Below are 288358 nucleotides of genomic sequence, written 5' to 3' on the forward strand. Positions count from 1 at the left end.
ATATTTTCAACACAATTTTGTTATAAACTCAAAACTTTAAAAACTAAAGTCTAGTTTTAAAAAACTAAGTGGTGATGGAACTTAACGGTTTTAGTTTTGTATTACAAGGTCAAATATGGATTGTCAAACTGACTATTTCATATCAAGAAAAAAATACATATGACAAAATATTTTAAGACAAAATATGCTGCATTCAAAATTTGTACCAAGGGAAGAATATCCTGGAAGAAAAATGTAAAGATTCAAAATATTATCATATGATCTTACTTTGATTTATCTATAGGAGTTGAAAACACTGAAGCTTGCTCACAAAGGTATGTTTTGGCTATATCATAATTGACAAAACTTAGAATCAAACAAACATCTTCCAGTGGTGAATGGATAGACAAACTGTGGTACATCTATACTGTAGAATATTATTTAGCAATAAAAGAAATGAGCCAGCAATCACAAAAGACATGGAGGAACCATAAATGTGTATTGTTAAGTGAAACAAGATGGTCTAAAAGGCTCCACACTATGTGACTCTAACTATAGGACATTCTAGAAAAGACAAAACTATCAAGATCAAAAAATCAATGGTTACCAAGGGTTTAGGGGAGAAAGAGAAGGACCAACAGGTGGAGCACAGTGGATTTTTAGGGCAGTAAAACTATTCGGTATGGTACTAGAATTGGGAAAAATGTTATTTATGCATTTGTCAAAACCCACAGATGGGGAGCTGGGGATGTAGCTCAGTGGTAGAGCCCTTCCCTGGATGTATGAAGCCCTGGGTTCAATCTAAGCGTTATAAAAACAAGAAAACCCCACAGAACTACAACACCAAGAGTGAACCCTAAAGTCAATCATTAACTTGAGTTTATAATAATATATCAAGGGCTGGGGATGAGGCTCAAGTGGTAGCGCGCTCGCCTGGCATGCGTACGGCCCGGGTTTCGATCCTCAGCACCACATACAAAATAAAGATGTTGTGTCCGCCAAAAAATGAATATTAAAACTCTCTCTTTAAAAAAAATATATCAATATGTATTTATCATTTATAACAAATTATCACACTAATACAAGATATCCCCTATTATTGTAGGGTACAGAGGTAAAGAAGGTAGGATGTGGAAACTTTTCTATAAACCTGAAACTACTAAAAATAATAAAGCCTATCAATTTAAGAAATAATTTAAAAATAGTCTATTTTGGGGGTGTACCGGGGATTGAACTCAACCACTGAGCCACATCCCCAGCTCTTTGTTTTCTTTTATTTAGAGACAGTGTCTCAGTGAGTTGTTTAGCACCTTGCAGTTGTTTAGCCTTTAACTGGCTTCGAACTCCTACCTCAGGGAGGTTACAGGCATTCGCCACTGCGCCTGGGAGTAGTCTACTTTTTTAAGTGAAAAGTTGAGGCTTATGCTTACCAACAGGTCTCTTGATAAGCGAGCTATGGGCATAGCCTCAGAAATTTATTGCAGCTCAATTGCTACTTTGGTTCAGAGGTACACCCAGATGCTTGAAAGATGGCAAGGAAAGATGGGAATTGTGTCAGTTCCTTTGCATAAAGAGAAACCCCATAAAAATATTAAATCAGGCTAGGGGTGTAGCTCAGTGCTAGAACATTTATCTAACGTGTGAAATCCTAAGTTCAAGCCCCAGCACCACACACACACACACACACACACACACACACACACATACACACACACACACACACTTAAAACTGACTCAACTTTCTTTTTTGGGGGGGTGGGGTACTGGGGACTGAAGCCCCCAGGGGCACTTTATCACTGAGCCACATCCCCAGTCCTTTTTATTTTTATTTATTTTATTTTTATTTAGAGACTTATTAACACTAAGTTGCTTAGGGCCTTGTAAATTTGCTGAGGCTGACCTGGAATTTTTAAATTCTCCTGCCTCAGCCACCTGGCTGTTGGCTTCGTAATAATTATCACCCTTTGCATTTTTACTCATGTTTGGACCAATTCTATTTTTGAACTGTTTCTGGAATACTGTTCAGACTCATTCAGGAAGACCTTTGACTGTCCCACCTCCATCATCTCTGACCAGTCCTGAACCAGTCAGGTAGACTGTTCTCAACTCATGTTCATCTTTGTATTTCACATGCTTAAAGCAAACTCAGATAACTCTCGGTTCTCTGAAGTGTCTTCTTCTTTCAGCTTATGAGATTCTCCAATTTGCTTAGCTGCCCTTTCAAGAAGGTATCCCAGGTTCAGATTTGGCCCTCACAGGATGTCAACTCCAGAGGGCAGGCTATGGGATTTTGGGTTTTGTTCTTCTGCACCTGAAACAATATCTCACTCATAGATGAAGCATTAAAAAAAAAGACTCAGTAAATGAATAAATGGATGAACAAAGAAAGAAAAATATTTACATAAGTTTTTCCAACTGTATTTTAAAAATTTTTTTTCCCAAGTTTTTTTCCCCCAGACTGAGGATGTGGCTTAGTGGCAGACTGCTTGCTACCATATATGAGGCCCCAGGTTCAATCCCCAGTACTGAAAGAAAAAAGTTACTTTTTTCCTAAGATTATGTCCTCCTACTTTTTAAAAATAGCTTTTCTCTAATAATAGTGATTGTCTTAGTGGGAAGGATATTTACTTACTTACTTCACTGTCATCCTTTGTACATTTTGGTATTAGCTATTCAACAAGGAATAAATAAAAATTAAAAATAAAATTTAAATAAAGTGATTCAATTATTTTATGGCATTTTTTAAATGTCTATAGCAAAATAAAAGCTAGAAGTTTCAATCCTCTGTTAATATCCCTAAATTTATTGAATTTAGGGGTATTTCAACCAATAGCAAAATTTCCAAGTCCCAAAGCTCTGAATAGAGTACCTCACACATATTTGGCACACAAATATTTGATGAAAGAATGAACCACCTAATTAGTATGAAGGGCCTAGGGACTTTGAAACAATAAAAGCATCCCTCACACTGGGTGTGGTGGCACACACCTATAATCCCAGTGGCTTGGGAGGCTGAGGCAAGAGGATATTGAGTACAAAGCCAGCCTCAGCAATTTAGTGAGGCCTAAGCAACTCAGTGAGGCCCTGTCTCTAAATAAAATTCAAAAAAAGGGTAGGAATGTGGCTTAGTGGTTAAGTGCCCCTGAGTTCAATCCCTGGTCCAAAAAAAAAAAAAAAAGTGCCCCTCACAACATTGTTGAGGACTCTTGTCATTTGTCATAGTATTCTAACCTCTCAATTGTTTTGCACTGCAACTGGGCTCCCCTTGCTATAATATTTTCTCTGGCCCACCCCCAGCATTGGGGATAGAACTTGGGGACATTTTCCACCTGAGTTTTATCCCCTTCCCTTTTCTTATTTTTGTTTTGAGGCAAGGTCTTACTAAATTGCCCAGATTAGACTTAAACTTGGAATGCTCCTAAGGCAGCCTCCAGAGTGGCTGGGATTATAGACATGCACCCACATGAGGCTATTGTGATCTCATACTTCACCTGACTGTTGGCCTGGGTGCACACTTGGGGAGCAGCACTTGGGCAGGTGTGGGTACAGACAGGAGAGGGTTGGAGAAACCTCCTCCACATCCTGGTGCCCATGGTGGTGAGTTACAAGTGGAGCTGTGTCTCCCTGGGTCAGTCTCTCAGGACTTATTCCAAACAAGTTCTAGGGCATAGAAACTGAACGGAAGTGGCTTTCCCCTGGAGTCATGAAGAGAGGGAGGGACTGTCCTAAATTGCAAGGGTTGTCTCTGCTTCTGTGTCCTCCCTTTCTTCCCAACCTGGACCTCCTGGAGACCAGAAGTCGGGTATTTCTCTCCTCTGGGTCCCCAGATCTCACATGAGGCACAGCAGAGGACAAAATCTTGGGGGAATTTTGTATGAACAAGTACATTTGAGTTTTCACTAGTTTACTCAATTTTCCCAGAATTGGTCCAAACAAATGAGGGTTTACTATAAGGACATGAATGGGATTTTTTTATGGACTGAATTGTGTCCTCCAAAAAGATTTGTTGAAGTCCTAGTCTCAAGTACCTCAGAATGTTACCTTCCATGGAAACAAGGGCCTTGCAAGTGAGATCACATAGCAGGTGTGGGAGATGGGTATTCAGTGCTACTGACTTCCCCTTAAGAAGACATCACATGAAGAGGGACACAGTAAGAAATTATGGGACAATGGAGGCAGAGATTGAAGTGCCATCCTCACCAAGGATGACCAGAAACCACAGTAGCTAAAACAAGGACAGCATCTCAGAGGGATCCACACTCTGTAACTGGATTTCAAATTCTAGCCTGCAGAACTGTGAGAGAACTAATTTCTGTGGTTGTGAGTCTCCATGTCTGTGGTACTTGATTATGGCAACTCTAGAAACTAACACAGATCCAAAATGGAACACTGACTGCATGATAATCTCCCATCTCAATTTTTTGTGTTTACTCTGAAGGTGATAATAAATGTCAACTACACATATGAGTGAAGTGGGTAAGGTACATGCTCCCACTCCCACCCTCCCAATCTTTCCACTGGAAACCTGCTGAAATGGCATACATGATATACAAGGGAGTTCCCACTGCACCAGCTGTGGGGACCTCTGCTTGATCTTCAGTTTGGAGTCCAGGCTTCTCACACAGTGACATGCATACCAGCCACAACCCTTGGTGCATACCAATCACATGTATGAATATGTAATAATGAATAACACTATTATATATAATTATAATGCACCAATTAAACAAAAGAATGGGGAAAAAATAGATTTGGATTCAGAGAATCCAGGTGCAGCCTGAGACTTCAGTCATGTGGTACTGTGGACATACCTGTCACAGAAAGTCTTTTAGTTAATGCCACATCTAGTCCTGGGAAAACAGTGGGCTAATATAGAGGTGAATCTAGAGAAAGGACAAAGATTTCCCAGCAGAGTGTGGTGGTGCATGCCTGTAATCCCAGTGGCTGGGGAGGCTGAGGCAGGAAGATCACAAATTTGAAAGCAACCCCAGCGATTTAGCAAGGTCTTCAGCAACTTAGTGAAACCCTGTCTCAAGTAAAAAGTAAACTAAAACAACAACAACACAAAAACAAAAACAAAAAACAAAACTGGAGATATAGCTCAGTGGTAAAGCACCCCTGGGTTCAATTCCTAGTTTAAAAAAAAAAAAAAAAAAAAGGTTTCCCAAGCATAGTATGAATCAGCAGATAGAATACTGTTAGCTTTAACAGTGGGAAAGAAGACCATGTCCTTCACCAGGATTACTTATTTACTTTTATTGGGAGAAAGGACAAGGATTTCCCAGCAGTTTACTGATGAAGAAGTGGTTAAAATACCCTGCACTACACAAAATTATAAGGATTTTGTTGTTAGTTCTACAGTTAATTACCTGCTCTGATCTCTCTCACTGGGATTTTTTTCCCCCCTGTACTGGAGATTGAACCCAGGGGCACTTCACCATTGAGCTATATCCTCAGTCATTTCTATTTCATTTTGAGACAGAGTTTCACTAAATTGCTGAGTCTGGCCTGGTACTTGGACTCCTCCTGACTCTGCCCCCCAAGTTGTTGTTGGGTTGCTCTATGATTTTAGAGCTCTTCCTAAATCTAGATGATTTAGACATTCTGAACACTTAAGTACACTTCAATAAACTGAATGCTGTGGCACACACGTTTAATCCCAGCAATTCAGGAGACCAAGGAAGGAGGATCAAAAGTTCAAGGCCTACCTCAGCAACTTAGCAAGATTCTGTCTCAAAATCAAGGGGCTGGGATATAACTATTGGGAGCACACCCCTGGGTCCAATCCCCAGTGTCACTGTTTTAGTTAGTGTTTGCATCACTGTGACCAATTCATCTAACAAGCAAAATTAGAGGAGGAAAAGTTTATTTAGGCTCATAGTTTCAGAGATTCAGTCCATGGACAGTCAGCTTCACAACTCTGGGCCCAAAGTGAGGTAGAACATCATGGCAAAAGGTGTAGCAGAGGAAAGTACCTCAGGATCCACCAACAAGAAAGCATAGATAGTGTTCTGCTCAACAGGGACAAAATAGAAACCCCCAAAACAAACCCCCAGGGACCTACTTCCTTCGGCCACACCCTACCTGTCTACAGTTACTACCTAGTTAAACCATATCAGTGGATTAATCCACTGATTAGGTTACAGCTTTCATCACCTAATCTTTTCACCTCTAAAAAGTCTTGCATTCCGTCTTACATGTGAGCTTTTAATAGGATACTTCAGATCTAAACCATAACAACCACAAAAAATAAATGCTATAATAATAATATTAAAATTAAATAATATTTTTAAAGAAAGCCCAACTTTTTCATTTGTCAAACATCTAATTATTAAAGCACAAAAAAAATATTTTTGAAACATTTTAACCATCTTATTAGAGATGATGGTGGGGTGGAGTAAAATACAAACCAATGTTGCTTTTTTATATTAATATCTGACAATGTGAAAAAATGGATTTCATCTGATTTACAGCAGCCCTGAGAATAGATGCATCAGATGCAGCAGTTCCTGCTGCTTTTAGGATACAGCATTCAGGTAACATAACCTTCCATCTACGTCACCATAAGAAGTGACAGACACTGACATAGCTCCACACACTGGGAGTGTCTTTAACAAGGTCCTATAGTCCCCTCTGTGCTGACAACTCACTCCACACCCACACAAGTCATTGACTGCATCTCTGTGAATAAAACATTTTTATTTCTACCACATGATTTGACACTAAAAATTATTAAAAAGAACTTAAAACCAAAGCCATGACCAAAAAAAAGCCAATGTGTTGTGTGTGTATCATTTTATTCTTGGGACTAGTTTTATTATTTTTGGAACTGTTACAAGACTTCTGTTAAACATGTTGAATGTTAAGAGGAAACAGACTCTTGGCAAATGTGGAAAGCCAATTACAGAAAACGCCCTGCTAGAGCTAGAGAGACATGAGAGAGGGACTGGGGGAAGCCGGTCCACCTCCCCTACCCCCACTTCCCAAAACACAGATAGTAGAATCACTGAGTAGAAAAATTCTACCATTCTTCCTTGTCTTTATTTTTCTATTCATAGAAAAAACAGTAAAATGATACTTCTCAACAAAATCTTACTATTATACAGTAGAGGACAGCATGGAATTACTTTTTTTCCCTCCTTTTTGGGGTACTGAAGAGTGGATCCTCGGCCTCAAACAATGCTAGGCAAGTGCTCTACCATTGAGCTACATCTCCAGCCCCGGAGTTTCTTGCCCAAAGGTAAGTCTGATATAGGGAGAAGTAATATTTCCAAAATAAATATATCAGACAATGATTATTTGATATACCAGAAAGAAAAATATTTATCACTAATACAAAAATAAAAATAGCTGGATGTGGTGGTGCATACATATAATCCCAGTGGCTTTGGAGGCTGAGGCAAGAGGATCACAAGTTCAAAGCCAGCCTCAGCAAAAGCAAGGCATTAAGCAACTCAGTGAGACCCTGTCTCTAAATAAAATACAAAATAGGGCTGGGGATGTGGCTCAGTGGTAAGTGCCCCTGAGTTTAATCCCCAGTACAAGGGGTGGGGAGAAGGAAAAGGAGAAGAAAAAGAAGAAAGAAAATTACATTTTTAAATGCTTGAATTATAAATACTAATTTATTGAACTCTTAGAAGCATATCTACTTATACAGTGTGGTAAAAGCATGCTGTTGTGTAAATACTTATTAGAGGATTGGAACAGAAGAAACTTTAATTTTCTATTGATTTTTGTAAAACTAGATAGTGGATCTAGAAAAAGAATCAACAGAAGAAGCAAATCTGATTTATCTTTCAGCTATTCCTTCATGATGTTCTCCCATGAATGGGGCATCGTGCTCAGTACCAAAAATGTATATACATGTTAAGACAGGATTTCTGGCCTCAAGAAACTTCCCATTTTATCTTATTTTTCTTATTTATTTATAGAGTTATTTATTCATTTTGGTACTAGGAATTGAACCCAGGACACTTTCTCACTAAGCTACATCCCCAGACCATTTTTATTTTTGAGACAGGGTCTCACTAAAATGCTGATACTACTGGCCTGCCTGGTTGGAACTTTTAGTTTTACAGTGCAAAGTGCAATCAAATACAATATGGTAAAAGCAGAAAAGAGAACAAAATAATAACAATAACAAAATACAGTAACCCATGTGAAAGGTGCATTAGGAAGTCTTCATGGAGCATTCTTGTTAGAAAGAGCCACCTACATGAGGTTCAGAATGTGTTGGGGGATTCAAGGGAGCCACATGATGTATTAGGTAATGGGGTGCCAAAGGGAAAGCCTGCATATTGATTTGGAGATATAGGCAGGAGACAGACCATGATAGATATCTGATCTGAGCACCATCGGAAGAGGAAAGAAAAGGTACAATCATTGTAAAAGATTTTTAAAATGTAGATTTTTAAAAGGCAAGTTACCCCAGGACCATGAACAATAGGGAGCCATCCCCACCCTTAGTTTGAGGGGCTAAAGACAAGACAGTATAATTGGTTGTGGGCTAGATCTAAGGGGGACTGGACAACATGTTGGGCACCAATAAATATTTGTTAAGTATTGATACTTGGTAAGTAAAGCTATGTGACTGTGATTTTATTTTAAATATTTTTATACATTTGTAAGATGTTTGATAGTCACCAACTTACTACTGTGATTTGACTTACTATTTTTTCTTTTTTTTTTTTGTACTGGGGGATTGAACCCAGGGGTGCTGAACCACTGAGCCACATCCCAGCCCCATGTTTATTTTTTATTAGAGATAGGGTCTTGCTGATTTGCAAAGTGTCCCACTAGGTTACTGAGACCAGTTTTGAACTCTGGATCCTCTTGCCCCAGCTTCCGGGCCTCTGGGATTATTGACTTACATTTTTTTGACTTGACAGGGTAAAGATGTATTCCTATAAACAGTCTGTTTTTCAGTTTCACTACAATATTCAATCAATTGCATGAGATTTTTAACACTTTATTATAAAACAGGCTTTGTGTTAGATGATTTTGCCCAACTGTAGGCTGATGTAAGTTTCCTGAGCACGTTCAAGGAAGTCTACGCTAAGAATAGATTAGGTGTATTCAAAGCAAATTCAATTTAACAATATTTTCATCTTACCACAGGGTTATGGGGACATGACGCCATCATGAGTCAAAGACCATCAGTAACTATATATCAAATGGAAAAAGCTTAATTTTGGGGGGATTTTTTGTTTTTGTTTTTTTGAGACATAACCATTAGCTAATGAGACCAGGTGGTTATATTTGGGCCTGGCACTTGGGGCACGTGGGGAGCTTAAACACTGAGCACAGCCGTGCCAATCACTCAGTAGCAGTGTGACTTGGTGGATCAGGCTTGGCAGCTGGTGTCCTTTGCTCCATGCTGCATCAGGGGATTCCCTGCCAGTGTTTCAGGGGAGATGGAGTACCATTTGCTGGCCAAGAAGAGAGAGGTAAGTGCTAGCTATGGGTGTAAGGGGAGGGGAGAGGGGTGGAGACACTCCTTTTGTTTCTTTCAGGTCCCAGAACATCAAATCCTGTCTTAACAGGATTTCTGGCCTCAAGAAACTTCCCACTTTATCTTATTTTTCTTATTTATTTATAGAGTTATTTATTCATTTTGATACTGGGAATTGAATCAGATCCTTAATCACAAAAGTTAAACAGACTTAGCCAACTTGATTTCCAGTGATATTGAGCCTCAGAAATCACATGGATTGAGTTGCTAATGATTCCCTTCAGAATAATTTTATTTCTAACTTTTTAACTCTCCTTCATGCAACAACTTGGATTGATTTGAAAATGACTACTCTCTTTTTCTTCATCTTTCTCAGAGCTACAGATGGGCAGTATAATAGACACACACTATGGGGAAAATGCCTTAAAAGATGGAGGGAAGCACCAGGGGCAGCGACTTGTTAGTCTTGATGGTCACCAGGGGTATGCCACTTAGCCAGAGGTATGAACTGAAGAAAGGAAGAAACAGGAACATCTCAAAGCGCAATTCTTTTTCTCAGCTTATGCTACTGAACTCCCCAAATTCCTGTCTTGAATCCTTTATCCTCCTCCTTTCTCCATCTGCTGAAGGACTGGATGACTCATAAGCACTCATCCAACAACTGAATGATGGAAGGAGTAAGTCAGATCCTCTTCTGGGACTGACTCTTTAGGGTCGGTCACAAGCATGGCCAGTAGGTACAGCGATTCTATGAAGCAGCACATCCAAAAGAAGAGAAAAGAAAGGAAAGGAAACAGGTAAACAGAGGGTGAGAATACTTAGCATATGCCACTTTTGTGCCAAAGGTTTGTGTGCAAGAGGACAGGGAATGCCAATTTGAAGGGGTATTTTTATTAAAAATTGTAGGGATGCCAGATGTAGTGATACACTCAGGAGGCTGAAGCAGGAGGACTGCAAGTTTGGAACCTATCTCAGCAATTCCGCACTCAGGAACTTAGTGAGACCCTGTCTCAAAAAAAAAAAAAAAAAAAATACAAAAAAACTGGGAACATAGCTCAGTGGTAGAGTCCTTGCTTAGGATGTATATAACTCTGGGTTCAATAACCAGTATTGGGAAGGGGAAAAATATATATATATTTTTTTTTCACACTGTCACCTAAAACATAAATAAATGAAAGAGCTAACACCAAAAAATGCTTAAATAAGTAAATTGTCCAAAAGTTCCAATCAAAAATGTATTAACTGGTAGGTAGTATGGCTCAATGTTAAATTACATGCTAAGTAAATGCTAGGCCCTAAGTTTAGCCCCAGCACCAAAAAGAAAAAGGAAAAAAAATAATAATCTCTAAATTGAAAAATAAACCTCATACCTATAGGAATAAGACTCGATAGTGTTATTAAAAATACATATCGGGACTGAGGATACGGCTCAAGCGGTAAGGCGCTCGCCTGGCATGCGTGGGGGGCTGGGTTCGATCCTCAGCACCACATAAAAATAAAGATGCTGTGTCCACCGAAAACTGAAAAATAAATATTAAAAATTCTCTTTCTTCTCTCTCTCTTTAAAAAAAAATATCCACATGTTTTTGAGCAGTCAGTATCTGTTATAGTTAAGATATTTGTCCCCCAAAAGCTCAGGTGTGAGACAATGCAAGAAAGCTTAGAGATGAGATGATTGGGTTATGAGAGCCTAAACCTAATCCATGCATTAATTCACTGATAGGGATTAACTGGGTGGTAACTGCAGGCAAGTAGAGTGTGGCTGAAGGAGGTGGGTCATTGGAGGCATGCCTTTGGGTGTATATTTTGTCAGTGGTGAGGGGAGTCCCTCCCTACCCTCATTGGTTGTCTATGGTCTGAGACCTCTGAAACCATGAGCCTTCAAATACACTTTTCTTTTTCTAATTGTTCTTGTCAGGTCTTTTGGTCACAGAAGTGAAAAACTGACTAAAACAGTATCTTAAGCCAGAATCACAACTGTATGTCCACCAACTTAAGGCCTTGGCAAGACACCTGACTAGAGTTGCAATTTCCACATCTTTAAGATGGGGTAATAATTATACCTGACTCCTAGAATTTTTGTGAAGATTAAACTTGGAAGAGCACTGGGCATAATCCAAGTGTTCCATAAACAGTATTCTGTATATAGATTTATTTATAGTTATATATGAATACCAAAGCAAAAATTCTAAGAGAAAGACTTGCTGGAAGTCTCATACTTACTCTGCAAGGTATTGTTATAGTGTGCATCACATTACCTAATGCTTGTGTTTATTATAAACATCTTACTTTGATTTCACTCAGTTTAACCTTTAAATTTCAATCATTTATTCAATAACTTAAAAATAAAATTAGTTTAATCATAAAAAATTAACACTTTAAATGCTAGAAATTTAAATAAAATTAAATTTGCCTCACTTACACAACTATTTATGTTTCAATTCCAGGGAGATCTATAATATTTATGTCAATGATTTCTGCTTTTTAATTCCTATGTTGTGATTGGTGAGGGCAAAGAGCCCGCAAAAATTGTCATTTGAGGAAGCTGTGATAATGTTTTACATCTTTCCTTGCATTTCTTCCCTTTCCCATACCTTAAAAAAGAGAGAAAGAGATCACACTGGTATAAATTTGAGGAAAGTCTGTAAGAAAAATTATTTAACACTAAATCTGGTTTAGTGGAAATCCCTCTAATAAGAAATGAGGTCATGTCTCTTGCAATGAATCATGTCATTACATTTATTTTCTGGATGCCTTCCTTCCTTCATTTGTTTGTCATTTCCAAGTCTTTATTCTTGTTGATTATTCAATTAAATGAAATCACTGAGGTTTTTTTTGAAGGCATAAAACTGAAGCTAATACAATAATGGTTTCCTATCCAGTTTTTAAAAAGCAAATATCAAGTTTGTTTTATTCCAAGTTCTCCACTTTCTATTTGTGCTTTGATTTCATGCGCATCTTCTCTCCTTTACCAGGGCTCCTCTTTCTCCCCCTCCCCCCCTTTTTTTTAGTACTGGGGAATGAACCCAAGGGGTTCTTTACCACTGAGCCACATCCCCAGTCCTTTTTATTTTATTTTTTTATTTGTTCTAATCAGTTATACATGACAGCAGAATGCTCTTCGATTCATTGTACACAAATGGAGCACAATTTTTCTCTTCTCTGGCTGTACACGAATAGAGGCACACCATTCATGCAATCATACGTGTACCTAGGGTAATGATGTCAGTCTCATTCCAACATCTGTCCTACACCCATGCTCCCTTCTGTCCCCACTCTTTGCCCAATCCAAAGTTCCTCCACTTATCCCATTCCCCCCACCATTATGGATTAGCATGTGCTTATCAGAGAAAACATTTGGCCTTTGGTTTTTTGGGATTGGCTTACTTCAATTAGCATGATATTCTCCAACTCCATTCATTTCAGTCCTTTTTTATTTTGAGACAGGGTCTGGCCAAGTTGCTGAGGCTGTCCTCAAACTTGTAATCCTCCAAATTCTCCTGTCTCAGCCTCCAGAATCGCTGCAATTAGAGTTGTGTGAGTTTAAAAAAGCCTGGTGTGAGCTTTGATGCTGAAAACAAAAGAGAAAAAATTTATTCTTTATTATAATGTTCCCCTACCTAGAAAACTTTAGGATGAAAGAAAATCCTCTGCCCCACTAGTTTGATTGATCTTCACACATTTCTTTACTGTTTTAATTTTCCTTTACTCCAAAATTACACTCCAAAACATTTTATACAACCACACTTAAATAACTCCCATATATTTTCAAAAATAATTTGAGAACTGCAATCACCTCAAGGGCTCTTTAAAGCATCTCTTCCTTCCAAGACCTTGAGATATGATCCAATACATAGGATATATTACTATTTCAATCCTGGAATTAGAATGAGTATCTTAACAGTGGAAACAAACTTGGAAAGCTATTTAGCCTAGCGTCTTCATTTTACACGTGGAAACTAAGACCCTGAAAGGCTGTGATGGATATTGACATAATTTTTTAATATGTAGTTACTCTTACCCAAATTTTACAAAGGACAGATGGATTATCCGTAGATTCTAATTAAAGGACTCTTGAAGAAGCCATTTTTCTAAGTTGGTCCTTATCAATTCCCTTAATATCATTCATTTTAATTTAAAGGAAACCTTTCTGTCAATGTCAAGTATAATGATTTCATTTCCTTGAAGACGATATTGTTTATAAATAGCACTTTATACTGTTCTTCAAATCTGTGATCTCCAAAAAGTTAACATTATCCCACTACGATGTTCCAACCATCGAAAGGACCCCGGGCTGAAGGACGGGAACGCGCAGGCCCCGCGCCCGGCACCCGTATAGATCCGGGGAAGGGCGACCGCAGGGACAGAGGCGGCCGCGACCAGACAATGTCCTGCATTCACCAAGGCCTCGGCCAATCACAGGCCGGCACCTCCAGGCCCCGCGCGGCGCCACCGGCCACGGCCTGGCCGAGGAGAGCTTGGCCTTCGGCGGCCATCTGCTGCCATCCCGGACAGGGGCGCCACGCGGGGAGGGCTTGGGCGGCGGGGGCCACGGCGTCCCCTCGGGGCAGGGGTCGCGCACCGAGGGCAGGACACATTGTCCCCTCCAGCTTGAACTCGGCGCTGTCCCTTTAAGACTATCCTCCTCCCGGGGCCGAGCAGAGCGTTGGCGGCCTCGCCGCAGGGGGCCGCGACATCCGGGCTACCAGGCTAGGGACTGTGATGGCCCTACGGTCAGCGCCTAGCGCCCGCGAAACACCCGGCTCGCCGCAGTTGAAGGGGCGCCTCCAGCCTAAAGAGGCCCTTCAGGGCACACGAGTCCCCAGCGTGGGGCTGGCCAGCTGCCGTCCCCACCCACCCGGGTTTCGCGGACGCTTATGCCCGGTGGCCAGAACCGGCACGCGGGTCACGGACCTCAGCCCGCGGCGCTGCGCAGCGCGCGCCCGCTTCAGGGCCGCCCCTCCTCTTGCGCGTGCCCAGGGGGCGGGACGCCGTGGAGACAGCCAATCAGCAAAGGGCATCCAGGGACTGCCCCTAAAGTCCTCGCGGGGGGCGGTGCGGGAGGGAGAACTTCGTGGGGGGCAAAGCGGCAGGAGGCCAGTGGGAGAAGCCGGAGCGCTGTGGAGTTGTGCAGTTAGGCGCAGAGCCGGCCAGCTCAGACTCGGAAGCTGTGCGAGAGTGAAAGGGACGTGAACCGCGGGGAGGGTGACTGGCCGCGCGTGAGAACCCGCGCGGGCGGGAGGAGGCGGGAGTCGCCGGGAGCAGGTGGTGCGGCCGGAGGGGGCGGGGAGAGGGCGAGAAGTGGGGGGCGCTGGCACGTCCTGGAGATAGGAAAACCGGGAGTGGATGTACTGAGTTAATAAGCGAACCGCCAGAAGCTGTCAAAGCTTATTTATGCAGGACAGAGAATTTAGAGAAGTTGTGTGGAGTAAGATTTTCCTCCTTTCAGTGTTTTTTTTTAAATGGCTGCATATTTTTAATAAGATATTTATTAAAGTTACAAGTTGGTTACTTAACATTTTGTAATAAGGGTTAGGAGAAAAGAACAAAGGGCATTTTAAAAACAAATTTCTGTGATCCACTTTACTAAAAATGTACGAAATGATGTTTCCAGACATTTAGGTACATTGAGTTAATTTGTAGGTACCATAGCGGGTGTATTGGCTGGAAGATTACTGCCTACCCCTCTTCCAAAGTCTCATTTCCCCCACCTGCAGAATAAAAGCCATGGAATCCCCTACCTATCCCACAGCGCATTTTGAGACTCCGTGTATATTTAAAGAAAAAAAAATATAAGCATGCCCCGCTGTATGGGTAGTGATCCCAGGGGAGCTATCTGACACACACCCCCCCACACACACACACACACCTTTTCCTCTGTGCATGCTCGGGGTGGTCTCGTCCATTTCCAGAGAGTCATCTTGCTTCAGCACCTCTGTCCTGAAGTCCAGGCATATTTAACTTGGATGCCACAGAAATTTCAAAATCTATGCGTTCTAAACGGAGTTCCGCACCTTCCCTCCAAACCTGGCGTTTTTCCCATCTCAGCAATGGCCTCACTATAGCCCGGTCATCAGCCCCTCTCCCATCTCTTTACGCCCACAGATCCGTTTTATGTTCGCACTTCTTGTCTGGTTGTCGCTCCTGCCAAGCTCTGACTACCCTAGTGCTAGCCACCTGTCTCCCACCTGGATTACCACAGTTACCTGCTCATTGCTCTCTCCGCCTCCACATTTCCCCTCCCCCATCCCGAAGGAGCAACTAGATAGATGCCTTATTCAATTTTAATCCATCGTGTTGCATTAGTTTCAGATCTTTTAAGGGCTCCCTTTTGCTCTCAGGAAAAGACCTTTCTCTTAAGGCCCCTCTAATGCTGTTTCCGCTTTCGTCTTTGGCTGTATCTTTTACCTTGGCCACTCCTCTCTCCTGTCCCCGTGTTCCAGTCAACCTGAACTGCTTTCAGTTCTCTCTTCGTGAGAATTCTCAAGCTGCTACCACTTCCCTGTCGCCTTAACCGATGTGCTGGCTCCCTTTCTTTCCCGAACCTCCTTCCCCACACTGAGGGTTTGTGCGCCCAAAGCAACCCTCCTCTACTGTGCACCCATATGTCTGTACCGCGGTGGCCTGTGGTCCTGCCTGTTGGCTATGTCCCATGCCAGCCTGTGGGGCAGGAGCTGCATGGAGCTCACCATTGTTACCATTCCTAGGATGGTCCTGGCAATACTTGATGGGAAACCAGCAACCCTTGTAGAATAATAGTGATGGAGACCAAATATAAGGAGTAGCCTTAGACATCTGATAGATACATTTTATTAATGTTGTTTTGTTTTTGTTTTGAATGTCTCCTCTCTTAGTTACAAGTTTCTTTGTGTGTGTGTTTTTTTTTAAGATACAAGTTTTGAATTAATTTGAAGTGTTTGTCACAATCAAGTGTTAATTTCTTAGCATTAATAGCATATGTTTTGTGAAATGAAATTCTGGAACGGTTGCTGACTGTTCAATGCACATAGGCAGAAATCTACATTTTAAGCTTGTACTCTGGAACTTTAACACTGAGTTGAAACTAATGCCCCAATAATGACTGAAGAAAGGAGTGGAAGAGAACAGTGCTAAGCTGAGAATTCTGGTTCCTTGTTGATTATATTCATTTTATAGACAATATGTTAAGAAATTGCCCTGGCTCTGGGGGATTGGGGGTCTCTCTCCCCCCCCCTCATTTAAATCCTGGTACTCTTAGTATTTTTCCTTTGTTTATATGAGACGTCATTGTAAACAGTTGAAATTCTCATTTTTCTGTGCTCACTCCCAGCTAGCCATGCTAACATATGTACCTTTCGATCTCTAATATTTTTAAACTTGGCCCTGCTATACACTTTCCAATAAAGTTAAACAAGTATTCTTTGTTAAGCAATGTAATATTTAGAAGGGAGGATAGGGGAATAAATCTTAACTACTGCAAATTGTTTCCCTTCAGCCTTACTCTGAAGGAGATCCTTGTTTGTTTCCTCAGGGCTGTACAACTAGTTTGTTGATTTTGTTACACTTTGGTGGGAGGGAGCAGAAATTAGTTTAAAAAAAAAAAAGAAGGGAGGAGAGTTTGTTTATTAAGCACAGAATAAATGAGATACAAAAATCAAGCAACAATGTACTTTGAGCTAGAAAAAGATAAAGATAAATTAATTTGTTTCTATGCTTTTGTGCTATAATTAATATGATTTATATGTCCCCATTTGTTTAATGAAAACAATATTTAAAGCAGAAAAACTGTTCATTATGCTGTTCACTGTTTCTACAGAAAAATATTCCCTAAGTATGTATCTTATCTGTTTACAGGACATGCCAAGTGACTTATAAACAAACGATAAGACAAAAATAAATGCAGGAGAATTGGCTTCTCTTTTGGATGTAGGATTATATGATTTTGAGTTTAGAAAACGTTTTAGATATTCTAATTTGGTAAAAGTTCTACAACTACAGTTTACTTACATTGTAGGTAACTGCATTTTCAACTCTTTAAAACCTCTTTTAAAATGTTATTTTCGGGGGGGGGGTGTGTATTGGTTAGGGTTACTGGCCAAATTATATTTGTATGCATATATGAATATGTAACAACAAATCCTGTCAATTATGTGCAACTGTATTTTTAAGAATGGAAAGAAAAAAATGAAAAAAAAAAGAAAATGTTATTTCCAAACTTGACAGGATGGTTAAGGATTTTTAAAAATGTTTGCAGTCAGACTTTTTAAAAGATACCTAACTTTAACAATGCAGGTACACTGGAAATACATTTTAGCTTTATTGAAACACACCATACCTTATTAGCTGACTACTTGAAAGAAATGTATATTTGAGAAAGGTCTAAGATGATGATTTTTAACAGAGATTTCAAGTTAATTGGGCATTGAAAATAATAGTAGAGATATGCAGAGTAATAACTAGAGCATAAGAGAGTGGGAAGAAAGAGGGAAGTGGAACTAAAAGACTCAGGTGTAAATCAGCTTTATACTTTCTACATGCTATGTCTGAGATGTAGTTTCCACATGTATAAATAGGGCAACTTTTGCAATCTCCACTGCCTCACAGTGCTGATGTTAGCATCTAATGAAGATAACATATCTTGTAAACCTTAAAACTCTGGACAAATAGTTACTGATAGTGTTATATACATTCCCTTTTGGACTGGGAGACATTTGGTTTTCATGGAAACAATAAAAATTATGTGTTTGTGTCTATCTATATATATAGATAATCATTGTATAATGATGTTTCAGTCAACAACAAACCACATACACAATGGTGGCCCCATAAGAGTATATTACAAGTGATGTTCTAGCCACCTTAGTTCATGTGAGCACTCACTATGAAGTTTGAACACTGACAAACTCATCTAACAATGTATTTTTCAGAATGTATCCATCATCAAGTGATTTATGAATGTATGTGTCACATTTAATACAAGCAGTATGAAAAATATTCAAAGGAGGAAATTAATTACCTTTTCACCAACTCCAGTTCTCTAAAGGGGACTCATGTGTTCTTTTTTTTTTTTTTTTGAATATTATATGATTCAATTTTTATTTTTTTTTTTTATTGGTCGTTCATAACATTACATAGTTCTTAATACATCATATTAACACGGTTTGATTCAAGTGGATTATGAACTCCCGCTTTTACCCCGTATACAAATTGCTGTATCACATCAGTTACCCTTCCATTGATTGTGTTCTTGCATTTGCTTATGAATGATAACTGATACTAGAAACAATTCAGGTGCTCCGTTAAAAAAAAATCATTGCAGTAATTTTTGTTACAAAATCTACAGTCTAGATTTTGTTGTGCTTTAAGTATTGTACAAGAGCAAGGGAATATTTGAGTGGGGGGAGGAAACTAATTGAATAAACAAAAATAATGCAAATATTAAATGAATATTTAATAAATATTTATTTGCTGCTATTGGCCCACAGTAAACTTAAAGGATAGATGTGTAGCAAAATGGCAATAAAAGTAATTCTTCTATTTTCCTTGACATCTTCCTACAAGTTGGAAATATTTGCCCAGCAGTTAATTATCCTAAGAGGTTTGGCTGAGAACTTATGTGCAGAATGCTAAGGTGTGCTCTGTATGGGTGGTAAAATAAATGTTTTTTTTCTCAAGGTATCTACTCTCAATTTGTGGAAAACAAAACCTAAGCCCTAACACATTTGTAAGTGATCTTTGATTCTTTGCAGTTGCTTTTTTTTCCCCAGTTGCTTCTCTTTGCAGTGTTCTGACAAATCCTACCAGCAAGCAGTGAAGAGAAGCTTACACCCAAGCCCATCACTCTTACCTTCTGGCATTCCACCATTACAGTCTCATTATTTTGGATCTTTAGTTTTCCATTTTCTAAAGTTGTCCCTTAAATGCAAATCTCTATAGGAAGGGTATAGAAGCTGACACCTAAATTCTTTTACCTGCTCAGCAGAGATTGTTATTACCCCATGCTGAGAGCAAGAAAGGGACCAAGATGGAGCAAAGGTGGAGATGCAGAAAACTCAATGAAGAAGTGAGGTGGCCTGAAGATGCTAACAACAAATCCTGTCAATTATGTGCAACCTTATTTTTAAAAATAGAAAGAAAAAAAATGAAAAAAAGAAAATGTTATTTCTCTCTTGGGAATAGTATCTCTAGCCAGTTTCTGTGCCATGTGTCCCTATGGCATTATGCCGTAGGGCTTCTGCTGTCCGTGGATTGACAGCATAGTAAATAATGGTTAAGTTGTTGCCTTCCAGGGTCTGTTCCACCAATCCTGCCCATATTCCTAGCCTGTGGTAGAGTTCAGGTGAATTCAGAACTAATTTGTTGATAAATATGGGTATTAGAAGGAAAAGTAGCCTGAAATTCAGAAGACTTGAGTCCTCTGTGACCTTGAGTCATTCACACCTTCAACAGACTTCAGATTCCATGTTTGTACAAGGAGGAGGTAGATGACACTCTTCTCTGGGTTTCTTCCTTTACCTTCTAACTCCCTGCCCTCCACAAGTGTGACTCTTGTTCACTGTAATTAAGTCTTTACCACAGGTGGCCAAAAACCCCATGGCCTTCAAACATGGAAAATAACCCAAATGTTCATCAATAGATGAATGGATAAACAAAATGTACTGTGCTCATACAATGAAATAGTATTCAGCCTTTAAAAGGATTGAGGTTCTGACATATGCTACAACATGGATGAACCTTGAGGGCATTATGTTAAGTGAAGCATGCCAGACACAAAAAGACAGACACTGTATTATCCCACTTGTATGAAGTACCTGAATGGGCAAAACCTAGAGAATGGAGATAGAATAAAGATTACCAGCAGTGGAGGACGAGAGAATAGGGATTTGGTATTGAATGAATAGAGGGGTTTTATTTGAAGACCATGAAGTTCTGGAAATGGATAGGGGTAACAGTTGCACAACAATGTAAATATAATATTAAAGTCACCAACCTGGAAACTTAACATAGCTAATGTGTCAAATGTTGTATTATGCATACTTTATTGCAATAAAAATGTAAATAAGCCAGGCGCAGTGGCACATGCCTGCGATCCCAGCAATTCAGGAGGCTGAGGCAGGAGGATTGTAAGTTCAAAGCCATCATCAGCAACTCAGTGAGGCCCTAAGCAACTTAGCAAGACCCTGTCTCAAAATAAAAATTAAAAAAAAATAAATAAAGGCCAGGAGCTGAGAATGTGGCTCAGTTGTTAAGCGACCCTGGGTTTAGTCCCTGGTACAGAAAAGAAAAGAGAAGATGTTAAACAAAGCTGGAAGCCCACAGTGGGATTCCTGCCATTTTGTGTGATCTGCATAATGCTTTCCATCTGATTTTCTGGGGAGCTGTTTGAAATTCACCTGGCCCCAGACTCTACCTGTAAGATAGGACCCCTCCATAGTGCTCTCCAGGGAAAGCTCCTCATTTTCCCTCCAATACACATTCCTGGCCGTGGTTCCCCAGCTCTCCTCAAGCAAAGCTCTGCTATGGCCCTCTGTTACCATCCAGGAGCTGTCATTCCAGTGCCAAGGAGCCTCTTCTCCCACTTTATTGGGGACATCACCTGGAACTGCCCCATTGCTGAAGAATATCTATGTGCAGTGTGTAACCACAGTGTCCCAACCTTCTCACAATACCAATTTTATTATACCTGCTCTTGAACTTTATGGAGGCCCCATTCTCTCAGCATCTTCCCTTGTCCCTGCTCCATTCTGATACTTCGCCATTTGCCTGCCCCTTCTCCATCCAGCTGTCCTCTCTTGTGCATAAGCTCCTGAATGTTATCAGGGGGATCATACTATTGTGTGCACTGGACCCACTGCCCATTGCTTCATTGCCTGCCACCTAAAGTGAGGTTTATCAATCTTTCTACAAGTCACTTGGTGATTTTCACTCTCTTTAAGCCTCATCCTACAACATTTTAGGAGGCTACCAGTGTCATTTAAGAAAGCACTATTTTGTCATTCTGCAGCATGTTTCTGCATGAACAGAAGACCTATGCTCCCTCTGTTTCAAGTTTCTGCACCAGAAGACCCCATTGCCTGGAATGCTGATTCTCTCCTCTTTTTGATCTGGCAAACTTCTATGTGTTTTTCAGGTCTCAGCTGTGACCTGGTCCCCACCTCATGCTACAGGAAGAAGGAGGTATATACATTTGTAGCACATTCTGCTTATTCTATCAGAATGGTATTATAGTTTCCCCAGATGTGAGTCTCACAAGAGCAGGGACTGTGACTTATTCATTATGGAATCTCCAAAGTCTGACACAGCACCTGACACAGTAAATACTGGTTAAATAAGTCACTGAATATGCTTTTGAGAGGACATTGTACTGGGTGAAGTGGTGCAGGCCTGAAATCGCAGCAACTTGAGAGGCTGAGGCAGAAGGATCACAAGTCATGGCCAGCCTGGGAAATGAGATAGGACCAGGTTTCATTATGAACGTGTTTGTGTGTGTGTGTGTGTGTGAGCATATATGTGTATATGTGTGTGTGAGAGAATATGTGTGTGAGCATATATGTGTATGTATATAAGTATACGTATATGTCTGGGGATATAGCTCAGAGGTAGAATGCTCCTGGATTCAATTCCCAGTACCACACCTACACAAAAATAATAGCTCATTGGTACAACACTTACCCAGTATGGGCAAGGCCTTGGGTTCAGTCCTCAGGACTGGGTGAAGGGAAAAGATTATCATAGGTTGGTCTAACTGTTGATAATTTTATTTGTAATTCTTATTCTGAGACTTTATTGTATTCTTGCAAACATCAAGTCATTAACTTTTACGTTCTTTCCCTCCAATCAATAGCTGATTTTAATACTTAGTATATCAATGAGAATAAGATTTGTCTACATGTGACATAATGTTAGTATAAGTAAAATAGAAGTTTTATCACAATCCTTTACAAGTTCAAGGACAGACAGTACAAGGATAGCCAGTGTGCTGATCTGGTACGCATCTGTACTCAAATCTTAGTCAATTCTCTTCCACTTTCATTTTCCCATCCTAAGGGTGTGGCTTTGTGATCCAAGATGGAAGCTGGACTTGAATTCCAGGCAGGAGAATAAAGAAGGAGTGATAAGAGAAAGCTCCCCAAAAGCTTGCAACTAATGTCCTGCTTACATCCCACTGGACCTGCTTAACCACACCTTGCTGTGAAAGATACTTAGATATACAATTCTTATTTTGGGGCAACATGTACCCAGCTGAGAATTCTCTTCTATGAAAGAAGAGAAGCCATGGATATTGGGGGACAAAAAAAGAGGGGCAGGCCATACTAGCATTTAAAAGGAGATATTTCTAAATAAGACAAAAATATAATCCAGATAAATCTATAATCTAGGTTTCTTCCTTTTTTTTTTTCCTTTTTGTACAGGAGATTGAACCTAGGGGATCTCTATCACTGAGTTACATCCCAGTCCTTTTTAGTTTTTATTTGGGACACAGTCTTGCTAAGTTACCCAGGCTTTCCTCAAATCTGTGATCCTCCTGACTCAGCCTACTGAGTTGCTGGGATTAAAAGTGTGTGCAACCATGCCTGGCTTGAATCTAGATCTCATTGTATTCTTCCTGACTCTTAATCTCCTTTTCCAGAGGTATTGTCACTTAGACTCAGTAGTTTTTACAGCAACCTAGTCAATAAGTTTCCAGCCACACTCCCTACCCACCCAGCAGGTAATGTAAGAAACCAGCACTATGGCTTTGTCATTTGGGTGAGATTTGGAAATGGAATGAAGGGGAATGGAGGTAAAGGGCATAAGTAGAAAGAAAGACTCAGTAATTACAAAAAGATTTTATATTTTAACACTTTTTATTATAACCCTGAGTCTCACTGGTTGGATTTTTCTTGTCTCGAGTTTTTCTCTTAACTTTCTAGGCAGTGTTGTTATCTCTGCAACTTTATCATGCATCTGCAGTTCCACCCCGGGCAGCTGGAGGGCTCTATGTCACCACGGGCCACAGGGTGCAGATTTCTTCACAGGTATTAGTTGATGCCAATCACCCAATCTCCTATCACCAAAGAGGAGGTGTCTTCAAAGGCCACAGAACAATCTCCACAACAGTACAGAGTGCAGACTGCCACCTACTCAGTTCTCTGACACTCCTGGGAGTCCAGCCTGTGCTCCATAGACTTCTCTGCCTTACAACCAGCCTCTTTGTCCTTGTCATACTCAGTCACTAGCCCAAACATCAGCTCTGTGCTCACCTATTCTTTTACTCTCATTCCCATACTTCTTCGTGCTTTTCCCTTCCCCGTCTAATCATGGCTACGTCTAGGGTTGTACTTCCCTCCCAGTATCCCCACAGCATTCTCTTCCACAGTATTCTCTTCCACAGAAATCCCAGTTCCTCTCTTGGCTTTGTTCTGTTTTGATGTGGCCAACCTCTTCCACTGTAAATTAACTTCTCTTAATTGTGTGCTCACTGCAAGTCCAGCCCCCTTCTCTTTCCCTTGGATGAGGTTCCACTGCTCCTACCCCAGCATCATCCATTCCTCCTGCAGACTTATAAGAGCTTCTTTACTTTGAAAAAGGCTCCCTTGTCTTTGCTGCCTTATTCCTTTCATCACCAAATAAGGAAATCCACAGTGTCTGCTGCTCCCATTGCTCCACCACCACTACTAGCTTCACTCTTTGTCATCTGGTTGCATTCACCACATCTTTATGAAACTAACATGATGATGTCATCATTGACCTCCAAACGACCTAATCTGATGAAGGCATCAGATTCTGTGATTCTAACACTACACCATTGCCATTGCCCTTTTCTCTTGCCTTCTGTCACACTGCTTACCCTGGTTCTGTACTTATCTCTTATGACCACTCTATTCAGTAATAAAACAACAATACTAATCATGAATGTTTAAGGAACACTTCTGTAATATCAGACAGAATATAAGGTGACTCATGTACCTGATTTCATTTTACTCTCAGCATGAGAGTTATTTCTACAAGGGAGATGAAATTATTATCCCCACTTTACAGATAAGGAAACTAAGACTTGGAGGTTTACACTTAGGTGATGTGCTCAAGATAAATAAAGATGTTGCGGTTACAGCTATACTCAAACCCAAGGTTATTGAATTCCAAAGTAGTGATTTTTTTTTTTTTGCCAGTAAAGTGTATTGTTTCTAATCTGGGGGAACAAAAACCAACTCTTTACCACCCCCACCCCAATTTCACCTTAAATGTGAGACTTTCTCAGAACTCACTTCTGGTATTCCTAATAGCTGTCTATAGGCATTTACTTTTACAGAGAAGAATTTGACATTCATGATGTGAACTCTCTCTCCTTTACTTTCCTTCACTTATTATAAAACATTTCAAACACACATGGAGCTGGCCATGTTAACGCACCCTTGTAATCCCAGTGACTGGGGAGGCTAAGAAAGGAGGATTACAGGTTCCAAGTGAGACCCTGTTTCAAAATAACAAAAATAAACAGGGATACAGGTATAGCTCAGTTATAGACCTTAGGCTCTATATTCCTAGTGCCTCCAAAAAAGAAGGAAGTAAGGAAGGAAAGAAAGAAAGAAGTAGAAAAAAATGTGTGATGGCAACACCCCTCTCTGGTTACTGTTACACAGCACTGTAATCACCAATTTATGGCTGCTTTTGTCTATTTATACCCCCACCATTTCTCTTCTCCACCCCTGCTAAATTATTTTGAAGCAAATCCCATCTGTTTATCTATAAATGTAGCCATGTGCAGCATAACAATGGGTCATTCAATGATGGTGGTCCTATAATATTTTAGTCAGCCTTTTTACTGCTGTGACCAAAAGAACTGACAAGAACAATTAGAGGAGCAAAGTTTATTTGGGGGACTCATGGTTTCAAATGTCACAGTACATGGAGAGCCGGCTCAATTCCCTGGGGCTCTAGCTGAAGCAAAACATCATGGTGGAAGAGTGTGGTGAAGGAAAGTGGTTTAGGCCATCACATCAGGAGAGAGAAAGGGAGAGAGAGAGAGAGAGAGAGAGAGAGAGAGAGAGAGAGAGAGAGAGAGAGAGAGAGAGAGAGCTTTCTTCAACAAGGGCAAAATATATTTCCCAAAGGCACACCCCGAGGGACCCAGCTTCTCCAGCCAATCATTTCACCTCTAAGCTTTCTTGCATTGTCTCAAACATGAGATTTTTGGGGACCCATCGTATCTAAACTGCAACATCTGGATCTCTTGTCCTGTATACTATCTCACATTCTGGATTATAACAGGCTGGGCATGATGGTGCATGCCTGTAATCCTAGTGGCTTGGGAGGCTGAGGCAGGAGAATTGCAAGTTAAAAGCCAGTCCTCAGCAAAAGTAAGGTGCTAAGCAACTTGGTGAGACCCTGTCTCTAAACAAAATACAAAATAGGGCTGGGTATGTGGCTCAGTGGCCGAGTGCCACTGATTTCAATTCCTGGTACCCACCCCCCAACAACAACAACAAAAAAGATTATAATGGAGCTGGAAAGCCCCTATTACTTATTGATGTTGTAGCCATTCTAATGTCATGTCACAATGCATTACTTACATGTTTGTAGTGATACTGGTGGAAACAAATCTACTGTGCTGTCTGTTATATAAAAATAAAGCACCTACAATTACATATAGTACATAGTACTTGATAATAGATACCTGTTATTGGTTTACTTTTTTTTTGTCATACTGGGGATTGAACCCAAGTTCATGAGTTACATCCTCAGTCCTTATTTTTAATTTTGAGACAAGATCTTGCTAAATTGTCCAGGCTGGCCTTGTACTTCCAATCCTCTTACCTCAACCTACCAAGGAGCTGGGATTATGGGCACAGACCACTGCACCCTGCTTGTATTTACTTTTTTTATTGCTATTATAGAGTATACCCTTCTTCTTACATATATTTACAAAGTTTACTGCAAAATAGTGTGCTTTGTGACACCACCAGAAGTCTATTACATCTCCTGCTTATCCTGTCTTTTGATCCCACTAGAGGCTGTGTTGGGTGATTGAACTGAATGGTCTACCTCTGTGTAAGTGCCCACTGTGACAATCACATGATGAAAAAATTGCCTAATGGTGCACTTCTCTGAATGTATCCTCATGGACTTGATTGTATTTCGGTACATATCTTAAAATAAAAGGACTTCATTTAAAAACCTTCAACACAAAACATTAATATGCCTAAAATTTAAAAATAATTTCTAATCTCAGCAAATATTCAATCAGATCAAATTTCCTGAATTGTCTTATAAATCTTTTTTTGAGCTGGTTATTCAGATTAAGATCCAAAGAGGGTCCATAAATCACTTTTGGTTAATATAGCTTTTTAAGTCTCATTTAATCTCTAGATTCTCTTTTTCATTTTTTCTCTTTTTTCTTGTTTTTGACTTATTGAAAACACCAAATCTCTTGTCCTGTATACTATCTCACATTCTGGATTTTGCTGATTGAGTCCCCACAGTGTTTGTCATTAAGTAAGTTCATCTCCCCCTAGTATCCAGTAAACTGGTAGTAAGTTCTAGGAACCTGATCTGATTTGAATTCATTTTTTTGACAACACAACTTCATAAGTAGTACCTATGGAAATAAAATAGGTCGTTTCCATTAGAAATTTAATTTACACAGTTGGTATTCAGCTTGATCCTTTTATCTTTGGTTGACTTCTAGATTATTTTACTTATTTACTGCCATCATCTCAAAGACAACGTGTGTAAAAATAAGCTGTCCTCCTTTACCCCAAGACAAGTGACACCTCTATATCTGCTATCATTTATGTTGTATTTTTTAAATCACTTGGAAATCACATGGAAATCTCAGTTCTCAGAGTCATCTTCCATTCTTCCTCACTCACGCCCCCACCCCCACCCAGACAAACTCAGGCTCTGGCTATGTTTGCCAGGCTGGTGTTGAACTCACAGGCTCAAATGATACTCCTTCCTCAGCCTCCTGAGTAGCTGGGACTATAGGGTGGTACCACCATGCCCAGCACTCCAATATTCAATCATGAAGACTGTCAGTTCTTCCTCTATAGAGTTTTAGCATCCTCTCCTTTAGATTCTCACATCCACTACCTTAGTATGGGCTCTAAAAGTCTTGTAGTAACCTCCCACTAGTCTGTCTTCCCTCAATTCCACTCCACAAACTGCCACTTGACAAATCATCTATGACATCCTGTGTCTTTTTTTATGTTACTTCCTTACCAAACTTTAATGGCTCCCTGTTACCCTGGAAGAAACTGTAAACTACTGAGAATAATTCAACACAATCTGGTCCCAATCTATGTTTCCAACTTGCATTTCCAGGGTTCTTGTTGCTCAGCATTAGATTTTTTCCCCATAGTTAAAGAAATCAGTTTGAACGTGTTTGGACCAGTGTCATATCTGACACCCTATCTTAGTATTTAACATTGGAGAGTCAAATGAACCTTCCTATTCAAGTGTTGGAATAAGGCAAAGCTTCTCTCTGAGGATAATGCCGGATTTGTCTCAGGGACACTAGGGGGGAGGGAAAGTTGCCTGTCACCATGACAAAACTCTGGTTGCTAGCTTTCTTGACTTTCACGATAGGATGTTCACACTTCTACCCATTTGGTTCCTAAGTCATGTGAATTGCCACAAACCAGCAATGCAGAATGCCAGCTACCTAGGTTATGCCCTCTTATCACCTGCTCTCTATCTCTCATTACAAACCAAATACACAAGCGCACACAAAAAATCCCAGCTAAGAAATTTCTCTAATAGATATGATACTTACTCATGCTTCCAAGTACTTTGTTAAGATACCAGTGGGCATCCTGGAAGACCTTCAACCAAGATGCCCTTGAGCATTACTGTTTGAGTCAGCTTTCTTGCTGCTGTGACTAAAAGGACCTGACCAGAACAACTGTAGAAGAGGAAAGGTTTATTTTAAGGCTCATAGTTTCAGAGGTCTTAATACACAGAAGGGTGGCTCCATCCCTTGAGGCTCAATGTGAGGCTGAATATCATGGCAGAAGAGTGTGGCAGAGGGAAGTAGCTCACATTATGATCAGGAAGTGGAGAGAAAGGTCTCCATTTGCCAGATACAAATATATACCCAAAACTATGTCCCCAATTCCCATTTCTGCCAGCCACACCTCACCACTTCAATTACCACTCAATCCCTATCAGGGCATTAATTCACTGATTGGGTTAGAACTCTCACAATCCAATCATTTCTTCTCTGAACCTTCTTGCATTGTCTCTCGTGTGAGCTTTTTGGTTACACATCCAAACCATAACAATTATCCTGGCTTACACTGATCCTGTCCTGTGCCACAACTCACTGTTTTCCATGTAAATTCCCACTGGGCACTTCCTTATGCAATTTGGTGATAGAAAGGTACTGAAGGTTCTAAAAAAGCTGGCATATAATCTTTCTTTCCATAGTAAAAGCTATGTACTTACAGTTTTCCTTTTCACTCTGGCTGTCAAGAAACTCAAATATGGGGCTGGGGCTGTGGTTCAGCAGTAGAGTGCTCACCTAGCACATGTGAGGCCCTGGGTTCGATCCTCAGCACCACTTAAAAGTAAATAAATAAAATAAAAGTGTTGTGTCCAACTATAGCTTGAAAATAAAGTATTAAAGAGAACCTAACTTAAAAAAAAAAGAAACTCAAATATGATTGTGAGGCTCAATAACTGTCTAATTCTTTTGGTTAGAAGTTTATATTTTTCCCTAGGTTCAGTTTCTGTCTTTAATAAATATGTGTTTCTATCCCCCTTATATGCTTTTTAATAGTCATTTGGGGATGAGTTGTATGTGCATTAAGTAAATAAAATACCATCACATTCCTCCACTCAGGCAAATGTCAGTTGATTACCTCATAAGACTCCTAGTTTGCATATTATGTAACTTCTAATTGGATTGGTGGCCTGCCCTGTGAGTGTTTTTTGTTTGTTTGCTTTTTGCTTTGTTTTGTTTTTGTACTAGAGATTGTCCCAAGTGTACTTAACCACTGAGCTATGTCCCAAGCCCTTTTTACTTTTTATTTAAAGACAGGGTCTCACTGGGCTGCTTACAGCCTCACTAAGTTACTGAGGCCAGCTTTGAACCTGTGATCCTCCTACCTCAGCCTCCTGAGCTGCTGGGGTTACAGGTGTGTGCCACTGTGCCTGATTTAATCTATGATCTTGCTACTCCTCCCTGTCCTCCAAATCCTGCAATCCTCTAGAACTCATTCAAAGACCCTCTTTTTCTCCATGAACACCTTGTCTGCCCCTCTTTAGAGCAAACCTTGCATCCTTTGAGACTTTTGCATGCAGTTTGTCCACTATTCATTTGTCACTTATGAAACATTGTCTTTCATTGCTAGTTTTATAGACATCTTTTTTTTTTTAAATTTGAAATTAATGGGCTGGGGATGTAACTAGCATTTGAAAGGACCTGAGTTCAATCTCCAATACACACACACACACACACACACACACAGAAAAAGAAAAAGAAAGAAAAATTGAAAGTAATATGTGCACACAGAAAATTTAAACTGTACACAAGGGGATGCCTGGAAAAAATATTCTCTCATCCATGATCCCCTGCCCTTGAGGCAAATATTATTGTCAACTCATCATACATCCTTTTCAGACACAACCTGTGTATTTACAAATATGCAGCATACACGCATATATATGTAACAAATATATATGCATATGTGTATGTACGTGTGAATTCTTTCTTCTTTTTGGATGACTATGAGCACACTGTTTACATTTGGTACAGTTTAGAGATTACAGAACATCAGCTCATAAATATCTCTTTCTTTCTAATACCTAAACAGTTTTTTATTGAAAAGGTAAACCCACAATTTACTTGATTAGTTATACCACCATGGTCCACATCTCTGATTAAATACATTCTTTATGAAGAAATAGAGATAATATGTTAACATTTAGTATATTCCCCACAAATCCAGTAAAATGTCTTTTGCCTAGGAAAATATCAATAAATAACTGCTGGTAGATTGTTATCAGTAAATAATCAAGCATCAAGCACTTCTCGTTTATACTAACATTTAGTAATAGCTTGAGAAAGTCTTAAGGCATTCTCCAAGCAACCATGTGTGTCTTTTACTGAAATTTGCCATGTAAGAACAAATCTTTCTTATTATCTATAGCATGTTCTGGAAGCTTAATCTTGAGGCATTCAGCTCATGAAGAACAAGGATCAGGCTGAGGGCCCTAATGACAGTAGTGGCTCCTCCCTGAGGAGCATTAAGTCTGTCTGAGGTCCCAGGTCCAGAGACACAGAAAATTTAAACTGTACACAGGGAATCTGGAGAACCTAGAGGACCTCTCCAAAGGCACAGCTCAGCAAGGCACGAGGAAGCTACCTCAGTTCTGCTTCCAAAAGGTGAGCCCTTCACCATACAGTGGGTAAAGGGACAAGGGGAGCTAATGTTTCAGGGAGAAGTTACAGAGCACCAGGACCTGGTTGGATGAGTCCTATTTTAAAAAGGCACGAGGCTGTACCCATGTTCATAGCAGCATTATGAACAAAACTTAAAAGGTGGAAACATTCCAAGTGTCCATGGACAGATGAATGAATAAACAAAGTGTGCTATATCCATACAATGGGATATTACCTAACCTTAAAAGGGAAGGAAATTTTGACACATGCTACAACATGGATGGACCCTCACAGCATTATGCTGAGTCAAATAAACCAAGCACCAAAGGTCACATATTGCATGAATTCACTTCCATGAGGTACCTCTTACTCATACTCAAATGCACAGAGACAGGAGAACAGTGGCTGCCAGGGGGTGGGAAGAGAGGAAATGAGTATTACTTTTAGTGGGTACAGTTTCTGTTTAGGATGATAATAAAGTTCTAGAGCTGGATGGTAGTGATGGTTGCACAATAATCTGAATGTACTTATGGTTTGGGGGTGAGGTGTCCCCCAAAATCTCAGGTTAGAAAATGCAGGAGTATTCTGAGGTAAAATGATGAGAGTTCTGTAACCTAATCAGTGGATTAATCCACTTGATGGATTAATGGTTTGAAAAGAATACTATACTGGATGATAATTGTAGACAGTAGGGTATGGCTGGAGGAAGTAGATCACTGGGAGCGTGTCCTTTGGGATTACATATTTCATTCCCAGCTTCTCTCTTCTCTCCTTCCCTCCCTCCCTCTTCTTCTTCCACCTTGGCCTCTCTCTCCTTCTCTTTCTGCCTCTCTCTCTCCTTCCTGGCTGCCCTGAGCTGAGTAGCTTTCCTCTTCCATGCCCTCCCACCATGATGTTCTGCTTCATCTCAGGCTCAGAGCAATGGAGTCAACGACCATGAACTGAACCTCTGAAACCATAGCCCAAAACAAACTTTTCCTCCTCTAAGTTGTTTTTGTTAGGTCTTTGGTCACAGCAACAAAAATCTGATTTACACAACCACTGACCTGTACACTTAAAAATGGTGCAAATGATTTATTTTTTATTATATGTATTTTACAGCAATAAAAATAGGCATGAGGCAAGGGAGACATATACCATAGAGTATGGTATTGTTTTCCTGAATTCAGTCAGTCCTGTTCTACTGCCTTGATTTTTTCCCATGTCTGAGTCCATATATACTCTTTTATCCTCAGTGAGTCATGTTTGGCAATATTACATTTTCTTTTCCTGAGAGAGGTAATAAACCAAAAGGCTGTCAGTGAAACATGTGATACCGGACTTAATCAACTTTAGACCCAGGTGACTTAGGAGTGGCCCAAGGGCAATGGCTTGGGAGGGACCCACAACAATGGCTATGAAGATGGGAAGGGGCTGGAGGGAGGCTGGTTTGCAGCTCAGCATCAGGTCAGCTTCTGCCTTTTTGACCTCACGAAACACTACCACGTGAGCTGAGGTCACCAGCAGCATTATATACCGGGGAGGATCTCCAGAGAGGAGCTTAGAAAATGCTCTACTAAGATGTCTTGCTAGCTTTCTAAATGAAAAACCCCAGTATAGCAGCTCAGTCATATTATAAACACATTATAAACATATTAAAAAGTAATTACTTTTGGAGGAAGTTAACTATGTCAAAATACAAATTAAGATAAAATTAGGAATGTTTCCATTTTCAGATTCAAATGCACAGAATATTTTTCAACAAGATCCTTGCCTTTCTGTAGCTAACCATCCTGGAAGTGTGGCTGCCACATAAGTTCCCTGAGCATTTGTTGAGTGCCTGTGTATGCCAGGCATTGTTCTGGGTGCTGACACTGACCTGACCTCTCCAAAATCCATGTGGGTGTATATGACTGCCATATTTCAACATGAAGCAGTTAGATGGGGAGCAGTCAGTGTTTCTACCAAGAGAAGGGATTCATCATAATTCCTTGCATAATTCTATAGTCAGTCTTATCCAGAGCTGCAACCTAAGGCAAGATCTGTGAGAATTGAGCTGCAGACTTGCCCATCAAGTGTGAGTTTTTCTCCTTTAAAGCAGCGGAACGTGTGAACAACTGGCTTCACAGTGGATCATTTGAAAGGCTAGTAGCCTTCTGGCAACTGTTAGATTCTAGCACTGATCAGAGGTTAGAAGCCCTGAGTTTGGATCTTTGTTATTCACGGCAGGGTGACTTTGGGCACCTCTTTGAGCCTCATCTTTCTCTCCTGTAAAATTAGGGTATGTGATCTGCAAAACCCAAATTGAATATTCTATCTACTGTGAATACTTTGACAAAGGAGGAAGAGGACTGGCACATGCTAGCAAAAATTATTGGCAAATATTGAAAGCAGAGGTAAATGCAGGAGTATCCTGAAGTCTGCCACATGAAATTAAGCAACCTTAAATTATGATCTATTCTCATTTTACATATCAAAGTACAACTTTGAGTTTGACATAGTTTGACCTAGAATTATCCAAGAGCTTGCAGTAATAACACTATGTTCCACTATATGACATTGGCATTACTGAGACCACCAGAGATAAAACAGCACCAAATCCTTGACCTGGAAAACATGGGGTATTGGGTATAATCTAACCAAATGAGCCAACAGGGAAGCTAAGTTATTTATTTGTCGTAGCCTACATAGCTGTTTTAAATTTTATTTAAAAAGGATCAGAGATGACTAGGCATATATGCATATATCATATGTATATTCACATATAATTCATGATCTATATTTAAATAAAGCACCCATGACTTGTGGGTGCTTCAAGATCACCCAAACTGATCTTGCCTGGTTCCTAGAGACTTCGCCTTGTCATTGGCTATGCATTCAGTGATCCCTCTGTGTCCCCAAAAAAGGGAATGAATTTCTTGCATGACTCTGGCAGTTTATAATGTGTACTCCTTCTTCCAAGGGGTCACCTCGCTTTAGAAAGTTGTGTGTCAACCTGGTTCCACTCACAGTCTCAGCGCAGGATTTCAGGAGAATCTTTTCACTTTTTTTTTTTTTTGCAGTGTCTTTCCTCCCTATAGTGGCTACTCCAAAACTTAAAACATCTCCCTCATGTCTCCTGACCACGCATAAGCAATCCAGTCTCAGCAGGTGATTAACCATTGAATTGATAAGAAAAGGCAAAGCATTATCAGCAAATTTTCTTAATGTCTGCAATCTCTTTCTATTTCCACCTATAAACTTAATGCTATTTCATCTACCTTTTTCATTTGTTTTTCCTTTGTTTGCAGTACTGGGGATGGAACCCAAGGCCTTGAGCACATTAGGTAAATGCTCTACCACTGAGCTACATGTCCATCCTCCTCACCTCTTTTATTTTTGGTTTCTGAAAACCAAGTATCACTGCTTCCATCATCCCTGGTCTTGATCCCCTCACCCTCCTCTAAGCCTTATTTCCCTATATAGTTGTCGCCTCACTAACCCTGGTCCCTGTCTTTTACTCTTAAAGAATGCTTATCACCCTGTCTGATATTAAAATGACAATAACAGCAACCATCCCCTCTTCTATATGAGTTATTTCTAGATACTACCCCATCTCTTTTCATTTCATAATCAAGCTTCTAGTAAGAGTCTGGAGTCTACACCAACTGCCCACAGATTTTCAACTCCATAAACTTCTCACCCTCCTCAATGTAGTTTGTACCTCAACACTTGAAAATGAAAAAGTTAACAGTGACCAAATTCAGTGAGGACTTTTATACCATCCCTTTTTGATCTCTCTGTGACCTTGGACACAGTTGCACCTTCCCTTCTAGAGATTCTTCTGCCTTGAGGTCACATTTTTCCTTTCAGATGGATTTATGTGATTTTTCTTCAATGGCTTCTCTTTTGGTTTCCCTCTATTATTTTTCCCTACAGATTCCTTAGCATATATTTTCATGGATAAGTAATGCTCCTCAATGAATCAGTTTTTTGAGTGTGTGCTGTTCATTCTTTTTCTCTCCTTTTCTTTTTTCCTTCCTTTCTTTACCAGGGATTAAACCCAGAGGTGCTTAACTTCTGAGCCACATCCCCAGACATTTTTACTTTTATATTTTTTTATTAATTTTTTTGTAGTTGTAGATGGACAGAATCCCTTTATTTTATTTGTTTATATTTATGTAGTGCTGGGATTGAACCCAGTGCCTCATGCAACCTAGGCAAGTGCTCTTAGACTCAACAGAGTCTAAGTTGCTTAGGGCCTTGCTAAGTTGCTGAGGCTAGCTTTGAACTTGCAATCATCCTGCCTCAGCCTCCCAAGTCACTGGGATTACAGGTGGGTGCCACCACATCCAGCTTCCCTGTTTTATTGATTGTAGGCTTGACCATGGAACTTTGGTCAATGGAAAACCAGTCTATCTGAAGTAAGCAGGTGCCTGCTAAGGGCTTATGCATTGGAGTTTGCCTTTTTAGAGCACTTGCCAGAGGCTGGTATGTCATGAGGAAGATCAAAATATAGAACCAAATGGAAATAGAGAGAGATAGAATTAAAGGTAGAGAAGAGAGAGATTCAACTACCTGGCTTTCCTAACTAAGTTCAACCTCCAACCAACCATCAGATGCATTTGTTGTTTTAAGCCACTAAATTTTGGGGTGGTTCTATGAAATTCAGTAATAAATAAATGAAAAACATTTTGCTTATCTTTTGGATTTCTTCTATTGCATGTTTCCCCAAGCAACCTCATCCATTCTAGTCATACTTCTTAATTCTTATACCCACATCTCAAGACCAGATCAATCTTTTACATTCACACCTCTTATTTAATGGGCACCCCCAGCTGAATGTTACATAACTGACCTCAATTCCCACAACAAGACCCTATGTTCTTTTGTAAATTGTTCCCATCTTTTTCTTTATCTTGGTAAGTGATGTAGCTAGCTACTCAGTCACTCACCACAGAAACTCAGAAGTGAATCTTCATCTCTCCCTGCATTTACTTCCCAACATTAATATGCCACATCTTAAATATATGCCAGCTAAATATCTCTAACATCTTTTTAAAATCTCTATCATCTCATCATGCCAAATATAGACAATCATTGACGCCAACAGCTCTGGTTTGGGCCACATACCCAATACATCTACGTTTGCCCTGATCATTTTCCTGCTGAGTGTCTTTGCAAGGTTTTTCACAATGTACACAATAAGGTTAAAGTTCCTTAAATACTACAAACCTTTTCTGACCTGGCTCTATTATTCATTTCCCTCCCTCCCTTCCTTCCTTCCTTCCTTCCTTCCTTCCTTCCTTCCTTCCTTCCATGTGCTAGTCTAACTGAGTGAAATTACTTGCAGTGCTGACATTAGCCATTGGTTCCAGGCATATTTTAGCTGTTTTTCTTGCCTGGTGATTGTCCTCATCCCTGTCCATCAAATACCAGCAAAGCTAGGTTTAAATGTTATATCCTCTGTGAAGACTCCCCTACCTATCTGAGCAGAAACAGAATTAGTTGTCCCTTCTTCTGAGCTATTACTATACCACTATTGTGCACCTTTTGATTGCAATGACATGCTTAAACATTTGTCCTCTACCCTCCGATAGATTCATGGAGCTCCTTCAGGGCAGAATTTGCATTATTTTCATATTTGCAATGCCAGGCACAGTGTGTGATGCAGAATAAGTGCCCAATAACTATTGAATGAAGATCCCACTGTATTTTTTCCAGTTTAAATATTTTATCAAAGTATCTTATTGTTACCTAAGTTAGCACTGCAGACTTCCATGTATTAGACTAGAAATGGATATGCTTAAGGGATTGCCCAATATTACTTAGGATATGTTTGGTGACACCATGCCTGGAATACTGGATCTGGTAACTGAGTGTAAGGAGATGGAGATGTAATGTAAAGTGGCTGAGTCCTTGTTGGTGGCAGTGCCACTTTGGACCCACTGCTCCCTGCACTCCTCAACTGCTCCTTCCAGACAATGTACTGCCCTCCTCTACCACAGGGAGGGGCACTTCTTCACTTCTGCCTACTCTTCCCCATCTGATGATCAACCCCATGATAAGCATTTAGTGATGTTTGAGTCTGGGTATCATAAAGAAGTTGGCAGTTGCTTTATATCTTCCCTTTTCTTGTCTTCAGAGATCTTCCTCACTTTTCTCCTTTTTTGGAGAGATCTTTATAAGTGCAGATCTGACTTGCTCTTGTCTTGCTAAACACTCTTCAGTGACTGTCCCTGACTTGTGGGATGAAGTTGAGAGCTCCCCTTAGCCCTTTCTATTCTCTAGTCTAATCTCCCCCCACCTCCCCAGCCTTGCCACTTGTACAGGTATTCATTGAGCACATTCTAAAGGGGAGGCTCTACAGTAACTAGTAGTGTTAAAAGTCCTTGCTCCAAGTAGCTCACAACCCAATGAGAAGATAGGACAACAATTCATTTTAGTCCAACATAAGCATGTAGTGATGGAGGATGGGCATCTCTGGGAGAACAAAGGAAGAATAGCCAACTCATCCTGGAAGTGGGGGCTGTTAGAGAACACTGGAGGAAAAGTGACTCAACTGCCATGTTCCATTCACAAGGGAACCACCTACAGTAACCTGAACTCATTAGGTTCTAGGACTACTGAACCACTTTGTTCTCTCTTGTGAGTCGTTCTCCCTATCCATGCTTTTCTCATGACCCTCCTTATTGTGATGAAGTTCTTTGCTTACTCAACACTGAGTCCAAGTCTTCTGCATTCTAGGAAGCCTGCTTTGCTATCCCAAGCAGCAAGAATCACTCTTTGATGGTTCTGGGGATTGAACCCAGGGCCTGTGCATGCTAGGCAATCACTGTACCAACTGAGCTATATCCCCAGCCCAGAATCACTCCTTTTTTCTTTCTTCTTCTTCTTTTTTTTTAAATGCTGCATGCACTATGAACTTTGTGAAGATAGGGAGCTTACCATGTCCCCAGTGGTAACAGAGAGTAGGGCACTTGCATTTTTCATAGCTGGGACAGCAGTGCACACCTGTAATACCAGAGACATGGGAGGCTTAGGCAGGAGGATTGCAATTTCTAGACAAGTTTGGGCATCTTAGTGAGACCCTGTCTCGAAAATAAAATGAAAAAGGTGCTGGGGATGTAGCTCAGTGGTAGAGCATCCCTGGGTTCAATCTCACATAACTCTCTCTCTCTCTCTCTCTCTCACACACACACACACACACACACACACAAAGTTTGCTGGAAGAATGACTCAAACAGCTAAACTGGCTGCCTTTGGGAGCCAACAATGGCTTAATTCTAGTCCTAATGGCTTTTGTTTACTGATATCTTGACCTTATCATCCTTGACAGTTGCCATCAAAGGCTTCTACAGTATTCTGGGCTAATGGAGATGAAATGGGAATTTTATCTAACGATTTCAAACCAATATACTATCTGCTTACTTAACAGATACTGTGGACTTACTGCTAAACACTTCATACCACATATACCTGATAAATGAAAAAACACAGGAATGTACCTCAAGAAAAATTTCAGAAAAGAATCTTCAGAAAAATAATTGAACCAATTCATATTCATATGCTATCCACATTAAAAACCCAGGAGAGGGTTGGGGATGTAGTTTAATGGCAGAGTGCAGAGCACATGCTTAACATGCTTAAAGCCCTAGGTTCAATTCCCAGTACTGCCAAAAACAAAGACATAAACAGCACCCTCCAAACAAAACAAAAACAAACCCAACAAAGAAATGAGTCTTTTCAGGGCCCCGTGCATGTGAGGCAAGAGCTCTAGCAGCTGAGCTATATCCCCAGCCCAAGAAATGAGTCTAAATACAGAGGAACAAAAGCCAGGTGCACTTGCATTGGTATAAGAGTGACTAAACAGTAACTTCAAAGCAGTATATCTAACAGAAAAAGGCTGTCATGTGGAAAGGCTGTAGTTTTAGACTATGTAATATAATGTATCTTTTAAAAAAGAGTTTGACCAATTTTCTAACAAATACACCAGCACTTCCATTTCCAACTGGATGAGTCAGTTTCCTTCCTTCCTTCTTCCTCCCTCCCTTCCTCCCTCAATCCCTTCGGGGGAAGAACCCAGGGCCTTGCACATGCTCAGTTAAGTGCTCCATCACCAAGCAACACTCCGAGCTTATTTTATTGTATTTTGAAACAAGGTCTTGCTGAGTTGCCTAGGCTGGTCTCAAACTTGGCCACCCTCCTGCCTCAGCTTCCCAAGTTGCTGGGATTACATGAGTGCACCAGTGCACCTTGCTGTGTTCTTTCTTTTAGGGGAAAAAAATTACAGGGTAAAAGAAGCCATTATTGCAGTGATGTACCTTCAGGTAATCCCAGCAAGTTGAGAGGCTGAGGCAGATAATTGAAAGTTCCAAGCCAGCCTCAGCAACTTAACGAGGCCCTGAGTAACTTAATATAAAAAGAGCTGTGGATGTGGTTCAGTAGTTAAGTGTTCAATTTTTTTTTGTGTGTGTTTTGAAAATTTGTTTCTGGTGTTTTCTTCAGCATTTATAACCCTCTACATATCTATATGTTTATTTTTGTTTCTATATACCTTCAATGGCAGTAGATCTTCATCATTTAAAGGCAAAATGTATTGTTTGGAGAGAGTCAAAGCCATTTGGCAAATTCTGAGGTAGAATAACAGTTTTTAGTGGAAAAAAAGAGATATGGCCTTAAAGAGTTATTTTCTATGACTTCAAATGGATTTTGAGCACAGTTTCAACAATGAGTTTCAAAATTGCATTCAAGTATGTCCTCAACACTGGAATTAGTGTAATTTACATTGTATTTTAAAGTTCAAAACACTTGGAAGAAGAGACAAATAGGACTTAAGTTTTAATAAACATCCTAGAAGTTAGGGTGTCTTTCAGTATGTGCAAATTATCTGCCTCCTTGTCCTATGCACCCCCCTCACCTGCCCAAGTATTACACTTTGATACATTATGGACAATTTTCCCAAGCAGAGACAAACATTTGTTTGTCTAAGCAGTAACACAGTGGAACAATAGGTCAGTTAGCATTACTCTGAGTTCTTAGAAGAGACTGCTTTCATTCATTTCATGGGGCCTAGATCTTTTTATAATAGATCTCTGCTATTTTTCTTAACAGCTTTCTGTTGGTGCCCACTTCATCCATTAGCTTTCCTCCTCCCAGGTCTCTAGTGCCTTCCTATTGACCTCTGGTTACTAATTCAGACCTGTCCTATCTTCCAGGGACTCAGACTCCAAAACTGCCTTTCCTTCTTATCAACAAATTGAAACTACCAATCCCTCCTAGACTGCACACTCTATGAGGGCAGGAAGTTTTTTGTTTTGTTCACAAGCACTTAAAGCCATGCCTGGAACCTCTTAGGCAATCAATGTTGAATGAATGACTAAATCTTTAAAACTGTTAGTTTCAGTTAGGAGAAAAAGCAACCCAATGAGTGAATTTACACTCATCTGTGAATGACCCTTATCTGGCCCAAAGCTTGAGAATTCAAATTAGTCTCCTTGGGGAAACTTCAACAGTGAAGCAAAAGGAGAGAAAATGGTTCAGTTTCAAGAATGGGGGGGTGGGGGAATGGGGTGGTGGGGTGGTGGGAGGTGGGACACTTCTGCCTAGGAGTTTGCCCCAGAGGGTTTTTTTTTTTCTTTCTTTTTAAGCTTTTAAAGTGCTGCACCAGTACAAATTCTAAAAGCATAGACTTCATCCTGGCTCAGAACAAGGATCAGGAAAAGAAGAGAAAGTTAGAGATGAGCTGCAGGGGCTATTTTTTAACTTTGTATACTGGTTGTACTATTTTAGTATTTCTAGTCAAAAGGAAGTTTCCTAACATTCTAGTGACAAGTACAAAGGGCAAAGAGACCTCCTCAGAGTCACTTAGTTCTATTTGTTGATCAGAAGTTAATTGAAATATAGCTTCACCATAGGCAGATGCCATATTTCTTAGCTTGTAAATTGCCTTGAAATAGATGTATATCTGATATTGGGCTGGGATGTATTACAAAAGATAAGAAATACTTTCCTTTATGTCACACCATTAAAAAAATGTACTTTAATATAATCAGGCATGAGTGATTTCTTTCTAAGCATTCTGTTCTTATTTCTCTCTCTTCCCCCCCCCTCTCCCCCCCCCCCACACACTCCAAAGTACTCCCCATATGCTTTCATCAAGAGACAGAGACTTAATGGAAATGAAGAACTATGAATTGTGATTCTTGGTTTATAATGTGGGGCTATAAAAAAGGTTGATTTTATTATCTTCAAATTTTTTGATGTCAGAATTCATTTTGTGGTGTTACTCTTCTTGTCTGTTAATTCCTGGATTAAAATGTTTATTTCTTGGGGCCAGGGTTGTGGCTCAGTGGTAGAGCACTTGCCTAGCATGTGTGAGACATTGGGTTCTATCCGGGCACCACATAAAAATGAAAACAAAATAAAGGTATTGTGTCCATATAAAACTAAAAAAAAATTTAAATGTTTCTTTTAAAACACAACTCAATTATATGGTCAAATAAAGCTAAAAGCAGTGCATCTTAGTAAACCACAATATAATGTAACGAATATTTATAAAATTGTTAACTACTATTAGGAAACAAATGTTTTAGTAATAAAGTTTAAGATAATCAAACTTAGTTAATCAAACTTAGTTAATGAATACTTGTAGTAGCCACACAACGAAATAGTTTTGATAGTATTTCTGTTTGGATAAAAGACTTATGAATCTGGGCTTAGCAATACAAACAGTGTAACCAGCAAATACTGAATGAGATAAGTATATTTTACATAGTTTTGCATTTTCTCAGTTTATTTTGGGCTCCAATAATAGCAACTTGCTTTATTCTATCATAGGATAATCAGTGGTTAATATAAATTCTTTCCTTAATTTCAAAATAAGTGTCATCTTTAACCTAATAAAATCATCTCAAAGTTTACAATTGTTGAGTTTATTAATTATTCTTGCTCAGTATTTTGCACATTGAAAGTGGTTAATATATGTTTGAAGATGTATTTCCTAAAAGGAAAATTAGTAAAACAAAAATTTCTCTAAGGTTAATATTCATTTTGTACTAGGAACAACAACAACAATAACAACAAACAGAACAAGAAGGTAGGATATTTAAGACTAGAAGATCATTTACAATTGCCAAATTGGCCAAAGAATGATTAAAACATTCTAGTCCTGACACGTTTAATGATGGGCACACATCCTATTTCTTTGTTTCCTAACCATTGCGCTCTGTATCTTCTTTCTTTCTTTTTTGGTTTGGCATGGTAACAAAGTCAACAAAATCAACGGTATCTAGTTAAACTTTTTGATTTAGTAGTGGATTCGGCTGTCATCACCAAGGTGGTAGAAAAGCAATGTGGAGAAGCAGGAATGAATCTATTTGAAATGGAATGTGTCCATTCCAAATAATTTCATGTGGGAAAATAATTTCAAGTTGAAGGATAATTACAGAAGAGACATCCAAACACCTCCAGCCGCCGCCGTCCGCGCAGCGTTGGAAACCTTTCGCTGTGGCCAAGAGGATCGCTGTCGGCTCGGAGCCTCCGCTTCCTGCCCCGGGGCGGCGCACCCTGACTCCGCGAAGGTGCTGCGCGGGGAAACGTGGCACCCTCTCCAGCCCGCGCCCCGGGCGCCGCCGCGGCCGTGCGCTCCAAGGAGCCCAGCGAGAAAGGCAGCGCGGAGACCGCGCACCCGCCGGTGGGGAGAACCGCCCGCAGCGCCGGCGCCCGCCCAGGGACGGGAAGTGGCGCCCAGCCCGCCCTTCGCAGCCCGCGGCCCCGCAGCCCCGCGCCGCCCCCTTTCTTTCGGCCTCTCCCTCGGCCTCCGCCACCCCGGCCGAATTCTTGCATAAATTATACCAGGCGCGCCTGACGTCAGGTGGCGGCGCGCGGGCGCGGGCGCGGCGCGAGCCTGCGGCGGGCGCGCGCGGCCCCGCTGTCCCGGGCGCGCGCGGCGTGCGGGGCGCGCGCAGGCGCTGGCGTGCTGGGGCCGCGGCGGCGGCGGCGGCGGCGGCGGCAGCGGTGGCGGCGGCGGCGGCGGCGCGGGGGTTGAGCCGTGGTGGTGCGGACGCGCTCGTGCTCGGGAACTATCGGATTAAACTTGAATCGAGTGAAATTACACAAAGGAGCGCCGCGGAGGAGGCGGCCCGGGGACCCGGAGACCCTGAAACTCGCCAGAGCCCCGTTCGCCCCTGGTCAACTCTGCGCCCGTGGATTCAGCCCCCTGGCCGTGGCCGCCGAGCCAACTCCTGAGCCCGCTCTGCGTTTTGTTTTCCCCTCGGCACAGGGCAGCGGAGGAGCCCCACCGACCGACCCGGTGAGCGCGAGAGTTCGCCCGGCGCCCCCGGGAGGGGCGGCGGCGGCAGGAAATCGCTCCGGGCCGTGGCCGGGGCCGCGCGAGGAGTTGGGAGCGAGGAGTTGGGCGTGTGCGGGGCGAGGGGCGAGGGCGGGCGGGGGCCGGGGCCGGCGCAGGAGCGCAGCGCCGCCCGCTCCCTGTCGCCGGCGTCGCCGCCCGCGGGGCCCGAACCCGCGCCCGGAGCGCCGCCCGGCGCCCCAACTTTTGCCTGCGTCCGCAGGACTGGCGGCGGCGGGGGCGCGCGGTGCGGCCGAGGGTCACTTCCTCGCATGTAAATGGCTTTTTGTTGTGCTGCCGGCGTTGGGGGGGGACGGGGGACAGGAGGGAGCGTGTCTGCGCGCGGGGGAGCGCGAGCGCGTTTCCTCCCGCCGGCGCCGAGCACGAGTTGCCGGCTCCATTGGAGAGAAAAGGGAAGGAGGAAAAGTTGGGCTTCAACTCAAGTGCGAGCGGGCGATGGGCGCGCGGGCGCGGGGCGGCTGAGCGGCGGCGGCGGTGGCTCGGGGACGGCGGCGACCCCCGCCTCCCGCCCCCGCCCCCCGCTCCGGACCGACCACGCCGCGCTCGCCGGGAGCGGCGGCCGCACGGGCGCGAACAAAGTGCGTCCCTCCCGGCGCTGCGGCGCCAGCCCGCGAGGGGACGGCCACCGGGCGAGGTGGGTTGGCGGCGGGGAAAGTGCGCGGGGCGCCGCGTGGGGCGGGGGCGGCGCGAACACGCGGTGCGGGGGGCGTCCCGAGCCCAGTCGGTGCCAGCCGCGGGCGCGGAGTTGCGAGCCTGCAGCTCGTGGCTCCTAGGGCTCCCCGTTGGCTCCCAAGTGCGCGAGGAGGAGAAGAAAGGGAGTCGGGCCGGGACCAGCGCGGGGAGGCGCGGCAAGGAGGGGACCCCACCTTGCCGAGCTGGCCGGGCCGGTGGTGGCGGCGGCGGCGACTGCATAATAGCGACTTTAACCCCCTAACGCAACTCGGGTCCTCCGCCCCCACCAACCCCCCAGCCTGCCGTGGATCAGCGCCGGGGAGGGGGTCACCAGGTGGCCCCCGAGTTGGCCCGGGTGCGCTCTGCCCCGCAGAGAGCCGCGGCTCGGAGCGTGAACGGGTGAGGTGGCTGGAGGCCAAGCGGTCAGCGGGGAGAGGAAGGAGGGCGGCGGGGGACGCGTTGTTTGTTTGGTTCGCACCAGGGACTGGGCTCGCCGCAGACGCGGGGCTCGGGCGGGGGCGCGGACACCGGGTGGGCTGCGGTGCGGGGCGGGCGCAGCGGCGCGGGGTAAGCGCGGCCCGGGTGGGGGGAGGTCGGTGGACACGGGGCGGGGGTTGGGGGGGCTGGTCAGGAGGCTCCGGGGAAGGAGCCGCCGGCCCCGAGCAGCCATCATTACCGAGCCGCCTTTCTCCGGATGGCTCTGCCTCGAGTAGCCCCGCGCCGTGGGAGCGCACCCCAAACTCTCGGCCGGTCGCCCGCTTTGTGAGCGCCCCCATGGAGCGGGCGGTGCGGGGAGTGCTCGGGCTAGGGTAGGACGGTTTTCCTGGAGGTCACTTTTAGAGACTGTTCACGCCTTGGTTTTAAACTAGTTTTTTTTTCCCCCTCTTCTGAACAGACAATGGACAAAAGAAAAGTAGCAACCCACATGGAGAGTTTCCTTTTGAATTGCTAGAATTAGATACACTATCCAGCTTTCCACTTGCTAAGTATACTTTTTAGTTTCCCATTGTATATTATCTAGCAATCGATTTAAATAACTTATCTTAAAATGTACCTATCCTCTGGGCTTGATTTCTGGAATACATTAAATATCTTAATTTAGTTTTAAAGGATTATATGAAGGCCCTGATTTTTATTTTGTAAAAAATTTAATTTAAGCTGTCTTTGCAGTGGACGACACCTTATTAAGGGGTTGAGTGTTATTTTCCCCCAATTCTTTCAGTAAGTGTGTGTGTGTGGGGGAAGTACTCATCGTACATAATAATCAGTAGGGAAAAATACATCTCTTTATTTCCTCACAGATCTATTCTAACGGGGACAAAAAATCTTAGTGACTATGACCTTAGCAGCATGAGTACCTGATTTATCCTAGTTATAATTACATTTAGATTGCTGTAATGTCCAAGTACTGGGTAATTCCTATTTCAGAAATAACTTGAGCAGTGATTTTATGAAGTTGAATCCTTCCCCCAGCCCCCAGAGTACATCTGTCGCGCAGTGTTTTTGTCTTGCTGTTGCACAACAGAAGCCCTCCAGTCTTTACCCTAAAATGGCAGCTTTCATTTGACTGGGGCCCATTCATTGACAATGATAATAAAGAGGCTGAAAGCTAGATGCTTGGGGCACGGAGTAGGACTCGGGTTGCCTTTCTAGGTGATAAGGAGGAGACATTTTACGTCTTCCAGTTTTCTCGTGAAAAGTTTATTTTCCCTGAACAACTACCGCAGAAAAAAAGTTATAAAGTAAAATCAGAATTTGGAATTGGAAAAGGACCGGAGCAGCAAATTTTAGCAGCTATTTTTTTTTTTATGTTGTCCAGTAGTGGAAATATGGCATCCCCCCATTTTTAAAAAATAATCTGATTAAGGAACATAATGGATTTTTGTCAGACTTGTAACAGGTGAATTTCCTTAGCCCAACTCTCAGGAATTGGAATTCTTTTCTGGTGCTCTGTGCTTTATTATTTATAGTCTCAATATTTCCTATTTTTCTCACTGTACAAATTCTAAGTTGAAGTTTGATAAATTCTGCTGTAGGTTTATGGTTTCAATTTCGAATGAATTTCTAGATAAGGAAGGAATTATAACAAAACACTGTTATGGAAATCTAAACTCTAAATGAATTTATTCTTAAACTAGCTTTTTAAAAAAATTGCTTCCTTTTCTGTGTCTTGACATGGAAGGCAGAATAGAGAAATGATAAAGAGTGGTTGTATAGGTGGTGGTTAAAATCTCAAACACTTTTCTTTCTAGGAAACTAGCACTCTTCCTTCCAAGTTGAAAATATGGAAGTCAAATTTAAAATAACATATGTAGTAACTTAGTTTTAAATAGTACCTGCATAGGTTTACCTGGACTTGGTCTAGTTTTCAATCATTTTTCAAAAACTTTTCCATAATAAGAATTTTCTAGGCTACTCATACCTTTATTCAGTTAAAACGAACCTCTGAGAGGTACATTAATAATACTGTGTATCAAGGAAATGTTAGTCTTTTCCTATTACAGATGCAAATTCAATAATTACATACTTTGAGTTTTTAAACAGGCCTAAAGAAAAAGATTATTTTCATTTGTGTACCTGCTGTGTAACCCATAAAAGCCATGTAAATGCCAAATTTAGGGTGGTTTTTTCAAACCTAGGATTACAGCATTTTACTCCCTGTGCATGAGAAAGTTTGCTTGTCTCCAGTTACCAAGCATTTGGTTTATTTCCATTAGGCAAATCTTGGCAAGCCTTCCATGTGTAAAACAAGGGATAAGAGCAGTACTTTCTCTCAGGGAGTTTATCATCTAATAAGAGAGATATTTCTTTCTATGAGTAACTAAATGCTTGTCTTTGACTTTTTAAGATTAACTTTAGAGGTACTAGTTACCGTTCATATCCTTCGTTATCCAAATAAAGCCTTTTGGGTTTGATAGCAAGCACCATGGCCTAGCAAACAGCATGAACATCTTATAACCATGTACTATAAATAAGGCATTGCAAGAATAAAAATGTTTAGGGCTGAGCAAAGTGTTTGACTACAAAAAATGGCTCTTAAAACTTCATGTTTAGAAAGTGATTCATTTTCAAAATTCAAGTAATTTTTATGTGCAAAACACATAGGCATATAAATGTATGTAGGTTGCTTAGCTAAATTCACTAGAAAGAATGGAGAAGGAATATTTTGGGTGATTTTTGAGATGATGTCAGGACCATATTGGCACTGTGTGACTCTAAATTGTCTTATTCAAATATGGACACATGAGTAGAAAAAGAGCTCTTCTTTTTATGTCATTCAAAAGTCAGAATTTAGCATTCTCCAATCTTAACAGTTTTCTAAAATCATCATAGCTTTGTTAGTTTGGGAGATAAATAATTCCTCTTTCTTGTGAAAACTTTATGCTTCATTTTTTATTTTTGGTACTGGGGCCTGAAATCAGGGGCCCTTTACCCCTCAGTTACATCCCCTTTTGAGTTTTTATTTTGAGACAGGGTCTTCTAAAATTGCTGAGGGTCTTGCCAAGTTGTTAAGGCTGGAGTGAAACTTGTCATCCTCCTGTCTCAGCCTCGGGACTCACTGGCATTACAGGTGTGCACCACTATGCTGGACTATTATTTAGTCTTGTAAAAAAAATCTTTTGACATTTAAAGAAATCATCAGTTTGATGATGTAAAAATATAAAAGAAATTGGGAGTAAACGATCACTTGGTTTTCTGCAAATATAAAATTGGAATGATTTGTTGCAATTTGGGTCTCTCAGGTTGCAGTTATGGCTTAAGTTCAAAGCTGATTATGTAGTGGTTAAGAGAAGAAAAGTAATTAAAAACACTTCTTGCTCCTCTGTTTTACTTTTATCAATGTATTAGGAATTTTAAATGAAATCACATCTGTGTGGTAAAAAGGGTAAATAGAAATAGGAAATCATAATGATATTATCAAATAGAAATTCATTTTATAATTGTTAGAGTCGTTGGATATTTAGAGCATGAGGACCTTAGAGAGCTAGTTGAACTTTCTCATTTTACAAATTAAGAAACTAGAGTCCAGAGAGATTAATTAAACAAACTGCCTCTGGCTGGTCACCCAGTTACTACAGAACCTATCTTAGTCACAGTTGTCCTCTGGTGCCTAGCAAAGTGTCTTGTAGGAGAGCTGCTGGGTGTGTGTTTGTTGGAGACTGAGCTGGCTCTGGAAAAGACTCTGTCTTCATGTAAGAGTCAAAAGTACCTTCTGGCTTCTACAGCATATAAAAACATAGCTCTTAAAGGTGTTCTTAAAGCCAATAATAATTTACCTCTACTGGGTTTGAAGTTTTCTTTCTTTTCTTTTGTAAAACTATGATTATCCATCTAGAAAAATGCAATGATAATTATTTCAAGATTTGATTACTGTTTTCACTTTAGAAGCATGTATTCATTACCATAACTAGATTTCTGTACATTTTTACCAGTGTTGGGCAACTGCAAACATAATTGTTTTCTCAGAGAAGCATTTCTTTGGGAGGGTCTGTCTTGCTTTTACTTTGAAAATTAAAAACATCTTTTTTTAAAAAAACTTATTTTTTAAAATAAAAAAAGAGTAGTCAATTAATGAAGAAACGTTAAACTTGGTAAAAGTCTGGTTGGTTCTCAGTCTCATTTGCTTATGCTAATGTGAAGTTGGAGATATTTTTTAAGTGGACCCTTGAGCCTCACACTACCTGCATAGGCATCAGTCTTGGTTTTTGTGGCAAGTGATTCTGGACTTTGATTAGGTTTCCTGTTTAATCTATTTTCTTATTTATTAAGTCAACTATTGGGTACCTGCTACTTGAAAGATAGACTGCCATGAATTGGGAACACAGTGGTGACATGAGAAAATATGGTAGACCTACCAAAAATAAATAAATAAGTAAATAAAGCTGCTGCTGTGCAGTGGATAATGGAAAGAGTGAAAGCTTTTGACTTTGGGATTCAACCACATGCATGTGGTCTTAGCCCTGAGGAAGTGGCTTTAGCACTGCCACCCACGCAGCCGTAGAAGAAAGGGTAAGGGCATTCCAGGCAGTGCCAACTGACTTGAAGGAAGCTGCATGTTTGAGGCCTTCACAGAATTTCGAGATGAGTCCCGAGAAGCAGGCAGTATCCAGCTTGCACAGGGTTTACAGGGTATGGAATTTGGGATTTTTGAAGAACGCAGTTGGAGCTACTGATATGTGTTAAGCAGATTTGACATGAGCAGAATGGTGTTTTGAAGAAGATTGAGTTGGTAGGCCGGTGGAGGAAGGAGGATAGGTTGTGGGTGGTATCTTACTTGCTTTTGTTTTGATTCAAGGGATGGGGAAATAGCAAGAATTTGGACTAGATTGATGGCCATGGTGATGGAGAAAAATAGATTTGAGAAATATTTAGGAGTTTAAATCAATCTGGCTTGAGAATAGATGTGCTGTAGGGGAGAGACCACTCTTGGAGGTGTATGTTTTTTAGCATGTTGCCTGCTTGTCTAGCTGGTGATACTATTTCAGGGAGGCAGGGAACACCTGATTGGGATCAGATTTGAGGAAGAAGAATCATGCGTTCTTGATCTCTTGACTGAGCGCGCTGATAACTGATCATGATAACAGTTGTTTTAGTCATCTTTGCATTGTTAGTCCCATTCTGAAACTTTCCAGAAATAATCTGCTAGCTTCCCCCCAAAAGTTGTTAGTGTTTGGTGAGCCCACTAGGGATTGCTGGTGGGTTAGGGAAATGGGAGGGGGAGGAAGCCAGTGTTGCTTGCCTAATATGTAGCACTTTGTAGGAGTTTGCTCATTGTAGGCTGAGCCTGGAATCCTGCATTAACCAGATCTTGACACATTACATTTTGTTCTCCTGTATCTTCTTTTCTGGAGGCTGCTTTCTGTTGCTAGTTACATAGTGAGACAAGGCCCTTGGGCTTCTGGAGAGAGCTGGTGGGTACTGTGCTCTCAGGACTGAGCTGCTCTCTTGGAGTATGTTGTGTTTTATAAGTCAGTTACAGTCTATAAGTGCAGTAGAAATGAATATGTTATTTAAAAAATTGTGGAGAAAAAAAATAACAGCCCTCTACAACCTGGTTTTTAGGTGAGAGTGTATAAACCAGTTTAATACGTAAATTATCTTCAAAGCCATTTTGTTGTTATAAAAAGTGGATTATACTGCATGATTTTTGGTGGATGAATAAATCCAGAAAAGCTTTTGAATATCAGACTTTAATATTACATGAGATAACAAATAATGAAAATTCTGAACACTGACCTTGAAACAAACAAAAAAAAGGTTCTTAGAATAAATGTTTGTATTTTTGTTCTGGCTAGCATAAAGGTAATCCTTTGTTGTTGTTGTTATAAGTGAGATTTTGTTCTTGGAGTGCATACAGATATTCTCCCTGAGACTCCGTCTTTGATTAGGGGTTGGTTTCAAAGGTGCTCTTGTTGCTATTGTGTATTCCTCCTAGGCCTTTCTGGTGGCCATTGACTTGTCTGGTCCACCAGAGTAACTTCCTGTCTCCTTCAGGTGGACAAGATTGTGTGGCTTCATAGACTAATGTAGGGTTTAATTGGTTGTGGGGACATGACTCATGACTCTTGCCTTCACCTCTAGTGGTTTATTCATTTATTTATTTTTCTGAGGGTTGAACCCAGGAGTGCTTTAGCACTGAGCTACATCCCGGTTCTTTTTGCTTGAGACCGGGTCTCACTCTGTTGCTGCGGCTGGCCTTGAGCTCACAGTCTTCCTTCCTCAGCCTCTTGAGTTGCTGGGATTACAGGTATATGCTGTGATGATGGGCTCTACCTCTAGTGGTTTTGAATGATTTGAATAAATTTAAATTCAAGGTAAGTAAGCTTCCTGAGTGAAGAATAGCACAGAACCTTGGTGTGCTGATCTTGGCTTGAGATGGTCTTGTGCCACCTACTTATCCATAGTTTATTTCTAATTGTCTTTAACTTGTTGGCTTTAAATTTTCTATTTTCTGTTTGGTCCAGTCAGTGGTATGTTCTTGTAGTTTGAGAGAGCATTTTTATCTGAGGGGTGCAGGCTCTAAGTGGAAAAGTGCATACAGGTTCTTGTGATGTGGCTTTTATTGGAGGCATACAGGATACGTTTAGGGGGGCCTCCTCGCCTCCTGACTTCTGAACTGGCTGAGGCGGCAGCATAGGTCATGTAGCAGATTTGGATTTGAGTTTTCTACCACCTATTTCATCAGTGTGCAGGTGGGGCAAAGAACCACTGCTTTTGAGCAGGGACTGCAGGCAGCCAGGGTTTCCACACCCAGCATTTGTGTAGGGAATTAGACACACATTAGTATTGATATGTCACCTACTCCCCCTAGTCTCCTCAACTTGAAACAAATTTCCACACGGTGTTTGCAGTGTGTCTAATAAAGGGTACGTGATACTCTTCCTTGGTAATTAATTTTCCTCCTAGTTCTGCAGCAGGTTTGGGAGATTACCTTGACCTTTTAAAGAGTGCACTTTGTCCCCTTTTTATCCTTTTGAGAAGAAACCATAAACATTTTGAAATCTATTATTGATAGTTAAGACATAATTATAGATGTGCATATTATTTCAACACACCTAAAAACTATTAAACGTCTTTAATATTATACTAAGGAGGTAAGTAGTGAGAAGTCCCTTGAAGAATTATAAGCATGCTTTTAATTTCCAATGCAAGCCTGCTGGTGAACTAAGTGAATAATAAAATCAGTTTGAGCACAGAAATACAATAAAAAATAGTTCTTTGTTTGTGTTGTGATTTAAAGTGTAGTGAAACTTAAATCTGGATCCTTAAAGTGAACTTTTGAAAAAGTCTCTGTTGCAGTATTTTATATTCTTGTGTACTTGACCTTGTTTGTGCTTGAAATTTTGCTTTGACCAATTGCAGGTGTATTGATCTTGTCAGAAAAATCATGCAGACTCATCCTGAGAATTTTAAAATCTTGATTAAATTCAGAAACAGTACCCTTTTCCTCATGTGTTGGGGCAATGAAGTAAAATTATGTGGAGACAGTGAACTTTAAAATAACTGTAATAACCATAATCACTAGTTGACAATTATTGAGCATTTTGAGTTGGTTAGGTATTACACTGAGTGGGTTTTTTTTTTTTTTGTAGTTGTAGATGGACAGAATGCCTTTATTTTATTTGTTTTTTTTTTTTTTTTATGTGGTGCTGAGGATCGAACCCAGTGCCTCACGCATGCTAGGCAAGCACTCTGCCTCTGAGCCACAACCCTGCTCCCTCCCAACTGGTGTTTTAATGGATCATTTATTTTACTCATCAGAACAACTCCAAGTACTAAGTAGAATTGTTATTCCCATTTTATAGATAAGGAGACTGAGAGGGCTGAGGGGTTACATTGCCCAGGACTCTGCAACACTTGTAAGATGGGGAGGAGTGATTTGAATCCACATTGACCAGATTATAGAATCTGTATGGGATAACCTTCATGATAATGTTGACACCTAACCAACTCTGAAGCTTGCTTCAAATAAGCAAAAATACCAGCAACACACTGTAGTCATATATCATGCCCCTTTGCTCTCTCTGACTTATCAAGCTAGATTGTTTTTGTTCATATTTCCTCTATGCCTTCTGCATTTGTGGGGCATCTTGGAACATCTTGGTACCTAAGATTGACCAAGATGTACAGTTTTTCACCCTCAAGACTCTTCCTGGCCCTTGGAGATGTTCTTGTAGGGGACATATTTTGTGGTAGCTGAGAACTTGAATTCTTACTCTAGACAAATCAGGGTATGAAAAATAAAAAAACAGATATAAAGATACAGCTAGGTAGTTAGGGTCTGGTGAAGATGGGTGAGATACTCTGGTAGAAGCACTGGGCAGAGTATGTGCCATGTTTATGGATCGGTTACTGTGTTTACTAGCTGATTTTAATCATTGAACCTTTCAAACTATGTGTCTTGCTTTTGTTTTTAATTTAAAAGTTCACCAAACCATAATTCCAAACTATAGTCATAAGAATTAGTAACCTGAAATAGCAATTATTTTCCTCAGGAGTAGACGTTTTAAAAAAAATTTAATTAAAAACATTTTTTTTTTTTTGTAAATGGACACAATACCTTTATTTTATTTGTTTTTATATGGTGCTGAGGATTGAACTCAGCCTAGGCAAGCACTCTACCACTGAGCCACAACCTCAGCCCAGGAATAGACTTTTGAAAATTAATATTTACATGTACCTTTGTCCAGCAGGGCAACCAGGTGTTATTTACATAATCCTCTTGTTGATTACACAGACATGATTCAGGTATCTCTGGTCCTAAAACCTACAACTTTGAGGGAGCAGTTGTTCTTCTCTGCATTATGGCTGACTTTCCAATCACTCCTTCTTTCCTCTGAACATGGTGGGTAAGGTTATCCTGATCAATGAGTGGCATGGCATATTCATTCTATTTTGGAATATTAGAACTTTCTGATTCTCACCAGAGTCCGCACCCGTAGGGTGTTCTCAAAATCTATAGGAGCTCCAGGTCCTTAGATCTCGGAATGCTTGGCTTAGTCCTTATTTCCCAACTTCCATTTACTGTGTAAGGAGGAGACAAGATGGGATCTAAACCCAGAGTAGGTTTGGGAATGGAGTCTGGGATATGAGTGGCAGTTAGAATGTGAGAAGGTTCCTGTCCTCAGGAAAGGGACAAAGCTGGGATAACTTCCTGAAAATTACACTGTTAACCAGGCTGACACAGATATGTAAGAGATGGCGTGTAGACAGTTCTCATTCTATTTTATTTTCACTTAAGAGTGACTCCAAGGGAATCATAAAGTAAATGGGATAAAATATAAATTATTGGTCAATGTGAATTTATGGGAGATCCTTGTACACTATTCCTCCAACTTTGAAATTGTATCTCTCTCTCTCTCTCTCTCTCTCTCTCTATATATATATATATATATATATTTAAAAGAATTAGCTACAAGGAATTGATCTGAATAGCTGACATTTATGGAGAATGGACTTTGTGCAAGTTAGCATTTTGCTAAGCTATTTACATAAACTGTTTTCACTGAATCCTGGAGGAGGATTAGTCAAAACAGGGAGGTAGTAGGAGCAATAATTGCTATTTTACAGTTGATGAAATAGAATTTTAGAAATTGTTTAACAAATTTTCCCAAGATCACAAATTTTAATAGGTGGCAGTTGACTCAAATGAGGACAGGCCCATTTAACAATCTGTAGCATTAACTGCTCTGTAGAAATTGCTTTGAGTGGTCCCATCAAAATAACCTAGATCTAGAAGGGTAGGAAGAACATAGATCAAGATCGTACACACCTGTGCTTTTTAGGATGGCTCCTGGAGAGAAATTGAGAGGCTATTAACGGACTATAGTTAGTGAGGCCTCTTTTCCTCAGATGCTGTATCTTATCAGTTGAAAACATTTTCCGCCTAAAAGACATATGCTCATTGCAAAACTTATAGTATTTTAGCTCTGCCTGCCTGCCTCCTTCCTTCCTCTCTACCTCCTTCTTTTCTTTTCTTCCTTCTGGGGATTGAACCCAGGGGCTCTTTACTGCTGAGCTACATTCCCAGGTCTTTTTATTTTTAGACAGAGTCTCACTAAGTTGGTGAAGTTGGCCTTGATCTTGTGATCCTTCTGCCTCAGCTTCCAGAATCTCTGGGATTATACACATCTGCCACTGCACCTGGCTCCCAACTCTGTTTTCATTGATCAATTCAAGACACAGCCAACATTCAAGTATTTAATTTATTACAGAATTGGTTTTCTCAAAGTTTCTCCCCAGTGTTTATCCAAGATTTAATTCACTTGGCCTTTTTTTTCTCACTGCACAGGAGTAGAGTTGCCTACGTAGAAACCTGGGATGCGGCTTAGGTTCCCAATTACAGTTCTTGTTCCTTGTTTACACATTAACTTGTGTGAATATGCAGTCCCCATAAAATACAAACTGCTCTGCTAACCTTCAGAAAAAAGGCCATTTTTGACAATCAAATGACTGTCAGTGAAGAACTGCATATGCATTGCCCCCCCCCCCTAGATTTTATTGCCTAAGGGCTGGGGGTGTAGCTCTTGGTAGAGCACTTGCCTAACAGGTATGAGACCCTGGGTTCCATCCCTAGCACAACACACATGCCGAAATGTGTCCCTGTTGTTAGGTGATCTGTTACTCTATTCATGTAGGTATAGAATTCAAACGTATAAATCAGTTAGGTTCATTATATGTTCTGGGGGTTGATGTTCCTTTGCCAGGAAATTGGGGGAAAAAAAAGAGATAGTCCCAAGTCCTAATGGTACTTTGCCTCATAGAAATAGTCTATGATGATGCATTTCTGTATTTTGTACATTTGTAGCTTTTTGCTTCATAATTAAATAAAGAGTTGTTTAGCTTGAATACAATGAACTTGTAGTTAAAATGTAAGTTTTGTTATTTTTGGTGCACTTGAAATTTCAGTGTTTGTTTCAGTTATGTTTTCAGATGTATATTTGTCACCAAAATTATCATTTTGAGCTTTCCAGTTTTCCTCCTTATTAAAACCACCACCACCACCACCACCACCACCAATCTGGGCTGCTGTATGAATCAGTTTATACAGAACCCCTTGCTAGTCTGGGCTTCCAAGAACCATTTCATTTAACTGCTAGGGTCCAGCAGGAAAAGGAAAGCTCTGTTTTATGTGCTATCAGATGCATTAATAAGGACAGAATTGAACGAAATAGGTAATTTCTGACACCATTGAGAACACAGGTGGTGACACTGCTAGAGCTGAATTTGCTGTCTCGCAGGCCATGCTACCGTGTTCTAGCTGAAAAATTTGCATCTTAGCTGTTGTTTGACTGTCATCTTGGCATGGTAAAAGAAAGGTGATGGACAGTCTGCAGGATCCTCACAGAAACTCAGGCTGTCCAAGCAGAATGGTTGACAGTTAAGGACTCCCTGTCATTCTCCACAGCCAAGGATTTTCAGAACTCAGGAAAAAGCCAATATTTTTGGAATTATTCTTTATGGATCACTACCATGACAGTAACACTAACACCCTTATTGGGCATACCTGTAAAGTGACTTTAAAAATTTTTAAAAATTTTTTTTTTAAGCTGTAGATGGACACAATACCTTTATTTCATTTTTTATTTTTATGTGGTACTGAGGATCGAACCCAGTGCCTCATACAGGCTCTACCACTGAGCCACAACTGCAGCCCCTGTAAAGTAACTCTTAACCTGCTCTTTAAAAGACTGTTTGGAAGGGCTGGGAATGTGGCTCAGTGTTAAAGTGCTTGCCTGACTTGTAAGGCCCTGCATTTGATTACCAGCACTGAAAAAAAGAGACTACTTGGGTCAGCTATTGAGTATATTTAGTGATTTGACTTGTTTCACTAACACTAGGTGAGGGGTGAGAAAATAGATCTTATTCAAGGCACTAAAGCAGTAATTCATACCTTTATAAAATTTACTTTTGTATCTCTTACTACAAATGCAGTCTCCTCAACTGCACATCAGATTTGTTGAATTAAAATTTCATAGTTCATCCATCATCTGAATTTTTATCCAGGTGCTTTTTAGAGTGTATGTGGAATGTTGCAGGTAATGTTATTGTCATACATGTGAATGAGTGAAATGTAGCTATTTGGCAACAGTTATACAAGGTGAAGACTGACAATTGATTAAGGATTTTGAGAGTATTATCTTTAAAAATGACACTAAGGAGCTGGCACATGCCTATAATCCCAGAGACTTGTGAGGCTGAGGAAGGAGGATCATAGGTTTGAGGCCCAGCCTCAGGAACTTAATGAGACCCTGCTTCTGGGTTCGATCCCCAGTGTCCCGCCCTCCCTGCCCCCCCCCAAAAAAAAAAAAAGTGATATTAAGGGGATGAAGGATCACTTGCTTTGTATTTATTTGTTAAATTTTATTTTCATGTCTTCCATGGAGTGATTAGATCAGATCTTGCCACAGGTTAAGGCTAGGGGAAGACATGACGACAAAGGGAGGTTTTTCGGGGGTGGCAGCACTGTGCTATATCCTAATCATGGTTTTAGTTATATGAATGTATCTATTACATGTTAAGGTCCATAAAACTATACACTCAGACTACACAATTTTGTTGCGTGCTGATTTTTAAAATATGAAACATTTAAAAACTGGAAAAAGGAAAAAACCCTGTTTCATGGGTAGTTATGGTTTGTGTGGTAGATGTATGCAAGGCTGATAGATTTGATAAGCAGCAGTGACTGTTGTGGGGCAGCCCATATCAAGCTGGTGTTATTTCCAAGGGCATGTAATAACACTGAGGAGGAGAGTCATCTCAAAAGGTAGTTCAATGAGTGGGTTTGTTTGTCTTGTAGGACTTGTTAGCATAATTATGTGTAAGACAGGATGCTAGTGAAGAAGGAATGCGTGCGCGCGCGCGCGCGCACACACACACACACACACACACACACACACACCCCTCTTCTGGGCAGTCGTCCTCCCCTCTGCCAGTTAAGTCCTTACAAGTGTCCAGCCTTCAAACTTGTAGTTCTGGATCTTGACCGGAGGCCTTCCTTTGATGCGGCCTGTATTCTCATTCCTCTCCTTCCTGCTTTCTGAATACAGTCCAAACTTGGGGTTCTGCTCTTGGCCTTCTCTAGGGACTAATTTATGCCTGTAGCTTCAGCTCTTGTTTCCATGTGAACAACTCCTAAAACTGTATTGTTTTGGGCATCACCCCCCCAAATGCCTGTCCTTCCCAATCTGTCTAAAACTAAAGTCATCATAAGTCCCCTAATGAAAGCACGAGACTGCACACCCAGCTCTTTCTCTTGAACCTGGACTCTGTATTCTGGCTGCCAGCACAAGCAGCTGCTGGGCTGGTGCAGTCTCCGTCACTTCAGGGCATGCACGTCTTGCCTCCTGTGTCCTTGTGCTCTCCCTGACACCTGTGGCTGTTAGATCATAGTCCCAGGCCTCCTTGCTCAGGAAGGAACAAGGCAGTGAACAGTATTTGGGAGAATATCCTCTTGTTTCCTTCCTGCTCCTCTGTGGAGAGGGTCCCCTGGACTGGTGTCTGTGTCCTGGAGACTTTCCCACCCCAGAAGGGTTGAAGCTCTTGCCATCAGCCCTCCTCAGAGTGCCTGCAGAGTAGTGGGGGTGGGGTGAGGGGTTGTTTCCGGCTCTGCCCCTCTACAGGGTTTGTGGGGTGGCCTCCATGAGCTCCGATGTGAGTGCAGGCTTTCCATCTTAGTGTAAGGTGGCCCTGGTATTGTCAGTGACCCAGGTGCCAGCTCCTGCTTGTCCCCTCCCAGCTGGTTCAGAATGTGGGTGAAGGAGTGGAGTTGAATTACTGTGGCCCTGTTACCACATTCCGGGCATATGATGGGAGCATTGTTTTCATTAGGTACTTAGGGAACACCAGGGGTTAATCCAGGGCTATTCTAGGTTATCACAATAATGTCCATATTATAATATTGTGTCAGAGAGAAAATTACTAAACTAGCATTGAAGACCTTCTGGGGAGGAGCAACTTGCTGAACTGAGCTGACTTAAGGACCCTCTGCAGAGTGAGATGTCAGCACCATGGACCTATTTGGTGATACCCACATTTAGACATTTACTTGCCTTGCAAGCAGGATTTCAGGAATGTGTTTCAGAATACTGGGCTTCTCCAGGTCAATTCTAAGGACTTCAGTGAATACAAGGGCGTGGCCATTAAAGACAAGGAAAGAATTCAATAGTGTTTTCAGATTTTTATCTCTAAAGAACAAATGGCAGTTGTGAGGTTTCTAAAAATATCTTTTTGGCTTTTGGAAACATGGATGTGCCTGTTGAAAACTTATTAACCCCTTTCAAAGATAGATAAGAATTATGACTGCAAATCTTTGGGATGTCCCACTAATTTTTGTCATGACTTTACTGTTGGTGATGGTATGCTGGTGTAAAACCAAAGCCATGTTAATCTCTGTGGGAGATAATAAAAATGTTACCTCTAGTTAGGAAGTACCGGTTAACCCATATGACCACATGGATGGTAACAGTGCTGTAGGTGATTAAGTGCTAAAAGATGTGATGTGTGGTTAGTGTAGTCGTAGTGGAGAAAAACCAGGAAGGTGTAGCTTGTCCTCTCCTTTGAGAGGATGGAGAAACTGAATAATAGTATGAACAGAATCCTAGAACATCAGCCAAAGACCCTGGAAGGAAACAGACATCCAGCCCAGGACCACCTGCAGGAGCCAGGACTGTAACCTTCTGTCCCCCATGCCCTCACAGGGAGGGTGTCTTATCAGGAGCTGTGGCCCTTGGAAGGGAACACAGCCACTGATACACCTCTACCCACTCCTTCTTTCAACCTTCAGTGCAAGGGGCCTGCTGCCCAGGGCTCAGGGAGGATTGGAGTGGACCAGGGTTGGCCTACTGAAGGGCAGCAGGTTGGATAGGTAGGGAGGGTTGAGCTGTGGTGAAATTGGGAGTTCAGACTGGGTGAGATCCTGACTTGGTTTATGTGGAAGAAATGGAGATGAAAGGTTAGTTTGGCAACATGTGATGGATTGCAATTGAAGAGAGACTAGAGGCAAAAAGTCAGAGGCTGTTGAAATAGCCCGGCCAGGAGGCAGTGAGCTCTGGTGAGGAGAGGGAAAATTGAGTGGGAAAGGAAGAGACACAGCCTTGTACCCTGGGGGGAAAGGACCCAGTCTTTTCCAAGGTGTAGTCTGGAGTGGAGAATGGCTTAGAAAGCCTCTTTTCAGGAGAACTCAAGTTTGATATTCGAAACTTAAAATTTCATCCCCAAATGGAAAACATTTGAGTAGAACAAGAAATATAAAAAACATTACATTAGAAAGGTTCTGAAATAATGCTACCTCACTGTTGAGATTCTGCAACTTGTAGGTCAAAAATAGGCAAAAATTTAACTTTTTGGTTTTTGTGATGCTGAGAGTTGAAGCAGGGCCTCATGCATGCTTGGCAAGCATGCTACCACTAAGCTATATAAAACCTCAACTTTAAAAAAAATTAAGTTAGGGTCTTAAAAAATGATGTTAAAACTATCCTCATGTAATCTTTGTTTTTATAAATATTCTCACAGCATGAGAAACAATGGCAGAATTCTATAGATTATTAATATTAGATTTTCAGAATCAAAATAGCACAGCGGTAATTTTTGGGACTATATAGAGTGCTGTACATATACACTTACAGATTAAAAGTTTCTCAGTCTATGGTAGCTTACCTTTCTTTTTGGTGTATATGTTCTAGCATTAGGATTAGCTGTCACCTAGGTTTTCTGCTCTGAATGACTAGTTTTTGTATATGTGAATCAATACAATTGCAGCCCACTAGAAAACCAGCAACGGATAGAAGTAGTGGATATAAGTGATGAATATAAGTAATGAATAGAAAGAAAACTTAATTTTCAGTAAACACAAAAATTTCCAAATTATGGGAGTACTAAAAGAATGCAAATTAAAATGAGATAACTTTTTTTCCTTCAACTTGCAAAGCCTTAAAAAAGATTCTTCATGCTGTCAGACCTGCACCCTCATTGTTGTCCAAAGTTCAAAAAAGTACAAACAGTTTGGAACAAAATGAAGATTGTATGCATAGAGATCTGGCCATCTAAGTTGTAGCAGTCATCTATCCTAGAGAACAATCTGAAAGCTTAGCAACTGTTATGAGTAAGAACAGCAGTTTGAGACAGTGAAAAATTGAGAATGGTTAAATTTATGCTCTATTCTTATGTTAGAATATTATGCAGGCATTACATATCATGCTTTTGAAAAAATATAAGCTTAAAAGAGTAGAGAATCTAACAATATATTAACTATGGTCCTGATTTTGTATAAGTTAATTATAAGCATAGAAAAAGACTAGGAGAAATACATCAATTTAAAAAGTGGTTAGTTTCAGGGATTGTCAGTTTCACTTAGTTAAAAGCTGTGAATTAACCAGATTTGTTTTGAATTCCTGCTCAACTACTAGCTCTATGCCTTGGACAAGTGACTTTTTAACGCTGTGATCATAGGCAAATTACTTAATTTATTGTAAGCCTCAGTTTCTTCACCTGTGCCATGGGAATGGTGACGACTTCGGTGCTTATGTGGGTTGATGCAGTAATGTATCTAAAATATTGCACATACTATTAATTGTATTATCAGACCTCAATATGTGTTCATTATTTGCATAATGAACATTTTTATTCATTTTTAGTTCTTATTTTAGTGCTTCAACTTTTAATATTTTTTATTTTTTTTGGTACTAGGGATTGAACTCAAGGGTTCTTAACCACTGAGCCACATCCTCAGCCCTTTTTATGTTTTACTTTGAGACAGGGTCTTGATAAGTTGCTTAGGGCCTTGCTAAGTTGCTGAGGCTGGCCTTGAACCTGGGATCTTCCTGCTTTAGCCTCCCGAGTCACTGGGATTACAGGTGTGCACCATTGCACCTGGCTATATTTTTCAAATTTTAAGCTGAAGGGGGCTAATAAAATATGAGAAGCTATCTGACCATTGTGTTTTGAAGGACTCTGTTTTTCAGTATTTTTATACTGAAATTATTAAATTGCCCGTGTAGACGGGCAATTTTTTTAAACCCATTTTAATCAGTTGATACATCCGAAACAAATATTTGCAACTTTTGCCTGTTGGGGCTTTCTTTTCTATTGGGTTGCTTGGCAATGTTTTTCCTATCCTAGAGAAATTTTATTCTGCAGTAAACTATATTTAAAAGAAACTGCCCTCCCTCCTCACCTCCTTTTTTTTTTCTTTTCTGAAGTGAAATAAAACAATCATCTTTTAAAATTTTTCTATGGATGAAATCTGAATTTGGCTAGTTTGACTGCACATTCAGCACTCAGATTTCAGACCTATTTAGTGCTAGCTTCTGTACATCTCGCCTAATTGTTTAAATATGTGAGCATGATTTTGATATTTGGGAGGTGGAGGAGAAACCCCCTGAGACTTCTGCGCTTGAGTTAAAAGGCTTATTGTGTCTTGGCATGAGTTTATGTAGGTTAGTAGGAAGGCTTTGGCATCTGGAACTCTTTCACCTTGGAATTGTGTCTTTTTCGCAGAAGAAATACATTTGGGCGGCTTTCAGCCTGGAGTCTTTGAGGCCATGTTTTCTTCACAGGAGGGCAACAGCTTTGCACTCCTAATAAAATAGCTTCAAAGTTTTTCTCTCCAAGTTACTTTACCTTTAATTTACTCTCATTCTTTTTCGTATCATCTGTGGCAAACAGAGGAGGGTAAGAAAAGGAAAAACAGTGGCAAGTTGTTAGCATTGTCCCCTAAGTTAATTATCAATAAGTGGGTTAATAGTAACATAAAACTTAAAAGCCATAGAATCCAGAATATAAGCAACTGTATTTTATTATTGTTTGATTAAATGTAAGAGGGCATCAACTATAAGCCGTATTGTATTCCTAATATATCAAAATGTGAGAAAAAATTATCTTAGAATTGCTATAGAAGTGAGTGGAAAGAAAGAAACACATACCCACGTGGGTATGTGGCTCAGGGAAGAGCGCTTGCCTAGCATGCGTACAAGGCTTTGGGTTTGATCCCCATTACCAACCAAACAAAACAACCTTGCTTACAATCACTTGCTTTGCAGTTTTCTTCACAGAACAAAAAGGAAACTCATTGGAATGTATCTAAAACTGGAGCTTAGGCCTCTAATCTTTAGTGAAAAGATGTCCCCCACTGTACGTCATACTGGATACCACCTCTTACCTTCTTCCTGACGTCATGCTCAGCACAGAGAGTACAGCACAGATGGATTCGTGAGTCAGGCATTTCGACATTACCCTTCTCGGATACTGGACTAATGTGAGCAGACAGTGGGCAACTTTTTATAGTGTTAATCTGCCAGACTGCTGTCAACACATTGACTACCATAAAACAGTGTCACCAAGACTGTTCCAGAAGAGTGATGCCAAAATCTATTAAAACTCACAGTAAAACAAGAAATGTAAAGCTAAGCTTGACAACAATCAAGTATTTCAGTATAGATTCTGAGTATTAGCACTAGGATCATATTGTATGTATGCAAAAGTAGAAAAAGGAATGGTTTCTGTTTGTAAGATGTTTAAAATCTAGTTAGTGATACAAAGCTAGGAATGGTCCTCTTCAGTTTTTTTTATATCTTGCATAATTTTGAGAGCAGTTTGCATCAGTGTGAGGTGAATACAAAAAAGAATACAGGCTTAGTTTTCTGCAAACTCAGATGTAGACCCACTTAATGACTTCAGAGAGTCCTTGTCCACCAGTGATAAAGAATGCATTTTCAGATAAAATAATAGGAATTTAAATTTAAATTTCTTAAATAGAGGCTGGAAAAGGCAGTTTGGCATAAGCCTTAGAGTTAGACTAACTAACTCTGGAGTTACACTGCCTGGGTTCAAAGTTAGTTCCAACAATTTGTACCCTTGGGACCTTGATCAAGTAGCCTGTGTTTCAGTTTCCTTGTCATAGACAGGATCACTAATAGTACCTTCCTCCATGCCTGGCAAAATGTCACACATTCATTAAACTGAGCTGTATTGATATTGTTATAGTCTACTTTCTTTCTTAGTGAAGAGAACATGCAACTGAGGTGTAAAGGTTTGCAAAACCTTGGTGTCTGTTGTTATGACTGTGGAGCTTTCAAATAAAGGTGGCAGATAGTACCTTTTAGACATTATAATGAGCACTGTGCACCTTGAGAGCAATAAGATAAAAACATCTTTGAAAGAAAAGTTTGAAAGTATGTTAACAGTTACTACCTATGGGATATTTTGCTGGAAGACTCTTCTAGATTTCCCCTTATGTCATGTGGTTAAATAGGGAGTGATTTCAGTGTGGCAATCGGGATTTAGGTTATAACAAAGTGTAGAAGCTGGGCTTTGCCCAACATAAGAAGGGCTTCTCTGCTCTTTAGTGCATGGATTTTTATGTCTTAGATGATATAACCAAATATATTAATGTCACCAAAAATTATATGACTACCCAGAATAACTAAAACGATTTCAAAATTGCCAGACTTGGTATATTTTAACTGTTGTTTCTAGTCATCTAGGGTGAGTCCTGTTTTATTGCTTTTCACTTTTTGTTGTTGTTGTTGTTGTTTTAGAGAGAGAATTTTTAACTTTTATTTTTAGTTCTCGGCGGACACAACATCTTTGTTTGTATGTGGTGCTGAGGATCGAACCCAGGCAGCACATATGCCAGGCGAGCGCACTACCGCTGGAGCCACATCCCCAGCCCTGTTGTTGTTTTGAAAGCCTTGTGTGTCTTGTTTTGCTGTAACCAGCTCTGTGCCTCCCCACTTGCTTTGGAGTATATCATAACTTTTCTATTTCTTCCCCAGAGCCTCTTTCTACTGGTGGATGGGAATGGGAAGGCACTGGAAATTAGAATAAGAAATGAAACAGGGTGGGGTTAAGGATCTTGCAGTTCAACTCCTCTTTCAACTCCTCCCTCCACTTACTTCAAGAGTTATCATTCTACTCTCTCAGTTTCATAATGGGTTAGATAAAACTTTTTTCCCCCATTGATTATTGTTCTTGTTGTGGTAGCTTGAGATTATTTCTATGGAAATACTTCAAATTCTAAACAGCTAAATTTCAAAAGATTAAAAGTAGAAATGAAACTAAATACTAAATTAATACTTGATGATTGCTTGCCCTAGACTCTTTATAACCATATCGACAGCTTTTCACCTTCATTAAATTGTGTCTGGGACATTTGCAGAGGGCTTACTATCTTAGAGTAATTATAACTGCCAGTGACTGTTCTGGAGTAGGTACATGTTACCTAACTGGTTGTGGAGCTTGTCAGTTGACGCTCTGCTGAGACTTGTACTGACCTTATGAAAACCAGGGTTCCATTTATATCTCAGTCCAAACTAGATAAAGACCCCATCAAACTCAGAGGAATCAGTACCACAGAATTAGGAGATTACTGCATATGGCCTGACATGATGAGATGACGCCACATCAAGTGACTGCATAGCTGTAGAAACTTAAAAGGATTGCCAGCTTGGGCTCTGGCCAGGAGCCTGTTCAACCAATCCCGTGAAGTGTGAGTGGGAAGTTTCAAAGGCTCCCTGTGCTGTTGCCATTGCTGTAGCCACGGGAGGCAGTGTAACCCAACAGTTCAGAGCACAGGTTCTGGACTCAGAGCCTGGTTCTAATTTAGACTCCTCACTTCCCACATGACCTTGGGAAAGCCACTTACATTTGGAAGAGGAGACCAGTGCCTGACGCATGCTTTCTAAGTGGAGTGACGGAGAAGATGACATGAGGACAGTAGCATCGAAGGTTTGGCAACTCTTGCAGTACTTTTCAGAAGTGGTGGGCTGATGTCACAGGTTAGAGCAGCCTGTTCATTTGGATTACGTCTTAGTTTTTGAGCTGAGCAGAGTTTTGTGAATAATGTCTGTTTGGGCTGGAAAATAATCCGATAGAAAATGAACACAGGATGTACCCCAATGTGGACTTTAGGCTATTCAGAATTTCTTGATAATCTAGTAACATATGTGTAGCAGGATTTTGACCAAATCATCAGAATTTAGGTAAAATGGGGAAAAAGTCCTGATTAATACATCTTTACATAAACAACAGAAAAAGGTTAATCACTGCCCATGTGAGAGAGCACATATAAAATGCCCATAAGTTCTATAGTCCTGAGAACTCAGGCAAGTACTAGGCAGTGGTCATTGGGATAGAAGAGGTTATACAGCTCAGGCACCTGTCTTTTTCAGCCAGGAATTCATCTGTTGGAACAAAGTTTTAAAACTTCAGTATCTTTTTTATTTTTGAGGTACTGGGGATTGACCAAGGGATGCTTTAACCGACTGAGCTATATCTCCAGTCTTTTTGATTTTTTTTTAAATTTTAAAACTGGGGTCTCACTAAGTTGCCCAGGCTGGCCTTGAACTTGTGATCCTCCTGCCTCAGCTCCCAAGTAACTAGGATTATAGATGAGAACCACTGGACCCCTGGAACATCTCAGAATCTTATATTTGAGGACCATCCCTTTTATTTCCCTTTAAAGTAGGTATAAGTCCCTTAAAGTTAAGTAGATTATTTTTCCCTCTTTTTGCTTTTTTTTCTGTCATATTGGATGTTTAGTTGGGAATGGTTGGATCTTCTTAAATTTGGTGGGGAGAGCTTTTCTCACCCAAAGATTTTATTGTGCCTTCTCCCCATGTAATCATTACAGTGTGGATTATTGTTGTATCGTAGTTCTTTCTCTTGTGTCGCCGTCTACACTAAGTAATGAGAATATTTTTAAATTTAATGATTCTCTCTTGGAGCAACTTTTTATCAGGCAATTACAAATTTTTCTAAGTTTTATTTAGAAAGATGAGTTTGGGTGAGAAAAAAACTCTGCTGGTTTGATAGGTGATTGGCTTAGTAGCGACTCCATGTGAACTGAGGGAACATGTTAACCTTCCTGGAGAGTTAAAGAAGCCTGTGCCCCCTCTTTCTTGGGGCCCATCACCATTGTTTCATGCTCAGGTTCTCTGTGGAGCATGTGTGTGTTTTTTTTTTATATTTAATTTTTAGTTTTAGGTGGACATAATATCTTTATGTGGTGCTGAGGCTCGAATCCAGTGCCTCACACATGCTAGGCGAGCACTCTACCACTTGAGCCACAACCCTAGCCCTGCATGTATGTCTTGATGAAGGGTGATTTTTCTGCCTGTGCCAGTCCTCATCTCTGGGTGTCATGCTCCCTGTGGAGTTGTTAGGGAGTACAGGCTTGTGCTTTCTTCCCTGCAGGGAAAAATCTGGGCTATAAAGTTAGTGTCATCTAATACTGAATACCAGCTCCTCCACTCATGAGTATTATGGTTGGAGGAGATTTGCTTAGTTTGTTTGATTTCAGTTTCCTCATTTACATTGTTTGGGCAGAAAATACATTAGGGTTAGTTGTGAGGATTGTCTGGGTACTTGGGGTGTCCAGCGACAAGCTTGTGAGAAGGTGGAGATTGTGATTTTGATTGTAAAGGTAAAATCTTACACCAATCCTTTCCCTGTCAAAGCTTTTCAGTTACTAGAATATAAGTGTTGAGGAATGTGCTCATGTTCCCAGGTATCTACAGCTTCATTCCCCTAGTGAATTTTGTCAGTTATCTGTTGCTGTGTAACAGACCATTCTGAAACCTAGTGGCTTTAAACATCAGCCATCTACTTAGCTCACAGATTTGTGGGTTGGCAATTTGAACTGGTCTCCTTTGGACTACCTGCATTTTTAGGTTCAGCTGGTGGTTGATTAGCTAGGGCCGTGTGTGTGTGTGTGTGTGTGTGTGTGTGTGAGAGAGAGAGAGAGAGAGAGAGAGAGAGAGAGAGAGAGACCTACACACAGACACAAAGACACTGAACTGTTTGTTCCAATGGGTTGACCTAGGTTTGTTGACATGGTAGCAGGTGGGAGGGCAAACCCAGTGTTCACGCACTTTTAAATTCTGTTAGCCTGAAGTTGGCTGCTGTTTCTCTGTCCAGAGCAGGTCACATGGCCAGGCAGTGTGGCAGGGACTACTCCAGGGAGTTGTGAACATGTCAAGACCCTCATGGCAGCCATCTTTTATGGTGAATGTTCGTGTCTCTCTGTCTCTGCCCCCATTTCTTTTGATTCTGACAAAATTTATATAACATAAAATTTACTGTCTTAACTGTTTTTAAGTATTTATCTCAGTAGTATTAAATACATTCATGGCATTCATCCATCACCACCATCTATCTCTATAATTCTTTTCAACTTGTAAAACTGACACTCTACCCGTTAAGTTATAGCACCCTTTCCCCTCCCATTGGTGTGCATGTCTTAATTCTTCCATAAAATGCCTTTGACCAGGGTTGACCTACAGGGGAACATGGTAGAATTCATTGCATTGTCTTCGTCTCATTGTTCCAGGTAGGTTTCATGGGTAGGAATCAAGAAGACAAGGACAGAAGGCTCCCCATTAACTTTTAGAGACCATTTTAAGGAAAATTCTTAATCCTATTTTAATAAAACATTTGTCAACTTAAAATAATCTATACTCCACTCCTCACCAAGAAGGGGAGGAACCACAAACTCATGATGCTTTGGTAACCGGGACCACAGAGCTCTCATTTTGTTTAGCTATATTCCTGTCTGTGATGATAAACTGAGCGCTGTCTTGATCTATCCACCACCCTTTTCTGGAAGGGCCGTCACACCAACAAACCGCCCTCCATGTGGTGTGGGCTAGGGCAGCTGCTTCGGATTTCAGCCTGCCCTCTGTTCTTCTTCCCCATATTCAGCCAGTAGTCAGACCCAGGCTGCTGATCTGGGCGTCTCTGAAGTAGCTCACCGCTCTTGTCCCTTCCTGTGTCTGACTTTATTTGTCAGATTAATCTCAGTTTGCCCATGTTTCAGCTCCTGGATATCGTGAACTTTTACTTCATCTCTCAAGACCCTCTGCCCACATCCTGTCTCTGCTGTCCCAGTTCTCTGTCTCTTTCAGCATGGCCCAGCCCCACTTGTGCTGTTCTCAGACTTGTGCCCTGTCTTAGGATGCCCTGCCCCCCACGTACTCACCTTTTATTTTATTAAAGATTTTTTTTTCTTTTAAACCTCCTCATAGGAGAATTTATCTTTTTCAAATGTTTCTTCAGTACAGATGTACTTGATCATGTGTTTTGATTTCATCCTTCCTAAGGTATTGATAATAAAATGGTTTCATGTTTATTAATTGATCTAAGGAATAATTAGGAGTATTTGTGGGCTGGGTATCATGCTGAGTGCTAGGGGTGCAGAGGTGAATGAAAGTATGCCAGGCACCCAAGACAAGTGGGTCAGACGGATGTCAGCTAGGTAATCATGATCTCTGGAAAAGGACCACTGTATTATTTGTGTATGTGGGGGAAAAAGGAGCTGCATATAATGTGGTGGAATATAGAGGCATTTGACTTAGAAAGACTGTACTCCCGAGGATGGTGAGCTTGAGCTGCAGTGGCTACACTGGAGAGAATTGGTCTGTTTCCCAAGAGCACTGGGAAGCAGGCACCTTGGTTGAACCATGGGAGAGGGTGGGGAAATACTATTGTATAGTTCAGTGAAAGGTGAGGGTGATTCCTTTCAGTGTGGTGGTTGTGGATATGGATGAAAGCAGATGGGTCGGAGAGAGCTTAGCAGATAAAAATCAATAATTTTGTTGATGGATTGGATGTGTGAGCTGAGTGAGGAAGAAGGAATCCTGGTGACTCTTGGGTTACTTGTAGCTGGGTGGCTGATGTTCATGGGGACACCCCTAGCCCTACAGTGCTTCTGCAAATTAACAGGAGGTGCCCTTTCTCCAGAACATGTGGCTTGTCTAGTGGAGCATGGGGTGGACATTGACATCTACTTCCTTACCCTAGTGGGTTGTGCAGCAAAGGGACTGTCTAGTCACACACCTGCTGGAGCAGCCCCTGGTCAGCCACCAAGATACAGGAGCTCACCAGCTTTCTTTCTCTCTTTCCCTTGAAGATATGTCTCCTTATAAAGAATCAAATTGCAGACACTTGAGTGTGTAAAAGCAAGTGGGAAGGATTCCATTGAAAGGTGAGCTGTAAAGGACCGTATAGGAAGAGGAGTGAGTGGCAATTGTGGCATAAAAGTCCTGAAAGGGAGAGAAGTGTGGAGTCCAGAAGTGGGCCTTAGCCTGGAAGATACAGCTGCTCTGTGGTCACAGGAGGGCAGGAGGAATCGAAGAGTGCATGTTAGTCCAACTGCAGAATAGAAAGTGAGATTACTTATTTGCTTTGTCCCTTCAATGAGAGTAAACATTGATTGAGGACAAAGAGACATGTATGTATAAATATACTTGTTTGTTTTTTCACAGCACTAGTCTGGAAGTTACTAATTTATTGGGTTTCATTGAAAAATTGAAATTCCAATTAAAATTTCATTTTGATGAAAAATTTATTGAAAAGTTTGACTAGTTACTTGGCTGATAATGAAACTGCATTTAAAAGATAACTTACTCTTTATCAAGTTTGCAAAGATATTAAATGCTATAAACACGTGCCATACAAAATTATTTCTAACTTCTTGAATGTTACTGATTCAATTCATAATAAAGTAGCAAAAAACAAAAGTTATAGAGTAAAAATGCCAAACTTGTGCTAATTTTTGGTGCCTAGGCTTTTGGGAAATGCACACTACCCACTCATTGAGATTTTGAAATAAAGTGCAAAGATAATGGAAGAAGAAGCAGAAAAGGAGCCAAGCTGCATGGGAGAACAGCTCTTTACTTCACCCCTGTCCTCCTCAACAATATGTGCATTGCTGTTTCTTACCAGGCACTTTAACACATGTTGGCAGCGTAATCCACATAGGAAAGGTGGTGTTTCACAGAAGGAGAAATGTAGGCTTTCTCCAAGGTCACACATGCAGTTGAAGGAGGAGTATGCAGGCTCTAGGTCTCAGGGGGCTGAAGCAGTCAAGTGCTGTTCCACTTTGAGCATCCTGAGAGGAGGGAGTCTTTTTTTTTTTTTTTTTTTTTTTAAATTTCCTTCCTTCCTTCCTTCCTTCCTTCCTTCCTTCCTTCCTTCCTTCCTTCCTTCCACCCACATGCACCCTCGTAATGCAGTTCTAAGTAACACAGACACACAGATGCTTTCACACTTATGATTGTGCGCATTTGATGCAAGTATTGTTGAGTGGTGCAGTAAGTTTCCTGATTAATATTTGGTGTATTGTACCAATACAAAAATATTTTAAAATGCTTAAAATTTAAATTTGGGGTTAAGATGGTAGAACCATTATGAATTGCTTAAGTTGGTAACATTCAGAAGTCTGTGGGAATAATTTCATTTGCACATTTTTCTAGTATTCTGTATTTTTGCATACTTGGTGAAACAGTGAGTTTTATGATACCAGGGAACACTTGTGTTTTATTACAAATTTGCACACATTAATAAAAATATGTTAAAGAATGTGTTAAAATACTGACCAGTGATGAGGAAAGATGAAGGGAAGACCACTGGTTATGTAACTGCCTGTTACAGAACTTCTTGTTCTAGAGGATTGTGCTCTTGAATAGTCATAATACCCATTAAGAGTCGTAGTAGATAAAATGGTAAATTACTCAATAGCACAGCTATCTTCAGATTGCCAAGACAAAATTCTTGTGCTTTATCTGCAGTTTGGTGCTTTAACAAGTTTTAAATCCTTAAAGGAAAATATTTTGCCAGTTTTGTAAAGTCAATATGCTGAAAGTTAATTTTCCACATATGAAGAAAAGGGAAGTTCTTTGAAAATTCTAATCTACAGAGATCTTTAAATATATATATGAAGATTCTGTGTAGTTCTGAATTTGTGATATAAAATCTGATCAATGTTAGTATGATGCACCTTTTGATGCTGCCTGTGTGATTTTGGAACTTGTTTATTTCTGCATCCACAGAGGCTGGAATATGCAAATAGTAACAACACTGTATGTATTGATAGAGACTTTGAAAATATTGTGAGTCTGTACATCAGCAGCCTCCCCTGACTGGCAGCTCTGCTTTTCCCTGGGTGACTATTTGCTATTCCTGCTAGATTTGAAGATTGTCGCTTACTGTCTTGCCATTGACTTGTTCCCTATAAAACACCTTAGTGTGTCTTTTAATGTGACAGATTTCTCACCTACCTGTTAATGGGTTGGATTAATGAAAAGAGTTTACAAGTTACCCTTCTATAAGAATCCGCTTTGAGGGATTTAATCGTAATTAGGAGGAATTGATTACCAGAATTGGATAGCTATTTTAGTAGTAATCACCAGCACGTACAGTGCGTACAGATTTGAACCAGACATTGAGTGTAGCCCAGCAGAACATCAGACTAGTTAAACGTTCATCACATCCAGCCAGTTACAGTGTTGGGAGGGTTGCTGGAGGAGTTAGTTTTTGTGGGGGTTGAGTGTGGCGATGAGGTGCAGGGAGTACCTGTGCGGAAAGGAGTATAGTTTTGTGTTTAAGAAAAGGGAAGAATTGGGGTGAAGTTAGAAATGAGAGCGTTTTGAGTGAGCCATACAGGGACGATGACTGCTGTGCACTGAGCGCTAGGTGTCCATAGTCAAAGCTTTCTCTGCAGCCATGCCCCCAGCCTTCCAGGAACACAATATCCACTCCATCCCCGACTCTCTCTCCTTTGGCAGTCATCCATATCCAGAACCTTGACGAAGTTTGTAAATTGTTTTTCTCCAGCCTGTCCACCCTTCAGTGTCGACTGGACTATTGCAAAGGTGTCTCAGCTGCTCCAATTAGTGTCTCTCCTGCTCACATCTCAATGCACCACACTTCTGGACTTCAGCTCTGTGTTTTCCATGGAAAACCAAATGGACGGCTTCGCCTGGCATGTAGGCCTTCTGTTTTTCCTGCTGACCTAGCTTTCTATCTGTGGTATCTCCTCTCCTTTAGCCGTATTCCACAATCAGGCCTAACAGGATTACCCTGGCTTCTGAGCACACTGCCTTTCCTCATCCATGTGCTGCTATTGTCTTGTTCTTTTCCAGGCCATTTTGCCCACCCACACCAGCATTGCTGGCTGAGATTCTGCTCATCTCAGGTTCTGTTTCAAATGCTCCCCTTTCTGCAGAATGATTTCTGATGCTTTTCAACTTTCACATCATCTTCCCTTTCGAGCTCTTTGTGGCACATGCCCCCTGCCCTTTGGGGGAGACTCATCACTCTGCCCTTGGGACTTCTTTCTGACCATAGCTTTTTTTTTTTTTTTTTTTTTTTTTTTGCAGAGTCTCTATGCTTTATCATATTTAATTATCTATAATCTGTTTTATTCTTTTAGGTTATAAGCTTTTTGATGTCAACCTAGGGCTATTTTAGTATTTTTTTTTAATATTTATATTTTAGTTGTAGATGGACATGATACCTTTATTTTTATTTATTTATTTTTATGTGGTGCTGAGGAATCCAACCCAGGGCCTTGCACGTGCTAGGTGAGCGCTCAATCACTGAGTAGTCACAGCCTCAACCCGTATTTTAGTGTTTTTTAAAATTCGTATTCTCCTGTTAAGAGTTAAAGTCAGAACTCTAAAATGGGTAGTTACATTGTAACATTTCCTAATAGTAAGCAAGGTGCTTTGTAGAGCTTGTTACATTTCTACTAATTTGATAAAATGGTGGATTCCTTAAGGAGGGAATCCTGTGTGTACAAGACTAGAACTCAGTGGAGGGCAGAAGTAGTTGGCGGAGATAAATATAGTGTAAAAATCAACCAAAGCTTATTCATTTTATTTTTGTATCTGTAGCAGACAGCAAACCCAGGTTTTGGTTGAATTGAAAATTAAATAACAAAACTTTCACCTGAGAGTTTTTTATCTTGCAACTAAATTATAACATTGAATATGTCATTGTTACTTTGTTTCTTTATTTTTCTGACTACCTTGAATTCGTCAAGAATTTCTTGTTCACTTTTTATGCCTAGCACCTAGCCCAGTGTCTGACACATCCTATGTACATTTACATTTTAAAATAGAAATTGAAAACTGTATTTAAGGGTGAAAGGAAACCTTAATTATACTTTACTTTTTATCTCAAAAAGAAGAGATAACTATGAAAGATGATAGGGGGCTGGGGTTGTGGCGCTGTGGTAGAGCGCTCGCCTAGCATGTGTGAGGCACTGGATTCGATCCTCAGCACCACATTAAAAATAAAAAAAAAATAAATAAAGATATTGTGTCTACCTATAACTAAAAAATAAATATTAAAAAAGATGATACATATGTAAATTTGCTTGACCTCAGTAACTTTTTCACTATGAATATCTAAATAACATCTTGTATTTCTGAAATACATGCAATAAAAACTCCAGTTTATTCTTACCTCTACTAGCAGTAACAACAGAAAATGGTCTCTCTTCTCCCCTCAGCTCCCTTCCCTTCCTCTCCATTTTTCTGAAATTGGGATCTTGCTGTGTTTCCTAGGCTAGCCTTGAACTCCTTGGCTCAAAGCATCCTCCTGCCTCAGACTCTTGAGCAGCTGGGACTACAGTGGGCATGACCACATCTGGCCATGAAAATTACATTCAAAGAGTGATTTTAGCTGGGTGCACACCTGTAATCCCACTGGCTCTGGAGGCTGAGGCAGGAGGATTGCAAGTTCAAAGCCAGTCTCAACAACTTAACAAGGCCCTATGCAACTCAATGAGACCCTGTCTCTAAAATAAAACACAAAAAAGGACTGGGCATGTGGCTCAGTGATTCAGTGCACCTGGGTTCAATCCCTTTGTGGGGGTGGGGGAGACAATTTCACAGAAGATTTAAGAATGTTTTATAATACTTTCCATAAATCAATGTATTTTTGATTTGTTATTAGTAATGTGATATTCATAAGTATGGGGTTGCTGTGAATAATTTTGATTATTTTATAAATTTTAGATCTTGTTAACCTTGATAGTGTTGTTTATGATAGCTGTTCTTGGACTGATTACAAAATTCATTGCACTTTTTGGAAATGATGTTCCCAGTACTAGTTAGTTTCTATTTATTTTTGTTCTTTCTATACCCCCTCCTCTTTGGTTACTGGCAATTGAGGCCACAGTACTTTACCACTGAGCTACATCCTTAGCCCTTTTTTATTTTGAGACTTCGCTCTTGTTAAATTGCCCAGGCTGTCCTTGATTCTTCTGCCTCAGCCTCCTGAGTAGTTGGGATTACAGGAGTGCACCACAGAAGAGTCTTGTATGTCTAACTTGCCTAGAGAAAAAGTTCTTTTCTATTCATAAAAAGGGAAGAGGTTCTTGAAGGAATTTAGATGTCAAAATACACTCTCAATTCATTATACTTCTTGTGTAGACTTTGCCTTGTAGAAATCTTTCTTTGTCTTGCTAATGGAGTTAGTCCCAGCAGTAGTATTCTTTTCCAGTCTCAAAACAGCACTCACCTTGGGCTTAGTAATGGCAGAGGACAGACACTGTGGCTGCTATGTGTACAGAGGAAGTGATTCATTCCAAATGTGCCTTTAGCTCTGTCTCTTTACCTTGTGGAAGATGAACAGCTTTTCTTTCTTCTCTCTAGCGACTCCATTGAAGTTGGTAAATTACCTTCTGGTATACACTTAGTTGATTTTGTAATTTTTTTAAAAAAATCAAGTTCTAATTAATTTAGAAACTTGGTGTCTTTTGTGTTCTTTAGGACACAGATCCATTTTTATCTGCTTTCCGTGGCCTTTAGACATCACTTTAGAGATCATTTGCCATACCTAAATTCTTAACCTTTTGATAAGTTACATGTGAATATTTATGTCATGAACAGTTAGCCTGAAATCTTTTGGATTTTAAAAATATTGCATTTTAAAAAAATATGTATTAGTTGTAGTAGGACATAACTTTATTTTTCTATGTGGTGCTGAGAATCGAACCCAGTGCATCACACATGCTAAGCAAGTGTTCTGCCATTGAGCCACAACCCCAGACCAAAATATTGCATTTTGAAGAGACTAGAACTCAATGTATACTTCAGAGAGTGGTGTGGTTGGAAGAGGTCAGCATCTAAACTTTAGGGAGGAACACTCCAGCTGAGATGCTGATAGAGGGCTGTGATGTCCACTTACAAGATTCCTGTTTAAAGTACATGTTGTATCCAGGCATGTGTCTGCATGAGCTCATGTGGGCAGGAGAGGATGCACAGGAAATTGTCAAGTTGTTTATCTTTGGAGAGTGGGGCTTGGCAAAAGAGGGGGGGAACACCCCCGCAATCTCCCCCCCCCCCCCCCCGGTTTTTAGTCTTCTCTACTGTTGGAATTTTTTCCTTTGTCATATCATAGGCTACTTTTACATTGGGTGAAATAGACCAGTTGACATTTGGTGAACATGGGTGGTGATATCCCCAGGTTCCCTTCAATTCTGTTCCACTTATGAGCACCTCCAAAGTCTTGTGGTGCTCTTTAAAAAAACAAAAGGATAACAATACAGACAGACTGTCCAGCTTGGAGGAAAATGTAGACAGTGTAACCATTTTGAGTAATTGTATTTGGGGACTTTTACTAATACAGTTATGTAGAGTCCCACGTTGCAACTTTAAAGGAGGAGGTGTGGGGGAGAGTTAACTCTGGGGAAAGACTCCCTGGGGTCTGTGAGCTCCATTTCCTCACAGACAAAATGAAGGGCTTATAATGGAGTCCAGAACAGTTCCAAGGCAAAGTATAGCAGCCTCATCAGGTACAGCTTGGCGGCCTAGTGACTTATAATGAGGGTGGCGTGTAATTAGAAATTGTCCCTGTCTTTTCTGAGTACTGATGAAAACCATGGCTCAGAGGTTAATTCAAATAATAATTAATATTGGTCTCTGTCAGTACAGGGTGGTAATGAAATCTTTCGTTATTTGATGACTTTGACTTTAAATGTTGAGCAAGGAGTGGAAATGGTGTTATTCCTCACACTAATTGTGGCGAAGCCCCGACCACTGAACGCAGTATGGTGAAGCATGCTATTTGGAAGGTGTCGAGTACAAAATTTCTTTAGCCTATAATTGCCTATGATAGAAACTATGACATCATTTAGAAATATTAGCATTCTTTTATTTCCTAAAGTGATAGCTTTTCAGAGTGAGATTAGGAAGCCCTGGTAACTGATCCTACTGTTGTGGCTGAGGAAGTGGTCGCTAGTCCCTCACATGCCCCAGTTTGTGTGGTATATGTAGTATGCAGCATTAAATCTTCACAGATTACCTATGTATATTAATCTAAAAACAAAAACCTTAAGTGACTGGTGGTCAGAGAACCAAGAATGTCCTTTTCAACCTTGGAATTCAATGATTCTGTCAGTTGATGTACCACATTCGATGAACATTTTTTCATACATGGGCGTTACAAATGATGTAGAGGATACTACTTGATATAAGAGGGTTATTTGAAAATGCCTAGGTGTCTATTAACACAAATCAACTTCAGGTTTAGAAAGGCTACAAATGCCAAGTTTCAGTGTTTAACTAAAACAATTTTGGTGAAAGAAAGATATTTACACAGGACTAGTAAAAAATTACAAATGTTCTATGGAGTTACTTGCTTTAAAATTAGTTTTCTTTTCTGAATTGTTTGCTGATAGAATTACTACAACTTAATCTCCAAGGATGATGGTTGGTTTTATTCCAAGCAGTGTCATCTTTTATAAGAAAAGTAATAGCAAAAGAAGAGGAATTTTTGCCTTTGAGGACTCTTAAGATGCTTGAGAAGCCTGACTAGTGGAACTTTGTGGCACACAAGTCACAGGATGTCAGGAGCAGCCCCTCACCAAGCCTGTCAGCCCAAGATGCCTCCTTTCACTCATGCTCTCCACCTGCTGCCCCCATGTTCTGTGTCATCTGGAGGCGAATCCCAGACAGTGTATTTTATTTTGAAATACTTAAGTAATTATCACTGAAAAAGGGAAAACATTCTTTCCCAATTAAATTGTTTGTGTAGACATTTTAAAGATTTTTTTTTTTTAATTGAAAGATGGTACTGTATTTGTGGAGAGATTTGTAAGCACGTTATCTTAGCTAGAATATCGGGATTGGTGGGCAGCCTGTTAGGTGGTTAGAGTCAGTAGGTTGAATTTGGTTTCAGGAATAATCACAGAATGATGGGGTCAGACCGTTATTTCATTGACAGAAACAGTGTTCTAAGAAGTTGATGTCATGACACTTGGAGGCCACAGTCTTTGGGGAGGTGGGCAGAGTTGAGGAGCTGCTCTTCTGTGCTGTGGCCGAGTGGAGTAAACCAACGTAGATTCTAGGAGAAGTCAGATGGGAAATGCATCACACTGTAATCAAAGTGACCTTTCCAAAAATCCATATCTTGTCACTTTTCTGCTTAGGGACTTTATGTGGGCTTTTCATTGCTCTCATTCAAATCAGTTGTGGCCTGGGTGGATCTGGTGCTTTTAGCTCCCAGGCACTCCTGGGGTAGGAGACAAAGCCCAGAGACTGCACAGGAGCGTGAACAGGGAATGAAGACCAGGAGCAGCTCAAGAGGAGGGTCTCTACAGTTAGATATGACCGCAGGAATGGAGTGGGGGCTGTCCTCCCCAGACCTCCAGTAGCCCTCATCATCATGACACTCACCATGAACCACCAATTGCTGCCCACACCTGGGCCTCCCTGCCCTGGAATTGCCTGGTCTTATCAGCCCAGGAATCCCCTGGGGCTTATAAGCCACTTTCCAACAAGGTAGACACAGCCTGAAAACATGGTGGGGGTAGAAAGGAGAAGGAGAACAAGGACTTCCCACTGCCCCCAAATAGGACTTGGGCAGTGAGGGACACATTGAGGTTAGGCCAACAGGAAGAAGTGTCACACCTCGTGTCACAGAGAGGAGGTGATTTCTGCCGTTCTGCACCACCCGGCTCACCCCACGGCTCACCCCGCGTCCCAAGGGCAGCACTGCTGTGCTTTGGAGGCCTTCTCATCTTTGGCCTCAGGCACTTTGCTAGCCAGTTCACTGTCTTGAGCCCTGCCCACCTGCCTTCCCTCCCTGTCTGGTTCCTGCTCCTCCTCCGCTTCTGGTCATATAGCCTAACGTGCCATAGCCTTAGTTAGGCCCTGGTCACCTGCCTCAGCAGGAAGTTCTGCTTTTGTAGCCCTCAGCCCACTTGTAATTAATTAGCATTCTGTGTCCGCCTGCAGGGAGATGGGATGGCATGGACAGAGGGTCTAGAGAGGCTTAGCGCTCCTCTGAGTGGTGCTCCACAAATGAATGGAAGACAGCAGGCTGGGAAGGGCAGTGGTGGAGCACTCAGGGTGCAGGTGGCTTGGTGGGGAGGGGCCGGAGGGAAGATTCTGCTGGCAGCCAGTCAGAAAGAGAAATATTCCATCTGAAACATTTGTTTTTTAAGTGGGTAGGATAGCAAATGCATGTCTCCTTTGATCAGTGAGAAATGTAACTGGAGAAAAACTAGAGTTTTACAGGTCACATTAAAAAACAACAGCAGCAACATTGACATGATTTGCTTCCTGAGAGAGATCAGAGTGAAGAGCTGACAGCTTTGGGCTAAACTTTGGAGTGCATTTTTGATTAATAGGGATGGATGAACCATTGCTGTTTTTCCACTTGTATGTATCCCTCATGGAATCAGACGCCAGCTCAGCGAGGGAACATTCCAGCATACAGAGGGCCCTGCTATGTCTGGCTTCCATTTGGTCAAAGGAGCTTCCCCGCCTGGGGCAGCAGCTGAGCCCGTGTTAACAAGCTGGCTGGTATAAGCCAGCCTTCTGGAACACCCCAGGCCAGGGTTTCTCCTTTTTCTGTATATGCTAACACTGTGCCTTAAAGTATAAAAAGAAAACAAATGCAGCCAGGTTATATAGGGGAAGAAGCCCTAGCCTTGAATTGGAAATCTGGGCTCCTCTTGTTTACAATGCCGCTGGACCTATGGGCAAAACACCTATTACCTTCAGAGCCTACCTGGCAAAGCTTTGCGGTGTCAGTTGAGGTAGCTGGGATCAAAGGGCTTTCCAACACCATTGCCTTTCAGAGCTTTTGTGACACCGAGGTACCTGGAACCTCGGAATCCTCCTTGACTCCTCTTATTCTCGGGCGCTAAGTGGCTTGTTGTTGGTCCTGTTGACTGCCTCCAGAGTGTCCGCAGAGTCCAGCAACCCCTGTCTTCTACTGCCAGTGGCCTTCTGGCTTCTTGTCTTGCCAGCCCTCTTTCAGTAGCTCCCCAACTGGTCTTTAGTCTCCTTCTGACCCAGCCGTGTAAGTTATCTGTCAGATCACATCCTTCCTCTGCTGAAAACGTGCCCGTGGCCTACTTACTTCAGGTAAAACCTCAGTCATCACGGAAAAACTTTCTGCCCCAGCCTCCCTTCCAGGACTCTCTTGAAAAACCCTGCTTTTGGTCCTTGCTGGCCTTAGGATGCTCAGGTGCAGGCCCACTTCTCTATCCTGCTGTCGCTTTGTCGTCCTTGAACACTGTCCTCGTATGGTTGGTCCTACTCCTCAGTGCCTGTTTCCTAGGGGGCATCCCCTCACCACCCAGTTGAAGATCACACCCCTTCCTCCAAATTTCCTGACGTGCCTCCTGTTTTGAAGTTTTTCTAGTGTACTGATCTTTTAATTATTTCCTTATATTTTCCTTATTTATTTGATTTGATTCTCTCCACCCTAGACTATAATTAAGCTTTGTGAAAGATTTACTGTCTCTCATGTTTGCTGATTCATGCCCTGTGCCTAGAACAGTGTTTTACAGACGGGAGGTACCCAGTAAATATCGGTGGCTTAAAATATTGTAGAAGCTAATCATGGTAGTTGGAGGGGAAAAATGTCTTCAGTTCTGTTTTCTGTGGGACAAACCTTTTAGCATTACAGCTGGTAAAATTTTGTAAGTAAGATAGCAAATGTTATACTATAGAGGCTTTCAGGAATTGAAGACAGTTTTTTCTTTTTGAGCTAGTCCTAATTACCAAATCAGAATCCCTCTTCCCCTTGTTTAGATTTAAATCTTTTTTTGGTCAGAGTAAAGCTTGAGTGATGATACCTTTTCCCTTAGGGCATGGCGTCAGGGCCGTGATATCAGTTCCTCCTGTTTACTGGTGAGCTAAGTTTACTTATTTGGTGAGGATGATTTCATTCTGTCTTGAAAAGAATTATTAGAATTCTGTTTATTAGTTTACTGTCAAGGTAGGTTTGCTAGCTTGAAAATTAAGGTAAGTGTGGTGTTGTGGTATTTTCATTTAGTTAACCTGTTGATTGAACGTTCATTAGTTGTTAGACTTGGCAATACCTTTACATAAGTCTTTCTGAGAGCCCAGTTATTATTTCAGAGTAATTCCAGTGCTGCATGCTTTGCTTATGTAAAGAGAAGGCTAATATAATCTTGATATAGATGGGTCATGGTGGTGGCCACAGTACATAAAACTTCAGTCTCTTCACAGTTACTTTGCATTTGGTCAGCAGGTAGTTATGTAGTTAAATCTTTTTGATGTAGATATTGGCAGGTGGGATAAGTTGAAACGTGTAATGTAACAAGCCCTAAAAATCGATAGATTTAAGTTGGTGATAGGCTCATGGATAACTTGTCGCATCCTGGACTGACGTGTGAAGGATGAGTAGCACTGGTTGGTATTTACACGTCACTTGGCTTTGGTGATGACAGCCTTCCTTTTTTTTTTTTTAAATTCCAGTAAATCTGAATTATGATTTCAGACGAGTGAACTGAACATATTTTGTGAAGTTCCAAAACAGGAATATAGAAAATTTTGAATTTCTACAATTGTTGAGAAGTTCAGATAGGTCAGTTTTGTATCTTTAAGATATTTGGAGCTATATCACCAGTTGTAATGCTAATAGTTTGTCCCACAGAAATTTATTTAAAAAATTCATAAATTTTTTTTTCCTAAAATTTCTCTGAAGGTGAAATATGTATTAATCTTGGACTGACACATTCTTATATTATATAATATTGATTAAATATTCAAGGAGTTAGTCTGTTTTGCCAGTAAATTAATAGATCACCTCTTTGTACCTGGCACTTTGGGGGCTCTAGGAGAATAAAGGTTCACAAGCACATTGCGTGCCCATCCTCAGGGGGCTCTTGCTTCTGCAGACTCTCCTCACAGCACATGGAGTGTGGATGTGTGTGCATGAGTGGCAGAGGATGTATTCTGCGATTAGCCTACCGGCTGCCTCGTCCCCACAGGTGTTCCTGTTGCCTACCAGGAAACAAGCTTTGGAGATAACCATAGCTTAGCCAGAGTGACCAGCTAGCAGAACTTGGACGGAAGCCACATCTATTTGACATAGGACGTCGATCTGATTATAAGTATGCTTATTTCAAAATGCTCAAGCCATGAAATGTGTGGAGTAGACACTGAAAGGTCCCACCCTTGATAAACTTACGTACATTATTCTTATACATATGCAACCTCTGCCCTGAATCTTATAGCTGATTTTTTTTTTTTCACACTGAGGCATAGCAAGTCTAGTTTCTTTTTAACTTGCTCAGACAGTGACACCCTGTTCCATGTGACTTCATTTACCTGTCCACTTAAATGGTTATTTAGATCATTTTAGTCTTTTACACTTTAAAATAATCCAGCAGTTCATGATCAGCCTTTTAAACTCCTTTCTATGCACCTTGGGATAAATTCATAGAAAAACTCTATTACAGGGTCCCATACGATGTTTATCATGGCACATGTTCTGGACCGGCCCTAGAAAGGACTTCATGTTCCTTGGGTGGTATTGGGGTTGCCCGTTGTTTCTGCACCCACTAACTCTGGATGTTAGCACCCTTTGCTAGTTTTGTAGGTACAATTATTTCATTACCTGTGAAGTTGAGTGTTGATCCACATGTGTTTCTGGCCTCTTGTGTTTTCTCAAAGCCTCTCTTCCACCACTGTGCCACACAGCCCCTAGCTCCTGTAACCAATCACTCTCTGTGACTGAATATCAGATATTCTAGTGGAGAGAAGTGGAGGTTTAAGATGCTGCCTCAAGGCAGTCTTGGGGACGGTTCCCTTGGCTGCCACTTGCTGGTGGTGGCTCTTCGGCAGGCTACTTAACCTTCAGGCTCTCATTTTCCATTTCTGTAATGGGAATAACAAGAGCTTAATGAACAAGTGTACCCAGGGCCTTAGCATAGGACCTAGCACACACATCAGTGTGTGGAAATGCCCAGTAACTGTCAGCCACTGTCACGTCAGTATCACTGTGGGAAACTGCTTTCTCTCCTTCCTCTCTTCACTGTGAGTCCACCCAACTACTTTGGATCCTTCTCAGTGCTGGGATTCCTGCTGTTTTCCCAGGAGTATTTTTCTTCAGGTTGGTGTTACGGACTTATGTGCAGCTGCCCTCCTTCTAGGTCAGACGTTGAAACCCTGAGGAATCCCCAATGTGACTGTATTTGGAGACATGGCCCTTAGGGAGGTTATTAAAGTTAAAGACGTAAGGATGGGTCCTCTTGCAGTAGAATTGGTGGCCTTAAAAGGTGAGGAAAAGAGTGCTTGTTAGCCTACAAAGAAGGCCATGTGGGCAGAGGCCTCAGAATGAAACCTACTTTGCCCACACCTTGGCCTTAGTCAAGATCAAGTTTTTTGATCTTCCTGCAAAGTGGTTGGGGTGGAGTGGGGGGGGACATTGCATTATTCTTGTACAAAAAGAAGAAAAAGTGATTCCTTAAGTATCCTAGTGGTAAACTACAAAGCAAAAGTAAGGTATCCCCCATCTTTTTTTTCCCTTCAGTGAAAATAGCTTGGTCATCTGCTCTACTGTCTGCTGGGATTTTCTCTTTATTCATTTTTTTTTAAAAGAATTTTTTAAAAGAGAGAGTGAGAGAGGGGAGAGAGAGAGAGAGAGAGAGAATTTTAATATTTATTATTTATCGGCAGACTCAACATCTTTGTTTGTATGTGGTGCTGAGAATCGAACCCGGGCCGCACGCATGCCAGGCGAGCGTGCTACCGCTTGAGCCACATCCCCAGCCCTATTCATTTTTCTTTATTCCCTGTTTTTAACTTCTCTTGTAAGCAAGTATTTTGGCTAAGAAGCCTGTCTCTGGGGCTGGAGATGTGGCTCAGCGGTAGCGCGCTCGCCTGGCATGCGTGCGGCCGGGGTTCGATCCTCAGCACCACATACCAACAAAGATGTTGTGTCCGCCGAGAACTAAAAAATAAATATTAAAAATTCTCTCTCTCTCTCTTTCTCTCTCTCTCTCCTCTCTCACTCTCTCTTAAAAAAAAAAAAAAAAAGAAGCCTGTCTCTGACTCGTTAATTGGGCTTTCCCTTTTTAATCATGTCTTAACTTTTTTGATTATTGTGGCAGTAGAAATCACTTGAGTTTTTTTGCTGGGCATGGTGGTGCATGCCTGTAATCTCAGTGACTCAGGAGGCTGAAGAAGGAGGATCTCAAATTCAAGGCCATGCTCAGCAACTTAATGAGACCCTAAGCCTCAGCAAGACCCTGCCTCAAAATAAAAAAAAGGGCTCCGGATGTAGTGCTGTGGCAAAGTACCCTTGGGTTTGATCCCCTGTACCAGACACATAACAGAAAGAAATTACTGATTTGATAGTTCTACTTCCAGGTGTAAGCATGGCCATGCCGTTTATATTCAGAGTATTGGATTTTTAAAAAAATCCCTTTTTTTGGTTTTGTTTTGCCATGCTTAAAATATTTTGTTGTAAAAATTACACATATGTATTTAAAATAAATTTATGTCATTTCCATATTTATGCATATAAAACTTAGGCATATTGCATTTTCTGCCAAAATTGTGCTCTTCATTAGAATTATAGGTCTTAAGTATGAAAGTCCAAGATGAGTTTATATTCTTATTGAGAACTCCAAAGAGCTCTTCTGTGTGGGGATTCTATTTACTGATATTTATTATGTTAGAAATTAAATCTGAGTTTAAAAATGTTTATTTCGTTTATTCAAAAGTGACATTAAATCCATTACATGTTAACATAGACAGCTTTTTTCAAAACAGTTTTTATATTAAAATATTTTTAATATTTTGATATTAATGACAATTTTAATATGAACAACATTTTAATATGAATTTTATCCATTTATAATTTTAAGTATAAAATTATTTAAATATTTTTATATTTAAATCAACTTGTTTTAAATAAAGTAACCATAAATACTTTTTGTAATAAATAGTTATTATTTTTCAAAATACAAGTTAAGTGAGAATAGATGACATTGCTTTATATTCTTGTATATTTCTTTAATACCTGGCTTGAGAAAACAGATTCTCATAGCTGCTTCTATATTCAGTCTATTGCAGTTTATTGTTTTGGTTAAAGAGCATGAAGCAAATCTGGCTTATGTGAACATATAATTGAAAAGAAAGTTGGCTTTTTTTTTTTTTTTTTTTTTAAATACAGGGTCTTTCTATATTGCCCAGGTTAGCCTTGAAGTCCTAGGCTCAAGCAGTCTTCCTGTTTCAACCTTCCAGGTAGCTAGGACTATAAGTGTGCACTACCATGCCCAGCAGAAAAGACTATTTGAATAGCTTTTTCAGATAATTTGATACTATGTTAAAACTCTACAAGATGCCTGGGCACAGTGGCGCATGCCTGTAATCCCAGCAACTTTAGAGGCTGAGGTAGGGGGATTGCAAATTCAAGGCCAGCGTCAGCAACACAGTGAGGCCCTAAGCAATTTATGGAGATCCTGTCTCAAAAACTAAAAAAGGGCTGTGGATGTAGCTCAGTGGTAAAGTGCCCCTGGATTAAATCCCCAGTACCAAAAAGCAAAACCAAAAACAAACCCCCAAACAAAACAATCAAAAAAACTTAAAGAAGGAGTAGATTCTTAGAGGTTAGTTGCAATATGGAATCTGAAATCTCAGTATAATTTTTTTTAAAAAAATTATTTTATTTACATTTTAGTTTTCGGCAGAGACAACATCTTTGTATGTGGTGCTGAGGATCGAACCCGGGCCGCACCCCTGCCAGGGGAGCGTGCTACCGCTTGAGCCACATCCCCAGCCCCTCTCAGTGTAATTTTTGTGCTGGTTTCATTAAAATTCATTGGTTGATCTTGTACTTTGGATCTTTTATCCATTCATAGTTTAGTAATACCATCATTAGTTGTTTGGAAAATATAGGTTCAGGAAATTGTATAAATCTTTATTGACATATTTCATTATACAATATTTAAAAAATTTGGAGAAGTCTTTAAGGAAGCATTAGAAAACTGTCAGGTTCATGATAGTAGATGTAGTTTTTCCAAAATTCTAATTTTCACTTGAATGCTTAGATTTTATCATTGGCAAACAAAACTGTCAATTGTTTTCCTTGAAGTGACAGATTATTTTGTTCATTTTTGAAACGCCTGCCAAATACTCAAGTCTGCATAACCATAGTTTGTCAGTCATTTTTCTTCCAAGTGAAAATGGTGTTCTTTGAAAAGAGGTTGTACCTCAGTCACGCAATCCACTTCTCAATCTGCTTTGAATCAAATGGTTTCTGACATTTAACCACCATCTAGACGGCTGCAAGCTTATAGGAGGGCAGAGCTCTTTGTGTCTAGAAGGGCTACTCAGGGGGAAGCAAGTACTCTGCAGATACATAAAAGAAAGAATTCTCATAGCATAGTTGACTCAGTACACCAGAAATTATGTAAATGAATGTTATTTCTTCCAACACAGTGACCTTGGAGACAGGACACCACATTTAGTGATAACACCAATAGTTAGAACGTTGTTAGAATGCTACCTTATTTGGAATCACTTCAAGTTATGACTCTAAGCTTAGTCCAGAGGTTGTGTTTGGACGTTCCATTTTAAAATTATTTGGCTTCAAATGCCTTTTTTTTTTTTGTTAGCCTTTTTCCAATTGCATATAGATATAGTTATCTAGTCTGAGAGGACCCTGTTGCCTAACCAAACCATGTGGATACATTCTTTGCCAATTTAGGGTTTGTATTGCAGTTAGATCCAGCATGGTGTGGAGCAAGCACCGTTCTCAGAATTGGAATGGGCTCCTGTCCTTTGCTCTTCCTCTGGTTGGCTGGGCGACTTAACCTTGCCACTGTTTCACTGTGAGGGCAAGTGTTGGTGTAGGTGTTGAGTGTTTTAACTCCCGTGTTCTGAGATTCACAGATTCTGGAGGCATGAAATCAGGATTCCCTTCACAATCTGGGAAGGTGGTCTGTTGGGGGCTTACCCTGTAGCTTTGTTCTTTCTGGCCAACCCTGGCTCTGGCCTAGCAAGGCAGTAGGTGTCCTGTGGTTGTGATTTTCTTTTTTCTTTTTTCTTTTTTAAAATTCCTTTCCCCCAATCCTGGGAATTTATACCCAGGGCTCCATGCATGCTAGGTAAGCACTTTACCACTGAGCTGCACCTACAACCCCTGTGGTAGATTTTTTAAAAATAGGTACTGGGGATTGAACTCAGAGGCACTTGACCACTAAGCCACATCCCCAGCCCTGTTTTGGATTTTATTTAGAGACAGGGTTTCACTGAATTGCATAGGGCCTCACTAATTTGCTGAGGCTGGCTTTGAACTTGCCATCCTCCTGCCTCAGCTTCCCAAGCCCCTGGGATTACAGGTGTGTGCACCCAGCTGTGATTATGATTTTTAAAAGAAACGTTTGTTTTCATTCTTTTTTCCTTGGTGCTGGGAGTTGAACCTGGGGTCTTGTGCATGCCTGTCAAGCACTTTACCACTGAGCTATGTCCCCAATCCTAGTGTTTGACTTAATACAGCACAAGAGTTCTGAACATGGCATTTGAGTTTCATAAATTGTCAACTCCTGTGGAGATACTTGCTGTGTTTGGGGTATGAAACTGGGAGCAAGGAAAGTTGGGTGACTAGGGTAAGGTTGGTGCAGAACAGGGAAAAGAACAACTGACGTTTTCTGACTGCTGTGTGCGAGGCATTCTGTTAACGGCTGCTTGTGGCAGTTGCATGAAGTCACTTTCCAAGCAGCCCTTCGAGGGAGGGGATGGAATGCTAGTTCTCACAGAGGAGACAGCTGCTTTAAGCTGCCTGAGGTAGTGTGTTTGCAGCTCCACAGCTGGTCTTCTCCAGGCTTCTAGGTGCTGCTCTTTTCTCCATTCCTCTCTAGCCATGAGACTTCGTTTTTCATTTTTCTCAATGGCTATTTTAATCTCTTCTAAAGTGCTGAAGGGGTAGTACCACTGGACAATGTTATATCTTTGAGAAGTGGTGATTTCATGAATAAATTTTAACACTTATAAACTTTTGGCAACAGTCAATAAAATCTAAAGATGATAAAAAGCTGGTGTTAAATCATAGATTTGTGCTGAAATGGGGCTGGCCTAGTTCTCTTAGCTATGAAGACTGAGGGCCAGTAAGCCTGGGGCAAGTTCACAAAAAGGACAGGGCATTGCCAACCTGGCATTGACTTGCTTCCACTTTGCCTTTCCATATGGAGAGTTAAAAATTCAAATTTTGGTGGACTACTTACTGAAAACTTCAACAAGGTTGTTTGGGATCCTGCTTTATCACATGATAAGTACCAAGCATAAAAATCATCAGGAGCACCCATGGCCCAGGGACTTCCCAGAGCCACTCTCTAGGGAGCGGTTGAGAGCCTTGGTTCCCAAATCCTGCAACGAAAACTGCAGATTCCAGGAAACTGGAAACAAGCTGGATCCCAGACGTGGTGAAACACACTGATGCTGGGTTGTCAGAGACAGAGATACTTTACAGGAATGTTCCGTGATCTGTCCTGAGAGTTTGTGAAATTATAGAGATCGATATCCAGGATAGCTTAAGGATGGGATTTCTTTTTAAAAATTTTTTTAGACGTTGATGGACCTTTATTTTATTCACTTATTTATATGTGATGCTGCAAATCGAATCCAGTGCCTCACACATGCTAGGTAAGTGCTCTACCATTCAGCCACAACCCCAGCCCCTGGATGGAATTTCTTATAATTTCTCAATGAGAGTGTCTCTTCCATCTGTGTAGTCAGGAATTTTGAGAAAAATGTCTTAAGGTAAGCTGTCAGGACTAATCATTGTAGAGAAGAGAATTTTTGTGTATTTTTTGTATTACTAAGCGTATTTTGTTGGTAGGAATTTGAAGTAGTTAACTCATCCCTACAGCATCCCTGGTGATGACAGTTGACATTAAACTATTTGGTTATCAGAAAAGGGAAGTATGGAGGTTGCTTCTCACGCAAATATGTTCAGCAAATAAACGGGAAATGGGGGGAAAAATAGGATTCAGTTCTTTCATCAGTGTTACAGGATGTTCTGCACTTCCATTGTGAGCCCTTGACTTGGTATTTTTTTTTTTTTTTTGTAGTTGTAGAAGGACAGTGTGCCTTTTTTTTTATTTTTATGTGATTCTGAGGATCGAACTCAGTGCCTCACACACGCAGGGCTGCAGCCCCAGCTCTTGACTTGGTATTTTAATGGGAGAGTTGCTGTTGATGGCAGAGCTTGTGTTGTTGGTGACTGTGAGAGATTGTGTGCTGCCAGATCTGCTTAGCTTTCCCTCTTCTGAGAAAATGCTTCAGCTGACTCCTCTATCTTAAGATCAACACTCTAAGGGCACCTCTGAGGCCTTGTTCCCAGAGGTGGTGCCAGCAGGTGCCCCAGTGCTGACTTCCTTTCTTCTAGGTGGGCTGGGGCAGAGGGGTTTTCTCTGATGCTTCTTCAAGGGATGAGAGGTAAAAGTGTTTTAGGGAATGAAAGTTTACTCGACATCAGAACTACACAATTTCTCTGTGAAAACCAGGTGCATTTACTTTTAGGGGAGGAGCAGTTCTTTAGAACTGCTGGTAGTTTTTTGGTAATTTTACATTTAGAACTGAAGCTTTGCTGAATTATTTATACAACATGTGCATTCAGTGTATCTGTACAATCACTTTATCAATTATCTGTACTTTTTATCACTTAGAAGTGTACTGGGGAGTGAGATTAATCAAATTGTGTTATGTACATATACATATATGGCATATAATGAATCCCCATATTATGTATCATTATTGTGCACCAATATCCCACTCCTTGGTTTATACCAAAGGACCTAAAGTGATGCAGCCACATCAATGTTTATAGCAGCTCAATTCACAATAGCTACACTATGGAACCAATCCAGGTGTCCTTCAATAGATGAATGGATAAAGAAAATGTGATATATATATACACACACACTCAATGGAATATTACTCAGTTTTAAAGAAGAGTGAAATTCTGACATTTGCCAGTAAATGATTGGATTTGGAGAATATCATGCTAAGCAAAATAAGCCAATCCCACAAAACCAAAGGCTGAATGTTTTCTGTAATATGTGGATGCTAATTCACAAGAAGGTAGGGGGTACTAGGGAAGAATAGCGTTACCTTAGATTAAGTAGAGGGAAGTGATAGGAGGGAAGGAGAGGGGATTTAGGCATAGGAAAGATAGTAGTATGAAACAGACATTTTTACTGTATATATGTATATATGTGATTATATGACCAATATTTATTCTGCAACATGTACACTCAGAAAAATGTATCAAAGTGCATAAATGCTTTCTACTGTCATGTATAACTAATTAAAACAAAACAAAAAAATTTAAAAAATGTGAATTTCAAAAGAGGATAGCTATCATTAGCACATATTTAATGGCGTAGCTAGTTAGCTTAGCATCTTAGAGTGGAGAGACTTCTCCTTTTCCCTTTAGCTGTCTTTCTACCTCTTTACTCTGCAGGTGGGAAACCAAGAGTTAGAAACTAAGTATCTGGGACAAGGACATCCAGCTTGGTTGACTTATTTTGCATATTTAAAATCCTCAGGTTGAAGCAGAAACTGTTTGATCATCTGCACTGAGTGCTAATTATATACCAGGTACTGTGTTAAGTAAGCGCTTTATATACACAATCTGATTTAGTTCTCAGAAATTAGAGGTATCTCTGCACACTACAGAAGAGCAGGTTGAGTTCCTTCATAGTCAGTCCCAGACCATCAGTGAGTTCACAGTGTTCTATGTCATTTTGTTGTTTATTTCCTCCTTAAAACAAATTCCCATGACTGCCACCTCCTTCCAACCTCACCAAACCTACAGTCCATACCCATCTTCCTGCTTGTCCCGGGAAGAGACAGATTCTGCTGTTTCTGTCCTCCCTCTTCTGGGTCCACCTCTTCACAGACTCATTCCTTGTTTGGCCCCCTTCACTCTGTGCCCTTCTCACTCCTCTCCCTCTCTCTGCCTACTTCATTAATATATTTTTGTATATCTTAATGAACGTGTTTTTAGTGCTTACTAAATGTCAGGCAGTGTTTTGAGTGCTTTACAAATATTAATGCCCTTAATTATCCTAATACCTTCTGAAATAAATATTGTCCTCATTTTAAACTGAGGAACAGAGGTCAAGAAACTTGCCCAGGACTGCATGGCTTGGGTTTGAGCCCAATCCCATTTCTTCACATTTGAGTAGGTGGATACTTGATCAGCTTTCTCTGCAGTCTACACTGCTCCTCTTCACCCCTCACCATAGCATGAACTTCTGTTACCACAACTTTTTTGTAAATATTCTCTCTCTCTCTCTCTCTTTGTTTTTTGGTGGTAGTACTGGGGATTGAACCTAGGGCTCATACATGCTGGGCAAGTGCTCTACCTCTAAGGGATATCCCCAGCCCTTTCAAGGAAAAAATATTTACATATATATAAAAATATAAGTGTGTGTGTGTGTGTGTGTGTGTGTATACATATTTTTTTTTTTCCTAGACAGAATATAAGTTACCCAGACTGGCCTTGCACTTGCTATCCTCCTGCCCCGCCCCCTCCCCCCCACCCCCCATGGTTGGGATCACAGTCTGATGGATACTTGCCTATTTCTTCCTCTGTAACATTCAAACTTACTGAGAACTTCCATGTTGAGACTTTTCCTTGGAGTTTGTTTCTGTATTGCTGACTACTCTGCCTGCCTTGTAAGTGGCGGAGTTCTTCAGAATCCTGTCCTTTTGTCCTTCTAAACATGTTCTCAGGCTGATCTGTTCCACTCCCAGACTCTGCCTGTCTCCTGCGAATGGAGCAGAAAGAAGCAGCTGTATTTTCAGCTCAGTTTTCTCTCTTGAGCTCTTCACTTTATATTGTGGTGCCTGTGGGAGAGCCTTGTGTGGATTTCCTCTACGCCTCTTTCCTATCCCAGGTGAATCTTGTGTCTTCTGTTTTCTTCACATTTCAGTGGCTGGTGTTACCATCTGCTCAGTTACCCACATCAGGGTCCTGGTTATCATCCTAGGTCCCCTTCATTCAGAAACCAGGCCAGAGGGTTGGTGGTTCTCTCTCAAGCATGTCCGTCTCCCTGTGGCTCCATCTTCTCTGGCCTGGCTCCCTGGGAGAGCCCTCTAACGGTCTTCCTGGCCCCAGCCTTGCACCACTCAGACCTCTCTCAGTCTGTGCTCCACATTTTGGTAATGGCAGTTCCTTCTGAAACGTGCATTCTAAAAACCTACCTTAAATTATTGGGAATGTCTTTTCCATGAATTCAGGATGAATTATAGGGCCTTCATGGTCTGGCATCTGTTGAAGCCACACTGAGTCATTTGCAGACATCTGAGTATGTTTTATTTCTGTTGCCCTCAGGGAAGGGCTTTTATCCATCTGCTCGGCTCCTCTACCTGGCAATCTCCTACTTGCTCTTTGGGCTTAGCTTAGGTAGAGTCTTCTAGACCAGCACTGTCTGTGAATCATCATCATCATCATCTTTTTTGGTGCTGGGTATTAAACCCTGGGCCTCACAGATGCTCAGCATGAGCTCTAAACTGAACTCTTGTTTCTATGAATTTTCTGTCCTGATGAAAATGTTCTGTGTTTGCTTTGCCCAGTTTGGTGGCACTGGCCACATATGACTGTTAATCATTTGACTATAGCTAGTGTGACAAAGGAACTGAAGTTTTCAAATTTAATTTTAGTTGATTTGAATTTAACCAACCACCAGGGGATAATAGCTATTGTACTGGCCAGCACTGGACAGTTGAGGGATGTCTCTATGCTTGTTGGCATTCCGCTCTTTCTTTGACCAAATCTTACTTTCCTTATCCCAAGAACAACAAAATAATTTATATTGCAGGGTTCAGAAAATCAAATCTCTCTCTCTTTCTCTCTCAAACACACACACACACACACACACAAACACCCCTTTCAAATTCAAGAACTCACAGTATATTTACAGGAAAATATAAAGATATTAAAGTGCATAATTTTTTTTGCTAAAAGAATTATTTTCACTGATCAAGAACCAGTTATTTTTAGCATATTTATATGGTTCCTTGTTTTAAGTGGGATTGTATCTGAAATGTTTAAACTGTAAACTGAAAACAATAATAATATAGTTTATGATATTTGATGTTGGATTATTAACAAAGATTGGTGGAACTTAAAATAGGTGAGAAAGCAGTTGTAGAGAACTTTAGACTTTTTGGAGAAAATGTGTTCAAATGTTATAAGCAATAAATAGCATTTAAACATTAGTTTCTTGGGTGCATCAGAGTGTAGGTACAGGTAAAGCAGGGACAACAGATTTCTGGGCTCTTTGGCCCTGTTGGTGGGAAACACTCCAGGCCATGTTGCTCTGGAAGGCTTCTCTGAAGACTAGAGCAAGTCATTGCATAGGCAGTGGGCCCCAAAGCCAGAAAGGTGAGAGGGTGTGCTGTTCTTTTGAATGGCACAGTATTAACTTAGAGATGGAAGATGTTTCAGTTCTGAGTCCCAACCCAAGTCCCCCTTCTCTCTTGTGTGAATAAGTCTTGAGCCAGAGCAGCTACTGTCTCTTCCATGTTTTTGTGGCTGAAATCTAACATTGAGATGTGCCAAGATGGCACATGGTTCTGGCATTAGGAGTATAAAGTGATGCACATAAGGTCTTCTTGGTGTGCCCATGTTTCTGGGTACACTGGGCATGTTTATAGAAGTACATCAAGGGCATTGAAGTGGTTTGCAATGAAAAATATCAAAATATAGTCCATATTCACAGATTAACTTTTCAAAAGTACATTGCTTATTCAAAGTAAAATAGGAAAATGGAAAGGAGTCTTCATAAGTAATAGAAAATTTTATATTCATTCTGTAAAAAAGAACATGATTCAGATAGGTCAGAATCTACTTACTACCCAGTTTGTATGCAGCCAGTAAGCGTTATTCAGACACTCATGATTCAAGCAATCCCAAGTGTAGTACTTAGGAACTTTTACTGTAAGCAGTCTTGCTGCTGCAGGATGGCAGAGGTCTAGTGCCTTGGGACCTTGGCAGCCAAAGTCATGCAGCTCCAGACAGGTGCCCACGCAGCTCGGGCTGCCTGTGAGTATGTATTTAAAGTAGGAAATTGAGATATGTGGTATGTCAGAATGGTTTTTGCCCCTTCTAGGTACAAGATACATAGTAGGTAATATTTTGTTTTCTGGAACAATTGAATTTATACATAGAATCTTTAAGACTTTTAGAAAATTTAGATGTGTTAGTCATAGACACTGGTCTGTCAGTAGAGAGCGGGAAACTCTTACTTATGTTTTCCAGGAAAAATAGTGACTATTTTCAAGCTATCCCTGAGAAATGGGCATTAAGTAGAGGATGTAGTGTGTTTAGGGAAGCAATAGATAAGGGGGAGAAAACTTGAAGATAGGTAGGTATAATATGATGTAAATACTATGACCCATAAACTTATTTATTTTCTAATCTGGATCATAATTTTATTAGCAAATGATAAATAGTAGTTCTATTTGTTAAAGTCATAAAAATGGTGGGTGCAGTGGTCTGAGGCCTCAGTAAGCTCCATGTTTTAGTGCCTACGTGGTGTCTGGTTCTCTCTGTAATCTTTGATTAAACCAAGTACAAAATTCAATTATAAAGCTTCCTAGGTAGCCTTAAATTATTTTAATCATCCTCATTATGTGAAACAAATGTCACGACTGGTAGTAGCTCATCTCCTCACTTTACTTACCTTTTCTTATATTGTAGTCTCTCTTGCCAGCTTGAGGTATACTTAAAAATTAATCTATGATCAAAATGGACACAAGGTAGAAGTTTGTGATTTAGGTAGGGATTCTTTTAAAACCAATATAATATTAACCTGCAAGTCAGAACAACATCCTAATACCAAGACTCTTGTTCAAAATTCTGTATGAACTGTTAAAATTGGCTAGTCAAATGATTTTTTAGGGAAAATATGGGAGGCAGAATCCTGTCATTACAGTCAGCTTTCAGTGATATAGAACAGCATGGTTGTGCAGAAAATATTAAGAGACTTTGTTACAGAATGTACATGTTTTTTTAAAAAATGAGATTTAGTTTATGAATTAATATACTTAGAATATTAAAAAAGATGTTTCACACAGTGAGTTTTCCCTGTAGTGCCCTGCTTTTTGGGGAAAAGAAACCTGGAAGGTTGCTGTGGAATGAGGAGAGCAGCCTGTTTAAGGTTGAGCTTTGCTGTAAATGTAGGAAAATGGGGTGGGGATATGGCTCAGTTGGTAGACTGCTTGTCTTGCATGTACAAGGCCCTGGGTTCAAACCCCAGCACCACAAAAAAAAAAAAAAAAAAAAAAAAGGAAAATGTAAAGTTAGATACAGAGTTTCTGGGTAAATCTTTTATGTTTACCATCTGCTACTGTGAATGAAAACATTTAATTTGGCCAAAAGATGGCCAAAAGATGTTATCAGGTGTGTTTCGTGTCAAGTGTGTGTTCAGCTGCATGAGATTGAGAGTTTTGATTATAGTGGCATCGTAGAAACTATTGCATTTATGGTAAATGTGGATATGTAAAAAATGTTTTCTAATTATGTAAAATGTCAAGGACATGAATAGTGGGTGTGAAACTGTTTACTATACACACTAGCCTCAATTCTATTGCTTTTGTCAGGTATAATTTATTTGAAACAGGAATTTAATATTGTCGTCACCAAATACATTTACTTTCTGAGATTTTGTGAATTTTCTAAAATATTTTCTCTAATATTCTTCCAAAGATCTTGTCAGCATTTCTTTACGGTTTGGTTTCCCTGTTACATTGCTTCCTTCTCTGATGGCAGTCTTGACTTTTCACAGTGACCGTGTGTTTCTCCTTTGTACTAAGTATGGAGCCTACCTGGCATTAGTCCTATGGGGCCTCCATCTTGCCCTTTGGCCCCTGCCCTTGGAGTCCTGTGACACTTGCCTGTCACTGTGCCCAAGTTTATTCTTAATGGATACAAATCCCTTCCTGTTACATAGACTTCACTCTTGCAGAGAATTAACAGATTCTTCAAAGTGTTGCTCCAGGATTTTTTTTTTTTTCCCTTCCTACAAGGAGAAGAATGTTGGTAGTGTGTTTTGGAAATGGCTGTTTAACAGCACCCTCTCTATTCTTGCCTTACAAATCAGGCAGAGTTGAGTACATTTAAAAGTGGACTCAGCTCCCCCTGGAATATGAAAAAGATCCCTTTTCAGCTCTCCAGAACCTTTTTCAGTGTAAAAGAATCTAGGAAATTGCCAAATCAGGTAGTTAGTGACAATTGCAGAAAGTACAAAAAGCACACAAAGCTTGGTTCCTGCAAGAGCTGCTGGCTGTTTCTCAGCCCCTCAGTGTTCCTTGGTGTCCTCCAGTGGTTTATGTCAGCTTTCTAGGCTTCACAGGCCTGGACCCCTGGGCAGAGGGTGAGCATGGGGCAGCTCCTGCCTTCTCGTCCTTCCATTCCTCTCTCACTTGTTAGGCTTGACATCACTCAGGTGTGTGTGTGTGTGTGTGTATCAAGTCAGTAGCTGGACGTCTAAACTGAGTAGGAAAACATTTTCTAATCCTAATTTTTAAAAATTAGGCTAACAGGCATGTGGTGTTATTGGTCTTTACATTCCAGCCAAGCTTTGTTTAAAATATTCTAGGATATTTTACAATATTAAGCAAGATACATAGTAGCAATCTGCAACTTTTGTAAAGCTTACATTACTCTTCCATTAACTTGTATTTTAAACATCTTTGGTAGGTGAAATATACCTTTGAAAATTTTAATTTTTCCTGGTCCCAAGTAAATTACTCCAAAATTTTCATTTACTGATTTTTGGACCTGTCTCTTCATTTGCTTTCCCCTATCATCTCTATTAAAGTTAAAATTACTTAGGATAGCATTAAAAAGTTATGGGATGGATAATACTTAAAATGTGTCTAGATTTTATAGATAAAATGTGTCTATCTATATGCTTAGACATGGTATGTGTGTGTGTTTGTGTGTGTGTGTATGCACATGTGTGTATGTGTATAGATATGTGTTTGTCCTTATTTCTCTTCTGCCATAAAGTATTGAGGGTTTCTGGTGTTACTTCAGTATGTGCTGGTCTACTGTGTGGTCATATTAAGTTGTGTGTGGAATGAAGACCACGCTGGATGTATTTTCTAGGGTCTCTGTGGGCAGCAGGTCAGCTGTCACTGGGTTGGCTACCTTCTCGGTGGGTTTAGTCTTTGAATTGCAAGGTGTAAAGGCCCTTTTCTGTAGTACATAATTTCTATGATTCTTGTGCTTTAGTGGCACAAGTTGGGTATGGCAATATGCATTTTTGACCATTTAAAAAAGAAGTTAGGGCTGTGGGCATTTCAATATAAATTGTTAGCCTAGTGCTGTTTCCTAAGTTGCTTTAAAAGGAAATGTTAACCCCAGCACTATATGTAGAGGAAAAAAATCTTTATCTGAAAGGCAGTTTAGACTATCCAGACTCCTGAAAGTTATTTAGAAATAACTGAAAGATTTCTGCAAGAAACCTGTGAAATAGTATGTTATGTAACAGTATTAGATATTAATGTTAACTGCATTTTTTTTTTGTCTTGCAAAAATGATTGACAAACAGATGGGCATATCTTAAAAGTAAACTGCCTTTAGGTATCCACTCTTTGTAAACCATGAGATTAAAATTTGTGTCTGAGGGCTATTGGTAATTCTTTGGATGAAGTTATTATTGTTTCTTTGTGAGGCACAAATGTCAAAACTACCTTCCTTTCTTTACATGTTATACTTTGTATTGCTTGCTTTGTAACTCGTGGGGGAGAGGTGTCCATTGTTGTTGATTATTCATTCTTGAGTGATTAGTCCATTGTGATGGTGGAGGAGCTCTGAGTCTGAGAGCAGATTTCCCAGACGTTCACATCCACAGATGTCACCTTGCACCCGTGTTAAGAAATGGCAGATCCTGGGGCAGGTGGTCTGAGATTCTCCAACTCTCACAGCTCCCAGGGATGCCAGTGGTGCTTCCAGGACTCAACCGCAAATGGCAAGGCTCTGTTCTCCTGGGAGAGAGGCAGGGAGACAAGCGAATGTGGCAGTGTGCCTGGTGCTTTTGTGGCTGGTGCCCCTGGTAGTGTGACAGTAATACCAGGGAGGGCTTCAGAACCCCCCTGAGGAGAGAGGGTGAAGACAGGAGGCACCCCAGACAGGTGGAAGGGAGGGATCTGAGATGAAAGAGACCAAGCGCACAGTGGGGGGTGTAAGGAGACCAGAGACTGACTGCAGGGTGGAGGCAAGGAAGGCCCAAGAAAGCAAAGGGACAGGTGGTGAACTTCCAAGGTTGGCTGCAACCCATGGGGGCATTTCTGAATGTTTTGTGAGACAGACGGAAGGGAGTTTGGGAAATCTGAGAGTGAAAGTGTCCATTGGGACCTGGATGACAAAGTGCAACCATGCTGGAGCATTTGGGCTGGATCCTGAAAGTTATGGGGTGTCCTTTAAGGGTTTTATTCTGGGCGAGGCCTGGTACAGTCTGTGTTTTGGAGGATCCTTCAGTCAGCACCAGTGTTGAGCCTGGACGTGGGAGAACCAGTTGGACTTACATTTTTTGGTCCTTCACTAAGCAATGAAGGCCTGACTCCACCACAGGTAGTGTGAGAGGGGAGGGTAAGGTAGACTCGTGAGGTGTTTAGGAGAAAGAATCAGCAGGTTGGGTAACAGGTTGAAAATGCAGAATGTCTGAAGGGCGTTTGCTAGAAGAGCAAGCTGCATGAGCATCGGCCATGGCCGGTCTGTTCAGTGTTGGACGCCCAGAATGTTTAATGTTTTACCCAAAGGAGGCGCTCATTAAATACTTTGTAAGTGACCGATGACAGGAGGGATCTAGGACTATTTCCCATTGTTTGGCTAAGTCGAAAGGTGGATGGAGATACTGTGAACTGCTGTGTGGCGTGGACTGCTGACACAATGCACGGCACTCTGTACAACAGCAGTTCAGGGTGTATTTTTCCCTTCTAGAAATAGTATTTGTTCAGTCCCCAGTACTGTTTCTACCACCACCACCACAACAAAAATAATGTTCCTTTTCAACAAAATTAGCAAAATCAGAGGTTCCCCAGCGGTATAAATGAAAACCACCAATGCAATCATTATTACTTTTAATGGTTTTTAATAAAATTATTGTTTTTGTGGTGCCTCATGATTGCTAAGCAAACACTTTTCCACTGGGCTGCATCCCAGCACCAGTTTTATTTTTAACATGGTGCTTGGACTAACAGAGACCTTCTGAAGGACTTTACATCCTTCTAAATCTTATTTATTTTGTACAGTTAAGAATTATTCCTACCATAGTGAAAATTATTTATTAAGAAATAGAAATATATGTTGAGAGGTAGAGAAAGAGGAGTTTTTATCGGCTAAGAAGTGTACTTGACACAAAATACGACCCACGGGGAAAAAAACCCACACATTTCATCACAGGTGATGGGTAGGGACGTTTAAAAGAATACTGATCTGAACAGGAGAAAATATTTTTTTGTAAAAGAGGATTGCTACTCTTTGATATGGTCTTTGTCTAAAAATATGACTTCTAGGAAGTATCGGATTTTTCCCAGGATTTTCTGCAGTGATGGAAATGTTCCGTCTATGTGCTAACAAACAGGCGCCAACCACATGTGACTGTGGAGCACTTGAAATGTGGCTTGTGAGACTAAGAAACTGAATTTTAAACTTTATTTAGTTTAAATTAAATTAAATGACAACATGTGGCTTGTAGCTGCTGGCAGAGACAGCATGATTATAGTTTATGGGCAGTGCCCAAGCGTATTTCTGAGGAGGAAAATGTGGTCTTGGTTAGAGGGTTCAGGAAGGGCATTGTGTGGTCCAGGAGGCCGATGGGGAGTGGACTGGTGAGGAATCAATGTTCTCATGTTGGTAGCTTGGGAGAAACTTCCTGATGGTTTAACTGGGTGCTTGTCAGCTGGACAGTTGCATTCTTCGTGCTGGACTTTGCTTTTTCCTCAGTGACTTTCAGAGCCTGGGTGGAGGTGAGGCTGTCCACAGACGTCTTGATCCTCCAGGAAGAGCTTTCAGTTGGAACGGAAGCTCAGCAGCATGTGAGCCCTTGATCTTCCCTATGTCCACTGAATCGGCGTGTTGGTCCTTTCCCTCTCTCAATGTGATTTGTCACCTTGATGGTAGAGAAGCATCCTCACGGGTTGTGGTGACGGTGGTCATGTGTTGTTTTGCCAGCAGCTAGACACTCCCTTGAAAATTCTGGTACATGCCGCACCCCCATTCCCCCAGAATCACTGCCACACTTATGTTCTATACCTTAGGCTCTGGGGGTGGAGGGGAGAGATACAAAGAGGACAATTGAAAATCAAACGATGCACCCGCAAAATGATCTTCAGCATTTAATAGGCAGACATCTTATGACACCACACTTGCCAAATGTATTGGATTTTTTTATTTTAAAGTTTCCTTGGGTTGACTTTTTGCATACACAATTAGATGAAAAGTGGTTGAGCTGTATGAAATATTTTGTAGTGAAAGGTGTTTTGTTTTCACCTGTTTCCTTGCTAGGTTTCCAGTTCACAGCTGTGATGTGAAAAGTTCTGTTTCACTGTGGTACTAAATTAAAACTCAGCTGTACAGATACCTTTGGACTGTGAGAATCTCAGAGTAGTTAGGAATTGTTTACATTTTGTTTAGGTCAAAAATTCACTTTATCAAATATATATTTATATCTAAGTTTACATATCAAATATATAAGCTGTTTAATAATAATAAATAGAATTAAACTTATACTCGAATAACAAATATATAGAGAAAAAAATTTTTTTTTATAACAAATCTTTCATTTGGTCTCTTGTGTGCCATTTGTTGATTTGGCTCTCCCTGTTTTTAATCCTGCTTATTCCTACTAATACTTACTTACCAGTAGCTTCAACTCAGTTCTAATATATGTAGTCATCATATCAGTGGAGTGTATTTGCCATATTTTATTTTCATAAAGGTTACATGTCTTTGAAAGGAAGCACTTGTGTTCAGTGATGGCAGCAAGTTGTTTTAGCTCATCTCTGTATAAAGGGGATCCAGGGTAGGCCTTTGCTATTTTATCCTACTAGTAGGCTTCCATTTCATCCATTTACTGCTTTTGTTCTGGGGAGTTGTTGGTCACTAAGGTATTTTGTATAAGATGTTTGGTCTTCTCAGTCTGTAAAAGTGCTTTGTGGTCTTTACGTGAAGAGAGGTTTGGATCAGAAGGTCTCCAAGTGTTTGCCAGCTCTGAAGTGGCTGGGATTGGTGTCACCATGCACCTCTGCAGCATCAGTGATGCTCTTAGCCACGTTGCCTCGTTATGCCTCTTCCTCACCCCCAAACCTGTTCCCCGGTGACCTATCCTATAGTTCAGACGTCACGTTTCACAAGTGGAGTTCAGTGAAAACCATTACATTTATTCTGCTCCTTTTGGGGGGCAACTTTTAAAAGGTGGCTACTAGAAAATTAAAAATTACAGATAATAGCTGTTATTTTTGGTCCGTTGAACAGTGCTAATCTAGGCATAGAAAACACATCGAATGCAGAGAAGGGAGGAGCCTTCAAAAAGGAGTTTTAAGTATCTTTTATAGAAACACAGAATTATACATTGCAGCTGTGACTTGGGGAAGTGGTCATTCAAATGAAATCAAATAAAAAGAGGAGCAAAATAATTTAATTAGATTAGCTCAAATCAGAAATACGAACTGCAGCTACCAGATGGATTTCCTGGTTTAGCCTCCAGCTGGGTCTGGAGGTCAGAAAAGAGGCAGAAAGACACTGGTGGTGGCCAAAGTGTGAGTGATTCCTGACAACACTAGTCGTAAAACCACAGGTTTTGAACTTCTCCGTGGGGTCTCACCTGAGCGTGGTTGCAGTTGTGGGCGACATGTTTACTTGGTACCGTGTGATGCTGGCCTATTTCAAGTCTTCACAGAGATGGTCTCTTAATGAGAGGAGTAAAGCTAAGTGAGGTCCAGTTACTCTCAGACTCTGTCTTGATCCTCCCCACCTCTGTAGGCAACTTCTTTACCACGTTCTGTTGAGCCTTAACTTGATAAAAAGTAAGCAGCAATTCTACCATGGCTTCTCTGAGCTGATTCTGCCTCTGCTACCTGCTCATTGGGCCTACAAGAGCTTGGCACCATAGAGCCAGGCCACCTAACTCCCTCTATCCCCCTACTGGAGTTGGTGGCTCCATCCAGTCACTGGCATTTCCTCCTGTGACACTTGATGGATCCCTTGTTTATCCCATGGAACAAGGCTTTCCAGGACATTTAAAAGTAGATGTTACTACTTTCCCTAAGCGAACGCGAAAGGTTGTTTTGATATGTGGTTCGTCTCTGTGGCTGTGTTAAGCTATTATCAAGTCTATTCCAGGGTTTATTTTCATAAAAGTTAGAATGAACCTTGAATAAACGAAGGCTGACTTCTCAAGCCTTTCAGGAGTAAATTCAATTTGTAAACATTCGTTGCATTTGGCATGGGATATTTTTACTGCTCTTGATTTTTTGGTACTTGAGTAGCTGCGCAGGAAAGCGGCCTGTTTCCAGCAACACTGCTTTCATGCACACCTGATTCTCGCCCGTTTGACCTCTGTATTTGGAGAAAGTAGATCAGAAAATTCATGGCAGTTAGCGGTGGAGTGAGGAGACCTTTGACTTTAGTTGACAGCTGTCACCTGAAAACTGCAGACCTGGAGACCTACTCAGGTGTTCTGTCTGTAGTCCTGACAGTGAGCAGAAATGTTGTTTACATTGTCTGTAAGCAGAATTCTCCCCTTGTTAGGAATATGTTAGAATAAGATGGGCAGAGGTGGAATTTTTATCTGTCTCACTGGTAAGTCTGCAGTGGAGTTGGTCCGCCATTGTTCATTGCCCTACTCCTGTGGAAGCCTGTCAGTGGAGGTTATGACCAAGCCTGTTTTATAGCATCACTGTGGAAATTCTTCAACAACATACTGTTTTCCTCCTAAGTGGACCAATATCACACAATGCTTAATGTGCTTAAAAGAGAAAAAAAAAATGAGTTAAATTCCAAAGATGTCTAAGATTTTAGGCATTTTTCTTACATGAATTAGTTCTTTCTTAGGTTTAGTTCTATTAACCCTCAACAAAAACATTTTCCTGTTTTGATTGTTGAAGTATTCTTTAAATTGGTTATTTTAATCTGACAGTAAATCTGTGAAGAGTTTGGATAAAATGCAGAGCATTTGGTAGTGTGCACTGTGTGTTGGAAGCACATAGGATGCTGACGGATGTGCCTGCCCACTTTGCCGCATGCCTGCCTTGTCCGAAAAGGGCTTAAGGGAGTGGTGAGGTTCTCATGGATATTTTGAATCTTGTTCTATTAAAATAAGTTTCAGTATTGACTAGTTTGGGGAGAGGGTCTTTGTTTCTACTAACAAGAGTAATCATCCTCTACAAAGTGTCCATCCAGTTAAGAGTTTCCTTGAGTGGGCACATGGGGTCCTGGTCCATTACCAGAGCGTCGTGTGCCTGTGGGTGAAAAATGAGCCTGGTGATTGGATCCTTCTGCCATCAGCACAGATTGGGAACATGGTGGGCCCAGAGCCACGAGTGAAATTGGTCCTCTTGGAGAATGAAAGCTTTTCTTGTAGTCTCTTTCTGAATCTTGTGTATTCCTGCCATTAAACATAATGAAATTATGAATTTATTAATACTGTTCTCAAGCTTGCTTTTCAACGTCGTTATGGGTACTTTCTTGTTCAGTGCCTCTGCTGCTGTTATATAGTTTTATATAGGTTGTAAATATCTAATTTGTGCAAAATGACTGATTTTGGTATTTGTATAATCCGCTAGTCAATTTAACTAAGTTGGGCTTTTCACAGCCCTCGGTGCTGCGGCCGCTCATCTGATTACACCGCTCAGGGGAATAAGGTTAAGGGCGGGCTGTTGGTAACCAGAGCATTTCCAGGGCTTTAGTTCAGCAGATGGGCTGCTTGGCTATATTCATACATCTGCTTGCCTGCTGTGGCAGCTGCTGCTGCTTCATGTTGTGTTCTTTTGTTCTGTTCCATCCAAGAATGGAACGCTAGGAAGTGTAGTGAATGGATTAATTTAAGGTTAAGGTTAGTGTTTTGCTTGCTTTCTAAGTAACCGATCATAATAATGCTTCTGGTAGAAGCTAATGAGTTTCTCTTAAAGTGAACTAGATTTATAAAATACAGCTCAGCGAGGGGGCTAGATTAGTATTGTTGATGGAAACCAAATTCAAATGTGTAAAATACTGTCAGTTTTTATTATTTGTTCCTAATTCTTTGTTTTCTTCCTTCCTCCTCCCCATCTCCCACTCCCTTCTAGGACCTATATCCAGACTTTGCCTGACACTGCAGGGTCCAAGAGAATTAAAGAAATATGGAATGACATGAAGAAGATTAGTTAAGGATTATAGGCTTTGAGGACAAACACCTCAGTGAAGTGAAGCACAGACAAGCTCCTGAGCTGTAGTTTGGAGGAGCCGTGTGTTGGAAGAAGATGGCGGATCCAGGAATGATGAGTCTTTTTGGCGAGGATGGGAATATCTTCAGCGAAGGCCTTGAAGGCCTTGGAGAATGTGGATACCCTGAAAATCCAGTAAATCCCATGGGTCAGCAAATGCCGATAGACCAAGGCTTTGCCTCTTTGCAGCCATCCCTTCATCATCCCTCCACTAATCAAAATCAAACAAAGTTGACCCATTTCGATCACTATAATCAGTACGAACAACAGAAGATGCATCTGATGGATCAGCCTAACAGAATGATGAGCAATGCCCCCGGGAACGGACTGGCCTCTCCGCACTCGCAGTATCACGCCCCTCCCGTTCCCCAGGTGCCCCATGGGGGCAGTGGCGGGGGTCAAATGGGAGTTTACCCTGGCATGCAGAACGAAAGGCACGGGCAATCTTTTGTGGACAGTGGCTCTATGTGGGGGCCCCGGGCTGTTCAGGTACCAGACCAGATACGAGCCCCCTACCAGCAGCAGCAGCCACAGCCACAGCCACCGCAGCCGGCTCCATCGGGGCCACCAGCGCAGGGCCACCCTCAGCACATGCAGCAGATGGGCAGCTATATGGCACGTGGGGATTTTTCCATGCAGCAGCATGGTCAGCCACAGCAGAGGATGAGCCAGTTTTCCCAAGGTCAAGAGGGCCTCAATCAGGGAAATCCTTTTATTGCCACCTCAGGACCTGGCCACTTGTCCCACGTGCCCCAACAGAGTCCCAGCATGGCACCTTCCTTGCGTCACTCGGTGCAGCAGTTCCATCACCACCCCCCTACTGCTCTCCATGGAGAATCCGTTGCCCACAGTCCCAGATTCTCCCCGAATCCTCCTCAACAAGGGGCTGTTAGACCACAAACCCTTAACTTTAGTTCTCGGAGCCAGACAGTCCCCTCTCCTACTATAAACAACTCAGGGCAGTATTCTCGATATCCTTACAGTAACCTAAATCAGGGATTAGTTAACAATACAGGGATGAATCAAAATTTAGGCCTTACAAATAATACTCCAATGAATCAGTCCGTACCAAGATACCCCAATGCTGTAGGATTCCCATCAAACAGTGGTCAAGGACTAATGCACCAGCAGCCCATCCACCCCAGTGGCTCACTTAACCAAATGAACACACAAACTATGCATCCTTCACAGCCTCAGGGAACTTATGCCTCTCCACCTCCCATGTCACCCATGAAAGCAATGAGTAACCCAGCAGGCACTCCTCCTCCGCAAGTCAGGCCTGGAAGTGCTGGGATACCAATGGAAGTTGGCAGTTATCCAAATATGCCCCACCCTCAACCGTCTCACCAGCCCCCTGGTGCCATGGGAATTGGACAGAGGAATATGGGCCCCAGAAACATGCAGCAGTCTCGTCCGTTTATGGGCATGTCCTCGGCACCGAGGGAGTTGACCGGGCACATGAGACCAAATGGTTGTCCTGGTGTTGGCCTTGCAGATCCACAAGCAATCCAGGAACGACTGATACCTGGCCAACAACATCCTGGTCAGCAGCCGTCTTTTCAGCAGTTGCCAACCTGTCCTCCTCTGCAGCCCCACCCGGGCTTGCACCACCAGTCTTCACCCCCACACCCTCATCACCAGCCTTGGGCACAGCTCCACCCATCACCCCAGAACACCCCGCAGAAAGTGCCTGTGCATCAGGTAAGGGGACGCAGAGGCCGCCTGCACTGCAGTGTAAAATTCAGCACGGTTAACTTGTCTAATAGAATTTCCTTTAAACTTCATGAAAGGTTTTTCAGTATGAGCTCCTTACTTTTTAATCTTGTAAGTTGCCTCAGAGTCTCTCTTTTTTTTTCCCTGTTGCTCTCTTTATTTACTCACCGTTTTGGCTTATGCACTTATTCATCTATTCAAGAATCCTCAGAACACCCCCATCTCAGGAATTGTGTCAGGATGCAGATGTGTAGGTAACAGACGAGTCCCTGCCTGTAAGGAGCCGAGTCCTTGCTAGCAGGGAGTTGGACAGTGCACCCAAGACAACTCTGAGACAAATGTTTTTGTCTTCCTTCTTTCTCTATTCTTTCTTGTTTTCTCTTCCTCACCTTTTAAAAAATACCCTGAAACTTGGTTTCCAGCAAAATAGAAACTCAGTATCCAGCAAAATAGTCTCCCTCTTCTCTCCTTTCATACGATATTTTTCTTGGGAAGCTGCAAAATATGTATTTCTGTAATACTTATTTTACCAGCTGTTGAATGTTAATATGAATTTAAATTTCAAACTGTAGGAAACCGCAGTAAACCATAATCCACAGAATTTGCCGTTAAAGAGATTTGGGTACCCAACACTGATGTAGGAGTTTTCTTTTTTTTGTAAGCTGAGAATTTTGTTATCCTTCAGCATTCATGAGAGAGCACATTTAAATTTTAAGCTCTATTGTTAACAAAGACATCTTTCCATTATAATGTTTGGTGTTTGTGTCCTTGATTTATGTGAAAACAATATCTGTGTGTACAGGTTATTCTGAGTGCTATAAAAAAATATGTATTGGTTATCTAGAGATGCAACTGGTTGTTTTGGTTACAGTAGTTGGTTTTAGAGCTGTAAAGGAATAGTGCTTGTTCTTCCTGATCTTAAAATAATTTGGGGGAAACAAAACCTGAATGTGAAAATATGAAACAGTAAAAGACCAAGCACGTTTATGTGACAAGTGTCCAGACAGAGGAAATGCCTGTGGATGAGGGTGCTTGGAATTTGGCTAGGATTTACTCTGAGACAGTGGTCCTGGGGAAGACATTTTGGGTGGTTTTCCAAAACCAGGCAATGGCAAGGCGAGCTTGCTGAATAGGCATGGGAAACAAACCTGGGCTTTAGGTCGAAAAGTGCAGGTCAGGGCCAGACTGTTGGGTTTTTGTGTTGTTTTAAGGAATTTGGACTAAATGGAGAGTCAGTGACAGTGATGAGACGCAGGGAAGATGGGGAAGCAACAGATGAAGTGTGAACTACTTGTCCAGGCTTGCAAGGACAGTTTGGATCAGATAGTGGGAGCAGAGGGCTTGAAGCAATGTGGAAGTAAAAGGGTTTGGTCAAGAAAGGAAGCCACTCCGGCATCTAGGTGGAATTCACTCCAGGGACTCTGAAGCTTGGGCCTGGGCCAGACTATGGGAGTGGTGGTCTGGAAAGCTCCTGGGACCTCAGAATGTGGAGGCCTTCAGGGAAGCGGTCTACAGTGCTGGGCACCCTCCGGGAGTCCCAGGAGAGGTGTGAAGTCAGAAGGTTCTGTGCCCACAGCTGACAGCTGACCTGGAGTGCTGAATGGTGTTCCCCTGTGGAACAGGATTCTGGGACCTGTTCTCCCAGTCTTGCCGACAAAGGAGGTGGGAAGGGGTGGGGCCCAGAGTGCAGAGTGAGGCCAGGGCGTGGGGGCCTCTAGGGCAGGAATGACTGTGACTTAGTGTCCAGTAATATTCTTTTTTTGCATTCTTTGGAAAGTGTCTTAATAAAGAAGGGATCTTTTAGAGTACTGGTTTCTCAGTCTTTGTTCCAGCAGCTGGAGGAAGAGCCCAATTTGCAGGAGATGCCCTGTGATTGATTGTGGTCAAATCCCTGGATGGGCATTTTTGCTTTCCCCCATATTTCCTTTTAAGATACCTCTATGTACACTTCAAAGGACATTAGTGACTGTGGCAATTGGGCGTCTGAGTGCCAGAGGCTTCATGCCTTGAGCTAGAGATTGGGAGACCTCAAGTGTGGCTACTCCTTCTGGTGTCTTTATTGACAAATTTTGGAACTTTTTTTAAAAAATATTTTTAGTTTAGTAGATGGACACAATACCTTTATTTTATTTATTTATTTTTATGTGGTGCTGAGGATCGAACCCAGTGCCTCACACATGCTAGACAAGTGCTCTACCACTCAGCCACAACCCCAGCCCCACATTTTGGGACTTTTGAAGGAATGTATGTAGTTTTCTTATAAGTACAGTTACATATTTGCTTTCTTATTTGCGCTTAACTTTGTATCCGCTTAAGATTTTGACACACCCAGTTTTGAAAACAACACTATCGGGGCACAAAGTCTTGGGAAGAGCATAAAGTGAGCAAGGTATTTGAATCCCTCTTTCACCATGTAGTAATAGCTTGGCAATCTTGGGCAAGTTATCTAATCTCTCTGAACCTCAGATTTTCATCAGTAAAACAGGAAAAATACTGTCTATCCCAAAAGCACTTTGACATCAAGTGGGTCGATAGATATCAAGTGCCTTGTATAATGTCCATGATACCCTGTGGATGGTAGTTCTCCAGGTTTTAGTTTCTCTTTTCCAAAAACTCAGACCTTGTTTTATAATTGTCATTACCGACATAGGTACAATGTAAAATTAATTTTATTTTTAAGAAACAGTTAAATATTATGAAATATAGCCTTAGTTACAAAATAACTAAAAGTATGATTTGTACAAGAATCTTCTTCTCCTTCAGTTCATGTTACAAGGTGTGAGAAGGATAACGATATGGGTAATCCACAATGCTGTCACATAGCTGAAAAATCTCTCTCGCCCTTAAATGACTTCCTCTCTTTTGCCAAATATAACTGTCTAACTGTGCTTTTCTTTAGAACTATTAGATTTTTTTTCCCATTTTATATATTACAGAGTGGTGGTTCAAAATTATGTTGGGTAGTAAGGAAGGTAACTAGCTTAGTTTGAAATAAGCATCCAGTTTAGCTTATTTTATATAGACTTGTTGACTCTTGAATTTTACATTTTTAAAGAACAAGTTATGCTCTTTGTTTCATGGGTTCTGAATTGATATTTTCTAAATCATGTAACATCTAAGTTTCTTTAGAGAGAAACTCAACTTTGTATTGAAAAGTTGAAGGAAAATATTTTTAAAAAAATTCAGTGAACTAAAACATGCAAATTTGTACATTTTGGTCTATGGACATATCCTTTAACTAAAGCTCTTGACTTTTGATTATTTAGTAAGATTTACAGAGGAAAGGAAAACTCTAACTTATGTTTCTTTTACCTCATTAAAACAGTGGTTCTCAAATCTTTTTTTATCTCAGACCTCCACATTCTTAAAAATGATTGGGAATTCCAAAGAACTTGTGTTTATGTGGGTTATATGCAAGAATGTCTATCAACTGTTGAAGATATTTAAACTGAGGAAAGTTAAAAATATTGGTTCCTTAATCATTTAAAAATAGACCAGGTTCCAGGAGGGCAGTTTAGTGGTAGAGTGTATTCTTAGCACATGTGAGGCCCTGGGTTGGATCGCCTTGATTTGATTATTTCTAAAGTTTCATATACCTTTCTGGATAGAGGCATAATGAGATTAAGAGTAACATGGTTTAAGTAACCCCAAATTGGTATGTGATTATCTCTCTAGTGTTCGCTAGTGTTCACCATTGTTTAAAAGTTTTTAAAAAAGTCACTTATTTCAATGTCAAAGGTAGTCATAGTTGTTTGAGTTTAATTCCTTGGTTTCAGGGAACATTGGTCAAATGTTGAGGCTCTCTGTATGCCCTCACAGGGGGAAGAGAATGATCTTGCTGGCAAGGATATGCCATGAAAAGTTCACCGTTGAGACCAGCACTGGGTCACTGCAGTCTGTGAGGGGTTTTGGGGGGCAGTTGATGTTCTTGCTGAGATGTGCAGAATCCCAGTTGGGAAATGGATGAGTAACGGGGAGTTTGAGCCTTAGGCGCACACAGTGAGTGCAAAGATGAGAGCCCCATGGGCCTGCTGTGTCCCCTGTATACTGGAATGTGACCCTGAGGTCTGGGGGAGAGAGAGAGCTACGTAGGCCTGGCCGGCCTTGTCCTCCGGGTGCTCTGGGAGATTTTCAGCACGGAAATGGCACCCTTGGGCGCTCTATATCACTCAGGAGTGTGCAGAGTGGAGAGGGGGTTGTAACAGGCATGGAACATTTATCCATTCACCATGGACATGGATGCAAACAACACAGAAGAAAAGCAAGAATGGCTTTTTTTTTTTTAAATATTTTTTTTAGTTGTAGTTGGACACAATACCTTTATTTTATTTTTTTATCCATATGTAGTGCTGAGGATTGAACCCACACTGCACACATGCTACGTGAGCACTCTACTGCTGAGCCACAACCACAGCCCAAAGAATGGTTTTTGGTTCATTTGAAAAACTTATCCAAAAAAAGATGAATAAGTGGATTGATTATCCTTCAGGTCACAGGCAAGTTCATGAGTTTCGAATAACTTGAACTGTGCAGTCTACACAGGTGTTGCTGTTGCTGGGTTGCTCTTTCAGAAAGTTTTTGTGGAATTTTTAGGGTCTGTAACTTTGTATTCTTAGAATAAGCATATAATAAGGAAAGGGACCATTTGCGTCCCTTTCCTTAATTTGATCCTGAAATACAGTCATCATAAAGTAGAACAGAAGTAGGAAATAAGTTTGAGGGACCATAAGACATAAGATTGAGGAAATGGGTAATCATTTTACCTTATGAGATTAAAAAAGATTTAGAAGTGGTGTTTTTTCAATTCTCTCTTTCCATGACATCTTTTGAACTTTTTTTTTTTTTTTTATCTTGTCTGGGAAAATCTTTTCCTGTTAAATCTCAAGTGGAATCAATCCTTTACTGAAATTACTGGTAAATGGAGAATTTCAGATATGGGCAGAGTAATTGATAACTCTAAGGTAAATCTGTGCAAAAAGATGGCCATACATCTCAAGCATCTTCTGTGCAAGTTATGATTAGAAATAGAAAAAAAAAGTGTTTTTAATGGAGAAAGGTACCTACCAACACTACCTTTGACATTATACTTTCACACTCTTAAAGAAATCTGAGGAAACTGGACATAGTGGCGCAGGCTTGTAATCCCAATGACTCAGGAGGCTGAGATCAGCCTGGGCAACTTAGCAAGGCCCTGTCTCAAAAGAAAAAATAGAAAGGGCTGGGGATACCTCTGGAGGTTCTATTCCTAGCAGGAAAAAAAAAAAAAAAGGCAGAGGAAGATGGAAAATAGAATATCTTGTCACCTAAGTGGCATTTCAGGGGCTTTTCCAAGTGTACCCAGAAGACAGGCACTCCAGCTGGACCTCATTGAAGCAGGTGGCCCTTCTGCTGCTCCCAGAAGGCAGAGGACCCTACTGTATTTCCCACATCCTGGTGGCCTGTGGTTCTCTCTTCCCGACCTTTGGTAAAGCAAGTCATTGGCCTTTACTGCTGCTTGCTTGGCCCACTGGTTGCTTGCACCAGTATTGTTTTTCATGAAGGCTCTGAAGTTTTTCTTCTGACTACCTGAATATACTTAACAGAATGGCTTAATAAGTAACTGCTTGCATTTTTCCCTCAGAATAGCTGCTGGTTCATCCCAGAGATCAGAAATTCAGTGGGTTAAAGTAGAACATGCCAAATGTAGAGTTCAAGCAGAGGAAAATTTCTAGTCCATCAGCCCTTCCTTTCACCCCATGGTCTGAAAGCAGGAGCCAGCTTCGTGGTAGCCTTGCCGATTAGGTAACTTTTTAAAATATTTTGGGCACTGGGTATTGAACCCTGGGTGCTTTACCACTGAATTACATCTCTACTTCTTTTTTCTTTCTTTCTTTTTCTTTTTTTGAGAAGCTAAGGCAGGAAAATGACAAGTTCAAGGCCAGCCTTAAACTTGTAATTTTCCTGCCTTAGCTTCTTAGGTCACTGGGATTATAGGTGTGTGCCACCATGATGGGCCTAAATTGTAAAGGAGTATTATTTTCTGAGGTTATGAAAAGTGTTGTAGGTAATGAGAATTTAGTTTTACAGTTTTCTTTTGAAGCTGTGTATTGGGCCTCTGGCTAGGTATCCCAAGGAGCCAGTTGACTTTCTTAACTTTTAAGAAGTCACATTTACATGCTGCCTTTCCTGTTTTGTATCTTGGTTGCCCTCATTCGACTACGTTAAAGAAATTTTAATTTAGTGCTTGTTAGGTTGCAAGCACCATATTAAGGACAGAGATTGGCAGTATGGTGGAAGACGGAGGGAGGGGTGAGTGTGGAAGGGAGACAAAAACCTCCACTAGTAGGGTAGATGGAGAATTTTGTTATTTATAACATTTTGAGTATTTACTATGTTCCCAGATCAGAGAGCTGCCACAAGTATAAGCCACATGTTAGTTAAGGTATTCTATGGGGCTGGGATTGTAGCTCAGTGGTAGAGCATTGCCTAGCATGTTTGAGGTACTGTGTTAAATTCTCAGCACCACATATAAATAAATAAATAAAACAAAGTTCCATTGACAACTAAAACAAATATATTAAAAAGATATTCTAGTAGCCACATTAAAAAAACCGATAAAACTAATTTTAGTAATTATTATTAATCCAGTATATCACAGTTTTTATAAAAAAATCTAGTTGTAATTGGGCACAATACTTTTATTTTATTTTATTTTATTTTTTTTTTTATGTGGTGCTGAGGTTTGATCCCAGCGCTTCGCATGTGCTAGATGAGCACTCTACCACTGAGCCACAACCCCCCAGTACATCACAGTTGTTATTTCAACATATAATCATTGTAACAAGTGAGATATTTCACATAAGTATTTGAGATTGGTGTGTTTTACACGGTGTGGGGGGTGAATATTATTTTGGGTGCTCAGTAGCTGTGTGTGGCTGATGACTGCCGTATTGAACAGCACGGTGCCAGACAGTGCCATGCTAGTTGCTTCAAAGGATTTAAAAAAAAAAGTCATTATAAATTCATGAAAAATAATACATTTTAAGTGGTTTAATCTGTGGCAGCCGTCTTCCAAGATATATGTTACCCACCTTTGGTAAGTATTAAAGTAGAATCACTGGTTATCATCAGTAAGGACAGTATTGGAGGTGTATGTGTGTAAAAGAGAGATCAGTATCATTTTATGAAAAGAAGTGAGATTTCATTTGTTTGGAGTCCCTAGTAAGATGTTTTAAGTTGTGTCTATCCTATAGGAAGAAGTAGCATTCTGAACATTTTAGTTCAGCGTTTTGTTGGATACACTCAGTAATTAAAATTACCCTCTCACCCCACAACAACCACCCTGGCAACTGAGAATTTCTGTTTCCAGAAGTACTGCTTGTTTCTTCATGAAATTGGTCCACAAGGGTAAGGGAGAAAGCCTTCATTTTAACTGTTATGTGTCCCCCACATTTTTCCTTGACTTTTTCTTCTCTGCTTTAGTTGTTTTTTCTTTTTCTTACATTTCATCAATCATTGAGAAAGGTAGTACCTGCAGAATGATGATTCACTGGGCAGGTATTGGGAAGTGGGTTAGGGGCAGTTTGGGGGAGACCACTGCTAGAACTAACCTGGACAATTTTCCTTGGTCTTGTTATCCTGATGTTATGCTCCATTGTCTGTGGTTATAGCTGTAAATCAGTAGATAAACTTTAAGTCACCACAGAGAAGTGGCCCTCATTTACCCTGTTGCTGAATGCAGCTCTTATCTTTATCTGCAAAGGAAGTCAGTAGCAAACTTGTGCTTTGCCTTGCAAAACTTTAGTAGGTGATAGTGCATTGTTGTCATACCAGGATCGAGATTTTCTTCTTTTGTTCTTCACTTAGTGTAAAAAATACAGGAGAACCTTCTAGGGACTATAGCATGCCATGTAGGGGTGGCGGTAGTGGAGAATTGAAAGAAGTTGGTAAAAAACTAAGCAATGGGCACCATCTTAAAAAGTTGGTGTAGATAGACTCATCATCCTGCTTGCTTTTTTGGCAGGCAGTTTCTAGGACAATGAAAGGTGATGGCCAGGTAAGGTGTTTCTTTACTGAATTGTTTCATTGTCTGAATTAGCCTTCAGCTATTCAGATAGTTATTCAAAGGAAACATGCCTTTTCAATGCCTCCTAATGAAGAAAATGTTTCTGATCGATTTTAAAATGGGTTTGACCTGTTCTTCTCCACTGCTCACTGGGTTTAATTCTAAATAGTTCTGCACCATAGACTTCAGGAGAATCCCAAGACTTTAGCCCTATCTTTGTAAAAGCAAAAATGGTTATTTTAAGATGTGAGCAAGAGTTACTAATCCCAAGAGCTTTTCTGTTTGGGCTGAGGGCTGAAGAGTTGTAGGCTCTCTAGGATTTGTAGGTGGGAATGTTGGGAAACTTTGTTTCTGAATGGCAGGTGTTCTCACTGGAGTTGTGTTGTGTCCTGCCTGCCTCCTCCTTGGCTGGCTGCAGTGGGGTTGCAGCGCCAGCATAGGAATCCTACCCTCCTCCTCTTGGTGGACTGTGAAGTTTCTGGCTTCTTGCCAGTGGCTGCTTAGTGCAGAGGGTTAGGAGGTTGCAGGGTGTCTTTCCCTGCTAGTTAGTAGGCAAGAAATTTGAGATCATCCTTTTTCTAACCTTTTAAGTTATATCTTTAATATGCTCTTCAACGAAAGGGGTGTATATAGACTTAACATTCTTACTGAATAGAAGAATATTTTAAATTAATTTTTAGATGATATTTCTTTATGGACTCTTGTGGCTTGAACATACTTTTATGGCCTGAACATTCCCATTAACTTTAAAGAAACATAAAACTGTGGGGTTATTCAGAGTTATGATGTGTTTGTTTCCACTGTTTTAAAAACGGTGCTAAATGTTAGCATGAAGAGACACTAAACTAATATCACTTTGGAGGTGGCCAGAAATGGGCAGTCAGGAACTAACCTGGAGAATTTAACCTTTTACCTTATTCTTGACATCTTAATAATGTTACTCTCCATCATCTGTTGTACCAACTGTAAATCCATAGATAATCTGTGAGTAACCTCAGGGAGAAAGGGGGCTGGGGCAATAAGTATGTAGGAGATGCTGACTTTGCTTTACATTGCCCATTACTGAGCTGACTCCATTTTTGACTGCTCTCCTACCAGAGACCTTTCCATGAAGGAGAGCTTTTGGAGTACATGGAGGCATACCCTGATTAAAGGAGAAAAGTCAGAGTTGTTTGGGAAAGTGTTTGATGATTGAGTGAAAGGCCACGCTGTATTTCTTTTCCATCAGCTATTCCTGTGGTCCCCCCACCCCCTTCACTTACAATATGTATAATCTGAACAGGGGAACATGTTACAGGAGCACCGTCATCTTTCCACTGGTGTAAGGTAACTGTGGCCTTCCTGTGCACATCTCACACCCCTTGACCTCTCACTCAGCAGGTGTCCCTCTTACTTGGAAATGGTGGTGGAAGACTTCGCTCAAGAAAGGAAGCATTTTACAGTCTAATTTTGGAAAAGATCTGTCTTTAGAGCTGAGCTTAAAGCTTAGGGCATTAGTTTTTGCAAGAAAGTGAAAAATCAATATTGACATGTAAATAAGGTCTTTAGAAAAACAAACAAACAAAAAACCAGTTTAAAGACTTGCCATTCATAAAATCACAAGATCAGTTTTAATAAACTTCTCACATTGAAGTATTGAATGATGTTAGATGCTGGAGTGGTATTTCATGTTAACTGTAAATTTAATTCCAAGAATAGGAAAGTGGAAAGAGGTGTCAGTTTACTTCTTTCACTTAGTGTTTCCTGTGCCATTTCACACCCCCTACTACTCTCTCCGGTGGACACACACTGGGTGATGCTGCCAGGACTCTGCCCCTCACACCTGGCACAGGTTGGTGGGAGCAGAAGCCCAGAGCTATGAAGACCACAGCCTTCATGCTCACTGAGAGATCTATTTGCATGTGATTCTTCTAAATTTTTTGTTAAGTCATTTGAAATACTTACTTAACTTCCTTGAGCCTTAGTTTCCTGAGGATAATAATTGTACCAATTGCGCAGGATTATTATGAGGCTTAAATGAGATAATGGCTGTAAAGTTTTTAGCACAGCATGTGGCATGCGATAAGTGCCCAATAAATGTTAAATACTTCTATTATAACTGCTGCTGCTGTGGTTGTTGAAATGAGCTCTTGGAATGCTTTCTGTTTTCACATTTTACTCTTTCACCTTAAAGTGAAAAGACTTTCCCTTATTTTGTAAAACAGGACATTAACTATCAATGCCTTAAACATAGATTTATCAGATTCTTTGAAAGCAAACCAAAATTCATCATGTTTTTATTTGGGGGGGAAGCAAAATTACTATGACATTATTTTATTTCTTTTTAATTGAATCTCTAGGAAATGTGGTACTGTGTGTAAAATGCCAGCTACTTCCTCCGTGTTTAATTTCAATCAAGGTGAAAACCATCTCTTAATTTTTAGAAACTTCAAGTGGCAGGTTAAGTTGACATCCTGGTTCATATTACTGGGGAGGTTTGTTGGTATTCCCTCCAGGACCCAAGAAGTTAACCTACTGAATGATCCATAGGTGTATGTATAGTTCAGTAGCACTAAGTCTATACTTTTTAACGTCAGAGACCCACTTCACCCCTTGGTTGTTACCAGCACCTTCCTGCTGGTTTTCCACAGGTGGGTTCTGGCCACCCGAACACACAGTTGTGAATTCATCTGATGTGTGAAGGCTGTAGCACTTCAGATCTTTTTAATGCTTCTTTCTTCCAATCTGTTTCTTTTTCTTAAGTAACTTCACTTGCCTTAAAAGTGGGAAGGGCGTGAAAGAAAATAAAGAGGATTGTTGAGGTTTAATGTAGAGTTAAATTTAAAAAAGAATTGCTAGCAAGGGGAACCCACATTTTCCAACTATGTGAAGTTTACATTTTTGGAGACAATTTTGATCCATCTCATAACAGAACTTTTTAAAGTTTACCAGAGAGAGCTATAGAATTTTAGAGATAAAAGATTCATGTTAGCATTGAGCCTGGAATGCAGGAAGGAGAGCAGTTATATCTTTTTTTTAATTTTTAATATTTATTTTTTAGTTTTCGGTGGACACAACATCTTTATTTTATTTTTTATGTGGTGCTGAGGATCAAACCCAGCGCCCCACACATGCCAGGCAAGCGCGCTACCGCTTGAGCCACATCCCCAGCCCAAGAGCATTTATATCTTTGTTCCATTTTAAATATGGGGAACAGCCCTTTTGTTTATCATTAAACTTTATGTACTATAGTTTTTCAATGATTTAAATATTTCATGTTTTCACATTTATTTTAAAATATTGTTCAAGAAAAATGAGATAGGAAGTAAATTGAAAAGCTGTACTTGTATTATACCTATCAAATATAATGTGTTTACCAAATGTCATGTGTGATGTTTGTATATATTTATTGAAGTGTAATCTGTATACAGTCTGTATAAAATTAAGTGTTCCCTTCATAATGTGAAAATAACTGTACATTGGTCACATATCCTGACTGTCACTGAGTTTAAAGTTTAGGAAAAAGAAAATATTTTAAATATGCTAGAAATTTGCCAGAATGTGTCTAGTGTTTCCCAAGTTATTTTTTAAAAATAATTTTTAATTGTAGTTGGACACAATATCTTTTTTAAAATTCATTTTTATGTGGTGCTGAGGATCGAACCCAGTGCCTCACCTGGGTAAGGCAGGTGCTCTACCACTGAGTTACAGCAGCCTCAGCCCCTCCCAAGTTATTTTTTAAAGAGAGTTTGCCTTGTACTTTGATATAGTGGTAATAATGAATTTTTATAGCAAATATATAACTTATCCCTGTGAACTTTCTGTCATGATGAAAATGTTCCAGATTTACCCTGGCCAGTATGGTAGCTCCCAGCCGCATACGACTGTTGATTCCTTGAAATGGGATTTAGCAAGACTGAAGAACTGAAAATTTAGTTTTATTTAATTTAAATTTAACCATATGTGGCTAGTGACTTCTCTGTAAGACCACTCAAGTATAACCAAACAAGACAAATTACTTAAATTACCAGAAAATAAGATATGGAGCACAACTGAAACTAGGTAGGCGAGTTTTTTGTTGTGTGTAGCCGGTCTGAGCTTCGTGTTTCTCTCTTGACTCTTACCAGGTGGCCCTAGCAACAGTTTCCTTGTGTTTCTTTTGACCCTGCTAGGTAGTGATAGGATATAGTGGTAATGCTAGCACAACTCACTTTGTTATTTTTAGAATACGTTTTTGCTGTGTGTTAACCAATTGTTAAACAACATACTGTTAATGACACTTTCAAAAGTTATTTGTGGGAGGGGAAAAAAATCGTGCTTCACATTTTTATTCCGTTTTAAACAAATAAAACAGCTATTAACCCCCCAAATATCCTAGTGACATAACTTCATATAAAACATTCAAAATGTCTGAGGTAGGCACACTCCACATTGTAGATAGCATCCCCTAGGTTTTGATCTGTTAATTAGGTCATGGATAAAACTTCAGTTGGTAGAAAATAATGTCGTCAGTTCTTTAGGTCATTGAGTCTAACTTATTGGGAGTATGTATATTAGTGAAATGTTCAGTTTAAAATGCTTAATTATTTTATATTATGTGAATCTCTAATTTAATTATAAAAATTCTAAAGTATCAATTTTGTATTTAATTGTTGAAGAGAGGAGTCTTATTCTTTGGAAACCAGATAATAACAATTACTATCTGTTAGGAAAGTTGAGTTCCTAGCATTTGTTTTCATCTGGACAGGCAGTAGTATCATGAGTTTTAAGGCCAGCTTGGGCCATTCAGCAAGACCCTGTCTCAAAATTAACAGAATGAATGAATGAATAAATAAATAAGTAAATAAATAAAAGATCTGGAAATACAGCTTGATGAAACAGTGGTTGACTGGCATGTGTAAGAACAGGTTCAGTTTCCTGTTTGGGGCCAGTAGGGGAAGGATAAACCTAGGATTTCCCTGGGAAAGGGATTCAGCCCTTTATTAGATCAAAATTCCAGAGCACCTGTTTAGTGGAATTTTGGGGGATGATGGAATGTTCTCTGTGGTATCTTAATTCAAAAACCTGTAGCTACTTGTGTTTAGGAGGCGCTCGAATTGGGAATGGTAAATCTGAGGACCTGAATTTTAAATCTCATTTAATTTTAACCAGCTAAAAAATAGCCACATTTAGCTAGTGACTACCACATTGGACTACTGTATTAATGTAATTCTAGAGTCCTAGTCTTCATTTTTTTTTTCCACTAAAAATTTCAAAAAAACTTTTTTTTTTTTTTTAAATTCAGATTGTATCATTCTCTTTGAATTGTAAGTTAGAAGTGTGCCTGGGATTGTAGCTCAGTAATAGAATGCTTGCCTTGCATGCAGGAGGCTTTGGGTTGGGTCCTCAGCATGGGGTAGTGGTAGGGGTTAGAATGTGTTTGTCTGAATGACCGTCATTTAACTAAGGCATTTGCTGTCTGGGTGAAGGAGGCATCACCTTCTTGGATATCTGTTATCCAGATTCTGCTTTGTTGCCCAGGGAAGAAGTTGGTGAAAACAGTTTTTTTTTTTTTTTTTTTTTTTTTTTTTTTGGTATTCTAGGACAATGCACTATAAGATCATTTGGGATGGGTAAAGAGCATTTTGATAAAAAGAAGTGATTGTGGAAAGGAAGATAGAAAAGGAGAAACAGCAGGAAACCAATGAATTTTAGTAGGCAGTTCAGGTCCTTGTTAGGAAACTAGAAATGGTCCCTTAATGTATTCCTACCCTTTGGAAACTCTTGAGGGTTCTCCAGGGATTCACTTACCTGGTTCAAAGACCAAAATCTCATTTCATATTGGTTCTTAGTATCTGCTGAACATTGGAGTCACCCACATGTTTTCTCAACAAAGTTGCATAAACTGCTGATGTGAGGCTTTTTCCTGGTCTGACGAAGAAGCTCATTAGGTGATTCTTATGTGCATCAGAGGCTCAGAAGGACTTCTGTAAAGCATGGCCAAGTTAGTTTGAGCCTGAAAACTTTCAGAGCAGGTTTTACCACTCACTGTCCATCTCGGTGGAAAGTCTTCACTAATTTTTCTATGGATTGTGGAGCAGGATAGCCAGCTAGTATGTTCAGTAAAATGAATTAGACAAAACTAGGTTCAGGTAACTGAACAAGTGGACTCACTGTGGAAAGACAGACAGCTGAATCCTGTATCTGCTGCTTCATTCTGTTGCAGTCTGTTTTTTTGGTTGAAATATATGAAGATGTAGGGTGTGTGTAGTGGTATACATATGTTATAACCCCAGCTACTCAGGAAGCGAAGGCAGGAGAATGGCAAGTTTGAGTCCAGCATGGGTAATTTAGTGAGCATTGGTCTCATATTTAAAAATAATAAAAAAGGATGGGGATTGTAACTCAGTAATAGAGAACCTGGGATCAATTCCCATATGAAGACGATCAATCCACACATAGACATGTAGTTAAAAATAGAACTATTTTGATATCTTTCTAGGAAATATTCTTTGATATTACACCAAAACTCAACAAGTGGTAGTTTATTAAATGTCAGTTGAAATGGGGGAGCTGGGGTCTGGGATTATAGCTCAGCTGGGATTGGGGTTATAGCTCAGTGGTAGAGTGCTTGTTTGGCATGTGTGAGGCATTGGGTTTGATCCTCAGCACCACATTTAAAAACAAAAAAAAATGGGGCTGGGATATAGCTCAGTTGGTAGAGTGCTTGCCTTGCATGCACAAGGCCCTGGGTTCAATCCCCAGAAACACCCCCGCCAAAAAAAAAAAAAAAGTGGGAGCTGAGCTATGCTGGTTAACTTATTATATACTGCTACATTAGCATCTATTGGTCAGCTACTTAAATTTCAAAAAGCTCTTTTAACCATGCAAAATTTTGTAATATCATACATTATTTTGAAAATATGGGTTCATTGAATAATGTTGATCTTCCAAATTTTGTGTGTACAATATTTTTTTAAAAAACACCTTTGTTTATCACGGTCGTTTTTCAACATTCTGGTTTTTGATTGAAAGCTTGCGTTTTAGCATTGGAAACAAATACTGTCAGTTTCTTCCCCTGAAATGACAGGCTCACTTTGTTTCAAGAAAGTTTCTGTCCAGTACCTGAGCTTGGACCACGTGGATTTGTCTTTCAGTCGCTCTTTCAAGTAAAAAGTAGTGTTCCCTGAAAAAGGCAGCCATTCAACTCTCAATGCCGGAAGGTCACTCAAGTGCTTCCCACGTTGGTGGCCTTGGTGCCTCGGGTGCAGCAGAAATGCTTCACATCGCTTCCCTTTTCCTCTTGGGATGGGAAAAGGGTCAGGGATAATACATAATCAATTTTTACTGCTTTATCAAGGACATTCTTAAGTGAGCTGACTCCCCCCGCCCAACTTAATGTGAATTTGTGTCCATGAGAAGAATAATGATTACTAGTATGGTTTGCGGTTACTTCCTTGGCTGCATTTGTGCCATACCTGTAGGTACCAACACAGGCAAAGGGCAGATGATGTGATGTCTTGGTAAATTGTGAAGAAGAACTCTTTGTTATGGATGTCCTCAAAGAGTCCTGGGGTTCCTAAACACCCATTCAATATACTTTGAGGACTGCTAGTTTGAAAGGATATTCCAACAGCTTTCCTTAGAAAATTGAAAATCTTTTTTTTTTCTTCTGTTTTTTTTTTTTTCCCCCATAGGAAAAGTCCAACCAGTTGTTTGGGAGCCAACACTCCGAGCTCTGTCTGCAGCTGGAGAGAGTCTGGTGCCTGTGGGAGAAGGGAGCACATAGACTGGTTTTTAACCATTGAGCAACCTGTGACTTCTAATGCCCTTTGCTTCACTCTATTTATTCTAGCCTTTTGGTGAGAGAGCATTTCTAGCGAACAGTGCACTTCAGACAGGGCTGGGTGCTGGGTAGCTGGAAAGCATTCCTGTGCACCAGTGAAACACTTCAGCCTTATGCTCACTCATCCTGCTGCCCTAGGGAGGAAGTGCATGCCCACATCTCTGCTTATTAATAGGTGAAAAGGTTCTCTTTGTGAAAGTCATGTTCAACACATGATAAATTGTTTAAGCCATATTGTAAAAAAACAGGATAGTTGAGCTGGGTGTGGTGGTGCACGCCTGTAATCCCAGTGACTCAGGAGGTTGAGGCAGGAGGATCGCAGTTTCAAAGCCAGCCCCAGCAACTTAGCGAGGCCTTAAGCAACTCAGCAAGACCTTGTCTCAAAATAAAATATAAAGAAAGGGCTGGGGATGTGGCTCAGTGGTTAAGCATCCCTGGGTTCAATCCCCAGTACCAAAACAAAACAAAACAAAACAAACCAGGATAGTTAAGAAAGGAGGAGGGTGAGTTTTTAGTGAGGGCATTGGCTCATTCAGTTCCTTCATCAGGTGTTCAGTGACCCTGGCCTGTGATAAATACTGGTAATGTAATGCTAAATGATACCCTTTCTTGCCTTCAAGGGGCTCAGCTGTGGCTACCACTGATTGGTAAGCATGTGTTCCCATTGTTGTATAGTAGACAGCTGGTTAAGTGTGACCCTAGGGTTTGGTTTCGGGGCGAAGGGAGACTCTTCAATTTAGGTTTAGACAAGGCTTCTCAGAAGTTTTCAGGTTCAGAAATCCAGAGTTGATCCGGTTCTTTGGGGTTGACTGATTTATAAAGGTAGGAGGAGCTGATTCATACCTGAAGATGGCAGGGGCTGGTCCGTATTGGACATTAGCAGTATTTACAGTTTTCACCATCACCTTTTTCTGTTCTCAAAGTACTCCAGAACCCAGATTCATACTCAAACCTTGTATGTTGAGAAGACAGTAGGGGCAAAGGCCATTTAGGTTTCTGAAAAATTTGTTTAATTAGCACTTTCATTTCAGTCTCCTTTTAACTGTCACATAGCAGAGGTCTTGGTAGAGGAGAGAGCTTCTTTAATCCAGATATCCCCTAGACCTTGTTGGTTAGATGACTAAATTAATATCTTTTGGGTTGATGGCAGACTCTGCCCCTCCTGTAAATGCCTTCTTTTTAAAAGAGTTTTAAAATTTGTTTCAGTAAGTTATACATATCAGTAGAATGCACTTTGATACATTGTATATAATGGAGTATAATTTCCCATTCTTCTGGTTGTGCAGGATGTAGAATACCATGGGTCATACAGTTTTATGTGTACATAGGGTAATAATGTCTGATTCATTCTATCCTTCCTACCTCATTACCCCCTCCCCTCCCTTCACTCCCCTCTACCTAATCTAAAATAACTCTGTTCTTCCCTACACCCCCACCCCAACATTGTGATTTAGCATCCACTTATCAGAGAAAACATTCAGCCTTTGGCTTTTTGGGGATTGGCTTATTTCACTTAGCATGATATTCTCTAGCTCCATTCATTTACCAGAAATACCATAATTACATTCTTATTTAAGGCTGAGTAATATTCCATCATATATGATGAAATATTATGGTGTATATATGAGATGGATATGTGTGTGTATATATATGTATATATGTATATATACACATATACTCCCCATCATTTTTTAATCCATTCTTCTGTTGAAGGGCAACTAGGTTGGTTCTATAGTTTAGCTATTGTGAGTTGAGTTGCTTTGAACATTGATGTGTGTCTTACCAGGTATCACTGTAATATGCTGACATTTTACAATGCTGAAGGCATTGTAAATGCCTTCTTATACAACTCTTTGTTTATTTTTCTTGGGTACAACTGGCTGTTAATGTTTCCCAAACTCAGTTTAGGTACCTTTTTACCATTCCTAAGAATTGGTTGCTTTGTTAGATATTTTACTCATTTATTTTTATTAATTGAACAGCACACAAAACCCATTTTTTAACTGCCAAGAATTATTTTGGGTATAACATTGATCATAGAGCTAAGATTTTAGGGAAGGGGACTATTTATCAACCAAATAAAATATATGTGTATGATTTCAAGTAATGGTATGAGTTATGAAGACAGACAGGCTGAGTTAAGGGGATAGAGAAGTTTGGAGGGTGATGATTTGGATAACTAGGTCAAGGGATGCTTCCTTGGAAAGTGTCAATGAGCAGAAAACCTGAATGAAGTAAATGTGGCAAGCCATGCACACTCCTGGAGAAGACCTTTGCCTGTGCAGAGGCCCTGAAGCTGGAAGGTGCTTGATGTGGAGGAGCATCCATGAGGTCAGTGTGCATAGAATGCCGACAGGGAGGAGGAATGTGCTTGGAGCTTTGGTTGGGGATAACTAGGGGTACAATTTGAATTTACTCTACGATGGAAAGTTATTGAAGAGTTTTGAGCTTGATTGAGAGTGAAGTGATCCATTGTGTGTCTTACCAGGTTTTTGCTATTTTTATTTGTAAAGAATAGATAAAAAGGCAAATTAGCTGATCCAGGAGACAAATTGGGGGCTAGTACAATTGATCAGGAAGAATAAAGTGTGGACTAGAGTAGAATGGTGGTGTAGGAAGTGGTGGTGGTAGGCCAGATAGTCCAGCTTAGTGATGACCAGATGTGCTCATGGATTTGAAATAGGATTTGAGAGAATAAGAGAGACTCAAGATTTTGGCATGAGTGGACAGAAGATTGGGAAAACCGGAGGGGAAGCAGGTTAGGGCAGAAAAATCAAGTTTGGTTTAGACATGTTAATTCGGAGATGCTTGGTGGACTCAGGTGGAGATTTTAGATAGGCAGTTGGATATAGGAATTTAGAATTTAGGGGAAAGGTTGGGCTCGACGAAAGCATTCAGGAGTCCTCTTCTTATAGGTGGTATTTTCTGCCATGGGCTTGGATGAGATCATCGGAGCCTGTGGGTAGAGGAGCAGAATGAGGATGAGGTTCTAGTGCAGTCTACAGTTTATTCTTCTTGACTGGAAGATCCAGGAAAAGACAGTGAGAAGAGTAGTCAGGAAGGGAGAAGAACACAGGAGGATGCATGTTCTGGAGCCCAAGTGAAGAGAGACTTTCCAGGAGGAAGTAATTGACCGCGTCAGGACCAGATCTTACCAGTCTCTGTCTTCACGGTTGGCCTTTTCCATATTCTTCTATGCTTCTCAACTGTATATTAAATCACTGACATCGTCATTTGTTGTTGAATTTTAGCAGCATTCTGAATCCATGGTTGTAGTTCACCGAGAGGTTCTTGCAACAGTACTTGGTTGTCTACCATGTACTACATTTGTACAAAATGAATTAGAATGGTCCTTATGAACTGGCCAGACCACTTGCGATTCCAGAAGAGAGTGCCTGTAAGGCTTGTAGTGCAATGCATAGTGCATTCTGTATAGAAACTAATGATCAAACAGTGCCAGTTAGGTGGTGCCAAGACGGATATTAGAACCAAGACCTCTTGGTTTTCAGTTTCTACTTCTACTCCCCTTACTTCAGCAGGCATCTTCATGTATACGAAACCCGTCTTATAGCTTATGAAAATATTTAAGAGAGTAGATCCCTTTGGGAAAAAAAAATAACTTCCAAGGTATTGCAGGAGAAATTTTTCAGACAGGATAAGAAATTAGCTTCCCATTGTGGGGGGCAAGGATAGGATCTTCTTTCTATCAGAGTTTGTGCATTTTCGTTGTCTCACTTTCCTATTCCTGATGCTACCGCTGACAGTGAAGAGCAAACCAGGATGGTGGGCGCATGTGCAGAGAGGGGGGTCTTTGGTGTCTCTTGAATTAGTGAGATAGGCATTTGTTTTAAATCTCACATTTCATTTCTACAATAAACGTGAAGTTTGCAGTCCACTGAAATACATCATGTTTGCTTAGCAGTGAAATTATTTAGCCCTCCCCTGCCCCAAATCCTCAAGCAAACATTCTGATGCTTGAGGAAGACATGCTGTTTTGGTTGCTTTGAACCCCCTTGGTATGCTCGGCGTGTGCTCCTAGGGTAGTGCTCATGCTGGTGGTTTTGTAACACTTCTACTCTACAACCTGTTTTTAACTTTGTAAACTAAAAATTTTCTCAAAATCTAGACATAGTTGGATAAAGTAGGTAAAAATCTTCAGAAGCCCTTGTCCAGTGCTAGTAGAGAAGGTCTGTCAGCTGGGCACGCTCAGGGTGTCCTGGGAGAGAAGTGGCAAGGTCCTGGCTGTGCTGGTCACAGTCAGGAATAGGACTGCAGTCTTCCTGCCATTTCCTTCCAAGGCCATGGGGCAGGGCCCTGGCTCTGTTTTCAGTTAGACCATCATCAGACCTCTGAGTCCTTCGTCTGTGCCATCTCTTCATGGGCCTTTGGTGTCCCCTTTCTGGGAAGGTTCTCTTAGAAAGTTCCTTCTTCTTTAATTACAGCTGAACAAAGCCCCATTTTCCTCTAGCTCTTTGCCCTTTCTTTTTCTTTCTCCGTCATGGTGAATTGCTGTAGCTCAGAACATTTTCATTCCAGAACCTTCAGCCCAGCGTACTCACCCCTAGTTAGAAGTCCCTTCCTCTGCAGACTCTTCTGCCCTGACTAAATGAGGGTTCAGGCAGTTCCTCCAGCCCAGTCTGGGTTCTCTCTCTGTCATGATCATTGCTCATTTCATCTTGGATGGCAGCACACACAGTGTTGAAGAGCGAGTGGCCTTGGAGTCCTGGTGCTGACACTTGAGGAGCTGCGTGACGTAGGGTGAATTACAGGCCTCTCTGGGTCCCAATCCTCTCCCCTTCACAATGGGACTCATACTTGAACTTGTCTAATAGTGTTGTTAGGAAGAAAAAGTAACATGATGTGTGTAATGTGATCAGACTTGTGCCTCGCACGTGGTAAATTGTCTAAAAGTTATTGCCGCTATTCTGCCCCATCAGTACTATTATCACTGCTACCAGGACTGTGTTTTTGCCAGAATACTCTGTTGCCTCCATGATGTTTAAGTGGCCTAAGGTCAGGATCCCTGCCCAGCATCATCCTCGTCGTATCCTCAGTGCATACACATGTGTTTTATAGGTACTCGTTGAATGTGCAGTGTGCTCACAGTGTAGGAGCAAAGAGGTGTCTTGGGCAGCTTGAGGGGAGAGAATGGTCCTTAGGGATGTCCTGCCGCTGGAGGAGATGTCCTCTGGGCTGAGCTGTACTGATGGCGGAAAGATAACCAGGATCAAGAATCAGGTGATAGAAAATGGAGGACTCTGGGGAGGATGGTTGAAAAGGACAGGACTGCAGAGGTGAGGCCAGCAGAGGAATTGGGAGCTGTCCTGGGCACCGCTCAGTGGGAACAAAATAAGTCACACAAAAATGTCTAGTGACCACATGAAGAGAGTAAAAAGAAACATGCAAAATGGATTGTAATATATTCTATTTAATGGAAAATGTATCCAAAAATTTGCCTTTAACAGATAATATTTAATATCACTTCAGCAAATAATATTTAGTATAAAACATTGACAAGATATTTTACCTTTTCTTTCCTTTTTGGTCCTAAGTCTGTGAGATCTGGTGTGATTATACATTTGTAGCACAGGTCAGTTTGGGCTCATCATGTTCCGAGAGCTCAGCGGCTTCACGATATGGCTGCCACATCGGACAGCGTGGGCCTTAGTAAGACAATTGGAAAGTAATGGATCTTGTCTAGAGACACTGGCACTGTGGGTGGAGAGCGACCAAGGGCTTGAACTATACAGGATGATGGCTACTTTCTTGTGTGCTTACTGTGGGAGTGGTGGCCTTACTGTCAAATAGAATTCAGGAAATGAATATAGGATTCATTTTTGGTTTTGGGGATAGAGGGCCAGGAAATAAGCTGATGAGTTAAGTTTGAATTTTAGGTGGGATATGGGCTTCATGGATGTGGAGCTTAGACCTCAAGGGTTTTATGGTCCTAAGGCCTGGGAGGTAGAACTGGTACTTTGTAAACCTGGCATGGCCCTATGTGCTGTCCCTCACCCTCCTTCCCTTATTCTGACTTGGGGGCTCTCTTGGGCTTCAGGGAAAGGTAAATAATCACACCCTTCCCTGCCCACTCCTCTCCCCCCAGGAGATGGGCTGTGGTCAGAGGAACAAGAGAAGCATCATGCGTCATAATTTTCAAACATGCCTTATCTTTCCATCCGAAGTGAAATGTTTCACAATTTCATGAGCCATTTCAATTTTAAGCTTTACTTTTAAATTATGTGAAATGGAATCAAGTCATTTTTTTTTCTTAAAGTTGAAAAAGTATTAATGATGTAGTTCAGCTATTACTAGAAGATATTGAACTTTTTTATTTTTGGAGTTGAAATTCTGAGAACTCTTCTAGGTCTCTTTCTAGGTACTATTTCTGTTTGGCAGAATCTCTCTAGGAGTGTGATGAGTGACCATGATTTGCTCATAGTAGGGAGGCCACTTTGCTGCCTGTGTTGCTCATTGACTCTTAACCCTGCCCATCCATCCATCCATCCATCCATCCATCCATCCCATCAGTCAATCTTTTTATGCATTTACAATGTACCATTCTCTTTGCAAGGTCCCAGAGGTACAGAAATAAGCTGTTCTTTAAAAAAAAAAAAATCCCAGTTACCACGCAGTGATGTAACTGCCATAAAGAAAGAGAAATGCGCACTTGTATGGGAGTAGATACGCAACTTAATGATTTGCAGGGCCCAGAATAAAGGTGACGCTTGAGCCAAGTAAAAGGGGTGATGAAGGAGAAATTTATACAGATACAGTACAGAGCACACTGCTTTCAGAGGATAGCAAATGTTGCAACATTGCCTTGGACTAGTCAGTAAAGCGTGCCTTCATTTACATTTGCATTTAGTCATTCAACCGAAGGTTTAAGGCACTGTTGCTGGGCACTGTGGCGGTGCAGCTGCTGTAAAGTGTAAATGCGTGAGGCACATGAGTGCCCTTTCCAAGAGAGCAGAGAGCATGTGAACAGCTGCCGTGCCCAGAACGAGGGTGGAGACGTGACATTCGCATTCACATTTGACGACATAGAGAGACTTTGATATTCCACCCACAAACACTAAGCCTACAGAGTGTGTCAGTCCCTGCTTTAGGTGCTGGATATATGTACGTATATTATATAAAACAGGGAGCATAACACGCTGCTCTCTGTTGTCTTTCAGGGGCTCATGGTACAGAGGGCTAGAGGTTTTCTAACCTGTGGTCAGGCCATGTGATAAATGTTCCTTGGCCTTGTGAAGGCACTTGACATCATCTGCAGAGATCAGGGAAGGCCTGAGGAAGAGGTTATATTGATGTTGAGTTTCAAAGATTGAGTAGGAATTAACTGGGAGGAGAGTGGGAGAGGATGTTCTAGGCATGAGGGATGATATGTCCACAAGTACTAAAATGGGAAAGAGCAAATCGCCTCTGTGTGACTGCAGTCATTAGGCTTGGCAAGGTGCAGTATGTGCTAGGAGAGGCAGGACACAGCTTGGAAAGGTGGGCACAGGGCAGGGCCTCAGCAGCCAATTTGAGGGTTGCAGGGAATCCTCAGTGCATGTACAAAGCACTGGCAGTTTACATTTTAGGATGGGTACTTTGCTAAGATTCAGAGGTGCATTGTAGAAGACAAGCTTAGTGAAGAAGTCCTCCACTGGAGGCCTGGATGAGAGAAGCAGATGGAGGAGTCAGGATTGCTGAGGGGACTTGGGAGGGAGGCAGGTGGTTGAGACCTATAGGGCTTATGGAAGCGAGGAAGAAGCTAGGTTTCTGTCTGGTTGGAGTGACTGGGTCCCAGTGGTGTCAACCAAGGCAGGAAAGTGGGGGTGGTTAGCAGAGGAAGGTGGTTTTGATTTCTAATGTGCTGATTTTCAGATGCCAAGAGGAAGGATTCAGTCTTTATATAGAAATAAGCACCTGGCTAGGTCACGTGGAAATAGAATCTTGAGGACTTAAAGCTTAAGGGGGAATGTAGACTGATTAGGGGGGGCATGAGGGAAAATGGTCAGTGATAAGACATAACAGGGCAATGTTGTTGTCTCTTTTTTTTTTTTCCTTTTTTGAAAAGTTTAAACACTCTAGAAAAGTCAAAGGGCTAATACAATGAACACCTGCAAAATTTTCACACAGAACTAACAACTGTTGACATTTTGTCACATTTGCTTTAACCTATTTCTTCCTAAAACCTCCTGAAGGAAACAAAGGAGGTAAGGTAGCTGTGGAGATTTCCTAGTGAGGACCTCTGAGGGCAGATGCAGCTTGGGCAAAGGCACTGAGGTAGTAGCTTGTGTTTGCTAATAAGCAAGGAATTGATATGGCTGGAGTGAAGAGAGAAAGGGGGACAATTAGAGGAGATTAAGAGCAAGGTGGTAGGAACTCATATTGTTTAAATAGGGCCTTGTAGGCCATGGGAAGGACTTTAGGTACTCCTGGGAATGAGAAGGGAAGGTATTGGAGATCTTTAAGAGATGTTATATAACAATATATATATATACATATATATATATATATATATATATATTGTTTTTGTTCCAAGGATTAACCTCAGGGACACTTAACTGCTGAGCCACATTCCCAGCTCTTTTTTTTATATTTTATTTTGAGGCAGGGTCTCACTGAGATGCTTAGGGCTTTGCTAAGTTGCTGAGGCTGGCTTTGAACTCAAAATCCTCCTGCTTTAGGTCCCAAATCACTGGAATTATAGGTGTGAGCTACCACACCCAGCTGGTTTATGTTTTCAAAGGATCATTCAGACTTTGTAGCAGACAGACCCTGGTGGGAAAGTTGGAAGCAAGTAGGTCAGCTGGAGGCTGCTGCAGTGGTCCAGGCAGGGTCTCCCATGGCTGGGACTCAGCAGTGAAGAGGCTGTTGGATGGGTATGCGCTGTTGTACTGAAGGTGGAGTTAATATCATTTTAAGTGAAAGGTCAAGGATGTTGCCAGCTATTTTTTTTTTTAAGAGAGAGAGAGAATATTTTAATATTTATTTTTTAGTTATCGGCGGACACAACATCCTTGTTTGTATGTGGTTCTGAGGATCGAACCCAGGCCACACGCATGCCAGGCGCTTGAGCCACATCCCCAGCCCAGTTGCCAGCTATTTAACCTCTGCGGGTGGTCGAGTGGAGTGGCAGTTTGGAGTGCATTAAGATGGAGCTACTGGTCACCTAAACAGATGTATTGAGTAGACAGTTGGATAGGGAAGGCCAGAGTGAAAGGGAAAGGTCTGAGCTGGAGGAAGGGCTTTAGGAATTGCTAATGCGTTGGGAGTAGTATTTAATTCAGAGTTTGGTGCTGAGCAAGGGCAGAAGTGTAGATGTAGATGAGGTCCAAACCACAAAAATGACAGGCGGAGAATGTCAGCCAGGAGGAATCTTCAGGGTAGGAGAGGGGTCCTGGATGTCACATGGAGAAAGAAATGTGCAGCTGTGTCAAGTGCTGGTGATAGGTGAGTTGAGACGAGAGGGACCCGGGACCCTTGGGAGTCACCTTGATGAGAGAGCCATTTTTGTGAAATATTAAGCTGGTTTAGAGCAAATTCAAGAGCAAAGTAGGAGAGGAAGTGAAGACGGTAAATATTGTCACTTTTTCAAGGACTCTTTTCTAAAGGGGAGCAGAAAAGCAGGGCGAGAGCAAAAGGAAGACATGTCCAGGGAGGCTCAGTAAATATTTGGCAAGTCAAGAAGGATATGCAGGTGGAAAGGAACTGGTCAGGCAGGAGGCAAATTCAAAAGGAGATTGGAAGATCAGTTTGGAGGAGATCGCAATTTAAATTTTTTCCCCCAGGCAGATTTCTTTAACAGGACTGCTTTAAAGAGTGTTGCTACAAGGGTGTGGTGTGTTGGGTTTGCCTTGGATTTGTTTCTTGGCTTCCAAGGCTCATGGCACCCTGGTGGTGAGTATCAGTGCTGCTGCAGCAGAGGCTCAGCTATGCAGGGAGGCATTGCTGGGAGGTATTCAGTGCCTGGAGGCTTCCCTGTCACATCTCTGAAGCCAGTATTTTGTCCCCTGTTTGAGGTCTCACAAGACCTCTTCTGGTTGACACTTTCCTGGTCCACTGGCTCTTGTCCTGAGTCTCTCATGGAGCTCAGGCAGAATGGCTTCTGTGTTTTGTCCTCTTTGCCCTCCCTCCCTCCTCCCCTCCCTTGTTGCCTCTCTGTGGTTTATTTGTTATGGATCTAGGACTTCAGAGGTTCACAGCATGAATGAATTTTGTACACCTAAGCGTTATTATTCTGTGCTTAGTGAGCTGTTTAATAAATATTATTTTAAGACACATTATATCGAGCAGAGACTAAAATCACTTCAAGAAAACCTCAGATGTTAGTTAGGTGTCTATGAAGTGAGATTGTGTATTATCGAATGTTCTGAAAGTTTTTTTAATGTGGAAAGGAAATTGTATTTAAATGTTTCATTTAGATTTCTTATTCTGACATCTCTTATTTAACTTGGCTCTTCTAATCATAGGTTTTCATATCAGTTTTTTTTCCTTCTTTTTTTTTGCTTTCCCTACTTTATTGGTTATCATTGGAGCAGGGCTGAATGCAGAGAGCCTCTGAGGGTCTCAGAGAAGTGACTTTATAGATAAGCTCATCCAGCTTATTCCAAGAAGCAGAATTTTAGGCATGTTGCGTTGATTGTTTTCTGGCTTGTTGTGGTCAACAACCAAATCTCACGTGAAATCTCCCAAGTTCTTCCTTTTAACAACAGCTTGTCTAAAAGGAGCTGCCAGCACATGGAGGGACATCCCCGAGGAGCAGTCTGACGCTGTCTGTCTGGTGCTGATGTGCCTGGGTGGGGTGACTGTAGACCCCAGCAACTGCGAGGCCTTGGTGGCATTAGGGCCATCTGGGCCTCGGCTGCTCTGAGGCTGCCCCGATCTGTGCTGGTTTGGTCTTTCCTAGTTGGAGGTAAATCCATCTGTGTTTCCTGTTTGCCAGCTGTCCCTGGGGATGGTGGTGGTGGTCACAGATACAAAAGCCTGTAAAAATACTTTCCAATAGTTTCTATTTACAGTACTGCATTTTCTGTATTAGAAACTAAAGAGAAGAGGTCTAGGTTCTTGAACTAGAGAATTGGTTAGTGTTGGACTAGGTATTAGATGATTATTACATTGTAGAACTACCAAGCGTATTCTCACAATTTTGCATGGTAAATGTTTAAACTACCATGGGATGGGGAACCCTGGATCCCTTTGCTGATATTCATATGTAAATATTGCTACAATATTCCATCTTAATGTGAATATATACTTTCTTATTCATTTCCCCTGAATTGTACTTTAAATGAGAATATAAGAACCTAAGTGTCTGTATTTTAGACAGAAATGGAGTTATTCTGTTCGTAGTCATCTGAAGGTAATATATTTTCAAAGTAATGGTGAAGTTTTGATGTAAATAAGATAGAAACAGATTACTCAAATACAGATCCTTAGTGTCTCAGTAGCATTTTCAGTATTCACGTATTTTCAAATAGATACAAGTATCTAAAACCCTGAAGAAGGCTGGGGAATGGATGCAGTCCAGCTAAATCACACAGCTGTTTAAACTGAAGCAGCTTAGTTCAGAGGGTACTGCTGTTTTATAACCGTATTTAAAAATCTTGTTCCTCTTTTACTCCCTCAAACTGAGTTCAGAGATATAATGGATCCCATTATAGGTAAAAGGTCTGTGACTCAGCCATCGAGCTACTCAAACTCTTGGCTGTTTTAATTGCCACCATTAAAGCTTTAGTACTTTTATCTCATAAAAATAGATATCATTGATGTAAAATGTATGCCTATTGAAGATACATGTGTACCTCTGCCCTTATAGTTGGCTAATCACCCATTTGAGTCTGAAGTTAGTTAGGTTTTATGCAGATGGGAACAAGGCATAGATCGAAAATTTGTTCTGATTTAGTCATTTAATTAAGAAGAAATTCCAGTAGTAGTAATGGCAACATTTAGCTAGAATACCTTCCGTGAAGAACCTATTTTTGTTTCAGTTTACATTTTTTTCTACACTTAATTGATGGAACAGTGGTGGATTTTTACCAGTCCTCTCTTGAACCTAAGAGGAGTGTTCTTTGATTGTAATACTGTGATCAAGTCAAGGGAAAGACACACATTTCTGACCCTATTTGACACATCTGTATACATTTAAATGTGGTAATTGGAGGTGTATCTCTGCCTATCTTCTGGTGAATAATTGTAGACAAAAACACAAACCTCGAAAAGGGGGAAATGTCAACATGTGAAGGAAAATCCAAGAACACACAACGTGAAGAGCTGCTTCTTGCTGGGCTTTCCCTTCCACTATGCTAGCATGTCACAGTTCTTCATTATTCACATAATTGTGCACAAGCAAGGTGAGAGGTCTCTTGAAGAGCTAAGAAATGAGTGCATCTCAGTGAAATTCAACTGCCAATCCATTCATGCACATATTTGTTTCTCTTGTAAAAATAGGGAATAATATGTGGGGTATTTCATTAGGGGTTATTCGGTTGTGTTGTTGCGATTGTGGAATTCTATTCAGATAAGAGGGAAAAGTCTTTCTATAAAAGGGACTTGAATCCTAACCATTCTAAAACTAAAACCTACGCACACAAAACATTTCTGAGCTAATATACATAGCCGGGCTTCTCTTCTTGCCCAGCTGTGTAGATTCAATTATAATAATTTTCTCAGTTGCATAACATTGCTGTTTGTTTATTACTGCGTTATTAGTCAGTGAATGAACCTCCCTCTTTTTGACCCCTCAGCAGTGTTTATAAAATACTTAATTGCTTTGGTATCTTCTGTTTTGTGTGTAATTCCAGCTGGAAGGAGTCATGGGGACATAGTCCCCTTTTAAGTGTTAAACAGACTGTTTCTAATGTGCAGTAAACTTTCTTTTAAAATAAGTATCAAGAACCTTTAATATTGCTTATTGCACAGTTTCTTGAATTTTTTTTTTTTAATCAAAGAGGTTTTTCTTTAAAAATTTTCTCCTTGTGACAGTTTAAGTGGTACCTAACTAACGTCAATCTTGTTTGTGACAGCACTGGGCTCTTCTGTCTGAGTAGGTCCCTTCTGTGTTCAGTTGGTACCTTGCACCCTGCTCTCCTGGCCATGACTCTTCCTTCCCTTTGGAAGAACTTGAGCAGGGAGCTGCAGCAGTGAGGGTCGTGGTCACAAGTGGCTGATAAGGTGGGCTTTGAGCGAGGTTGCCTGGTTTGACTCCTCTCTCCTCTTATCCTTAAATTGTATCACCTCTTCCAGTACCTTGGTTTCCCCATTTGGAAACTGGGGACATCTGACAAGGTTCCTGTGAGTGTGAAACAGAGCTTGGCGCTGAAGTGCTCATTGGCGCCTCAGAAGCAGTGTCTTGACAGCAGTGGGGGAAACTGCCGTTCCTGTCTGTGGAAGCCTAACTATCTCACTAGGAAGGTGTGTGGGGGGGTACCTAGGTGAAAAGGTCAGAAAGCATTTCAAACAGAATTAAGAGGATTTAAAGTATGTGTTAATTTTAATGTGTGTTTGTGTATGACACCATAAGCTTTGTGGCTAAAAGCAGTGTCTATTTCCTCTCTCTGTTTCAAGGGATCAGTGTGTGGGCATGTTTGGCTGGGTCTCCTGCTTAGAGTCTCATGAGGCCATAGTTGGGTGTCCTGGGGACTGTGTCCTTAGCCAGAGTCTTCACTGGAGAGAAATCTACTTCCAGATTCATTTGGGTTGTTGACAGAATTTACTTCCTGCACTGTGTGACTCGGGGCTCCAGTTCTGGATGGCTTTCACCCAAGGCCACCCTCAGCTGGTACAGGCTGCCTGCTGTTCCTGTGATTGCTGGCTTCTTCAAAACCTCTAACAGAGCATTCCACTCTCTTTAAGAAAAACCTCCCCTGAGTAAGTCCAGTGGGTCCCACCCAGGATAATCGCCCTTTTGAGTAACTCCAAAGCAGTGATCTGGGAACCTTGGTCAGACCCGTGAAATCCTTTCACCTCTTCATATTCTCTTTGCTTGAAGTCACAGTTCTCTTCACACTCCGAGAGATAATGGGGCCATCATAGAATTTTGCCTCCCACAAGATGTGAATACGTTTTATAGAATCAAAGTAGTCTATCATTAAGCATTTATTGAATACTAAATTAGCTAGACTTTCAGTCTCTGAATCCTGGAGAACTTGCCTAGAGTGTGTAAATTAACTTTATCACTGAGCTCCTTGTAAATTGATTGTTTTCCCTTTCAAAGGTTCCTCTATTTCCAGTTCTGCACACACTCCTGGCATTGTTCAGTGTTACAGATGCACCACTTGTCAGTCTTTGAAGTTTGGCTTTTTAAATCCATAGGAACACATTATTCCTAGTAAGTGGCTTTTAATATTGGCCTTTTAAAAGTAGTAGAAACCTAAATGCAAACTTGGTATAAATTACTTTTACAGAGAAAAATTATATAGTTTCACCAAACTTGCTGTTGAGTATACCAATGTTAGCAAAATACTGTGTTCAGTATACAGTAAAAACTTCTTGAACTGAGTTAAATTCTTTTTAGTATGTAAGTTTGGCCCTTGCCTTTAGTGTCTTTGAATAGGATCTGTTCAGGCAAAGCATTCTAGCCAGCATGCAAGCACTTTACCGAGTTTGGTCCTGGGTAAGCTGGGTAGCAGCGTCAGGTATGCATGTCCACTGCCAAATTCACTGCCAACCTGAAGCAAACGAGACAAATCGTGTGAAGTGGGAGTCGTTTCTGTAGATTCTCATTCATCAGTAGTTATGGAGGTGAGCCCACTAAGGGAGGGACACTCTGCAAGGTAGCAAAGAAAGAATACAGAAGGGAGAGATCATAAAGTTCAGTGTGCTCAGCACTGGGAGCCTATCATCTTTGCCATTTTTACTTGTAGCAAGAAATGTCCAATAAAAGATAACACTTGATTTAATATCCTAAGGAGTTGAGAAATTCAGAGTAAGCGGGTGAAAGGGTGACTGTTTCAGATTCCCCTAATAGATTCATATTTTGGTTGGCATATAATACACTAGAGGCATCATCACACCCATGCTGCTGACCCTGCTTTTTCTCAAGGTGTCACACTTGTAGGAAAACAGGTGGGAACACCTACTGTGAACAGGGGCCACTCTTGTCTTGTGGAATGGGAGACCAAGAAATTATTCACCATTCCTGCCATAAGCTTTGGATTATGTTGTGTTTGTGGAGTATTTTTTTTTTTTTTTTTTTACCTCCCTGCCTATGGATATAGTGACAGTTTCTGTTGATCCCTCTGCGTTTCTCTTCATTCTATCTAAACAATCTCAGATGCAGGAGATGTTCAAAATCAGGAGCAAACTTATTACTTGCATACCCTTTTTGGAAAACCGGCAAATGTAAAAACAGCACTCAAGTCTCATAGAAACAATTAAGCTAATTTTTCCAAGCACTTACAAAGTGATGGAGACATATCAAAAGCATGTTCAATTTAACATTAGTTCACCATTGTGCCTTAGGGGTGCATGTGTAGACAGACAGGATGTTTCAACCCTATGATCCCTAAATGCAAACCTACCACTTCATCTGGTGCTTATCCTAAGAAGTAACAATTGATTTTTCTTAAGAGACTGAAGAAAACAATTGGCTTAATGTCCTTGAAATACAATAGATTAAATAAAAAATGTCATAAGCAGTTCTTTATAGGTGGTTTGTGGACAGTTTTTAGGGCAGGGAGAGGGCTTATCTATTTGTTTCTTAAAGACATGGAACAGTCAGTCCTTGGGACAACAAGGTAGGTCTCAGTATTGATTGAACTGAATTACAGTTCTATCCAACGGAGATTTTGAGAATCATACTAGATATGTTTGTCACCTGTGGAGCACAATGAGAATATCAGTTCTTGTCTACATTTTTAATCTTTGGGTGAAAAGCTAGGGATACTCTCCTCTGACCCTTTGAAGTTAAAAGTTCCTAATTTGTATTAAATTAAAAGCCATTGTAATCTATAAACAGGAGTTCTAGTTTTTGAATGAAAAGCCTTTTGGGTTTTGAAGAAGGAGAGCAAGCTATTACCTGGGCTTATGCTATGGCCACAATCAGACTTGGAAACCACTACAGCCACCCCCTGCTGCTGTGGATCTCCACCGCGGGGTGCCCAGTTACATTTCAGAACTTCTCAGGGAAGGGTGGGTAAAGTGCCTGACCTTGTAGCTACATCTCCTATATCAGAATTCTGGTTTAGTCATTTTCTGCCAGTGTAATTTTGGGTAGATTTATCTGAAAGTTTCAGTTTCCTCCTCTGTCAGGCAGTGCTACTATCGCTTCAGAGGGCTCTTCAAAGCACTGAAGAGAAGACGTGTGTATCAAACACTTACTAGAGCTCATGGCATGGCGAGTTAACTGTGCAACAAATGGTTAAAAGAACATATCAGTGCAGTGCCCTGAGAGGGCTCCAGGACTTGGTGGGGTCTCTCGCCTCACACAAGGGTAGGTCACAGCACTCTCTTTCCATTGCCTGAGGAGGGCCTGGCTGGAAGTGGCCTCATTGGCATAGTAGCGTGGCTCAGGGGCCAGTGGGCTGCCCCTTCCCTTCCAGGGCTACAGGGAGGCACCCAGTCCTGTGTGTGATACCTCATCACAATCATGCAGGTGGAAAAGATGCAGGTCAGGGGAGGTGACCACAGGGGTGGCAGTAGGTACAGAATGAAGAACTGTGTACAAACAGCATGTGTTCCTCCCCTGGAAGGAATGTGCCTGTCCAGGTGGAATTTGTCAGGCCTTTAGTTAAAGGCGTGAGCATCGGTGGACTTTCACTGCTGTATTATTCCCTTCAAACTGACTGGAGAAATACCACCGTGTAGTGTTTTACACGTTGAAAATGCTGTTTGACAGTTCCTATGGTATGGTTGCACTCCAAAATATGAAGAAAATGCTCAGTATTCTGTATCTGATGTGAAACTATTCAACATTAAATTTGTTATGACTGCTTGTTTCATTATTTTCATTATTTTGGCTCTACTAATTCAAAATGTGTTTATAATTTAGATGCCATAAAAATGGCTCATGTTGATTTGTAGCTGTTCAAGATGTTGTTTGAACCAGGCACAGTGGCACACGCCTATAATCCCAGAGCCTCTGGAGGCTGAGGCAGGAGGATCAAGAGTTCAAAGCCAGCCTCAGCAATGGTGAGGGGCTAAGCAACTCAGTGAGACCCTGTCTCTAAATAAATTACAAAATAGGACGGGGGATGTGGCTCAGTGGTCGAGAGCCTCTGAGTTCAATCCCAGCTACCAAAAAAAAAAAAAGTAGTTTGAAGGGTGAATCTGTGTTAAGCATAACTTAAAAATATAAGCAGAAAACCAAAGATTTAGAAATGCCTTCAGATGATTTTTTTAAGTTAGATATTTTAGCAGTAACTTTCAAAAAAATTTCAATTCTGAAATTTAATGAATCTGAAAAGCACTAAGATATTACATTATATTTTAGAACTCATTTAACTTGTTAATTCTCTTGACTGTGTATTAAAACAAACTGTGCAAGCCATTCTTATGATTACGCTAATATCCTATTCTATTCCTACCAGTGACTTAAATGGAGCATAAGAGAAACTGCCAATTCAGTGAGCTGCTTCAGTGCATTATATGTGAAATCATATTTGTTGGTGGAGTTGTGTGCTGTCTTTAAAAACCTTTGATAATCCCTGCTTTGAGACAGACATATACACACATACAATACATTTATCCCTGTCCCAGAGAAGGTAATGGCTTTGTCTTGCTTTAGGCTATAATAGTATTATCAGAAGTATATTTTGAAGAACATCTTTACTCAAGATATTGGAAAAACGGGATGGCATTGTTAAATACCTTTAGGACATGCTGTGTACCTTGGGATGAATATGATTTATCCAAAATTCTTGGGACCAGAAGTGTTTAGGATCTGGTTTATTATTATTTTGGGGGAAGGGATTTTGAATATTTGCATATACTGTCTTGGAGATGGGACCCACGTCTACACACAAAATTCATTTATGTTTTGTATGAACTTTAATATTATTTACATAGTATATGGCCTTTTAGTAATTTTTATATAATATCTTAAATAATTTTTTTTTTCATGAAACAGTTTCAGGGTGTCAAATTTTCTACTTTTGATGTCCTGTCAATGCTCAGAAAGTTTCTAATTTTGGAGCATTTCAGATTTTGGATTTTTTTATTAGGAATGCTCAACCTGTGTCTTCAGTCCCCCTGCTCCCAGCCCTGAATCTTTCCTTTCACGTGACACCTTTGAATATCCTAAAGTTAAAACATATCCAGTAGTTCTTGACTTCTCTAACTAGTCATATGACCAACAAGCCTGATGTTGTTCATTTGTGTTTTGGTGTTTGTAAATGTATCCATTTTTTTAAAAAAAATACCTGTACTTTGTTTATTTAGTTTTTTTATGTGGTGCTGGGGATCGAACCCAGTGCCTCACACATGCTAGGCAAGTGCTCTATCACTGAGCCAGAACCCCAGCCCAAATGTATCCATTTAACAAACATTTTTTTTCTGGAAATTGATAAGGAGATGAGTAAAACTAGATGGCATTAAAAAACAAGCAAACAAAAAACCTTGAGCTTGAGGCCAACTTTTTTTCATATTAAGTATAACCAAGAAGAAAATATTCCAGTCCCTGGTTGAATATTAAGAATATTCTTGTATTTATTATTCTATGTCAGAGGTCTAAAGTCAAAAATTGTTTTAGTTGACAATTCAAATAAATGTCTGCTCATTTTGATTTACTCTCCCACAAAACATGTCTTAAAACCTTGCTTTATAATGTGTTTTATACCTCTGATCACTGAGTGTGAGGCATGATTTGATGTTCAGGCTGCTTCCATTGAGATGCACACTCCTGGTCAACACCTGACTACCTACTGTCCCAGCCAGGGCTGACTTCCTTCAGGAAGCCTCATTGGTCTCAGTCTGGTTAGGTGCTCTGTATTCCAACCCTTACCCCCACAGAAGGTGCTGTGGCTGCCTTGTTCCCTGTTGCATCCTCAAATATCTGTTGAATGAATAAACAAATTGGGCACCAGATATTTAGTGCATCTTATTTTTGTCAAAGTCCTTGTTACATCTCAGTAGCATATACTGGACCTTTGCTAAATTACTCTTTGAATTGTCTCACACTCCTGGCTGGAGATTGAGTTTTAGTTTTCATATCAGAATTCCTTTCTAAAGAGTATAGAGAGATCAAGAGCATGGAAATGCTGGACAAATTAAGAATGTCAACAACAAAAATGTGTCTCCAAAGCTATTTAAAAAACACCAACTAGAACATTTTGGTCTTAGATAACAAATTTAATATTTGTATTTTTATAAACCATTTAAACTACAGCTTGGCATGTTTAAAGCTTGAATTTCTTTTTACTAGGATCTTCAGTGACTTGCCATTTTTTTACTAGGATCGAATTTTCTCTGAGAGCTCATATGTATCCTTTTTTATTACTTCTCTTTAGCTTAATTTGCAGGAATGCATACCTCTTCTGAAGTATCACATCGCTCTGGTCCAGTTGGTAGTATCTTCATTTTTAGAAATAATAATAATTACTATTATTATTATTATTATTGGTCCTGGAGATTGAACTGAGGGACACTCAACCACTAAGCCATACCCCCAGCCCTATTTTGTATTTGATTTAGAGACAGGGTCTCACTGAGTTGCTTAGTGCCTCGCTGTTGCTGATGCTGGCTTTGAACTTGTGATCCTCCTGCCTCAGCCTCCCGAGCTGGTGGGATTATAGGCGTGCACCACCATACTAGGTGTAAACCATTATTTTGATGTTAGGATTGTTTGTGTGTAAATAAATTCATGCAAATAAGTACATGTTTTTCTGCAAATAAAATATTTATCCACAGATACTCTAGATTACTAAATATTCTGGATTTACAAAGATTATACATGTTGGAAGCATTGCATACTGTTAAGATTGCATGGCTCACCTCAACGTTAGTAACAGGTTGAGGCTTCAGGAGTATAATAATTAAGGGAAAATATGATAAAAAAAAAACTCTCTTGAGTTTTTTGTTTGTTTGTTTGTGGTGCTGGGGATTGAACCCAGGGCCTTGTGTATTCGAGGCAAGCACTCTATCAGCTGAGCTATATCCCTAGACCAATAACATAGCTTTTCAGGCAGAAAATGTGGAAGAAAATCACACTTGAGATTAAAAGTTTCTCCTTCCACCCTCTCCTCCCCCCAGTAATGCTTCTAAGCATTTTGGGTCAGGTGTGCCTAAAACCAGCAGAGGGATTACCCTCATTTCCCCTACCTCAGGTCTCCTTTGGTTTAATTTGCAACCTGTTCATTTTGCTGTTTTATAGAAGATCACTTCCTTGTGTGTTTTCTAATTTATGTGCTAAGAATAGTGGAGTTAAAGTAAAAACAATAATCCTTAGCTTATGGTAATCTTTTCAACAAAACACACACATCCAGAGTCACTTTTATTTGTTGTCTAAATACCAGTCATGCTGTTTAAATTCCAAAAGTTTATGGCACAATTATTATATATTCCATAATGTTTCAAAGGTTTGTGGAATTATAATTGAAAATATGTCATGCAGAAAGTCCTACAGTGTGTATTTAAAAATACCTTTGGTATCTGACCAAATGTATCCACATTTGGTCTAATAAATGCAAGGTTTTCGGAATGCCGTATATGGTAATATCAGATGTTAATGGCATTGATTACCTGTCAGGCAGTGGGAATTGATGGGAAAATGTCCGCTGTAAAATTAAATAGCATTAGTGAAGACGGCACCATGCATCTGGTGGGGGTGGTAGGGGACGCTGGGCCTGGGAGACTTTGTCAGGGTATTACTGGGAGCTCCAGGTTTTTTTTCCCCACATGATTAAGGCAGGCCATCTGTTCTTTGTTAAATGTTTACAAAAACAGCTTTTCTCTAAAAGATTTAAGGAGATGTAGGTCTGGTAAACACTATAATATTTCTGAGCACCTTTTTCACCCTATTTCAGATAGTACCAAAACATCATTCTGCTGCATATCAAACATGATTAATACTTTTTTTGTATTTAATCTTTACTTTTTTCCTCCTTATGGAAGATTAAATTCTTTTTTTTTTTTACCGAGTTACTAATTTATGGCATCATTTATTTTTTAAAGAGGCATCTAAATGATTTGTATGTAAAAGTGTATAGATAAATTTTCAGTCTTTCTGTGTTGTGTGTTATGTGCTTTTTCTAATTCGTAAATGTATGCTGGGGAATCTCTCATTAGAAGTTGGTGTTCTGTTATTGGAGTTGATGCCATGCAGATTGAAGAAGGTCACACATACCTGGTACTAATCTATCGTTCTAAATTTTAATCATTGTTAAGATGATTAAAATTCTAAGAACAACTTTTTCTTCCATGACCTGAAAAATAGCTTCCTCTAAATAAGTTTGATTTCTATGTCTCTTGCGAAAAAGATATAGCTTTTTCTTTTTTAATATTAGGAAATAATATTTAACGATTAACTGGACTTAAGCTATTTAAATATAATAAAACAGTTAAATTACCTAATGGTCATGGATAGTGATTCAGTTGAAACTTCAGAGTGTTTCTGAGGGAAAAGTAAGGGACAGAGGGCTTACTCCTGTGTGGTTCAGGTGTGTTACCCCTGTACAGAAGCTGCTCATATAGATTTACATAATGTACTTTCTCAAACTTCAACCTTGATTCTGTCCCTTCTGTTATGTTCTCAGCCTTTGTCAGGATCCTTCCTTCTCAATTAGGGCCAAGAAAGGGCAGTATGTGTTTTAAGAGTTTTTAATGCCATCAGCATTTGGAACAGACTTTGGAAGTCATCTCATCCAAAGCCTTTGCTTCATAGATGAAGAAACTCAACTCCCAGATAGATAAAGTGATTTCCCCAGATAATACAGTTCATGGTGGGGACCAGTCTAGAAGTTTACTTCCTCAACTCAAAGTTCTGGGCTCTTTCTCTTCTGCCAGTGTAGCTGGAGAATTGAAGAAAGGTGTGTTGAGCGACCAAGGCAGGTTTTAGGGAGAATGTTGTAACTACTTGGTACGCAGGCAATGGTTTGATTTTTAGAGGGATTTCTGAGTCACTACTGTAGACATTGAGTGAAACCCGTGGAGCCTTCTCAGAAAGCTGCCTGTGATAAGATTTCAGGAGGAGATGGAAGGAGTTGGAAGAGCACTGAACTTAGCTGACATTTGAGTCTACGCTTCCTATGTCCCTCGTGTAGCCCCGGGGGGTGGCTCCTTAGCCTCCTTGAACCCTTCCTTCCTGAAAGATGGGGATGAATTCTCATATTTTTGTTGTTAACAGTCAAGTGAACTTACACACAGCATCTCAATTCTCATTGTCAGGTAGATGTTTAATAAATATGGGGATCTGATTTTTATTGCCTGTGTATTTTCATGTTTGAGTCTAACATTCTCCTTGGACCATTGCAAGCCTTGGTGTACCTTGCACACTGTGTTAGTAGCCAGTCTCTGTGGAGTGGCCTGGGGCTCTCCTGTCTGGTCTGCTTTTGTAGGTTGTGTGGTGTCAGTTTCCATGTCAGTCTCAGTTCTGTCACTTACCATCTGTAATTCCTTGGACAAGTTACTTTATCTTAGAGTGTTACTGTCCTCATCTATAAAATTAGAAGGATCATCATATTTCTCTCTTAAGGCTGGTGCGGGAATTCAGTGATATCATGGGTGTGAAGCACATGCTTGGCATGTAGTCAGATTGCTTATCTTATATTTCCTGTATGCCTGGAGAAACACACAAGGAAGCCAAAAATATGAGTAACAACTGTAGATTTAACTTGTTGAGATATAGATTTATTAGATGTCATCAGTCACTAGATAAATAATAACTTACCTCTGGTTCAGGTCATAAGCTGTGAAGGCTGTTTTATACAGGAGTCATTTGCTCTGATCTCAGCTGACCACTCAGCATCCCATCCCAACTATTGGCCTTTTCTGCTGTTCTAAAGACAGTCTCTGGGTATGTCCCTGGTGAATGCCAGGAATCTTCTGCAAGGCATATCAAAATAACTATTGAGTTCTCTCTTCCTCAGTGAAATTTCAAAATGCAAAGCTTTAAGAAATTAAGAGAAATATTGTTCACAGTCCATATCAGTATGAGAAATTTAAAACAAAATTATAAAGGTTTAGATATGGGCTTTAATTTGACATTTCTATGTCATTTAAATCAGAAATGACTTGCACTCTATAAGGTTTATGTGTTGTGTTTACACTCTGATTTTATACTTCATGATATCAGAATCTTTCAATGTTCACTATACTTGATCTCCTTAAAAATGGCTAAATTATATAGGTTTAATTTGAGTTCCTGTTCTCACAAGAGAAAAAAGAACTCTGCTTAAACTTACTTTTGTGGTTTAGCTTTTGTTACTCTTTTGTAACATACCATTTCTCACACAAGTCTGTTTAAAAGAATAGTTAAGTGACAGTTTTTCCCTTCTTGTACTGAATTTTTTTTTTATTATTAAATTGAAATTGTTTTACTTTCTTATTTAAGAGTATTCCTCTTGAGGAAGCATTTCTTTGTTTGATGAAAGAAAATTATAGATTCTTCTTCTGTAGAGTTGATCAAATGGGCGTTACCTTGAGTATAGTTTCAGAAACAGCAGTCACTTAATTTCAGTTCCTTTCCTCATTATGAAGAATGATAAACTAATTTCAATTCCCATTTGTGTCTCTCAGCATTCTCCATCGGAGCCCTTTCTAGAGAAACCAGTGCCGGATATGACTCAGGTTAGTGGGCCGAATGCTCAGCTAGTGAAGAGCGATGATTACCTGCCGTCCATAGAGCAGCAGCCACAGCAGAAGAAGAAGAAAAAGAAAAACAACCACATTGTTGCAGAGGATCCCAGTAAAAGTTTTGGTAAAGATGACTTCCCTGGTGGGGTTGATAACCAAGAACTAAATAGGAACTCACTGGATGGGTCCCAAGAAGAAAAAAAGAAAAAGAAAAGGCCGAAGGCAAAAAAAGACCTGAAGGAACCGAAAGAACCCAAGGAGAAGAAAGAGCCCAAGGAACCCAAGACCCCGAAAGCCCCCAAGATTCCCAAAGAGCCAAAGGAAAAGAAAGCAAAAACTGCCACGCCAAAACCCAAATCCAGCAAAAAGTCAAGGTAGGCGGTGGGAAGAAACCACCCGCACAGATGGTCCAGAAAGGAGCGTCCTGCAGTGGTGGTGAATGAGTTGGGAGAAGGGGTGGGAGGGGCACATGCGTGTGTTCATCATTTTTGAGTGTCTTTCACTAACATTCAAATTAAAAAGAAAAGGTTTTTCATATATTCTGAGATTTAGGACTCAGTTCTTATGAACTGTTAATTTAGAGATCTTACTGGATAAATATTTAAAAATCAGCTTTTTCTATTTTTGGTGAGTTTGTCATTGAATGCACAGAAACCAAGTTAACAGCACAATCATTTGTAAGCATAGAGCAGCAATCTCATCTTCAGTGGCTATGTAGAACTGGATAGGAAGGATTACAGGAGAAGGCAAGGTCACTATGTCACTAAGCATTTCAACCCTGTTTCCCAGAATTTGAAACAGGAGAATTAATTTTCTTCACTTGGCGGAGTAAGCCTTACAGTGGCAGGTTGAAGTTGGAGTGGGCAGTGTGGGAGAAATCAAGTATCACTCATCCATTATATATGTATTCAAGAGTAGCATGAATTTTGGGTTTTGGAAAAGAACCTTCTTCAATGTGTGCTCCCCACCAACACTCTGACCCCCCAGAAGGCATATTTATTCAGTAAGAAAAGCTGAGAGGAGAAGACATTGAAGACTAATTTTTTTCATTTGTACTGAACATTTCTAACAACTGTTCTGAACCAGTTCCAAACATCTGAATCTATTTTTCAGAATATGGCTTATGTTAGAAAATATAGTTTCCAGATGGAAGTATGGTCTGACTTGGTTAATCTGAGCCTATTTGCAAGCTTCATTAGAAAACATGTTTCTCTCTCTGCCTGCATGTGCAGGTACAAACACATGCATGCACACATGCAAGCACATAATGCATGTGCACACATGCTTAACTCACCAGTTGCCTTGAGCTTTTTCAGATTGCTGGCCCATAAACCCTTTCACTTAAGGGCTATGCTGTGTGCACATGTGTAGGTACACAGATACCAGTAGAGGAAATTAAGTTTGTAATGAGAAAGATTTTTGTTTTTTTTTTTTTTTTTTAGATGGAAAGCAAAAGAATGAACCTGGCTTTTTAGTTTTCTGTTGAAAATATCTAAACAACTCAAATACATTATACTGTGCGATGTCAAAAGTTTAAATCATAGTCCTTTAAAATTTTTGGTATTAATACCTTTCATTGTACCCACATAACTCAGTTATATTCAAGAACTCAAACTTGCCAATAATGAAATATTTGCACTTACTTTTGAGTTTTATTTGATGCTTCGACATCTGGTCTCTTAATTGAAAAGCATTACTTTTTTTCTTCTGATGAACATTCTTAAAAAAAAAATTCTTCTAAACTCAGAACTCACTGCAAAATCTGTTGTCATTTATTTGAGAAATATTTCATTCATGAATTGCCTAGTATTTTCAGGTACTATTTCAAGTGTTAGGGATATAATGGTGATCAAGGAAGACACAGTTGGAATTTCATTCTGACTTTATTAGATGATTTAAAAAATATGTAATTGCTTAAATCTAAGTACTGTGCTTTTGATAGGAAGAAGCATGTGCTTGTTTCTCCCAAGGGGAAAAGAAATCAAAGCAAAAATCTTAAAAAAGAACTTATTCTTTTTTCTTACCAAAAAAAAAAAAAAAAAAAAAAGGAGTCTCTGTTCTAAGCTTTCTGAAGTTCATAAAATACATAACCAATATTAATTTTAGCATCAGGATATATCTGGCTTCAGTTCTCACTTCAATTTTTAAAATTTCTGCACCTAATGGTAAACATTGATAAAAGAAAAGTGACAATATTGGAGAAATTATCAAATATTTCCAAGTATATTTATATCCTTTCAAACTCTTCTGAGTCTATGTCAGATTAGTCTCATCTTTTAAAACTTTAGCAAACTCCTATACAGAGCCAGGGGGCAGAATATTAAAATTGTATTTAACAATGAAACTGGTTAAGTTTCCCTAACAACTGGAAGCAACTGTTTGAAATGGGGGCATCAGATGTCACCAGTCCTGGCCATGCCATGCCTCCGTGGTACAGAGAGAGACCCTCTGTTTACCCCCACAGAGAAGCATTCGGGGCGGGCCTCCTGGATGGGCCATCAGCTGTCACCCTGAAGCTTGGATCAGTCTGTGCAGGGCTTGGCACTGCAGGACCTGAGTCAGGAGTATGTGCTAGAGCCATACACGTTTGGTAGGAAGAAGAGGATATGTTCTCTCCGAGGAAGAAAGTCTAGCTTTTCTCTTTCCCCCTGTTGCTTTTGACTAACTGTTGCAGTCAGTGTGTGCTCTAGGCGACAGTTGTTTTTACCCCAAGTGGTAGGAAAATAGTTGAATGGCACAGTTCTGATGAGTCTGGAGATGTACAAGTGAAGGAGGGAGCTGATGTAATATGTTTCCGGAGACTAGAGAGGCCACACTGGGGGAACACCGAGGGTGTGGTGTCTCCACCATTGGCCCAGGGTAAACTCAGCACTTAGCTGCTGCTTGCTGGTTTACGACAAAGTCCTGCGAGGATGCTCCTGAGAGGCTTTCCTGTTGTTGATGGACTTTTAGGTTTGGCTGTTCAAACACATGGTAATTGGATTGAGGTTTTAAGTAAATTAACAAACCAAAGCATTACTTTGTTGAACCACATTGTTTTTATTGGTCAGGTGAATCGAGGATGTTGAGTTGTGGTCTCCTTGTTTGGTTACATCTACGAGGAAACAGCATCCCCTGAATCAAGGGTGACTAGAATGCATACAACTACATGTAAATTCTGAATAGCATAGCAGAATAATTATGTAAATTGAATATGCAGTGATGAAGGTAATAGGGGGTTTGGGTTATGTTAGTGCTGGGGTTGAATTGCCATAGCAGTTTGCTTTTAAGCACTGGAATACAACAGAGGCAATTTTGTTTTGCAAAATGTTATGTGATACCAGTTATTTCCATCCTTGAATAAGTTAACTTGATGAATTTGTTTATACAGAAAATAATTTTCCTACAGAGGCCTGAAACAGAGGGAATAAACAGAAGTGAAATGAAAAATTTGGCTTAGTACGACTCACATCTCTCCTGGTAGCCCTGTGTGCCACATCATTGCTGTGGTTTCACAAACAAACATGCTGTGCTCTGCTGTCCTTTGAGTGGGCTGGGAAGAAATAAGCCGCTGGTGGTCTGGCCCCCTCTGCATTGTGTCACTGGCAGGAAGAGAAGTTGGTCTGCGTCATCTGCATACCTCTGGTAGCAGAGGACTGGAGAGGGGGCTGTTGTCAGTGGGCGGACTTTCCTTGTGTCTTGGCAGCAGCCACCTCACTCCCTGGTATCCTGCCCTGTTCTGTAAAGTGGCAGAAGCTTGAATTTATGGCCATTCCCAGAGAACTGGACCTTTTGACAACCAAAAAATAATTATGTGTCTTTCTTATACAGGAGAATCTTAAAAGAACCTTTCCAGAAGCTGTTAGGTAGAATGGTACCGAAGCAGTAACAATAACAAAAAAATCATATTGCATCTCAGGAAAAGACATGGAAAACCTTGATGAGGAGAAAAAAATGGGCCACACTCCTGTTTTCTAGTAGAACTGCATCTTTTTTTCCCCTTTCTCTTCTTAATTTAAATATATTTTTGTTTTCTGTCCGTATTTTCAGTGCTCTTCCCAGGTGTCCTTGTAGCTTTCAAATATTGGCTGTTAATATTCAAAATAAAATCTAAGGCCTTTGTGGGCTGGAGGGATGCCATTTTGTGTATGGAAGAATTCATGGAGCTGAAATATGAGGATTTGCATTCTTCGTTTCAATGTGTTTTCTGTTGTGCATGCATGGGCTCTGTGAAATGAGAGGGAATTTAGAGGAAGTGCTTCCTTTGAATGACTCTTGAAGGATTTAGTGGTCCATTTAGCTATATAAAGATTCTTTGAATGTACAGAAAGAAGGGAACTTGGCCAAAGATTGTGACTTGACTACTGAAGCCTAAGTTAAATGAAGCAATGTTGGATTGCTACTAATGCAGTTTCTAGGAACACATTTTGTTCCAGGCTCTATTCTGCACCTTCAAGGTTAAATTTAGTAGAAAACCAGGATGTTATTTTTCAATTAAGTGAAGACATTTTTTTTTAAGCTGGAAAGTAAATGCATCAGTCTTATTTTTAAAAATCACACAAATACCAAAAACATATAGGTGTGCTTTTTGTAAGCCATGCTGTAATTACCATCATAGTTATATTTATGTAGCAGCTTTCTTCTGAGGAACTTACTTTAAGATATTCTTTTCAAATTATGATCTAAGAGAGTAGCGGTGTTTACCAAGAAATATTTATACACAATCAACAAGCCCAACAGTGGTATGTTTTGTTAAACTAATATATAGTTTATAGTATGGCCTTGTATCTGTAAAATTTCTCAACTAATATTAGAAATAAAAGCAAATCATTGAAGCCAAGTTACTTATTAGGTACATAGGTAATGCAATAAATTAAAACCATAGCTTTTCTTTTTTACCTTTCTTCTTGTTCTTTCTTTTACTCACGTGCAGTGATTTAGTCTTAACCCAAGATGTTGGACAGTTGAGCAGATATTGAATGTTTTGGCCACTGTACCTGTGGGAGAAGATATATATATTTGCAGCACAATTTTTTATTTCTCTGGTTGTACACGATGTGGCATTGCACCATATGTGCAGTCATACATGTACCTAGTTAAGATGAATATTTTTAAAGTGTGTGATCCTGTGAACTTTTGAGCCCTTTCAGTATTGGCAAGGTACAAAGAAGAAAAGGTGCCCATGAGCATCATGTGGCTCTATCCATCAGCTTGTTCTGCTCAGTCTCTGGCTCATTAAATCTAAATTCCAAATTAGGGATGGGACCATGTATAACTAGTCCTGCTGTCTCCAAGCTTCTCTTTTTTATTTGACAAAGGGGTGGCAAAAGGACAGAAAGATCATTTAAATCCCCAGTTCTCCTTTCCTTTGGGATAACCCCCTAAGGTCTTTCCATTGTCCTATCCATTGCCCTAACCCATGTGTCCCCCTTCTTGTCTCTGATATATCTTATATCAGCAAAATGAGCAGGGTGGGGGAATCATCAGCCACTTTTTAGCACAGATCTTGGTATCTTTGACAATATGTTGTTCACTTTATATTCACTTGGAGAGAGGATGCCCAATAGCACTGACCCTAAAAGCAAGTTCAACTCACTCATGCCCTGTACTAGATGCAGGAATAGATTGCCTGGGCCTGCTGGAAGTGCATAACTGCCCCTCCAATGATCTGTGGTGGACTTCAAAGCAGACTTGCTTGCTACGCGCATTGACTCATGTGGAAGAGAATGATGTAGCTCCCACTTCCAGCTCTTACTGCACCCACCACATGAAGTTCAGAGGTGTCCACAGCAACTGCAGGGTGTTAAAGAGGAGATTTTCTTGAGACACATAGCCTTGAAATCTTTCTGGAGTGGAATTTGATGGTGGAGCACATATTGCCACAGGAGATGTAGTTGTGATCTTAGGGTTGGCGGAGATAAAGAGTAGAAGGAGTCATGGGTTGATTTTTATTTTTTAATTTAAAAAATGTGTGTTATGTGAAAATTCTTTAGAAGACTATGGAATTCTGTACAAATGTGATTTGTCTCCTAATATATAAAGATCTTTTGGCTGGTTGTCTTCTGCCTAGAGAAAGCCCCAATAGACAAATTGCCCCTGGAGTCCCTCTATGCTTATGCAAAAGCCAGTGAACAGAGCATGTGTCACCCGAAAGACCAGCCCTCAATGTGGCCACCTCTGTGTAGAACTCTTGTAGCTTAGTGTTAAAATGTTAAAAAGGGAAATGGGCACATGGATTAAGGGGAAGAAAAAGACATTATTTTTTTTTCCTTTTTAATTGTTAGAAGGTAATACCCTATCTTTGGTGTTATAGATTCCTGGGATTTTTTGTTCTGTCATTGCTGGATAAAAAAGGTAGATTTTGCTATGAATTTTTTCCCAAATACTGTTTTCTGTAAAGGCTTTGTCATTTCTTGTTCATCTCAAAATTTAGATAAGATAAATACTTTATGCAAAAGCAAAGTTGCTTTGTTCTAGGTTGAAGGTTTATAAAGTTATAGTTGGAGTTAAACAGTGTCAGGTTAAAAAGGAGAGGGAATTTCTGGAAGAGATAAAAATTAAAGTAAGTTGGAAAATTAAAAAAAAAAGATAGTACCCTAAAACTTACATTAGAATAGAACTAATTTTATGTGTATCCCTGAATTCTGTAGAAGCAATATAATTACAAGGGAGTTTGGCTTCTCCAGTTAAGGGGATGGTGGTATTTCCTCCTTTGTGGCTTTACCATTGGATCTACCTAATTCTCATCCTACCTACACACCTGATTGAAATGTGGGTGGGTAGTATGTCTCTGTTGTATTAGTCACCCTGGCATATCAGAGAAGATAATTATGAATTTAGGGAGTGGTATTCTGATTGTCAGAGTTAACCCTCAGTTGTCTCTCTTCCAGAGTTATGAGAATGCTATCCATAAATAAAAGTGACATTTTAGAACATGACACATGTAGTCAAATATGTGCCTTATGGTTTGGCACCTGAAAGAGTCTACTAGAAAAGGTCATTGAAGGGCATTCCTTTGCTTCAGGTCATAATATTTAGTTTGTTTCATTCTTTATGTTGTATTATTGGGCCAGATGATACCACATAGCCATAGTGGTCAATGTCTATGTGGAGCTTCTGTAATCGGATAGCATATTAGTTAACTGGACTCCTTGTCCACATTCCTCTGGCAGATCTTAATTCAATCCACAAAATGTGATAACTTGTAGATTTTCAAGGTTAATTCTTGACTGCATGACAAAAGTCTGTTTTTTCTTTACAGTATATTAATATTAGAAATGGATTCCACTTTTTGAGAGTTCTTTTTGTACATTTATTATTTCTAAGAATTATCCTTTAGAAAATAGTCAGCACTGTAAATACTCCTAAAGACAGGGTTCTGGTATAAATTGGAAGACTGAAATTTACCTGGGGATGGTGCCAAGTAGCACATGTCCACCAGGAAAGCTTTCAGAGGCCTGAAGGATACCACAGAAGGGCAGGCCAGCTCTGGACTCCCACTGCCAGGATTCAAAGGTGGCTCTCAAGCCCTGCAGGTTCTGGCTGCAGTCCTAGGACTGCCACTGTTGCAAGTTGGATTGTAAAACGCAAAAGCGAGGTGTGCTGGGTTTGAAATACATACCTTAAATGAAAGTGAATTAGGCTCCTGGATCTTTTCTCATCTTCTTTGCTTACTTCCTTAACAATTTTGCAAAGTTATGGTAGTAAGGGAGTACTTTTTTCTGTAATGGCTACGTAAGGCAACAATTCATTAGACTAGTTGTCTTATAGGTGTTTCATTTAGTGACTTTCACAGAACTTAAGTCTGTTCATGATTTATCATTGAAATCATATGTTGTTATTAATGAGAAAAACGGACCCACCTCCCCCAACACCTCTACTTTGTCTGTTTTGTATGAAGACTTTGTGGGTGGAGTTTGAGAGTCAGGGTGCTGAGATAAACCTACTTGGAGTGAAACGGGTGTATGCCAGACTGCGCCACTCAGATCACCAGAGGTGAATGAGGTTGCCTGTTGCAGAATGGCAGGTGCCTGGCAGTCTGAAGGGCACTCTTGGGGCCTTCACCAAAGAAGTGCTGCTTGTTTGGGAGTGAAGGTATTGGTCTTTGAGTTGACTGTCTGCCACTCAAGTTTGTTTTGTATCTTTTCTCATTAGTTAATTCTTTTCTCTATAGTTTATCATATTCTAGTTTTAGTTATAGGACTTTATTTAAATTTTTCATTTTGTGGGCTTAATTTTATATGATGCACCACATTTTATCTGTTTTAATTGATCTTTTAAAACTTTTGTGGGGGGTGAGGTACTGAGGATTGAACTCGGGCACTCGACCACTGAGCCACATTCTCAGCCCTATTTGGTATTTTATTTAGAAACAGGGTCTCATAGTTGCTTAGAGCCTCACTATTTTTTTTTTTTTTAAACTGAGGCGCACCTGCCCAAGACAGGTGAGGCACTGGGTTCAATCCTCAGCACCTCATGAAAACAAATAAACAACAACAAATAAATAAAGGTTAAATTTTTAAAAAGTTTTCTTAGCCTGTGAAGCAGAAGATTATGTCTCAGTACCTTTGCTCTTCTCCTAAAAGATGATAGCATATCATTTTGGAGAAATTTGAGTCTCTAAATATGAACCTGATTAATTTTCCTGACCCTGGGTCTCAAGGTTGATTTTTCCCCAATGTGATGAGACTCTATATTGACCTATTCCATCTGAAGGGCCCGCTGGATTGAAAATCCCTCATTGCCCAGATATCTTTAGTAACTGACCGTGCTCTTCTCATCACATTTGGTTCCACAATATGGCTCCTTTTCAAATTTTCTGTTGAGGACATAGATCCATAGACTAACACTAATCAAGGTTTAACTGCATTCTGTTTTTTTTTATAAATCAGGGCAGCTTCCTGGCTATTCAGCCCTTTGTAGAAAACCTTATGTAGAAAGCACATACTCTTTCTTTTAGAGCAAAAGGAACTAGTTATCTATGCTGCCTTTTATTCCAGATGAATCCATCTAACCCCATCTTGGGAACTAGCACCCAGCTGTCCTTATGGATGCATGTCATCTTAAGCTGAGTACAAATCCTTCCATAAGGGTAGGTTACCTTGTGTCTTTCTGTCCATGTGACAGACGCTGCTCTCTGAATACAGTTTGTGTTCTCCTAATGCTTGCTGCTGAGAGTTCTTATCAAGGATTTGTATGCCTTGATGGAATTGGGGGTAATCAGAACTATGAAGCTTTGTCACTTAGCGGTGAACCCTGAGCACATCTGCCTACCTGCCTGCCAGGGTGACTCCAGCCTCATAATGAAATGTGAAGGTAAGGCTGTGGGAGAATAGTGGGCCTTCAGGCCTCCAGCCCAATCCTAGGAAATGATGTCCCTTCCAAGTTTATAGGGGTTTGTCTAGCTTGAAAAGCGGACAACTCAGTACTTCAGAGTCTGGCTTTATGAGTGGATGGCTCTGAATCCGAGCATCTTTCCTCATGAGTGGATGACTGTATCTCAGTCTCTAGGTTCGCGGGTGGACGGCTCTGCATTTTGTTCACATCAAAATGATAGGAAAAGAAGGAACTTCGTGAGTTGGAAGGTGGAGTTTGAGAATAATATTCCTTTCTTTTGGCTTTGAAAAACTGCTGCATTCCCCTTATTTTGCTATTACTTTAGCCCCTTTTATCTGAGCTTCGTAGGTATCTCATCATAAAGAGAGAAGCTGTACGGGGCATTTTATTTTGTTTTAATGACTTAATAAGGAAATCACTGAAGAGTAATGCCTGCCCAATAAAGGCTATGTAGTGTACTTGTTTACTGTTATTGCTATTTCTTGTACTGTCTAATTAAGTAGAGAACTTACATATCTGAGCAGGCATTCGGTATGCGATGAACAGGACAGTTCCTCTCTGGATCTTACAGGATAGTTGACAATGAACATAAACAGAGTGTTTTGAGTTTAATACATTATAGTGTTGACAACAGATTTTGTGTATTGTAAATACTCCATGTATGGGGTATAGCATGTGGTGTGCAGGTAGATTCAAGTCCAGAAAATGCTTCTTGAAATGAGTGGTGTGCAATCCAAGTTTTGCAGGTGAGTAGACTGGAACACACGTGGAGGTAGGAAAGGAGATATGTATTTTAGGAATGGTTCTGTATGCCTGGAGAATAAGGGGTAAGAGACTAGCCTATGAAAATAAAGGCAGTGTTCAGTTGTAAAAATCGCAGAGGCCATTGCACACTAGTACTGAGAATCTCTGTTGTGATATGTAGGGGACTGCATTTAAGCAGAATGATCCAGTCAGAGTTTCATTTCAGCCAGTCAATCTGGTGACTTTTAGAGATGGATTTGTGAGTGGTGGTGGGTGTTTATTACTATGAGGCTAAGCTGGGAATGCAGAAGGTAGAGCAGGTTCAGGAGAGGCAGATACGATTTATTCAGGACTGGTGCCATTCAGGGCCAGATTTTTGACAATTTCCACATTGTCAAAAACATGCCCCCTTTTTCTTGTGATCCCACTCAGAGGTTGCTGTATGGCAGCCAGCTGTGGCTCAGCCCTGGGAGTAGACATCACTGCAGCTGTTGGAGGCACACGAGGTTCTATGTCTGTGCTTGACAGCTCAGTGGCCTCATCCTCAGCATTTCAGTGTTGGTTTAATGGAATATTGTTTTATTAACAATATTCTCAACCTGCAACTGAAAGAGCCGCCCTCTTTGTACATTCAAGCTTCTATAATAATTTGGAGAAGAATGTATATTTTGGCCCTGACATTACAAAAGACCAATTTTGAAGCTTAATACATTTAAATAATGACTCTGAATATGGACTGTCTTTTTTCTACCAGTTGGATGCTGTGTAGCCCTTCACATGGCTCATAAAGGTGATAAGGTAGAGAGAAGCTGTAGTCTTTTGGTGCAGAATGGCAGCTGTCTGGATTAAAGCAGTGGTAGTGGGCTTGGGGAAGGGCAGTCTGTGGTTCTCTTTGCTTGTTTGTTCTTTTACCTGGAGATTAGGAAATTTATGATGCTTAGATAAAGTTATCCTCAGTACAAGTGGGGTCCCATCTATAAGTTCCTGCAGTTGATTTGGCCCAGGTGGGTCTCAGCCACAGCGAATCCTTCTCAGATGTGGCTGGTTGTCTTCCAGATGTGAGTAAATGTTAACCATCTGTGCCCGGTGCTACTTGAGCTTTTTCCCACTATCTCATTTAAACCACATAACAAAGATGGAGGAAGAAACAATTATTAACTTTGTTTTATACATCAGGAAACTGTGGCTCAGGAACACTTGGTTGAAAACTCACATTGGCTTATTGCAAAATAGTAACAAAGGCAGTTTAGCATAAATAACAGTTTTGTTCTGGATTGTAGTGTGTTTGGGTGGATACTGAAGATTTTGTAGCCTTTTGACGTTTTAGGGTGTTGATTTGTATGTCGAGGCATGGAAATGCTCTTTCTGAACATTAATGGTGCAAGGCCTAATGAGTCTGCAGTCTTTGAATAATCAGATCTGGGGTAAGTGCTTCCCTTGGCTGCAGGCTTTTTGTCTAAGCACTTGGAGAGGTCCTTCCTGACTTTCAGCCATCTTGGAAGTTCCATATAGTTCATTCTTGGGAAGGGCAGATGGAAAATCATTAGCACTTCTCTCCTCCAGCAAATAGATGTTTCCTCAAACCTGGGCTCTGGGCGGCTTCCAGACAGTAAGCCTTTTGCTCCTGTAGGACAGTGCAGGCAGGGCCCGGCAACCCCACTGTGTGTACTTCGCCCTGGTAGAGAGAGGTCACCGTGGAAAACTAGCTGCCAGCTCACTTTACCTGGCTGTGGTTCAACTCTTTGACAGGCCTACCTCTGATTTAAACAAATTTGAGAAATATGTAAAGTTTTGGAAGCAGTTTTGCACTGATTTGATAAAAGAAACCACAAAACACTGCAGCGCAGGTGTTGAGAATGTTTGAAAGCTGATTGAGGGAAGCAGATGGCTTTAGTCAGTGGCATCCAGCCAAAAGAGCAGGTGCTGGTCATGTGACCGCTGGTTACCAGGGTAATCTGATTGCTCTTGGCGTGCAGATGAAAGGAAAGGGGCCCAGTGTTCAGCTGTAGTATTGTATAATTTGTGGCAGTTAGAGCGGAAATAAATGCTGGAAATGGAGCCTCATAGTAGGGGAGACTTCTGTCCATGTGTAGCGTAAACACTAGGACAGTTGGATGAGGAACTGTTGTATGAATTTTTTTTTAATTTAAAAAATATTATGCTTTCTGCAGATCTTTTGGTGACTTAAAGTTTTAAGGACATTACCTTTTTTTTTTTTTAATAGAATGAACTCTTAAGCTAACTGCTGTTTGCTGCAATCCTTAATTGTTTTAAGTTATCTCTTATGTGGCTATTTACTATGCTAAAATGTTAACAAAATAAAAATAAGCTGAGTATTTAAAAATGACTAGTTTAAGATGATCAAATCATTAGTCGAGAAACACATTTTAGGTATGTGCTGGATGCATTTTTATATTAATAGTACTTTTGAAATATTTTGCATGAGACATGCTTTACTCAAATAAGAGCTTATAGATCCCTTGGCTTCTTCCTTTTGTAGAGGCTGAGGTTAAAAACATGATGTTTAATGCATTCTGTCAGCACACTATTCTGGAAATTTACAATCTTCAATAAAGAAATTTAGTTTTTTAAAAATATATCTTTTATTTTTAGAATTAATGGTGGTTTGAGAATCCTTAGAAATAGTAAAACAATTATTATGAGGTTGAATTATTTTCAGTGTTGTATACTAAATGATAATCTGTAGAAAATCTTGGAGCTGGTTTGGAAATTGAAAGTAGCATCAAGTGTACATTCAAACCAAATGTCCATAAGGGATCTAGAGGTGAAGATAAAATTTAAAAAAACATTTTTTCTTAGAGTTTATTTATGTATCTTTCTCATGTAACATTCAAATCCTATTAATGTTTGTCAGCAACATACTTTGGAACATGTGCTTTAATTATTGGGGTCGATTTGCTGTGTTTTTTTGTGTGTTTCAGAGACACAGCTTTTGAAAAAAACACGAATTGTGGGGATGAGATTGTAGTTCAGTGGTAGAGGGCTTGCCTAGTATACAGAGGCTCTGGATCCAATTCCTAGCACCATAGAATAAAGGATAAGATTATCTCAAAAATGCTTAGTATAAAAATAAAACTTACTAAAAACACAGCATTAAGTAAAATTGCATGTTTCAGGAGATTGCTATATGTTTTTATCCATAAAATATCATAAATTGGATAGAAATGTAACTGGGTGGTATAAAAGTACACTTAGGTAGTACTGGTCAAAAAAGGACTTAACTAGGAGTATGTAAAACTACCTGAAAGAGACAAGGAGATATGTTGTATTTTTTTTTTTTTTGACAGTTACAAACAAAAGTGTTTTATGCTTTAAAAACTTGATAACAAAACTACGTTTTAGTCTGATTGTTTATTACAGCCTCGTGTATTGACAGGCATTTGGAACAAATGAACTATTATACAGTGTGGTGTGAGGGATTTTTGCATGCAGTTTTACCTTAATTAGGTCAGAAACTTGCTAAAGGTTATCAGTGAGATTTACTGTAAAAATTTATTTGAGAGTGCCATTCAGCTGTTACGGGCCAACATGCATTGACTTATCACCTGTCGTCGATCCTTTTGGGATGTTGGGTGTGGGCCACGGAAGGGCATGGGACATGCAGGAGAACTGCATTAAGAAATGAACACTGAGTGATCTGCTTTGAATTCTAGTAATAAGAAACCTGATTCAGAAGCCAGTGCTTTGAAGAAAAAGGTCAACAAGGGAAAAACAGAAGGTTCTGAAAATTCAGACTTAGACAAAACGCCCCCGCCATCTCCTCCTCCTGAGGAAGACGAAGATCCAGGTGTTCAGGTAATACCAATATGCTGTCCCTGAGCCTCTGTGATTTATCGTGGTAACTTTAGCCACGTATGAAGTACGCTAGCCCTCCCCAGCTTTGTTACAGAGGTGCTTGTCAGATGTCTTTATTGTTGTCTGGAACATTATATCCATAGTGATGAGAGCTGGGGGTCAACACGAGAAAGAACTCCTGACCAGAGCTGTTGCATTTTGCCATCTTTGGCTTCATAATAAACATCCTTCCTTTATTGCTGTAGATTTATATCTTGACGTGTGTGTGTGTGTTAACACTGGTTCATTTACAGCTTCATTCAGATTTTTAAATTTTGTTGAACCTTGTTTGCTTATTTGTTTGTTTATTGGTGCTGGGGATTGAACCCAGGGCCTCACACATGCTCGGCTATCACTCTACCACTGTGCTATATCCCCAGCCCCTGTCCCTTTTTATTTTGCAGAATAAAAAACCAAGGTATAATTTGTAGCTTGTCTGAAGGTTTCTGACATCTGATGGTCAGAGATGAGATATATTTGTATAATACTAAACTTTCTTTGAACAAGTGATTTTCCAAATGGCAGTTCTACAGACTTGTCCAGTGATAGAGTCTCTCAACTTTGGGAGAGTTTTGTAGGAATGAATTAAAAAGCTAGCCCTGAAAAAAACATTAGGAATTTGGGTTCCTCTGTATAAAGCACGCTGCCTTCGCTGATTGGACTGAGAGGGCTTCTTACACGTGACAGTTAAAAATTATTTCCTTGTTAGGTTCCCTGGAAGCATGCCAGTTTGGTCCTCTAGGATGGCTGGGAATGTGACTTGTGTGAATGACATCTGAGTTATCAGGGAGCGGTTACTGAGGATTCCCACTGGAGTGGGAAGCCAGCCCCGAGGAGCTTACTGGACTTCCTCTTATCATTTAGTGCACACTCAGGACTTTCACCTGCATCCCTACCAATTAGAAGCAAAATATTCAAAATATGTAGCTCTATTCTAAAGAATTTCAGGGCTATTTATGCCTATTTTGTGTGGTGTGTTTATAGGGTATGTTTTTTTGTTGAGTGTATCTCCTTAATAGTTGTAATTGTGGCCTAAGCTAAGCACCCAGAAGAGAGAGAAATGGAGAGAGAATGTGTATGGATGTTTTTGTGGTATGGGTTTATTATGTGATTTCATTTTATTATGTCAGAGGGAAGATACCAGGAAGGTAAGTAGATACCTTTTTTTTTTAATTGCTTAAAGAGTTTTTATGAAAAGTATTTTAGTGATTTTTAATTTTATTTTTATTCTCAAGGCTGTTTTTTCCTGCTTTGTATTTGCTAGGACCTCTGTGACAGTAGTAATCGGACAACATTCAGAAGATTTATTCATACAATTCAAGGAAATTCTGTTTTTCTTTAAAAAATATTGTTGCCATTTTGAAACAGTCTATTTGTATTAATTCAGACTTGGATTTCATAAAATACTAGTTTGGGGTTTATTTTCCTTCCTCATTTCAGTTACACAAAAATAATAATCAATTGAAATGAACTTCAGTGCTTGCTTTCTGATTGGCTACAGTGCATAACTGTTACAGGTTCAAGAGCTAATATACGCAGCCACATGAAGAGATCTGACTCTTGAAGGCTGTGCTTTCCTGGTGTCTTGTCACACAGGATGTGATGTTGACTGCTTTATTTATTTTCTTCCTGTGACACATGTATGAAGAATCTAAAGTTAATTCTTGATTTTTAAAAGTAAATTTCATGAAAATTTTAACTAATGTATAATTGTTCACAAGGTATTAAAACAGATCATAGAAACATTTAAATCTTCTATTCAGTATACCTGTTTAAACTGTCTGTTCTAAAGCAATCCAAGTTTAAAAAGTTGATATATTATTTTAATATCAACTCAAATTTTGAGTTTAGGTTTAAGTACAAATCTTACATTTCATTTAGATTCACAAAAATCTTTCAGATAATAGTTTAACAGACCATAATAGAAACATGTTACATAATTAACAATTTTAATCTTATATTGGGAAATTATAAAAGGGACCATGAAACCCCAAATAAATGACCTTAAGATCAGTTATTATGAACACCATGGTGCATCCATGTAATCCTGGCGACTTGGGGGCCTGAGGCAGAATTGCAGATTTGAGGCTAACCTCAGCAACTTAGCAAGACCCTCAGCAACCTAGTGCTATAATAATAAAAAGGACTGGGAATGTAGCTCAGTGGTAAAATTCCCCTGAGTTCTATCCCCAATGCCACCAAAAAAATGGGGGGGGGGTGGAGAAAAAAGGGAAGATCACTTATTACATAGAAAGAAACCATGTCACATTTAAAAATTTCAGAAAATTGACTTCTAATTGTATTTTGTTTTTTTTTCTTTTAATAGCACTTAAGAAGTGACTTTGTAGCTACTTACAATTAATTTAAATTGATCACTATTTCAGTTTTATATCACAAAGTTGACATGGAAGAACTTACATTATAAAAATTATATTCACCAATACATACATTTCTTTCTTTTTTAAAAAAAGAGCTCCCTGTCTTATTGTAGTGGAACTTCTTTTTTAAAAAAATAATCAGAGTGGGATTAAATGTGAAGTAGGTTTGTCTTAGACCCTGTCCAACCTTATTCAGTTACTTATGCTGGAAGAATACTATGACAGTGTGGCCTCAAGCATGGAAACCTGGTAAAACATTACAGACGGATCATTAGTAGTACAGCCCTCCTTACAGTAATGGTAAAAAGATGGAAATATAAATTAATCCATTTCAATTTAGTTAAACTGATATATCAGATGAAATACAGACATTATGCTAAGTTTCACAAAATTAAAACATTGTTCTTCATAATAGCCTTTTATGTCTTAAAGAGATTGACAGTCCAGAAGTAAGGGATGGTAAATTGGGCCTGAGAGCAGGAGTAAGTAGGTCAGCTTTGGAAAGAGAGAAGGGAAGCTTTACAAGGTAACTGGGACATTTTTCTTTGGAAAGCTCGAACTGATTAATGATGGCTTTAAACCTACTAATTGCATTTCACAAGGCTTTGAATAAATTCCCTTATGTGTCTTCGCAGCATTTGTATGGGGTAGTTACTATCATTAACCCCATTCTACAGACCAGGAAACTGAGATCCACAAAATTACTCATCCAAGGCCACGTTAGAGTTAGGGCCAGTTCAATAAGGAACACTGAGCTCTAGGGCTCAGGAGATCAAACAAACTGTCTCCTGTGATGTGGGAAAGGGTCCAGGAGGCAGAACCTCCACAGGTTTCTGTGAAAGCTCCACAGTATCGACTCTTCCAGGAAACACAGAAGATCTGTCCTTGGAGAGGAAGATTCCTAGAGAAAGCTCTGGTCCAAGTCACTATTCCCCCTGGTCGAGGCCACTAGAAAGTCTGTTAGTAAAACCTTACCCACATGGTCTCACGAAAACTGCTTTGTACCTCTGCTGCCATGAGTGTGTAGAGCTGGGAGGTGGGAGTCTTATCCATTGGATACTTATGTTATACTAAGCTGGCATTGTAAACTGTTTCAAATCCATTTCCAAGAGCAGGGAGAGCACAAACTTGATAAGGTTAAGTCAGTCATGCGGTGGGATCATAGTGGTACGTGATGGATATTTTGCCTCTTTCTGCCTTACTGTCCCAACTTTAAGATTCACGAGGCTCTTTAAAAGTCTTAGTGTCAACTTAGTCTCTAGGTTATAATATTATTGTGTTCATTAGCAGTTTGAAACTTGGATATGCTTTGCTTTGGTTTTTGGGGGTTTGGTTTTTCTGTGTGCACCGTCCTGTGCTTTGAACTTGGGTCCTTGCAAAAACTGCTGAGCTATATCCCCACCCCAACATGTGTCATTTTTAATCTTAGATTTTTTTTCCACATATACTTATTAATGAAAAACTTTTTCCTCACCATTTTTAACTTATAAAACACTATTTGTAGATGGGCATAGTGACTTAGGAGGCTGAGTCAGGAGGATTGCAAGTTTTGATTGCCAGCCTCAGCAATTTAGCAAAACCTTCAGCGATTTAGTAAGACTGTGTCTCAAAATAAAACAAAAAAGATTGGGGATGTAGCTCCCTGGGTTCAATCCTTAGTACCAAAACAAATAAACAACAATAACAAGAAAATATTCTCATTAAAAGTCGACATAGAATGATTTTGACAAAAAAGTGCAAAAAAGATTTACAAATTTTCCTTTTTAGGAAAAGTAAAATTACTTTTTATGGTCATTCATTATGGATTTGCCATTCAACCCTTTATCTCTTCAAAAATTTTCAGAATGTTTCTTTTAGGACCAAAATTAAAATGTAAACTTCCCCCTGGTCCATTTACTTCTTTCTTCAGAATTAATACCTCCTAACAATTGTGTTTTGGGGTTTTGTTTTTGTTTTTGTTTTGGTGGTTGTATTGAAAGCATATACATAATTCATTTTTTATCGAACATTTATTGAGGCATAGAGATGCACATTTATTGAGGCATAGAGATGTATTCCCTTTGTTTTGTAGTGTATTGATGATCCACATACCCAAATAGATAAACATCTTTAAAATTTATCTTAAATAGAAACATAAACTTCTTATTGTTGTGTAGCTTGTTTTAACTTTAACTTAACAATTTATCTTGCAGATATTCCCAAGATAAGTTTTGTAGCTTATTGGAAGGGTTGGCATATTTTAAAAATGAGTAGATATGACCATGGTGTTCTGCAAAAGCTGAGCTGGGTTGTTTTGACCACAGGAGTATGAGACTACTCATTTTGCCAATGATTGTATTGACTGTTAGCTATTACCAATGTTTTAAATTTTAACCAAGGTGAAAAATTAATTTAAAAAATTCAGATTACTTTTCTTAGTCCATTGTGAATTTTGCCACTCAACCTTTCATCTCTTCAAAAAGTTCAGATTATTTCTTTTAGGACCAAAATGAAAATGCAAAAAGTTTTTATTTAAATGGCTTTCTGAGATATATATTGGAGTACCTTGGATAATAGTATAACAGTATATGAATAGAACTTCGTAATTTTCAGAGTATTCTCTAACACGTTCACTTTTTTGTATAAAACATTTTTAGTCACACAAAAGTAGAGAAAATATTGTAATGAACCCATAGGACCCATTTTCCAGCTCCAGTGTGGCTATCACTTTGGATGAACAAACAAGATTTGTTACTTCCGTTTTTTTTCCTGTTGAAGGGCATGGACATGGGAGTGGCTGAAGGACAGGTGTCCCAGGACTTCGGATCCCCCCCCCTTCCCCCATTTCTCTTATACTTATTGCCACAATGGTCTTTTTGCTTGACTTAGAGGAGTTATTGGTTTTTCTTTACTATTTTTTTTTAAAGTAATGTATCTTACCATTCTGAGCCATGTTAAAGAACATCCATGATTGCTTTTTAAAACCCTCTTTGTTGGGGTTTTGTTTTAGAAGAGACGGTCTAGCAGGCAGGTGAAGAGAAAGCGATACACTGAAGACTTGGAGTTCAAGATTTCTGATGAGGAGGCAGATGATGCAGATGCTGCTGGGAGAGACTCCCCCTCCAACACTTCACAGTCAGAGCAGCAGGTCAGCAGCCAGATTTGTGTGACTTGAATCTGCATGTTACAAGATGGACTGCACATTTTATAGCTGGAATCAGAGAAGTTCCGTGGAAGCATCGGACTTTCAGCAGGGGAACATTCATCTAATGTTGGCTAATGTGTTATGGGAAATTAGTTGTTTAGCAGGGTCTTTTAAAAAGCTCTGTTCACTGAAATTTATTTTTATACAAGCCTGTGATATGTAATTTGACACAATTTTGGAGAATTAATGGTCTATGTTGAGGAAGAATCAGAGCTAGAATATGAGGCGGCTGAATTTACCTCTGAGAATTCAGTGCTGTGGCTTCTGGGACTTTAATAAACCACTTGAGCTCGTCTCCTGCTGTTCGGCACTGTAAGAACCCCTTTATGAAATTACTGCCTTGTAGTACCCAGCAGGGCACGCTTTATTCTCTGTGCAATGTAAATGATGGATAAAATAGTTAGTATAAAATATGGATAGTAATGTAGGATTGATTATTTTAAAGACTTTTTAAAAAAGTAATGCTCTTTTCTTACTGTTACTGTACTTTAGTTAACAAACTGCTGGTAGCCATTGAAAAGTATATTAAATGCAGTTTTATGTTTTACTTATTTGGTAATCTGTGCTATGTTAAGTTGTTGTATGAGGTTTTATGTGACCTCCATAGATAAAAGCTGCCTACGATAACAGAATGATGAGTATATTTACCCCATGGGTATAGATGAAGAAAAGTTATATTTTTGACTGCTGTCATGCAGAGATTATTTTCTCTTGGCAGCTGGAGTTTCTGAATGCTCTCTGGCTTGTGGAACCCATGCTAGTCCATGTAATTAAGCCACATAATCATGAAGTAACAAGCACAGCTCTTCCTTTTTCCTTTCTGTAGGGTGAAATTTTTGTTCTTTTCAGTCATATTTTCCACTGGTAACTTTCTACTATGGTTTAAAGGGTAGGGAGGTAGTGGCAAAGGGGAACAAATGATTTCTTATTTTTGTATTATAGGACAAAATGTTTTCCATTTGAATTGATTCACGCCTCTTTATGTTTTAGGAATCTGTTGATGCAGAAGGCCCAGTGGTAGAGAAAATCATGAGTAGTCGTTCTGTGAAAAAGCAGGTAAGCACCATTTGAAATGACGCAAATCTATGGAGTGTGCATTACTATTGTAGGATTGTTTTATAATTCTCTTTTAAGATTCCACTATTGTAAAACAAAAATTCTGGCGGTATTTTCTAAACCTGTCTCATTTACTGGGATAGTAGAAGTCATCGTGTTAGTCAACATCAAATACATCCAGATTATTATGCCATTCATAGTAGGCAAGAAAGTCTCCCAGGAAATGTATAGGACTTCCAGAGTTACATGCTGCCCTTTTCATAAGAATTAGTCATATGAATTATAGACCTGTATTCACCTCTCACCTGTCTTTCGAAGGTCCTCCACCCATCCCAGCCCCCCCCCACCACCACCACCCCCATGGTGGAATGGAAGTTCTCTTATCATTTTGACAAGAAGGTGTTTTCTTATTCGTTTTACAACATTTTTTTTTAAATATACAATTGAACTATTCAAAATATCTGTTGCCAGTGCACAGGTGAAATACTGGACTGTTTTGAGTACAGTTTTCTAAGTTACTCACAGTTCATGTTGGTGTGCAAAGGTGAGCTCTACATACTTGTCATTAGCTGGATTATCTTGTCTTTTAGGGGCAAATATACTCTTGAAGGAAGAATTCTAGTGACGCTGTATTTTCTTTTACAGATGGAAATTCCTTGTTTCCTCCCAACTACTTCTCTTCTTGCCCAATTTGGGAAAGTGTTTAACTTGTTTTGAATAATGATTTAGACATCTAGTTTGCATTTACATGGTCCAACATGGAATTTTCAGTGTCTCTAGAAAGTGGTCCCCTTTAGATATGGGGTCTGTTCCTCACCTTAAATTTGTCAAGTCCACAGGTCTTTATTGCTTTCAAGGCAGGTGGAATTACAACTTTACTTTTGACATATGAAATAAACATGTTTTCTTCTTAGTAAAATGTGAAGTATAACGTCCCAGTGAAAAAGATGAGTAACAGAGTAATTATGGGAATTAAAGTGAGATCCCAGGCTTATTAAATAGGAAATCTTTGCTATTCAAACACCTCCATCAAGACATCCTTGAAAATGAAATTACACCAAAAATAAACTTCTCTGTGCCTTCATTTCAATACTGTTTACCTTTCTATTGTGTGGCTCAAGGTATGGATTTTTATCAGCCTATACAATTCCAGTTCATATGAAAATAATGAGGATCAAGAAACGGAGATATTTTTACATTGTGTTTAGGGTGGGTGTATGGATGGCTTAACTGGTGCCTCTTTGTAAGATTTCGGTCCCCATGAATTAAACAGTAAAATCTCAACCAAATTTCCCACCTGTTAAAGCAGAAATGAGCACTGTTTAACTCATTAGAAAGGTTGCATTTTTGTCCTGCTAATGACTCCAGAACTGTTAATTGGTGAATTGTAGATATATGGTGAAATTTAAATACTTGACATGCTTTAAAGAATAATCCCCTTCACGGAATTGGAGTGACTTGTTTGAGTAAATAGCCTGTCGTTTGGATGGGATATACTAATTTTCATTCAATTGATAGTACTTCAGCAGGCATACTCAGCAGGTTTGGGGGTTGCAAATTATAATTAGCTCTATTATTCAGAGCCGCTTAGGCTATGCATTATGTAGGACACTGCTTTTTCTTTCTGTTTTGCCCACTTTAGGGCTTTCTCTCCTCCTCCCACCTCCACCCCCCTGCCCCCAAGCACCCTTTAAAGGCAAGTTCTCCAGGTTTAGGAATAGGTATTATTACTATTTATCAATGGCCATGGGACATTAAAAATCATTTTAACTGTAAATGAGGACAAAGCATTTATTGATTTGGTGTATTTGAGGATAGAGAAAATTAGTGGAAAAAATTCCTCTGGAAGGTTCAGTATTCATTGAAGTTTGATTTAAAGTAAGGAAGAGAAGTGGCTCTCATTGAATTGTTTTTCTATTACTGGCATTTCTTTAAGGGCAACAAAAATCCATTAGAAAATATTAAACATTAACAGGTACTAACTTTTAAAACTGCCAGCGTTCTCAGAGTGGTTACTTCAGTTATCAGCTTTAAAAACACTGGGGTTGGTGTGGCGGGGGAGAACTAACAAAAGGAAATTTGAGATTTTTCTGTGGATTCTAGCTGTGCCTGCTGGTCTGTTTCCTATTACCATGAATAATGTAAGAATTGGCTGTGAGAAGGTATCTTTCTGTCTCCCTGCAGCACTGTGGAAACTAGCCGTGAGCTCATGAAGTCTGTCCTGTGGAGTGCTAACACATAGTGGGGACTGTGGTTCTCAAAGTCAAGTCATCCTCCTGGCTGTGGCCTAAGGATGACAATCTATTGTGGTGGAGTTGTGCATATTCACAAAGCTCCGACAGCAGACCCTCCCTACTTCAGCACCAGGTGTGAAGTGGGCCTGGCTTAGTCATTGATGTGTTGCTCTAAACACAAATTAACATCATGAGGCCTAGTGGAAGGGCTATAGTTTGAATTCTGAGTTAGGTAAAGAGAGGTGTGTGTGTGTGTGTGTGTGTGTGTGTGTGTGTGTGTGTGTGTGAGAGAGAGAGAGAGAGAGAGAGAGAGAGAGAGAGAGATAGATAGATAGATAGTGGATTATATAAAAAATAATTCTTTTGTTTTCCACATTTAGTCATAGTCCTTTCTGCTATGAGTCTTCTGTCTTTGGAGAAAAATTCAAAAATTTTTTTGGATCAGAATGTCAAAAACAACATTAAGTCAAATTCGGACTGCATTTTATGCAATTCTTTATTTGACTTTATCTACATGCTCTATTTGCTTTCTAAAAACTTATTTTAAATTTCAGTGATTGGTTTTAATTCTCCCTAATTGAACCCAGCAGAATTTTAAAAAATAGAGAGAGAGTATAAAGTTAAGGCAGGACTCTTAATCTCATTCATTATCATGTCCTTATTTTCTTCCTAAGTGGTATGTCTATTAGCGTATGCAATAGGTTGGGCTATAAGTAGGAAGGGATTCAGGCCCATGCTTTATTGTTATCTTTGTTTAAGTACTTTTTCATTCTTTTAAGCATTGTTTAACAAAAATTTTTTCTCTCTCTCTTCTCTCTTCTCTCTCTCTTCTCTCTTCTCTCTTCTCTCTCTTCTCTTCTCTTCTCTTCTCTTCTCTTCTCTTCTCTTCTCTTCTCTTCTCTTCTCTCTCTCTCTCTCTCTCTCTCTCTCTCTCTCTCTCTCTCTCTCAGCACTGTGATTTAGCTTGGTCCCCTGTGATTACTTCAGTTAGTAATAGAATGCTTAGGAATGGTCATTCATATTTTTCAGGCCAAAAGACTATCATTTGCTACATGGCTAGTTCAAATCCAAGTGGCCAGAGCAGTTATTTTATTGCCTGATCAAGGGTTCTGGTTCATATGAATAATGGGACAAAAGTGGTTTAATATATCTGGAGCTTTCAATTTCATGTGAATAATAAAGTCTATTTTCATAGACTAGACACCGTTTCTCAGAAATACTCTATTGAGCACATGAAATTACTTAGAGTACTCTCAAATTTAGTTGTAGCTGTCCAAAAAATAAATATGAGTGCTATATGTGTGTAACTAGTGCTTCGATCCTGTTATTTATGGGGTAAGAACATTATAGAGTATCTTCTGAAAATTGGGGTGTTAGAGGCCAAAGTGTCTGCCATTTAGTGACTAATTGAAATGATGTTCCTGAGGACTCATGAATTCACACGCTTTTGTTAATTGTTTTACTAGCAAAGCAAAAGAGGTCAACATGATCATATTTATATAAAAGGAAAAGCTGAAAAATAGCTCTATTTATAGTTCTGGGCAAGAAGGTGGTTATCCTACATGTGCAGTCAGTTAAAGAAAACAGTGTTACATTTGGAGACATCCAAAAGATATAGGCCCTGGGGCAATGGTGTGCCAGCTCCAGGTGCTGCTAAATGAGGTTTCGGAACCAAGTCACTTCTTCCCAGACAGCTCCAAACCCTCTTGCTAGGTATCTTCACAGCAGGTTCCCAGGGGAATAGTAGATCATGACAAGAAAATGGGTATTAATGAGAGTTGGGGACAGATGGTTGTTAAGAGTCAGAGCTTTCTGGGAACAAAACTGGGACAGAATGAAAACTATCTCGGCTGTTCAAGATCTGATCCTGTGTGTTTTGGTGCCCACTTAGAATTATGGGACAGTGAAACCATTTCAAATAAGATAGAAAGGACAAGATGGAAGAGAAGGCCAGAAAGAGGGAAATCAGAGGAAATAATAGAGCATAGAAATGATAAATCTTGATCACTACCTAAAAGAAGTGTAAGTTGGTAGCGGGAATCCAGAATTGAAAGAGATTGGCATCAAGAGATATTATGAGCTCCATTCTGGGTTTGAATTTTATGACACTCTGACAGGCATCAAAAGATCCAGTCTCTTCCTTGCTTCCCAATTTTCTCTGGTTGTCTACCATCCCACCTTTGCCTTTTTACTGGAATTTCTAATTCTGCATAAAGATAGAAATCAAATGGGGAAATATTAGGGCTAGAAAAAAGTGAGGTGTGTCCTGAAGAGATTGTTACTTGAATCAACTAGAATTTATCAGTTAATTGCAGGTCTTTGTGGTTTCTTTACCTATTTTATTTTTTATTTTCATTTTGGGTAACTGAAAGTCTACAGCATAGGTGTGGTATACGGAATACGTTGGTTTAAAAAGTTGCTTTATAGTTATGACCTTTTAAAGACTCATCAGGGTACAACCAGATGTTAATAGGTGTTGACCACATTTCTGAATATAATCTTTTTATTGGTGATCTCTAGACAGGTGAAAACGTCAAAATACAGGTTTAACTGATAACAGGTGAAAGTTTCAAAGAAGAGTTTTAAGTTCATAGTAGTGTGAAATTATAAATTGAGGAGAATTGTCATCCCTTTGAATTCCAGTGTGTTTTCCTGGAGTTTTTTCTGTTTCATTTGTCCCCTGCCATGTTCCTACTTGCCGTAATTTTTTTAGAACCATCTATGAGCCAGCATAGCACCCACAAAGTGACCCTCAAGACAGGCTTGGGGCATCTTGTACAAGTGCAAAAGCATTCACGAAACATCTGTAAGGGGTGTTTATGTTTTATATTTCTGCTTTATTTGATCAAATGTTCCAGAAGAAAATTACATATTATGACTTGTTTAAGGGGCAGAGATGTCTAAAATACCATGTAAACGTTGTCTGCTGCATATGCAACAGCAGGTAGGACCAAGGAGATGTTATAGATAATCTTGCCACTGAAAACTCTCAATTTGGCTGACATGTATCACAATTTTAACCCTACCTAAATGTAGTATTTGGAGTGTTAATTTTATTTGGCTGCTATGTATGTGAGACATCTTGTCTGAGACATTTAATTGTACCATTGAGTAAAACTAGAACTATGAATAGTGATGCACTGAAATTACTTGCATTAGAACAAGGTTTAGTTTTATATGGTTTCTTGTTTAGAGTTATTAACTATATGGAGGAATAAATGTCTTTTAAATATTTTAAAACATTACAAAACCCACAATGTAAAGTTGCCATGAGGCAGCCAAAAATAATACATATGGCATTCAGGAGAGCAGTTGCTAATTGGCTGCTGCCTGAGAAAATGGTACACTTGGCGTCTACTTAACACTGTGGGTTTGGCAGAAAGCCAGCTTTGGGGTCAGGTTGTTGTGAATGAAGCTGCATGTGGTTAGGGAGGAGTTAAAATGATTCATGTCTTAGAAGCTCAAGCACGTCAAGTAGAGTAGCGTGCACGGGCCTGAGCTCCTCAGTCCTCATCGCACGGGGTTCCTACAGCTTACAGCGTGTGCATCTTTCCAAGAAGGTCCTGTGCTGCTCTTCTCGGGCCAATTTTTTGCTCATGTGGGAATAAATCATTACTTTGGAAGTATTTGAGTATACTGTTTTAAGTATGTGCCTGGAACTTTTCTTTTGTTGCAGAAGGAATCTGGAGAGGAGGTAGAAGTTGAAGAGTTTTATGTGAAATACAAAAACTTGTAAGTAAAAAAAAAATTTTTTTTTCTATTAAAGGGGGGGGATATATTTTCATAGTACCAAACAACTTGTTTTTTTTTAATTGTGAGGTAGGAAACATGGTCATTTCCTACTAATTTTTGTATCTTTGATATTTTATGAATTTAATTCTTCTGAAAAAAAATGTATAATTGGTGTAAAAGTTGACTAACTTTGTTTTATACATATAAGTATATATATATGTATGTATGTATAGCCAAGAAATTCTTTTTAGACAAAATAAAAACTTCTAAGACGATAGAGAAATAACTAAATAGAGCAGTAATTGCCTATCCTCCGAGAATGAATTTTACTCTCCAGGGCTGCTCTCCTTCCCTTCATCAGTGCATGGGATGCCGGGCACTTGAGACGAGAACTCTGCTATCAGACGAAGGCTCTAGAAAATCATGACATCACTCAGCCTTTAAAATGCAGTGAGCTATGGTTTTATCTGGGTTTGTTTCTATTATTTGTTTAGTGGACTTGAATTGCATAACTTTTAAAAATCTGAATGGAGAAACACAGCGAGCCGTCCTCATGGATTCTGTGTTGTAGACGTAGGCAGTGCACCGGGTCCAAACACGCATTGTCGTGAGCCTGCCTGGTTCTGAGGATCAGTCCTTATCCTGTTGAAGAGCAACGAGGCCATAAAGACAAAAACAGTCATTGATAGCATAAACATTTACTTTATCCTTTTTAAGACAAAGAACAAAAGCACCATTTAAATTGTAGGGTTTTTAAAGAGAGGGTTTTATGAGTTGCTGGGAAAATAGCCTCAGAAAAATTTACCCTGCCTCAGAAAACGAAAGCCTCAGGCACCCCGGTTTTCCTAATTCTCCCTTGTTCTAGTTGGCACCGTGTTAATAAACGGATGCCCTTCAGAAGAAGTTGCAAGCAAAACCTTTTACCAAGTAAAAAGATGAAGATGTCTCTGTCAGGTTTTTCTCGAGAGTTCCATGCGATACATAGTCTAGCAGTAAAATGCTCAGTAAATGTTAGCTGTTGTCATCATTTTGTCCTCAGAGCATGATGAGTTTACACATGTGGAAATTATGCGTAGGCCATGATTTTCTGTGGCTGAATCCTTAAGGAGAGAAGTCAAGATAGGTGAGGAGGAGATAAACCAGAGGTAAGGGCTCCCTTGTGGATGTAGAGACAAAGTCAACATGAGAACAGAGTTTAAGTATTGGTTATCGAAAAATAACACCATTAGACAGGCATCCAAATTATAGAGACCCTGGGCCCCGAGGTGCCTCCGTTCATTTGAGCCTGTTAGTGATTCTAGAGAAGGGCACAGGTACTGCTACCGGGCCAGGACATGCGAGTCCTCAGTAACTTGAGTTGAGGCAAAGAGAGTTCTAAAATGAGTTTTCCTCCCTACGATTGTTAAGTTATCAGGGAAGTTAGAGTTTCTATAAAACTAACAGTTTTTATCCGTCTCTTTAGCCATAATTTCAGATTTATAGGAAAATTGTAAAGATGGAAAGAATTGTTTTTCTTTTTGAAATGCATACATATCTTCTATAAAAGTACTTTGAGACTATTAAATACTATAATGGCTGCTAAGTGGTGGTTTACTCATTCCATCATTCTTTCTAGATTTATTAGTTGGGTCTCTGCTGTTAGGAAGACTTTTACCACCTTGCCCATTTGTTAATTTATAGCTGTGTACACGTGAGGATTCTCATTATAGTAAATGGATTATATATTTTTTACTGTTATGGTATTATTTACTTTATTCATAACTCCTCTGTCCTTATGCCTTGTCTGCATCTTTCTTTGAGCACTGGCGACAGAGACTGTTCCAGGCTTAACCTGTGGCTTCCCTTTTCCGTCCTGCTCCAAGGAACGTTGATATTGTTTTGATGAGGGCCTTTCCAAAATGAGATTTGGACTTTGCTGTGCTCATTGCTATGAGGGCCTTTCCAAAATGAGATTTGGACTTTGCTGTGCTCATTGCTATGAGGGCCTTTCCAAAATGAGATTTGGACTTTGCTGTGCTCATTGCTACCGAGGAGCCATGGCTATTCGGCCCTATCAGTGGATAGGCTGGAACAGTGGATAGGCTGGAACAGTGGATATCTCTCTGCTTCAGTTCATAGGGATCCTCATTCTTTGTTACAGTTACATAGTACTTCACTGTATGGTTGTACCACAACTGTTCAATCAGTTTTCTATTATGTGAGCATATAAATGGCTTGTGATATTTTATAATTACCGATAATGCTACAACATGTATTCTCATGCATGCCTATACATATTTTCAAATTGTTGAAGACACAGCTTTTGGATAAAATTCCTACCAATGGAATTGCTAAATCAAAAGGCAAATATGTGTGTAGTTTGAGAGATCCTGCCAGATATCCTTCTATGAGTACTATGTTTGTTTGTATTCCTGTCAGTAGTAGATGTGAACACCTATTTTCTCACAGCCTTCCAAATATAGTGGATTGTACTTAATTATTGTGAGAGATTGCATTTCAGAAAGTTTTAGTCAGCATTTTCTCTTATTGTGAATAAGAATATCTTCTCATAAACTTAATGGCCATGTTTACATCGTCACTTGTCTGTGTATGTGTGTATGTTTTTTGCTCATTTTTTGTTGTGCTTCCTTCAATTTTTAAGTGTTTTATATTAGTACTTTATTTAGGTTGTGGGTGCTCTGTCTTTTCTGTTTCTGTTGCCTTCTGACTTGATTTATGATATTTATTGAGCTATAATTTTTTAAAAAATGTATTATAGCTCAATGTTTTTTATCTTACTGTATCTGACTTTTGTGTTATAGCTAGAAACCCTTCTCTATACCCAAGTTAAAGAAGAATTAGCCCATGTTTTCCTCTAGTACTCGAATGGTTTCATTTTCTCTGTTTCAGTGCATGATTCGTTTCGTATACTCTTGTGTGTGATATAAGACACGACTGTAATTTTATCCATTTCCAAATACTGTCATACATCGCCTAGCTACAGGGATACATTCTGAGAAACATATCATTAGTTAATTTACTCATTGTGTGAATACCATAGAGCACACATACAAACACGGAACACATCAGTCATCCTGTGCGGCCTCTTCATGTAGCCAAGAGACATGGTGAAGATGAGCTATATGAGGCTGCTGCCAGGGTAACATGGCATAGTTTTGTAAACTTTTCGAAGTAGAAGGAGTTCACTATGAAATGATGATGAAAGAATAGTCTACTAAATACATAAGACAATAACACAGTTGCTTATTATTGAGTATTATGAATGGTGCGTAATTGTGTATACTATACTACTGCGTGACAGGTAATGCAGTAGGTTTGCTCACACCAGCATCACCACAAACACAAGTATGTGTTGTGCTATGACATTAAAACATCCACAGCATCAATAGGCAGTTGAAAATATTCAACTCCATTATAAACTTATGAGACCACTATTTTATGTGGTCTGTCATTGACCAAAACAAATATAGCATATGACTATATTTTTCTAATGCTGTTATTAAAAAGTCTGCCTTTGACACAGTGATTTGAGATGCAGTCTTCATGAAGTACTAACCTTGTGTGTTTATTAGGGCCTATAGCTGTACTTTATTCCTTTGATCTGTGTCTGTGTTCATGAGCCAGAATCACATTTATTCACAGAGGCTATATACTGTATTTTATTACCTGGTGGATCTAGTTTTCCCCTGTAGTGTCTCATTTTGAATGTTTGCATGGATATTCTTGCATCTTTATTTTTATATAGAAAGTCTTGTATTAACTTTTGTAGTCCATGAAAATACTTGTTTTTATTTATATTGTATTACCTTTACAAATGTATGATTTAGGATGTTGAGTTACGCTACATAAAAACAGGCTGTCTTTCCAGTTCAGTGACAATTTCATATTTTTAAAGTGTGCCTTTAAATATTTCCTTGTATGAATTGTGTGCATTTCTTATTAAATTTCTTGCTAAGTACTTCATCTCTGTTGGTATTATAAAAGAGGTTTTCATGAGCGTCATATCTTCTTGCTGGTTATTGTCTGTGTGATTGAAAGCTATTTATTGACTTCTGAATGTTAATTTTATATCCTAAAGTATTACTGAATTATTTTTATTCTTTAGATTAGTTTTCTAATTGATTCTCTAGGGTTTTCCAGGTACATGATCATATAATCTGCAAGCAGAGATAGTGTTACTTATTATTTTCGAGTTATTGTGCCTTTTATGGTTTTGGTATATTCAATGCCCAGTAGAGGTAGTAGGTGTCCAAACCTTGTTTCTATTCTTTGTGGTAACGCCTGTGTTGTTTCTAAAATTATTAAAATGTGGCTTTAGGACTAAAATCTCTGTATGTTTATGTATGTTATGAAGTACCTATTGATTCCTGTTTTCTTGAGTTTTTAAAACTCAAGATGGATACGAATTTTTGTCAAAACGTTTGCAGTATCAGTGGGAATAATTATGTGATTTTTTTTCTCAGACCCATTATTGTTGTGTATTTTTTAAGAGTCCCTTATATTGAACCAGCCTTGCATTCCTGGAGCATATCCTTCTTGGTCATGATGCATGCTTTTTTTTTTTTTTTTGGTTGGCTCCACTGCTGAACTACATCTCCAGGCCAATATATTCTTTTCTTAATGTGTAGAAACATGTTTGCTAATATTCTATGTAGAACTTTGCCCTAATATGTAGAAGAGTTATGGTCTTTTTTCCTCCTTTTTTTTTTTTTGGTACTGTCTTTATTAGCATTAGATATAAATATTGTTGCTCTTGTTTCATTAAGAAAAATTATGTTTTGAAATGAACTCAAAACTATATTATTTGTAGGGTCTGGTTCAGATACTTTCTTATTAGTTTTATGGTATTTTGCGTAGAGTTTTACTCCTTTGTAATATTTTCCTTAGTATTTCAGATGAAATTACTATTACTGTTCCATCAGTAAGATTTTTTTTCCTCGTTTGCCTTAATTCTGTACTCAGACATGGCAGCCAACCTTGGACACTGTTTCTTTTCCTTCCTCTTCTTCCTTATTGAACCTCTAGAGTGGATTATCATCAGGGGTTAGAAAGCAGAGTCACTGACTAGAATGATCAGCACAGTTACAAGCAGCAGAGCATGGCTGGACCCCTTGTGTCAGGGCCTGTGTCCTATTGGGGAAGGGGAAGACTGGTGGTGCCTTGCTTGCATTTTTCCCGTATCCAGGACAGGAATACTGATTACACATGTGCCTTTTCAGTCAAATTACCAGAAGACTAGAGTAGGTTATTTTATATTTGTTTCTGACTATCTGACAGCATTATTTAACTTTTTTGAAATAAGAATGCCTCAAAGTAGAAAATAAGGTACCTATGATGTTACTACTACTCAGAAATAATTATTATTAACATTCTGATACATGTTCATTTGATCTATTTTCTGTGCATGTACAGGGTTTTTTAAAAAAATATTTTTTAGTTGTTGATGGACCTTTATTTTATTTATTTATATGCCGTGCTGAGAATCAAACACAGTGCCTCATAATGCGAGGCAAGCACTCCACCACTGAACTACAACCCCAGCCCCTATAGAGGGTTTATATTAAATCGTATCTGTATAATGCAATGTACTTAAGATCCTTTTTTTCCTTTAGTCAGTTATAGAAGGACTAAGTCAGTCCTACTTTTGAAAATGTGTATTAGACATTGTATAAATATCAATTTTGTCGTTTTTTGTATCACAACAATTTTCCATATTACTAACCATTTTAAAGGATTTTATAATGACTGCGTAATTTCTAAGCTGCAGTGCCTTGATTCTGGAAGAGGTGTACATTCAAGCACTGCATTTCTTTTTAATGTCATCATCAGAAAGAGAAATGAGACAGGAGAGGCTATTGCTGGGCAGGGAGAAAATGACAGTGCAAAAGACTACTGAAATATCCAACAGAAGAATGTGGGTGGTACCAAAAAAACATTGACTTTGTGCCTGGGAGTCGCAGGACGGAAAAGAGAGGGTTGAGTGTGTTCGTGTTCAGGTTAGGGAAGGCAGAAAAGTGCTCTTAGGGTGGCGAGTTTGAAGTGGGTGGGACTTGCCCATCGCAAGCGTGTACCTTGGTGAGTGAAAGTTCACCAGAGAAGTTGTTCCAGCTCCTGGAAGAGCACAGACTGGGAGACAGGAACTGAGTGGGTGTATGGGCCATGGGTGAAGGTGCAGAGGGTGGTCCTCTCTTCCTGGTTGCTCTAGAAACACTAGGTCAGGTTCATCTTGGGGGCAGGCATGATAGGCCTTGTGTGAGTCATGGGCACACAACACCTCTTCTTTCTCCATAATATAAGGCTCAAAGCATAAATGCACAATTAAGGCCTCCATGTAGTGCTAATTGTTTTATACTGAAGTGTAATTCAATCACTTATGAAAAAAAAAGCTGCTTGATAGGCCTTTTTCTGCTTTGGGTTTTTTTTTTTTTTTTCCTTTCATTTGTATGGAGTAAGAGCTGGAGGTTTGGGGCAGAGGCTGAATTCTAGGCACTGTTATTGTTTCTGTGTTACTCCAGTTACTGAATGTCACTGAGCATCCCTATAAGTAATTGAGGTTATTTTGTTAATGATCTGTTGATTTTTTTGAATGTTAGAAGACATATCAAAGGATTATTTTCTACATGTTATTATTTTGTTCTTTCAGCTCTTATCTTCATTGTCAATGGGCATCAGTAGAAGATCTGGAAAAAGATAAGAGAATTCAGCAAAAGATTAAACGATTTAAGGCAAAGCAGGGCCAGAACAAATTCCTTTCAGAGGTATGAGATACCTGGCTAATTTTCTAAAGTATTTGCTTTATTAAAATATTCTGAATTTTGTATTTTAGTTCAGCAACGTATTAAGAAAAACTAGTTTGCTTCATTTGGTGCTCTTACTTGCATATTGGTTACTGGTTATTGCTAAAAATTTTGTAAACAGGAAATTTCTCATTCTTCCTGTTGCTTAGTCTAGAAGATACTGGTCCTTAAGATATTATGTGGAAATAGAGGTGATGGTATGATTAAAAGCTTGTAATGAAAATGCAGTTAGTAGTTGATGAGAAAAGTAAGTATAGACAGAAATTCTGTTGAGAGTTAGCAGGTAAAAAAAAAAAAAACAAAAACCAAAAAAACTCTACAGTCAATATGAAGTACAAGTTCCAGGATATAAAAATTTAACTTCTGTTGGGAGAAGTATATGGAAAATTTCTTCTGTTCAAGTCAGTGCTCATTTTCACAAACGCTGTGCCATGATGTAGGAGCTGGAGTGGTGTCTTTGTCTATGCCCCTGTATCCTAGGTTGTCAGTTATGGAAAATGGCAATGACTACAGCAGGGGAGAAAACCTGCCTGTACAAGAAGTGCTAGGTAATTTCTTCCCAACATAATCAATTGCGTATATAGATATATTTTTTTTCACAAGCTGCTTACTGGGGTGTGTGGACTTTTTGATCACTAGTTTGGTTTTACTTATAAGCTTCAAATAGATGAAAAAAAACTCTTTAACATTGAAAGATTAAGATTTACTGATTTCTTCATTCCCCTCCTTATAAAAGAATTAACTGAATGTAAACTAAAGAAGGATGAAAATTAATGCAAAACAATACCTGGCTTAACATCCTTCCTTGCACTGCCAGTCCCTTTGTGGAGACGAGAAGTGTGAGAAGAGCATTTAGTATTTTGATGTCACAAAATCCTTCCAGTCTCAGGTGACCAGTCTCTGCTCTCCAGGGAACCTGATATCTGTGATCCCAGCCAGTGAGCAGTTAAGTCTGTATGGAGGTCTGACTGGTGTGCTCTCCCCCAGACCCACTTCTGGACCACCAGCTGTGTGACTTGAGGACCCAGCCTGTTAGCCAGTGGAGTAGTTTGCACCGAGTGACATCGAGTTACTTGAATATGACTCAGTTCTTACATGTCGGAGAATATTAAGATGATTTCTTTTTTGAAAGGGCGATTTTGAGGAAATATTATAAGGTTCTGTTTTTCATGCCCTTCGTAGAGAAACTAAAGTTAAATTTTTGTGACATTAGGTGAGTTGAAATTATTAGCCTCCCTCCAGAAAGATGCCATATGTTCTACTGACCTTTTCTGAAGGTCTGTGGGAGGAAAAAGGGGAAAAGCACAATGGCAGCTTTCCTCCATCCTTAAATCCTGGTCCTGTTTATTAAATTTATTGGATCTCTGTTTCCTGTAGTCATATGGTCTGTAGGGATTTGTGCCTGGCCCTAGCTACACAGACTGTCTGAACCTGTCGCCTCTGTGAGTTGAATATACCATGACTGGAAAACATTATCTTGCTGGTAAACTGGCAACCAGGAATTTTAAGTTCTGTCCTGAATGAGAGTTTTCAGAGAATAATAACAACACAACTCACCCCTGCTTTTACACACACACACAACCTACCTGTTTGTTTTATCCCATAAGGGATCATGGCTTCTAGTATTCCAAGGCTCTCCTACTTTCCATTTTTCAGTTGTAGTTTCTTTTACATTCTTTTTTTTTAACCATACGATTTATTTATGTATTTTTTTTAGTCATACATGACAGCAGAATGTATTTTGACATATAATACATACATGGAATGTACATACATCAATCATATTGTCTATTCTATTCTGCTGCCCTTCTTATCCCCCTCTTTTACATTCTTTATTGCATGTTGGGCTTCCTTATAAGTCTGCTTCACCTGAAGTCTGTTTCAGCAGATTGTTTAGACTAGAGATTTCATCACATGCATGATGACATAGATGACTCACTTAATGAGCAGAGATGTAGGAAAAGTTCAATTTAGCACTGAGTATGAAAACTTATGTTGAAGAACAAGTTGTCTTAAAGAGAGCTCTTGCCATCAAAACCTGCTTTGTGGAACATTTTAGGGTTCACGAATCATACATACATATTGTTTCTCTCAATCTAGGAGATTTTGAGAAAGCCAGTGCATGAGTACGTTAACACTCTAACTGGACATTTCATTGCCGTGTGTTTCATTACTGTTCACCCATGTGAAAAAACCTGACACAGAGCACATTCTTGTATTTTTGCTTTTTGGTTCATAAGTCACAATTCAAAGGACCCAACTGGGTGTTTTAAATGGGTTTGGTAAATCAGAGAATGTTCATTCTCCTTGACAGAGTGACTGATAGCTTGTCTTTTCAACCTGCAATTCAGGGGATACCAATGGTGTCCAAGTGACTTCTAATATGTCTTTTGTTAAGTATTTTAACAAAGCTATGTTATTAACCTGTAGCAACATATAATGATGTATCTTTTGCTTTATAACTCAGATATGAAAACTTATTTGACCCTGGCTGCTTTTGAGTATGAATTGGTCTATAACTTCCTTTTGAGCGACATTCTATTCTTTCACATGAGATGACTTTGTGAACACTCAGTTTTACTTTAGTTTTGTAAAAATTGTTGAAATAGTGGCTAAATGACTCAATTATTTAGACCTCATTTCTTTATCCTGAATTCTTTTACTCACTCTATATTCAGTACAAATAAATCATTCACACATTTAAGATTAATGACAAGACTGTTATTCTAAATGAGGTACTAATATTGATTGGCAAAGACTACCAAACCTCATAAACTTTTTCATGCTAAAAAAGGAAATCCATTGGTTTCAGTGTTTATAGCTTTTGAATAACATTCTGTAAATGATGCTGTAGAGCACCAGGCAACTCAAGTAGTGATGAGACTCCTGTAGCACTTACTGTGCATGGCTCTGATTCTTTATTGCAAACTGTAGTTTCAAGAATGCTAAATGCATTGCATGCCATAAGCCTTTTGGATTGCTCATTAGCGAATTGTAATTTCACACTTCATTTAAAATATTCTTAAACATTCTCTCACAGTAAAAGATTTCACACAGTAATTAAAAGACTCTGTTAACAAAGTCTAAGAAGTCTGATTTCCTCATGGGGAGTGATTTTGCTAAATTGTAGTTTTTCAATTAATATAATAGAATTTGCCAAATATAAATTTTGTATCACTATGATCCAAAATATTATTGCCTTGTGAAAAGTGAAACACCGTTTCCTCTCAGGAAATAAACATTTAATTTCTTTTTTTCCCCTTTGGTGCAGATTGAGGATGAGCTTTTTAATCCAGATTATGTGGAGGTTGACCGGATAATGGACTCTGCACGTAGCACAGATGACCGGGGAGAGGTAATAGGAGATCATTTGTATGTATTACAGAATGGTGGTTCAGGCAGCTCGTGTGTTCAGAGATGAGAGGAACTTAGGCCTATTCTTGATCATGATACATGTGGTCTAAATTTAATTGGAATTTAATGATTTATTATTAGTTTTATGACATAATAATACTAAATATGTTTTTTGTTTAGTCTGGAGCTTTTTTAAAAAAAATCAATTTTCAATCTGAACTACATTGACATTTTTCACAATTCTAGAATATGATCAATAAAGACCTCGATGTGTTTTGGTGTGCATCCATCATGTAGCACAAAGTTCCTTTATGTAGTCAAGAGTACGATTATAGCAGGATTCGGTTTAATGTTATTTAGCATTGGATTTCCTTAATGAAGTATAAACTTCATTTAATGAAGTACACAGAGGCAAATAGAAAGTACTTCTTTTCATGAGATCCCAGACCTGGCATTTTATGTTGCATTGCAAACTCTATGAGGTTGTCAAGAACATTTGATAGGGACATAAGAATAAAAACAGTTCAAGTGACTTCTGAGCATGTGTCTTGGTGACAGTGTGGTGACCTACCATGAGTTCTGTCATTCCTGGCTGCTTCAAGTAAATTGAGTTTTATGTTTTAAGTGTTTAGAGATCTTGCTTATCTAGAGAGACTTGTCAAGGGACTCCCATTTTATTCCGAACTCTAGATAGTGGAATTCCATGATGTTTCAAAGACTATAACAATATCTTTATTTTTCTAATTTTACTTAGTTATATTTTTGAAATTTTATTTCAAACCTTGTTTGCATTGTACAGCAAATATTTCTAACATCAACCAGGTCAGTGTACTTTGCTCTTGAAATGAAGGTCAACAAACCAAAGTGTTTTCTAGAGGAAAGACAAAGAGGAAATCCTACTGGTTTGCATTACCCAAAATATTTTGCCCTCCAATCTTCTAGAGCTCAAATATAGTATTTTTAAAATGTGGTTGTATACAAACAGCATCTCTTTCTCCAAGGAAAAGGCAGATATCCTAATAAATCTGCCTATTTTTCATTCTTTAAGAAACTAGCCAGTTATATAAACATAAGTATGCCAATGATCTTACTTGAGAAGCCTGAATCATACTCTTAATAATTTGCACAGGGGAAAAGAAGACTCAGCTTTAGCTTCTTGGTGTTTACTAGCTATTCCTGTATACTTTTTGACTTTTGAACATTGCCAATGATTTAGATTAAAAGTTAATTTTGTTCTGATGATGCCCCATAACTCTGTTTCCAGTTTAGACTGGAGGCAAGTATTTAGTAGTGGGTATAGTTTTAAGGCATCTGTCAATTTGGTGTTCCTGACACTGCAGTAGTATCTGTTGATAGATGAAATAGAGCACATGTTTTTCCTTATTATATTATATTTGGTCAAGTGAATTCAATTTTGGTTTATTTAAACCTGGCCCAGCCTGTGACTCATTATCTGGTGAAGTGGTGCTCACTTCCCTATGAAGACAGCACGTGGGAGCTGAGGCAGGACATAGATCAAGCCAAGATCGAAGAGTTTGAGAAACTCATGTCCAGGGAGCCGGAAACAGAGCGTGTGGTAAGAATTGGCTCATGGTAGAGGATTTAATTTGAAAATAGCATAGTGGTGTGGTCTTCAAGAAACCACTAATGGGATTTACTATATTTGAAACAGGAGCGACCTCCTGCTGATGATTGGAAGAAATCGGAGAGTTCCAGGGAGTATAAAAACAATAACAAACTCAGGGAATACCAGTTGGAGGGAGTGAACTGGCTGCTTTTCAATTGGTACAACATGTATGTACGACACGTTTGTCTTTACTTTTAGAAAATATTGTAGCTCTTTATAGTTATTGGAAAAAGTAATCAAAAAGAATGTAAATAATATTTAACTCTAATGAAAAGTTTTTAAGAAGCAAGCATTAGTAACAGTTTTTATTTAACAAATGTTAATACAGAGATTGACAGAAGTATTTAGAAGCAATTTTTATTTCTCAGATAATTTTGTTTGAGATTGTATTTTGTTGACTCACTCTAAAAAAAAATCTAAATCCATATGGCTAGGCATTTGTGAGTAATATGTGTGTGTGTGTATATAAAAGACAGCAGTACCTAATATCTGTAGTCACTAAACTTTCTTATTTTACTTCCTTCCCAAAGGCGAAACTGCATTTTAGCAGATGAAATGGGTTTGGGAAAAACTATCCAGTCCATTACATTTCTCTATGAGATATATTTGAAAGGAATCCATGGCCCTTTTTTAGTAATTGCCCCATTGTCCACGATCCCCAACTGGGAAAGGGAATTCCGAACCTGGACAGAGTTGAACGTGGTTGTGTATCATGGGAGTCAAGCTAGTCGTCGGACCATTCAGTTGTATGAAATGTACTTCAAAGATCCCCAGGTAAAACTTCACAGGTTGTGTTCCTTGTGCTTATTATAAGCATTTTAAGGTGTTGAAAGTTTCCACTTAAAAAGTCACTTTCGGTGACTTGAGGGAAGGTCTCAGTTTTTGCTAAATTGGGAAAATGGCTTGAGATTTCTTGCCCAGTTAGTTTGTATTATCTTTCTACAGTGTCAATGACCTTATTTTTATAGCTTTTTTAAATTTTGATTATTTAAATATAATAAAATATCTGTTTTACCTAGATGATCACTGAAAATCATATAATGTATTACTATGTTAGCTTTATTTTGTACTCCTAAGACAAAACTAAACAAAAATGATATTAAATGTGAATAGAAGAATATTTTATAATACTATTGCTACAATTGAAAAATATTAAGCATTGCAAAAATCCAAATGTACACCAGAGGATGAATTTATACTTTGGCTTTTAGTAGCAAGTGCTATAATTTTTGTTATTTTCAGTGCCTGTTTATAAAATTATATTAACAGTGAAACATTATGAATGATGTGATAAGGATCATATTTGTTAAAACAGTTTTAAACTGTAAGTAATAAATGGAAGTTTATTCTGTAATTGAAAACAAAAGTTGTTTTATATGTATGTTTGTTTCTATTTTATACCTGAAATCTGACATATAATTACATAATTTTAAATGAGAAAAATATTGAAATCTATATTTGTATTTATCTTGAGATTTGGAAAGTTCTATCCTAAGTGAATGTTGTTTTTTTAATTTCAAATGTCTTAGCATTTTATAGGAAGTGTTAAAAAGAATAAAATGAGTTGCAAAAGTAAAAAAAAAAACAAAACAAAACCGTTTTACAAGTTTCAAAAGTTAGTATAGCACCCAGTTCCTTTGGCCTTTCACTATTTCATAACACCTTAAAGCCTTCAAAATAACTTTTCAAACAGAATACCTGAAATGAAGATGGGTCCAAAGAGACAAATACTTCTGTTTTATGCTATGTATTCATCCTAAAATGATCAGTGTTGTCATTAGTGCTAAATAATGATTCTGAGTTTTTCTTGTAGGGTCGAGTGATAAAGGGGTCCTATAAGTTTCATGCCATCATCACTACATTTGAGATGATTTTGACTGATTGTCCTGAGCTGCGGAATATTCCATGGCGCTGTGTGGTTATTGATGAAGCCCACAGGCTGAAGAACAGGAACTGCAAGCTCTTGGAGGGACTCAAGATGATGGACCTGGTCAGTGATCATATTGGTGATACCATTGAATCTGAATAGAATTTTTTCTGACTTGGTAGTTGCACTGCTCTGAATATGACTTAATGCCTCTCTTCATAGGCTATCTTCAAAGCCTGTGCAATATCATGATGCATTCTGAATTCTACATTCTCAAAAACTGTTACTGCCTTCCTAACTCTTAAATTGTATGCTGGTGTTTTAAAACAGTAGTATCCTAGCGGAGTTGAGTCAGGATATTTTCAATGATGTGAGTTTAAAGTATTTGCTTTAACCCTTTTGTTCACAAAGTCATCTGTTTCCTTAGCTGTTAGACCAAACTTCATTTCAGGGGTAATAATTCAGTTACATTCCAGGATCCCTAGGTTTTGCCCTACCAGGGCCAGCTGGACTTGAGGATTCTAGTTCTTAGGAAGTTGGCTATGATATCTGGTGTTGGTTCAGTTTGCAAAGATGCATGAAAGTTTAGGACATTATAAGACCTCAAGTTTGACCTGAAGTTTTATGCCACATCTATCCCATACCCTTCTAGCTTTCTCTGTGATTAACTTTCCTGGGAGTTTTCTCAGTAGGAATATCGTGGAACCACATATTGTAGGATAGTAGAATTTGGTTGATTTGTCATGCTCTGTGGCTGTGTGTGATGTTCTAGCAGAAATTGCTACTTGACCTATTATCTTTGGACGACATTTCACTCCATAGTTTTACAAATTGGTTATGATCATTTGTTTTTATTTTTAATGTACAATATGAAGACAATGCTGTTGTCATTTAGGATGTCTTGGGTGATTTGATGAGCTCCAAGAAAGTAAAAAAATAAAATAAATAAAATTTTAAAATCCCTTCAATGCTGACTTCTATAAATTTGATCTCTAGCTAATTGTGAATTGGAGATGGGAAGGACTATTTTGTATGTTCATAGCTATACTTTTTTTTTCACATTTTATGTAATTCTTTAATTTATATATGACAGCAGAAAGCATTACAATTCTTATTACATATATAGAGCACAATTTTTCATATCTCTGGTTGTATACATAGTATATTCACAGCAATTCATGTCTTCATACCTGTACTTTGGATAGTAATGATCATCACTATACTTTTTTTTTTTTAACTAAATACTGGTATTACTGCAAAGAACACCTAAAAGCTTTCTGTTGCGGCTTCTTTGAAGAAGCTCCTTTTATTCTTAAATTAGGGGGATTGGATTAGCCTACTATTCTTTTAATTAAAAACAGGCAAAATCGAGTTTTGTTTAAAGGAAGACATCTGACTGTTATATTATTTAGGGTAGAAGTTCCCATTTTTCTCCCTAATGAACTGTTACAGACACTGTCCTAAGTCTTGTGCAAAGCAATTTAGTATTATTTGGTGGCCAATCCACAAGACAAGTGGAGAGAGCACTTAGAAACAGGGAATAGTCTGGAAGACATGTGGTGTACTCATGGAAGGAGAAACCCCATGGCTCTCTTTGGCCTTTCAGCATTAGTGAAGGTACATGTTTATGCTCATAGTGGTGATCCACTAGAGGCTTATAGACCATTTCCTGAAGTCCTACATAGTCATCTGACAGTTTGTCAATTGTGTTCTATTACTAGTCTTGTGTTCCCATATAGTAGATTCTTACTGCAAAATAGTTCTTTACTGATGAGTACAAATTAGTTAAACTATCAACATCAGACAGTGCGATTGTCTTTGAAACACTTTGAAGAATTTTCTGTTACTTATATTAATATTTCATTAGTGGATTGGGATCTATTATCTAAATAATTTTCTGTTATATCACAGTGTTCCTTAAACCTTTTCCATAATGACATACATATAAAATGATAATATCTGTATGCCACACTGGGGTAGACAGAGAAGGCTGCCCACTACCACAGGAGACCATTCTTGCTGGCCAGCCCAAGTACTCAGAGTACCTGTAACTCATCTCTGGCTAACTGACTAGGGAGCACCATTTATCAAATGAACAAATAATAATAATTATTATTATTATTATCATTATTATTTTGTGGTGTTGGAGATTAAACTCAGGGCTTTGTGCATATAAGGCAAGCACTCTACCAACTGAGCTGTATCCCCAACCCCCAAAATATTATTTTCTTTTTACAATTAGGATTTTTTTTTTTTAATCTCAGAGGAGATGTTTTTAAGATGGAAGATGGACGTTGTTGGTCAGAGACGTAATATAATTGTATTCGTGTGCTCTGAACAGCTCATTGCTTGGTATTTAAATCATTACTTAAAATAAGTATCATTAGAACTTACCCACTTATCACTCTTCATGTTTCTTTTCCTGGAATAAGTCACAGTCAAAACAGTGGGTAGTAATTGTACCCAATTCCAGTGCAGGTCTTAGGGAACTGCTGCTACCTGAGCTGTACTGAGTTAGATGAAAATGTCCTTGGTAGGGTGATCTCCAGGTTATTCTCAGGAAATGAAGACCACTGAGTGTCTTCCCTTCTCCGGAGAAAAGGAACTGTTTGTGGAGATGATATGTGGAGGGACGGTCACCGTCTTCTCAGTTCTCCATTGGAGCTCTGGGAAAGCAAAACTGACCCCTTGTCCCTTCTTGACAAGGAGAAGCCAGGGAGGTTGTAGTCGTTCTTCATGGATTCTGTTTTCTTGTCATTTTGTTGCCAGGAGGTCCCACACAAATTTAAGGGTCTGGTGAAATGAAACTAAATGTGTATCACGCCATCAGAACTAAAAAGAAGGGTAATATTTGCAGGACAAAAGCTATCTGCTGGCATAGTTGAGCTTGAAGGTGGTATGGTTGATAGCCCGAGTCTCTCAGGACACCTGTTATACTGTTGTAATAATCCCATATTTTAAAATTTGTGATCCACTTTCAAACTGAAACCTAGTTTTATTCCATTACTCATATATAACTGTACAAAAGGGTTGTAAAGGTCATGTTGGTGATTACTCGGTGTATTTGCCTGTTAAGCAGTCATTGAAGTGAAGCAGCACCAAAAAGGACCTCCTTTCCCTTATTCGAGTACATTTATTTTGAAATTAGTGAATTAAAATCACTCCTTTTAAAGGATTTGATTAAATATTTAGAATTTAACTCAGCAATAAAAGATATAAAAAAACTGGAGAAAATATGATACCTCTCTCCCTTTCCCCCGCCCCCTTTCTCTCTCTCTCTCTGTATAATAATGTTTTCCTAAGTACTTTTTTAAAAAAAATTATTTCATAGGGTCATTCAGAACTTGGCCATATCAGCCATTATGGCCCATGTAACTCCACTAGTATGGTTATTAATTAGAAACGCTTGAACTGATTTGCAGACTCTTTATTCTTAATGATTTAAGACTCTGAAGGTGATATTGGCATATGCATCTTTGATCAATCTCATCTATTTGGAGGGGAGAAAAGGAGGGAAAAATATATGAAGTGCTTCACCTCACTTTCACAGAGCCTCATTGGCAAATAAGACATGATAGTTATGAAGAAAAATTAAATGTATTCTTCTTTTATCTCATTCAACTAGTATTTACTGAGCGTAAGGTATGTTTGACAACTAAGTCTACTCAGATTCCAAGTTAAGTCAGAATATTGATTTTGTAACTACTAGAAGATTAGTTGTGCTATACACCAAATGTAGGAAATAATAAGATAATATTCCAAGGTAGGAAATAATAAGACTCTTAAGATTTATAAACTTATTACTCTTAAGACTCATTGTTTTAGAACAGTTTCTTTGTCTCATAGTACAAAAGGAAAGCTGGAAAAAGTTCATAAACAGGGAGAATTAATTAAAGAAATACCTAACTTGGTTCAAAGAGACAAAAGTTAGAAATAGCATTTGATTTTTTTTTTTTCAAATGATTGTGGTATTTAAGACCAAGATGACCTCTTTGCCAGTTGGAAATTTTTGCAGAACAAAATAGTTTTTCATATGCTGTTGCATTTAGAAGAACTTCTTTTGTCTCTAAAGTGAGTCATGCAGGAAGCAGATGGAAAGATGAGAGCACTGTTGATGTAGAGAACAGAAAGAAGCGTGAACGCCTTTTCTTGGCCTAGGGATTTCAGGGAAAAACTTAACTTTGGTCGAGAAAAAACACTGAGACTTAGGGGATTTAGAAAGCCATCCTACTAAAATATTGACCTAATAACCTCCAGAAGAAACAAAAGGACACTGAAGGAGCCTGGAGAGCTCTAGAGAGCACCCCGCACACATCCACTCATCTGAAGCAGGAGCCGTATCCTTCCCAAGTCTCCGTCTTTGTGCCTCATTTCTATACTTGGTGTACGGTGGGTGCTGAATTGCCACTGACAAACAGAAGCAGAGAAATGGAGACCTAGGGGAAAGCATTTGTCCTAAGAAGTCCATTTGGTTGCAATGTGGTCAGTTGCTTTTCTTATGTTACCATAGGAACACAAAGTGCTGCTGACGGGGACCCCACTACAGAACACTGTGGAAGAGCTCTTTAGCTTGCTGCATTTCTTGGAACCAAGTCGCTTCCCTTCAGAAACCACCTTTATGCAAGAATTTGGTGATCTAAAAACAGAAGAGCAGGTACTTATCACTTCAAGTTTTTATCTCAGTCATCAAAATTGATGATTAACTCATGAAATGGAAAAGTGCTTAAGTATTTAAAAATGTAAGTTATGTTACAGTTTGTTCCCTTGGACCTTCCAAGTCATCATTATGAAGGTTTTTTGGTTTGTTCATTTGTCCGTTCACCCCCATGGAGGGCTATTGAGTTTTGTACAGAGGTTATGTAGCTGTTGAGGTAATTTTCAGAGGTTTCTCTGCTATTCATATTGGTGGTTTTGCTCTGCATACTCCTGGGATAGTGGTAGAAGCCCCTGAAGTTGGTGGAGCTATCTGCCTGCTGAAGTTTGGGTTTCCACTCTTATTTCTGAAGCATGTATACCTGGCCACGTTGTATGTTTCTTCAAGTCCAGATACTTTCATTTTACTAGCCCACAAGATTTCTAGGAGAAGTAAATCAGGTATTGTGTGTGAAAAGCAAGCACATGGATACTTTTGTATATACACCGTAAGAGTTATGCGGGTATCACTTGCTATGTTTCATGTGCCGTCTTTAAAACAAATGTGGAGATAGGTTGAAATCTTGGTCTTTATGTACGCCTTCTTCTGTTCACTAAAACTTCTTAGCTTAGTTTAGAGTGACGTCTGTTTTGTTTTGCTTTTCTAAAGTTAAAACTGTATGTTGTGCTGTGTCCTCTTGCCAATCAGCAGAAAAGAGAACCAGGCAGAGACATTTCTCCCCTGCTCATTGAGGCTCCTTGTTCTTGTTCTTTAGCTCTTTCTACAGAGAAAAAGAACAGAAGTTTAACACTCTGTGACATGGTTTCTTTCCTGTTCCTCACCATCCCTTTGGCTTAAGACAAAAAGAAGGGAAAGCTAAATGAATAAAGTTCTTTCTTTATTTCTTCTCCACTGCTATATACTATTTTCCAAGCCCTTCTGGGTATTCAGAACTCTTGGGTAGGTGAAGCAGTGCATTTGACATAGAATTTTCCAACCCTTCTCAGATTTCTTTCATGAAAGCTAAAAGATTAGCTCCTTTATACCCTTATTAGACTTTGAAAAGTGAAAATGGATAGTAAATAAATGAGCTGTTCCTAATTTTTCATAGCATATGTTTAATATGAAGCAAAACTTGATACCAGTATTTACCTAAGGTCCTTTTTTAGGTGCAAAAACTTCAGGCTATTCTAAAGCCAATGATGTTGAGACGTCTCAAAGAGGATGTAGAAAAGAACTTGGCCCCCAAAGAAGAAACTATTATTGAAGTTGAGCTAACAAACATTCAGAAGAAATATTACCGAGCCATCCTTGAGAAGAATTTTACATTTCTTTCCAAAGGTGGTGGACAAGCTAACGTACCTAACCTTTTAAACACTATGATGGAATTACGGAAGTGCTGCAATCATCCGTACCTAATCAATGGTAAGCCTGCCTGCTTGTGAACTTTACTTGAATGACCGTAGAGGCTCCAGAGGTCCCTTTCGTCCCCAGATTAAGGCTTTCATGGTGTGCAGTTGGTGCTGCCCTGACCACTTGTGTGAGCTTCTCCAGCTTCCTCTTCTCTGAGATGCCTCCCTCTGTGGTGCTGAAGACGCATGCCAGGTGCCCCTGTGGTCCTGGGAGCATGTTCTCACCTTGTCTCCTTCCTCCTTCCTCCTTTGACCTTTAAAGGGAAGCATTTGTGCTCCCTGGCTAGAAATCATCAGAAATGCTAGCTAAAGACAGATTAGCCCCGGTTGAGGTTTTCTTGGTGAATGTGTGTTTAAATCAGAGGTGCTAAAGAGGAACTCCAGTGGTGTGGGCCAACAGCTCTCAGCTGTTTAAGACCTTTGCTAAAGCCCTCATATTCCTCACAGTCTGGAGGCCTTCAGCACCTGTTCCCTGAGAATAAGAGATGGTCGCAAAGCTCTGGCCATGGTTCGTCCCTGTTACCGATGCACCGTATATCGGCCCTGCTCTTCTCTCCATAAAACCCATCATATTACTTAACACATGGGGACTGAACCTCTCTTCTATGCTTTCAGGAAACATTAAGGGGTGCGTGTTTCATGGCTGTGGGAGCACCTGCCTCAAGGAGCCTGCAGTATATTGAGGGATTGAGATTAGGAAAGCCGTTAGTTGTCATTTGAGACAAGCCTTAAGGTAGAAGGTATTTTTGCTAGGCTGGATTAGAGAAAAAAATGACGTTCAGATGGAAGTTATAACACGAGCAAAAAGATGGAGGCATGGAACACAAAGGGGAAATTGCCCAAAGTGTAAGGCACATGTGTGAACAGTGGGGCCAGACACTTGGACACCACGGGATTGACACCACGGGGCCCTGTGACCTCAGATACTGGGCTTTGGCCAATGTGTTGGCAGGGGAACCACTGCTGGTGTTTGAGCTGAGCAGTGATAAGGTACATGACTCAGGATGAGGAGTTGGGCAACAGTGTAAAAAGAATGGGATGGGAAGCAGGCGAGCAGACAGATCAGCTCCGAGGCGGTGGCTGCGGTCTGGGCAGGAGGTGCTATGCATTAAAGATGGCGACTCGAGGCTAATTTAAGGGTTCTTGTGCACAGTTACAATCGGCCTGCAGTGCAGTTAGGGGCCTTCCAGGGAAGAAGGAGCAAAGCCTACTCTGTATTTATCACAGTCCACAAGGTTCTAGAACAACTGATTTAAAGAGTTCCTAATCTTTCCCCCTTTCACAATGTACCCTGGATCCAGAAGTTTCTGTTATCATAGGACAAAAAGTGGTCTGTCCCTGAAGCTGGGCACAGTGACGCAAGCCTGTGATCTCAGCAGCTTGGGAAGCGGAGGCAGGAGGATTTCGAGTTCAAAGCCAGCCTCAGCAAAAAAAAAAAAAAAAAAAAAAACAGGCACTGAGTAAGTCAGACTCTGTCTCTCAATAAAATACAAAGTAGGCCTGGGGATGTGGCTTGGGGGTCGAGTGCCCCGAGTTCAATCCCCGGTATTCCCCCTGCCCCCCCCCAAAAAAAGTGGTCTGTCCCTGGAAGATGGGCTCAGAGCAAGGACCCTGAGGTCATTTGCTTTCATGTGACATCAGTGAATTTCTTTTTAAAAGTTAATATTTGTAGCTTCGTCTTCTAAAGAGAGTGTTGTTTGTGATGATTATATGTTTAATATACCAGCCTTCTAATCACAGTGTGTTTAGGCACTTGTATGGCCATTATGGTGCACGTTAACCAGCCCATTGTTGAGTTGGGGCTTGGGCCAAATCATGGTGTTATTTGAAAATACGTATGTGCACACAGCATATCTCACAAAAAGTAGATGATGAGGAGAAAATAAATGATACAAGCCTCCAAGCGGGGAGAAGAGAAAAGGATATACGAACAGCAAGACTGGAATGCCGCCAGCAGAGTGGATGTGACGAGAGAAACGTCAGTGACACCAGATAGAGGTCCCTGAGCCACCAAGTCCACCCTGTTAGATCACGTGTAATGACATGCATTGAGCATTCCCGGGTGGCTTCCTCCGACCCACAGCTGGTGGGCATCTTCCCTGGGCTGCTTGCTCTTCAGTGTTACCTGATTCAGGACGCTAGTTTCCCAGGAGCCTCCTAGGGCTTCTTGAGGCTTGGACTTTAAGGCATTTGTTCTGATGGGTCATTCCTTGAGGTTAGCTCTTCTGTCCTTACCACAAGTTATGAAATATCTGTTACATGTGTGTCTTTATGCCCTTATTTTTTGGGAAATTGTAATTTTTTTAAAAATGTAGATATACCCCTAAGCATACAGCTTTCCCAATCACTCATGGAGACAGTTGCGTCTCACAGAGGTTGCTCCAGGGCCTGTGCTGTGCATTCTTACCCACCATCTGGAGATGGCACCCTGTCACAGAGCCATCTCTGGACACTATTGAACATTGGAAGGAAATATGAAGCTGAAATTGGTATGAGTTACGGCAGAGTAAAGCTGCCTGTCAAACTAAACTTTAGTTCCATTCAGCACAACCTTTCTGCACTTGTGAAAAATAGAAGCAACAGTGTGCACAAGGTGAAAGCAGTAACCTACCCAGGAGGCAGAGAATCTACGGGGATTGTAGAATGCAAAGTACTTAAGAAATCCTTTTAATGGACTTAATAGTTTTACTTAAGCACTTGAAACAGTGTCCAGCACACTATAAGCACCAGCAAGTGTTGCTACTTGTTTTTCTTGCTAAAAGTTAAGCAGGTAACTCGGTAACAAATGAGGTCACTCTTACCAGCCCAACCTTTATTTGAATGAAATTTTCAACTTCAGATTTCCTAATGTAAGAGTCAGAATAATGTTGAAAAACATATCCAAGAGTCCCCTGATGGACAGAGGTAACTTAGGAATAATTGGTTTTTATTAGCCAGGTGCAGTGGTATACATCTGTAAGTTCTGATGCTCTGGAGGCTGAGGGAGAAGGGCAAATTGGAGGCCAGCCTTGGCAATTTAGTGAGATCTTCAGCAACTTAGCGAGACCCTTCCTCATCTCAAAATGAAAAAAATAAAAAGGATTGGGGTTGTAGCTCAGTGGCAGAGCATTCCTTTTCCATCCCCAATCTGCCGAATAAATAAATAAACAAACAGAGTTGGTGGCTCTGGAAGTAGGGAGAATACAGAAAATAGAAAACAGAAATAAAATAAAAACAGGACTTACCCAATGGAATGAGTTTTAGAGAAACAATAGTAGTTTTTTTTTTTCCAATGTAATCTTCAGTAACAAAATATTTTCCTGTCCATAGCTAATATAACTAGATGATATTACTGTCACTGCCCTGATAGTGACCATCTGCTGAAGTGAAAAGACTTCAGGTTGGAAGTGAGTACATCCTTGCTACAAGTTGCCTTTAATAACACATGTCCTTGTAAATGTAGTACCAGCCATACTTCAAATTAGGGCAGAGCCAACTAAGTGTTTTGACTTATCATAACACATTTCCAGTTAATTTCCTGAATGATGTGTACCTATTATCAGGGTAAATCTTTAATTGGTAGTTTTGAAAACGTGGGTGTGACACCAAAAGGTAGAAATTGCCCTCCTCCCTAATATTTACCCCATACCTTCTTTCACAAGAGCACCATACAGAAAATGTTTGCTGACATTACTTGTTAGTATAATCTGGCTACTACTTGAATACTCTAAATTCATAACAAAGAGCTGAATTGATAATTTAGCAGTAGGTTTTGTTGGGTAAGAAAGTACAGTTTTCTGTCCTGTTCTAGATGAGAAGTTGTTGGTAGCATTGAAAAGGCAGATTTTTTTTTCATCTCTGAATAAGTTTAATATTAAAAATGATATTTCTGCTAAAATTTGAGTTTTTATTTCATTAAAATGATTATCTCATTTTTTGAAAAATATTAATCATAAACTTTCTTTAAATTATTAAAACATCATCTTTTATTTTGATTATGGGTTTAGTTTCATATGGATAAAAATACTTAATCTGCCATTTCTACATTGTAAAGTTCTCACATCATTCAAAAGTACAAATTTGAAGATCTAATGTAATGTATAAACTTAAATGTATTTCCCACCTCTTAAGCACCTCTACCTCCCAAATCTAGAACCTGGGTTTATAAATTCATGTTTTGAAAAACATTGTTTAACTACTTTGGCAAACGTTTTTGCTAATTCTCTTAAATAGCATTTTTTTTCCTTAGTGAAAACCCTTTGCTCTTTTTCTATACTTATTAGAAAAAAATCAGAATATTAGTTTTATTCACTGAAGAAGGCCTGGGGGGCAAATAATGTCGAAGGAGCTGGTATTTTCTGCCAGTCCCTTTTGTGAGAAGGTGGCTTTGTGGAAGGCCCTGGTGCTTGGTCAAGGCACGTGACTTTAACGTTCTCAGTGAATTCTTTGTTGATTCATGATAAAACACACCATCTTTATTCACCATGTCCTTAAGGTAAGTTCCACAGGCACCCTTAAAATGCAAAGCAGCTTGCTGTTTTGTTCCATCTTGCGCTTTTTGCAAAAGTGCCATCTGAGTTGTTGTGATGGCCTGTGTGTCCCAACCTTTAAAACTCTTTTGAGGTTTATGTAGCCCTATCTTGTGTTTACTTAGTTCACATGTTTGAAGCCAGTGATAGGAAGTGTAGTTTAAAGTGTCTAGCACAGTTTGAGCTGGGGATGGATCCCATTAGATGCATGCATTTGGTGTATTTTCTGAAGAACAGGTGAGCACATCTCCACCGTATGGAGGGCTGAGCATGTTGCTGTGCCCTGGTAGCCTGAGGCAAAGACTGCCAGCCAGTGCTGCCCAATTCCAATTCCAGCCACCTAAGAAGTTGTTGCTTCCTGAATAAACAGGGGAGGGGGTCAGGAGAGGAAGTAGTGGGGCCTCTTCCTTAGGAAGGAGCCATTTTCTTGAAACTTCTAATTCCCTGAAGTCTTTGAACAAGCAAAAAGTCCATGTGGAGCTATGAGCAAAAAGAGAGTTAAACATGAAAATCTTGAATTAAGAAAGTCTTGTATTAAATACTTAAAGGTTGTTCCAGTGTTTTTAGCTTTAAAAGGTTTGGGTCATTCAAGATGGGATTTTTGCATTTTAGGAGATTGTTGGGTGATAATGGACATGGAGAGAGATTAAGAGATTAGAATGGTAGATGTGTGCTCAGGTTTTTTTTTAAAAAAAAATCCCTGAAGAGTATCCAGAAACTGAGCTTCCCTTTCCGTCATCCTTATGTTAATATTAATATGCCATTATAGACTCAAAGAACGGCCCTCACACTTCGCTAGGACTCCATCCTTTTGTTTCTTAGAACAGATTTTGTTGTTTGTGTTTATATTCAGCTAGTAAACAGTTCTTCATTTCTTTAGCAATTTAGGTTCCAAATTTTCTGTAGGTATCTGGCCCTTGGCTTGTTTCTACCACTTCTGCCTTGACAGTCTGTTGTTGAGATTCAATTTTTACACACAGCAAACATTTGTTTGTTGGAAAATGTGGTTTTTTTCCCCCCTAAATGCCTCAATGTGTTGTGCTTAAAACTTTGATCCCTTTTGTACCACCGTGGTTTTGTGTAGACCCAACTTTGAGTAAGTGGATGGATTCTTGTTGACAAACAAAAATGTGGTATTCTGGTTCCTACAGTTTGCGGTAGGTTTTGAAGGCAAATTCATTGTTTTTAGCAATAAAAACCTTTTACAGTATTCACTTATGCTGTCCAATCTCTGCAGGTGCTGAAGAGAAAATTTTGGAAGAGTTTAAAGAAACACACAATGCAGAGTCTCCAGATTTTCAGCTCCAGGCAATGATCCAGGCTGCTGGCAAGCTAGTGCTGATTGACAAGCTGCTGCCAAAACTGAAGGCTGGTGGCCACAGGGTGCTTATCTTTTCCCAGATGGTGCGCTGCTTGGACATACTGGAAGACTACCTCATTCAGAGACGGTGAGGGCCACCGTGTCAGAATAACAAAGAGGAAAGAAAAAATTGCCCTACACGGGGCTCCAAGTGGTTCACCTAGAAGTGACATTTATGATAAAAGAGGGTAGAATGGGAAAAATGTGTGACATCTCCTCCTCAAAACTAATTGTACATCAGTTTATTTTCTATGATGATACAGGCAGACACTACATACTTCTGTGGGCAGTTTTTCCTCCATGGCTTTCATTTGACTAGAGAATAGTTCTTAAAATTGAAATTGTTTGTTATCTTACTGTTAAAAGGGTCAGCTATTTTTAGAGTTTAGCTGTGTCACTGATGAGGAAGTAAAAAATAATCTTTGAGCTTTGAGCCAGTTGGATGAAAAGCTATAAAAAAAATTGCTGGCTCTGAAATTATTTCTGTTAAATTAGATTGTTCTATTAGTATTTAGTCCATGTTTTGATACTTACTTAACAATTAAAAAGGAGCACCTGTGTTGTAGCCATTTGTCAAGCTCCTCATTAATATTTTTTTTTCAGGTACCCATATGAAAGGATCGATGGCCGAGTAAGAGGTAACCTCCGCCAGGCAGCTATTGACAGATTCTCCAAACCTGATTCCGATAGGTTTGTTTTCCTCCTGTGTACGAGGGCAGGAGGGCTAGGCATTAATCTCACTGCTGCTGATACCTGCATCATCTTCGATTCAGACTGGAATCCCCAAAATGACCTCCAGGTAAACACACAAGGAAATCTTACCGATGCCTTTAAAAAAAAAGAAAATTAAAGTTGAGGGAAATCAAGTAATAATAAATGTATTAATAATGTGTGAAGAAATTTCTTAGGTTGTTAATCTGCTTCCAGATGGCCACTTTAATTATTAGAACTTGTTTTTATTTGATAGCTGTCTTAATTTGGGTTACTGAAACAAAATGCCATAAATTGAGCAGTTTAAACAATAAAAATGTATTTCTCAAAATTTATGGAGGTTGGAAGTCTGAGTTAGTATGCCAGCAGGGTTGTGTTCTCAGTAAAGAAATTGCCTGGTTAACACATAGCCAAAGAGAGCAAACTTGTTGTCCGGACTCTTCTCCCTCCCAACCCCATCCCCATACTGATTGAACCCCAAGGGCACTCTACCACCTATCTGTCTCTAGCCCTTTATATTTTATTTTGAGACAGGGCTTTACTGATTTGCCTAGGCTGGCCTCAAACTTAGCCATCCTCCTGCCTCAGCCTCCCAAGTAGCTGGGATTGCAGATGTGTGCCATCACACTTGGATTTTTCTGGCCTCTTTTATCCAAGCACTGATCTCATTCATGAAGGCTCCACCCTCAAGACAAAATTACCTCCCTAAGTCTCCATCTCTTAAGTTCTGTCACTTTGGAATAGTGGTTTTAACATGAATTTGGGGGGGGAACATAAACACTTGATGCATTGCAATAGCCATTAATTTTCTTTTTCTTCCAGGCTCAAGCTAGATGTCATAGAATAGGACAAAGCAAATCTGTGAAAATCTACAGGTTAATTACAAGAAATTCCTATGAAAGGGAAATGTTCGACAAGGCTAGTTTGAAGCTTGGTCTGGATAAAGCTGTGCTGCAGTCTATGAGTGGAAGAGAAAATGCTACCAATGGGGTAAACTAAGACTTGCCCAAATCATTCATTTACTCTGGTTCTTTCTTAGCTAATAGTAAGAAATCATTCTGTACTAGATTATTTTTCCAACATTTTAAATATTTCTGTAAAACAGGTACAACAGCTTTCCAAGAAAGAAATAGAGGATCTTCTACGAAAAGGGGCTTATGGTGCTCTCATGGATGAGGAAGATGAAGGGTCTAAGTTCTGTGAAGAAGACATCGACCAAATTCTCCTACGGCGAACCCACACTATCACCATTGAGTCTGAAGGAAAAGGTTCCACATTTGCTAAGGTGTGAATCTATCTGAAGAGGCCAGGTTTTCTCTAACAGCATGATAGAGTACATGTAAGAGCATCCTGTGAAAGTGCTCACCAGCTGCAAACCAACCTTTATGTTATGAATTAGCAAAATTATTAGTTATCTCCCTAGGGAGTCCCTGCCACAAAACATTTTGGGTCCTCTTCTGTGTATATGGTACCAGTGGCCCCCTTTATCTATGTTCTTAACCCCATCCTCTCCCCAGAGCCTGATTTCTGAAATAGCCTATAAAAATGACCAAGTCATTCCTGTTTTTAAAAGATCTTTCATCTGTTTTCCCCTGTAGCTACAGCAACTCTATAACTCTTTTCCTAATTCAGATCCACCCAGTGTAGTCCACGCCAGCTCTCTCCACTGCCTGTTTCCCACTTAGTTTCACCCCCTATCCTGCCCTCCTCCTGCCTGTCAGAACTGCTCTGGCCAAGGCCGCATTGAGCACCCAGCCACCCACCTGAGAGCCCCTTCAGAGGTTCCCCCTGCATTTCATTCCAGCCATCCACACCAGGAACCACTCTACATTTTTATTTTTATCAACTTTATTGAAGTGTACATTACTTAACCATAAAATTGGCTATGTAATTCAGCCTCTTTACCATATTACAGAATTGTGCAACCTTCAGCACAGTCTAAGTTCAAATATTCCCTTCACCCCAGAAAGATCCTCTTGCTTGTTTGTAGTTGCTCCCTAACCCTCTTCCTGCTCCTCCTCTGCAGTCCCTGGAGACTAGTGATGTACTTTTCTTTCTGTATTAGATTTACCTACTGAGATATGCAATACATGATCTTCTGTGTCTGGCTTCATTCACTTGAAATAACATTTTTGAGGTTCATCTATGTTGTAAGCATATATCATTAATTTGTCCCTTTAAATTGCTGGACAATATTCTGTTACCTGAGTATACCATTTTTTATCAGTTGATAGTGGACATTTGAGTTGTTTCTACTTTAGGGTTTTATGAATAATGTCATTATAAACATTTGTATACTGTTTTTTGTGTGGACATATGTGAGTGGAATTGCTGGGTCATATGTCTCAAATTTAACTCTTCAAGGAACTACTAGACTTTTTGCTAACAAAATTATGCCATGTTCCCCTCCCACCAGCAGTATATTTGAATTCCATTTTCTTCACAGCCTGACCAGTACTTTAGATGATTTGATTTTTAGTTACAGACATCCAGTGGGTGTGATGTGGTCTCCCACTCTGCATTTTCTTATATTTGTTAGTCATTTATAGTCTTTGGAGAAATACTTGTTCATTTTTTTTTTGAGGAATTAGTCTTTTTATTACTGAGTTTTATAACTTCTCCATATATTCTAGATAAAGGTTTAATAGTAGATTACAGATATTCTCTCCTAGTTTTTTTTCTTAATGTGTGTGTACTTTAAAAAAAAAAATCCAGTTTCCAGTTTTTTTTTTTTTTTCCTTTTATCGCTTGTGCTTTTAGCGTGTTGTCTAGCCCACAAAGATTCATTCCTGAGTTTCCTCTTACAGGTTTTACATTTTTAGCTCTGTCAGGTCTGCAGTCTCTTATGGGCTGAGCTTTGTGTGTGGTGTGAGGTCGGGCTCCAGCTGCTCGGTATGCCCAGGATTCCCTTTCTACCTGTTCCAGTCTGCAACGGCTCTTCTCTGGGTTCTGTGACACAGCCCCTTCTCTTTTACATCTTTCAGCCTCTTAAAAGAGGTTTTTAACCTCAGTCGTCACAGGCACTATATAGGCAAAATCCAAACTCATCACCCCTGTTCCTCCACACCTTAAAAGACACACATACACACACCCACACACCTGTCTGCCTGCCTGAGTAACGCCATTCAGGTGACAGAGTTGAATACTGATTTTTTTTTTTTTCCTTCTTCCTGGCTTCCTCCTCCTTTTTCATGCTTCATATTTACCCAGAGTTTCCATTAAATTTTGCCTTTTAAAGAATGGCTTTCTAGACAGCTTCTTTTTTCTTCATTTTAATGGTATCTGTTTTCTGACTTCCTTATTTCTTCTCTGAACAACTACAGCAGCCTTTTCTACTCTCCTGCTGAGACACTGGTATGATCTAACACTGACTCTGGACATGATGGTGTCCATCTTTAGAGGACTCCTTATTTTCAAATTGCTCACTTCTCCCTGAGGAAGGAATTCTGACACTATTAACAGCTCACACAGGGCCCTGCTTGATCTGGCTTCTGTCTCTGTCATCAACTTGCCCTTGGGCTGCTCTTTTCTGAGTACCCACATCCCCTTTCCTCTCCTCTGTACCTTTGCATATGCTCTGCCAAAAAATATTTTCAATGCTGTCCTGTTTCATGAATGTTTTAAGTATGGCTCAAGTATCATCCTTCCAGGAGACCCCTTGCTTCTCAGTTCCCTGAAATGGCCTGCCAGAGTAAGTGACCCTCCTCTTTGTGTTACCTGCACCTACACATACCTCGGTTCCCTGTCACTTTTCATGCTGAGGTGTGCACCTTTGTTTCCTGGTCTGTCTGGGCCTCTGCACAGTGAGCTAGGCTGCCTGAGGAGGCTCACATCCCAGGTCCATTCACTGTAGTGTCTGGCACACGTGGAGAAGCATACACACATACTTGAGTGAATGAATAAACAAAATCTGCCTTGCATTCTAACCATGAGAAAAGCATTTCAAAGTAATGCATTTTTTTTCATTCCCCCCCCCCTTTAGGCCAGTTTTGTTGCATCTGGAAATAGGACAGATATTTCTTTGGATGATCCAAATTTCTGGCAAAAGTGGGCTAAGAAGGCTGAATTGGACATTGATGCCTTAAACGGGAGGGTGAGTGAGAAATCCCATTCAGATGTCGGTCTGATGTAACCCAAGGGTCGCTGTTTCAGAAGTTTCAAGTGTATCTGCTCTTTTGTCAGAACAACCTGGTTATCGACACTCCAAGAGTGAGAAAACAGACCAGGCTGTACAGCGCAGTGAAGGAGGACGAGCTGATGGAGTTCTCAGACTTGGAAAGTGATTCAGAAGAAAAGCCTTGTGCAAAACCACGGCGGCCCCAGGATAAGTCACAGGGCTATGCCAGGAGCGAGTGTTTCCGAGTCGAGAAGAATCTGCTCGTCTATGGGTAAGGTGGACTCACTACGTAAAGTGGAATTTTGTTCTGACAGTAGTTAGAATTCCCAGGTGGTATCGGAAGACGATTTGTGTTTGGACCTGTGTGACTCCCCCCTTGTGAATCAAATGAAAGCTTCTATAGTAACTCAGCACAGCTTAGGGGTCACCTGGTTAAAGTGATCACGTCATTCAGATCCTCCTGGATGTGGACAGGTCTCTAGAAGTAAAGTCCATATTCTCACTTGTTCATCTTTGTCTTTCTGCTCACAAGTGGTCCCGCCCTTGCACAGTCTCCCCATTTTTCTCAAAACATTCTTCCAAAACATGAGTGGTCATTTGACTTTTGTGAATGTATTGTGTTTCTCCTGCTGGACTTCAGACTCCTCAAAGGCTGGATCCACCTCTAAAACATCTCTGAATTGCTGTGCCATCCCACAGGGTACTTTGTATGACCGGGTGCTACAAAATACCTGAATCAGTAAATGAGAGGTTTCTCGGAGATTGTGGGACTGTAGGCAGACTCCATTAAAATAAAACTGCCACTAAGGCAATCTTTTTGCCACCCTGATGAGATCCTGTCTGTAGTGATTTCTTCCAGTGGATCAGTTAGTTCAGAATAGATACAAACGTGTGTTTGCATGGCATACAGAACTCTCTAGCTGGCCTTGTGTGCCCTGTTGGTTCTTGCCCACCGGCAACCCAAGCCTCTGTTCAGACAGACCACTTCATCTTTTTCTTTGCACAGGCTGTTCCCACTGCCAAGAGCAACTCCCCATTCAGTGACTTGTGAATGAAGGCTTGTTTATGGAATATGTGAAGTTCAGCAAAAGCCCATCCTGTGTCTCAACAGCTTTGCCACTGATACTCGTTATCTATGCAAGTCCAAGATCCTCTTTCGCTCATTCTTATGTGGGAGACTCTCCCCACCTAAGCCCTTTGTGACATGCACCTGCTTCCTTGTTTCAACTAATGATCAGAGTCTAGGACATTCTTGGAAACCCTAGGAATGGAACATGTTAATAACTCCCAGTGTTAAGAAGGATGCCCAGGGCATGTTGTCTCTGTCAAGCCCACCCTTCTCCCATAGTCATCACTCTTCTTGGAACGCCTGCTGTGGCCTGGGCACTGGGCTAGGGTGGTCTCAGACTCATTTATACAGTGTGACCAAGATTGGCATAGCTCAAGGCAGGCAAGTGGGTGAGCAGAAATGGCAGTATACTGTGCTGCTGTATCAGGTATCACTTGGCTGATGGAGCACAGAAGCACAGCACCTTGCCTGTAAGACACAACTCAGGTATCATCCCCCCACTTCTGGGGTAGAAGTCAAAGAAGGAATTGCACAGAATAGGTACAGTCTGTGAACAGGTAGACATCATTAATCAGCCAGGGTAAGAGGGAGTGTCGGAGTTTGTGTAGGGAGAAGAGAGCAGCATGTCCAAAGGCGTGGAGTTGAGACTGGCTGGCCTTGTGTTTGGAAGAACTGATAGGAGCCAGAGAGGACCAGAGAGTGGTAAGAAACCAGACCAGGGAGAAAGGCAGGGCATGGGAAAAGGGACACATACTGCTCCCTACAGCTAAGACCAAGTCCTCCCTATGCCGCAGCCACCAGCTAGTTATCTTCAAAGGCAGCGGAGGACTGTTTGCACCATAAGCACTGCCCTAGCTTGTCTGCTGTTAAGTGGGTAAGGGGTGGGAGGGTGGGTCTTGAGCAGCATCTGCCTTTTCCTTCACCCATGCTGTTTGCTGTCTGGTCACACCCACAATTCCCAAAGGGTAGCATAGGAGTGCAGCCTGGGACCGTGACACAGTGCATGGTCAGGGTCAGCAGGATGTTACTTGTTTGCCTTTACCGGTAGACTTTTCTCCCACCCTTTCCATGTAAGGACCTGTGTACCAGTGTTCTTGTCCTCGGGAGTCACCACTCCCTGTTTCAAAAGGGATCGCAAAGCCTTTCACAGTCCTGCACCAGTTATTGGAGTGTGTCCCTTTGTGGTGGATTGGGGCAGCTGAACTCCTCAGCATTGCATTCTTTTGGGGGGTAGTCAGAGCTACCTTGAGTCACCTTTCATCTCAAATGGTTGGTCAGCATCCAAACACATAAACCATAGCAGAAGGAAGCAGCACATACAATTTCTGGGCCTCCTGGATTACATTCATGTCCTGAAAATGCCTGCCACTGGCCTGCTTTTGCCTTGAAAATCCAGTTTTGGTCCTGAGGGTGGTAGTTCAACTCCTGCTCTTATGAGCAATGAACTCCTGGCCCACTCTGAAAGGGGGTGTGCTTAACTTTTGTACCCTGGGTTGCTTTCCTATCACCTAATAGAAAACATTACAGTTTTGACCAGAATATCCCAACACTGGTACCTGACTATTAAGGTACAACTTCAGATCTGTATTTAGAGGCACCATCCGCATGCAAGCTATTTGCTTTACAGTTGGGGCAGGTGGACAGACATCCTTTCCCACGGACGCTACAAACGTCAACTCACGGAGCAAGATGTAGAAACCATTTGCCGAACCATCCTGGTGTACTGTCTCCACCATTATAAAGGGGACGAGAATATCAAAAGCTTCATCTGGGATCTGATCACACCCACGGCTGATGGCCAGACTCGAGCCTTGGTCAATCATTCTGGTAGGTCTGCTGTATGCCTTTCATGTGGTGACATTCACTGGAAACTTTGTGACACACCCTGATAAAGAGATACAACACAGACCCTTTCTTTTCCTCTTTACAATATCTGCTTCTGACACTGTAACTTGGAGTGTCAAAGGCTTCAGTGCTGCTGCTGCTGCTGCTGCTGCTGCTGCTCAGGATGATGATGCTTCTTTCAGGTCTCTCAGCCCCAGTGCCCAGGGGAAGGAAGGGGAAGAAGGTGAAAGCTCAGAGCACACAGCCAGTGGTGCAGGATGCTGACTGGCTGGCCAGCTGCAACCCGGACACACTGTTCCAGGAGGACAGCTACAAGAAGCACCTGAAGCACCACTGCAACAAGTACGTGTTTGGGGTGCAGGGCTCGGCTGCTGCTTGTTCTGTAAGACATATGGTGTGAAAACCATGACACTCGGTGGGTGCTGCCTTTGTACAACCTCCCCATTTTTCTTGAAACATGCTGCCAAGTCCTCAAAGAGCATATCTTCAGGTGATTGATCGCTTCTTATATGGTTTAAAAAAAAAAAAAAACCATGATGTGACATTTACTGTTCCAACTATTTGTGCGGAAGCAACGTATTGGCATTAATTGTATTCACAATGCTGTGTACTTGTCACCACTGTCTGTACCCCAGACTTTCTCATCGCCCCCAATAGGAACCCTGTGTTAAATAGTGACTGCCCTCCCACCAGCCCTTGGTAACCACTATTCACTTAAGTTCATTGTAGGCATCTCGTAAGTGAATCGTACAATACTTGTCCTGTGTTGGACTTGTTTCACTTAGCATAATGTTTTCACAGTCCCTTCGTGTTGCAATGTATATCAGAATTTCATCCCTTTTGATGGCTGAATATTATCCCATTGTAAATGTGTCACATTTTGTTGATCCATTCATCAATTTGTGGGTACTTGGGTTGTTCCTACCTTTATCTGTTGTGAACAGTGTCTCTATGAACATTGCACATGACTTGATTTTTTTTTTTTTTTAAGCCAGTGTGGTAGAGAATTGTGGTTAGCTTTATACAACCCCACCCTGCTTCCATAGTGGTCTGGCAAGTTTACATGTTATTTTTGCTTTAATAATATCTCAGTTGCCGGGTCTTATGAGTTTAGAATCATATTCTTTACTTTTATTTCCAGAAATTCAAAGATAATTGGAGAATATTGAATCTGTATTGATTTTATTTCTTAGAACTCTGTTGATTGTGCCCACATTAAACTAACATGTTATTTCCTTATTCTCAGTATACATTTTTCAGTATCAATAATGTAGACCTCCGTGGTACTGAACAGCTTGACCAGTCCTCAGTTTTGTGTGGCCTTGAGCAAGTTGCTCCACGTCTTCAGTACTCACTTCCTGAGAGTCAGATAGAGCTGGCATCAAGATCTCTGTTGGATGAGGCAGAATATAAACAAACACATATTTTTGTTTTAAAAAGACAAAAGTCTGAGCACATGATGTTGGCAGTATGTCAAGTGCTTTAGGTATAAATTATCTGTTTAAATTCTCTAAGGTAGAAATGGTGGGTTTGGTTTTTTTTTTTTTTTTTTTTTAAATTTTGAGATAGGGCCTTTTTATATTTGCCCCCACTGGCCTCAAACTCCAAGGCTCAAGTGATCCTCATGCCTCAGCCTTCCAGGAAGCTGGGACTACAGGTGCTGCCTACCACACCTGACAGGAGTGCTGTTTTAACCCCATTTAACTAAAGAAACCGAAACTCAAGTTGAATAACTATTTGAAGTCCTTTGACCAGTTAAGGGTGGAGAAGACGTGGGCAGCAAGCACCCTTGTTCTCACCACCAAGGTCATCTGCCCACCTCATCTCAGAAGTCCAACCACCACCTCTTTGGGATTCCTGTGAGGCTCCCAGGAGTCTTCAAAGCCACTCCCTCAAACCATTTGATGTCACAGAAACTTGTTACTGCAGGGGCTTGGTAGTTCTCTCTCAATATTTCTACCCCGCTCAGAGCTGTTAGAAAACTTTGTATGTCCTTGTGGTTCATATCAACTTTGGGTCAGTAGCCTTTTGAGTTCTGGATTCAAACAAAGGAAGTGAAGTGGTTTAGTGTGGGAACCATGGCTCCTGTTCCCGGATGTCAGTGTGGTGGTAGTGGTTTTTAATTTCCATTCTACTGTCAGTAACAGGCTTCCATGGTGCAAGCTCCCTAATTAGGGCATGAGAAGTAACAGGAGCTCTTCAGATCTTTCCATTCAGTCTCAGAAGGCGGTTGATGCCATCCAGTTCATCTCTGAGATGAAATGAGCGGTCCCCTTGCCCTTTCCCAGTAGATCATGCCTTGAGGTTAGATCTTGACAGATCTAAAGTGAGCAAATGTAGATGTTAACATGGGGAAAAGAGACCCAATAGAAGGACATCTTAGAAAATAACTGGCCACTTCACAAGTTTCAAGGGCATGAGACACCAAAACAGGATTGAAGGAGATGAGGGGGACAGAAGAGTTTCGTGCCATGCTTTGTCCTGGGCTGAGGGCTGGTCCAGAAACAGTCACTAGTGGGACAGCCCAAGGAATGTGGATAAGGCCTGAGGATTGGGTAATAGTAGTGTCCGTCTGCCTCAGAGAGCACCCACCTCTTCAGATCAGGGGCCATGCCCTGGCTATCCTCTTGCCTGTCCTTAGCCGGCAAGTACTGTGCACTCCACAGGGCACTCAGCTCAGCAGCGGTATTGGTTTGAATTTTCTCCTCTCGAAGAAAGGTGACATTCACAGTTAGTTCATGAAAGTCTCCCTAGAGCTAAAACTGCTCCCAAAGTGGAAGTCTTTGACTTTTACCAGACGGAAGAGAAACCATTAAGTTCCCTTGCCCTGTATCAAATTTTGCTGTGAATTGTGAAGAGTCTAGCCAAAGCTGGAGGGTATTTCCTTTGGAACTACCCTTTCTGAGCATCCTGAATCATAAGCAGAAGCGGCCCTGCAAATTCTTCTCTACCCAGAAGAGAAACAAGGTCCAGCCACGGGGTCTTGGGCTGTCACTTTGCCTTCATTGGTTCAGTGTGAGACAGCCCATGTGTAATCTTAGGAGTTAATAAAAGAAAATTTTACAAATTAAAAGATGTTAGCCAAAATGATGGCTTGTCTTGGAATATATTCATATTTTTACAACCTCAAACTTAGTCCATCCAGAGCCTCATTGGCCATGAGTAGAACCACGGTGAGAAGGAAGGCAGGCTGGTGTGTTTCCTAATATCTATTTCTGTCTGATCAGGAATAGTCTGTTTTGGTGATACTGCCCCTAGTTGTCATGTCCTGAGAGACAGTGTGATGTGATAGTCAGAAGACCGAGTTCTGAGTGTTCCATGTTCAAGGTGACTCTGTGACCTTGGAGATACCACTTGTCTTCTGTTACCAACAGTTTTTGTGTTTATAAAATGGAAATTGTAACTTGCCCCACTTCATCATAGGGTTATTGTGAAGAGCAAATGAGCCAGTATATGCAAATGCGATACATTGGTTGTAAAGTGTTAGGCAAGTATGTAATGGGATTATTCAGCTAGGGAAATGGCACCCTGTGTAATTGCCCACCACCAAGAAGGTGGTCTTCAGGTTTCAATCAAGAATGCACACCAGGGGTTATCCAGCAGGGGATGTTTCCTTCAGAGAAGATGGAGGTCCTTGAGATATATCAGGTGGACTTAATTGAAAGAATTATATTTTAGCAATTGAGGAAATCTAAGGAGGGTTGACTGTCAGGTTCCTTGCTATTTGCAGGGATTTTAAAATAAAGTTTCCTTGAAAATGACTAAAACTGTCAATTAACTGGATGCATTTTACCTTGTAATTTTTTTCCCCTAAGCTACAACATGGGTTCCCGAGTAATATAATCTAGAAGGAGTAAAAAAAAGGTTTAGTGTTCCTTGAGAAGAACAAGGACCCACCTCCTACCCCACCCCCGTCACCATCTTCCTTTCTCGGAAGCAAAGTTGTATAATCTGAAAAACCTGACATTCCATATTGAGGGTTTATTGTAAGGTAGTAAAACCAGATTTTATATCTCGTTTATTCCTACAACTTCTGATGTGCTTCCAAAAATGGTATTAAGGCAGCAGCTGAGGAAATTTTATGAGATAATGAAGCAGAACAGTTACTGAAAGCCATCTGCTCAGTTGTTTACAAACTTCCTTCAATACTTCAGAGGCAACGGTAGGGTACGTGTCTAAACTTCACAAGCTGCACTAGGTAGAACTCAATGAAGTGCGCCTGGGCTGGGCTGAGCTCGGTCCCTCTCTGTGCAGTGTGAGCGGTTGCCAGGCAGGCCTGTTGGAAGCCAGCAGAAAGCACCACACAGAGGTGATTATGTGCCACCATCTGTCACGCTTCAAGCCTACCATACAGCATGGCTAATCAGCCTTGGCAGGATGATGGATGAACAGCAGCAGCTGCCAAAAGCCACTGTTGGCAAACAGTCCTGAAGTTAAGAACTTTTTCCCCCTCTGTCTTCCTCTCCAGGGTCCTGCTGCGTGTCCGCATGCTGTACTACCTAAGACAAGAGGTTATAGGAGACCAGGCAGATAAGATCCTAGAGGGTGCCGACTCAAGGTTGGTGCAAGCGCACGTTTGTTCTGCACCTCTCTGAGGTAATCCAGGTAGTCGGAAAATATCACGGGTTGTGTCTCAGAATCTTCACGAACCATCAGTAGCTCAACCTCCTTTTCCGCATCTTGAATGCAGTGTTTGTCCTCTGAGCTTGGGGATGTGATGAGAATGAGGGAATGGCTGTGTGTGTGTGTGTGTGTGTGTGTGTGTCCATGTTTGTGTAAAAAGAAGGTCTGAACTAAATGACTGGTATTCTGAGATGACCTTAAATTGGGGTACCAAGTGTTCATTTCTGGTTATGGTGAAGGGCAACTCACCTATGCCCTACCCTTCACCTTTGGTGGATGCTCCTTACCACGATGAGATGTTTCTTGGGGAGAGGGGGGCACCCGAGTGTGTGGTCTCATAGTCACTACTTGGAATTAGGATTCTTTTTTAATACTAGTATTTCTTTTAAATACCTTTTAAATGGCTGTCTTTCTAGTGAAGCAGATGTGTGGATCCCTGAACCTTTCCATGCAGAAGTTCCTGCAGATTGGTGGGATAAGGAAGCAGATAAATCCCTCTTAATTGGAGTGTTCAAACATGGTAAGTGACGTTTCTGTTTGATACATCTCCACAGAATGAATTTGTCTTTATTTAGAACTCTGCGTACTCTCTTCCAAAGTCATAATATTAATGAGGATAGTTCCAGAGGACTCTTGACGTCTACCGTTTTTCTGTACTAAAAATCTAATATGAACTGTAAATATCAGATGCTGTTTTTGAATGTTTGTTGAGCATTTGAGAAGAAAACATTTCTTTCTTGGCTGTAAATAAAACCCAAACCATATTTGTTTTAATAATAGCCAAGTTGTACTATAGCTCTCCCTAAACTTTGCTTCCAGCACGGCTTCCCTTGCTAACTCTGCCAACCAGTGTCAAAGTGGACGGTGGGCTTAACCTCTGCTATTAATCTGTACAAGTGCCTCCTGGGCTTTGTTCCAAGCAATATTTCACAAATGTCAGTGCTGAGAACTCGAGGCTCCCCTGAGTGGGATGCAGCCTTGTTAACTTTGAAAGGCTGGGGATGCAGAACTGGCATGATATATACAGTGAGCGATTCCTGATTATAATCCCAATTCTCTGGAGGTGGCAGAGGTATTCTCAGCAGCCCAGCCTGACTAAAGGGGAGAATGATGGCTTATAAAACCTTTCATGATTACAGTTTGGCTTGCGGCTCTACAGCAGTTAGGAGCGGTGTGTTGTAGTACACATCCTAATTGAATTGTGCTGTTCTGCCTATGTACTGCAGCCGCGTTTTGTGAGCTCAGCCTCAAAATCATTTTCCCGCAGTGCACTGTTGGGATCTGCCATTTTCCATCTAGTCAACTTGGGCAGTCAAAAAGCAAATTGCAGTTTGAAAACCATAGAGGGAACAGTGTCATCTTACTGACATGCATCATCCTAAACCTAATAAGACAGGTTCGCTGGCCTTACGTATACGGGGATTTTTCAGCCAGCCGTGCAAGTTCCTGCAGGACTGAAGCTATTCACAAGGAGGTTGGGGGGTAGACTTGGAGTACCCCTGCAGAGGTCATGAAGGAACATTATGAAGCCTTTTAAATGTCAAGCAAAATTAGATCTCGGGGAAAAATAGGGCCAGAAATCCTCCCAGGCATCCCGCAGTTATTTTGAACCTGTTTTTCCTATTTGTGTTTGTGGTGATTCTCTGATAATGTCCCTGAAGTATAACTTGGGCCCCCAAAGCTTCCTCAGAAGGAGCAGTCTATAGAATGCTCTCCTAAAACAAGGTCTGTTCGGCCAAAGATGGTCATCTTCCCTGAGAAACAAACTTGTGTGTTGTGGTGGTGCTGTGATTTTGACAGTGACGGGGCCTTTCTTTGTTTCTGTGTGCGTCCTCTGTGGGCTGGTGGGCATGACACAGGCTATGAGAAGTACAATTCTATGCGAGCTGACCCCGCACTGTGCTTTCTGGAACGAGTTGGTATGCCCGATGCCAAGGCCATCGCCGCCGAGCAAAGAGGAACAGACATGCTAGCAGATGGCGGTGACGGGTAAGAAGGACATTTTAAAATTTTAATAAACTTTATGTCAGTTTCTTATCTACCAGCAGGGTTCAGTTCTTAATACCGCGCTACACACTGTATTGTGTCTGATTTGAACGTCAGCAGTGTTTACCAGTACGTTCCATTTGTATATCATAATGATATGATATACAAAATATTAAACAAAATACAACATCTAGATAATCGGAAACTTGTCTGTCTTTTCCAAGTAGCATCTCCACCCCAGCCCTGCCGTGCCTGCATGTTTTAAATACTGATAGATCTGCTTTTGTTGTCAAACACAGAATTAAAAGTAGCATTTAGCCAGATTGTTACTCTTGCCCGCCCACCCCCCGACTTATTGGTGTGATTTAAACTTTTTTTTTTTTTTTAACACAGTGGAGAATTTGATAGAGAAGATGAAGACCCAGAATATAAACCAACCAGAACACCATTCAAAGATGAAATAGATGTAAGAACTTGAGTATATTGGCTTTTACAGTGCCATTAAAATATTATATGCCCATATAAGACTTGTTAAACTTTATAGATAATGACCTTTTCTTTAAAAGATAAAGCAAAATGAAACCCCAAATTAAAGTAACTGTTTCTTACTTTGCTTTCAAGGAATTTGCAAATTCTCCTCCAGAGGATAAGGAAGAACCCATGGAAATGCACACCGCAAGTAAGGCCCCAGAAAAACTCTTGACAGCCACTGTTCATGTTGCAGGGCCTCAAGCCACACTACTATGGTGGTGTCTTAAAATGTCATTTCATCCAAGCTGACCCACCTCTTTGTGAATATTTTTTAGTTTTTATTTATGGTTGAGTTTTCCCTCACATTGACTTTCTTTATGATAGAGGGTTTTTTTTTAATATATATATGATTGATTTATATTCATACTGATCGGTGAAAAATTTTAAGCGTCTTTAAAAAAAAGTCTCTTGGGAGTAGGACATTGGCTAAGTATTAATCTGAGATATTGCCAGTTTGTTTAGAATATTGACTTTGTACTTAATGTAAAATCATTAGGCAACAATCATGCGATTATTTGTTACGTTCAAGGTTGTTATAGTAAGTCCCTTACAGGATGGATCCTTACCATGTAGTTCATAATGTAAAGTATGTTTCTTTGTGTAAGACTGACAAACTTGTTTTTCAGTTCCCTTAGAAGTTGAAAAAGAAGTAGTTCTATACTTGTATTATTATTTATTTATATTTTTAAAACGAGGGCACTGAGATGCCCTTTCCCACGCTGTTGTTTCAATGTTAATGAGTCATTTTTTGGTTGGAAAATCCTGTGTGTTGCAAGATTGCAGTAGCACATCTCAAAAACATCTTTCCCACTTCCCCAGGCAAGCACAGTGAGAGCAGTGCTGAGTTAGGCCAACTTTACTGGCCTAACACCTCGACCCTGACTACGCGTCTGCGCCGGCTCATTACTGCCTATCAGCGCAGCTATAAACGGCAACAAATGAGGCAAGAGGCCCTAATGAAGACTGACCGGCGCAGACGGCGGCCTCGGGAGGAAGTGAGAGCATTAGAGGCGGAAAGGGAAGCTATTATATCTGAGAAACGGCAAAAGTGAGTTTCTTTAAGGTCTCAGTGCATTCAAATCCAGTCCCAGTGCATTCCCTACCGGCTGCCCTTTCAGCCCCACCAGAGACAGTGGTCAGTCACATCAGAGATGTGCCCAGCACAGAAAGGATCTCCAACCCCAAATAAGTGCCATGGGTAGGGTCTGGGGGAAGAGGGGAAGAAACAAACGGTATCTTTTTCCCCAGTGTGATGGTGTCTTCTTCCCCACAGGTGGACGAGGAGAGAAGAGGCTGATTTTTACCGCGTGGTATCCACCTTTGGGGTTATTTTTGACCCCGTGAAACAGCAGTTTGACTGGAACCAGTTCCGAGCCTTTGCCAGACTTGACAAAAAGTCTGACGAGAGTTTGGAGAAATACTTCAGCTGCTTTGTGGCCATGTGTAGGCGGGTGTGTCGAATGCCTGCCAAGCCAGATGATGGTAGGTAACACTTAGTAGCGGCATTCGGTACTAGGTGACCAGTGTGGTGAGAAATAAGGAAGCGTATGGTTTACCGTGTGCTCAGGGATTTCCAAGTAAACACAAGTGCTTCCGTGTTGCAGAGCCGCCTGACCTCGCCTCCCTGATTGAGCCCATCACGGAGGAGCGAGCCTCTAGAACTCTGTACCGCATTGAGCTGCTGCGGAAGATCCGTGAGCAGGTCCTGCATCACCCGCAGCTAGGGGAGAGGCTGAAGCTCTGCCAACCCAGCCTGGATCTTCCCGAGTGGTGGGAGTGCGGAAAGCATGACCGGGACCTGCTGGTGGGCGCTGCTAAGCATGGGGTCAGTCGCACAGACTACCACATCCTCAACGACCCTGAGCTGTCCTTCTTGGATGCACATAAAAACTTTGCTCAAAACCGAGGGGCAGGTAACGTCTCTTCCTTGAACGCACTGGCAGTGGGCTTTGGCCAGACTCCTCCGGTCGTCCCGTCAGCTCATGGTCACGAGGACAAGGCAGCAGAGCAGGCTGAAGGCAAAGTGGAGGAGTCTGAGAACCTGGCGGCCAAAGAGAAGTCAGAGGTGAAGGAAGAAGAAGAGGAAGCCGAGGGTGGGGGCAAGGACAGCGCACAGGGCTGCGAAGCCGAGGCCAGCTCCATCAAGAGCGAGCTGAAAGGGGCAGAGGGCAGCGCAGACCCTGGGTCCAAGTCTGTCTCGGAGAAAGGTTCTGAAGAAGATGAAGAAGAAAAGCTGGAGGACGACGACAAGTCAGAGGAGTCTTCCCAGCCTGAAGGTAACTCCTGATAGCTGAGCTCTGTGCCGACTCACAGCACCTTACCTGGGCTCGCTCAGTCTGTCGCCCCGCCCCACCAGCACTGGGTTTTTCCTTCTCTAGAGAGTAATTAGTGTCCATTTTCTTCTGCAAAGAGTTGATTTCAGCCATGATTCAATGTCTTCTTCTTGCTGCTTTACGGCACACAAACATTAGAAGGGTTGTGTGCATTTACTAGCTGCTAGTTGAAGGAGAGAGGATAGCTTCATGGTTGAGTGTATAAAGTATCCTGTGTGATATTAATTTGGGCAAATGTCAGGGAAGAGAGTCATTAAATGTTATTAATTGTTTTATTTTATTTATTTATTTATTTATTTGGTACCAGAGATTGAACCCAAGGGTGCTCAACCACTGAATCACATCCTCAGCCCCCTTTTTAAAATTTTTTGAGACACGGTCTTGCTAAGTTGCTTAGGACCTCACTAAGTTCAGTTGCTAAGGCTGGCTTTGAACTTGGGATCCTCCTGCCTCAAGTTGCAGTTAGCTGTGGCTGGCACAAAGTAGAAATAAGGCACCACCTTGGGCCATAGCTCGAACCTTCAGCATCAGTTCAACGCTTGGCCTTGTTCTTGTGCAGAAGAGCGGAGGCTCTTGGGTCACAGACAGGGTTTAACTTCCAGTCTTCTGTGAGATTTAGTTGTACAAGGCCACACCAATAGTGATGAAACCTCTATAAGCCTCTGCTTCCTCACCTATGAGATGGAAACGGCACCCTCGACATCAGAAGGTCATGCAAGTTTTAGACGACAAAGAGTTATACAAGGCCCGGGGCCATTCGAGATGTATAGTAACTACTCAATAAAATGGGCCTGATTGGTATTCCCATTTTTAACTGTGTCATTTCTAAACTTCAGTTTCAGTGATGTTCTGGTGGTGAGTAATGCGCATGAACTCATTTCTCAGCAGGAGCTGTCTCCAGAGGGAAGAATTTTGATGAAGAAAGCAATGCTTCTATGAGCACTGCTAGGGATGAAACCCGAGATGGATTCTACATGGAGGATGGAGATCCTTCAGTAGCTCAGCTCCTTCACGAAAGAACATTTGCCTTCTCATTTTGGCCTAAGGTTGGCAAGTTTTCTTTTTGCTATTTTGTTGACTAAAAGAGAACAAGGTAGAGGAAATCTTTCTAGTTTGATTTCCACCCCCTCCTTCCAAATTTTAAGGTAAGCTTTGACACAATGTGTGAAGACTGGGTTTTTCTTACGTTTTTAGAGAATGATGTGGAAAAGCCCAAAGAAAAAGATCTATAGAACACTTTATAAGAAAAGGGACCCAGAAGAAAAATAATAAGAAACAGAACTATTCATATCTTTGGTTCCTTGGGCCATTTTAGGTCAGTTACACAAGTTGTCTAGTAGAATCTTGTTGTCCAGTGGATTCTTGTTTCAATGAATTCATCTTGAAAGTGTATGTGGCCCATTTGCTCCAGTACATCATGAGATCATTCCAAATGTTATCTGTAACAAGACACAAATGGAAATTACATTTTCGGCTAAACAGCATAATTTTATAATAAGTCCCTGTGTCATTTGGGTCTGTTTCTTAGAGTGGGGAAATCATTATCCTAATCACCATAACAGCACTGTCTGGTTTAAAACAAGCAACCCCCAAACAGGCTTTAGTTGGCTCATCCCCAGGCAGATCTTCACAGTGTTAATGTTGCTTCACAGGTGAAATTTTTGACAGTAGTATCAAGATTTTTTTTTTTTTTTTTGGTATTTTGAACCCCTCTCTATATCCTTTCTGTACCCACCTTATGCTAATCTCCCTTATTGAGTATTGTAGGGAGTTTTTCAGATCAAAGATTTATAGTAGCAGGCACTTTTAATCTATGGAAACTTGGTTTAAGAGCTGTAATTAGAAAATTTTAATGTGCACGCTTCAATGAAATTTGAAGCGATAATAGGTGGGGAATGCAAATTGACATTCCTAGGTTGGTGCCCATTTCATAATGCTGAACTTTATTAATAGTGACGCTAATGATGCCCCCCTTCCTGGGACACACTGCGATCTAGCCTGTGGATCTGTTGGGCGACTGCGTGGAGATGCTGAGTGCAGTGTCCCATTGTCATCCACCACGTTCCCCGAGCCGGTCTAGGGGGAGTTTGAGAGTTCACTGGGAAACTACGAGGGTGTTTTGAAGGTGGCAGTTATTTGATGTTTTCTGCAGTTTCGTGTTCATGGTTGGAAAACAGTCAGCTTGCTTTATTGGAGCCACCTAGGACTCCTCATCAGAACAAAGCCATTTTGGTGGATTCTGTGTATTTACTTTCTTGTTTGGTTTTCTTACTTTGTTCTCCCCACCCTACCCCACCCCCACACACATAAACGCACACAATTGACTTTTAAACATTTTATGCTCTTTAACATCTTGATGGATATATTTATCTAGTAATTTTAACCAGGTCTTTGTTACAATTTCATGTGACTTTTCTTCTCCCTCCAGGATAGAGTAATGATAAACCGATTAGACAACATCTGTGAAGCAGTGTTGAAAGGCAAATGGCCAGTAAATAGGCGCCAGATGTTTGATTTCCAGGGCCTCATCCCTGGCTACACACCCACCACTGTGGACAGTCCCTTGCAGAAGAGGAGCTTTGCCGAGCTCTCCATGGTCGGGCAGGCCAGCATTAGTGGGAGTGAGGATATCACCACTTCACCTCAGTTATCAAAGGTAAGTTAGAGGTTTGTGTTTTTAGTTTAAAGGAAAAAAGAATGCAAAAATTTTTTTTCTTTTATTTCTTTGTTTTTTTGTACTATGGATCAGATCCGGGGCTGTTACCACTGAGCAACATCCCCAGCCCTCTTTTATTTGTTATTTTGGGACAGGGCCTTGCTGAGTTGACCAGGCTGGGCTTAAACCTCCTGCCTCAGCCTCCTGAGTTGTTGGAATTCCAGGTGTGCACCATTAGGCCTCGCTTCCAAATCTTAATGTGGTTTGGGAGTTTGTGTTTTGCTTGTCATCCTTGGTTTTTTGTTTTGTTGTTGTTGTTTTAATTTTTTTTTTTAGTTTTGATGGATAGAGTACATTTATTTTATTTGTCTTTATTTTTTTGTGGTGCCAGGGATCGAACCCAGTGCCTCACATGCTAGGCCAGCGATCTACCACTAAGCCACAACACCCCCCCACACACACCGGTGCTACTTGTTTTTGACACAGGGTCTCACTATGTGGCCCAGAGTGACCCCAAGTCCCTGGGCTTAAGTGATCCTCCTGCCTGAGCCTCCTGAGTAGCTGGGTCCCAGGTGTGCGCCACTCTGCTAACTGTTTCAGTTTAGAAATAAGGTGGTTGCTTATTTCCTCCGTTCTGGTCCCTAGTCATGAATGTTTAATTTCCTAAGCTTCTTATTTCTGCTGCCAGTCTCTATAGCAGGTACAGTTTGGCTCATTGCAGCTCTTTTCTGTTGGACATTTTCAATAGGAAGATGCCCTCAACCTCTCGGTCCCTCGCCAGCGGCGGCGGCGAAGAAGAAAAATTGAAATTGAGGCTGAAAGAGCTGCCAAGAGGCGAAATCTCATGGAGATGGTTGCCCAGCTGCGGGAGTCTCAGGTGGTCTCCGAAAATGGACAAGAAAAAGTTGTAGATTTATCAAAGGCCTCAAGAGAGGCAACAAGTTCTACCTCAAATTTTTCATCTCTTACTTCTAAGTTTATCTTGCCTAACGTCTCGACACCCATGTCCGATGCCTTTAAGACTCAAATGGAACTGCTCCAAGCAGGCCTTTCGCGCACACCCACAAGGCATCTGCTTAATGGCTCCCTAGTGGATGGAGAGCCTCCCATGAAGAGGAGGCGGGGCAGGAGGAAAAACGTGGAGGGCCTTGATCTGCTTTTCATGAGCCACAAACGGACGTCCTTGAGTGCAGTAAGTTGGGGAATTGGCTTCCACTGTGTGTGCCCACCTTGATGGCCAGGGGCCCTGCTGACAACGCTGGCTGTGTGCTTCTCAGTGATGTAGTGGGACAGCTGGCTTCTTCTACCAGCGAAACAGAATTAGAATGAAGAGTCATGGTTCAGAGCTGGAAGATTGTGTTAATCATTGACACAGATCACTCAGCCTAAACCAAGTGTAGTTTGAATATTTATTCTTCCCAAGGTTCTGACGTATCGATTGTTCTTGGAAGGATAGCCCAGTACAAAAACAAGTTTTTCTGAGCCCAGGATTGTTATCTCTGAATTCTTGAGGTGGAAAAAAAGCTTGTCTTTTAAAAAATATTGATGTTTAGGGCCTGGCATCTATTAGATTAGTATAAACGTTTAGTTTCAGGCTTAAGATTTATGTTCATGTGTAAAGCCAGAGATTGCAAATGCACCCACCTCCATGACTGGATGTTTTAAAAATCTTTTGCTAGTTTACATTTGAATGAAATGTATGGGCCGATGGATTTTTGACTGTTGTTTTTCAATTTGCAGGAAACTAATGCATTATGATCAAAGTAATTCTCTTCCTTTATTTGCTTCAACCATGCCACCCAAAAACGTGGCATCTAATTCACCAATACAAAGGTTTTACCAAACCAAAGAACTCCTATTACTTGTGCTGTCTTCCTGAAAGGTTAATTAGCATTCAATGTCCTTAGTCTATTGATTGAAACTCCAGTCAATGAAGCAACATTGGACCCAGGCCTCTATGACCCCCTTTCCATGGGAAGTGGGATAGTTTGGGAAACACAAAAATTTAAGATTAAGAGAAGATGGCTGTTTAACATGTTTCTCCTTATTATTTGTTGAATTTTATATTTCCTAAATCTAGAGAAAGTTCAAGAAAATTGGTAAATAATAATAACTTTTTCTTTCCTTTTTTTTGGTACTAAGAATTGAACCCAAGGGGCCCTTAACCACTGAGCCACATCCCTAGCCCTTTTTATTTTTTATTTTGAGACAGGATCTCACTAAGTTGCTGAGGCCGAATCAAACCTGTTATCCTCCTGCCTCAGCTTCCTGAGTCACTGGGATTCTAGGCATGTGCCACCACAGGTGGCATACTTTTTATTTTTTTAATAAGTTAGGAAAAGGCCTGGTTGAGAAATGATGAAATAGCATTCACTGCAATGTTTGCCCCTTGGTGTGACCTAAAAAAAGAAGTATACAGGAGGTTAAGGGTACACTCTCAAAATCATTTACTACTTGTAATAATGGATATAGTTGTTGATTATTCAGTTACTTTTAGAATCTTGGGCAAATACACTTTGCAATGGGTCAGCTATGACTGAACGTGTGTTCCACATTTAGAATGCAATTCTAGGGTGTGGAAGCCAGGCAAAGTTGTCCCACTGATGGTTAGCCTTCCTGCGTGAGACTACCTAGCACTTTGTTACTTTATTGACAGAAAAGATTTCTTCTCCATACACATGAGCACAATGGGGAGTTCCTACAGTTCGACACCTCTTTTCATTTCCTCTCGAGTTTTGTATTTGTACCATAAGGCCTACTTATCTGGGGACCAGGTATAAGGAATTAATAGTGCAGTGCAGGTGCTATTTTCCTATTGTGAAGACCTACCTGGAAATAAACTCGAGGCTGACTTTATTCACTTCACTTACCTTAGGCCATCTCAAAGAATTTGTTGATTTTTTTTTTCTTTTTTTGAAGTCACATTTAGCAATCTGGCTCAAGCCTCAGAAAACCCCTAATAGATTTTAGGGGAGTGTACTTTGAAGGCTTTTTTTTAATTGCCAAATTTTAGAATTGGTGGGGGAGTTCCCCATTTGATGTCATAGGGTTGATGTGAATGCAAATAAAATACAAGAAAAAATGCTGACTGATCTATAAACAGTGAGTGGGAAGAAATGTAAAAGTCAGCACTGTGGAGCAGAGTGAACCCTAAAATCTTACATTAGTCAACACTCTAACTGGAGACTGTTTCCTGCTGCCATGATAAGTCAGGGTCTCTCCAGAAAAATTGTAGAAGCAGGGCTTGTTTTTTGTGACAGGCATTGAGATTCAAAGAGTAAGGTCTTGCTGTTATTGGTGCTTGCCCTCTCACAATTGGGGTTAGGATGACAGATAAGTACAGGTGGAGCACCCCTAATTCACAAATCCAGAATGCTCAAAAATCTGAAACTTTCAACCAACATGACACTACAAGTAGAAAATTCCACATCTGACCTCACATGAAAGGTCACAGTCAAAATGTAGATCCCCTAAAAATATTGCACAAAACTACCTTTACACTCTGTGTATAAAGGTTATATAAAACATAAATGAATTGCATGTTTAGACTTGAAGGCTATCCCGGATATATCTCATTAGGTATACGCAAATATTCCAAAATCTAAAAAATATCCAAAATCTGAAACACTTCCCGGTTCCAAGCATTTCAAAGAGAGGCTCAACTTGTAATATGTGTGTCAGGACCAAGGTGTGCCCCAGGTACATTTTGAGTCCAAAGGAAGACTGGGAGTGGAAGGAGGAGGATATGGGCGGAGTGCATGGGCGGGAGGTGGAGGGAGATCCAGGAGGAAATTTTTCCAGAGATGGTCATATTTTCATTAAGTTTTGAAGATCACGTAGGAGCCAGAGGTATGGAGCAAGAGAGAGCCTCAGTGTCTGATGAACTGGAAGTTACTGGCTGGGAAACTTGGTGAGGAGGCAGACTTCAGCGGAGAGAAGCTTGGAGATAAGGCAGGTGCAGATTGTGGAGGGCCTGGGTTGCCATGCTGAGGAACTTGGACTACCCTGAAAGCAAGGGATCCAGTTGTCACAGTGGTTTAAGTAAGGGAGCATTAAATATCGAACCAAAGTGGTATTTTGGGAAACTCATTCCACTGTAGCAGTGGGGAGATTGAATTGAAGTGGGCTGGGACTAGAATCAGACCGTTTAGGAAAGTTGGAAGACCATGGTGGGAAAAGATGAAGCTGTGGGAGTAGAGAAATGGGGGTCTGGAGGTTGAGAGAATAGAGTTTCAGGACCAGTAACTGGATGCTGGCTTCTGTTAGGGTTGTTCTTTCCAGTATTGCCACATACCTACCACAAAATGTCACTCCACCAACAAAACTATACCTTGAACAGATGCTTCTCAGCCCACCTTTTGTGCCTGTTGACCTCAGACCCCGTTGCCCACATTGTGTTCTAGTGGCTTGCCTAGCATTTCAAAGCATGGAGCCATGACGGACTTGGAGTTTTCTGCCTAATTACTAATTCTGCATTGTGAAGAATGATATAAAGCATCGTGTTCTAATTTAATAGTCATTCCAAAACCAGCATTGTTTCAAGGAACTTTTTTTTTCCCCCCTCTTTGAAAGATCCATTAGGCTAAGAGTGTTTTCTTGGGATAGGACATTGTCAGGATCTCTGTCTTCATCTGAGAATTCAGATCATTGTCAACTTTCTGCAGGAGGATGCTGAGGTGACCAAAGCTTTTGAAGAAGATATAGAAACTCCACCAATAAGAAACATTCCTTCTCCCGGACAGCTGGACCCAGACACTCGGATCCCTGTTATCAATCTGGAAGATGGGACAAGGCTGGTGGGGGAAGATGCTCCTAAAAATAAGGATTTAGTTGAATGGCTGAAGCTGCACCCTACTTACACTGTTGACATGCCAAGTTATGTACCAGTAAGTATTATGGAGTTTAGAATTGGCAGGAACCTTGTCGGGCCAGGCCTCCTCATTCCCGTCCAACATGGAAATCCCTGATGACAGGTCCCTCTGCCTTTTGCTTGAATGCATCCTCTTTGAACCTTCCCCAGTTTCTTGTCATTGTGTCTCTTAAATTAGAAAAACTAGCTACAGGTTCTGTCCTGCTGAAGTACGTTCTTAGAGTTACTTGTAGATGTTCATTATTCATTTTTACACATCTCCCACATAAGAGACATGATTTCTTCAGCTGGTCTTCCCGTAGCGTGCTTCCCAGGTGGACTCATTGTTGGGGTAACAGTCTCAAATGCACTTTAGGGGGTTTCAGACAAGGTTTAACCATTTCAGAGATTTGACCAGTTAATTTGGCTCGAGATTTTTTTTTTTTTTTCCCCACCACTGAGCTGCTTCTCCAACTTGTTTTATTTATCAAGTCCAGGTTTCACTAAGTTGCCAAGGACCTCATTAAGTTGCTAAGGCTGGCCTTAAGATCCTTCTGTCTCAGCCTCCTGAGTTGCTAGGATTACAGATAAATGTCACCAGGCCCTGATGGCCATAGATTTTATTGACTAATATCAAGCAATAGGTGGTTAATATCTCTAGACAATTGGTTACAAACCCTTTGCTAGCTGGCAACACAAATCTTTTATTTCCTATACTTATGTGATTGGTGTTTTTAAAAGTATAAAGTGTTCTGGGTCTTGGTTTCAGATTGTTGTTGTTGTTGTGGTTAGTTTAGGCCAGCTCAGTTCTTGCTGTTAAAGACCTCCTCACTGCCCCACCCTTATCACATCATCAATACACAAGATTCGGGAACAAAAATCTCACGTTGTCTCTGTGTTCAAGTTGCTGACTAGAAATCAGTGAAGGGACTATAGAAAGCTGTTTTGTTGTTTAAATACCATAAATTAGTTAAACTTTTGAACAAAACCTTTAAAGGAGTTATTGATTGAGCAGATTCTTAGCTTATATGTTTGCTTAGTTCTTGATAGTCCAGGGCCTGGGGTTCCTTTTAAAGAACAGTATAGCCTATGAATGCTTCAAATGGTTCTTGAAACCTCCATAAGAGTTGAAAATGACTTGACTCTTCTCTTTGGCATTTGTATAGGAAAGAGTTGGTGCTAAAAACAGTTTTACTGAATGCATTTTTTCTTTTGCAGAAGAACACAGATGTGCTGTTTTCCTCGTTTCAGAAACCGAAACAGAAACGACATCGATGTCGAAATCCTAATAAATTGGATATAAACACTTTGACAGGAGAAGAAAGGGTGCCTGTTGTCAATAAGCGAAATGGGAAGAAGGTAAAGGTTGGAAAAGGGACTTGATCGCCATGATTTTTTTTCTTTTTTTTTTTAAACCCCGAAAGAAGTGTCTTTTCCTGCCATTGTTTGTAAGGAGGAAGAATTCCATTTCTCCCAGAGTATGTGTATGCGTGTGTATACAGGTGGGGCAGGAAGAAGAAATGAGGGGAGTTGGGGGGGAAGACTTTGGGGTTTTTAATCCTTCCTAAAATGCCTTTCCCAGATGGGTGGAGCTATGGCACCTCCAATGAAGGATCTACCCAGGTGGCTAGAAGAAAATCCTGAATTTGCAGTTGCTCCAGACTGGACCGATATAGTTAAGCAGTCTGTAAGTACAAACTCTGCATCTCTTTTTAGAATGGTATCCATATACAACTGTGTTCCTTTATCTTCCATTGGCCATTGATTATTTAGCTGTAACTTATTCATATCTTAAAAGAACGGACATAGTACATGATTTTATTATTTCATTAACACATCATCATTTCTTACATCAATACCTCATTAATCTGAAGTGAATTGCCTGTGGTTTAAAAGGCTTGTGTAGAAACACATTCACAGTCTTGGAGGTGGACTTGCTCCTGGTGAGCCTATTGAACAGCTCCTCTATACAGTGGAGTTTGTGCTGGTTGAGTTCATTAAGAGTATTAATTGTGATTTCCAATTTTAAAATTACTGGTTAATGACATGGATTGTTTTATATATGTTTGGATTATACAATGTAATTGACTATTTCCTGCTGGTGTGTTCCATCAGTTGTGACATGGATCACTGTCATGAACTGCCACTATGGTCAGGATAGATTCCCTCCCGCCCGTCTCCTTGTGCTGCTCTCTCCCCGACCCAAGCTCCTAACTATTACTGACCTGTCTCCGTACCCTAGAGTTCTATCTTGTTGAGAAAGTAAAATGAAAATATAAAGTCTGCAATCTTCTGAGATGACTTCTTCTGCTTATTATATTATTCATCTAAGGTTTTGTGTGTCTTAAAAGTTGGTTCTGTTCCATTATTGAATAGTACATTGCTTGGATATACCTCCACATGTTAGTCCAGCATCCACAGAAGGACCTCTGAGTGGACTTCAGGTTTTTGAAATTTAAAATGGAGCTGCTACAAACATTTGTATACAGGTTTTGTTGTAAACATGACTTTTATTTCTCTAGGATGGACACTAACATGTAATCTGAGTTAATTCAATTTTCCATCTTTTTCAATTACTTTTTTCCTATTATTTCATTTTTTAAATATCCAAAAGAAAAGATTATCATGGGTATAAAAATCCTATAATGTATATAACTTTCATTATTTGATAAATTTTCTCCCATGGTCGTTTTTTTTAATTGAAAGCTATTTAATTTGCACATGAAAATTATCCACATCGAAGGGGTACAGCGTGGTGGTGTGGTGGTATGCTGTGTATATGCGTTACATACTGTCACCAGTCATCGGCTGCTTTTTGATGACTTAGTTCTTGCATGACAGAAGTAGCTGACGTGACATTTACCTTGGTGATAGAGCAGCCTTGGACAATGTTTCTGCAATTCAGCAAGCTGGCATGATGATAACGAACACACAACTTTTTCTTTCCTAAGTTTTACCACTGAGCTTTTAGAATGGGAATGATGGCTGACCTATTTCCCTTGAGAACATCCCTTCCAGTGATCACAGGTGCCCACAGTGAAATAAAGTTTTCTTCTGCAACCTCTGAAGCCATTGTTTGCCTTTGCCGTTGTTCCTTTAGGGTTTTGTTCCCGAGTCCATGTTTGACCGCCTTCTCACTGGACCTGTGGTGAGGGGAGAAGGAGCAAGCAGAAGAGGAAGAAGGCCCAAGAGCGAAATCGCCCGAGCAGCTGCAGCCGCTGCTGCTGTCGCCTCCACGTCAGGGATCAACCCCTTGTTGGTGAACAGCCTGTTTGCTGGGATGGACCTGACGAGCCTGCAGAACCTCCAGAATCTCCAGTCCCTCCAGCTGGCGGGTCTCATGGGCTTCCCTCCAGGACTGGCGACAGCTGCCACCGCCGGAGGCGACGCTAAGAACCCTGCTGCCGTGCTGCCCCTGATGCTGCCAGGAATGGCAGGCCTGCCCAATGTGTTCGGACTGGGCGGGCTGCTGAACAGCCCTCTCTCAGCTGCTACTGGAAACACCACTACTGCTTCTAGTCAAGGAGAACCGGAAGACGGCACTTCAAAAGGAGAAGAGAAAGGAAAGGAGAACGAAGACGAGAACAAAGACTCTGAGAAAAGCACAGATGCTGTTTCAGCTACTGACTCTGCGAATGGATCTGTTGGTGCTGCTACTGCCCCGGCCGGATTGCCCTCCAACCCGCTAGCCTTCAACCCTTTCCTCCTGTCCACCATGGCCCCAGGCCTCTTCTACCCATCCATGTTTCTACCTCCAGGACTGGGGGGATTGACGCTGCCTGGGTTCCCAGCATTGGCCGGACTCCAGAATGCCGTGGGTTCCAGTGAAGAAAAGGCTGCTGACAAGGCCGAGGGAGGCCCCTTTAAGGATGCAGAGAACCTGGAAGGCAGCGATGCGGAGGAGAGCCTGGACAAGACTGCGGAGTCCTCCGTCCTCGAAGACGAGACAGCACAGGGTGAAGAGCTCGACTCGCTCGACGGGGGGGACGAGATAGAAAACAATGAAAATGATGAATAACCAGTACCAGTTCCAGTTAAAGTGTTTAAAACTTTTGACAAGTGGTAGTCCTACTGTTTACACTCACAGTTAATGTTCATACCTAGTTTTATAAGCTGTTCTGTAACATAGTGTAGCAAAAGAAAAAAAAAAGAAAAAAAAAAAAGTCCAAGTCATGTTATACAGGTGTGTCAAAAGGTATCTTGGTCATTAAGTATTGTGCAGTGCATTATTTATTATCCCTAGGAGAGATGAAATTTGAGAGGTGATCATGTCTTTTTAAGGAAACTTACATAATGCTCTGCTTTTTTTTTCTTTTGGTACCATTGGTATTATAATAAAGAGCAATTTGTAACTGAGTGGCACTAATGGAAGGAAGTGCTGCTCAAAGGAAGTATGAAGTTATATATTTAATTTTTTAATTTTAACTTTTAATTTTTTTTTTTTTTTTTTTGCTGTGAAGGTCAAGATGAAATTTACCATACATATCATACTTGCTCATTCGTTTCCCTTTTGGACTGTACGGGGGTTCCCACGTTGTGCATACACACACATCCACACACTCTGACAATCTCCACGCTAGTGTGAACGCCTCTGTCCCGAGGCGCAGCAATAATAAGGCAGCTGTTGAATGTGAAGGGTCCCTTTGGAAAATTAACCTACTGGGAGGGTTCTTGCCAGACAGAACTACAGTTCCATTGTCTCGTGGTCTTGTAATGCACTGGTATAAACAAAATAAATAGAAAAATAAATAAAGAGTGAGAGAAGTGAGAATCAGGTACCTTTTTTAAATTAAAGGACTTTGTTACTTTAGCCACAAAGCTAAAACAGCATTACCTCAGCTCTAAACTAGCCTTGAAGTTTACAGACATGACTTTGTAAATGTATTGTTTTTCTTTGTTGTGATGTCCTTTTATTTTTCCTTTGAAAACTGCTATCATGTAAGATAAAATGTAAATTGCTGCCAACTGTAGTAATGATGCTTTTAATAAAAGTGACCCATGATATGCAGAGATGTAATTATAGAATGTAGTATGTAGGGAAACTGGTGTTCACTCTATTTTTTGTATTCGCAATAGATGCAAATACAGCATTCTGGCTTTTGTACAGTTTCTTGATATATCCTCCTATACCAGATTAGTTATTAGTAATACCCTAAACTGATTGTCTTTGAGACTAGACGGGAAGGAAAACCTTGAATTACCTTCACTCAGTTCTATGCCGGATATCTCAACAGAAAAAGCACACAAAATCCTCCTCCTACTCTTCCCCCAAAGGGCATCTGAGACGGAGAATACTTAAAAATGTGTGCAGCGTGTGATAATGTGGTACACCGAAGAACAAAAGGGCAAAGGAAAAAAGGAGGCTTTAATAGGCACAATATCTAGGTCATTTATCCTTGGATAATGGGTAGAAAAACACAATGCCATCGTGTCAGCAAGGGACACAAAGGCGCTCTGGAGTCCTGCAGACCAGAGCTTGATGCCAGAAACCAGTGTGTGGAAAAACCCATGTGGCATTAAAACGGAACCACTTCAGCACACGTATGCACGCACACAGAGTCTAAAGAGCCCTTGGTTTGCAGACCCCTTTATGACCTTTGATATTTGAAGTAAAATATAAATTGAGACCTACCATTTTCACCTTTATGTCACCTGAACAAACAAAGCAATATTTCCATCCAGCCAAAAAGAAGAGGAAATGTAGGTGAAATTGATTTGTTCGTGTTGCCCCCTGCCCGCCCTTTGTCCCTCCCCTTCCTCCTCCGCCCTGGTATACACACAGGCCATCCCCCACCCAACGTGTGATAAGACAGCGTGTGTAAATTCCTTTTTAGACATGGGATTCAGTTCATTTGCATCTAGTACGATTATCTCTTGAACTTTAATGGGCAGGGCGCATTGGAAGGAAGTGCCTTAGTATATCTTCTGACCTGGAATTCACTGGACACGGAATGTAAGACCAGCTCTCCACCAAGTACAGGGAATTGAAGTATTTAAATAACTGAAAGAGTAGGGAGAATGTGTAGAATGCATTATGAAGCCTCTTCCCACGATTCTATATGTATTGGAAATTTTCCAGTGAGCTTCCATAAATAGAGAAGGCAATATGACTGTCCCCACAACATCAAATGTTAAGAGCAATGATGATGAACCTCAAAGGAAGGTATCAGTTGTTTGCAGCCAGCAGGAACCCTGAGTTGCTAAGTCAAAGCCCACTCTGTTCACGGTTCATCTGTTGACATGATTTTAAACTCATTCAGATTTGCACATCGATGAAGTGCATTTTTCCATTCCAGTGGAATTCTTGATAACTAGATTTTTAGTCTAAGAACTATTTTCAATTCAGTCTGATAGTAACCAGTGTACACTTAGTGTGAGCGAAGTAGCCAGGTGCTGAGAGCTGTCCCAGGCATTGCTGCCTGTCTCTGAGGGAGATACTGCTCTTCACGAGGAAGCTGAGCAAGGCATGGGGAGAGCGGCCAACTGGCCAATGTGCAAGTGCAGGAGCAAGGTGTGGACCAGGTAGTCTTGACTTCAGAGACTATGCACACCCTCCTAAAGCACAGCGCTTCTTAGGTCTTGAAAGAAAATCATTTTCTAGTGATGATCTGAAGTGTTTGATATTCCTGTATTTTTATGTCTCCCTGCTCCTTGAATAATAGATGAATGTTGTGAACTCTGGCAAAGTAAACTTGAGTCCCAGTTAGCTCATTTACATTTGGATTTGTTTTGCCCTACAAATATTTATATCATATAAAGAAATCAAGTCTTTAAAAAAAAAAAAAAGAGCTTAACCCAAATGAATCACAGAACTTGTCAATTGAAAACCTGGTATTTAAACCCAGATTGGCTTAACTCCAAAGCCCAAGCTCTTAGCTACTGTGCTAGCATGTTCAACATTCACTGGCAAACGTATATTGGGTGCCTTGTGCTAGATGCTATGCTGGAAATTAAAATGAATGAAATGAAAACAGACCAATCCCTGCTGTCATGTAACATATTCCAGTAGGAAGAGGTGGCTGATGGATTATTATACTATTAAATAAGGCAATAGGTGGTAAGGAAGCATGACGCTGTGGAGAGAGAATTCGGCTCACAGCTGAGAAGCAGTAGGCAGATGAAGATCTGATTGGAAAATGTTCCAGGCAAAGGGAAGAGTATTTGGAATTGGCAACAAACTTGGAATAAGCATTGGGAAGCAGGAGCCCCCTATCACACAGGTCCTGGAAGGCCTTGGTGGGAGGGTTGGTGTCCTTCTATGCACTAAATTAAGTTCTTGGTTTTATGGAGGGAAGTGATACGATCGTGTGTGTTTTTAAAAGTTCAGTGCAGCAGCAATTGCAAAAATAAGGACTTGTAAAAGGGAGTCAGGAATTCCAACTGAGAGACTGCTGTAGCAGCCTTTGATCTAGGTAGTTGGTGGTGACAAAATTGGAAAGCAGTGGATGGATTCCAGATATATTTTTAAAGAGGTAGAGCCTCCTATTTAACTCTTTGGTGAATACATTCAGTTAATTCAGGACTAGTACTACCGAAAGCACCTGAAAAACCAACAGATAAAGAACGTCCACTGTGCCTTTTAAAAAAATAATGCTGAGACTCGTGTTATGAGAATAGAATAAGAATACTGAGAACAAATTTTTTCCTTCATGTCCTGTTAATTTTTGATTCAATGGAAAACATTTGTTAATTGTCTTGGGGAAGAGATTTTAGAAGTGACTTCTGAAATCTCTTCAGAAGTGACTTCTGACAGGTAGAGTGGGTGAGAATGTCTGAGCATGCCCAAGTGATGTGTGTGCAGTGAACATCTCTGTCTCTCAAGCCGTCCATAAATTTAAATTAGGACACAAAACAACATAAACGACTTCTTACTAACAAGCACTTAAAACTTGGGATCCCTCTTACTCAGTCAACATGGCTCTCTAATGAGCAGTTTTATGTATTTTCTCAGCACAGGTAAGATTTACCACAGTTTTATAGGATGTCTTACAGTAAAGTAGACTCCATTTGGCAAAAAAAAAAGATAAATTACCTGCTGAAATTTCATCTAATGTAAGACTCCTTCAGTGACAAGCATTTCATCACTGAATTTTTTTGGTGGAGGAGTCATCCAACTTGGGGAATTTCCTGGTCAGGATGAGAATGGTCCTTGTCGAGGTATTTTGGAATCTGTAAGTCGCTATCCAGTACCACATACAATCAGCCTCCAATGGATCTCTGTGGGTCTATAGGTCTTATTTTGTATCTTCCAATGTACAGTTGAATTTTAATTTAGATCTCCATAATCAAATGTTTACCATATAATTTAAAAGAAATGGAAGAACAGGGAGTGACTAAATTTCAAATATCGAAATTTTTCATCACTTGAGCAAAGATGGCAGAATTTGTATCCACATGTTCACAGATGCGTCTTTTAGGTGTGGCAGTGCCTTTTCATAATAGCATCCTTCCTATGAGCCTTCCTTCTTTACAGTCTTCCCTGGGTTCTAAGAGAAGTATGTCATGGTGAACTTTTTGTGTTGTAGCTCAAGGAAAACACAATAGATTTCCAGTGTATAACAAATAGAACCTCCAGGTCAGAATATTGTTTAGGAATTAATCTAGGTGGCTTCCTCCTTTGTCCTTTCCCAACCAGTCTCTGCATTTTGGTCTGAAAGCTCAAAACTACCGAGGAGAGGAACTTGATTTTTTTCTGTGACAGGAGCCAGGTCCTGTGGTGACTTCATATGCTTTGCAACCCCAAACTGGCTCATCATTGTCAGCCTCGGTTGAAGAAGCTTCCACTTGGGTGTAGGCTGGGTGACTAAAACTTAAGCAGGCTGAACATGTAATAGTTTTCCAGAGTGTACAAAGCATTGGAGAATGGAAGCCCCCTCCTGTTAACATGTTCCCCCATGCTTCCTTGGGAGCCAGGAAGCTCCCGTTGTAGAATTCAGCATTTTTGTCCATAGGCACTTGTGAGTTAATCTATGCCACACCCCATTGAGTTAGATCCATGTCCTTGCCACCACCCCTTTACCTGCGGAGTCAGATCATTTGCCCAAGGCCAAGTGCTAAGACAAGTGTGGTGGCCAAAATGAGAATTTAGACTTCTCCAGTGGGAGCCGTGGCTAGCTGTGGACCATCTGTCTCAAGTAGAAAGCTGCCATTAACAATCCAACCTACAATCTTAAAAGTACAAAAACCTAAAACGAATCTGGCTACAAAGTCTTAATAACCATTGAGGGTAGGATCTGAAGAATACATGAGAAGTTTCCAGAATTTTATGGTACAAAAGTGACCAGTAAAGGATGACTAAAAGACATTCAAGTTTAAAATACATGTATATTCAACTACAGAAACATTAAAACCATATAAACGTGTGTGTACATATGTATACACACAGAAACAGATGACTAAACGGTTACAAGCATGCTATCTGTGCACACTGATATGGCCTAGGCAACTGACAGTCTAAATGTTTTTGCATGTTATTGCATATTCTCTAGGATTTCTGGATAGAAATATGGCTTCTTTGTCCCTGGCTACCTTGGAACTGAAGGGCCCTAATAGGCAGCCCCAGCTTGTAGAAGTGGAGATGACAAAGTGTGGAACCTGTGGTTCCTGTGAGGACAGAAAATAGCTAGCCCCAGTGGAACTGGTGTTGCTTCGATCAGTCCCCACCCACAGGGCTTTTCTGGGCTATTGTAGCTCTCATGACAGATTTGCATATCTGTAGCTGCAGAGCTAGTGCTCCCTCACTAGGCTCTGGGGGCCCTGCAAGGCAACTCCATGGTCCTTTCCATCTTATTGTGAGAGTCTCTGAAAAATGAGAGGCAGCCATTGTGTCTGACTGCAGAGCCATTGTTCTTCCCCAGATGAAGCTGCCCTGTTTCTCAGCTCCGGGTCTGCTCCTTCAGCCATAGCTAGCTTCTGAGGAGCAGCTGGACTGACTCAGAATAGCCCACAGGGTTATGTAAAACCATTTTAAAATCTCCCTTTCCCCCTCACTCTTAAAACTGTAAAGTTACAAACAACGCCTGTCCCATTTTGTGCAGAACTTCTGTGTTCTGAGGATAAAATAGTAACATGGCCATGACAACCCAAGGTAAGGTTCTGAGCTTGGCCCTTCAGCCCCCAGCCCCACTTAGAGAAAAGAATCCACTGGCCATCAGAATACATGGCTGTGAGGGATAAATACAATTAAAGTGGAAGAGGACGCTTTACATTTCAACCAAAAAGCTATCTTATTGATGCGTGGGCACGTATTGATTGTTTATTTCCAATAAACCTCATTGATGCAGACTGTTACTGCAAAATATGAATATTGTTTATAATATCATGGAAGGGGGGAGCGTTTTGTTTTTATGTTGTTTTTTAATGTGATTTTCATCACATTAAAAAAGCAAAGCCACAGTTGCCTTCCAGAGGACGGAGGGGACTAGGAGATACTGGCGTTTTGGACTACGTGCAAGAAGAAATGCAACTTTGAGAATCAGTACTTTCTCTCGCATTTAGAGCTTCAATGACTAAATGACCAAACACTCATCTCCAGTTGAAATGATTCCAACATGCTTATCAGAAAGCTTCTCCAAAGCAGTTTACAATCTTGTTTTGTAGTATGGTATAGCCTTAAAAACTAAAGACAAAGAGTAGACTTGATTACAATGACATGCTATTGGACTGGTCCCTGCAGATTTAAAATGCGTGTGGTTGTGGCATATTTATCTTCATGGATGAGACAGCACTTGATGCCTCTCCCTGCCCTCAGGGAGACACTGAAATCTACCAGAACTTGAAGGTTTAGGCAGACTTACTGTTTCAGTAGCTGTTACAGGTACAAATTATCCTAGCCAGTTGATTGTCAGTTATGGCTAAATGTGTTGAATAATTAAGTAAGAAGATACCGAAACCAGAGATCCAGGGAGAGGACCTGTGACTTGATCAGTTGTCCTCAGCTCCCTGTAATTGTAGCTTCCTCACCTAACCTCCTCCAGAAGGGACAGCTTAAATTAATCTTGTTTTGCTCTAAAGACAGACCATCTAGGCTTCTAAATTACTTCAAAAAATTAAAAACAGTTGAAGCACTTCAGTTAAACGACCCACATATTATCCTCTCCTTCGTTAACGTGCTCATATCTCACTTCTCTTAAAGGTGCCACCAATGGTGACCTAAAAATGGTGGCAGCTGGGCTGGGGATGTGGCTCGGTGATAAAGTGCCTACCTGACATACATGAAGTCCTAGGTTCAATCTGCAACACCTCAGCACCACAAAAAAGAGGAGCGGATGGGGGTGTGTATGGGGGTGGTGGTGGATGGGGTGGGGATGGTGGCAGCCATGGCCGGAGAGTGGCATCCCTGCCACCAGTGTCCTCATGCTGATTTCCTTCTGGACCTGGACACTCAATTGATGGGTTCGTGCAGCTTCATGCAGCTTGCTTGCTTTCTTTGGGCTTCCTATATGAAGCCTCTTAAGAACAAATGTCATGGAGTCTTTTTGCAAATTAATCAAGGATACTTTTTTCAAAGCTTGTTATACTAGACAAACAGAAAAGCAATAGGCATCATTCTTGTCCTTAAGCAGCAATCAACTGCCAAATATTTAATGTGAAATTGGAGGGTGAATTGGGAAGGAGAGGATGTGGTCAAGTTCCTTGGTCCCAAGGGCCTTCCCATGTTCCTGAGGTAGTTAATACAAATCACACACATCAAATGTTCTAGAGCATTCATACACACATTTTCTCAACGGATACTTGTCACTTTGAAATAGGCAAGTTAATATCTTAAAGATATTAAGATTCAGTGACATACAGTGAGCCATTGGCTTCGCTGGATCTTGCAGGCAGGTGTGTGGACACTAAACCACATAATGTGGTTTTTCTTCCATGTTGCAACACCAACCAGATAGCTCCTACCACACACAGTGAGAGAAGAGATTTGGGTCCATTTCTGAGCCTCAATTTTCTCATTTGTACACTGGACTTAATAATAATTGTCAGGCCTTCTTTGTAGTGTTGTATAAGGATTAGAAATAGGGAATATGTAAAGTCCTTGGCATGTGGCACTGAATTGGCCCTCAATAAAGCATAACTTGGCAATGAACCCAAGGGTGCTTAACCACTAAGCCACATCCCCACCCTTTCTTTTATTTTATTTAGAGACAGGGCCTCACTGAGTTGCTTGGGGCCTTGCTGAGTTGCTGAGGCCGACTTTGAACTCATGATCCTCCCGCTTCAGCCTCCCAAGCCACTGGGATGACAGGCATGTACCACCATGCCTGGCCATCATCATCTCTTGTGGAGTTCTAAAGAAGTGGCATAGAAGAATGCTGTGTAAAAGACACTGAATCAGTGGGGCCAGGTGTTCTGGACTGTAAGGAATGTTCTACAGGAATAGAGCCGGTGTCCATCCTGAAACACAGGCACTTCTCAGCTGAGAGAGCAACATAGACTTGAGCCTGGAGGAGGGAGCCAGGGCTGGGTGTGAGGCTTCTAGAATGCAGGTTCTCAATCAAAACTAACACTGGGGCCTCCTGCACATTCCTACTTGAATATGAATTTTTTTAAACAAGCTTCACAAAATATATTCTTGCTCCCTCTAATACACTTTGATATTTTCTGTTGTGTTTTATTTCATTAAAATAAATAAGCCGGTGCAGTGGCACACACCTCCCAGCAACTTGGGAGGCTGAGGCAGGAAGATTGCAAGTTCAAAGCCAGCCTCAGCAACTTAGTGATACCCTAAGTAACTTTGCAAGACCTTGTCTCAAAAATAAATAAAAAGGACTGGGGATGTGGCTCACTGACTCAGCACCCCTGAGTTCAATCTTCGGTACCCCGAATAAATAAATACTCCCCTCTAACTTGATTTATAATCCAAAATGTTTGGTAGCCTACACTTTGAAAAATCCGGCTTTAAAACCAGGGTTCTTTCCCTAAGTCCACAGAGGGATTTGTAACAGTGGCTCCAAATTGCCTAAACTTGGAGACATAATTATGTGTGTGTTTGTGTTTCTCTTGAAAGAGGATCCCTGCGTTGCCTTTGATCCTCAAAGGGTTTTTGACCCCTCTCTGATAGGGGAGTAAGAAAATAAGGTGGCAAAGCCCTATGAGGTTATGGGGCTTCACTTTCAGTGCCATTTTAGAAATGGAAAAGTGATGAAGGACTAGACCCTGAAGAAGAAAATCCAGTTAAATTGTGTTCCCCCCAAATATCTCTGTGCCAAGGACCTTCCTCTCCATGTGTGACAAAGCCAGCAGTGTAGACCGTCCTTGTCCCCTGCACACAGTGGGGGTGTCAGTGTATGAGGGCCTGTTCTAAAGGCTGATGACATCATGCTTAGAGCTCCTCAGCGGACTGGTACAGAGTGAACACTCACAATGTCAACCATTGTGCTTACTGTCCCTGCGGGTGGCAGTACCACGGGGAATGCTGTCCCCATTGTATCTATCCAATGCTTATGTGTGTAAATGTGTTTGTTTGGGGTGGAATGAATTATTTCCCTCATTCATCGAGGCCGAGAGAAAATCGGGGCAATCGAATACACCTCTCGGCCTCTCCTCTAGTCCTCACACAAAGCTAGAAGACAGAAAGGAGTCGTTTCCTCCCTGTCTGGCTTCTGGAAGCTGGCCACGGGACCAGAATGGCATCCCTGCCAAGCTAACGCGGTTCCCGGACGCCCAGGGTGTGCCCGCCCCTGCCAGATGGCAGACAGCGCCCACGGTGGCCACTCCCTCCGCCCCAGCACGCCCAGGGCCCGCGCTCCTGTTCCTACTCGCCCTTCAGTATAAAAATCACATCAAAACAAAACAAAATAGGCCCTGGAGAGCTGCTTTCAGCTTTCCCTCCTGATGAGGAGGAAGCCGAGGTGAAAAGCAAAAAGACCTTTCTGCATGGAGTGCTTATCATTTCTCCCTTCTTGATGAAAAAGTTCAACATCTTATTTGCAGCCTCACTGTTCAGCCCTGAATGTTAGGACCCCAGCTGCAGTGTCACCGTGGGGGGGGGTGGGGGGTGGTCAGCACACACAGCTGACTCCAACCTGAATTGGAGACCAGTGGGCTATAGGGCCCAGCTCTAGGGCCCAGGAGAGACAGGACCTGGGCCCCAGAGGTTGACCTCCAGGAACCCTCTCTCTTTCCCAAAGCTCAGTTTAAAAAGGCACAGGCAGCTACAAAGAGTTTGCTAGTTTTAACAGCTCTCACCTGGCAAAGAAAGATTTAAACACCTACAGGGACCAGACCTATTGGTTTCTAATCAGGCGTCTTTATGGGCAGCTTTCCACCAGAAAAAGGCATCCCATTCATTAAGGGCTGAATTATGTCCCCACCCCATTTATATGTTGAAGTCCCAACTTCCAGTATCTTTGAAGGTGACTGCATTTGAAGATAGGGTTCTAAAAAGAAAATTGAGGTAAAATGAGGTCCTGTGGGCGTCCCTAATCCAATCCAACTGGTGTATTTGTAAGAGACCGGGACACCAAGGCACAGAGGGAAGATAAAAGTTCTATAAGCCAAGGAGCCAGGCCTTGGAAGACACCAACCCTATAGATGCCCTGACCTTGGACTTCCTGACTCCAGAACTGTGAGAAAATACCTTTTTGTTGTTTAAGCCACCCAGTCCATACTCCTTTTGTTATGGCAGCCCTCTCAAAGGAGGCAACTGTCTTATGAGTGCACATTACTATTCCAATTTACAAGCCTAGCCAACCACATCAAAAAGGAGAGAGTATGAAATCACCATGTGAAGTAAAAAGCAATCTAGTGTTGTGGTTAGGAGGAAAGAGGCAGGTTGAAGCCGGTCCAGTTCAATCCTGCTCAGCCAATTGCAGGTTTTGTGCCTTGGACAAGCGACTTCACCTGTCTGGATGTTTCCTTAGATGTGAAGTTGGAACAGTGACGATGGTGGAGGTGGTGGTGATCTTAATAGACCATTTCATGAGACTTCCGTGAGAATTCCACCAGGTCCGGACATCAAGCATTAAGCACTGAACTCATGCCTGGTAAGCAGCATTCGTCTGATTATTTCATTATTATTGTGAACCTGAGATGGGGGCCCAGAACTTGGACCTTCTCTCCACTCTCCTGCAGCAAAAGACTTGCAGACCCTTTCAGTGCTAATGTTTCATTTTTCTAATGTTAACATAATGAACCATATTTTGCAGGGAGTAGTGGGACATCTTGGTGAGTTGTAAGATGCATAACATGTTTGGAGGCTTCTCTATGAGTTCACGTTTGACAAACCCAGGCAATTGTGGATGCCTTTAAGGACTGTCTTTCCAAATAAATCCCTTTAAAAAAAAAAGAAAAGAAAAAAATCTGTACCCTTGGATTCTGTATTCTCTCTCTCATACACGTGCACACACACACACACACACACACAGGAAGAAAAGAGCAAACTTCTACTTTCAAGCAGTGCAAAGTGATGCAGTAAATCTGTTTAGGTATCATCATGTTTGACTTTAAGAAAATGGCTGAGCTATGGGCAAGGTAATTCAAGAAGATATAAATGGCTGCATTATAATACGCAGACACCTATTTTAAGCATGATCTATGTTTTTGAGAAAATTCATTACAATAAGTCTTACAATACCAACCTCTTCAATGAATTTTTCATGTCTGCATACCAAGATATATATAAAACGATCGTAATCATGTACCTTTGGGGCAATGCTGAGCGCCAGCTGTTTCGGGGATGATTTATAGGTTGCCATGCTCAAGGTTAATAATCAGGAGAAACAGGTTACAGTATGCAATGTATTTATGTCAGGTTAGAAGTTCAGTTAGTGGAGATAGCATGTTATAAGGAAGCACACACTTCTAATTATTTTCTAACTCCCTCCCTACATCTACAATAAACGAAAAATAAATGATGTTTTACATAGGGAAACCTCTCTGCTAAGCATACCTTCAGTTACTCTTGGCTTTATTTAAAGGAAAACTACAGCTAGGGATTAGTTGTTAGGTCTACATATGAAAACACAGCTTGAGGGTTCTTAAACATCTGTGCAATGGGCCTATGTAGAGGGTGTGATGGAGCTTTATAAACATTGTGGTGATTATGCCCTTATTGAATTGCAGCTTTTTTTCTGCTAACAGAATGTCTAACAGGATTTTCAGAAACGTGGCATATGTAATCCACAAGTCAGTCTCCCAGAGTGCTAAAATATAACTTGTCTCCCTTTGACGGTAACATGATTGCATTAGTTTTATAAAAGTCTCAAAATTCTTCCCTTTTTAAATTAAGGCAAAATTCTATCTTATTGACCTAGGAAATGTTTTTCTATAATAAAGATAATTTTAGAAACATTTTTTTTCTGCAGAAGCCCTTTGTTTATCATCATTGTCTTTATGAGTTTCTGTCCTATTTTCTTTCTTTCTTTCTTTATTCTTTTACCCCAGGTCTAGACCCGCAGCTCCCACCCACCCAGCCCACCCTGAAGACTGTTTTCTTTTCTTTTTATTTATTTTTTAGTTTTAAGTGGACACATATCTTTATTTTATTTTTATGAGGATCAAACCCAGTACCTCAGGCATGCGAGGCAAGTGCTCTACCACTTGAGCCACAACCCCACAACCCCAAAGACTGTTTTCTAATGTGATTATTACATATATATGTGTATGTTCAAAATGAGCATTATTTGTGTGTGTATATTTTAATTATGTAAGTGGTATGTTATATATCTCATTTTACTTTTTTATCTTCTCTGAATTTATCTTATTTTTAACAGCTTTATATATGACATTGACATATTCAGATAAGTTTTGACACCTGTGAAACCATTGAGACAATCAAGATAATAATAACTTACTAATTTGTTGTTTAATTGACCATACTTTTGCTGTTGTTAACTAGATTCATGATTCTGGTCCATTGATCTATTTGTCTTTATTGATGCCAATAATAACCACACTGTCTTGATTACTGTAGCTTTATAACAAAATATGAAGTCAATTATAGAAGTACCCCATCTATATTCTTCTCTTTTAGTTATTTTCTCTATTCTTTTTCTTTGTATTTCACATGTTTTAGAATCAATTTGTTAATTTCTACCAAACACACACATACACACACACACACACACACACACACACACACGCTGAGGGTTTTTTTTTTTTTTTTTTTTTGGTATTGGGGATTTGACTGAGATTATATTGTATCTAAGTGTCCATTGGGGCAGAAGGATATCTTGACAATATTGAGTTTTCTAACCCATGAACACACTCTACTTTTAAAACTTTTTTTCTGATAACATTGAAAATATTAAGGTTAATTTATGTATGTATATATCAACTATATTGCTTTTTAACTCTTTCATAAGATCAGCCTATATTACTTTCCTAATGCTATTGTAACACCTTTTACAAAATGTTTTATTAGTGCATCATAGTTATGAATGACAGTGGGGTGCATTCTGACATAATCATACATGCATGGAGTATAGTTTGCTCTATTTCAGTCCCTGGCACTTCCTCATTCCCTTCCCTTCTTCTTCTCTCTGTTCCTTCCTTCACTTTATGGTCTTCCTTCTGTTTGTATATTTATTTGTTTATTTATTGTTTTTAAATTGGTAGTTTATAGATCTACATAAAGGTGGAATTCACTGGGGTATATTCATATATGCACAATTTGGTCAATTTCATTTCACAGTTGCTCTCTTTTCCCATCCTTCTTCCCTCTCCCTCAAATGTCTTCCTCTACTCCACTGATTTCCCTTACAATTTAATGGGATCCTCTCTTACCCATTTTCCATTATTTTGTTGTAGCTTCTGCATATGAGAGAAAATATTGAACCCTTGACTTTCTAAGTCTGGCCTTACTTAGCATGATGTTCTACAATTTCATCCATTTATCAGCAAATGTCATAATTTCATTCCTCTTCATGGCTGAGTAAAACTCCACTGTGTGTGTGTGTGTGTGTGTGTGTGTGTGTGTATCACATTTTCTTTACCCATTTATCTGTAGATGTGCACCTGGGCTGGTTCTATAATGTTGTTTTTGAAATTATTACAGGCTTAATGCCTTAGACAACACAAATGTATTATCCTGTAGTTCTGGAGGACAGAAGTCTGAAATCAGTTTCTTTGGGCTAAAGTCTGAGTATTGCCAGACACAATAGTATATGCCTGTAATCCTAGTGACTTGGGAGACTGAGGCAGGAAGATTATGAGTTCGAGGCCAGCCTCAGCAATTTAGAGACCTCCAACAATTCAGCAAGACCCTGTCTCAAAATAAAATGGCCTGGGGATGTAGCTCAGTGGTAAAGTGTTTCTGAGTTCAATCTCTAGTACCAGTACCAAAAAATATATATATATATTTTTATTGTTATTAATTAACTAATTTAATTAGATTAAGTTCAGGTCTCATCAAAACTGGTTCTTCTGGAAGAAGAAGAAAATCAGCTTGCAGTAGCTGCTTGTATTCTTTTATTTGGGGGGCTGGGGTACTGGAGATTGAACTCAAGGGCACTTGACCACTAATCCACATTTCCAGCTCATTTTTGTATTTTATTTAGAGACAAGGTCTCACTGAGTTGCTTAGTACCTCACTGTTGCTGAGATTGGCTTTGAACTTGTGATCCTCATACCTCAGCCTCCCAAGCCACTGGGATTACAGGCATGCGCCACCACTCCCAGCTTGCTTGTATTCTTTGACTGTGGTCCCTTTCTGTTTTCCTTATCACACACTTCCTTCTCCTCTGATTTCTTCTGGCTCCCTCTTATAAAGACTGTTGTGATTCTATCAGGCCCACCTGGATAATTCAGTGTAGTCTTCCTATCACAAAATCCTTAACTATTGCATCTGCAAAATTGCTTTTGACAAATAAAGAAAACATATACAGTTTCTGGGGATCAGAACAGGGTAAAGTTGGAGGCCATTTTTCAGCCTACCATAGGGGATATGAATCCACCACATTTTAGGTACCCGCTTTCCCAGTGATCAGTCCCAAGTTGGCCTTTACTTCCTGATACTAAAAGAAGGCTGCAAAGAGCAGCCTCATTTATGTCCTCGTATGGACTCCTCATGTACAAATTTCCTTAGGATTTGCAGGATCATTGACATGAACAGACAGTTAGCATGGTGGGGTGTAACTGATTGTTCTTCAATCAGTTACAAAAAGGTTGTGGCAGTCTGCAGTCCAGCGACTTACAGAAATTGCAGAAATGCTCTGTCTGGACCTCTTCATCAACATTTGCCCTTGTTTATCTTTTTAATCGGTGCCAGATGTAAAATTATAGTTTCATTTTGCTCTTCTTTAATTACCAATGAGTTTGGGTATCTTGTCATGCTGTAAGCTTTCTTATTTTTGTTGTGGTAAAGGGCCTGTTGAACCCCTTTGCCCATTTTTCTACTGGGATTACCTTTCTCTCAGAGATTTGATTTTACTTGGAAAGTCTTCTACCCTCTGTCAGAAAAGTCTTGGCTGGGATGTAGCTCAATGGCAGAGACTTTGTCCTGTGTGTGGAAGGAGCTGGGTTCAATCTCCAGTACTGCAAAAAGAAAAAAAAAAAAGAAAAAAAAATGTCTTATGCAACTTCTTTTTTTCTTTTTTAACTTCATAATTTTATCTTTCATGCATAGGATCTTATCTATCTGGTGTCAAATTTGTGCTATTACATACAGTTGCCATATTATTTTTCTCCCTAGAGTGAGCTAGTTTTTCCATTACCAGCTACTAAAAATTTTGCTCATTCTCTATTCATTTGTATTGCTACCATTATCATATACAGAGTTTCTTTCCCCTCCTCTCTCTATCTCTCTGTGTGTAATATTCCTCTAGTTTCTCTGTTCTTGCACCAATATCATATATTTTTATTATTATTACTATGATATGTTTTATTATCTAGAGTGGAAAATCCTCTCAACTATTTTTAAGAGGGATTTAGATGTTTTCTTCCTCTATATACTTGGTAATATAAATATGGGTGGCTCAAAAATTTGATTACTAATCATATTATGATTGCATTGAAACTGTGGATTTATTTAGAAACATTGACATACTTAAACTGTATCCATCTAAGCATAAAATGTCTTCCCATTTTTCAGAACATCTTCTGTATTCATCAAGTTTTGATTTTATCCACAGAAGAGTTCAGGATTATTGGCCAATTCCTACATACTTTGTAGATTTTGTGGCTACTAGGAATGAAGGTCCTTATTATTATTTTTTTAATTTCTTCTTGGGCATTTTCTGACGTAAAGAATTTCTTATAATTTTAATAGGTTGATCACGCTGAAAATGGTGTTTAATTTTTTTAACTTTTAATTTTTATTTATTGATTTTTGTGGTGCTGGGGATCAAACCCAAGGCCCTAAATGAGCTAGGCAAGCACCTTACCACTGAACTCCATACAACCCAAATAATAACTAGCCCTGCATAATTTTATGTATTTTTCTGTAATATTCACATCAATTGAGAAAAATGTCATTGATCCTTTATATGCATTTCATGCAGATTATCTTGTTTAATCCCCATGAAAGCTACATGATATGGATGTAATTTTATTCCTAGTTTATAGATGAAAAAGTAGGCTTGGAAATGTCAAATAACTTGCCTGAGATCCATAACTAGACAGTGCCAGAGCAAGAACACAAATTATGAACTCTCTAGTACATAGATCTGTGTGCTTAGTAATTGCCTATCCATTACCTTACGGATGGGCAGTTTTCTTACCTTCATCTTACAGCGATAGACTTAACAGTACAGCCCAAGATGGCAGAGTTCTTAGTTACAAGTTATAGACACCAAATCTGGCTTTTTTAAGGAGTAAGAGAAAACTTAACAGAATGCACCAACCCAGATTCCAAGAAGATTGCAGTTCTATGAACACCCCTGGAATTCTCTTGGGACTTCCTCCATGTTCCTCTCTGTCCTACTATGGAGCAGCAACTCTATTTTCTCTTGATATCAAGATCAACTGCTTCAGTGAAAACCTATCCTATACCCTCACTCACACGTGTGTTTATTTATTTGTTTGTTTGTTTATTTATCTATCTCTTCACTCAATGGCAGGAGGGCCCTGAAACACCCAGATATGAGTTTCAGGTTTAAATACAATGGAATTATTGCTGTCTAGCCTGGTTGAAGCATTTTTTCCCTTATGTAGTCAGACCTCAAAACAAAGCCCAGAGCTTATGCAAAACAATTGTAAATGGTCATGAGGCTACACCATTCCCATGACCACACTTTGTCTCTAGAAAAACATCACATATTGATTGCTGAGTCAGCACATTCTGTATGCTCCAAACTGTTAGGCCGAATGGCATGAACTTGCTGTTTCATAGGTCAAAAAATGGTTGTATACTGACAATATCATTTGGTTCAAGGTAGTTTTTTTTTTTTTTTTCTATTTTCACTGTTGTGAGAACTGTGACTTCATTCAGTTACTTGCTGATCTGTAAGGACAGCTGCTTCTGAGAAATGGGCTTGTATGGTAAGATTGGTGAAACCCATGGGCATCAGATCATTGTCAGTCTTCTTACTCTTTGAAGTACGTGCTTTGGTGGGAAGCCATTTTATGAATGTGAAATGCCACTGTGATCAATAAGGCATTTGTTACGACCACGTGGGCCAGGAAAGAAGCTCCTTAGGAAGGAAAGCAAATGCAATCCAAGTTCACAGTACAAGTTTCTTCCAGTGAGAACAAATTGCTACATCTTTGATTTTGGACAGGATCTGATGGAATCAACCAGCTACCAGGAGGCAGGCTGCTTCTCCAGAATATGGTGCCATATTGACCCTCAGCGTTCTTTTCTGCAGCAGATGAGTTGGATACTCAGCCAGGTGAGGGTATGTCCATGTTTTTGAGCCTGTGCATAGCTTTTCTTCATTTCTCCACAACCAATTATCTCACAAACCTTTTGAGTGAGCATTAGTTTGCTGGGATAGTGACTGACTGATATCCAGACAGTAGATCATCATCTCCATTTTATTGAAGAGAACCTCTTCCACCAAATGGTGAGTGTTACATGACTGCTATGATTTGCATCAGAAACATTCCCCAAAGCTCATGTGTTGAAAGCTTAGTCCCCAGTGCAGCAGTGTTCAGAATCAGGGCCTTTGGAAGGTGAGTGGATCATAAGAGGTGTGACCTCATCAATGGATCTATCCATTTATGGGTTCATAATTTAATGGACTAATAAGATATACCTTATTCTTGTATAACTTTATCAAAATGGATTCCAGTGTCATATATGACTAAGAAGAACAAATAAAATAAGATTTTAAAAATAAATAAATAATTTAATGGGCTAGTGGGGTTCTCTTGGAGGTGGGACTTAGCTGCAGGAAGTAGGTCACTGGAGTAGTCACAGCCTCTTCCTCTTTCTCTCTCTCTTTGCTTCCCATCCATCCTCTGCTCCCCACCATGACGTTCTGCATCACCACAGACCAAAAACAATGAACCAAGTGACCACAGACTAAAACCATGAACCCAAACAAACCTTTTCTCCTTTAAGTTGATTGCTCTCAGGTACTGTTTTTTATAGCAATGGAAAGCAGACCAAAATAATGACCTCTGGATGCCTATTCTCAGAGGTCAATCCATATTCCTTCCCTAGTATCATCAAATGATAAACCTTTCTCTTTCCTTATTACTTACCATATGGTCAAACCATCAACCACCATCCATATAGCCTGACCTCAGCTCTCATCTCCTAGGTAAGATAGAAAATGAAAACAACCAGTTAAAGTTGAATTTGGGGGCTGAGGATGTAGCTCAGTGGTAAAGCACTTGCTTAGCATACACAAGGCCCGGGGGTATATCCCCAGCCTCAAAAAAAAAAAAAAAAGTTTATACTAGTAATATTTCCTTTCTATTATAGCATCCTTCAAGGTCACCCCCAAGTTGGTAGCTCTTTAATAGTCTGTCTCCAGTTAGCAACTTTATATTGTGAAAGTTATATATGCACTAATCATTTTTTTTCACTTTCCATCAAATGATGAAGAAGATTCCCCAGGAGGCTTACATGTATGTTGAAGGAAGTGTCATAATATAGAAGAAGGGTGCAGACTGGGCATGTAAGCCATCTGCTCATACTATTTTCTTATGTCTTTAGAACTCGTTAAGCCTGAAAGATGGGTGCTTCTGGGAATGCCTGAATTTATGGCCAGGCAGATGAGATAAAACCTACTTCATGATGCACCGTTCAGGTTCACCTGGTGTTCTATGATTAGATTTTTCAACATCCATCAGAGTCCAGTAGCAATCCCTTTTCAAAGAAAAAGAATTATTGCCAACAGCATGTGGCTTTGCCCCTGAAACCTAGAGGCCTGAGCTGTGATACCATGTGGAACCTGGCAGTAGTAACACATAGTAACCTCTTCTGCTACATACACTTGGGGTCCCATTGGATTCACTGTCTTAAAATCCAAACAGAAGAGAAGAGCTGTTTCTACTGCACACTTGTACACTTGGAGACTAGTGAGGCCCTACTTAAAGCCAGCAGGCTTTCTAGTTAACCTGGGACATATAATATATGTTGCCACCAAACTCTAAAAAGATTCACAAAGTATTGTGTTTCTGTCTTAGGGTCTGCAAGATGCAACAAATTGTTCTTTACTTTTGAGAAGATATGCCTTCATACTGCTATGGTCTTTCCAGAAATTGTACTGATGTGGCCTGCTTTAGGTTGGATCTAAAATATACCCCCAAAGTCCGTATGTTTAAAGGCTTGGTCCCTAGCCTGTAGTGCAGTTGGTAGGTAGTGGAACTTTTAAGGGGTGGGGCCTAGTGGGAGGTCTTCAGGTCCTTGGTGGTGTTCCCTTGAAGGCAACTGTGGGAGTCCAGTCTTTTTCTTCCCTGGTATTACTTTCCAGTCTTAAGGTGAAGAGTTTTGCTCCACGCACGCTGCTGCCATCACGCATTACCTCACCATAGGGCCTAAAGCAATGGACCAACCAATTATGAAACTGAAACCTCCAAAACTGTGGACCCCAATAAACCTTTTCTCTTTATAAGTTGTTTTATTTCAGGTTTTATTGTAGTGGCAGAAATTTAACACATGGTCTTTGTTTTAATGGAATATACCTCATATTTTTGGTATATATATATATAAAATATATATATTACCAAGGTATCTGTGGTACCTGCTAGTTCCTTCTCTCCAAGTCCTATCACAATGTAATAGGCCAGTGTAATATCTTTGGGGAAAATGAGATGGTCAGTGGTCTTTAGACATGGAGCCCTGAAGCAAAATCATGAAGAGATACTGGTGCCCAGCCAGGCAAAAACAAATTTCTTATGAAGCTTTCCCCTCATTTGAATGGAGGAAAAAGCATTTTTGAGGCCAGAACCTGCATAGGAAGTATTTGTAATTGAACTGGTTTATTTCAGTAATGAGAAACCACATTGCGCGCAGTAGTGGGAATTAGAACAAGGATGTTATTAATCTTATAATAATCCATTGTCCTTCCTTCTCCAAAACCCATCCATTCTCTGCATCAGGTCTGTTGTCTGTAACCACTTCTGGCTACAGTTCCTTTAGCAATGAGCAACTTTAGTCAGAAGCAAGATAAACTGGTTTTGGCTGACAAATGTACTATCTATATAGTACAACTCTGAAGTCTTTGGTAAAAGGACTTAGCCTTGCAATTCCCTCAGAGAACATAGAACAGTTTTTAATGTACTATTTGCTAGAAATAGTACATTTCAGGGACTTTTATTCAATTTTTCAACCATAGTAGCCTTTACTCTACCTCTAAAGGATGCCAAACCTAGGATTCTAACTATTCAAATGAAACACATAGTAACTGAGGGAGAGGGGGCAGAGGGAGGTTCAGAATTAACTGAATCTACTGAAAGGAACTTTGGTCAAAATTCTATTCCTTACCTCCTTCTCCCAAAGCTCCCTCTTTGTGACTAGAGTACTGTAGTTGTGATCCTGGTTGACAAGATTTGATGTTTTCTAAGGATACCAGTAACCCACCCTACAAAAAATGGCAATCAGCGTGCTATATAATGAAAATTTGGCCCTCACCTAACCCATGTATTTCTCAATGCTTTGATGAAGGGAGTATCTTCCCGGGGCCCTCTTTGGAAACATGGCAAGGTTTAAAAAAATGCATTCTACTCATTAACTCATGACAAATCTGCTTTCAACATTTATTTCTCTACAACCCCCAAGTCTTTGTCTTCCTTCAACTGCATTTTATCAACAAATGTCTGGCATCTCAATCTCATTCAACAGGGACTATCAATGAGTGCAGATTTCAGTCAAATAAACAAACAAACAACTAAAACTGCTCCCAGCTGCTTGAGCTGGCTCCATGAATCCAGACTCTCTGGAAAATCTGCCTACATCAATTAAATTCAGTTCAGTCTACAAGTGTATACTTGCCACCTCGGTGTGGCACTTCAGAATACATCCCCATATGTGTTTGTCAGATTTTTTGCTAAAATAAATTACCGATTGGGTGTGCAAGTCTTTCCCATTCAGATCTGGTGTTACACTTGACCTTTCAGAACATTCTGGGGCGTGACCCTCGTTGTAGAGCTTATTAGAGGTCTACAAGAGTTGTGAGTGAGGTGTGTGAATACATTTCGACTTAGGCAAAGTAGTTGTAGAGAGTCTTCCACAAGACAGCAATGTCCTTGTCAGAAAAGGGAGGATGTCTAAACTTGGCGTCCAGGTAAGACTAGGGAGAACCACAGATCCTCCACCACTCAGACTTCACTGGGTCTCCCAAGTCCCCATTCCAATTTATAGTCTGTTATTCTTTCCTGATCAATGCCCTACATTTTATATGAAAGATAGAGTAAGAGTGAATTCAGTGGCCTGCAAGATTCAACTTGGATTTTGGTTTAGGAGGCTATGGTTACAAGAAAAAAGAATTTAACAGTTCCAAGTTGAATGACTCTGCTTTGCACCAAGAATTGATGTACTTGAACTTTCTTTAAGTTGTCCATCATGGTAGAAAGACCTTCCCCACTCTTGTCTTGCATTCCTCAGGTCCTTCACACCACCGTTGGCTGAGGCCATGTGTCACCCTGAAGCCTGCCATGAGGGAATGGGCATTTCATTTGTAGCACGGCAGGTCATGATGAGCCAATTGCCATCATGCCCTAAGACCTGTCAGAGTCACATCCTTGTGTTTTTATTTTTTTCCCCCCTGCCATCAGCCCCAAAGAGCCCTGATAACCAATCCCAGATTTCCCTCATTACTGTGAGGTCTGTTTCCTATAACCACTTCTGGTTCCAATTTCTCCATCTGTGAGCATTCTTGGTTGTAAGCAGAAGAAATTTATTATAGTTGATTTAAGCATAAAACAAATTTATTTTAAAAATATATCATGAATCTCATAGAATTTCTAGGAGGCTAAGAGAACACGGAATAACATTCCCAAATTACATCACTAAATTTATACCATCAAGACCGGTGGCTCTCCTCCTACGCCTCACCCCACTGGCTCAAGTCATGAGACACAGGAATCAGGACTTTTGAATTTGTTCTTCCAGGGACATGATTTGCTATAACTGTCATTGTACCAAGAAACTTCTTGGGTTTCCCACATCTTTGTGCCACTCCTGTGTGCCTCATGTAGGGCACATGTGTTCTTTGGTCCCACTACCTTTTAACATCACTGCATTGGGGACTAGAGTCATGCCTTTGCCCTAGCCATTAGGGAGACCAGGAAAAGAAAGACCTGATGTTTTCATCTCTTTTAAGGAAACTCATGAGGAAAAGTACTTTCTAAACCCAGGAAGGAGATTGTATTAATTCCCTATTGCTATAACAAAATACATGAAGCTGTGGAACTTATAAAGAACAGAAGTTTATTTAGCTCACAGTTTAGAAGTCTGAAAATCCCACACAGCTTGGGGCTGACTCTTGTGAAGAACTCCTGGCTACAACACAACATGGAGGATGGCTTTCCAGCAGGGGTTCTTGAAAGAGGAAGAGATGACATGGCAAGACAGGAAGCCAAACATGAGGAGCGGTTAGGCTCATTTTTTAATAACAACCCTCTCTCAAGAATTTACCGAGCTCCCACAAAAACAACATCAATTCACTTCATGGCCTTGTTGACCTAAGTACTCTCTGCCAGGCCCTTCCTCTTAGAGGTCCCACCATCTCTTTAACATCACTGCATTGGGGACTAGACTTCCAACACACGATCCCTTAAAAGATGAACCCTATCTCAAACCACAGCACGAATAGTCCAAAAGTTTTGTAAATGTTTACTACAACGTGTTCACATGGTGCCTCAAAAGCTGAGTTCAAGAGATTCTCACTGAGTACCTATTGTGTGTCTTGGAGACACATAAATTAATAACATAAAGTCCTTAAAATTATGGAGTTTAGAGTCTAGTGTGAGAAATTTAAGTAATTATGAAATAATGCAAAATATGCTTAGTAGCAATGCTTATAAAGGCTATGTTAGCACAGAAGAGGGAACCATTAATTCTGACTGGGATAACTGAGGAAAACTTAAAGAAGGAATGATATTTGCTTCAGGACCAGAGGACTAAGTAACGGCTGATTGAAGAGAAGGGAGACTTGGGGATGGGATGGGGCAGGTAGAGAGATTCTTCCAGAGTGTAAAATTTATTAAACTTGATGGAATATTCAAGAAACTTTAAATAGTCAAAGTTAGTAGGATAGATCAATCTAAAAAGAGAAGGTTGGGTATAGATTTAGAGGTCTTGAAAGCTAAATTCGATGTTTATCCTCTAAAGAGAACTGGTAAAGGCTTTTAAGCAAGAAAAAAAGAAAGAGGGAGAAAACCATGAAATTTCTGCTTCAGAAAGAGAATTTTAGAAGATGATTCTAACTGGGAATCAGGTCAGAAGTAAGAAATGGCTGTGATAATGGATGGGGTTTGTCTGAGAGTCCTTTAGAGGCACAACTGATGAGGATTGGTCATAAAATAGATATGAGATATAAATGAAGGAGAAGAATTTAAAATAACCCTAGTGTTTCTGGTTTGAATTTCCAAACTGGCTATTTAGCTTTTGACTGATACAGGAATAAGAGATGGGATAAATGAGAAAACCTGTTGGGTTTTGGAATTTCTGAGTTTAGGGCATTTGAAGGCATTTGGGCTGGAAGGTTGGGCCTAGAAACAGAAGAGAGATTCACCCTGGAAATACAGATTTGGATTTCATAGGCACATAGGTTTTTATAGCTGACCTGAGAACCAATGTGGTTGGCTAGGGAAAGCAGAGGAAGATTGATAAGAACAGATTGATTCCCAGGATCTTCAGTGCTTAGTTTTTAAATGGGAAAGGACTGGAGAAGGGTATGGGGAATAAGAGGAAAATTGGGAGAGAGAAGGATTTTAGAATTAAAAGAGAGCATCAGTAAGGAATAATGAGAAGGTGTGTGCCCAAAAAAGTCAAGCAGGGTGAGGGCCAAAGTTGCCCACTGTGTTAGACCATTGAGGGCACGTGGACTCCCATTTTGATCATTCGGTGGAACTCTAGCAGCAGTATCCAGACTTCCAGGAGTCTTCCAGGGGCAAAAGGGGAGTGAAGAAGGGGAGAACATTACTGCATAAATAATAGCTGAGCAAAACTCAGAATCAGGATGTAGTAGTCTCCCCTTATTGCAAGAGGTAAATTCCAAGACCTCTTGGATGCCTGAAATTGAAGCTTGCACCAGACCCTATAATTCAATGTCCTTTCCATCTTCATTGAGTACTTACCACACAACTTTTGCAGTTTGAGGTATTGATGGCAAAACCAGAATGGATTTCTTTTTCCTTCTTTACAGTTTCAGGTAGAAGATTCGTTCCTAACATAGATCTTAGCAACCTCAGCCTACGATTGTTTTTCTTCCCTTAGACAGTCAAAACCTTTCATCTTTTCACTTAAAGGAAGCACTTTATGGTTTCTTTTTTTTATGTTGTTTGAGCTCATTATTAAGTGAAATAAAGGTTCAGCACAAGCAAGGCAATACTTGACTGCTGATCTGAGAACCAGGAAGGATCAGTGACTAAAGGTAGGTAGCATATACAGTGTAGATATGCTGGACAAAGGATGACTCACACTCTGGGCCAAATGGAGCAAGATTTCATCACCCTTCTCAGAACAGGATGCAATTTTAAATTGAGGAGTTGTTTATTTCTGGAATTTTCCATTTAATATTTTCAGATCATGGTTGACCACAGGTAGCTGAAACCAAAGAAAGCGAAACTGCCTATAAGTGGGAAATGTGTCTGACTCTAGATCTGTCTAGGATCGCCACAATGAGTTCCTGGCACACGGTCCCCGCTAGACAATATTTAGATGTGAAAATATTTACAATATTTTACACATGAAAAAAATGGGTCCTGCCATGAATTGGGTTTGGACTCCAAGTTAAAGAAAGTTGAACATGTGTCTTTACTGTTGTTTGCCTAAGGGAATTCAAAATTGATTAATGTGCATCAAAAATCTCCAAGATCCAAAAATGACATGAATTCTCTTTCTTTCTTTTTTTTTTTTTTTTTTTGGTGGTGCTGGGAATTGAACCCAGGGCCTTGTGCATGCCAGGCAAGCACTCTACTGACTGAGCTATATCCCCAGCCCCCATGACATGAATTCTCTAGAACCCATTTGTACCTTGATAGTGAATCCAGTTCTTGAGATTGGTATTCAAATGCACACACATGGAGAACTGTAACCTTATCTTACCCACTATGCTGAGTTGCTCCCATAGAGGGTTAAAGAACAGACTCAGCATCCTGGGCAGGAGGGGAAACTCATCCAACTTCTGAAAGCCTCAGAGACTTCAGCATTAGCTGACTGGCTGTATTTCTCCCATTCAAAAATGTCTCCTTTGTTTATATTATTAATATTTCTGAAATCAGGATAGACTTTAGAATTCATATATTTTATATGGTTTCCCCCCTAATGCCCCATAGCTGTTGTTAAACCAATATTTACTAACAACACAGTACTAATTGCTGCTGGCAATCTTAGCATGTAGGAATGATAAAATTAGTAAGAGAAAGTTTGAGGAGCAACAGGATATTTGCATAGCCTCAGAAGAGCTCATGTCCTTCTTCACTGTTTTAGTCAGTTTTTCTCTGCTGTGACTAAAGAACACGGCCAGCACAATTATAGAGGAGGAAGAATTTTTCTGAGGGCTCACGCTTTCAGAGGTCTTAGTCCATAGAAGGCTGGCTCCTTTTCTTGGGGCTCAAGTTGAGGCTGAACATCATGGAGGAGTGTGTGGCAAAGAGAATCAGCTACCATCATGGTGATCAAGAAGCAGAGAGACTCCACTCTCCAGATACAAATATATACCCAAAGCCATGCCCCAATTCCCACCTCCATCAACAGCCGCCCACTTCACTTACCACTTAGTTAATCCCCATTTCACTGATTGGGTTAAGATTCTCACAACCCAATAATTTTTTCCTCTGAATGGTCTTGCATTGTCTCTCACATGAGATTTTGGGGAACACCTCACACCCAAACCATGACATTCCTCATTTTAAAAAATAACTTATAGAAATAAAACAATAATGTTACTTTAAAGAAAACTGGCAGATGTCACCTTAAGCAAGGGTTCAAGGTTAACCTCCCTAGCCTCACCAGTCATAATACTTTTTGAGCTACATTCCCATTTTTTATTTTGAGACTTGAGTCTTGCTAAGTTTCTTAGGGTCTCTTAAGTTTCTTAGGTTCTCTCTCAGTTGCTGAGGTTGGCCTCAAACTTCAGTCCTCCTTCCCCAACCTCCCCAGTCGCTGGGATTACAGGCGTGTGCCATGGCACCTGGCTCTATAATCCTCCTTGACAGCATGATACATCGTATCTTGTAGTATAAAGCAGTGAGAAGGTCACATCGCCTCTAGTGTCCTTCCTGATTATGCATAACCTCTGACTAGTCACAAAGCCAAATGAAGGGACATTCTACATAATGCCTCACCAGTACTCTTCAAAAGTGCTGATGTCATGAAAGACAAGGAAAGAATGAAGAACAGTCACAGATCAGAGGAAGCCATGCAGCCAAGACAGCTCAATGCAATGTAGGATCCTGGAGTGTAGCCCAGAACAGAAAAAGGACATTCGTTAGCAACAAACAAACAAAAAACAAAACAGTGAAATCCAAATGAAAGTCTACATTTTGACTATGAGAATCATTCTAAGGGAATTTCTCAATTTTATACATATATTGTGGTCATGGAAGGAATTAATGAACTGAAGCTGTAGGAGGCATACGGGAAAGCTTTGGATTATTTTAATCTCTTATCTCTACATCCAAAATTATATCCAAGTGAAAAACTAAAACCAGGAAACAATGTTGTGCCCTCCAACTGATGGTACCTTTCAATGTAAGGGAAGCACTGTTTTCTCTCTTCTGTAGCTGTTGCCTCTTGCTGGGATACTTACATTCAGGATACCAGATACAGTGTCAAGGGGAAGGACATTACCAGAGGGAGGAGGGAGGGAGAAGCAGGCAGCATTCAGCGGGGAAAAGATTTTTAAGCAGGTCTTCAGGATGCTTTAAATTCTTCCCCCAAAGAACTGGCTTTGGAGATCATGTTTTATGGTTCTGGGATTAGAATGAAGAACAACTCCTGGAAAAGAAACCAGGTTTGGGCATCACATTTTCCTTCTGATGACAGCACCATCCCATAGAAATTTCTGCAGGTCAGGTGCAATGGCACACTCCCAATGGTTTGGGAAGCTAAGGCAGAAGGATTGCAAGCTCAAACCCAGCCCAGCAGTGTAGTGAGACCCTGGACAACTTAGTGAAATCCTGTCTCAAATAAATAAATAAATAAATAAGGGCTTGGGATATGGCTCAGTGGTAAATTACCCCTGAGTTAAAATGCTGGTGCCAAAAATAAATAAATAATAAATTAAATTCATGGTTAAAGAGAGACTTAAGTACTGGATTACAGAAAAATAATTTTTAAAAAAATTTATTTATTCTAATTTGTTATACATGACAGAATGTGATTCAATTTATAGTACACATATAGAGCACAATCTTTTATGTCTCTGGTTGTACATAAATTAGAGTCACACCATTTATGTCTTCATACATAGGCTTAGGGTAATGATGTCCATCTCATTCCACCCACCATCTTTCCTACTCCTATGCCCCCTCCCCCCACCTCACTAAAGTTCCTCCATTCCCTCCATGCTCCTCCTCACATCCCCATCATGGATCACCATCTGCATATCAGAGGACACATTCAGCATTTGGTTTTTGGGGATTGGCTTACTTCACTTAGCATAATATTCTCCAACTCTATCCATTTACATGAAAATACCATGATTTTATTCTCTTTTAATGCTGAGTAATATTCCATTGTGTATATATACCACAATTTCTTTACCCATTCATCTATTGAAGGACATCTAGGTGGTTCCACAGTTTAGCTAATGTGAATTGTGCTGCTATAAGCATTGATGTGGCTGTATCACTGTAGGATGCTGTTTTTAAGTCCTTTGGATGTAGACCAAGGAGTTGGATAGCTGGTCAAATGGTGACTCCATTCCAAGTTTTCCAAGGAATTTCCACACTGTTTTCCAGATTGGTTACACCAATTTGCAGCAATCTATGAGTGTGCCTTTCCCCCCACATCCTTGCCAACACTTATTGTTGTTTGTATTCTTAATAGCTGCCATTCTGACTGGAGTGAGATGAAATCGTAGAGTAGTTTTGATTTGCATTTCCCTAATAGCTAGAGATGTTGAACATTTTTTCATGTATTTATTGGTTGATTCTGAGAAGTGTCTGTTTAGTTCCTTGGCCCATTTAATTGTTGGGTTGTTTGTTTTTTTGGTCTTTTTGAGTTCTTTATATAACCTAGAGATGAGTGCTCTATCTGATGTGCGTGTGGTAGAAATTTGCTCCCATTCTGTAGGCTCTCTCTTCACCTCACTGATTGTTTCTTTTGCTGAGAAGAAACTTAGAAAAATAAATTTCAAAACAATACCAATGATCTATGGATACACCCTACTTTGCTCCTTCCTACCTCTCACTATGGAGCCTCATCAAAATACCCCAGATGCATGTTGGAAGAACAATTTCTCTCTCTCTCTCTCTCTCTCTCTCTCTCTCTCTCTCTCTCTCTCCCTCTCTCTCTCTCTGTTTGTGATGGAGATTGAACCTAAGACTTATGCATCCTATGCTTGTGCTCTACCACAAAGCTACACCCCTTGGCCTCACCATTAAGCAGGAGGTGGGAGGCGAGTACTAGGGATAGAATCCAGGGGTGCTCTACCTTCCAGCTGCATCCTCATCCCTTTTTATTGTTCTGCTAAGATGCCCAGGCTGGCCTTGAACTTGCAATCCTCCTGCCTCAGCCTCCTGAATAGGTGGGATTACAGGTTTGTACCATCAAACCCAGCTCTCAACAGTTTTTTAAAATAAAAACAAATGGCAAAGCTGCTGTCTTTGGGCCACATGATCTGTCTTCTGGCCCCAAGGTAGGAACAGAGCTGAAATAATAAATCCTCTTAGAGGATCCAGAATCAATGACACCAGAGAGCTTTCTCATAAATTGTGTCTCCATTACTCTGAGTATATTCACAATGGAGGACTCTAAATAAGATGAAGGACAGGCTAATTCGTTTTATAAACATCACTTTAAATCTTTTCATGTACCTGAGCCATGAAATTAATTATGACTGTGATAAAATGGAAATGTTTAAAATTGCAGTGAACATTACCAGAGCCTACTTTCTGAAATGGTTTACTTTCTAAAAGATGAGTAGATGATTTCATAATTTAAATCTCCTTTTGTGAACCATGTGGAGACTAACCACAGTTAACTAGCTACTCTGCAGTAAACATATTCAGCAGAAAATATATGTGATATTCTTTTCATCAAAGGATGTCTCTTTATTCTTCTAAAATAAGAATCAGTTCCCCATTGGTGTCTGCTTGGAGAAAACCCATCCTTTAATAGAAATATAAAATTGCAAATGCTAGAAGCCGCTTCTCAACAAGTTGTATGTGATGCAGCCTGTTGCAGAGATATTTCTAATGTTTTCTTTCTGGTGTGGATTTGGGGTCCTTGAAAAGGCTTGTTTCTTACAACCACTTCCTGGATTGTAAAGACACAAACCACCACCTGATTATTGAGGACATTCCAAGAAGTTTCACATCTCAAGCTGCTTCATTTGAATCAGAGCCTGCTTCTGCGAAAATTAAAATTCCCTTATTGATATCAAATGCCTCTTTTTTGTTTTGCTCAAGGTCTTTCCTAAGTGGGACCCTGAAGCCTATGGTAACTGACAAATCTAGTAGTGAATTAATTTTTGCTGACTGTAAACACATACAAGATCAAAGTGACATCCTAAGCATTCTATACAGCCTTGGGATGCCCAGAGGATAATGTTGCTTATCAATAATCTATACACATAGAAGTTATCACAGGCACTGCATAAATAATTAAGGATGGGAGAGAGTACCCCAGAAGCAACTAATATTTATTGCACATTTTCTCTTACCCATTGTCTCATAATCCCCATGACCAATATCTGAGATATATAGAATTATTATCTCCATCATTGGTAATTCAGGGAAGTCGAGGCAAGGAGAGTGAAATAACATGCCCCAGGATATACAACTACTTGTTGAGAAGAATAAGGATTTGAAACAAGCTTTATCTGACTCAGTCCCTGAATCATTATAATAGTTGTCTCTAGGCTGGGCAGGGAGGCACATGCCTGTAATCCCAGCATCTCGAGAGGCTAAGGCAGAAGAATTGCAGCCTGGGCAACTCGGCAAGAAACCGTCTCAAAATAAAAAAGGCCTGAAGATCTAGCTCAGTGGTAGAGCACCCCTGGGTGAAGTTCATGGGGGTGACACCCAAATATCAACCACCAGGCACATCCATTTGAGAAGCAATGCACGTTCGGATTGTCTTTCCCCCAGCACATTAGGAGAGGCTAAAGGAAGCCTTGTTAGAAAGTAAACTTTGTGGTAATTCTAAAACAGTGTTTTGAATATGTCCAAGAGTAAGAGTTCAGCAACACAAAGATGGTGACTGTCAGTGATAAAACCAACACCTGTACCATTTCCTCCATGGCCACAGCTGACCTTATGGAGGGAGCATTTGTGGGATCTCTGCCCAGGGAAAACAGGGTAGTTAAAACCAGCCACCATCACAACATCACAGCAAGAAGTCAAAGTGTTTTGTCCTCAAGCGGATGAAGAGTCACTTTAAAAGGAAATTCAATTTAGTTAGCACCCGGGATCCATGCTAAACCCAGAAAGGATAAAGACTTGATATGACTGAGGGGATCTAGAAAAAGTCAAAAACATAGAGTGGAGTGGGCAGTATGGGGATGAGAGAGAGAGATTTGCAATAGGGAGTGATGGTCATTCAAGTCAAATATTCAATCAACTGGAGCCACATCTGCCATCTGGCAGAATTAAGGGGGAGGGACAATCAATAGAGCCAAGAAACATTGTTGACAAATCAGAAATAATCTGTCACCAGGCATGGAATCATATTACCCATTGATTCTGGGTCTCTTTCCACCTCTTTCCCAAAGAGAGCCAACTTTGTGTGTGTGGGGTGGGGGTGTACCGGGGACCCCTAGGGATGTACCTTAGTGGTTAAGTTCTTTGCTCCTCTGCTGTTGTCCCTCCTTAAATGCCTCCCATTCCTGTTCCCTGGAAGTATGTCTAATGGGGCCCATCAGTGTCCAGGACAGCAGGTCTCCTATGAAACAAGGTGGTTATGGGAAGCCATCCCAAAGCCACCAAGATATCTACAGATTGTCTCCTTCAGGTCCGCTCCCTTTGCCTGGGAAAATCAAGCAGGATGATAGAGCCATGAGCTGTGTAGTAAGTCAAGAGATCTATGTGGAGGTACAGCCTTTTCCTACTTGGCTCAAAGTACAATAATCAGAGCTTAATGGTGGAAAGAAGATCTTTTATATTTTTCATAAAGGATGTATATCATTTAAATCTAAACTCACATTTACTGAAAGAGATCTTTTTTGATTTTTTAAAATTTGTTTTAATTAGTTATACATGACAGTAGAATGCATTTATGCACTTTGATATGATATATCATATAGATGAAATATAATTTATCATTTTTCTGAGTGTACATGTTGCAGAATCATATTGGTCATGTAGTCACATATATACATACGGTAACAGTGTCAGTTTCATTCTACTATCTTTCCTATCCCTGCATCCCCTCTCCTCCCCTCCCATCACTTCCCTCTGCCTAATGTAAGGTAACGCTATTCCTCCCTAGGCTCCCCCCCCCACTTCCCCTGGGAGACCAGCCTGACCAGCCAAGCAGAACCCCTCGATGACATCTCCAAGTGCTTGGAACTGAAACCACCAACCAACAAACACCAAAATGAAGTCCCCAGACATTCTGAGCCTACAACAGGGAAAGTGTTCATTTCTTCACAACGCCCCAATACCAGAGTTGCAACACCATCTAATATTTTTTTTATCTGATTCTAATTCTAAGTCTCACTCCTTTCAGAATGGCAATCATCAGGAATACAATAAATGTCGATGAGGATGTGGGAGAAAAGGTACACTCATACATTGCTGGTGGGACTGCATCTGCATATTAGAGAAAACATTCAGCCTCTGGTTTTGTGGGATTGGCTTATTTCTCTTAGCATGATGTTCTCCAACTCCAACCATTTACTGGCAACTGCCATAATTTTACTCTTCTTTAAAGCTGAGTAATATTCCATTGAGTATATATGCCACATTTTCTTTATCCATTCATCTATTGAATTGAGCTGCTATAAACATTGATTTGGCTATGTCACAATAGTATGCTGATTTTAAGTCTTTGGGATATAAATCAAGGAGTTGTATAGCTGGGTCAAATGGTGGTTCCATTCCCAATTTTCTGAGGAATCTCCATACTGTTTTCTATAATGGTTGCACCAATTTGCTGTCCCACCAGCAATGTATGAGAGTACCTTTTCCCCCCACATCCTCGCCAACATTTGTTGTTACCTGTATTCTTGATGATTGCTGCTATGACAGGAGTGAGATGAAATCTTAGAGTAGTTTTGATTTGCATTCCTTTAAATGCTAGATATGTTGAACACTTTTTCATGTTTTTGTTGATCAATTGAATTTCTTCTTCTGTGAAGTGTCTGTCAGTTCCTTAGCCCATTTATTGATTGGGTTATTTGTTTGTTTAGTGTTAAATTTTTGAGTTCTTTGTATATCCTAGAGATTATGCTTTATTGGAGGTACATGTGGTAAAGATTTTCTCCCAATGTATAGGCTCTCTCCTCACATTAGTAATTGTTTCCTTTGCTGAAAGAAGCTCTTTAACCTAAACCCATCCCATTTATTGATTCTTGATTTTACTTCTTGCGCTTCAGGAGTCTTGTTAAGGAAGTCAGATCCTAGGCTGAAGTGGTGAAGATCTGGGCCTATAAAGAGATCTTTGGAAAGTGGAAACAATACATTTCTTTCAACTCTAGGTGGTACCACTGTTGGGTAGATGACTAGATGTAAGTTCATCTCAATGATTAAAGGAAGATGTATTTGATAAGAAAAGGTGAAAGGGATTAAGAAAGGCTAAAAAGTGACTACCAGATGTTTTAAAGAAAATAAGAGTTAAAAAAGACATTGCTTAGCTATTTCACACATATAGGGATAAAAGATGGTGGCAGATGAGTTTCAATGGTAGCAAGAAACAAGCTTATTAACCAGAGATAGAAGTAGTGAGAGAAGTTTCTATATTCTAAGAGCCTATTCCTATATTGGGCCATAGAGTACTTCAATGTAGACAGGGGGACTGAAATTTAGGAGCTTTGTAATTTGAGTTCTGAAATATAATAGAAATGGGAGGCCTATCACTTTTTTTTCTCTTAAGATACTTTAAAAAAGTAGACTTTATTTATTTTTATTAAACCTTTTTTTAACACATAGTAATTGTACAGACATTTTCACACATGCATATATGGAGCCCGTCACTTCTTTTTAAATTAATTTCTTAATTGCTACCTTATAATTACACATAATAGTGGGAATCATTGTGACATATTCGTACATGCACATAACATAATTGGGTCAGTCTCATTCCCCAGGACCTCCCCTTTTCCTCCCTTCTTCCCCCTACCTGATCCCCTTCCTCTACTCTGCTGGTTTCCCTTCTAGTTTCAGAACCCATCACTTCTTTAACTAATTTTAATTAATAAAGGAGCCTTCCTTATAGCTGCATTCTGTCATCCTTCCTCCCCAAGGTAATTATTAGTGTGCCCAGCTAGGGTGAGACTAACTCAAAATTTAAGGAGGTCCTCTCTCCTGAGTGCTAAGCCTGCACTTGCAGGAACCTGAAAGTGGGGTGTGGACTCCTTAATAGCTGAGCCCTGGGCTCTAGGCCCTCTTCAATGGAAGTGTGGTAGTTTCATTTTCCTAAAAACAAAACTTTGGTGGTTCAGATGAGCAAAGCATTTCATACTTCTTTCTGACCTGGCTTGATGGACTCAAACTAAAAATGAAGAATTTCATTTGCCTGTATGTGAGAAAAGAAGGTAGAAATGAAGTTTTTTCTAAATTAAAAAAAAAGATCTCAATTTCATGTTAGCTTATTAAAAAAGAAAACCTCCTTGTGGAGGTATCAAAACACCCACTCCTGATTGAATTTGTCCCCAGGGCTGTGAGGTGGCCACTTCTATTCTGAGCATTTTCACATTGGCAATCTTTCCTCCATAGTCCAAGCACTTTCTAGACATCTCATGTTCATCTGTCTTATTAATAATTGGCTGCAACCTTTCCAATTTTCCCCTCTAATAGGCTTGCAGAGTTCTGTTACTTATCACGTTGTGAGCTCAATTCTTCTAGATTTTTACATTACTCGTCTAACGCCTTCAGGTAAATTGAAGGATCACCTGAGTAACTCAGAGGCTGATGAGGAAGGCTTAGAGGCAAGCGCTAGCCCAGAGAGGACCAGAATGGTCTCTGAAAACCTGTGTTAATTGTCTCCAGGCTGTTTGACATGACCACATCATGCACAGCTTTCCTTCCTTCCAAGCAGCAGGAAAAAAAGAAGAGAAAGAGAAAGAAAGAAAGAAAGAAAGAAAGAAAGAAAGAAAGAAAGAAAGAAAGAAAGAAAGAAAGAAAGAAAGAAAGAAAGAAAGAAAAAACCCTATAAGCAAGGATGTTTCTCAGAAAACAGTGGGACTGTTTCTCACTCATTTTCTTAATGAGTGGTTCCGTATTCATACATTCACTTATTTATTCTTCCACTTCTGAAGAGGCCATATTTTCCAAGTTGAGCATCCTTTAAAATGATAAGCATATTCTGAACATAAAATGGTGTAATCACTTTGAAAAAAAAAAGATAAGCATAATGTTTTGTTGGAAAATATACAAGTCTTCTTGCCCTACTAGAAATAGTTATGTTCATGTGGGAGGAGTCTTCCTTGGACATTTAATTCGGGAAGAAAAATCCTTAGAAACCTTGACTTAGGGCTGTTTTCAGATTGTGTTGAAAAAAAAAAAAGTGCCTTTTGATTGCCAGTAACAAATCAGATAAAAAAAAAATATTAGATGGTGTTGCAACTCTGGTAATGGGGTGTGGTGAAGAAATGAACACTTTCCCTGCCATGGGCTCAGGATGTCTGGGGGCTTCATTTTAGTGTTTGTTGGTTGGTGGTTTCAGTTCCAAGGGCTGGAGATGTCATCGAGGGGGGCTGCTTGGCCCGTCAGGCTGGTCTCCCAGGGGAAGCGAGTCCCCAGTCTGGTTCTAGACTGCCCAGGACAAGAAATGATTTGTTAGGGTGCCTGGAGGTGTTTGGCTGATGATGGCCTCTTACTTAACCAAAACCACAAGAAAATGAGAACCATCAACCCAGTTCATTCATACTTAGAGCAAAATATACCAGGCAGTTAAGGATATGTACAATGCTGGTGGCTGCTGTCCACAAAAGCCTCCTGCAGCCATCTTGGTTATAGGGAGGTACATCCCATAGTACATGATAATTTTCTTCAGGGGGCAGGTCATCCTCTTCTCCCTCTCCCTCAGCAATACTGGACGGAAAGTGATAATCTTTAGTTCTAATTCTCTTTTTAAAAGTCTCCATATTAATCATTTTGGTTCTGGAAGAGTCTTTCATTTACCCAGTGTGATCAGTCCAGAGCCCATTCCATGACGTAATTTTGCCTTTCTGAGAATATGTGCTCATCGCCCTGCAGGGCTGGGGTTTTTGAATTTCTCTAAGCCATATATTCATTGGCCCTTCCTCAGAGTCTACCATTTCTGCAGGCATTTCATTGCATCTGGTGCCCTAAAGATTTCCCAACGTCACAGGGAGCCTTTCCTGGAGGTCTGAGTGGCCCTAGCGGTGCCTCCGTGCATGGACAATTTTAACAGCCACACAAAAGAGAAGAAATGATGGATGTATTTACGAAACCAAAGTGACCTGAAGGCCTGCTTTGTCTGCCTTCTGCTGTGCTTCAACCTCATTTATGTGTAACAACAAATAGTCATTGCATTGAGGTCTCAGGATTCGAAAGCCCCTCCTCCCCACACACGTGTGCATGTGTGCCCATCCATGCACAACTTCAGCATCCGAAAAAGCAAGCGAATCAGTGGGAACACAAGTATGTCCTAAAAAACAAAACAAAACAAAAACAAAAACACTGGAAGTATGTGTAATGTCTCCTGTCGTGACAGTCGAGTTCATGTGTTACAGAGCTCTAAAAATCTCAGCATAGACGGAATATTTGTATTTAAAACCCCATGTGATTGAAAGGTAGATGATGTCTCGTTTTGTGCTTTAAGTAACATGCTGAAAATGCATGTCAATGCCGGTCTGTGTGGATAGGTTTTGCTAGTTAAAATTCACAATGGGCAAAGATGATTGATAATAAGACCAACGGAGGTTGTTTCTCTGCAGGCCACCTTCTCATCCCTTCCCCCTGCAAATGTAAGACAGCCTTCTTTCAGAAGCATGAAAACTCAAAGTAAAAAAAAAGAAAAAGAAAAAGAAAAAAGAAAAAATAACAGTGGTTAGTCAGAATGCTCTCCACGCTGGAAAACCACCACTGGAGGGGCCAGGAAATGACAATTTTCAACCTCCTGTGGTACATGAAGTACAAACCATACATAGTGTCATGTTTTCACAGGGACACTCATATTTCAGGAAAACCCCTCCCTCTCCCCGGAGTTGTTGATTTTTGTTCTATGTGAATCATATTCCTGTCTTTTCCTACAGAGCATCTCTGGTTCCTGCCGGAAGGAAAGGAGAGACTTCAGTTGTCTAGAAGCTGCTACTTCTGCAGGCTAGACTCCCTTACTGGAAATCCCGTTGCATTTCCTCTGTAAGGACCTACAGGTTTATCTAAACCATGCAAACTGCACCAAGACACGGCCCATGATTTTTTTTCCTTGTTACAAAAAAAGTTACAAGATCTGGGGAAACAGTGAACCCGATTTTAAAGGCACTCTAGTGATTCAAGCATGAAAACATCCCCTCCTTTTTTATTTAAACTTGGGTGAGGGCTGCCAATAAGTCATGCAAAGATTGAGAAAGTAGCCAGGAGGTTACTGGGCTTGTGGCTAGGCATGGGGCCTGATTTGGTACCATAAGAACATGTTTGCCCCCTTCTTTAGATAAGCACAAAATGACTGAACAAAATGCTCCCCACCCCATACTATTTGAAAAGAACACTTGAAATGCTCAAAAGCTTTGGAACTTTTTTAAAAGTCAGAACTAGTAGGAAACAACCTCCAAAGTCCCTAAATGCTTCAATGTTATCCTGTGTGGCTGGAACAGGGGTGCAGTCTGTCTCTGATATATTTGGAGACATTGCCTTTGTATAAACTGAGGTTGTTCACAAGATAAGCATATTGTCTATAAAATACAATTGTTTCGTGTGGTGCTGGTAATGAAACCCAGGGCCTTGCACATGCTAAGCATGCACCCTACCACCCAGTCTGTAGAATCCAACTGGATTCTAACATTTCCTTGTGATCACATGTGTTTGTTCTTTTGCTTCTAGTTTCAATCAGTAATAGCAATCTGAGCTGGGCATGGTGATGCACACCTGTAATCCCAGCAGCTCAGGAAGCTGAGGCAGGAGGACACCAAATTCAAAGCCAGCCTCAGCAACTTAATGAGGCTCTCAGCAACTTAGCAAAACTCTGTCTCAAAATAAAAAATTAAAAGGGCTGGGGATGTGGCTCAGTGGTTAAGTGGGTTCTAGTACCAAAAAATAAAGAAACAAATAAAAATAGTAGGAATCTAAGATCATCACAGGCCTGTTCTAGATCCAGTGGTACAGGTTTTGAAAAGTTTTAAAATATGCCGTGCCTCAGGTCCTCAGATAAAAGGTGAGAACAGTAAGAGTGTCTACCTCTGAGGGTTCCTATTTATTAGCTTAACAAACATTGTTGCTTGTCCTTGGAGTGTCAAGTACTGAGGACAGAGTGGGGAGCAATGTTGAATAAGTGTCCCTGACTCCATGCTGTTAGGACTCATGGAGAAAACTGAAAAGAAAGCAAGCAAAAACGAATTTTACATAATGACAAGTGCTGTGAAAGAAAGAACAGACTTTAAAGGAAGCTTTACTGACATGAAGACATTCAAATTGAAGGATGAAAATAAGATTGCAGGCAGAGGAAGGCACATGTGCAAAGGCCCTGAGGTAGGAGTGTCTTTAAAGACTGTTCAAACCAAGCAGGTGACCTGTAGTTGGAAGAAAGTGATGTATGTGGCTGATAGAATAAAAAGGCCAGATGCATGTCCAGGTGGTGCTACCTCAGAGGCCAAAGGAAGCAGCTGAAGTTTTCCTGAATACAGAGGGAAGCCATTAGAAGACTCTAACCATGGGCAAGACTTGACCTCATTTAGTTTTTAAAAAGGACTGGAAGCCAGGACTTTCATTTTAAAGATTAAACAAGGATTTTTCTAAAAAAAATATTTTAAAAATTGTTGATAGGCTTTACTTTATTTATTAATTTATTTATATGTGGTGCTGAGAAATCAAACCCAGTGCCTCACACATGCTAGGCAAGCGTTCTACCACTGAGCCACAACCCCAGCCCTAAATAAGGATGTTTTATATAATACCTGACACATAATATTTGTCTGGTTATGTCAGTGATTTTTATTAGCAATTATCATTACTATTACTAACAATAATGCTTCCGTTTGGCAATATAAAGTGATGGTATAAATACAACATGTTAGGGACTGGGGCTAGGGCTCAGCAGTAGCGTACTTGCCTGTCATGTGTGAGGCACTGGGTTTGACTCTCAGCACTGCATATAAATAAATAAAATGAAGGTTTATCAACAACTTAAAGAAGAAAAAGAAGAAGAGGAAGAGAAGAAGGAGGAGGAGGAGGAGGAGGAGGAGGAGGAGGAGGAGGAGGAGGAAGAAATAATTCAGCATGTATACCTGAAATCAAATGCCCTCTCTGAATTCAGTCACTACAATGTCAGGAAAAAAAATTTAGATAAGGAGATAGGAAGTGAGTCCTTGCTGCCTGGATGCCACACTTATGAGTCCTTAGGCAGGACTTGAATTTGAAGCAAATATGGATTTCTCAATTTTCCCCCTTTTTATTGTCATGTAATTAAGTGCATGTATTGCATGCAGGCTTTTTGCTAAGGAAGTTTGTGAGATATTTTCATTAATTGGTTTAAAAAAGGAACTCCTTCAGAATATTTTATTGGATAGAATTTACAATATTTACTTTTGCAAAATTTAATTTTGACCAAATGATATATGTAGAGAGAAGATGTGTTTAGAAGGATAGCATTTATCCTAATTCTCCCAGCTTTAGGAAAAGGTCTTTATTGGCCATGTACCACATACACAAACAAGTTAGTGCAGTGACCTTTGGGGAAAACCAAAAGGCATGTACTCAGTTCCCTTGCTCTTTGGTCAGTTTTTAGCATCTCATGACACCCTCTCAACCTCCAGGCAGGAGGGTCAAAGAATATTCCTGTGCTATCCATGGGAAATGTAAGGCAGAGTAGGTCAAGTCTTCACTAGATCAAAGATCGGGGCTGGGGGTGTAGCTCAGTGCCTAAGTACTTTATGCACCGAGCCCTGGGTTTGATGCCCAACCCAGGGGGTGGGGAGCAGAAAGCAAATGCAGAAGTGAAAAGTCACAGAAATTGGCAGAGGTACTTTTCCAGGCCTTTCTAAGCCTCAGTTTTCTCATCTATCAAATGGCCCTACTAATCCTGCCCCACTTTTAAGGCTGCTGTGAGGACTGAGTACTTCTATGGTATCTGATGCATACAAAAAATTCAACAATGGTCATCTGTTGAGGTTATTATCAGCCGAAGTCTAAAGTACCTGTTCTCTTTTATTTGACCCTTTAAATTCCAGGTAAGAGCTGCTTTGGATATTAGAAAATGTTAGTGGACTGTATGGTGCACACCTGTGACCCCCAGCTACACAGAAGGCTGAGGCAGGAGGATGGCAAGTTCAAGGCCAGCCTGGGTAATTTAACAAGACCCTATCTCAATAATAAAAAATTAAAAAGGGACAGGGAATGTAGCTTAGTGGCAGATCATCCCTGGGTTCAATCTCCAAGTACCACATACACAAACAAGTTAGTGCAGTGACCTTTGACATCTTATCTATTGACCCTAATTTGACCCTTGAGCCAGGATGAGTCCTGAAAAAGACAATCTCCCCGCCCCCCAATTCCCCACACTGGTTCCAGCTGTCTGGTCTCCATGGCAGTTCTCTTTAAAGTCACAGACTGGGAGCTCTGTGAGAGGAGGCCCTCCAAATCTCTCTTGAAATTACACTTGTAACCTGGGACTTAGTTTACTAAGGGCTCTGGGGTTTCAATTCCCTCTGTCCTCTGCTTTTCTAATTATCTTTGTAATGCTCTAATGCTAAATAATGATGCTGCTAATGCACGCTGCATTTCGCGCACAGGTGCCAGCTGTTACCTCGCCGGGCAGCTGACCGCACTGTGCACACTTAAGCGCATTCACAGGACCCAGCCCCTGCCCACACAAACAAAACAAAGAAAGCCCCGGCTTCCTACCGATTCACCCGCCCCTCCCTCTCCGCCTTAAGGAGGCCCTGCTCCCTCCCTCCACTGGCCTCGCTCTCCTCCTCCACCCCTCCCTCACCCTTCCCCAACTCCTCTTCCTCCTCCCTCCTCCCTCCTCCCTCCCACCGGTGGTTTCTTCCTGCAACAGAAATCCAGGAAACAACCCCCCCTACACACACACACACACACACACACACACACACACATTTCCTCTACCCACAATTTTCTCCGGGGTCTGAGTCATACACAATTCAAGCTTGATTCGGAGTTCCCTTTTCACTGCCCCATGAGAACCCCCAACTCTCCCATTCATTGCTAGAACTAGGGCTTGCCAGATAAGGTTGCTTATTTTTTGAGTCTGGTAATAGAACTTTCATCATTAAATCAAAAAGGCATATTGACGACAAATGACCAAAGAACAAATGTGAGGCTGTTGGCTCCTCTCCCCGTACCCCCCCCAGCACACACACACACACTCACACACACACACACACACACACACACAAAGACCCTTTACATATTCGCCAAAAGAACAGCCTGCCGCAGACATCATCAGCAGGATGAGTTTTTTGGTAACTTTCATCTCGTAATTCATTGTTTCTGTGATTCTGGTTACAGCCGCCAAACGGGTGTAACAGCAGTCAAACTGGCACACAAATAAATTTAAATGCGAACTCAGGGGTTTGCCCACCTGACAATGAATGGTTGACTTGTCGCCAAACAAAAAAAGAAGTGGGGTTCGTATCAGGGGACTAGACTTGCAGTTTCTAAACAGGGGAGAGGCTCCTTTAATCTTGACCGTAAGAATACTACCAGGGGTCACAGCGCATCTGCTCTGGAGAAAAGACAAAGGGCAAGGTGGGGCCGCTGTGGCCAGCGTGGTGGCTCCTGGAGCGACCGAGACCCCGCGAGCCGAGCTGGGCAGCGGGCGGAGCCGGTCGCAGCCCAGCCACAGCGTTTAACCTTGACTTCTCCCTCCTGGCTTCTGGCACCGGGGGGAGAGGAGGTCCAGATGGGCGTCGTGAGTGTGACGACGTCCCCTCCCGCCTCCGCGCTCTCGCACAGATGTCGCACGCTGCCCCTGCGGGCCTACCACGCCGCCCAAGGAGAGCGCGGGCCTGCGTGCCCCGGGGGTGGGGGGTGGCAGGCGCAGCTCGCACCTTCCCTACTCGGGTGCCCTCGCGTTCCCTGCCCAGGCCTGGCCCCGCTGGGACCTGACCGCCCAGGCCAGCTCAGGGTGTTCCCGCGGGAGTCCCTGGAAACAATGGCGAGCCTGTGTTCGGCCGGCTGGAGGGCGATGTCCCCGCAGCTGGCGCTTCCCTCAGGGCTGAGCGCCTAGCTGTCCCTGCGGCCCTAGGTCTGGATGCCCCGCGGGGCGCTGGGGCCGGGCCGGGCGGGACATCTGAGGCCGGGAGACCCATGCTCCCGGACAACAGTGTCGCCTGAGCCGGGCATGTCCATGGAGACAGACCACGCAGTGACAGGCCGGAGGCGGCTCGAGGGATCCATAATTTATGATGTTGTTCTTACCAATCCGGTTTGGGATTTCACAAGTGTTGTCTGTTTCCTTTCCATTTGTTGCTTCTGTTCGTCCTTTTGGAGAAAATTCTCCCCCCCCCCCAAGACAGAAGCAGAAACTGGATTAATGTGATAAGAAAACCAAACAAACCAACAAACCAACAAACCACTGGGGTTTTACTAGAGGGGTTGATGGGGGCCTGAGAGGTGGCTTAGTCCGTTGTGTACCTGAACTAACTGTACCCAAACTAAGCAAAAAAAAAAAAAAAAAAAAAAAAAAAATCAAGTCTATTTCCATAGAGTTGAAGTGGGGCTTGTGCTGAATGGTAGCCAGAACAGATCTGCCACTGCCACCACTCTGCTCGTTTATAAATAGCCTATTGACCTTAAGTGATTTTTTTTTGCCACTCTGTTCTGTGCTAACTTGGATAGCAGGAAGGAATAGGGTTAATTGCACCTCCCTGCTACTCTGGTCTCAGCTGATCCCTGGGTGGGGGGGGGGGTGTCTGCATTGTTCCTTGGTGGCCTAACTTAGGCACTTCTAATTTAGGATACCTTCTACCCTTGGGCAAAAGTGTTACTGGCCCCAAAATTCCTTAAATTGCTTTAGTGATAGGAGAAAGCTTTGTGGATCTAATCGAAATTTTGGTGCAATAAATAAGTGACAGGCATAATACAGGGCCCCATACTAAGTAGAGGGAAGTTTTCTCTTTATTGTTACCTCTTCTTTTTTTTTTTTCCTTCAAAAGAAATTTATTGTAGACTTGTTCCTTTTCTTGTTTGGACTTGGTGTTACTAAGTGGAACCAGTTACTAGGAACTGTTGCAAGTGCTTGCTATGACTGTCTCTGCAGGGGAAGACTGAAAGTCTTGAAGAGGAAGAGGTTTGAAGTGATTGGCCCTGGAGGCTGCAAGTGCTGGGAGGCCCTTAGCTAAGGGCTGTTCCCATTCCTCCTACCCAGTGAAGAGGGGTCAGGCTGGGAAGAGCTGCAGACTTCAGAGCTGACAGCCCCTGCAGATGGCTGGGTCATTTTGTGGTTTACAAATGACCAAGTCAGGTTGAAGCCCCAGTCACTGTGGTTACAGGCAACTGTGATTAGTCACACAGTTAGTGACCCAGTTATGGCACACCCTCTTTTAAAAGGACATCATTCAACTTCTTGCTAGCTCCATTTCAGAAACCGTCAGTGTACATACACAAGGAAGAACAAAACTATAAGGGGTGGGGTGGGGGGATTGAAACCTGGGGTGTGGATTTCGAATGTGCCAGGAGTTAGGTTTGCTAAAAGAAAAGCAAGCAAGTCTGGGTGTGACTGAAGAGGCAAGTCAAATGGCACTGAACTTTGCCTAGAGATGGCTTTTCAAGTTCACAGAAGGCCTTTTCTGAGGGAAGTCGGAAAGTGAACCTAGGAGGAAAAGAATCTTCTGACTACTTTGACTTGGCCCATGTATTGATGACCATTGGTAAAATGAAAGTGGGAATTGAGAAGACAGGAAGGGGAAGAAGAGGCCTAAATGCGGAGGTTTGTGTGGGTTTTTAACTTCTTAAAAATAGCATTTCTTTTACCACAATGGCACAGGAACTTGTAAACATGAATCGCCAGCAATTGTAAACAAATTAGTCTAAGCTTTTCTATCTGAAAACTAAGTAGAGCAAGTCTCTCTCTCTCTCTCTCTCTCTCTCTCTCTCTCTCTCTCTCTCTCTCTCTCTCTCTCTTTTTACAAAGAGAAAATGCAAAACAAAAATTCCCCCTCCTCTTAAGGGCTTCTTTGCTGGTGAGTGTTTGTCTAGGAACAAATAGTCTTTTATATAAACGGTCTCCAAAAGTTCATAAGCAAAAAAGTGTCCAGCGTCTGGTGACCTACAATACAGTCTCTGGCTACATACTGGAGCTTTTCTGTCCTGAATTTGTGATCTGCTATCAGAGTCCTTTAATTTCTGGGAACAGAAGGCTCTTTGGGAGAAGAAAGGATGGGGGGTGGGGGAGCAACATTGGAATCAGTCTTTTTTCCCCCCTTCCTTTTGCTGTTTTCTTCCAGTCAGCAAGTAGAGCTTGCATCCCTCTGATCTTCCCCAGCATCTTCCCGAGGTGAGGGCCACGGAAGGGTTAAAGGAGACCACCACTGTAGGTTTCCCTGCTGGGTGGGGCAGCTGGACCAGGCCCCACCTCAGAGCTGTTCATAGAAAGGAGACACCCCACTCCTGACACCCTTCATCTCCTTTGGAGATTTTCCTTTTACAGCGTGTTTAATACGATTTTCAGGATGACCGTCTTTTTAAAGCCATGGGTTTCCTTTAACCACCGGGGGTCTACAGATATTCTCAACGTTCCAAATGTAATATCTGTTGAAATAAAGGAAAGCAGGAACGGTGAAGGGGATGAAGGACGACTGTTTAGAGAGCTGGGCAAAATTAATGATTTGTAATTAAATTTTAATGGCTGATCAACAAAGCATTTTGAACATTTGACTACTTGTTTTTTTTTTTTTTTTTTTTTGTGGCCCGAAACTTTGATCTCAATGAATTCAACTTGACATTCTTTGACTAAATCGCTCAGTAAAAGCCAGGTAGTTACAAGCCACAGTGCCCTGGGTGGGAGAGGGAGCAGAAAACACACACCATGGCCACACACTCTTGGGGTTCATACTCTACAGGGACAGAGCTATTTTAGTTTTTTGCAATGCTGGGGAGTGAACCCAGGGCCTCTCACATGCCAGGCAAGTGCTCTACCTAAGTTACATCCCTGGCTGCAGAAATGATTTTTTTTTTATATGGGAGATTGAACAATTGAGAGGCACTTGCTCGTTGAGCCTCATCCCCAGCCCTGTTTTGAATTTTTCTTAGAGACAGGGTTTCACTGAGTTGCTTAGCACCTCACTTTTGCTGAGACTGGCTTTGAACTCATGATCTTCCTGTCTCAGCCTCCTGCCCACTGGGATTACAGGCATGGGTCACTGTGCCCAGCCAGAGAAATAATTTTTAAAATACCATTTGGGAAGGGATATACTTTGAAGATAATACAACAGGACAGAGAGTAGAGCTCTCCAAGGAGCTGATTACCTGAGCTGAGACCTAAAAACTAAGGGGAGGCAGCAAAGGTGCTACATGGGAGAAGCAGAGAGACTTAGGGAGGCCTGAGACCTGGAAAAAGAAAGAAGTCCTGTGTCTCAGGGTTGAAGAAAAATAGGGTGGTAGGGAAACTCTAATTTTTCTGTGTTTGCTAGAGTTGGCGATTTGCACAACGCCAGAGGCGCTGTCGTTGGCTCTAGCCTACCTGCCCTGGTTAACTTCCAATGGAAGCCAGCGAAACCACTGAGAAGTGAAAACCACCTGTCTTCTTCACCTGCATATTTCCTTTGCCTGGACATCAACACCAGACATGTTTAATGAACGCAGTAGATGCAACAGAGGAAAAAAAAATGGTGGTAGTGTTGTGGATGAGCCCATCTTGTAGAGCAAGGGACAGGCTCCTTGGGTTCCATAGTTCTGAAGAGAGGCATCCATGATCTGTCTCAGGTTATGGTCATGACCCATGACTGCAGGACCACTATTTTTCTTCAGGTGAGTTTGTGCCCATCAGAAGCAATTTCCTTAGACCTGGGTGTGACCTTCCTTTCTCCTTTTCCCTCTCTTCCTGTATACATCCCAGGGGCCCTACATTCAGCCCCTCAATCTGCTTCAGATTGCTCACACATTATCCCTCACTTTCTCTTCTGTTACAGCATCCAGGGAGTGAATTGGCAGATTTGGTTCTTCTCTTTTATAAAGTGCCATGCTGCCTGTGAGTCTCTGGAAAAGCAGTCCATCTCTCTTCTTTCCCAGCTAATTCTAATTTTCCTTTGGCCTTTCTTTTTTTATGGGAATTTACTCTCTCCACTGAGCTACATCTTTCTATTTTTTATTTTGAGACAGCGTCTCGAATAGTTGCCCAGACTGGCCTCAAACTTGAGATCTTCCTGCCCCAGCCTCCCTGGTGGCTAGGATTGTAGGCATGCACCATCACACTTGGCCTCAACTTGGATTCTTGATGGACTAGGATTTTTCCATCCTGGAGTAGAATATGAGGGAAGGTAAGAAATGTAAGAATATTCCATGTGGCCTAGGAAGAAAAGGAAGTAAGGACTGGGGAAAGTGAGAGACACTGGGGAAAGAGAATCATTTTCAATTGTAAGCAAACTCAGGAGCTGCTATGATTCTTGTTCTGGCTTCTTCTTTATGGGATGTGGTGGCCACACCCCAGCTGTCTGCCTAAGGAGTTCCCCACTGGGTCATCTAAATAAGTTGGGCTGCCCACTTCCAATTTCTCTCAGGGCCTCTGCCTCTTCCCATGTTGCAGGGATTTTTCTCTGGCCTATCCTCCAAACCCCAGGGGCCAGTGCTCATGGCTCCTTGCCCTTAGTACCCAGAGTGCCAACCCTGGGCTGCCTTTCCAGGCAGTGAAGGGAGAAGGCTCTGGAGAAGTCTCCATTGCTTAGTCTACCCAGGCAGAGGCAGCAGCTAAGAGAAACAGGGCCCTGGGTCTTGCAGCCAGGTGCTCCTACTCTCATATCCTCGGACGCCCACCCTTTCCTTTCCCCATGTCATCAGAAGCATACCTGGGCTTCCTGACTTTTCCAACTTCAGTCATCTTCCAGAAGGCAGAGAATTCTGCTTGGTTTTTATCAAGGTTTCTAGAGTCACAGAAAACTGATATTCTGCCTAATCCCCACCACTCCATCATGGCCTGATCTCCCAAGATCCACCTCTGGGTTCCAGGACAATGGGTTGGATCCTAGTTGTGCCATTGATAGGCCTAATTTCTCAGAGTGTCAGTCAACTGATTCGTGAAACAAAGATGATAGGATGGCATGAGAATTAAAGGAGATCATTGGTGAAGAGTTCCTTAAAACAAGGACGCAAACCTTTTGGCCATTACAAGGATTAGTGCTGGATCCTGCAGGTGGGCTCCCCCTTAGATTCCCTCTTCCCTTGGCCTTCTTAATGTTGTCCTTTCTAACCTTCCTGACTTCCTACTTCTTGCCCCATCCATGTTCTGGATGGCCTCTGCTCTCTGCCTTCTCTCTCTCCTTGAAGTTTTCCTTCCATCTTCTTTTCTGTCTTCTTTGTCTGAGGGAGTTGGCTCACCTTTTAGAATCACCCTTATCCATCTTAACACTATCAACTTTAGATCACCTCCCAATTGTTATCTCCATCCCATACCCCCTCTGTGACTGGCACCCCTTGGGCTTCCTGTGGTATCCCAAATGAAATCTGTCAAAACCTCAAATTATCATCTTCCCTCTCAATCACAAATCTCCCAACTTCCAAATGAGTGGGTCCATCCTGGGGGCTGTACTGTTTCCATCTTTCTTTGCATACTCTTCTGCCGCAGTCTGGCTGGGCACCAATCACGAGCCACTGAAGCAGGAACAAACTTTATTTCTGAACTCCACCAGCACACTCCACACACGCTCCCCGGGAAGTCTCCCGAACTCCACGCTGGCTCCTCCAGGAACCATACACTGGAAATCCCTCCTCCGGCACTTCCCCAACTAATGGGAACTCTCCGGGAGTCCCCACGAGAACTCCAAAGTAGCAGACCGAGGTGGACAGCAGGGGTCTAATATACACAGCTTAACATAACCATTATCATCTCAATGGCTTGCTGGCCATTGAGATGATAATGGTTATGACCTCTCAACCACTCCATTCTGGCAAAAATGCCATGCGTCATTCGGCTATGGCTCTCAGCACTCTTCTCCTCAGCCACTGTCTCTATCTATTCTCTGTCTGGAACATCTATACTCACAAGGTCTCCCACTTAAAACTATTTCTTTTCCAAGACTGTCATAGGTGTCTAGGTTCTAGAACCTCGTGGCTGTGATGCTCTCGATGCTACCTAACTGTCCCCAGGCTCCAAATTCTCTCCTCTGGTTATCCTGCCATACTCTTGGCAGCCCCGCCCCCCCGCAGCCTGTGGAGAGGGAGAACATTGTGGTCTCAGCCTCACTGTTTGGGATCTCTGTTTCCTCCTCTGCATGATCCATTCTTACATGTCCAGCATTAAGTATTTTGGCCTAGACCCATCATAGGTTTAATGTTAAGAGGAGAGACTTCTGGAAAGATCTGTCAGATTGATATGCATGATAGTCCTGGGCAAGGACTGACCCTTCAGATGAGAAGAATCAAGAGTAGTATAGGTATAAGCTACTGGTGGAGGTGTGATAAGGGAGGAGAAATTTCTGGTGGGCTTATAATAATGTTAATGATAAATATTATTATTGTTGTTCTCTAGTTTCATCCCCTGCCTTTCCTTTCAGGCTTGTTCCAGATCCTTAAGGAGTGTAAGCTGTAATTAAATGAGTAGAAGAGCTGGTTTGGAAGAAATGCTCATGTTTTATGAGACAGGAGCAATGCTTTGATACACGGATACAGGCACTCTCCCAGTGCTTCCCAAGCATGATTGTGAGCTCAGCATTGGAATGTAACTGAGCCATGGCCTGTGTGCCTGGAGTTTACTGTCAAGCAAGGAAGACAGTGAGTGCAAACAAGTAATTACAGTGAAAGTCTAAAGGGCTATGGGTGATCATGGACAAAAGGTCGAAGGAATGCAGATTAGATAGTGATACTTAACCTTAAGCTTGGGGAATCTGATAAGGCTTTGTGGAGGACACAGAATCTAAGCTGAGACATAAGAAAGGAGTAGAAGTCAACCAGGTAGAGGGAGAGGTCCACATTGAGAGGCACAGAATACACCAAAGTCCTTGAGGCACAGAAGCATGACATTTTTGAGGAACTGAAAGAGGTTCAGCCTGGGCAGAGTGTGGGCAGGATGCTGAGAGGTAGGACTGGAGAGCTTGCAATGAGCAGGGGCCAGTAGAACATGTACACGAGTTTTGATTTTACCCTAAAAGGCAAAGGAAAGTCACAGGAGGGTTTTCAATGCTTGTGTGTGTGTGTGTGTGTGTGTGTGTGTGTGTGTGTGTACATCCATTAGACTTTAAGAGAGTCCATCTGGCTTTTGGAGAGGATCAAGACCCAGGCAGGGAAACCAGTAAAAAGGCTAATTGGGCTTGCCAGATGAGAAGTGATGGGGCCTGGGCTATGGTGGGGTAGGGGAGAGGCAGAGAGATGGATGGACTGGAGCAGGTTTGACAGGACTTGTAATAAGTTGGATAAGGAGGTGAAGAGAGGAAAGCTGAGGATAACTCCTAGATCACTGATTTAAACAACTGGAAGGGGATTAGGGACATCACTGAGCCTGGAAATGTGCTAGGGAGAGAAATTGTGAAAGGAAGGTGTGGATTTGCTTTTCTGCATATTGAGTTTGAGGTTCCTGGGAGAGGCATGCATTTGGGAACACTGGTTATCGTTAGCAAAGTCAAGCATAGACTTAAGAAAGTGATTCCCATAAGTTATAGTTATTTCGGCTGGAATCTGAGGTCTTTGGATGTAACGGAAAAAAATTCACTCCAGTTATCTTAAATAAAGCATGGTATTGTTCCAATAGACAGGGCTACACCAGGAACATTGCTCACAGGGATACTCTCGGAGGGGATCAGCTCTTCTGGACTCCACAGAGGAATGTGGCCAATTGTTCCTTCATTTCTGCTCCCTTGCCCCCACTTTGTAGGCCCTTCTTCTCTGCTTTTATATGGAGACTTTATCCTGCATAACTTTGTTTCTCCTGAGAACTGACTCTTGTTCTACCCTCCAAATGACTTAATGATCTGAGTTTAAAAGCTTACTAGGGACTTTACTACAATGTATACATTTCTTTATTCAAACTGTTGAGAAGAAAGGATCTAATTGGCCAGTGAGAAATCAATAATATGGTGGCTTTGGATCAAATGACTATTTTTTGGTCCAAGCAGTGACAGCAGTGTGTGTGTGTGTGTGTGTGTGTGTGTGTGTGTGTTTCTGTGTGGTCTAATCAGTTGTAATGTAGAGTATAGGGCTTTTGGTAGGACAGAGTATTGATATATGTTTACTTGTCTAACCTCAAAAATGTTGATTCTGGGGCTTCTATATCTCTCAAGTGGCAGAGTTGCAGAAAGAAAGAACCTGGGCACATGAAGCTGAGTGTGAATATTCCCTTTGCCAGGAAAATCTTGGGCAATTTATAAACACTGTACTCACAGGGCTTTGGTTTCCTGCTCTGGGAAATCCATGATAATGTGTGTGTGTGTGTGTGTGTGTGTGTGTGTGTGTGTGTGTGTGTGTGTGTGAGAGAGAGAGAGAGAGAGAGAGAGAGAGAGAGAGAGAGAGAGAGAGAGAGAATGAATTAAATGAGATAACTCTGTGAAATGCTCGACAGATGGTGGAAAGCACTTAGTGACTGCTCCTTTTCTCCTGTTACTTCTCCTTTCTGCTTGCTCAAGCCACTGTTTTCTCAGAAAACAGGAAATATACTTGTTAAGTCACTTTTTTTGGTGGTGATTCCAATGCATGAACATCAACAAATATTTATGAGATGATCATATATTTTATTCTATTAAAAAGTAGCTGCAATCATTCATTGGGACAATGAGATGAAGAAAAGTCATTTACCCATAATCCTGCCACCTAAATAAAGACATATAAACTGTTTGATTTTTTTTTTTGTTTAACTTTTTCTGTTTTTTTTTTTTTTTTTTTTCTGGTACTGGCGATTGATCTCAGGGACACTCAACCACTGAGCCACATCCCCAGCCCTGTTTTGTATTTTATTTAGAGACAGGATCTCACTGAGTTGTTTAGCACCACTGCTCCCGGTGCATTTTTGTTTTTACTTAAATAGAATTACAATTTGTGCACAATAAAAATAGAGTGTTGTAAGATGTTGAAACTTTATTTTCAGAATGAAAGATACATGCTTTAAAAAGCACTTGATTTTTCTTAATCTAGAGTATTGATTGACATCTTACTCTAATTTCCTTGTTTGTACCCAAGGATAGGATGGTGTTCATTCATTGAGGACCATGTCAATTTTGGGTTCTACCATGTAGGATTCTACCATGTTGGACGCTACCAATTTGCAAATATGTTCCAGGCAAAAGCTATGCCCATTCAAACTTAGATATGTTAGATTTAATGTCGGGCTAACAAGGCCAAGCCATAGGTTCCATCCTAAGATGAGCCAATTAGCGTTACTAACTAATATGGCCACAGATTTCACCTCAATTTTGGCTTTCTCCTTGCAAGTGTCAGTGGTCACAAGGAAGACTGAAAGAGAACATGGAGGGTTCGTTGTAGATCCATTATTGTTATAGACAGCTTTGGTTTTGAACCATTAGCTGAACTTGATGAACTAGTAAGGGGAGCTTAATAGACACAGTTAGAATATTTTATGATTGAATGATTGTTGAATTCTAGAACAAAATTACTAGATCCAGTCAGGAAAAAACAATGAGTCCAGAGCTAACTCATTTCAAGATGTTACATGTAAAAATGTCTCTAACTTCAAATGAAGCAGGGAGCTCCAAAGAGTTATGGAAACTAGAGAAATCCTACAGGAGGGATTTCTTTAAGTAACCACCACTTGGCAGGAATTCTTCTTCTTTTTTCCTTTTTCCATTTATTTTTGGTACTGGGGATTGAACCCTGGAACACTTTACCACTGAGCCACATTCCCAGCCTTTTTATTTTGAGACAGGGTCTTGCTAGGTTGCTTAGACCTTGCTAAATTGCTGAGGCTGTCCTCAAACTTATGATCCTCCTGACTCAGCCTCCTAAAATACTAGGATTATAGGCATGTACCACCACTTATGGCTGGTCGGAGTTATTCTGAGAGATACAAAATTTTGCTATTGATTGTGTCATGACATGACTGAACCCTGAAGAAGATCAGGAAGAGTGCTTGTGGGAGGTTGGAGAATTTGGGGAACATACTGTCTCTTTTAAACTTTTTTTTAGTTGTAGATAAATATGCAATATCTTTATTTTTTTTTATGTAGCGTTGAGGCTTGAACCAAGTGCCTCACATGCAACGCAAGCACTTTACCACGGAGCTACAGCCCTAGCCCATATTGACTGTCTCTTTTTAAATTTTTTTTTTTTTTTTAGTTGTAGATGGACACAATATCTATTTTTATTTATTTATTTTTATGTGGTGCTCAGGATTGAACTCAGAGCTTCACATGTGCAAGGCAAGCACTCTACCACTGAGTTACAGCCCCAACCCCTGACTGTCTCTTACAGTTTGGATATGAACTGTCCCCCAAAGTCTCATGTGTTGAAGTCTTGGTCCACAGTGCAGCTATGTTAGAAGTGGGGCTTTGGGGAAGTGATTGGATCATAGTGGCTTTAACTTCATCAATGATTAATCTATTGATAAATGAATGTACTACTGGGAGGTGGGAGGAACTGTAGGCAGGTGGGGCATGGTTGGGGAAGCAGGCCAGTGGGGTATGTGTGCCTTTGGGGACTTGTTTCTGGTCCGTCCTGTCTTCCCTCCCTCTCTCTCTCTCTTTCTCTCCTCCAGAATCTCATAAGCTGTTAAACTGTTAAGCTTTTCTATCCTCTGCCCTCCCACCATCATATACTGTCTCATTTCATGCCTAAAACAATGGAGCCAGCCCACTGCAGACAAAAATCTCTGAAACTGAGAGCCAAAATGAAATTTTCCTTCTTTAAATGTTCATGTAGAATATTTTGGTCATTGCCATGAAAAACTGACTAATACACTGTCTTAGCCTGTTCAAGCTGCTATAACAGAACACCATAGACTCAGGGGCTTGTTAATAATAGAAATTTATTGCTCACACTTTTGGGGATTAGGATGTCTAAGATCAAGGAAGGCAGATTCAGTGCCCAGTAAAGCCCTGCCTCTTGATTATTAAATGGAGCCTTCTACTACATTTTAATGTGGTGAAAAGGGTGAGGGATTTCTTTCAGATTTCTTTATAAAGACACTAATCCCATTCATGGATGCTCTGCCCTCATGGCATAATCACCTCCCAAATCAAGTTGAAGGTTAGAATTTCAACATATGACTTTCGAAGGGACACAAACATTCAGCCCATAGCACCCATTAGCTCATTTACTGAGGATCATCTTAGAGCAGAAACTAGATTTTAAAAATTCTATTGAAGGAAAATGCATCCTGCTGTTAGGGAAATTTCTAAGTAACGCCAAATATTGTCATTGAATATACCACTTATCATCACCAGTCTTAACTGTACAACTGCTTTTGATGCTTTCTTTCCAGAATGATTTGCACACACCCAGCACTCCCTGAAACTCCAAGGAGAAGATGAAGGCTGTTGAGAAATACTTTTATGGCTCTCATGAACTTTCCTGCCAGGTGACAGGAGTTTGTGTCATACTGATAGGGTCATACTGATTATTACCTTTGCCCTTTGTATTTCAGTGCTAAGCCCAAAGAAGGCAGGGACCTTGGTTCTTCCAAATGTGGCTGCTTGTCAACACTCACACCTATTACAATCACTTCGTTGTACACTAAAGGAGAAAATGTGTAGCACCAATGCATTTGGTTCCCCCACCCTTCTGCCTCCAGACATCTTTTTCTGAGACCACACAGGTCAGGCTCAGAGCTCACATCGGAGATCTAGTCGAGTGGCTGGTTGATATTGCTCTTTCTTGTTACCCACTTGATGGCATCAAATGTCCTTCTTGATTTTTGCATGATTGCTGCAAACTGGCACAGGATCAGCCTCATAAATGGGACATCTTGTGGTCTGTAATATGAGATCTATTTTAACAAATCACTCTTAACCATCACCTCTCCGAGGGAACACCCACTGCTGAAAGGCAATGCTGAATTTTCTGTGGCTTTGTCTCTGTGAACTTCTATTTATTTATTTATTTTGGCAGTTCTGGAATCAAACCCAGAGCTCTGCACGTGGTAGGCAAGTGCTCTGCTGAGCTATGTCCCCACCCCACCCCTCCTCTTTTTCCTCCCGGTGCCCCTTTTTCTCCCCTGCCACTCTCTCCCATTGCTTTCAAACAACAACCCCTCCCCCCCAGCATTCCTGGCTGAACTCTAGAATTTTCCCCAGGTCCCTGAATTGGACACTGACAGAATCATTCTGGCTATGAATTGAGTGGAGGATGTTGGAAGAAAGTACTATTGTGCAAGTTAAGGAAAGGGTCACAGATCCAAAACCACAGCAACTGTATTAAAGGGCTCCTGTGTTGGGATTCTCCTTTTAAAGCAGTTCAAAGGCAGGCATTCAAGATCGAAACCTTGGAGATAGAACACATCAACAGAATTCTAGTTTTTGTTTGCTGGATTTCTAAGTGAAATTCCTGTTTGCCAAGAATTCCCACGTGAAGCTTTACATATTTTCCTTGTCAGCTCTGTTCCCCGCCACCTTTGTTCCCCAGCCTGCTCGCCAGCCTCCCCTTAACAGCTGGACACATCACGGTTCCATTTTTCTATTGGTTGTGACTGAAGTAGCTTGAGGTCAATTATTTCCCCAGCAATTGACAAAGAATCTTGATGAAGAGGAAAGTGACATTGTCCCTTATACAACACTGCTCCCTCCTCCCTCTGCCCTCCCGGCTGAGAGAGGGCCGCTTTCCTTTTGCAAGGAGCCCAGCAGGGCAGTGGCGGTGGGGTCTGTGGAAGTGCGTGGGTAACATATGGTAAGTGGAGAAAATATTTATATTCATGGTGAAAGAACAGGAGAAGATCCAAAGAGGGTCATTCCACTGAGATTTTAAGCAGGAGAGCTGCAGACCTGGTATTCTGTCTTTGGCTCAGACACCTCGGAGAATTTAAAGAGTTTGGATTTCTTTCGTTGGTCTCCTTGCCATCTATCCTCCTCTTAATATGAATTGCTGGCCCTTGGAACAGGGACTATCCCTCCCCCTAAACTTGACACTGGGCCTTGCCTGGGCCCTGCCCAACTTGATTCGCCTTTCCCCTCCTCCTGCCTCGGCCCCCAAAGACCAGCACTCAAAGCCATCTCTTGTGCCTGTGCCTTAGGCTGGTCGGCGGCGTTTGTGGTTTTGACTAGGCGACTAGGTAAGGCGGAGCGCACAGGCAGAGTGGGCATTTGGGGCGACAGGTTCTTGGGGGAGCTATAAATAATTAATCGGTGTTAGATTACTCTCTGATGAGACACACGAAACCTTCGGTGCCTTGGCGCTTTCCGGCCGGCATTTTGCATCACAGCTTCCTAAGAAAGGTAAAAGGCCCTCTCTTTTGGTCTCCCAGGGGCAAAATTCGCGACTCTTCTGCAGTACCGCAATCCAGCGGGCAAGGAAGGCAGCGAGTGCGGTTGAGTGCCCGCGCGTCCGACCGCAGCACCGACAGCTCACTCGTGCCCTCGGACCCGCCGCCACGCGGCCCGACAGCCACACGTGTGCCCACCACCTAGTCCAGGCGAGATGCAACTGCGCGTCCTGTCTCTGCGTTCGGTGGCCTGGCCGCGACACCGAGACGTCCGGGGAAACGTGTGCAGACTGGCGTGCAGAACAGAGGAAACCGAAGGGGAGGGTCATTTCCCCTTTCGCCATCGAAAGTTTGCCCCTCCTTTCGGGGTGTGTAGGACGAGATGGCCGCAAGGGCCGGAAGATGTGAAACTGAGCGGGAGGGAAGGTTGGGGGTCACCCTCCTAGTGGCCGAGCTCCACAACTCAATGATTGGAACTCTTGTTTGGGGGCCTCCGGATCCCAGTTGGGAGGGATCCCAGGGGGACGAAGTGGGATGGGATACAGGTGCGTCTGGGTCCTGCTTTGGGACGGGTCCCCCCAAGAACCCCTCGAGGAGCTACCCATAAACGAGCGGCTTGCGGCACAGAGGCCACGCTTAATGGATTCTTGCAGATAAAAGAGCCCGGCTACCTTTCTTTCCTATAATGGCCCCTGAGGCTAATGTCTTAAAGAGGAAACAAAAGGATAGTTTTACAGCACACAAGGGGGGGAAGGCGCACGGGGCGGGGATGGTGGGGGGGACGGGGCACTGGATGCAGGGAGGGGGAGGTGGTCCTAGCTTCTTAACCCTTCCTCTCCCGCTGCTGCTCACGTCTCTCTGAGCCTCCCACCCGCACCCACGATCCGGAACCTGGGGGGTGGTGGGGGGAGACGATCACTCCCGAAGGGGACCGTCCTGTGACCCGACCTCAAGCTGTCCTCCCTGCCCCTTCCCTGTCTTCTTTCTACTGAACCTCTGAAAGGGGGAAGGAAAGGATCTGGGGACCCACTTTTCGTTGGCTGCAATTCTGAAAGTCAAAGGGGGAATGGGGGTTGGGTAGAGTTTCTCGTAAGCCCCGGGTGACCAAACAGGATGGAGCCACCTGGGCCCCCGACGCTTCGACGGCGGGAGGCGGGCGCGCCTGGGGCCAGGACAGTCGTGCGCCGGGAGCAGCGCCGGAGGTCCGAGAGAGAGAGAGAGAGAGAGAGAGAGAGAGAGAGAGAGAGAGAGAGAGAGAGAGAGAGAGCGCGAGCGAGCTGGGCAGTTCCGCAGTGCGGCCTGCACCTCGCCCTGGGAGCTGCTCTGGGGTCACTTGGCAGCCGCAGTCTTCAGGTGCGAGTGGAGTGCACGCCGGCCAGCCGGGTGTCTGTGACAGGAAGTTTACACTTGAATCCGAGAAGGGAGAGGGAGGGAGGGAGTCTTGGTGGCTTCTGCTTCCTGACTTTTTGTTCAGGCTCCTGGAAAAGATCAAAACAATAGTTAAATAGCAATTGGAGACAAATGATGTAACAAATAAACAACTCAACGACAAAAATGTCCACAGGGGTTTAAAAACCTTTTATTAAGGAAATCCATGGCACACGTACAAAACAGAATGATATTATTCAGCAGGTTTCAAATATGAGGGTGTCTGAGAACTGTGGGGCAGAATTTCCTCAGCAGAATCTTCTGGAGGGCCCCGATTACTGGGCCCCATTCTAGAGGGTTTTGTCTTTTTGTTTTTGTTTTTGTTTTGTTTTGCTTATTGTGTATTTTTTTCACTAAATCTGGGGTGACCCTATTTGAGAATTTGTGACTTTGTTAGCTTTCCCATATACTGCTGACTTGTAAAGGGCACTGGGAGATCCACTGATATAATAAATTCCTAGGTAACCCTCTTCCGGATTCAATATGTATAACATTTTCTCATGTTTCCTTCATCCCCTCCCCCAGCTTGTTTGGTTTGCTGGAGAATTTTAAAGCAAATCCCAGTTGTCCTGTCATTTTGCCCATATGGATGATTTTTAATTCCGTAGTAAGCCGGGAGCACTACACTCTACAGGGGATACTGGAGAAACCTTTTATGTGTTTCCAGGAAGTCCAGCTTTCCTTCTGGTCATTTCACACTGGGGTGGAGTCCAGCACCTCTCTCTGTAAAAGCCATGCCTACATCTTGGTGCTGAGAACACCCCTGAGGGTTTCCTCTGTACTGAAGCCTGTCAGGAGCTGGAGTGTCACTGGATCTTCTGGCGAGCTGCTTTGGCCAGGCCTCGGGTACCACCTGATCCACGTCTTTCAACGTCAGTAGTTATCCCCAATCTATATCGTATACTCCCAGGACTATCAATTCCTCTGGAGTGTTTGCCTAACAAGGCATCTTCCCCCAGAATGGAGCTTTGAACCTCACTGGGTTGGGTGATGTCCATAAAAATGTGAACCCACAATTATATTTTGAATCAGAGGCTCTTCTCCAAGGACTTGAACTCATACCCCAAGGGAAGCTGCCCTGGGCTACCTTCCCCTTCTTACAATTACTAATATTGGAAAAGGGCATTCCTGCCTCAGTTCCTGGGAATGGCCAGCAGTGAAGCCCAGCATAACCTCCTGACACCAGTGTGGGCCTTGAAGCAGCCCAGCCGTTTGGATTACTTTTGCTTTGGAAAGACTCTGAGTTACCTTTAGATTTCACTCCTCGAGGCTTCAATGTGAGGCCTGTACCCAGCCAGACTCTTTGACTGTTCATTGAGTTACTCCAAAAAAAAGCCTTCCCTGCCCCACCCTCTCCATCCGGGTTTAGGACCCCTTTCTTTCCCCTCACCCTCATTCCTACCCCTCCTTCAAACCAACCCTCAGAGGTCTTTCAGGCTCTTCAGAAGTTTATCTCTTAGATGTTGCTCATTCTCTGTCCTTTCTTGATTCTCCAGGAAGCTACACAAATTTTTCCTTTCTCTCTCTCTGCTGCTAAAGAAAGCCCTGGGAGCTAGGCATGGTTGTACCAGTCTGTAATCTCAGTGACTCTGGAGGCTGAGGCCAGCCTCAGCAATTTAGTAAGGCCCTAAGCAACTTAGTGAGAAACTTGTCTCAAAATACAAAATAAAAAGGGCTGGTGGGCTTGCCCAGGAATGGAGGGGATTCATGTGCCCCAGAGCTCTGTTCTTATTTTCATATTGCCTCATCTTCCTATGTTTTTCTTCCTTTGCCAGCCTGGAATTAGCTGTCACTTTCTGTTCCTCCTCAAAGAAGTTACAAACAATATGTGTTTGTTCCCCTTTGGGTCCTCTTGCACTAATTTTGTTTGGTGGTCTCCATATGATGCCAGCTTATGTAGCAGTTTTTTGACTTCTCTCAGGAGGGGAGGCCACGTGGACCTGAGAGATGATCACATATTGAAAATTTCAGTCCAGCCCTGGTTCTGCCTTCTAATATCTTGAACTGATGGGTTCAAACCTGGGGAGCTTCAGTGCTTTCTTCATTCATTGACCCAATTTGTGTGAGCCTCTACTATCTGAGCACCACTCTAAGGGATGAAGTGCTGAGCAAAGTGGATATGGGCTTAGCCCTAGACTAGCCCTTCCACTTCTATGGATTCAACCAATTGCAGATTAAGGACAAACAAACAACAAAACTCCATGGCATCTGAACCAGGCATGGTGGTGCATGCCTATAGTCCCAGCTTCTCCAGAGGCTGAACCAGGAAGTTCAAAAATTCAGGGCTAGCCTTAGCAACTTAGAGAGACCTGGTCTCTTAAAAAAAAAAAAAAAAAGGTGGGGGGGGGCTGGGATGTAGCTCAGTGGTAAAGCACCCCTGGGTTCAATCCCCAGTACCAAAAAACTTGCTCCGTACTAAACATGTCCAAACTTTTTTCTTGCTATTATTTCCTAAACAATACTGTATAACAACTATTTATATGATATTTACATTGTATAAGATATTATATTAGGTGTTATAAATAATGTAGTTTAACGTAGTCTGGGAGGGTATGTGTAGGATATATGCAAATACTATGTCATTTTACATAAGGGACTTGAGCATCTCTTCAGATTTTGGTATCCTCAGGGGTTCCTGGACCAATTCCCTGAGAATACTGTGGGATGACTAGATAATTATAGATATTATGTATTTTAATCTGGGAGACAGATTATAAGAGAAGTAAGGAAAAAGACACATGGAGAGTGGTGTGTTGCTTCTTTAGACTACAGTCAGGGAAGGCTTCCCAACGGTGTTGATACTGAGCAAAGGACTAAAGGAAGGGGAAGTATCTGTTGAAAGGGAGTACTAATATTTCTCAAATTTATGGGGAGTTAGTGGGAAAACATACCTGGAAAGGTCCACACAGAGATAGGCCACCTGACTTGGTCTCCTCAATGCCTTCTAAACATGCAGATATTGAAATCTTTGAATGGTAGAAGGCTGTCCTTCCTCTGATGACTCTGATCATGGTGGTTTTCCCTATTTTGCATTTCCTTCGGGGAGCCTCGATTTGGAGGGGAGACCCTGGGAAGCCTCACTTCCTGGGGAGGCTGGAGGGAGGCCCTATGGGCTGGGCCAGTTGGGGTATCACTCTCTCTCTGACAACCTTGTGGCCTCAATGACAATGCAAAGGAAGTGCTAATGAGCAGAGGATTTTTAATGAGAGGAGGTGACCATGGTCATGGGAGAGTTCCCCACGAGAGAAAAAGGTTGAATTGCTGAGGCTGAGGCAGAAGCTGAAAGGAGGTGAGGTGGTAACCACAGCAGTGGTTGTTGATATTCATTAAGGTTGTGGTGCTGTTTAGCAATGACGCCAGGCACTGTTGCTGGTTGGTAGAACAGAAATCCTCTGTTTCATACCCCTTCCTCTTCAGCACATGGAAGATGCTTTTAGCATGCTCTTGGTCTGATGCTTATTTGTGCTTCCTACCCTTGGAGGTTATCCTGGGTGCTGGGCTCTAGCCGTTTTTGACAACTCCATTGTGTTATTTGGTCTTGCACCAGTCACTCACCTATCAGCCTCTACTTTCTCTTTAGAACATTGCTGGAATGAAGAAAAGGTGAACTATTTACCTTTTCAACTCTTGGTGGTTTCTGGTTATCCCAGCTCACAACTGATGGACCTGTTCACCTACAGTAAGACTGCCTGACTCCCCCTCTGTTCTTTGTTGTTGTTTAAAGCTACAATAATCAGGACATATTTGAGTCTCTAAGCAGCTGCTACCCAGGTCTGAAAGAGGTAGCTGGAGCTTTAAATTCAAAAGCAAACAATAATGTCACTGTGCTCATTACCACAGGTGAATGGGGCTGCTGTGGCCGTGGCTGGGAATCACTGGAGTATTTGTGGCCCTGTAGAAATGAACCATCAGAGGTCTGATCTCTGGCAAGTGCTTCCTGCTTAGAACTCTGTGAAGAAGCTTTGGGCATGTAGAGAGGGTGGGAGGGGGTGTTTCTCCTTTCTTCTTTTGGAAAAGTGGATAACTGTTAGCCAGATCTTTTCAGAAAGAACTCAAGAGGCAGGGTGGGTTGGAGGCAGCTACTCCACTTAAGTGCGTGTCCTGGGCTCACTCTTGCAGCATCGGCGTGACTGTCACTGATTGGCAGGAAGGGAGAAGCAGCTGAAGGCAGAGGATGTGGTTACTTTTCAAGACCCTAGTTCTGTTAAAGGATAAAAAAAAAAATGTTGCAAAACACATTGATGTTATAATTTAATAAGTTTGTACCAATGAAAGGAATGTGTGTGGGTAAGTATGTCTATGTATGTGTAGGTGTTTTCCTGGGTCTCTAATGCATTTCTGTGGTCAGTGATTTTTACGTGTGATTGGTATAGTTTACCAAGAAAGGCCATCGTTGTGTTAGTTTGTTCGAACTGCCATAATAAAGCACCACAGATTGGGTGGATTAAAAATGGCAGGAATTGGGGCTGGGGGTTGTGGCTCAGCGGTAGAAGGTTCGCCTAGCACATGAGAGGCCCTGGGTTCGATCCTCAGCACCACATAAAAATAAATAAATAAAACAAAGGTATTGTGTCCAACTACAACTATAAAAATTTTATTTAAAAATAGCAAGAATTGATTTTCTCATGGTTCCGGAGGCTAGACATCTAAGATCACCATGTCACTAGGTTTGGTTTTCTGAGGCCTCTCTTCTTAGCTTGCAGATGGTTGCTTTCTTGGGTCTTCCACATGGCATCCCTTCCTCTGTGTCTGTGTCCCCAATCTTTACTTTTTATGAAGTCAGTTTGGATTAGGGCCTATTCTAATGGTTCCATGTCATTAACTAAATCACTTCTCTTAAAAGACCTTATCTTCAGATACATTTCACATTTTGAGGTACTTGAGTTTGAGCATTAACATATAAATTGGGGTGGGGGCTCAATTAAGCCCTTAGCACTCACCAAGAGTCATCACCACATGGAATGAGACCTTGGAGTTTAGAAAGTATAAAGGCTTAACCTTGAAAAAAAAAATCAAATGTATTAATTTTCAGAAAAAAAAAAAAAAACTAGCTAAAACATTTCAATACTTTTCAGAGCCAGTGATGCATCGTTTATCCGGCAAGATTAAAAATTTATAAAACTAGGGCTGGGCTGTGGCTCAGTGGTAGAGCACCTGCCTCGCACGTGTGAGGCACTGGGATCCATCCTCAGCACCACATAAAAAATAAATAAATAAAGATATTTTAAAAATTCATAAAACTAAAGTATTTTTGTTAGGGTACTAGAATTAGAGTCAGTGATGATGATGATGATGGTGGTGGTGGTGGTAATGTGTGTGTATATGTGTGTTGTGGGGAGGGAACTCAGAACTTCCCTAATGCTAGGTAAATGCTCTGCCACTGAACTATATCCTCAACCCCAAATTTGTTCCTATTTCATGAATTTTATCATTATGTACTATAGCGCCCTTATCCTTTAAAATTTTAAGTGCAGTATTTGGGGAGACATTGCATAGATAAAGACCTTAGAAACACCCCCATCTGGGAGTAAGACGTGGAGCCACTGCAGATTGAACAAGCTGCCCTGGCTGCTGCTCAGGCC

General features: G+C 40.8%; 1 protein-coding gene and 1 long non-coding RNA gene across 4 annotated transcripts; one reads left to right on the top strand and one right to left on the bottom strand.

Annotated features, from left to right (window-relative positions):
- Nucleotides 1–6884: 6884 nt before the first annotated feature.
- On the bottom strand, nucleotides 6885–14378 carry LOC144255799 (uncharacterized). The gene is made up of 3 exons (XR_013343943.1): nucleotides 13452–14378; nucleotides 12818–13001; nucleotides 6885–10178 (listed from the first exon to the last, which is right to left on the bottom strand). It is a non-coding gene; the product is annotated as an uncharacterized LOC144255799 (long non-coding RNA).
- Nucleotides 14379–42760: 28382 nt separating this feature from the next.
- On the top strand, nucleotides 42761–226826 carry Chd7 (chromodomain helicase DNA binding protein 7). Of its 3 annotated transcripts, none has more exons than XM_026390793.2 (38): nucleotides 42761–43044; nucleotides 103635–105473; nucleotides 144992–145422; nucleotides 158782–158923; nucleotides 164330–164467; nucleotides 165515–165580; nucleotides 171491–171546; nucleotides 178190–178304; nucleotides 181615–181698; nucleotides 183136–183273; nucleotides 183370–183491; nucleotides 183855–184098; nucleotides 185138–185314; nucleotides 189702–189845; nucleotides 190994–191249; nucleotides 196982–197192; nucleotides 197708–197903; nucleotides 198638–198805; nucleotides 198921–199100; nucleotides 201798–201908; nucleotides 201998–202203; nucleotides 204629–204828; nucleotides 205029–205188; nucleotides 209315–209404; nucleotides 209886–209989; nucleotides 211329–211458; nucleotides 211849–211921; nucleotides 212077–212134; nucleotides 212806–213034; nucleotides 213260–213468; nucleotides 213591–214262; nucleotides 215205–215365; nucleotides 216748–216975; nucleotides 217724–218167; nucleotides 221640–221861; nucleotides 223043–223183; nucleotides 223407–223511; nucleotides 224925–226826. In XM_026390793.2, the coding sequence occupies exons 2-38, from the start codon at nucleotides 103809–103811 to the stop codon at nucleotides 225840–225842; spliced, it is 8994 nt and encodes a 2997-aa protein (XP_026246578.2). In that variant the 5' UTR covers nucleotides 42761–43044; nucleotides 103635–103808; the 3' UTR covers nucleotides 225843–226826. The 3 variants fall into 3 exon arrangements, with proteins under 3 accessions (XP_026246578.2, XP_026246579.2, XP_077657567.1); XM_026390794.2 differs by having other exon boundaries at nucleotides 215208–215365; XM_077801441.1 differs by having other exon boundaries at nucleotides 171494–171546.
- Nucleotides 226827–288358: the final 61532 nt, after the last annotated feature.

Source organism: Urocitellus parryii, chromosome 7, assembly GCF_045843805.1.
Source record: "Urocitellus parryii isolate mUroPar1 chromosome 7, mUroPar1.hap1, whole genome shotgun sequence".
NCBI lineage: Eukaryota > Metazoa > Chordata > Mammalia > Rodentia > Sciuridae > Urocitellus > Urocitellus parryii.

Bases quoted from the DNA above. Each gene is read 5' to 3' on its own strand.
- Chd7 (XM_026390793.2), top strand. From the start codon at position 103,809: ATGGCGGATCCAGGAATGATGAGTCTTTTTGGCGAGGATGGGAATATC. The intron at 164,468-165,514 runs GTCAGCAGCCAG...TTTATGTTTTAG, and splicing joins CTTCACAGTCAGAGCAGCAG to GAATCTGTTGATGCAGAAGG. The intron at 189,846-190,993 runs GTACTTATCACT...GTCCTTTTTTAG, and splicing joins ATCTAAAAACAGAAGAGCAG to GTGCAAAAACTTCAGGCTAT.